This window comes from Myripristis murdjan, chromosome 9, assembly GCF_902150065.1.
Source record: "Myripristis murdjan chromosome 9, fMyrMur1.1, whole genome shotgun sequence".
NCBI classification, from domain to species: Eukaryota; Metazoa; Chordata; class Actinopteri; order Holocentriformes; family Holocentridae; genus Myripristis; species Myripristis murdjan.
The window spans coordinates 10,083,038-10,333,457 of NC_043988.1; the positions used below are offsets into that span (position 1 = coordinate 10,083,038).

The 250,420-nt window shown below is 41.6% G+C and overlaps 6 protein-coding genes and 1 non-coding gene across 15 annotated transcripts; 2 read left to right on the plus strand and 5 right to left on the minus strand.

Annotated features, from left to right (window-relative positions):
* Window positions 1–21,658: 21,658 nt before the first annotated feature.
* ep400 (E1A binding protein p400) lies at window positions 21,659–63,170 on the minus strand. Of its 4 annotated transcripts, none has more exons than XM_030059438.1 (53): window positions 62,997–63,170; window positions 60,423–61,780; window positions 60,219–60,326; window positions 59,994–60,078; window positions 57,528–57,922; window positions 57,120–57,419; window positions 56,380–56,565; window positions 54,421–54,561; window positions 54,260–54,332; window positions 53,198–53,235; window positions 51,790–51,847; window positions 51,599–51,688; window positions 50,157–50,270; window positions 48,122–48,312; window positions 47,714–47,891; window positions 47,473–47,609; window positions 47,150–47,319; window positions 46,231–46,405; window positions 45,972–46,108; window positions 43,939–44,125; window positions 43,468–43,637; window positions 43,189–43,364; window positions 41,878–42,180; window positions 40,180–40,344; window positions 39,332–39,487; window positions 38,639–38,709; window positions 38,195–38,484; window positions 35,132–35,334; window positions 34,729–34,898; window positions 33,693–33,889; window positions 33,477–33,588; window positions 33,039–33,335; window positions 32,839–32,913; window positions 32,312–32,446; window positions 32,168–32,212; window positions 31,638–31,791; window positions 31,072–31,307; window positions 30,733–30,906; window positions 30,591–30,638; window positions 30,347–30,483; window positions 29,887–29,943; window positions 29,713–29,791; window positions 28,515–28,694; window positions 28,362–28,407; window positions 28,167–28,273; window positions 27,774–27,978; window positions 27,525–27,679; window positions 26,851–27,084; window positions 25,122–25,296; window positions 24,007–24,170; window positions 23,332–23,496; window positions 23,156–23,233; window positions 21,659–22,666 (listed from the first exon to the last, which is right to left on the minus strand). In XM_030059438.1, exons 2-53 carry the CDS (start codon window positions 61,743–61,745, stop codon window positions 22,343–22,345), a joined length of 9,369 nt encoding a protein of 3,122 aa, XP_029915298.1. In that variant the 5' UTR covers window positions 61,746–61,780; window positions 62,997–63,170; the 3' UTR covers window positions 21,659–22,342. The 4 variants fall into 4 exon arrangements, with proteins under 4 accessions (XP_029915298.1, XP_029915299.1, XP_029915301.1 ...); XM_030059439.1 differs by having other exon boundaries at window positions 62,984–63,170; XM_030059440.1 differs by having other exon boundaries at window positions 22,343–22,666; window positions 31,072–31,304.
* LOC115365977 (small nucleolar RNA SNORA49) lies at window positions 34,345–34,473 on the minus strand. The gene has a single exon (XR_003928796.1). It is a non-coding gene; the product is annotated as a small nucleolar RNA SNORA49 (small nucleolar RNA).
* Window positions 63,171–64,078: 908 nt separating the features above from the next.
* ulk1a (unc-51 like autophagy activating kinase 1a) lies at window positions 64,079–81,016 on the minus strand. Its single transcript, XM_030060922.1, has 27 exons — window positions 80,520–81,016; window positions 80,324–80,416; window positions 80,171–80,212; window positions 78,289–78,321; window positions 78,113–78,149; window positions 76,582–76,755; window positions 75,677–75,750; window positions 75,481–75,582; window positions 74,402–74,460; window positions 72,847–72,929; window positions 72,503–72,553; window positions 72,284–72,372; window positions 71,993–72,149; window positions 71,831–71,891; window positions 71,391–71,480; window positions 70,778–70,903; window positions 70,571–70,695; window positions 69,978–70,120; window positions 69,733–69,857; window positions 69,336–69,457; window positions 68,783–68,908; window positions 67,012–67,166; window positions 66,700–66,875; window positions 66,468–66,586; window positions 66,068–66,225; window positions 65,407–65,542; window positions 64,079–65,298 (listed from the first exon to the last, which is right to left on the minus strand). Exons 1-27 carry the CDS (start codon window positions 80,607–80,609, stop codon window positions 65,252–65,254), a joined length of 2,793 nt encoding a protein of 930 aa, XP_029916782.1. The 5' UTR covers window positions 80,610–81,016; the 3' UTR covers window positions 64,079–65,251.
* A 1,545-nt stretch (window positions 81,017–82,561) lies between these two features.
* Window positions 82,562–112,373, minus strand: adgrd1 (adhesion G protein-coupled receptor D1). Of its 2 annotated transcripts, XM_030060988.1 has the most exons (26): window positions 111,950–112,373; window positions 111,786–111,822; window positions 111,241–111,357; window positions 110,335–110,433; window positions 109,721–109,843; window positions 109,392–109,568; window positions 107,663–107,920; window positions 106,346–106,413; window positions 105,577–105,729; window positions 105,405–105,455; window positions 104,562–104,685; window positions 104,074–104,181; window positions 102,616–102,691; window positions 101,528–101,669; window positions 91,346–91,419; window positions 90,614–90,737; window positions 88,652–88,755; window positions 88,312–88,423; window positions 87,893–88,046; window positions 85,813–85,879; window positions 85,482–85,548; window positions 85,260–85,351; window positions 85,019–85,145; window positions 84,887–84,928; window positions 84,301–84,393; window positions 82,562–84,208 (listed from the first exon to the last, which is right to left on the minus strand). In XM_030060988.1, the coding sequence occupies exons 1-26, from the start codon at window positions 112,001–112,003 to the stop codon at window positions 84,113–84,115; spliced, it is 2,739 nt and encodes a 912-aa protein (XP_029916848.1). In that variant the 5' UTR covers window positions 112,004–112,373; the 3' UTR covers window positions 82,562–84,112. The 2 variants fall into 2 exon arrangements, with proteins under 2 accessions (XP_029916848.1, XP_029916849.1); XM_030060989.1 differs by lacking the exon at window positions 110,335–110,433.
* Window positions 112,374–113,713: 1,340 nt separating this feature from the next.
* stx2b (syntaxin 2b) lies at window positions 113,714–121,699 on the plus strand. Of its 4 annotated transcripts, none has more exons than XM_030061140.1 (12): window positions 113,714–113,765; window positions 113,903–114,142; window positions 114,241–114,315; window positions 114,415–114,514; window positions 115,387–115,461; window positions 115,607–115,680; window positions 116,707–116,815; window positions 119,219–119,292; window positions 119,625–119,762; window positions 119,899–120,009; window positions 120,408–120,527; window positions 120,713–121,699. In XM_030061140.1, exons 2-11 carry the CDS (start codon window positions 114,113–114,115, stop codon window positions 120,501–120,503), a joined length of 882 nt encoding a protein of 293 aa, XP_029917000.1. In that variant the 5' UTR covers window positions 113,714–113,765; window positions 113,903–114,112; the 3' UTR covers window positions 120,504–120,527; window positions 120,713–121,699. The 4 variants fall into 4 exon arrangements, with proteins under 4 accessions (XP_029917000.1, XP_029917003.1, XP_029917002.1 ...); XM_030061142.1 differs by having other exon boundaries at window positions 113,740–113,765; window positions 113,988–114,142; XM_030061143.1 differs by lacking the exon at window positions 120,408–120,527.
* Window positions 121,700–126,294: 4,595 nt separating this feature from the next.
* On the plus strand, window positions 126,295–219,125 carry rimbp2b (RIMS binding protein 2b). The gene is made up of 30 exons (XM_030060237.1): window positions 126,295–126,373; window positions 127,506–127,595; window positions 127,734–127,865; window positions 144,762–144,899; window positions 173,244–173,327; window positions 181,465–181,554; window positions 184,951–185,073; window positions 186,528–186,632; window positions 189,148–189,198; window positions 189,726–189,746; window positions 191,650–191,854; window positions 192,953–193,101; window positions 194,835–194,914; window positions 195,859–195,968; window positions 196,060–196,947; window positions 200,392–200,543; window positions 201,163–201,816; window positions 202,102–202,251; window positions 203,301–203,462; window positions 205,205–205,993; window positions 207,201–207,309; window positions 207,806–207,931; window positions 209,358–209,539; window positions 209,938–210,106; window positions 210,290–210,352; window positions 210,659–210,762; window positions 211,546–211,572; window positions 212,078–212,149; window positions 213,797–213,931; window positions 216,478–219,125. The coding sequence occupies exons 2-30, from the start codon at window positions 127,593–127,595 to the stop codon at window positions 216,670–216,672; spliced, it is 5,268 nt and encodes a 1,755-aa protein (XP_029916097.1). The 5' UTR covers window positions 126,295–126,373; window positions 127,506–127,592; the 3' UTR covers window positions 216,673–219,125.
* A 48-nt stretch (window positions 219,126–219,173) lies between these two features.
* Window positions 219,174–235,533, minus strand: piwil1 (piwi-like RNA-mediated gene silencing 1). 2 transcript variants are annotated; one of them, XM_030061057.1, is made up of 21 exons: window positions 235,411–235,533; window positions 233,684–233,776; window positions 232,396–232,492; window positions 230,526–230,654; window positions 230,196–230,410; window positions 229,796–229,917; window positions 229,240–229,320; window positions 226,979–227,176; window positions 226,738–226,846; window positions 225,801–225,927; window positions 225,153–225,270; window positions 224,903–225,017; window positions 224,606–224,793; window positions 224,014–224,086; window positions 223,524–223,724; window positions 221,630–221,733; window positions 221,415–221,485; window positions 221,131–221,284; window positions 220,636–220,761; window positions 220,272–220,419; window positions 219,174–219,939 (listed from the first exon to the last, which is right to left on the minus strand). In XM_030061057.1, exons 2-21 carry the CDS (start codon window positions 233,750–233,752, stop codon window positions 219,823–219,825), a joined length of 2,562 nt encoding a protein of 853 aa, XP_029916917.1. In that variant the 5' UTR covers window positions 233,753–233,776; window positions 235,411–235,533; the 3' UTR covers window positions 219,174–219,822. The 2 variants fall into 2 exon arrangements, with proteins under 2 accessions (XP_029916917.1, XP_029916918.1); XM_030061058.1 differs by lacking the exon at window positions 235,411–235,533 and adding an exon at window positions 234,270–234,495.
* Between the last annotated feature and the right edge of the window lie 14,887 nt (window positions 235,534–250,420).

Below are 250,420 nucleotides of genomic sequence, written 5' to 3' on the forward strand. Positions count from 1 at the left end.
ATCGCATTGTTCCACTCATACTTTTCAAGTACAAAATCTCCTCTCTCTCTCTCTCTCTCTCTCTCTCTCTCACACACACACACACACACACACACACACACTTTCTCTATCTATCTATCTGTCTCTTTTTTCTCTCACTCTCCCTGCTACAGTTTGAACTATGAGGTTCCATAAAGGGTCATTTCAAGCACTGACACTCCAGGAAGCCTACATCTGCGCTGTTTGATGCCCACAGAGAGGTACAAGCTGTGAATACAGTGATTTAACATTGAAGAATAGTATCTGGGAGATCACAACATCCCATGCTGTGTGGATAGTTGATGACTCTGGTGAGGCCACTGCCCTCTTAATGGTCTGAAACCTCTCCGTCTGGTCCACACAGCCCTACCAGCTTCTAAAACCACCACCCATACTGCAGCTTTACTGGATTCCAGACAGAAAGAAATCCTATGCGACATAAAATCCCAGTTTTGACAGGCTAATGTAATCAGTTTTCATTTCAGGTCATGTTGTATGTTTTGGATTTTGCATTATCATTCCATTTAGACAGGGCACTACCAACTTTACTTCGCCATAAAGCCATTTGGCACATTTCAGGCAGGTTATGTCTTGACCTAAATTTCAGCGTCAGCCATTTCTATGATGTCAGATTGGATTGTTTTTCTTCCCTGTGTTTTTCTTTCTGCTCTGTGGTTTGGGAGACCCCCTCTAACCATTGGTATAACCACCATCTCTCCATCCAGCCGTCACAGAGCAGGAAAGAGAACTGTTTATTTCAGCTGGGCTTTCTGGACCCTGGCGTGTGTCAGAATAATCTATCCCCATCTTTGCAATGCCCAATTAGTCAGCTCACTGATAAAGCACAAATGTTCCTCACAAGCCAGTTCTGATGTCCACAGCTGCGCTTCATCTGCAGCCAGAACCCCCTGTCGAGTTAACTGGAGCTTTAGACAAAGCCCAAAATGAAGAGATGAACTGGCCTGAGATCCTAAAATCTCATAATTAGAAAATACTTTATATCCTAGAAGGAGATGGTTTTCGTAATCGCAATAAAAGAAGGAAAGAAAAGCAACTGACTTTGGGGAAGACAGGAATTATCTCCTCTTCAACTTATTGAAAAGAACTAGAGAGGATTGTTCCAGTAGATCTTAGAGACCACATGAAAGTCACCACTGAGAGTGACTGCACCAGCTGAGCAGACTTCCGAGATTTCAAAGGCTGTCAGTTGATAGATGCACTGCAGACAGTCATTAAGCCACCGGAATAAAAGACGAACAACAGAAAATCCTTCAGAAAAGAGACAGGGCTGGAGGAAAAAGCCTGATCAAAACAACACAAGGTCTTAAAAAGACAAGCTGCCATCCTGAGTGTACCAGGTTAATTCAGCCCCCCTTTGTGAGAGATCAGCTTTGATTACAAATTCAAATACTCCTCTGCCAGTGTCGCCTTCTACAACTGTGCCTGATTGGAAATGCATTATTATTCTATCATTCTCAATTTCAGTGGTATTATTTCAGATGTCTACAGCTAGAGTCAGTCATTGGGTAATTACAGCTCATAGTCCAATAACAAGGGGCAGTGAATGTTTGTTTTTGAGCTTTCCACAGTCTGTGACCACTGTCATACTTTTGGCCTCAAAAACAAAAAGTTTAAATTTAGATGTATTTCTTTGACAGAACTAAAAACATACAATTTGTGCAAATTCCATGAAAAGTGAAATATGTCAACCACAGATCATATTGAAACGAACACTGACTGGAGACATGTGTTCCAACTTAAATGGGATTTTTAGATGGAAGTGATGGATTCTTTGTGGCACATGCTTCTATTTATAACATTGATATAATTACATGCCAGGTTCTTCCTTTGGCTGTGATGTACATTTTTAGCCAAGACATAATTCATTCTGCCATCATGGCATTTATTATTGTCACGACTGGGCCTGAGTCAAGCAGCCTGGGAAAATTATCTTCCTTTTCAGATACTGGAGACAAAGAAAGAATAAGAGAAAGGAAGAGGAGGCTGTCTTTTTTTTTTTTTTTTTACTTCAAAATCACGACAGTAGTTTTCATAGTATTTAGAGATCAGCCTAGGTTTGCATGGTAAGTCAGTGCAGATATTCATTCACAGCAGCAGGACTGCCCCAACTGCCTCCTCACCACAACAAAGACAAGTCTGAAAGCAGAAATGGCAGCATCACACTGAAGAGTGTAATGACTGCCTGCATTGTTGGAATTCCGGCCTGACTTCCTGAGTCTGTCCACACCTGGCCAGCTGCCAATGCACGCTTTTCTCCCATTTTCTCTTTCCTTCCTTTTATCAAGATGATATGCAGTCTAAAGTTTACTGTTGAGACATAATCTGATTCTTTCCAGTCTCACCAGCACAACGTTGGAGTATTTCTGCTTCTTTGTTGCATTATGCCTCTTTCTCATTGCATTTTAACAGTATTTTTTTTTTTTTTTTTTTTGGTGTGATATTGTTTTGACTTTTGTTTTAATCTGCTCTAAAAGAAAGGAATTCAAAACAAGTTGAGGTGGCATGATTTAGTTTTTCAGACACTCAAATATGCTAAATGATTGCATGTAGCAGCTAATGATTTAGCTAAATCATGAAAACAACAAATAAAATAACTTGTGTTCCTGAATAATTTCCAAGTATTAAACATTCAATTATTTTATTTTTCATGGCACTAAATAATTAAATACTACATGGCTCTCTTCTATATGTGCTTGAGTCAAAAAAATAAAATAAAATAAATGTTTGGTATGAGACATGTCATGTACTGCATATTCTCTGTGTTGGCAAACTGTGCTTGAATTTCTTTTGTGTCGGTGTGGCTGGTGTGGGCGTGACAGACATATTCACACTTGTCCTATGTCCAAGTGAACCCCTGTAATGAAGCTGGCAATGGCACAGTGTTGCCGGAGCTGAGCTCAGTCAACCATCTGTTAGGTTGCATGGATTCATGCAGAGTAAACTAGAGTGGACCTTGTATGGACACGTTCCAGCACGGCAGTCATGACATTAATGTTCACCATGAAACCCACAAAAAACACCCCATTCCTCCCTCGTGCTTATGGAAAAAGCATGTGAGGAACCTATGATTCACTGCCTTTCATGTCCAACGTAGGTTTCACTACTTTAAATAAATAAACTACAGAGACATGATACAGCATACATAATGTATGTATATCAATATTTTCACATGGATCTAATTTTTGGCAGTGGTAAGACTTTGGAGATAGATATAAAATATTAAAGCCAGCCAGCCTACATATTTCCTCTCTGATCATATGCTACAGCATCAACAGACAGCACTAACAGTGACAACACTGATGCTTTTTTCAGATAAAATCGGGTCATGGTGTTATGGGCTTTCTCCAGCATGTGATTCTGAGTTGTGTGATAAACCTTGGCAGTTGTGTAACATATAGTAATAAAGGCACTGAAATGAATCACAGTGGTGTTCTGCTGCCATGGAGATGGAGTTGAGGGTAATAGCTTGTTCACCTTCTTTGAGCAGAATGAAGCGAGTTCGTCTGACATTAAAGCACAGCACTAATAATGGACACCATCCCTCTGTAGATGACTGGCAGAGAAATTGACATTTGACCCTGTAGCGAAGATAAGAGTTCGATTAGTCCTTTAGTATTTCCAGCAAATACACAAGGACGCAGGAGGACTTCCTTTCTCTTCTTCCAAGGACAAAACCGGTTTTGGCTGCAGTTCCCCACTAAGTGGCTGAGCCATAAGCCCAGAGGTGAATTACTGCTGTTGAGCCAACTCAAATAGGGCTCGGCTGGAAGTGCTGAGCTGTTTCTCTCTGCATAGCACATCAGCAGAAGCACACCATACTGGATGGACTCGCACTGCTGCTCCTAATGGTAAAAGCCTTTCACCTGAATGCCATTTCAAGACACACGCTATCTATCTAGCCAGCCCTTTGTCAGCTTCATGGTAGTGGCCTGTAGGTACGTAGGCTGCTCATATCTCCACTTCCCCATGAAGTACTGGAACTACGGCAAGCACCAGTTCCTGGGAAGATATGTGTGGGAGGGAGAATACTAGGATTTCCAGGAAAAGGGAGGGAGGAAAGAAGGGCCAGGGTGTATATGGGTTGCCATAGCACTATATATGGGAGGTAAGAAGAAGAATAGCGGCATTTTCAGTGGGAGGACGGGAGGGGAGGGGTCCAGAAGAGTGCAGAACCCCCATAAATAAAGCTAATGAAATGGCAGTTGAGTCTGGAGAGAGGTGGAATGGCTGGTTGGGTCTCACCCACTGTCTGATTTATCCTCAGTGTCCCTGTGAGCACAGCGGGGAGATCCATTACCTCACCTCATCAATAACATCCCAGGGACAGGGAAAAAGGCCTGCTTTCCACACCGACTCCCACCCCAGGGACCAGCTCAGTACGGCTCGCTCAGTGGGGGAGGGGAAGCCGGCCTAATGTAGTCACACATAGAGAGAGAGGAAAAAAAAAAACTCTAAGCTGGGGGATGGGTTACTTTAGGGGAGCTGTACAGCACGCAACACACTCAGCACATCATGTTGCCAGCCATGCAAATTGATGCATTAGCCGCATAGAGGCATTTCTCACGTAGACGCAGTGTCTCTATTCTTAGTCGCTAATTTGGATGGTGAAAAGATAAGTGCACATTCAGAGTCAGATGACGCAGGGAGCTGTCACCGAAGACAACAACAGCACGTAGGCTGGTAAATGGTTGATGAGGTGCTCTCTCACCTAATTCATAGAAAAGTGCTGTCTATAACTTAGACCAGTCCAGGTGCACACATGCCAGAGATTATGATGTATAAAGAATGTGTCAACAGAGCAGTCGTTTTAAAGGAGCAGATTGGAAAAATACAGGTGCAGGAAATGCTCCTTCATGATAACATAGAGGAGTGGAATTAAAACAAGACGTGATGAAGATAATACGGCCTTGGTAGTATTTTACTCCAGAAATGAAGTAAAATGTCAACAGAACTTATGGACTAGAGGGAGCTGATAACAGCAAAGTGATAAGAATAGAGCGCAATGGCAGAAACAGTGATTGAAGTAATCTCTTGCACTCTCTTTCAGTGTGTGTGTGTGTGTGTGTGTGTGTGTGTGTGTGTGAGTGAGTGTGTGTGCGTCTGTTTGTGTGTATTTGAGGCTGATCTCTCATGTGCTTTGTGCAGTGAGATCAAAAGGTAGTGGCAGCTTCTGTGTTAAAGCTGAGTAACACACCCTGAGGGAAGGGCCTTTCAGCAGCCTGGGCTAAAAGGAGAGAGCTAGACAGTCAAACATGCCCGGAAAGACACAGAGTAAGCTCTTTGTCAATCAATCTGTGTCTCTGAGTCCCCATTTCTTTCCCAACTGCTCCAGTGTCAGCTAAGCAAATATTGAACTTTGATCACACCACTGAGGATTTCACTGCTTGCCTCAACTCAGTTATACACACTTGTCCTTGGAGTATTTCTGCAATACAACCAGGGATGAGTGAGTTCACCATAATCTGCATCTATATCTCTTCAACAAACTAAATTATTTGTATCCATACCTGTACTTGGAATGGGTGAGGTTTACGATGGAAGTGTGAAATGATATGGCTTGATCAGTTGCTATATTTATTGTTTTGTTTTTGTTTTTTTTCAGAAAACTATTTACAGAACAGCTTCAGAATTGAGCTTCAGATCAATGTTTTTGATCACAACATTAAGAGAACTATTTACAGAGAACATTTTTTTTATAAACTTATAAGTGAAAACATTCAATACTAAGAAGTATGAAGTTAGTCTTGCATAGCCGACCTATATTCGCGCTGTGCCAGCACTAAAGAGAAGTCTGGCTTAACCCACTGACATTCTCCTATAGAGCAGGGGAAAAAACACTCTGGCCTGTTTGTATTTCTCTAATTGTATTTCTAATTTCACATGGGATGCAGCAATGATGTCCTTGCAAAATAGTATCTGGGGGAACTTGTTTTCGTGCTGACTGGTATAAGTTGAAATGGATCGGTACATTGGTACATACATACTAGCTCAGAGGTTGTCATTGTTATTGTTTAAAATAATGACAGAGATTTTGAAAACAGTAACACACATTGACCATGCATACATGATTCAGCATATATACTAGGTTTTGACCTTGTCTTTTTTTTTTTTTGAATGAATGAATGAATGAACTGATCATGTGAGCCTGGGGGATTTATACAAACAGCCCATGTTGGCAATCCAACATGGATCACACTGCGTCCAGTACAACTTCTCCTAGAAACTCAGAGTCACAAACTGAGTTAGGAGTGGCAGCAGTGACCTTTTTGTAGGTTCTTTGTTGGCGAGGAGCTGTGTGAGTGGCTGCCCTATAACGGAACAATATGGACACAGCTTGCCCATTAGGATTTTGACACATTTTACTCAGATGATACTCATAAAAAGTATATTCGATATCCTTATCAGATGCTCATTTCATTCAGTATTCAGTACAGGCCTAAATACAACCTATTGTTTTGTGTCTTGGTGTCTGGCCCAGGAAAGCATAATTTGTTCACATGGTACTGAATGGAATTAAGTTTATTGAACCCATCCCGTCAAAGCCAGGCCTCAACACTGCACCATGTCATATGAATCTACCTTCTCTAGCTTGTTAAGTAATCTGGTGAGCCTTAACAAATGGACATTCAGAGTTTAGTTCCATCAGCCAGTGTGAGAGATATATGGGTGTTCTTTGACTCAGATATCATTTGTAATGTTGAAAGTCTTTTCTTTATTTTGCTGATCTGGAGAAAGTTATCCACACTTTCATCATATCTCATCTTGAGTAATGTAATACTCTGTAAACCTGTTTAAGTCTCTTTCATGCCCACACTGTACATAGTTGTGTTCTTTCATGCCCACACTGTGTACAGTTGTGCAATGTTGCAGACAGGCTTCTGACTAATTCCAAGAACCATTTTACTCCTATTTTACACTCTCGAATGGCCTTTTGCCTTTAGGGTTGATTTCAAGATGATATTCATTACTTTTAAAGCAGTACGTGGTCTTGCACATATCTGTATCATTGATCCTCTGTGTCCATATGGTATAAAGGTGATTAAGCTTTCGCAGTCCAAGCACCACAACTGTGGCCTGCCCTGCGTTAGGCCATCAGGAAAATTGATTCCACGTAATCTTTTAAAAAATGTTTGAAAACTTACTTGTTTTGAAAAGCCTCCATTTAGTCCTTTGGATATTTCATTTATTTGTTTACAAGGTATGTTGTGTTATTTGAATCATTATTACTTTGTGTCTCTTTCATTCCACGTTATTCTTACCTCCGCCAAGGAGGTGAAACCACTGGCAGGGGGTTATGTGACCACCCTGTCCAGCTGTCCGCCAATCCATCCAATCTTCTGTCTGTCCATCAGCAGGATAGATTGGATACACTGGCATGAAACACAGTGGGAAGGTTGGTCTATGACCACCAAAGAGGTGAATAACTTCCAGCCTTAATAAGAGGCATGGCAATGGCTAGGGCATAGCATAAACGGGGCCATACTCTCCACAATGCATACATGGAACATCACAAAACCTGCTGAGAAAGTTGGTCATATGTAAAGGCAGTACTGAACATCTCTTCAAGCTGATTGGCTGATATGGGCGTGACCAATGTTACCATGCTGTTACCATACCATGCAGTTGTGGGTGTCAAAAGTGAGTCCTGTCTGATCACAGTGTTTTCTATAAGCACTTCCTATATGACAACATTTATAGAGTCGCAGAGTGAATTTCATCGACTCCCAGACTTTTGCCACAGTTTTAGTCAATTCCAAAAATGCAGGGGTCATGCATCACTACACTTATGTCCTATATTGTTTCTGTTTCCCAATTCAGTGCACTGTAGCTTCTTGTGTCGTCATCACCTAAACCATGCCTGTAGTTCCTCAAAGGAGTGCTTTTTGGTTTCCAGTCAAACACTTGGAGAGTGGCTGGAGACTGACCAGATGGTTTCTCAAGTCAAAACGACTGTAAATGAACTCACAAGATCAGATGGCTGTGCCAGGTTATTTGTCCCAGGCACTGTCTTCCAGACAGAGTAAAAAGCCTGGAAGAAGGTCCATGATGATTGCAGGAAAAATGAAAACTCATAAGACTCACTCACCATCCTTTCATTGGTCTCCGAGTTGCCCATCCTTATTTGAACAACTAAGCCCAGCTTGTTAATTGTCTCAATGATTTCAATATTCATGTTTACCCGGTAGCATGATTGAATATTGCCTCCAAGAGCTCCATTTTTCTGCATTTGTTTTCTGCCTTCATGCTTTCTTTGTATAATTATATTATGCAGGGTGGGCAGAGGCAGAAATGGAAACCCCAAAACTCTCTGTCTGATAAAAACACACCTCCAAACAAATAGGGGATGATCAAGGCTACAATCTGGAGGTTGGTGATGGGTCAAGGTGGCCCTGACCAGCTTTGCCCAGTGAAAAGGGCGTATTCTGTGACAACGACATTGCCAGAGGGGGGCCTGGCATAGCATAAACAGGACTGTAACTTCCAGCCATGACTTTAGCAGAGGTCAGTGCTCTACTGATTACCTTCATGTCGATCTATTTTATTTCTGTATAAAGCACAAGCCTTTTATGGATGGACAGATGTCTAATTAAATTTCCCTGTCAAAAACGTATAGAAAGAATCTGCTTGGTGGCTCTGATGTGTCTTCAACCCCGGTCCCACTCTGCTGTGACTCCAGACACCTCCAGAGTGGAGCTCCCCTGTGACTCACCGCAGCTCAAGACTAAGACCTCGGTAGGACAATGAAGGACCAAGCTATTTTTACGCAGCTCTGTTGCTAGACAGACCTAATAGGCGCCCCAGCTATAGGCGCCTCTACAGTTTCCTTAAAGATTTGTCGTTCACACACCCCTTTGTCAACTGGCGGTTTCTATGACCAAACAGTATACATGTCTCTGGGCTGCAAAGACATAAAGTATCCAAAATACAGTGTACAGACATACCTCAGGCCAGCATCAAATGTTAGCTAGCCTTCATACTGAACACAAGAAATCCTTAACTGTCTTTTACTGCTGTCAAATTTATGAGAATCCTGTTTTTGCATGTTATTAGGTTGCCTCTGATTCTATAAATCAGATTCACATTAATCATGAAGTACATTAAAGATATAGGAGTGTGTCTTAGGAAATTGATGCAGGTCTATGGTCATCTTAAAGGGTTTTACATTACATATTGACACATGTACAAAGACAACAGGACCTCACATACAGCACAAAGGGACAGTGCAAGGCATACTATAGACAGTATACACTGTACATATCACTGCATGTGTACATACACATGCAGTGATATGTACAGTGATATGTACTCTATTGTCTGTGCTGAAAGAGTATGACTCAACAAAGTCTAATAACTGGGTGTCTGGAGCTATGTGTAATATATCACAACGACAAAAAGACAGAACTGCTGCTGTCCCTTTCCAAAGTCGACATTTGGAAGACGAAAAAAAAAAGAGCATGTTTACAATAGGACGTCCTGGAGGAGGAGGGAGATATCCTATTCAGCAGCTTCTGTCTGTCTCTGCTGACACCAAGGTCATAACACACCCAGCGCTGCTTGGGGAAGGAGGAAAAATAGTCCATCAAACGAGCAGTGAACCAGGCGCCTGCATCCTGGAAAGCGTTGATGCAGGAATACAGGGTCCTCTGAGAATAGAGGCCGCTCTGTAAGCATCTAGCATGCTCCCTGAGCATTTACAGTTCCTGTTTCCACCTGACTTGGTCCTCTCTCCTCTACCTTTCCAATCTAGCACAGAGGCAACAGCACTTGTGGTTTATTTTGTCAAAACTCTTTCAGCATGCCATTTTATTTTGTCATGCTCCCACCAAATGCTCGAAAATGTATCTATAAATAGGTGTAAACTGTGTGTGAAAAAATGCAGTCAAATGAAACCACATGTGCACCCCAGACAGGGATGAAATACGCCACTGTTGTTGTCAGACGGCATTCATGTGTATTATAATCAAAACCTTATTTAATCAGCGTGTGTACTCCTGTAAAACAGTGTTTTCCTCAGTGTGACAGCCCACCTTCCCAGAATCAGGTCAGAGGATAGGGTCCACAGAGATTGATTACAAGAGAAAACAGGCAATGGAAAAAGCTGAGTGGTCATCGTAAGAGAGTAACAGAATAGGAATTTAGCCTTTTACTTCCAAAGGTAGTGAGTCACATCCGATCCGAGAGCTTCTTGTCAGATGTGGGAGAGTGGGAGGTGTGTGTGGGCAGCAGAAATATGATATAGAAGTAGCGTTCCAGCCTCCAAGCGCTTTCTCTTGAACACCAAGAAATTAATCCATCCTCCTTGGAAAGTCCTCAAGGCCTTTGAGGAAGCAAGGTGTGGGTAAAAGACTGGGGCCCTTTGTGTGTTTACGTGTGAGAAAGGAGACAGAGAAGGTGCTGCAGATTATATTTGGTGGTGAGCTTAAAGCTTGTAATAAGGTGCAGATTGAATGTTTTATTTGAAATGGCCCAGTGAGAATGATATCCTCAACTTCTGCTCCGGTACCTAAGCACCAGTGTGTAACTTGACAACACTGGCTATAGTTGCTGCCTGGGAGCAGCTTTGCACCCATTGACATTTGCAGTTGTTTTAAATTACTAAAGGCATTAACACCACCATTACAAGTGATCTTGATCATTACATTTACCGCTGTCTGTCTCCTAACTCTCAACATTATTTGGCTAAAAATGACATCATTCCCCATCTTCTTCTCTCTCTACATGCCTATTCAGCTGAACTTTTCCCATTTTGATCCTGGTAATGATTGGTGCCCAGCCAGGTGGCAATAATGTGCCCATTCTAGTGTGTTTCCTTCCAGGGGTCAGGGGTGCTGGGTGATTAACACACAGGATGTGACCTTTAGTCCACAAGCAGCTCCTTGCAGCATTAATCTCCCCCAGCTGGTATTCAGCTCTGATAATGGCATGTTAATTAATGACGCTCTTTAGAGGTGGAGTCAGCGACCACTGGAAGCACCATGGCTGGTTAACCCCTCGCGCGCACACGCTCTCAAATGTTTCAGTCACTTGCACATACTCAAACAAACTCAACAAACACCCATTTGGCGCCCACTTCATGCATGAGATTTCTTCTTCAGACCTGTTTGATTATGTGCAAATTTCCTCTTCGCTGCAGCACAGTCAGCAGCCACATGATTAAATGTTCCACAGTTGGCAAGTCAGTCGTCACTTTGCTCTGTTTGTGAGTCTCATCATCTGTAAAAATGTTCTTTGTGTCAGTGCCCAGGAGCAGCGCAAGATTTATATGCTCTGATACATACCGGCATACCTGCGAATGCGTGTTTTAGCAGGCAAAATGTCAACCCATTCTATCTGGCTGTTTCCTCATGTCTCTCTGATGTAGCCATTGACTCAGAAACACACACACATACACACTCAAGAGCAACATACACCCAGAGGACTCTCAAAGTCCCAGCTTATACATATTTAATAAAATATTTACATTTTCTTGTTCGCTACTCCCCATTGATGTTAGAATGAGGGACAACAGGCTTGGTCCTGGCAGAGCCGGAGTGTTGTGTGCATTGGATGAGTCACGGCGATGTGGAAGAGAGGCAAAGGCCAGGCCTGTCTCTCTCTCTGGGAACGCTGACAGGATTTATGGATCTGTGGACCCTAGGGGGAAGCTGCAGAAATGGGGGGTAAGGGGGCTGTGGGCGCCGCCCCTCCCCCCACCCTGTTCTCTCAGTGCATCTCAATGACTACACTGGCAAGGCTGTTTATCAGAAAACAATATCACCAGGGCAGTACACGAAACGTTCATTTTCGAAAACAAGCCAATAACATTTTGTACATTCAAACCGCAGTGAGGTGGGTGATTATCTGATTTGAAAATGTATGATACCTGATCATCGATCTGTGGCACAACAGGCCCTCTCCACAGCAGGCATTTTAATCTGAAATAGCAGGTAAACACAGGTGTGACTAGTGCCATTAACTGAGGTTTAGTTCTATTTGGGTCAAACAGAGCCAGGGTCCTGCTATTGTGCATTCTTGTTCATTGGAAAAGCTCGGCTAAACTTTTTAGAAAGCAACATTTTCGATAGCCAGCTTTAAGACATATTTGCCGGTGATGTGAATCACCCGCTTTCAAAATGGACATTTATAATGTTTTTTCAGGCTGGAAATAAGAGCCCGGGTGGACTGTGTTGACAGCTAGCAGGAAGCTGCAGCACAGTGGTGAGTTTCTCATCACTACAGATATCAGTGAGGCTATGTATAGTAATAAATGATGGGTATCAACATGTTAATACAGGGTTGCAATACATCTATCCTATTCTTTAACCATTTGCTGTACAACATTATGGAAACATCAATATGTATGATAATATAAAGCATCCCCAACATAAGGCACATTGCAAATCATTCAATAGCCAGAAAGGGCATATCAGACATTGCAATAATGAGTGTGTGTGTGCATGTGTGTGTGTTGTCTTTCTTCCCCTGTCTGTGGCGTCTGGCTGTGGGCCGTGTAACCATGATCACAGCCCAGCCTGTCTGGATGTGCCATTATTGAATAAATAAATCACCCCTCCCCCTTCTCTTCTTCTGCCCTGTCTCCCCGCCTCTCCCTCCTCCACTCTCAGCCCCTTCCAACATTAAGGCAAGAGGAGAGGCCCCTGGCCCAGATACTGGACCCCTTCGCCTCATGACATAGCACTACTTGTGTGTGTGTGTGTGTGTGTGTGTACGTGTGTGTGTTGGTGTATGTGTGAGTGATTTATGCGTCTTGTCCAGACTCAGTGGGAGCTGGGAGTGTGGAAACCGACCCCCCACCCCTCCCACCAACTCTCCTGACAAAGCTCTCTGAAAATGTGTGTGAGAGGTTTAGGGGAGGTTCCCCTGAGAGGCAAATAGAATTAAGGAGCCGACTTGAGTCACTGAAACTATGCTATAGCTCCTCAGCTGACAGCAGGAGCACACACCCAAGCCAGTCCACATTCCCTCCTGCACAAATCTACTGCATGTGAGTCCTGCTCATTATGGGTTCAACAGTTTCCCGGTCTCACACTTGCATATTTTATACCGCGTTTGTGTGTGGACACTGGAGGAGAAATTACACTGGGTTATCATTCAGATGGATTCTAGATCAAGCGTCCTGGGGATGGCTAATATGCACAAAGATGCACACTTAGAACATGTTTTGCCACTACTCTCACACGCTGACACCAGCAGTGGATAGAGCAAACACACTCGAGCTCATGTGCACACACACACACACACACACACACATGCACACACACAATAACAACCGTCAGTACTTCCTCTGGCATTAATCTCGCACATTTATTCTGGCCAGTCTGCTTGCGGGCTGGAATCCACCAGGACATCTCATGTTGCATATCAACACTTGCATTTGTGCAGCGTGAGGCTTAAGTAGGTTAGAGGCAGGCATGCACACTCCCCTTTCGTCTCCAAGCCCTCCAGGCAGTAAATGATTCTGTCAGAGAGGCTGCTGCTCGTTATCGACGTGCTCACAGGCTGGAAGTAGTGGGCACCGCAGCAGCTCCTGCACACATTAGCAGCCCTGCCTCTGCCTCACAACGCCAAGCAATACAGCCATGTGTGACCAAGCTCAATATGCATTGACGGTTACAATGCCATGCACAGAAATACTGTCAAATCTGACGAAGGGCCTCTGTAGCGAAATATACTGATATCAATATAGCATGGAGCAATTTGCAGTAGTCATATGTAGCAACAGGAATATGAGCTGTAGACATCAGCATATAACGCTCCATATTTTGAATTTGCCCCCACCCCTGCTGGCAATTAATGCTTGCAGCGCGGTGTCTCAAAGATCACAGGGAAAATTACTGATTCTTTATGAGTGCTACAGCTAGTTCCCCACTAGGCCTAGCCTGGAGCATCTTGATCATGTGAGCCCCTCCTTTCAAAGACTTCCAGGTATTTTAAAAGAGGAAGTATTAGATAGTGTTTGTGCCTAAGACAATATCCTCCGGTCTCATTCCACTATGCAGAGTACAGCAGTCTAGTTAGCTGTCAGAGAGGGGGATTTGTGGATGCGGTTAGACCAGAATAACAACACTCAGATTAATGGCTGCTGTTTGGCTGTGACTCTGGGTACTCAATGTTGTATTTCACAGGTATTTGTGGCGAGGATGCGTGCATGTTCAGAGCCCATGTGTATCACGTGTATCTATGTTCAGGTTGGTGTGTGTATGTACTGTATGTCAGAGGTCCTTCCTCCTCGCTGTTCCAGCCACATGACATTAACACAGTGTACCAGAGGAGAGTACAGCGAGGAGGGAGGGGTTTTGGAGGGTTATAGAGTGCAGGCAGTTGACCTGGACGGCCCATGTGTTGTACCAGGACTCCCCGATTTCTCCGCCTGGAGCCCCCAGGCGTGTGACGGTGAACTCCATTATCTACATCTAACACACATGTTTCCTATTGTGCTTGGGACATTCCGGGCATTGCCCAGTGTTACAAAAAAAAAAAAAAAAAAAATCCAACATCTACCAAACAAGATCCGACCGCTGCTGAAATAAAGCACAGTGAGGGAGTAAAGCAGGATCTCCCTTTTTACAGGATACAGTGTTGTCAAGATGAGATTACCAGTGCACTAGTCAGGGAATCTCTATTTAACAAATATTAAACACAGACTTTATTCCCAGAGAGAAATAAAAGGAGACAGGTTAATCTGACACCATCTTTGAAACAGCCCTGGGCGGCAGGATTGCGACCAACAAGACCTGAGTCTCTTTGAAGATGGAGAGTCGTCTATATCTAATGTTCTGGTGTAGGTACTGACATTTGCTTTTAATATTTAGAAACGCTGTCATATTGTAAACAACATGGAGTGATAAAATTTGTTCTGACAGACAGATATTAGTCCAACAGGAAAAAAAAACATTGTACTCTGTGCTATGCATACAGCAAGATTACCACACTCTGCTTTGCGGCAGCCCTTGTCGTTGTCATGGAAACTGTAAATAGTCATGTCAGGCACATAGCTGAGCCATAGAGATTATATTGAAAACGCATTAATTACATATTTACTTGTATCATTTTGGCGGTGTTGAGTTTATGTCTCGTCTAGGCTGCAGCATTGCTGTCATTGATATGTTGCAAATATCATATGTGTGCGGCTATGCAAAATCTGAATGTGTGACTGACTGATAGTGTGTCTTGCGTGCTGCTATTGTTAGTATTTCAAAATTTCCCATTGTTAACAGACTGAGTGCATAGTCTCTTTTTATAATCACAGTGTCTGTGTTATTCCCATAGCAGCCATTCTAAACTTAAAACACCTGGGAGGGGAAACTCTACCTGGAAAAACTCCCCAGCTGTACCCAGCTGCTGTAGCCTATATCTAGATTTACATCACACAACTGGATAAACATTTATGATGAATAAAAAATATTTCATATTTCACAGATTCCCCACTGGAAAATGCATTAGAAACAAGTAGATGAAGAATGTGGAAGGATACTGTATGTCTTAAAGGCCCGTAAGTGGAAAAACTGCTCTGTGAGAGTTACCATGCATATGTAATTCTGTCTTGTGAATACTTGGCCACCAAGTGCATTTGTTGAAATGACTGTAAAGCCATTATAATGCGCACATTTGAAAGGAACTATTTTTTTGCAGCACGTTCAAATTTTGCCCAACAGTTCTCTTCAGCTGTGTTGAGAGTGGCTGTGATTGACACCTGGGGGGGCGCAACCCATGTGTAGTGGAGGTCAGTGATTGGCTGAAAGTTGCACCGCAGAACAAGAAAGCACATTCCTTACACTTAAACTAGAAACAGAGGGAGCACTTGTTACTCAACCCGGCATACGCCTAAACTAAACAGCTAGCTCTCAGGAGGTAACACCATGTGGACCCCAAAACCTCCTGAAACTTCAAACATGGAACACATTGGGTATTAATGTGCAAATTCTAACCAGTCAAAATATAATTTTAGAAATGTACATGCTGGTCAAGTATGCACAAATTGAAATGACATGTAGCAACTTTCAGGTTTCACATAACAGTTTTTTTTTTTTTTTTTTTTTTTTAAAACATGAATTAGAGCCATTTAATATAAATTAGCCTTGACTTAAGCTCATTGAAGCAAATTAAGAAATCAAAATAAGACTGGTATGGTCCTTTAAAAAAATATGCAGTATTTGGTGCTTCAAAATTAACTACAAGAATAAAGCTCCCTGCTAAATTTAAGCACCCATTGTAGCTATTTCCATGATTGCTAATTCAGCAATTGTTAGGTCTATCTGAAGGAACACTATCTTCTAGGTAGCATTCCCAGCAATTAGTGAGTTGAAAATGGCTGCTGTGAGGATAATAAGTTACCACCATTACAGCGCACCATCCTTACACCCCTAAACAGCAAAGATACCTAAATGTAGACAGATTTTTCCCTACATACACTTTTCACTGTGTTATTTGCATATGTGTACGCTAAAGGAGGCAATAGCCGGCCAGTCCATCGCATGTGAACACAGAGCCTGCAGCCACACACAATATGTAAACAATGACTCATATCGAACAAACCTAAACACACACACTGCCTGCGGTCAGCTGGTCATAGTGATGCTGAAGCACTTTCCCAGTTCCCTCTGGAGGCCAGGCTAGGAGCGGAAGGCTTTTTTACCCGGTGTCCAACATGAAAGCTTAAGAGGAAGAGGAGGAGGAGGAGGAGGAGGAGGAGGAGGAAGCAGAGAGGAGCTGAGGGCCGGAGCGCCATGCGTGGGGGCGGATCAGGACAAGATCAATGGGAGTGACAGGGAGTGCAGAAGGCGGCAGGAGATTTGAAGTAGGCCAATAAATAACATCCTAGTGAGACAACAACTGCCCCCCTCCCCAACAGCACCGACCCCCCCACCCCCTAACACCACCCCATTCCACCCCCAGCCTGCTAACCCTGCCGACTGGGCCCCTTGATTACTGGCCACTGAGAGGTGTGTGTGTGTGTGTGTGTGTGTGTGATGGGGGGGTGGCTGCACAATACACCTCTCATACTGGGCCCTCACTCACCTCTCGCCTCCATTTGTTGGATATTCATCTTTCAGCATGTGTGTGAGTTTGTTTTGGGGGGTGGTGGTGGCAGGGACTGGTGGGAGGGCTGGGAGGGAGCGTGTTTATGTATGTTGGTGGGGGGGCGGTGGAGGTTGGAGGGGTGAGTATCTACTGTTTTTTTTTTTTTTTTTTGCTTCTCCTCCCTTCCAGAAGGCACCCATCCCCCTAAACACCATCCAATATTGCATAGCCCCCCCATCCTCCTCCTCCTCCTCCTCCTCAGACCACTGGGCTCTGCAGTGTGGTTTCACTGAGTGATTCGGGTGGTTTAAACATTAGCCATCTCTGCTCTCCCGTCTCAGCAGCCAAGGAGGAGAAGAAGAAGAAGAGGAGCTTGTCTTCTCTTCAGTCTGGCTGTCATGCTGCGGCGGTCTCAGCCATCCTGCGAGCATGACAGCCGGCGCCTCGAAGCCAATTGTACTGCTTGCCACACGGACACAACACACTCTCACACACACACATTTCAATAATTATTCTCACCGACAAACTCATGACAGAGATTTCTTGAGCAAGGGAGAGAACGTAGTTAATTATTGGGGACAACAGTTAGGGATTTAATGAGGGGTAGACAAACTTAGACACAGTTTACCCTCATTTTACTCACATTTTCAACTCACACAAATCATATGTACACAATATATATATCATAGTAAGCAGCAGTAACTGGTGTAAATTATGTGTAATTATAACTATGTGTAATTATTCTTTTTCGGGAAAATAGTACGATGATCACAGTCTGTTGGTCATGGGTCATCTGTCTTTTTTAAACCACATCACTGATCACAATAAACAATACTTCAGCTAAGCTACTGTGAAATGACACTCCAACCCAAGACAGTGGATACATTTAATTACGGTAGGGGGAATGAATTTGGCATGCTCCAACAAGGGAGGCACTGTAACTGGGGAGTGCAATTCAGGTCAGGAGACTTGGCTTTCTTCCCCCGCCTTAGTAAATAAACGATATGAGAAGCTAAATTTAGCCCAAACCACATACAGGACATGTAGGACAGCGCCAGCCAGGCAGATCACAGGCAGGCAGGTTTTGTGAGCGCCTCTTTATGTTGGCAGGCAGAGCCGGGCCACACCTCAGTCAAGGTTATCACCAAGACTCAGAGAGAAGGCACAGATCCCCTTTGTGGTTCACAGCCACTCACTTACATGACTGTCACACCACAAGACGCTTGCGTGGAAGATGAGAGCAGCAGAGCGTGGGGAGCTGACAGGGAGAGGGCAGAGAGAGAAGAAAGAAAGTGTGCGCAGGGGAAGTGGGAAGAAGGAGAAGCTGAGAGAGAAAGTGGGTGGGAGGTGGGAGCACAGAGTGGCAGAGTTACTGTAGATCTCGGTGGAACATTTTCAAAGTGCCGGATGACACTTCCTATCAGTGTGTCGGGGGAAGTGGAGCGTGTCGGCTCCGGTGCTCTCTCACCCCATCTCGCATGCAGAGCAATTACCACTGGCACATCCTTCCCCCTTGCAATTCAGTAGAATCAGCCAGCAGACCTGTGACTCATCATTCAGAGTAATAGGCCTGTCCTGTATTGGCCTCAGGAGTGTCAGCGCCTGCAGGAGGCTTAAGGAGCGTGGGGAGATGACTAAACAGAGCAAAGCTGTCTCATTACGGGAGAGAGGACATCAGAAGAAAAGACCTTGCCCTTCATCTTTGTCATAATCTATGCTTTACATAGGCAACACCTCTCCATCATTTAAAAGTGACTAAAGGTGTTTTTCTAAGCTTTACTTATCAGTGAAACTCAACTGAGCATGTATGCTTTTATTCAAAAACACCCTGCTTAACATTCACACAGTAACACACATTCACACCTGGGGCCTGGCCAGCGCAACCACAGTTTCCTACTGCCGGCCACAGACCAGCTGCAGTAGAGCAGCTAAAGGACGATTCCGCCTCATTTCACCATATTTTCCAACAGCAGCAATCGGTTGTGACCAAAGTGTAATCAAACACTTCATTCAAGAGTGCTGACAATCTGTAGTTAACCTCCTCTGTAGTCCACAGTTTATTCATGTGGGGAAAGCAACAGGATTTGTTCAGGAAAGGGTACTCTCAAGTGTTTCCTCAGAGGGTTTCGGGGATTTGAACCAGCAATCTCTGCGCTCTTGTCTACTGCCACCCGTAGTTGTACATCCCAGTGTAAGGCAGAGCCATGTGCTCGGAGATAAACTGAGCTGTGTTGCACTTCACTGAGGCATGTCTGAAATGCTGTATCGCCACTGTGTGTGTGCTACATAAGCCATTGTTCCACCAGCCCTGTGATTTGCACAAAAGGGGTCGCAGTGGGTTGCCATGACAACCTTTCAGTATGGATGGAGGTCTGTTTCTTTTCCAATAACGATGATCACCGGCATCATTGGAGGTGCATCATTAGCCGGAAGACCCCGGGGCTGTGTGATCAAAGGCCGACCAAGACATTAGCAGGCGTGGAGAGAATGATAGACAGAGGATTTGGCCTTTATCATCAGCGGGGCGCAGCGGGACTGAGCCAAGACAAGCCTCCAGGGGCCGCTTCATACCTGGATGCTTTTCTTCCCAGTGTGCAGAGTCTGCCTCTGATGTATTCAGCCCTGCTTGTCTCTTAGGCAACAACAAAGCCCTCACTGCGCTGATCTCCTCACAGTTGTCGTGTCAACACGTAATGATTGTATGATTCCTGTTTCCAAAGGCTGTCATTCACGCAGCCCCTCTCTGCTCGCTGATACGCTTAGGGCCTCTTGTTCACAGCTCTGTGCAAATGGAGGAAAAGCGCACAGCAGCGACAAAGCAGCCCACATCCCTGGCTCACACATTTGACACCATTCAGAGGCTTTAAAGACCCTCCTGAGGTAAACACTTACATGGTGGGAAGGCTGGTGTCTGAGCAGGAAGATGAAACTGGCTCTGACAGCCTCAGCAGCCCAACCCCGCACTGCTGTTTCTACCCTACACCCCCCCTCTCCTCCCCCATAATGCATGCAGGAGACTTTGTCAGTGGAAATAAAGATATCAAAACACACAAGTCTGCACTCCAAAGTACTGCCATGGGGGCTTTCTGCTTGCTGAACTTCGAGCTATAAACCTCTCATTCTCAACAGTTCCTGGATCACAGGGCTCGTGCTGTAACTCAGATTTATGAGCAAAGATGAAACACTTTGCACTTTTGCATTTTTACAGTTGTGTGTGAAAAGTGCATTTTAACCCCACACCACCCGTTTGGTTGTAATATAACATTCAAATAAAAGGCAGATGGTGTAATAGGTGGAAACAACCACACAAGTGCTTACATCTCCTTTCTTTCTGCAGCTCTATCAAACGCACATCCACAGAGGGAGAAGTGTGGAGCTAATGATAATAATGAATTAGGTAAAGTGCTGTGATTCATCTACCATCCTTTCCCCCACCATGACAGCGTCTGTGTTCTGAAATCTGCCAGCTGTTCCTCCTCCTGGCTTTAATAAATGCACAGGGCCATTATGGCTATTAGAGGCTTCTTGTGTGTGCTGTTTCTGACCTTTATGTCACATAATAAAAATCCTCCATTGAACCTATCCACACTGGCTCCATAACTCTGCTCTTTCTCTGACTCAGTGTCAGCACCTAAGCTTTCAACACTCTTTCCAATGGCTAGGCGTTGGTTAAACAATAAATAAGAGGTAGTGCAGGGATACAGTGATGGCCAGGCTAGCACAGCTCCAAAGGAACCAGCTCTGCCCATCTGTTCGTCTTTCTGTCCTCTCTTCCACCTCACCTCCCTTGTCTCACTCATTTAGTGGTGAATGTAGACTGGCCACTGACTGCCAAAGGAGAGGAGAGATGCATGGTGTGCATGGAGGAGCGGATGGGAAATTTCAGCGAGCTGGAAAATCCTGAGGACCAGTGTCTTCTTCAGCGAGAGGTCAAGATGCTGCTGATACCACAGTGCCCCCCTGTGGAACGAGTAAAAGCCTGCATCATGATCTTAGCTAACCATTCAAATCCCTTGAAAAAAGAAAAAAGAAAAAAAAATCAGTGAATTTTTACTTCACACTTACAGTTCTTGGTTTAGGTGGCGAGACAGCAAAGGTCAAGGTCAGGAGGACATTGCTTTTAACATGCTGAGTGGCTGAAGACCTGCTGGGGTAATCTTCAGCGGCTCCGTCCTTGTGTCTGACTCTGAATGCACTTAACTCTGCTCTGACATATCTGCCGGTGTCAGCAGGCGGCCGGGCCAAGCAGACCGTGCTGAGAGGGGCTTTCTAGTCTCTGATGGCGTCCTCAAACTACCTGGAGGCAAGACGTTTAGAGCACAAAAATCGATTGCACAGAGCCAAAACACTGTTATTGAAGATGAAGTCTCACTGCAGCCAGTGTAAAGGCCATTTCTGCTTTCAGTTTGTCGGCTGTTTACTTCCTGCAGTTCAGTTGAGACATAATGGTCCAGAATACTGCCTGCCTCCTTTGTTAGTTATTGTCTGACCAAGAAAGGGAAATGCTAAAAATACTGCACCACTCATCGAAACATTACAACGGTGCACTTCCTCGTGGTTCTACATAATAGATTTGAAGTATTCACCAGACTACAAATTACTCACGAGGGATTTAATGAAAGATGAAAGGGAAAGGTGAATTTGTGTATAAAAACAAAACACTTTATTACAATTAGGCTGAAAAAATCCAATGAAAACACAACTACTTTACAAGTACAAATGTTTTCCATTGTTATTTACAGGTGTTTTTCTTTGACATCAATAAAAAAAAGACATTTATGAGAAAACACAAAATACTAAAGTACATGTTTACAGTGTATTTGTTACAATAAAAAAAACATAAATGAATGACTAAAGGAACGTGCATTATTTTCCATTCAATATCTATAAACAACAAGGGAATTACAGACATCATAAAAGGGACTATGGATGAATACACTTATTCTAATGGACTGTTCATTCCCCAAGGCAGAATTACCCATAGGCCCTGGCAACAGGATATCTATGGAGTGATAACATTATAATCATCAATTTGAAGGCATGACAGATATCGCTCTCTGATCTGATGATGATGATGTTGTGTTGGGCAGTAGATCTGAAATAAGGGTGGAGATGAATTTGAGTAAGATTGTGATAATCTTCAAAGAACATTCCACATTTCCTCAAATGAGTTCTGAAGTGACGATGCTGATCCAGTACAGCTACATCTGTACTGGATCAAATGGTGTAGACTTTCTTTGAGTGTACTAATGCCAGTTAGCCAGTTTCGCTTGAGCCCCCTCTAGCTGGTCCCACCGCTGGGCTTGGCAGGGGCTTTGGCCCTCATGCCGCCCTGGCGAGCCTGACTCTTGGTGGACTGCTGAGGCTGAGCGGGCTGCTGCACCGGGGACTCGGCAGCGGGAGGCGCCGCTGGCTGCTGGGCAGGGCTGTGGGGAGGAGGGGTCTGGATCTGGGGTGAAGTGGCTGCTGCCGTCACCACCTGCTGCTGGATGATCTTCTGCTGGACCACTTGGGCTGTCGCCGTCCCAGCGGGGATCATCTGGACCTGAGCAGGGGCCGACGTGGCTGCTGGGGTCAACGCCACTGTCTGAGGCTGGGCCTGAATCTGGGAGGGAGGGGAAAATAATTACAGATATAAACACACACACACAAGTTTATCAGGATCTCACTCCATTGCATCTGCAAACTGCTCATGTTTGATACCAGAGAAATAATTACAAGAAGATTCATTTGTGCAGCATTTTTGAGTGCCATGAATTTACGATGTGCTTCAATAATCATAAGAAAACATCATACTCACAAAATAATTAAAAATTAATTAAGGAAGCACCATAGTCAAGACAGTAAGAATAACAGAATATAAAACATCATAAAAACATTTCTTTATTTTGCATGTTTAAGCATCCACTGAGGCATCCACCAGGCGCAGAGCCTGGTTGCATTTAATCTTGATCACAGACTAGAAAGAGCCCTGCTGGAGGATGGGGGCGTTGTACATCAGCTCATAAGCAGCTACAAGGTTTAAACATGTTTTCAAAGTGACCAGCAAACCAGATACTGCCCTCAGGATTTATGCTCAGGCTGGGACCCTTACCTGCTGGGGAGAAGACACAATTTGCTGAATATTGGCCACAGTGGGCTGCTGCTGCACTATCTGTGGGAGCTTAGCCACCTGATAAGAGAAGTAAACCAGAATCACAGATAAGCACGCAAATCCACTACTTCCAAATATTTATTCTGAGATAGTGACTGCCAGTGACTGGGATGTACCTGGATCTGCTGCGCTCCAGTGGCTTTCTGAGCCTGGGCGATGGGGGTAGTGAAGAACTGGGTCTTGATTCCTGGTTGAAGCTGGGTGGTGGCAGCATAGGTTACTTTCTGCTGCTGCTGCTGGGCTGGCTGGGCCGCCTGAACTGTCACCTGCTGGGTGCCAATCTAAGGGATACATCAGTGGGGATGTCACAAGAATCGATGCTTTGGTACCAACAGCAACATGACCAATATTAGTGTTTTTTTGAAAAATTTTTTTTGCATGTCACTTTATTTTGATAGTGACAGTAGAGAGGGACAGGAAAGGCAAGGGGGAGAGAGGGGGTGATATGCAGCAAATAGATTGGGCCACAACTAAACCTGGCCCGCCTAGGCAAGGACACAGCCGTGACATGTGGAATCACACGTCAACAGTAACCCAACATTTATTATCACTGTGACTTCCCAATGTCCACTATAGGACCATACCATATGCCACAATGGCAGAACACTTATATAATAATATGTAATATAATACACACACACACACACACACACACACACACACACACACACACACACACAAATACCTGCACATTTACATTTATTATATTAAGATATAAATAGGGATTCACTTGCAAGAATCTTGTTAACATGCAAACACAGTGGTGCTGGCTGTCAGTGTGCTGTGGTTACCTTCTGCTGGACCGTGGCCTGTCCTTGCTGTGGCTGCCCTGCTTTCTGCTGGGCTGCGGCTGCTGCCTGGACAGCTGCCTGCTGCTGTTGCTTTTTCATCTGGAGGAACTGCTGGACCTGCTGAACCTGCATCTGGGGGAAGGGCGGCGTCAGCACTGGCCCACCTGACACACAGGATGACAACACATATGAGAACTTTGGGACACATTGGAAGTGTGATGGTGATGAAGACAGTAGTCATTTTATCTACAAAATCCACATAAGTTGGAAAATAAATGAATAAATAGATAGATAAATAAAACATCGCAGTGGCTACAGTAAATAAGTCGATATCACACACTGATGCTTCAGCAAATTGAAAGCTTTTACTTTTGCTGTTCCAACACCATATTTCTGGTAGGTCTGTCTTGAAAAAATATTTGGCATGCAGGAAGTGATGTGTTTTACATTTTCTGCAGCAGCTTTTTGTTCAGATTAAACAGAAAGCTGGTTTGGTTTCTTATCAGACTAAAGCTATAATGACACTCCAATGTGTAAATGACCAGTACGGTATTTATGTTCTAGCAGTGTCATTCTTTGCTGTCAGATTTACACTGGTAGTCCTAGCAATGACTCAGTTGTTACATGTAATAGTGGAACATTTCAAAGTCACCATCTAAATGGTACAGTCAGCAGCAAGCAAGTTGGCAGCTTTTAGGTGTTTTTAGAGTCTAGACATCACCATCAACAGTTAAGATTGCATTTTCCCAACTGTTGGCAAGCCTGCTGTTTATTTGTGTTGCTTACCACTCAAACTGCAGCATATGACATCAAACAATTGTTGTAAAAACTAAAATAAAGCACTCTGAACCCAATTTAGGCAGTAAAAACTATTGATGACATGCCAATATTATGTATCACTACAAGACACTCCTGCAATAACCGATCAACAGAACAGTGAAAGAAATAGATAATGTAGATATAACCTGAAGTGTCTCACACAATTTTAATGACCTAAATTTGTTTCTTGAAGAGCTCATGAACATCAAATTCAGGTCAGTCAGTCAAGGGTGAGCCATTTCAGCCCAATTGCAACAGAAAAATGTGTATTTTCATTAAAAAGACTTTTTACCCACCAGTTTTCTGTGCCTGGCCGATCGCTACACTGAGGCCTGCCACAGTGACTGGCAGGGTGGTGACGCCAGCAGACGACACCACAGCTGGCACAGAGACCACTGGAGGCTTGGTGAGAGTTACTTGGGCTGTCTGTGCTGCCTGGGCCTGGATCTGACCCTGCGTGGGTACACGAGTCTGAGAAAGGAAACACAAGCAGTTTTAGTGAAGTGTAGTGGACCACCAACATGAACGAGAAAAAAAGAACAAGAATGCTTTCAGTGCAATACAGGAGGGAAAAATCACAAAAGCATTTATGGATTGCAATGGTGTTTTTTTTTTTTTTCTTCATTTTATGTCGACACTGGCAAGGTGGTTGGAAAAAGGTGCCTGCAAGCCACGTAAGCAGGATGACCCAACATGAGTGACATGTAAATGTTTGAGAATCCGTTTTGGTGGACCAGGAAAATAACAATTTGCCCAGCACCTCCTGTGCTAAAAGCAGATATGTGGGCAAAGTCTGGACTGTAGGAAGTGGAAGGCAAAATAGAGCTGACAGAACTCATGCAGTTGTATAAGGTGCTATGCCAAAATTAAATGCCTCAGCAACACCACTAGCCTCAGAAATCACATTTCTCATTGCCATCCAGGGAGTGGTAATAGCCTATACTTTATTTTTGGCAGCTGTATTCTACAAAGACCATATTTTTTTAATATAACCTTTATTTAACCAGAGAGACCTCACTGAGATTAAAAATCTCAGGAGTGTCTTGGCCAAGAAGGCAGTAAAACAAAACTGTTCTGCAGATCAGTCCTCATGTTCTTTCACAGTGTAATGACATCTGACAGCAGAGCCAAAGAGCAGTGTGTGTCACCATGCTTCACCAAAGATGTATTTACAGTATGTATATTAACTAGAACTGTTTTACTTTATCAGCATATGGGGCACTTTACTGGGGTGTTTTATTTTGATATACTTTTTATTTTATTGGTTTCACACTGTTACGCCACAAAATGTTTTCTTTTTGTCATACATAGAGCTCAATCTTCATGCTGCTCTCTTTGGATAAAAAAATATTAAATTGGAGTAAAAACAAGTTTTTGTAGTGATGAGAGATAGCTGAGAATAATAGTTAAGCAAGAAGCATTATAATCAAAATGTACTAATAATTGTTAATAATAGCAATCATGATGAAAATCATAATCACAACCCTCATAATCGAAAGAGACTTCACTATTCCCATCCTAATTATTTAAACAATGAGATGGTTTTAAAACTGCATCATTGAACATAATCTGATGATTCATAATTTTACATATAAAGTAGTATTTGTTGGTCTATGCCAGTGTAATGCATCCACTCATTCTTGAGTAGTACACTAGGTTTAAGCTCTCAAACTCATGACATGCAAGGAGATACCTGTATGAGCAAAATTCTGAACCTTTAAAATGAAAAATATATTTGTACATCGGTGTACAAATTTAATTTCAAAGAGAAGATTTATAAATATGCCAATCAGTATATGAATGAATGCAGCTGCTGTTAAATTCATTCAAACTGAGTAGCACATTTGCAAATCATTTGTGATTTCAAAATTAAAGCAGGATTGCATGAATATTTCTCAATATGTGAATTCCAATATTCAAGTACTCATTTACTTCACTGCAAATATAGCTTCATAATATGCAGGTTTTGGATAAAAACTGTTGCATTGATGAGAATCAAACTATCCTTCCCTGCAAGTGTCTTACCAGCCTGGCCACTTGAAGGTTGGTCACAGTGGCGCCAGTCAGCACGGCCCCAGGTCTGGGAGCCGCCACTGCTGCCAGCTGGGGGTTGGCCTGGGCTGCCTGAGCAGACTGCACCTGGGCAGCCTGCTGGGCCCCTGCAGCCTGCTGGCCCTGAGCTGCTGCTGCTGCCACTGCTGCTGCCACCTGCTGCTGTTGCTGCTGCTGCAGCTTCTGCTTCTGCATTTTTAACAGCTCCTGTAAACATAACAATACCAGTTAGTGACACGTTAGGGTGACCCCATAGTAGGCCAATTCCTGGTTGAAGACCTAGGCTGAGAATCTAATACACTATTCCTAAGACAGAGTCAAACAAATCCTGAGGCACGCCTATTAACCATATTTATTGGCTGTGCTGTCAGCTGGACTCCTGCAAAAGCTGCTGTCAATCTCTTGCATGTAAATATCTTACAAAAGCACATCCAACAATATCCATATCAAGGTATTTGGTCAAAGATAGTGCCATGTTTGATTTTGTCAATATTTCCCTGCCCTACTTTAAACAGAGAGTTTTTATTTTTTTTTAAATAAATGACACTCACAAAATTGCTAACAGAATACCAATTCACATTTTGTCAAAATAGAAACACCGCCTGGCATTCTGTACAGCTGCTGTGTGGAAAATGTAGATGGTGTACCTGGGGTTTGCCCACAGCTTTGATCTGTGGTGAGGCAGCTTGCTGCTGCTGCTGCTGCTGTTGCTGTTGCTGCTGCTGCTGGAGCTGCTGCTGGCGAAGCATCTGGAGGTGGGCCTGGTTGAAAGGCTTGCTCTGAGGCAGCTGCATGCCTGGGGCTGGAGAGACAGAGGATTGCTCAGATCTTTAAAGCATTAACAAATACTGAAAATGTGTCTGTTTTCAGATAAAATCCTGTTTTGGGTCCAGTACCTGGTGTGACCTGAGTGACCAGTGAGCGACCAGTGACCTGTGCCTGAGGGCTCAGAGTGGTAGAGACCACCGCAGATGCCGTCACTGGGGTAACAGCTCGGACACCCTGGCCTGTGGCTATAGCGACAACCTCAGTGGGGGCAGCTGCAGCAGGTACGGCCCTCTGCTGAGCGTGAACCACCTGGGCACCTGCTGCACCAGCAGGCTGGACCAACAAAAACAACACCAAAATGAACTCAAGTTCCAGCTCTTGGAACAATCATTCAGTTTTTAAGGATGCAGTGGTTGTATATTCTACTTCATTCCAATCCAGAGGCTATCTGCATCGTGAATTCCTCTGTCAGTAGGAGGCTGAGTTAAAACCAGAGTAGCAGTGATAAATCAATGACTCACAGACAGGGTGCCTGGTATGACTGGAGATGCCAGGCGTTTGTTGGCCTGGAAGGGGCTTGGAGGAACTCCAGCCACTGTGTTCACAATCACGTTGCCCCCAACAGTAGCTGGAGGGAACCAAAGAGAAAGAAATTAACCACTGGAACACCAACAGAGCTCTGTAATGTCCATCATATGTGTGCTGTGCAAACATACCAGCCTGGATGGTTGTGCCTACAGTGGCATTTTTTATGGCTCCTGCCTGGAAGAAAAAATAGAGAAAAAGTCACGTTAATCAAATGAATCCTTTCTGTATTTTGGATAATCATTACGGAAGCATACTGGCGGAGAAGGTGTTTTGATTCTCACCAGAACGGCTGCATTGGGCACAGCAGCAGCTCCAGCCACCGCGGCAGCCTGTGGAACCCCTGGTGCCTGAGCCTGGCCAGCCGCGGCGGCCTGGGCCTGGCCGGGTGCTGCCTGGGCCTGTGGGGCTCCAGCCTGCTGCTGCTGGGCCAGCTGCTGAGCTCTCTGCTGCTCTGCAAGGGCCTGAGAACAAGGACACAAACATGTTCCAACTGTTAGAGGGCAGCACAAACACTGGTACATACTACTGCCAACTGCACTTGAATGCTTCACTAATAGCCTAGCACAGAGACAGGTGACCATGTGCTATGCAGAATATGCAGGTTTCCCAACCAAAGAGTACACCAGGTGGTTTCACAAACTAGTTCTTCTTTGGCTGAAAGAGTGCTGGTAGCTATGTAGGGCTGTCCTTAACGATTATTTTTCTCCTGATTAATCTATCAACTATTTTTATGATTAGTCCAACGATTAATTTTTCAAGTAATCTAGCGATTTTTTTTTGTTATGTGCGACGTATTAATGTGCATCTTTAAGTTTCGTTTCTCGAAGCAGCGGGGCGCAGTCAAAGTTACCTAGTGTTGCTTTAACTCATTCATGCTACCGTATTACCGTAAATTTGTATTAGTTGGTAATTAGTTAGTTAGACGATTGTCCAGCTTTTTGCTTTCTGTCGTCCTCCAGCAGCACACCGGGATGTCGCCACTTCAGGTGCTCGTTCATCGCTGTGGTGCTGTTGTGATACGCCATCTCCGTTTTGCAATGGCTGCAGACGACCAAGTCATTTGGCTTCTCTTTAAAATATCTCCACAATTTTTGACGTCTTTGACCATCTTTTTGCCTGTTTCGTGGTGCCACTGCTGCCTTCTTCTCTGTCTGAAACGCTCGGACCTGGAGCCTCTGCCATTTTTTTCCCACTTCTGTTCATGAACGTCAACGTCTGCTGTACGCTCTTTGCGTAAACTGCGTAATCGACAACAACTTCACAGTATGTTGTACGTGTCAACGTATTTACGTCACCAATGTAATCGATTAAGTCGATTAATCGGGACAGCCCTAGAACTATGTGTTGTATGTAATTAAGTATATCTTAGTTTGTATAGTATGAGTAGTATCCCACACCGAACATGGCCTGGTCTTTGGCTGCATGTGGCAGCCCAAATCATGGTTTGCTGACAGTTATCATCACATTTTAGACACTCACCTTCTTCTCCTTGGCAATCCTCTCAGCTCGCTGAGATGCCACCTGAATGGGAGGCAGCGGCTTGTCATAGCTGATCCCACTGGTGAAAACAAACAACTTTTACAATTCTGTCCTATATGTTAAGGTTTGAGTTTTAAATGTCAGGGGGGATACAAATTTTAGCATCAGATGTACCTTTCTGCAAGGACGGAGGCGTGTTTGGGGTTCTTTTGGAATGGGTTCATGCCCAGCCTGTGAAAAGCCAAGTACAAATTAATTAGTCTAATTTAAAAAGGCCCATTCTACATTCAGTTTTTTAAGGCCTTCAATATAAATGATTTCTAAATTAAGATTTCATCACAGTCAAGTTCATTATATGTTTGATGGCTATGCTTTTCTTTTGTTTTAAGAGCCATCATTTTACCAATTACAATTAATAAGTAATTAAGTTACAAAGCAACCTTATTATTTGGAAGCTAGGAAGCTACTGTTTTGCAACAGTGTCTCTCTCAAGTTTTGAGCCATGCTTGGTATTAACACAAAGAATCACCTTTTTTGGCGAACAGTCCCTTTAATTGCTGACCCAAGTGCAGATTTCTTATAAAATAGCCAACACAAACACATTCTTTGTAACTTCACTGTACTCAGCACTTACAGTGGTTTGATGGGTGGGCTCCTCTTACTGGCAATGATCTTCATGAGTTCAAAGCGGCTATTGTATAGCTGAATGTGAGAGGCGTTGTCATCCTGTGTATAGATCTGACAGGTCCGTAGGGGACGGCTGTTCTTTGACTGTCTCACACACACACACACACACACACACACACACACACACACACACAGATCAGTAAAGGAATTCAATAGCAATGACACAGTTTATAAAACAGAGTATAGAGTACCTTGTATATACTCTTGGTTTTCTTCTTGGGGTTAGCCTCATACACCAACTGTAATTGGTAAATAACATGGTTAGGTGAGAGTTCAGGGAAAGTAGACCAGTTTAGCTGAGAGCTATGACCCTTGTGACTTCGCATTCACTACCTTGCCCTCTTCTCTGGGAATGATGACATTCTCGTAGCGGCTGCGACACTGTTTGGGTGATCGGTAGATGCGGCTGCAGGAGTTGACCACATCACTCACAAGATCCCAGTTCGGGGTGTGCGCAGGAGATACAATTGTCAGGTTCAGAGGCAGCTCCAGCAGCTGCTTCACAGCCTGCCAGAGACAAAGCAATGACATACTGGCACTGAATATGTTGGAACTGTAACTCAATTCATCAACTAGCATACAACCAGCAAACAAAGCAACTGAATTCCAACAACACAGCTGATTTCTTGTAATTACTGCTAGAATAGCAGAAGAGGATGCTAAAGCCGGTACCTGAAGCAGAGCCCAGTCCTCGCTGATGAGCCACTCTGGGTTGTCCTGGCCGGCCTCCATGGCTGGCTTAACCAGAGAGGGCAGAGGCTTGGCAAAGGGCGCCTGCTGCTTGAGGGAGAAGTTCTTTTTCTGGTCCTTGCCCTCGCGGCGAACTTTAAGCATGCTGGCCTTTTCAAAGAGGGAGCGCGGAGGAATGACCGTCTCCCCGTGGCCCTTCTTCTTCTTCCTGGCTACTGCTGGACACAAAAATGAGTAAGAACGGAGATTTCACGCAAATCTGTGACATTTCAAAATGTGACTTTTCAAATACCTATCACAAACAAATGTAAAACAATACAATACAAATGCAAACAATTATTTTACAGCTTTATAATATGCACTAAGGTGTTTCAACCATCTTACAAACATCTTGAATTGCATTTCAGAGTGAAAAATATTTTACATACAGTAAATCCCTATGTAATCAAAGCCAGTGGGCTGAAGGTGTATCAACACAGCAATGACAGAACGAAGCTTTAATACTACAGAGGAGATAATGACGGCCTTGTTGCTACTTCTCTCCACACCTGAGGGGTCCATCTTGAGTCTCTTGTGCTCCTTACGGACGTAGATAGGAGGCAGTTTGGACTCTGGCATGGGTGTGGTGTCATACATCAGGCACATCACAGAGTCAATGTATATGTCGTTGTCATCCTGTGGTGGCGTGGGTGGAGTCCAAAGCTGCATAAGAAAATGATGAGTCAGACCATAGAAGGCAGAGGTGAATGGTATCCCTCACCATAAATAACTGTATAAGAAATGAGATTAGGGGAAAAAATATTGAATTTATCACCCACGGTACATTTGTGGTCAAAAAGATGATTGGGGGAAATTCATAAAAATTCACAGCTAAACTTATGCTTTCACTTATTAATTGGATACTGTTAAAAAAAACAGATGGGGAACACATAAAATGGTGACAAGGTTTGACAGCACACAAATATAGATGCCAAATTCAGGCCATCATCAAAGATGTTCCAACAGAAATAAATGGGAGTTAAAAGTTCATAGGAAGTCATACCTCTGTTTCATTCCTGTGTTTTATTTTTTGTCTTACCGGCATTATTTCAGTGTGGCCATCTTCTGCATCAAATACGTATTCCTGTTGACAGACAGGGAAAGGGGAAATGTCAGAGATCAGTTAAAGGCAAAACATAATCTATGTCTTGTTTGATCAGCAGAGCTGTTAATGGCTGCCCACCATGTTGTAGGCATCCTCTCTGGTGTAGGTGAAAAGATCTTCATCTCCCTCAATGATTTGTCTCTCCTCCTTCTCAGTCTTTAACTTCTGCAGCTGCTGCAGCTCCCAGCCTCTCTTTGCACACTCCAATCGCTCCTAGGAATACAAAAACAAAACAAGTCAGTTTGATGAATCAAATAACATAAGCTACACTACACTACACAATGCCAATGTAACACACTGTCCAGTCTAAACAAATTATATATCTATTTTATGTATTTTTCCCCCATTATTCCATACTGTGGACATATTCATATAATATTCTTATAATTCTTCCACAACTGTTACAGCTGCTGCACACTCTTAATGCTGCATTCTATACTTTTTCATACCATCATTCAAACATTTCTACTATGCTGTACTGTGGAATGACCAGATGATGATGTTAACTCTTATTTACCATATTTTGTTTATATTCTAGTTCTCCTTGATGTATCCTTTTAATGTGAACTTAACACATTTTGTTGTGAAATTATAGTTTAAGTTACCTTGAGAATGCTCTCGTCGTCACTGACATGAAGGTACTCAAGATAATGCAGAGCATACCGCTCAATCGGTGTGAGCTGTTTGAGGGCAAAAGGAACATGAAAATGAAGGCAACGTGAGCAAAAACAGCATCTCATTTGCTTCTCCTGCATTGATTTTTGTTTTGCAGTTTATATCTGGTAAAAAAGAATGGATCAGTTACCTGTTCCATAACTGCATTGAGCTCTTCTATCTGAGCAGGCTCTTCCTTAACCTGCCTCTCCTTCTCCAAATGCTCATCTACTTCCTCCTTGCATTCAACCTTCTCGTCTAACTCTTGCTGCTGCTGCTGCTGCTCAGGCAGGGAGTCCAGGTTGATGCTGTGGAGTGCCTGAATGTAGGGTCTAGCTACTCGGGGAGAGATGGCCTCAGAGGGTGATGGCTCCTGGTGCAGCACCACAAATTCCTCCACTTTCTCCCCTGAGCCTGCCTCTACCTCAAACAGATCCTGGATTGTGCGCTAGAAGAACACACAGTATCACAGTCAGCATTACATAAAGCATTACTTTATTTAAACAGTGCAGGTGCAGTGTTGGTAACTACACACACTGAAAGTATATATTTTTTCAATGACAGGGCAATCATATCAAGTTCATCTTACCTGTGTGAGGAAAGCCAGGGTGTAATCAGTGCCCTGAGCAGCCACCTCTCTGATCAGGTCCTTGGTGCCATTCTTCAGCAGCTTCTCTTCAATGGAGTTCCCACTCTCCAGCCTGGGTGACAAACAGTAAATCCCTCAAAGTCTACCATGGGATATGACAAGAAAAACAAAATAGAAGAAAAACTAATGCAATCATCCCTGCACTGATTCTATCACCTGTATATGTGTATGTCTTTGGAGCGTCCAATTTTGTCACACCACTCCTGGGTGCGGGCATCCATGCTTGGGTTGAGGTCGGTGTCGTAGAATATGATAGTGTCAGCATCAAACACGGAGCCCACCGCAGAGCAGCAGCGGTTGGTCAGGATGCTGCAGAACACCTGCCTGTTCCTGTTAAACCTCTTCATGTTTTCCTGCAGAAGCAGACAGGTCATGAGTTATTTCCAACAAAGGACAAGGAGTAAGTTTACAAGTTGTTTTTCATATCTTGCTTATTTCATATTCCTCCTGTTATGCAGTAGATTGATTTTTTTTAATAACTCTGACTAATTTCATGCTGCACATTTCACATTCTTTTCCTATCACAATCTCATTTTATCTTACTTACATGATGTTTATGTACGGATCTGACCAATTTATTTATTATTCATTTATCTGTGTCCTTACAAAAACGTCTGGCCTGGTTAACTTAAATCACTGCACCAGAAAGAAGGGAAAAAATGTAAAAAGGTAAATGAAAATCCGACGGAAACACTCACAATTCAACCTGACAGTTGATTTTACAGCAGGAAAAAACAATAATAGGCAGCTGCAATACACAAGCCTGAAAAAAACAACTTGTGAGCTCAAAGAGGTAGTGGAATTAGAAATTGTTTGCATCTCTTTAGGCCCTGGAGGGAACAACACCCAGCAGGGAGGGAAGAGAGCAAAGTAGTCTGTCCCCTTGTTGAGCCAGGACTCTGCACAATGACAGAGTTCCTGGTGTTAGACAGGGAGGAAAAGAGCAGCGGGGCTGCATGTAGTCTGGACCCCAAAGCTGAAGTCACCATGTGAAAATACTTGTCCAAATTTGATATGACTTGTAATTTATTTCTTATATGTAATCTAATTCAGAATATCTGAGTATGTTTTACTGGTCAAATATAAAACTGGACATACGCTATGTACTTTACAAATGGATCCACACTGCATGCCATGCTGCCTGATAATAATGAATGTGAAAACCAAATAGTAGACAAAGTGCAAATTTTACCTGTCGTTCCTCAGGAGTGAGGCTTTCATCTACCCGCACATAGGTGAGCTGCCTGTGGTCTAGGAAGGCCTCCAGGATGTCCATCATCTTCATCATCTGAGTAAAGATGAGCACACGGCGGTTCTCTGACCTCAGCTTCTGGAGCAGAATGGCCAGGGCCTCCAATTTGCCTTTTGAAAAGAAAAATGAAAAAATTATATAATTGTTGTCCTCCACAAACCTGTTTTCATCTCTTGTCTTACTGAAGTTTTGATACAGCTTCATGAAGCATACTGCCAAATACACAATTGCCCACAACAGTATCAGATAATGAGTTGTATTCTACGAGTAATGGCAGCAGCACATGCTAGATTTGATTTCTTTACTGCATCTCAAGCCATACAGAAAACAGTGCAAGGCAAACCTGAATCCATCTGCATTAGCTGCAGGTCAGGAAAGTGTAAGAGGCGTCTAGATGCCAGCCGATGGATCTCAGTGGTGTGGGGGGCAGCGGCCTCCTGAACCCTACGGCCAAACGATTTCTTCCCGAGGCTGTAGGGAACTGGGGGATTAGCTGCATACAGGTGAGGAGGGAGGGCTACAGCAGCAGGCACCACACATGACAGTCTGAAGGATGGACATGAAAGGACAGATTCTCAGTGAATTGTGACAGTTTAACAAGTAACAGGTAAACACATCAACTGTTCATATACCCTGTAACCCCAACAGTCATTTTAGAACAGCTAAGACATGTTGTTACGTATGACAGAGAGTGGAGTAAAATCCTCTTGGCTGATTTAAAATCTCTTAAATATCAAGTGGCTTATTGCTCTCATAAAGAAACAGCAGAAATACCCTTCAATATACTTAATATTAATGAATATTAAATAACTAATACTGATTTTGAATAGCTTATTAATATTTAACTGTCATGCAATTACTTATTTGAGTTTACTGAATTAAGATTGATGTCATTAGATCTACTTTTTTATCACAAAACAGTGTTGCTTTTAATAGTCCTGAGCCATTGCTTTTACCAGAGGAAACACTGGAACATTTTGTCCTGGTTGATGCAGAGATGCTTGGTCGAGTTTTCTCCCGAGTTAACCCAACAACCTGCCTTTTAGATCCAATTCCCACATCACTCTTAAAGACGTTTTATGGATTCTTTGAGTTTGAACTTTTAAATATTGTAAATTGCTCCCTCCAGACAGGTGTCTTCCCCGCTGCCTTTAAAACGGCAGTGGTGAAGCCCCTTCTGAAGAAGAGCAATTTGGACCCTAACATTCTTAATAACTACCGACCTGTATCCAACTTACCCTTCTTAAGTAAAATTTTAGAAAAACTGGTTTTTATCCAATTAAATGATTTTTTAAACAGAAATAATATTTTAGATCAATATCAATCTGGTTTTAGGATGAACCACAGTACCGAGACAGCCCTCCTGAAGATTGTTAATGATCTCAGGTGTAACATGGACTCACAGAAGCTCTCAGTCCTGGTGCTACTGGATCTAAGCGCTGCTTTTGATACAGTAGATCACCACATTTTATTAAACAGACTCAGAAACCTGGTGGGCCTCTCTGGTACTGTTTTTAACTGGTTTTATTCCTATCTCACAGATCGCCGGTTTTTCGTAAGTTTGGATACATGTTCCTCTAGAACCCATGAAATGAAGTGTGGGGTGCCCCAAGGTTCAATTTTAGGTCCAATACTTTTTAATCTCTATATGCTTCCCCTTGGGGACATCATCAGGAGACACGGCATCAATTTTCACAGCTACGCTGACGATACACAGCTCTACATTGCCGTGTCCCCTGATGACACAGGGCCTATTGATACCCTTTTAAATTGTATTTTAGATATAAAGTCATGGATGGCAGAGAACTTCCTACAGCTCAACCAGGACAAAACAGAGGTTTTAGTTATTGGCCCTGAAGGCAAGAGAGAGAAACTTTTACCAAAATTAAAGGATTTTAAACCCGCAAAATGTGTCAAAAATCTGGGCGTCCTTTTCGACTCTGAGCTTGATTTTATTCCACATATTAGAAGTATAACAAAGATAGGATTTTATCATCTTAAGAACATAGCCAGAGTGCGCCCGTTTCTCTCTCTGGCCAGCACAGAGGTGCTAATGCATGCTTTTATCTCTAGTCGTATAGATTATTGTAATGCCCTGCTTTCTGGTCTCCCCAAAAAGAGTATTTCACACCTTCAGTTACTCCAGAACTCAGCTGCACGTGTTCTGACGAGGACCAGAAAGCGGGCTCATATTACACCAGTTTTAAAATCACTGCATTGGCTCCCTGTGCGTTTCAGGATTGATTTTAAGGTTCTTTTATTAGTTTTTAAGTGTCTTAACGGCCTTGGGCCTTCTTATCTGTCTGACCTGCTTTTACCCTACCAGCCCTCGCGCACCCTGAGGTCCTCCGGTACCGGTCTTTTAACTGTTCCCAACGTTAGAACAAAAACTCATGGTGAATCTTCATTTTATTATTATGGCCCACGTCTGTGGAACAGCCTGCCGGAGCACCTCAGGGCTGCTGAGACTGTTGATGTTTTTAAACGCAGGCTCAAGACCCACCTTTTTAATCTGGCTTTTATCTGATTCTATTTCCACTCTTTTCTGCTGCTTCTATTGTTTTTACTGCTTTTAGTTGCTGATTAATAATTTCTTTCTTTACTTTTTAATACATATTTATGTTGCCTGCATTGTTTTATTGTTTTAATTTTATTGTTTTTAATTTATTATCATTTATTACACTTCATTTTTTTTATATGTTTTTATATATATATATATATATTATTTATTTACTTATTTCTTCTCTATTCCGTTTAGTATTGATTGTATTTTACTCTGTTATCTTTTAGTTTTTAGCTCCAGTGTTTCCTCATGGGGGCCCTCCACACCGGGAGCTGTATCTGGCCTGCCTGCGGGGGGTGCCGTCCTGGGGGTTGTCCTGGCCTGGATGGTTGGGGGCCCTGCTCCAGGGCCTTATGGCCGTGGTGTGGGCTCCTATCTGTCTGGGTCGGGGTGGTCTCTGTGGTGGTGCCCCCTGTAGTCGTGGGCTGGGACGCCTCCCGGTGTGGATGGCTCCCAAAGAATGAATGGTGTTTCCTCATCTGGTCCCTCAGTGCTCAGCCATATTTTATTCTATCTTTGGGTTGGGTTGGGGTGGGCTGGGGCGTGGTGGGGTGTATGCCTGGAGTGTATGCATGTGTGAAATATGTTGTACTTGTGTGTGTGTGCGTGTGTGGGTGAGTATGAGGGGGTGGGGGATTACGGTTGTATGTATTTTAATGTAAAGCACTTTGTGTTGCATTTGTTTTATGTATGAAAGGTGCTATATAAATAAAATTTGATTTGATTTGATTTGAATATTATACAGCTTTAAACACATCTGATCCAATTAGAATTGAGGACCAGGACTATTGATTTTACAGATGCTCTTAATACCAGTGATGATTCAACAATAAGCCAAAGTACCTCTTGACAAGGCTGTTGGCAGCCTCCAGGCGCTGCTCCACAGACAGCAGTGTGGACTGCAGTGTAGAGGTGGTGGCGATGCAGGTCCTCTGGGCCCTGAGACAGCTCTCCCTTCCCACCCACTTCCAGCCTCCGGCAGTCAGAGCTGTGTGACTGGGCTCTGAGCTCACGGTGCATGCCTGCACCAGGTCCAATCCATACAGCACCCAGCGGCTGCAGCGGCGCTCATTGGCTTCGAACAGGCGGCTCAGGCGCTCCTTGACCTGCTGGGTCTTCTCCTCTGAAGACTCCTGAACATAACGGAGGGACATGAGGACAGCACCCACAAATAAGACCATGCCTTGCAAGTCAAAAAGCCTGAATTATGTTTTGACTTCAATCACAACCTCAGAATTTAAAATAGGTCATTATAAACCTGACCGACTCTGAAGGTAATGCACTAACCTGGGGGGCAGCAGGAGCTGCAGCAGTGGGCTTTGAGGCTACTGCTGTGGCATTTGTAGACATACCCATGGCTTTAAGGAGGAACACAGAAAAAACTATGTTAGTAACAAATCTACTACACAGAAAGGCTACTCTGTTAACTAGTTATAATGTTACATCTTTTTAAGGCAATGCAACAGTTGTCTGATCAGTAAGCTGTCAACTGAGCAGATATTCTCTCTAAACCTGTTACTGGTGATCATCCAACACACACAAAAAACAGTTCATTCCATTAACATGCAATTACATTTTTGGCATGTAACTGACAAAGCTAATAAGTTTCAATTCCCTGAAAGCCAAAATTACAAAATAACAACAACAAGTAAGGGATGCAAGGGTCTGAGCCCTGACAACATTCGCGTCACTCCTGAACAGTCAGTTAGGAGAGAAATGCTTAAACAAAGAAATAAGGAAAAAATAGATTAGGAGAGATGTAGAAGTGATCTGTATATTTCAACATGAGAGAATTTGAAAAACAATGTATGGCAGACAGAATAAAATTCTCTGGGGTGATGGTGACATTTCATGTAGTACAACATCTTGACACATACTGTAAATCAATACACTAACACTGGCTAATGACAGCAGAGCAAATGACTAGGTGGTAGTTGCTCAAAAATTCAAACTGCATTGTTTGTACGGTGGATAAGTCACCTGGCTGGGCAGTGGATGTGGCAGGCTGAGGTGTGCCTGGTGTAGCTGAGGAGGAGTTGGAGACGGGCACAGCTTGTGGTACTGTCTGCATTACCATGGAGCCCTGAGGCCTGAGGATCTGCTGCCCTGGCGCTGACACAATCTGCAGGATATTGCCTAAAATCCAAATGACACACAGTTGACAACCCTTACAGAGCTGTTTGTATCACTCACAGGATATCTCTATGTTTTATAAAATACTAGAATTATCAATTTAAGAATTTAAGAAAATTTAATGCTACCCAAGACAGGTGTGCAGGAGAGGGACAAGTGGATGAAATGTTGCAAAAGGACTCCCAGACACTAACTTTCAATGATACATTTGTTTGCCACATTATGGTGCATTACATTATGCACTATAAGGCAAAATCAGGCAAAATGCTAACTACAATGAATATGAAGATGAAAACACCGCAGCCCTATCAGAATTTAGGATTGTGTGACTGGATTGATATCTGAAATAACAGCACACTGAGGAAACTGTCAATTAACACGACTCAAACTTAATTTGAGACATACTATTAAAGATCCTTATAAGCTTTGAGTTTAGGTGGCCTATTGTAATTTAAGAAATTTTAAGCCTTTTTCAGGACCTGTAGACACTTAAAGGAAGCATCTGTACTTTGATAGAGAGCTCTATAAATGATGTCATGATTCTCACATCAAAATACAATAGTCAAAAGTCAGAACACTTGAATTACAAGGAGATATGAAGAGGAAACGTGACTGACAATGACTTGAGAGGTGCAGCAGAGAATATGACAGGTATAAGGATCAAATGACTACAAACTGTACATTGCTGAGTGTACCTTGAAGTTGCAAGGGTTGGCCGGTTGTGAGCTGGCGGAGCTGGCTGGGGGACAGCGTGAACTTGTTGCCCTGGAACTGCAGTGTGACGGGAGTCTCTGGCTGGGAGATACGATTCTGACTGCCAGCTATATTGGCCAGCTGGGCAATCTTCACCACATCTCCACCTTCAGTGGGATGGAAGGAAATACACACAAACCTCATCAAGGACAGCATTCACAAGTGAGCGAAGACTTGTGGCACACAAGCAGTTAAAATAAAGTTAGTTACAGGGTGAAAAACGGATAAGACATGCAGAACCAGGGTGGGTTAATCAGTGGAGGGAACAAAGCCACCCTCCACAACAGAACCATAGCGGCTGCTATTCTTTATAGACCCTGAAGGGAAAAACAAAATGGCTACAAGAGCAGTCCTCAGTGAGACAGAGAGCCTGAAACAAATACATTAAATTTAAAGCAATGGACTGCACCTCACTGCCTTTTCAAAGCCAACACACCAGTCATGGGGAAAAATACTTCATAAGGGCTGGGTTTTTGTTACTATACTAATTTTAGGTACTGAGATGAAATCAAATTTAAAGTATCAAATGTTTCCAATTGTATAAAGTTTCAAAAATCTCATTCTTGGATTCTATGTTGATAAATGTACTGAATTAAAAATACAGAGTGGGAGGTGATGAAAACACAAATGAACAAATATCACAAGGGAACCTAAAATTATGAAATGTGCCTGCATTTTACACAGACAATTTCAAAATCTGTTTTTTTTGTTTGTTTTTTTTTAACTGTATTGAGTTTCAATATCAAAATCATTATAAAAACAATCCCAAGCCACCGTGTCAGAAATCTGGTGAACATTTACATAAAAGGTTTGCCCCTGTGCTTTATTCACAGATTGTGTGCCATCATTGAAAAGGTTTCTCTGTTCACATTTGAGGCAGAAGTGGTCAACAGGCCGGCGATATGTGGGACCATATCTACATGCTGTGCAGCAATGCTCACCATCAGAGTGAAACCACAACATCAGCAAAAAGAAAAAAAATAGACAGATCAGAACAAAAGCTTTGGGATTTCTTCCTGCAGCTGGGCTGATGCAAGAGACAAAAGAATATTAGTAAACTGGGAGGAAAAAAAATTATATTTAAAGAGGGAAGAAAGAACAAATAATTAGGGTAAAATAGTGTAGTGCTGTGTGGTGTAAAAAAAGCGGGTTTTTCACTGTGGACATGCAGGTTTCAAGAAAGAAACTAGGGAATGCTGAGGCCATGGAGATGCTGCTGATATGGCTACAGTTATGATGTTTATGCACCAGTCCTTTTGATTAATAAACTTTATAACTATTGATGTACTGTTGAGTATCTTCCCTTTACATGAAAACATTAAAACTATTACACCAGAGCTGTTGCTGTATAGCTACTGACTCATAGACTCTAAATTCTCAAATCTGAAATATAAAACAGGTCATGTAAACTTTGGAGAGTCTAAAATTAACATTACTGGTGTCTTTTTCATCATCAAAATGGATTCCATATTTGAGTGAATGTAAAAAGACACTCCCCATTTCTTTTAGAAAACTTAATACTGAACACACACATCAGCAGTGCCCCAGGGAAAGGCCTCATTTCAGAGCAGCCCATTCTGCTGTGCCAGAAGTGGAGGGGAAATGTTGAGCGGGAGGGGAGGGGAGGGGAGGCCACTTACTAGGCAACCGTGCCTGGGCCTGGGATGTAAGAACCAGCCTCTGGGACAGTAAGCTGGGCTGGATGGCATGGCTGGGGGCTAGAGCTGGCCTGGGGACCTGCGCTATGCCAGGCTGGCTGATGGGAGTCATAGAGCCCACAACCGTGCCAGCCAGAGTCTGGCCCAGGGCCACAGGGGCAGCCCCCAACACATGCTGCCCAAGGCCGCTGCTCCCAGAGGAGGCTAGAGAGGAGGTGGCAATGTTGCTGCTGCTGCTGCTGACAGGAGAGGTAGTCTGGGCTCTCTGAGTAGCTGTTCCAATCGCTGTAAAGTACAAGGGAATTGGGCATGGCACTATTTGTTAGGGCTAACCCAATATTCAGTCAAATCATCAGCGTTTCCTCTACATATTCATTCAGGCAATGGTGGGCCACCACAGCAAGCGAAATACTACCACTGCTCGCAAAGATGTAAATAACAGAAAAACAACAATTTAGTCTAATTTCCACATAAAAGAAGGAATAAGTCCAAATTTTACTGAAATTAGTGCTTTTAGTATACAGAGACAAACAAATCTAATTCTATGGCAGAAATTATTGTGGAGGAAACACTGTGGCCAGCCCACCACTGTTGTGTGGAAAGTATAAATCTAAACACATGAAACCACAACTGCATTTGTGGGCTAGCTGGGTTAGCTAACTAGCTGAGCTGTGTGTCTGCTGTACAAGCTATGACCAGTGGAAAGACAGCCTGCCTGCCAGAAGGATATTAAAAAGTCTAAAAAACTTGTATGATGGCATATTTGACCTTAAGGAATTACAGTGTTGTACATAATTTGATAAAATATGCTACAACCGCTAATGTTATAATGTCTAATTATAAAATATGACAGTGTAGACACACAGTGGGAATGAATTATTCAAGCATGATGGGGTAAATCATGTGCATTAAAATCCACTCAAAACAGACTCACACTCATGCAACAAAACATTAAACATTCCAAATGTTAAACTAGTACAACCACAATGGGAAATTGCCACCAGCCAAAAAGTGGTTAATATTGAGCTGTGGTTGCTTCTCTTCTTTGCTTGCCAATTTGGCAATAATTAAATCATGCAATCATTTAGGGGATTGTCTATTCTAAAAAAAAAAAAAAAAAAAAAAATATATATATATATATTTGGCTGGGAGTCTAGTTAAAGCAGTTGGTAAAATTTGGAATGTAATAGGTAAGATTTCTTTTTATTTCCAGTCATTTCCCTGTCTTTGAATTTCTCCTTTGGACTACAAATAAAGGTAAAATCAATCTATTTTGTCCGAAATTACCCTTACCCTGAGAAGCGGTCGTTGTTGTTGTAGTGGTGACAGGGGACTTGCCCCTGCTCTGGGTTGGCTGGCTGGTGGTGGTAGTGGCTGACATTGTGGTTGGCGGACGCTGGCCTACACCACTGGTGAGGGTTACCAGGCGACCTTCTGGCTTTGTCCCATACTGCACTGGCTGGAACAGCCTAATCAGCCAAACAGGAAAAAAGAAAATACAGTTGTGTCAATGCCACAAAAACACTCAGTTTCCACTTTAGGTTTATAAAAGGTTAAGATAACAACACTGACTTCATCGGTTTAATCTTGCATGGTTTGGGCCGAGTAGGTGGATCAGGAGCAGAGTAGATCTCCTCTATGAGCTGTTGTGTCATCTTCAGTTTAGGGACCGCCTCCTTTGTCTTATAGGCTGTCAGTCTGTTCTCATTGCTAATGAGGTCAAATATTGACAGGTCCACCGTCTAGGAGCAGGAGGAGGAAGAAAAAGACAATGAAAGCCATGTATGTTACCCATGCATGTAAGGTTGATTTTGAATAAATTCTAATTTTCAGTTATATCCTGGTCTTAATTCCCTCACCTCACAGAAATACAAAAACACATGACATAAAAGCCAAGCTGGAAAAACAGCAAGGCAACACATAAAAACAACACATATAGGTGGAGGAACCACATTATATTGAGGCTGTCTGCCAGTTTCATCAATAAAATTTTTGGCTTTAAAACCTTTTCATTCCCAGTTAGAATAAAATTCTATCATGTACCTTCCATGGGTCTGTCTGCAATGCTCCAAGCACCAGTGATGGGGTGTTGTACTGCAGAGAGGAGCAGTAGTAGGAGCTGCTGGTCTCTCTGGGAGCCACCAGGTCAGGGTGGTTACACACCCGCTGCAGCTGCATCAGGACCTGAAGCACGCTGACAAAATGACCTGTCTTCAGGGCCTCCTGGGCTCTGCAGGATGACAGACAGAAAACAAGATTAAAGACTAGGTAAAGAACATATAAAGAAATGTTGCTCTGTTTAAAGAGAGTAAACAGAGTAAAAATGAGTATTGAGTGGTGATTCATTATTACTGTATCATGATATGTTAAAATGTAATCTTGCAAAATTGTGTTTTTTGAAAAACTAAAAGAAATACATTTATTGGAAAGAGAAATCTGTGATGTCTGATGTTTTCACAGCAATATAAAATAGATAATAGAGAGGGAATTATGACCTGTTTAACTTCCCAACACTAATTCTACCTAATAGTTCAAAGTACATAATTAACACTACAAATATCAAGATTTTATTTTAACTGAAACAAATATTTAAATAAAAGTGTGATCATTATTTTCTAATCATTTGAACAGAGCTTTTTTGGCAATAGCCACGACTGATGACAGTAACAAAGTTAAAAAGAATTAGAATTTTGGACGGTTTAAACTGATTTCTGGACAGCTAATAGTTTTTCAGGATGGTTCTGGGACAGGGATGAAAAAAGTTACTCTGGAGTCCTGCCATCAACCTGGTGACCACACTTGCTTTCAAGGCACAAACATTTTTTGTGCAGGCCGTTGCAGGGCAATTATATGAAACTAAGGAAAACTGGAATTGGTCGGGATCGGTATTGGCAGGTCAGAATGGTAGTTTTTTTTTTTTTTTTTTTTTTTTAAATGGTAGTCAATTGAACTGATAAATCAAATCGTGGTTTACACAGTCAAACTGAATCAAATTGTCCAATACAAAAAAAATTGTTCTGGAATTGAATCACCCAGTAGTGAATTGAATTTTTGAAAAGCCAAACATACACAACCCTATGAAAGACTACTCAAAACAAAGGAGATATGCTAATGAGATAACTACAACTTTTTTCAACAGAGACAGAGTTTCTATTTCATACTAGAGATCTGCTTTATTCTTCCTAGTTTCAAGATTCCAAAAAACAAACCGAAATCACCAAATAAGGTTTACAGAATGCATAAGAATAAGTGACTTGTTAACATGGATACTTTTTGCAGTGCAGGAGGTTTGAGGTTTGTATTTGCTAAATGTGCGCTTAACTCACGTAAGCGCACATTTAGCAAATACAGGCTCACACTGGTTTCAGTGCCGATCCAGTTCTTAGTCACTCTGCTGCTGATTAAGTGTTTACTGACCACTGGGGAGAAAATGCTTAATTTCAAAAGCCACAATAACAACATGCAAAACATTTCGACTTTGTCATTGCATTAAGCCTCTCAGTGACTTTCTACTGTGTTGCATAAAGGGTTCAGATGGAGTTTCTATATTTTTTTTGCCAGAACTTGCATCTGTATCCACTTGACTACAGAGACTTTGCATCTGCTCTGGTAAACATTGCATTTAAGTCATTATGGGATACAAAATGCCTAAGGTGAAAACAAACCGTAGCCTGATATTTCCTCCAAAACATGGGTATGTCCTCTGAGCAGGGCTCCTCCCTAAAACACATGTAAACCTCCAGGACCTTGAGTTATTTAAGTTCCTGGCACAATCATGCTGGCTTTCAGTTCAGAAGAAATGTAATGGATATATACAGGAATGTAAAACCAACTGGTGACCACCATGTGCTGCTATTATTCATGTAAAAAAGGCTGCAAACACATTTTGATTCCTGAGGTTTCATGACTTAATGGGAAAAACTGAGAGCTCTTGAAAGTGAATATTGTGGGAACTCTATGCCCTGTGGTAACCAGGTCATTTTCAAACTACAATCTCTGGGAGAAACTTAATCCACGGCTGACTTTAGTGTGAGACTACAATCAATTTATCAGTGTTTATGGAGCACCCAGCTCACCCTGGCTGTGTAAGGATGTCCTCATAAAGGCTCTTCTGTCTGCTGGACAGACGGCACTTGAGGATGTGCTCGTACTTCTTCGGCAGCTGCTTCTCCACATCCCTTTTGGAGCGCCTCAGAATGAAGGGCTGAATCATCTGCATTTAAGAGTAAGTGTGTGAGAATTTCATGTACAGCAAGGATGTGGACGGTTCAATGCTTACAACTATTATTATGGCACAGTCAAACATGCAGAGGGATTGTTAGGGGCTATACCCACCCTGTGCAGACGGATGACCAATTTATGGCAGTAGTCCTGGTTCTGGTCTGTGCCTTCCTTGACAGGAAAGTCCAAATAGGACCTGGTGATTCCTGGCAGAAGAAAGTGAATCATGGTCCACAGCTCCTTGAGGGTATTCTGTAGCGGGGTGTTGATGAGTAGAATCCTCTGCTCACTGGAGGACACAAATACAACTCAATCCAGCATCCAGCAACATGTGTAATGTGTTTTTAACAAAAAAAAGCAAACTCATAAAATATGCTAACAGACCACTTTTACCATAATGCATGGTATTTGTATCAAGTACTCATCGTGTGTGTTTTACTCATAAGCCTTCATGGTAAACTCATATTTCAAAAACACTAATCATCTCTGATCCAATGGAACAAACATTTTTACAACAGCAAAACGCTACCAAAAGTTTCATTTAAAAAGCTCACACTCATCACACTGTAAAGTATAAGAATCTGATATCCAGACATATATGCTCAATACTTCCCAAACACTTATCTTTGCTCGCATCAGGCTGAAAAAGACCACTTCAGCAAAATTCTCTCATGCATTGTCAAGTGCATCCATACAAGTTGATTGTCCAATGAAGCACATGTACTTGTGCACACGCTATCATGAAGGCTTATGAGTTAAACTCTTTTTGTAAGGGATATAAGGCAGAACATGTTGAGCACTTGATGCAAATATTATGATGCAAATATCCATTATGGGTGAAGCGTCCCTTTAAGATTTGAAACTACACACATGCACAAAATGCTCACACCCCATTTGTCACTTTCAACATGCTGAGATGAACATACAAAGTAAGTTAAGAGACATCTCCCATTAGTAATAAATCAAAGCTGTGTCCAGTCTTCGAAAATCACAGTCATTATTTTGAACAATGAGGATTTATGTCCCAACTCACCTTCTGAGAGCAAAGATGGTTTCCCAGTGTTTCTCTGTCATGTTTTTGATATGCTGCACCTCATCCAGGACCAGATGCCGCCACGTTCTCCTCAGAAAGTGGCTCTGGTCCTTAAGCAGCAGCTTGTAGGATGTCACACATACATGGAAGCTATTGGCTTCTGCCCACCACTGTAGAGGAAACAAACAATGATGAAATCAAAGTCAGGTTTTACTGGGGAAACACTTTTTACATTCATTTTAAGGATTTATTTTCACTTTGATTGGCAAGATCTTTTTGAAAAGAGAAAAGATGAATTTCGAAAAAAATGCAGCAAAAACTACCATTCTGTTAGATCTGCGCTCCCGTCTGTTGCCGAAATACAAGAGGATCTTGAGGCCAGGACACCAGCGCTTGAACTCCATCTCCCAGTTCAGCAACTTACACGTCCTCACCACAATGAGGTGCGGTCCCCAGATGCCTGTGGACAAAAACAGACCATGTCTCTACCACATTCATTCCTCAGGGTAAAAGCCATTCACCGAAAAACATTGATCTTATTACTGTCCTTAAACAAAGGCATACCCTCTTGGCCAGCTAAATGGGCCATGTAAGCCACAGTCTGGACAGTCTTGCCAAGGCCGGTCTCGTCAGCTAGTATGCCATTGAGGTGTTTCTTGTGAAGGTTTGCCAGCCAGTCGACACCAATTTGCTGATACTCTCGCAGCGAACCGTGCAGTAGAAAAGGAGCTGGGCTGCGAGTCTGATAATAAATAAATAAATAGATTATTGATTGATTGATTAACATAACAACAATTATAATTTCTTTTAGGACAAACAGCCAGAATTTACCGTCTAATTTGACTTTCTGTCATAATACTTATTAGTACTAGCTTCATCCCTTTCTTCCAAAACAGCTGGTGTGTGTGTGTGTGTGTGTGTGTGTGTGTGTGTGAGTGTGTGTGTGAGTGTGAGTGAGTGCCTATGACTTACAGAGGAGGTGGTCCTGGCGCTGCCCTTGGGCAGAATGAGCTCTGTGGAAGCAGCCACTTCAGCTATGTCTCTGATGGACTTGCCATCAGTGTCAGAAGAGCTGGCCTTGTCGGCCCCACGGTACTGGTCCACACTGAGCAGGGAGTCAATCGCCACTGCCTCATGGGAACTGCCCTCACGACACTCAGTCTCTGAAAAATGCAAAATATTAACAATTTTAGAGAACTATAATCTACTTTATGGGTTAACACAACATGCACTTTACATCTCCTCTTTGAGATGGATGTAACATGTCTGTTGCTTCTACCTTAACAGACAGCTGTGAGGCCAGTGTTGCGCATGGCCACATGATAATTTCTTCAGGGAACATGAGAGTTGAAATGCAGCACCAGCACCTTGTGTGGTCATGTAATCGTTTTTCATCAAGTATGATCACAAACATGCTTTCTGGGAAATGAAGTTGGCTATCTTGAGACGCTCCATTGTTTTTAAATGAAGTTGCTGAATTTTGGATTTTATTATTAGCAATTATTGACAGTGTACTTTCACAAGTTATGCTATAGCAGATGATGACTTCAGTGAAGGGAGCAATACTGGCAGTGCTTATGAAAGTGATTCTGAAGAGGATCCCAATGATGATTCTGAATCAGTGCAACCAGTTTTAGTGATTTTATATCTATATCTATATATCTATGTCTCGATCGATCAATCGATCGATAGATATAGATATCTATCTATAGATATCTATCTATCTATCTATATCTATCTAGGTAGATATAGATAGATAGAAATAGATATATAATAATAGACAACCAAATCTCTCAAATGATTTTACATTTCACATTCTCCATGTGCTACAGTGGTAAAGAAATTTAGGTTTCAATGAATGCTGACAGATGTACTGTCAAACAAGATTTTTTTTTTTTTTTTTTTTTTTTTTTTAAATCATAACACACTTAGGTTTTAAGGGTTGTGTTCTACAGGGAAATCAGAATTATATGTTCATGGGCATCAATTAGGGTTGCAAAGGGGCGGAAAATTTCTGGTAAATTTCCGGAAGCATTCCGGAAACTTTTCATGGGAAGTTCAGCTGGAGAATGTGGGAAATTTTGTTTTGTCATAAGCAAACTAATGCAAACTAATGACATTTTTGACTTTGACTTATTTTGAGAAGATTTTTTTTTCTCAGTACTTCAAGATTGATGGTGGATAAATGAATAGAAATAGGCTCAATGAATAAATCAAACTATAACCTACATTGTTGTATGATAACTGTATTTGCATGAAAACTGGCTAGCAGAAGGCAGAAGAACCAGCATCACAGTTGAGTGAGCAAGCACCATGATAGGCAGCCTCTTAAATAGCTACTGTATAAACACATTTTGTCTTATTTTTTCCAGTTAAACTTTAATACCATAGGTCAAACATATTTACCCCAATCATATCATCAAAAGCTTCTTTACTGGATGTAGTCAGTGGGCTAAAATGCAGGCCTAGTCGTGTGGCCTCAGTCGTCCTGCTACAGTGTGCAGGATTCTAGAAATGATCTGTGCATGGGTTTGAGGAACCCACAGTGCAGGGCAGAAATTCAACTAAATTTGCATTAAATCAGGTTATTTTAAACCAGGATTATGCTGCAGGATGTTTTTTCTTCAACTACATTAAGTTCCCGCTTATAGGCTAACATTCAATTTTGCAAATTCCCAGATTATTCCTGTAAATTCCTGTTAATTCCCATATATTCCCATGGAAAGTTTCCAACTTTGAAAATTCCCAGAATATTGAAACCCTAGCATCAACACATACACATAGTGTGTTTTAGTTATGCTTTGTACTAAAATAGTGGCATTGTTTTAGCTACAGTGGCTGAGGAAAAAAAGGTTTTAATGAACATCATCAGATTTTTTTAAAAATAAAAACTTCTTTCTACAGGGGTCTTTACTACAGAGAAAGCAGTCTTTCCATAGGACACCTGAGTCCATAATCGGAATGAAAATGGTAAGTCTCATTTTTAAATAATAATAATAAAAAACACCTTCTGTCTCCTCCATGTCATCTTCATCACTTTGAAGACTGGGCTGAGGCCACTGAAAGCTGTCAGCATAGGCGCCAGCATACTGCTTCACCAGAGCATCCAGAGGCATCTCAGCTACAAAGACAAACAATATTGCGACAGGGGAGTAAGTAAGAGACATGTACACGTTATCCTGTTAATGGTCCTTGTACTCACTAGTGATGGCGACAGTCTATTTATTTAATGATTTTGCAGTCTACTGACACTTGCTGAATATGCATGTTAGCAAGGCAGGAGGCACAAGTGTGCGATATTGACCAAAAATAAAATTTCAATATTTTGGGGGATTTTGCCAGTAATAATTGACAATATTTTGTATCAGTCAAAAATGTGTTTGTAAAAGTCTTGTATTGTACTAGGTTGCTCTTGTTAATAGTAAATTAGACGCTGTTAATGATATTTTCAAATCCATTGTTGTGGCAAAATATGAAACCGCTCCAGAGTTTTCCGACATGAATCATACAATTTAGGCAGAGTATGTCTATATGAATGAAATATTTCAGGCTAGGCAGGGTGTCCAAAGTAGTCAAAAGTTGTTTGAAACCATCTCTTTCGACCACCTGAATTGGCACAATATCCTCTGCAATTTAATTGGTGACAGCGTTTATTTCTTGTCATCTGTTGCCCTTCTTATCGTAAGGCACTCTTTTGCAGAATGACTCTGCAAAATTTCTGTTGAGTGTGTTTTGTTTTGCTGGTACCTCTGCTGGTCAGTCGTGGTTGACCGCTGACGTGAAATAAGACTAAAATAAGTTATAGAAATAAGTTAGTTCTGGAGCTTTCCGACATAGTCTGCAGATTGGCGTCTTTTCTAAGCCAAACCATCTCCATGTTGGTGAGGATAATCCACATCTAGCAATGAAATCTAACAATGCAAATTCCGAGGCTGGCGGTGTTTGTGTTTTGTCTCCTGATACTGTTTGTTCACTCATTTTCAACTTCTGCCATGCAGACAGCTATGATAGCTTAAGCTTGTTGTTATGCGTGAACGCTGCATGTTCTCAATCAGTAGTCTGTCCTACCTGGCTTGATCATATGTAGTGAATGTGTGCTGACTGTGAAGGTGTGTTTGATTGTTTTTTTGTTTTTTTTTTGCAGAATGAGTGCCATACTCAAATTTGCCATTTTGCACACCGTTAAAACAACAATTAAGATATTTTTGCAGATTATATGTATCACACACCCCACATGACAGGCTATAAAAACAAACAAATAAATAAAAATAATACCTTTATATTCAGTTTATGTAAACATAAATACGTGTGGTTTAGATGGAACTGTACAATTACAAGTGGAGGCCAAGCATGTGAACCCCTTTAGTGTTTTCCTCCTTGGTCCTGCCTCTGTATGTTTATATAAAGACTAAATAAATAAATAAATAAAGCAAGCAAGTAATAATGTACCATCTTTGGCCAGGTCAGCCAACTCTGCCTTGTGGTCTGCTTCATCCTCCATGGTTTCCTGTTCCTCTATAGTACTCTCTTCATCTGGGACTAATAGACAAGACAATCACTCACACAACTGCTCCAGGTTCAAAATCCAGGTTTTACAGGACACATATGAACCCCAGTAGCTCATAGCTAAGGACAAATACCTTCTTCATCAGCCAAAGATGAGGTGAATTTTCTTTTCTTAGCTGAAGTGGTTGGCTCCTGTGAAAAAGAGTATAATAATTTAAAAAATGGATCCAGGACAGAGTACATAATATATAATATGATACACTATATTGCCAAAAGTATTCGCTCGGCTGCCTTCACACACATATGAACATGAGTGACATCCCATTCTTAAACCATAGGATTTAATATGATGTGGGCCCATCCTTTGCAGCTATAACAGCTTCAACTCTTCTAGGAAGGCTTTCCACAAGGTTTAGGAGTGTGTTTATGGGAATTTTTGACCATTCTTCCAGAAGTGCATTTGTGAGGTCAAACACTGATGTTGGACAAGAAGGCCTGGCTCGCAGTCTCCGCTCTAATTCATCCCAAAGGTGTTCTCTCGGGTTGAGGTCAGGACTCTGTGCAGGCCAGTCAAGTTCATCCACACCAAACTCGCTTATTCATGTCTTTATGGACCTTGCTTTGTGCACTGGTGCGCAGTCATGTTGGAACAGGAAGGGCCATCTCCAAACTGTTCCCACAAAGTTGGGAGCATGAAATTGTCCAAAATGTCTTTGTATGCTGAAGCATTAAGAGTTCCTTTCACTGGAACTAAGGGGCCGAGCCCAACGTCCGAAAAACAAGCCCACACCATAATCCCCCCTCCACCAAACTTTACACTTGGCACAATGCAGTCAGATAAGTACCGTTCTCTTGGCAACCACCAAACCCAGACTCGTCCATCAGATTGCCAGACGGAGAAGCGTGACTCGTCACTGCAGAGAACACGTGTCCACTGCTCTAGAGTCCAGTGGCAGTGTGCTTTACACCGCTGCATCCGATGCTTTGCATTGTGCTTGGTGATGTAAGGCTTGGATGCAGCTGCTCGACCATTGAAACCCATTCCATGAAGCTCTCTACGCACTGCTCTTGAGCTAATCTGAAGATCACATGAAGTTTGGAGGTCTGTAGCTATTGACTCTGCAGAAAGTTGGCGTCCTCTGCGCACTATGCGTCTCAGCATCCGCTGACCCCGCTCTGTGATTTTATGTGGCCTACCACTCCGTGGCTGAGTTGCTGTCGTTCCCAATCGCTTCTACTTTGTTATAGTACCACTAACAGTTGATTGTGGAATATTTAGTAGCGAGGAAGTTTCACAACTGGACTTACTGCACAGGTGGCATCCTATTACATTACTATTACAGCACCATGCTGGAATTCACTGAGCTCCTGAGAGCGACCCATTCTGTCCCAAATGTTTGTAGAAGTAGTCTGCATGCCTAGGTGCTTGATTTTATACACCTGTGGTCATGGAAGTGATTGGAACACCTGAATTCAATGATTTGGATAGATGAGCAAATACTTTTGGCAATATAGTGTATATGCTGTCAGTGCAGCACTTACCTCTTTGTCAGGTTTCTCTCCTGGGAAGGGAGCAGATCCTGTAACACAAGAAATTTTAATTTAATGCATATGATATGCACAGTTAACTAATAAAATAAGTCACCCAAGTAAAATAGTGACAGAGAGTGTGCATGTTGAATGCAGGTGTATTTTTTTTTACTCCTTCAAATGTTTTGAGCACTCCTTGAAGAGAAACATAAATGCTCATATATACAGAGCTATTCTGACCTTACTAAACAAAAAGGCATTCAGGCTTATTCATAAAACTCATCAACAGGTTCAACGTGATGCTATGGGATAAAGATAAAATCAGAGTAAGGTGTTTTCTCACTCAACATGAAATACGAGGTTGTTAACCGATTCCTTGCACTCTCATCCCTTTCCTTTTGATCTTTTGCATATTGTTTAATCAATCCATAAACACAGACCATTGCACAAAAATTACCACTTGATGTAGATGGACAGTACATAGTAGAAAATAATTAAAATGAAAGTTAATTTAAATTCTATCAAAAGATATTGATAACCTAACCTTTCATTGTGCCCAGGATGTTACCATTTGAAACAAGTAAAAAAGGTTTAAATATTTCAATATGACTATAACACTGGCTGTGCAATTATTACTGCTCTGACAGCAGTTGTAAAAGCCAGCCTCCTGATAATATGATTCAGCTTACCAGGACCAACACTGCCACTGCACAATTTTGAGATTCTTACCATCTAACCTCTTGAACTATGGAAATTGGCTAAATCTGCCAGAGACAGTTTTCTCTGCCATTCAGACAGATTTATGCAATCCACTGCAGCGGAACATATTGAAAACAAAGTGCTGAATCTGCCTTGTAAAGCCTAATTGACATGTTTGTTGTAACTGGCTGTACTTGGGCAAGAGCAGTGGTAATGTGGCTCTGTGATGGAATTCACCACTCTGTAAAATTTATGAATTAGGTCGTACTCAAAGGTCAAGTTTCAGGAAAGAACTCCACTGTGGTTATTCTTGGTTGTTACCTTTTGCTGCTCAAAATAATTACGACAGAGTTGCAGAGTAGAATGCACCTTTACCTGAAGCTTTCTGTAGGCTGAGCACTTTCAGTCTCTTCTCATAGATTTCAAATTGGAGTTTAATTTCTACAACCTGGAAGAAAAGAACATTTTACTCCAACACACTGCTGTTCATAATAAATGATAGTCATTCTTGCCATTCTTAAAAAACAAACCCATACCTGTTCAATGTTAGACCAGAAGAATTCCACCTCCCGAGCAATTGTGCTAGCAATGTGACGAAGATGAATTTCCTCCTCTTTCTTTGATCTCTCTTCACTTTTCTTCTGTTCTTGATGATAACGGGCACAGGTACGAACAAGCTGGAATGGAGACAAAACAGTTGGGCTTTCAGATAGATCCTAGGGCTGGGCAATAATTCAGTATCCAATATTGTCTGAATTAGGGGTGGGAATGTGTACAAAAAATTCTAAACTATAATTGCATGTACACGTGTATACGTAAAATCCGTCGTCCTCAACAATCGACACAGGCTGCATGTCGAGGGCGACCATTTCTGCGATTACGATGTTAACCCTTTGGTGCATAGCGGTCACAACAGTGGACAGCTGTTTAAAAGTCATTTTCTCCTAAATGCAATGGTTTCTATGGTGGAATTGCATATCAGCTGTTAGAATGCTCTCTGCTGCTCCCCCCCATTGAGGTTTATGCAGAGACTGTCAATTCTTGTTTCTGAAAACATATTAATACTAGTATCATGACATGGTAATACCAGTCCTGCATTCCTTAAAGAAGTATGGAGACTCACAAAAGTGTTCATGCCCTAAGAAGAGTAAAAACACATAAGAAAAAAATCTTGACTCTGGGTTTCATAATTCATGCATCAAAGGGTTAATTGCTTCGCTTCGTGGCTTGTCACATTTTCTGGATATGAAATCCTTCATGCTAGCTTGCTGTTGTCGTCCTCCACTCGCACCTGCACTGACGCCAGGCTCTGTCCCCAGGCTATTGGGGTGTTTCCACCGCAGGTGGTTTACCAGCCTGTGCTGCTACCCTTAAAAGCTAATTCAGTGTGACACAGTGTACACTTGACAGCCAAAACAGTGCTTCTATTTTTGGTTGATGCCATTGCGTGTGAGTCAACTTAAAGTCATGTGATGAAAAAAACAACGTGTATGTGGTTAGTGTTTTTTTTTTTTATTAAACGTTTATGATTGGCTCACCGTGTACACATGTACAGGTCCCACCCCTAGTCTGAAAAGTGATGACACTGAATTGACATGGTGTTACACAAGTCTGTTGTCTAAATTTAAAACAGTTTCATTTGACATTACAACATCCCATTTTGCAAACATACCCCATATTGCCATATATAAAGGATCAATGCTGAAAAAATCTTTATCATTATACTGATACTGATTACAACCATATCACTGAGCTCAGAGAATGTTTTAAATTTTTATAGCGGACAACATCAATTTCTAAATAAAAAACTGTTTCTGTCAAGTTTAAATGGTTAATTTTGCTCTTGAATAGATGAGACAGTTAACTTCTTTATTTACGGACTCAAACTATAAAATACAAATAATAAAAGACGAGCAGGAGTGAAATTGTTTTTCAGTCTTATTTTTTGAAACTAATAATCTTCAAATGAGAATAATGGAATGAAACTACAAAAGAAAGCATCAGTATCAAATGTACTTTTATAACTGAAATATTGTTATAGTTGTTCAGTCACAGCTATTTAAAAGACATGTTTAACTGCAGTGCGAGTGTGCTGAAAGGATGTGTTTTAATCACTTTTTTGGTTCAGCTATTAGAAACTTGCTAGAAACACACACTTGTGGTGTGTGTTTATTAGACAGGAATGCTACCAAATAAGTGAATCTCCATGGACTTCTATATTGAAGTGAGTGAAGACATTTTTTTAATGTAATCTATTGTCATGATGGCAAAAACTACTGTTCTGCATTATTATTAAGGAATGATAAGTCTGTTATGTTAATTATCAAAAGTGAGTTGGTTTTATTGCAAAATGAGGAAAGTTTAAGAGATAATAATTGCTATTGTTTTATCACTCAGCAATGTCATGTAACCAGAAGGCCCTGGTTCAAATTCTGCCCTAACTTACTTTGTTGTTACAGACATATCCTCACACATCATTATCTACTGTCCCGCACCTTCTTGGCAGCAGCCTCTTTCCACCTTCTCTCTTGGGCAAAATCAGCCGCCATCCACTGCATCTCCTCCAACAGGTAGTCCCAGTGAGACTTTGGACGAGAGGCCTCCATGAGCTTAGGCAGCCTACTGGCTGACCATTGGCCTTCCTTCCTCAGCTCAGAGATGCGCTGATGCACCTGGGTCTCCTACAGATTACAGACAAAACAGTACATTTGCAAAACCACTGATTATAAAAAAATAATGCCCTAGTCTGACCATAATCCTGGTAATTGTCAGATAAAAAATGTTGGTTTTACAATTAATTTCTCAACTGTGGAAGTGTATCTGTTCTCCCCTCATCTGTTTGGTTAACTCATTCAGGCACACTGGTAGAGGACGGACGTGACAGGATATAATTACTTTCTTTTTTATGAGCAGAATCTTTATCAGGGTAATTCCAGGTTTCCATTGAATTTGTGACTTTTAATGCCTTTTAATACCAATTTTGAAGAAATAATTGATACAATATGGCAATAAAAATAGTAGCAGAAAAATGCACATCTATGCACTGAGGAAAAGCACCAAGAAACGGCAGGACTTCTACATCCTGTCAAATAGTATTTATGACTCAAACACAAGGTAACATGTAACTGTATTTGGGATGTTTGTAGGACTTCTATATAGATATATCAAACTAAAACATTTTAATTTTCAAGATTTGTTTGTGCATACATTGCTGTGGCTGGGGAAACAAACTCACCAATTTGGCCTGCTCAACCTGTTTATCCTGGGACCCGTCCTGTGAGGACTGCATAGCTGCACTCTGACCAAAGCCTCCAATTTTGACCGCAGATATACCATTGGTCCCAGCCAGTTTGGACTGGGTGCCTGGGTTGATGTTAGAGCCAGGGGGGCGGTGAGGGCTCGCAGTGTGTGGGGATGGAACAGAGTTGGGAGCAGAGAGGGTGGCAGAAGACATGGACGACATGGGTAAAGAGTTGGTCATGATCCTCTGGACAGGCTGGTTTGACTCTGTACCAGGGCGAGCAAGGGCAACCGTCTGTTGAAGAGGAAGAGTGAATAAATCTTAATTTGACAATCAGCAGCATCACATTTTAGACATACATACAGAGGCAAACTTTAACTGCTTGTTTTCCAGGAGACTGACCGCTTGTCCTGACTGCAGCATCGCCTGGGACTGCTGCTGCTGAGCCTGCATCTGCAGGTGAAGGCCAGGCTGCATCTGCTGCTGGAGCTGGGCCTGGAGCTGAGTGTGGGGGTTGACTGGAGCCAGGATGGATCCACTGGCCTGCACCTTCACCTGGGCCTGCAGCTGACCACCTGGATGGACTGTACTCTCCACTAGCTGAGGCTGCTGGGAGAGAGCCATGGGCAAGCCTGGCATGGGGAGGGTACCCTGGGGCAGCCTGCCCGGCAGCTGAGGGGGTGGAGTGTGCAGGCTGGCAGCATTCTGGACTGGTGGCCCTTTGGACGGGTCATATTGTTGCTGGTTCTGCTTCTGTCCTGCAATCTGGACTGCCTGGGGAGTTGGCGGCATCCCGCCTGGGGTACAGTAACCAAATCATAGGACAAACAAAAGGGTGGTATAGAGAGCAAGACAAAGACAGGGGGTAAAAATCAGGTTGTGAGTTAATTTTGTCGTTTTAAAATGCCATGAGATGTTTTGTAAATTACCCTTAAATAGACTAATGAGAGAACCCTTTGAAACAAGCTGAGTCTTTTGAAATTAATATCTGATTAGGAATGAAGTATACTCAATTTATAGAATGACTGTGTTTTAGCTTCAGCTATTACAGCTCCTCAGAACCTTGCCTTATGAACTAGATGTATTGTATGAATCAACAGCAGTGTACTACACCTCCTGCTGATCAAAGAGTGGAAACTAATGAAAATCATACAGCAAAATGATTACAGAGGAAATGAAATCAATGTGATAATCTACATGTCTCTCAAATAAAATACTACTTTGATTAATGCAAAACTAAAACATTGCATTTCAAAATGTTGAGAGAATGTGGTTAAAAACATCAAAAAGTAGTCATGCAATAACAGAGAGGTTTCAGGAGAAGGAAAATAGAAATGTTTCAAAAGAAAATGAATTAAAAATAAACTACTAAAAATAAAAGACAGGGGAAGAAGAAAGGAAAAAAACAGCAGACACTCACAAAAACACCATATGTTCAGCATGCATGAAGCAATGTCATTCTAGCAGTGTCATTCTAACAAAGGCATCTGAATGCCTCTGCTGCAGTGAAGTACAGTACATAGCGACAAAGCACAGAGGTGAGCAGAAAGACACACATGGGGTCTTGCAGACAGCAGGCCTGAGCGGAGCTGTGCACACTAAAGCAGCGCCTGCCTTACCTCCCTGCCCGTCACATCACCTTGCCTAGACGCCATCAACACCTGGCCCTGACACACCCACACCACCACACTCGCAAAAACCTGTGCCGTGAACACAACTCCTCCACATGATTCCCCTCCTACTTAGACTGAGGGAAAGAAGCCAAGTCAGAACAAAATGCCATGAAATAACATGGAGGGAAACCAACAAAATGTGAACATGGACTTGAAAAAGAAAAGGAAACACTCTCGAAGATGTAACACATGAACTTAAGATTGAAATGATTCTGAATCCATGTTGACAATGCAAGGACTGATAACTGGAGAGGGAAAGATGTGAGAAGGAATGACAATGAGAACCCAAAAAGGGGCACGACAAGTGGACTCATAGAATGGGCAAACACGCAAACCCGACTGGAAAGCGAATTTTTGTCCCCCCTCCCGTGTCCCCCCCTTTTCTGTGATCCAAGTCCAAATTGGCTGAAAATCCATCAGCATAGGAAGATCTGTCCAAATAAAGACAGTTGAGAAGAACGGACTTCAGAAAAGAAGAGATGGATAAAGACGGATGATCAATACTGAAAACAAAAAAGTAAAATCAAAAAGACATGGCATCTTCGCATTGAGTGGCTACTCTTCTTCAGACTTGGAATGTCTTCTTCCCCATTTTTCCTGACAGAGAAAGCTGGCGCTGGTAGAGCTAAGCCTGAACTTCCTGTGGCCTGCTGGGAAATCCAGCAGATGGATGAAGATCTGTTTGTTGATGCTGCTTGGAGGTTTTTGTAGACGATGAATGTTGAGATTCAGTTTTTTAAAATCTCCTTCATATGAGGACTGGGATACGTCCAGCAGCATCGAACAGAACACAGAACGGCCTGGTAGTAGCACTCCTACCTTGCGCAGTTGGCATAAGCTGCTGGAGTGGAACGCCAGGTGATCCTAAAGGAGCTACACCAGGATGCTGGAAAATCAGCCCATGGCGACCAACGTCAATCCGGGACCTCTTAGCCTGATCTGGGATTTAAAACACACAATACCCTCATAACGCAAAAAAAAGGACTCGGCACACAGCAATGACCTTCTGTACACCTTACAGGTCACCTCTCCTTCCTCGGGTTAAGACTTCTACACAGAGCGCTAGTAGAGGATGCCAAATATCTAAAAGCAGAAGCAATTAGAAGGGGGAAAAGAAAACAAACAAAAAAAGAAAGCAAACGGGGAGGAAACAAAGCAACATAAGAGACACGGGAGTCTACGATCCTTGCCCTACCTGCTTGCACCATAGCCTGTTGCCTCTTAAAGGCATCCATGTCTCCTGGGTTTGAGATAGTGCCAGCAGCAGCCCCTGCATGACCCTGTAAAACAGCCTCTCAGAAAGTTAGCAAGGGACTTCATATTTCAAAAATCTAAAGGACACCAAACGGAAAAAAATTTATAAAAAACAATGTCAAGGCAGTTCTGTCAAGGACATCCAGACAAGTCTTGCCACTATCACCTGAAACTGCTGCTGGGCAGAGAAAGCTGCAGAAACATTAGGTGGAAGCTGCGTTGCTATGGCAACTGGTGTCACTGCTTGCCCATCCTTTCCAGTGACAACCTTCACCTGAAAGAGGCACAATTTTCATGAAAATAAATGAATATGCAATTATCCAACTTTGAAACTTCTTGATTGCTTGATAAAAGACAGCAAACGCAATACCTCATCATTAATGACCTCAGACTGTTCTTCTTCTTCTTCCTCGTCTTCAAGGTCCAAGTCATTTTGTCTTAAGTAGGTATACAAGGGAACACAGGGCTTCTTCTTAAAAGCCAGGTAGTCCATCATGTTCCCCTGGAGGTGCTGGAGAAAGAAAAGCTCAATGAGATAGTCTTTAAACACCTCCTTCAGGCTCTCCATCTTCTTGGTGTGATGCTCTAAGCACTGTTTCCTCAGCTGGGCAACTTCTGGGTTGGAGGGGGCAATTTCCTCTAACTTCTTGGGTGTCTGCTTCTTCATGGTGCCCACTACCATACTGGTGGGTGTGAGAGGGTTGTTGGGAATCCCTTGTGGAGGATTAGTGAGGGATGGGCTGGAAGGTGGAATGGAGGTGGGTATACTAAATGATGCTGTGGCAGCTGTTCCTACTCCAGTAACAACACCCTGTGGAGTCTTCTCAAATATCATAGGGCGTGCCAGCTGTCCTTGAATGATACTGCTGATTTGTGGAGGTAGGTTGGAAGTGGTGATGTGGCCAGGGCTGCTCAGAGTGGGCAGAGCAGTGCCAGTAGCCACAGGGCTTTGAGGTCCTAGGTGGTGGATGGTGCCTCCAGTTTGTGAGTGGGGCTGAGAGAGCCTGCGTTCCCTCACAGAGCCTGGTGCTCCCGGGGAGGCCAGCTGTACCTGGCCAGGTGTGGCTGGAGCAAGCTGGGCAAGCCCTTCTTGATACACAAAGTGGCTACTTCCAGATGGGCTGCCCAAGCTGATTTGCCGCACCAACATGCCAGCCTCAACAAAACGTGTCGGACTCTGTCCACACACACCCAATGCTGCTGCAGGGGCTCCTGGTCGTGTCACTCCCTGCAGTGGGACTGGACTGTGCTGGGTAGGACTCTGAGGCTGCATGGGCTGGGGTACAGGTGAGGTGACCTGAATGTAGGAGGATGAAGCATGCTCAAACCTCCATTGAGGGGTAGTATGCTGGAACCCGGGGGACGCTGGGTTCTGGATAGGGAGTGGGGTTAGGGTGATCTGCTGGTTGCCAGTCACCATCTGACCCACATTCTGTAAGGTGATGTTCATGTTCTGGCCAGTGACAGGACTGCGACTCATTATTATCTGGTAATTAGGGGACTGGGGGGCTGAAGGGCTGGCTGCAGAGGTAAATGTGGTCACAGGAGATTGGGGGTGGTTAGCTGTAGCTTGCTGCTGAGTAGCTGCCATGGTTGGCTGCTGCTGCTGCTGCTCTTCTGCCTCAGACCCACTGACAGACTTGGATCTCTGGAGTTGCCGTTGCATATTCTGTGATCCACTTCCATGGTGCATTGCGTGACACTGTTACTATGCCTAAGTAAAATAATCTGGAGAGGGAATAACAAAGCAAAACAAAAGAATCACATTATGCACAAGAAACCTCATTCACTTAAATCAATGCGTTTTAAGTATGGGTCAGGACACAAAATGGATCATGGGCCTTTTTCTAATGAGTCCCCTTATAACAGGTGTGCTGTATATCTTAGTGAACTCTGGTCCTTCAAAATCATCAAAACTAATCCAGTTTGGGCCATAGATTCAATTTCTGTTCCTTTTTTTAAAAAATATAAATTCTAACTTGCACAAATACACCTAACCAACTGTAACATTTTCGAAATACACTGGACAGGTGCAAGCACACTGAACAATCAAAATATATTTTGGTACAAGCGTCAGAAAGCACAGTTCACATCTGACAGCTGCCACATCAGATATACTGAATCGCCATAACTGTGTAGAGAAGTCCTCTGTCCGGAACGCGCTCCTTGCATCAGCTGGTGATTGCAAAAAATTAAGGCAGAGGCTATCACCTGTGAATCCAGAACATAGACGTAGCCGCTATACCATCCGGATCCTATATCCGTATTTGCGACTTGCTACACATTTATCTACCATTTCCACATAATTATCCTACGCTACAACGTAAACTTGTACCACGAACGAATATAGATATTATGGCAATACTAATGATTTAGGAATTGATTAACTGTCAGTGACGGTTCGTTCTAATATCTGGAAAACAGCCAACGTCAATTTGCATTTCAAACAAAGGTTAGCCGTGGTACTGTTGTTCAGTGGCTTACAGAAATTTGTTTTGCACGGTTACGATAATCAAATGTCAGTGCTGCAGATATTTATGTACTAATAATACATTATAAACTAAATAAGTCTACAAAGGAGTGCATGTTTCACTGTTCCGACATGAACGTTCATTGTTTGTGAGACGTTACACTTCCAAAGTGTCGTTTCAGGGCGGAACGTTAGTTAGCTACTAGCGGCACAGTCCAACATAAACATTAGCTACTTAGCAGCACTACCGTTTGGCACAGAGAGCAGATGGGGTGACTTAATGATAAATATTAGAAATAGCCAACACGCACTAGACGGGCGCATCTGCAATTTTGCCGTCAGCGCCGTTTCAGCAATTACACAGAGCCTAAGTACGGGACGCGTGCTAGCTAATGCTGTTAGCTTGCTCATGCTAGCAGGCCAGCTGTCGGAAGAATAAATAAATATTATTATCACCTTACCGAGGTTACTTACAGGGAATGAAGCCTCTGTATTCGTTTCATAAATCCTAAGTCATATTTACAAAAACACACGAGCTATAACAAAAGCTATTAGGCGAAAAAATAAAATATCGATATTGCTGGTGACTATTCAATGTTTTGGGCTAATCTCATTCAGAAACATGGCGACGGCGGCAACCTTTCGTGTGACCCGGATGTGCCTGTGTCTGGAGGAAGTGGTAAGATTATTAATATGATGACATCAACAGAGCCCTTCTGATCGATCACGCGGCTACCTGTACCTCTGTTTACATGCCGAATGTCATTTGAACAATTGCATGTGCATCTATTAAAACAGAGACAATGTAATTGATAACATAATGCAGTTAAATTATTTGCGCAGAATAATATCTGTCTCAGGTGCTTGTGCAGCCAATGAAAAATCACATGGTTTAGTCCAAGAAAGACAGACCCTGCGTTCCAATACCCATACTACCATACTATTTAGTAGGGAAAAAAATAATTAGTATGTCCCAATACATACTAAACTACATACTTTTTAAGGGCAGCTGCAGTACATACTAAAAGTAAAAAGTATAAGTATGCGATTTGGAATGCAGGGAGAGTTTCTTCTCCAAATTAGGATTCTGGAAAAGAGTAATTTTTGCAAAAACAGATAAATGTGATTAAAAGCAAGCAAGAATGAAGGAAAGAAGTGGCTGCAGTGTGTAATGCTTCTCACAGCAATTCAAAAACACATGAGGGCAGAAATGAATACAATGAATACAATACAGAATGTACTAGTAGAAGGGGTTGAAGTATTGCTAGAAGAACTGTTAATAGGAGTTGAGGTACTTGAAATGGCACTAAATACAATCGTAGAAAAGGTTATAGTACCTATAGTGGTAGCTAATATAGTACCTATAGTGGTATTGCAGTTAGTCGTAGGAGTTGAAATACTTGCATGTACAAATACACCCATGTTGAAATTGACATTTGGAAACTGTTAATAATACCAATGGCCCAAATTGTCAGAATAAATGGTTTTGCATGAACATGATATAGTTTTACTGAGGTGCACTCATTCAGTGGCCAAACAGAACAGAAGTGAGAAACTTAACAATAAATAGTATTTATTTATTTCCATCACCCTGCACACATAATGTAACTGATTTTCAGGCATTCTTAAAATGAAGTAGAAAAGACTATTTGACAACAGCCAACAAACTCTACCCCCTTTACAATAATTTTCTTTCATCAAAAATATTGTACACAATTGTCATAAACTGTACAAAAATTAGTGTGACAACAGGCAGTCAAAACTACATACGGATTCATTCTAAATCATCACACATTCTGCATTTGACCCAAATTCACATTTGCTACATCACAGATCATTTTTGAAAAAGACATAACAAGGTGAGCACACACACTCACGCATGCACACACACAAATATACACACAGAGCATATAAACACAAGTAGTGTCACATGCAATTAACAATGTGTGTAGAAGTAACTCATTATTCAATGTAAGTCACCTGAACAGAGGCCATTATTGGATTCAGTTTAAAACTTGAATTTCATTCTGATGCCGTTTCAGAGGATGCTTAATGTTGACTGAAATGTGTGTCCGATTGTAAGACATAGACATAGACAGAAATTTTGGGTTCTGTAATGTAACCTAACCACTATAGTGCTGAAAACAGAGGGATAAACCATTACATGGCTATGACACAGTTTCATTACCTTGCAGTCCACTACTCTGCCTTCATAAGAATGAGCAGAAATTAAGCAGGCACAGTATTGTTTTGCTACACATTGGCAATATTTGGTCTTCTCACCCACCTGTACAATGTTTTCACTCCTGTTTGCCCTCAGACTTATACAGTACATATAACATCAAAGATTCAAACACACAGAAAAAGCTAGACAGGTTAAGCTTTGCTTCAAGTAAAACAACTCATTTAAAATCAGTTATAATTCTATGTAATTAGTCTCTGTGCAAACATCACACTAATGTACACAAACTGTAGTGTTAAACTACAACTTGGTAGTTAAAGAACTAAGCCTGAGACCAAGTTGCCTGCCCAAGCGATTCAAACAATGTTATCATCATACCCCTTTTATGCCTTTTATGTAAATATTCCAGGCTGGGTGGTATATTAAGAGCAGATGCTCCAGTGGTCGTTTCCCTTACGGAAGATCAAAGTGCTTTTTGTGTACCAACAGTCTGAGAGGCAGCAGATGAAGCATGAAGGCACAGCTGCTGCAGCCGCAGTTGTCAAGCTCATGGATACTGCAGAGCAGAAAGACGTCGCTCAATGCACTGCTTACCTGAGACCAACAGAGAGAATGAGACAGGAAGTCAGAATATTGTATAAGTTACATCAAAATACATAAAACGTCTGATTACTGGTTGTGCATACTAATGTTGACACCTACATTTATCTACCCTGTCGATGTCTGCTTGCTCTACGAGGATGCGGGACAGACCCTCCATAAGCACAAGGGCTTTATGGTAGCGCTGGATTGATGCTGCTCCATGGTGGAACATCTCGTCTAAAGCTGCAGACTGTACCTGGATGCAACAGGCACACACACACACACACACACACACACACACACACACACACACACACACACACACACACACACACACACACACACATACACACACATGTACACACAAAAACAATCAGTAGTGTGGCTACAGGATGTTATTTACTGTAAACATCCTGTCAGCTTATGGCCGAATGATGCATTGATCTATATCAATATTATGGGACTAGACAGCTCAGAATTTGGAATATCATATTGTGTTTTGGCAGATATTCTCTTTTCTTGGCTGTGTTACAGTAAACGGATGCAATTTTATGAACTCTTGTTTGTAAATGTCTTGTGAATGCACCAGTAGTCCCAACAGTATTGTCACAATATCGATACCAAGGATTTTGTCAAGGATATTGTGATATTTGATTTTGTCCATATTGCCCAGGCCTTTGCCAGCTATATGGCTTGCAACCATTACTCACACAAAAGTTGAAAACAGAATAACTGCATAAATGGATTTGGAGAATACCAGGTCATTGTGATGTGAGCTCACCATGTGCACAGTGTGGCTGTAGATGAGCTTATCTGCGGTGATGCCACTGAAACGGTCCATCAGCTTCTGTTTGTCAAGCAGGAAGCTCTGCAGCTGGCTGTTGAGGGAGCGGCAGTATGTCACGCAGCTCTTGTACAACTCATTCAGCTTCTTGACCACTGCACACAGCACAGGAGATCCAAGAAGACAGATGTAAACAAATTCATTTGAAATGTACCTTCTCTATAACCTTCAATCTGCCTTAGAAAGCCTAAAATACTTTCTGCTGCAGTCTGGTGTTGCAATTTAACCTGATACGACAGGTGTATATTTTTATAGAAATTAATTCAGTCAAATGCAGCTTTAAATGTTGAACATTTTACAAAGAAGATCACTTGGAAAAACAGGTCCTTAGTTTCACCTTGCTTGACTGTGGCAGATGGAAGGAGTCTGCCTTGTTTGATATTCTCCTTGGCAGTGTGCAGTGCTGACGACAGGACCTCTTCAGCCTTCATGTACAACACCAACTGCTCCGCATAGCTGGAATGTGCATAGGAGAAACAGAAAAGATATCATTCTCAAGGAAATCTGCCGGGAGACCGCTAGAAAAATGAGCTGTGTTGAAAGAGAATAAAAATCTCTGTGCACCTCACCTCCACTCTCTACTGAGGAGGCTGATCTGATCTGTCACCAGGCTCTGCTCGAGAAAAGACACATCAGGGTTGTTGCTGGCGTCCAGCCCTATGTCTTTAGAGGAAGCCATTTCCATGACACAGTGGACGAAAGCCAAGGTGAAACGGAGATCAGTCAGAGCATCTGTATGTGGCTGCTGTAATAAAAGAACCAAGATAATATGGTAATACCCTTAGAAACCTCCTCAAATACCTGTGCATCTAAAAATCTACTTTGATGTATTCAAGTCAACAAGCAAGATCCACATCACGAAGCCGAGTGTTTGTCTGTACCTCCATCAGTGTGTCTTCAGGGAGCTCTGGAGGATGAAAAACCACTGCGCCGTGGGGGCTTGCGTCCATGGCTTCACACTCACTGTCTCTCCGGCCTCCTCTCTGGAGCTGGCGACTGCCAAAGAGCCAGGCTGAGCTGACATGGCTGGGGGAGCCTTCAGGGAAGACAAAGACAAAAGCAGGTTAAATTTCCACAGAAAAAAAACCAATACTGAGCAGAGCTGGAGAAATGCAGATAACCTGAAATAATAATTATTATTACCTGCTAATTATTACCTATTATGCAGAATGACAAAATGAGATTTGGTAGGAGACTAGCACTTTTTGAACCAATTCATATCTTATTTTGAGGAGTGGTACTGGTTAGGCAGTAGACTGGAGGAAGAAATAACGACAATGGATCACTCCCATTGATTACTTAAACAAACATGGTCGATTTCCTATAACTGGGGGAGCACAACCAAAATTTTCATCCAGTTTTTCATCCAGCAGTGTCATTTGTTAATAGGGAGCCAGGACAAACAAATAAGAGCAAGGATGTTCCATTTGAAAATAGCTCTCTTTCAAATATCAGAGGATTAAACAGAGATTAATGACTTCATATACTGTAAAATCATATTTGCAACAATAATATTGACATTTTTTTAATCTCTGCTTGATGACATAAAAGACAAATTGGAACTTTGCTCCAAGAGGAGTCAGGCCAAACCCCAGCCTCTGGCGGCCCTTCACCTCCTGGCCCAGGCTTACAGACTGCTCTCTCATGTTGTCATACATGTGTCACCTTGTAGACACGCTCAGTCAGTAGTACATTGTGCTTCAGATATTCCAATAGGAAAATTATGACTGACAACAATGTAATTCACAATACAGTGTGTAAATTAGAATAAATTGTTGGCTTAAATTAAGTAACTTACGGTATGATTTGAAAGTTTGGGTTAAAATGCTTTGAAATTTGATACATCCATTCTTTGTATGATAGATAATGCATGTTGTGAACAGTTTTTGAAAATGTTACAAGATGAGGCTACAGTACAAACCTTACTGTACAATGTACCGTGCAGAGAACTTTTAATAATTTACTTAGACCTTTTTCACAACAGCAGCCATTTTGACATGAAACATTAGGTACTAATGACATTAATTAAAGTTCTGCTCTAATTCATTGTACCAGTGAGCCAGCAAACACAATAGCAGGACCCTGGTTCTGTTAGACCTAAACAGAAAACAAAACCTTAATTTCATTGGTAACAACTGTGTTTACCTGCTATTTCATGTAAGAAAGACTGCTGTGAAAAGGTCTATTGCTTAGAAAATAATCACAAAAACATTTCATAATATTTCTAAGAATTTTAGATTGACTTTATATATACTACACATTAAGGCACTTGAAATCATGGAATGGTTTGTTTATCTATGTTAATATATTTCTTTAAAGCCTTTTCTGTCTGTTATAATTAAATGTACAATAAGACGTTCTGTTTAACATTCATGTCTAAAATGCACCTGCTTTTGAGCCCATGCTCTCAAGAATGACAATAACACCTATTATTCAACATTTAGTTGATTAATAGCATGACAGTCATTTAATCCAATGTTACATGTGGAAAACTTAATGGATTAAGACTAGCATCAGGATATGTGCTTTTAATGTTTGTAAAGACAGGACATGATTTTACAAGAGCCAAAAATTGATGAAAATATGTCCAATAATCTTGGAGAATCAATGTGCATGTAAATGCATTCAGTAGGAAGAAAATATTCAGTCTACCTGCAAACATCTTGGGTGCTGTGGTGTCAGGAGGAGTGTTTCCTCTGGATGGAGAGCCCACAGCAAAGACAACAGCAGGGGGGCTTTCTGAGGAGCCAGGGCCTTTTAGACAACCACAAGGTGGAGCTGCAAGCACAAACAAGGAAAGCCGAGTACACTGCTTAAGCTGTTATTGGAAAATGACCAAGAACTGATAACATTATTGAGTGAGTGCCCAGGTGGAAAAATAAATACAGGGTCATGGCCACACGACTGGTTCGCTAAAAACAGTAAGACTCATACATTAACACCGCCTGTCAAGGACTGATCTGATCCGATATGTCCTCTGAGTGACAAGGACTAGCAATGGTGTTATTGTGTGTTAATTTCATGGTCAGTACTGATTTCTTCAGTACCACCTGAAGCCTTAACTTTGAGACATTTTACAGTGGTGTTTAAATACATGGGCCATGCCTGTGGATACTTTGTATAGTCACTGCAGATATACCTTACTAATCAGTGAGAGAAAAATGCCTTTCACATTATATATATAGACTTAATACACCTTACATACCTGTTGTGTCCATGCTTTTCTCAGAATTGAGGCTCTCGTCACTTCCTGCTCCGAGAAGCTGAGCTCCGAAGGCAGCCTTCAATAACATATCAGACAGCAGGCCTGTGCTCAATGACCTGGCCCTGTAATACAGCCAGAGATGCCATTAGGAGCATCTAATGATGAATGAAATTAAATATGATTCACATGACATCTCCAAGTGCCAAAGGATAGGTTTTCATATCAATAAAACAGACGCACGGTTAACTGTTGATCATTTCCACAATAAAAACTTTAAGTCATTAAGATCTTGAATGAAACATACTTTTGACTTGACCATATAACTCAATACAGAATGGTTTTACTAAAGTTTGACAAAAGAAGACATTGTAATTTTCAACTGGAGAAAAGTTCTGACCTTTTAAAAGGGCCTTTTTTGTTTTCTGGTTTCATGATGATGTTTGTCTGGGAAGCAGGGGGCAGGTCAAGGCACTGCAGGTCTGGGGCTGTCCTGTTTCGACAAGGCATTAATGGTGGAACCTTCTGCGGAAAGAATTGTAAGGTTCTGAGACTTAATTGTATTGTGTTAACATACATATTTTCAATTGTTGGCAGAAAACATTATTTAGTTGAACTGTTTTTCTATGTATTTTGGAGGCTGACCTTGCCGCTGTGGCTGTCAGGACTCTTTGCCTGGATCTTGTTCCTGTGACCGGAGCTCTGGTGCCTGCCAGGAGAGCCGGCCAGCAGTTCAGTGGTGGTGCTGAGGGGGAGAGTCTGCTCTGATGCCTTGGGAGTGGTTCCCACTGAAGAATACACAGCACAAAGGGTTAAAGTGTTTAACCATGTATTCTTAGGCAAAAACAGTATGTTTGCAAACAAGGCTAAGCAGATGCCTCTTTCTCAACTGGAAAAACCTGCTCTCAAAATCGCTATTGCTACTGCTATTGCTCTCTACTTACACATTTTGAATATAACAAGTTCAGACATATTCTTTGGTGATTGTCAAGAGGCATTTTGGAAAATGTTGGAAATCCAGACACAGAGAAAGTGCATTCTGTTGACATGTAACACTTTAAGAGCGTTCACTTTTCCCTGAAAGCCCACACGGCCTCAGTGGCCAAGAGTAAGTGACACTGCACTAGGAAACTGCGGTTTATGTGACCGAGCTTATGAAGCAGAGTGATCATGAAAAAGAGTGTTGTTCAGTAAATATCAACCGGACAGGTCAAACAAAGGCCAGCATAGACATCTACCTAGTGGAGAGGACTGTTGTGGTTGAGCTCCACCAGCTGCCCGCCTCGAGGAGCTGAAGGCAGGGCATGGACCACCACATCCAATGGAACTTTCACTGCCACTGCCAGCACAGCAGAGTGTGACCCTGAATGACATGAAGTTAGACAAGAGTGATAAAAACATACTAGACTGAGAGTTGGAGGGCAGGTGAGGTGAGGTGTACATGCCTGGTCGAGCCTTGCGAGCCTCCAGGTTGAAGGTTCTGCTCCATGCGTTGATAGTTTTGGATCTGAGTTGGGACAGGAATGGGCACCGATTGGCTGTAGTTACTGCCACCAAACTCAAGAGGCTTGCTGCATAGAGAACAGAGGAAACAGAGGAATAGGCAGTTAGAGGTGAGTGACCTTACAGATTTATAGGGATTGGGAAAGTAGTGGAATTAAAAAAAGGAAAATTTCCTGACTCTAAAAGCACCATGAATTCCCTCATGGACAGTAACTGCTAAAATAGGTTTTTACCTTCATACTCTCTCTTGTAGTGATCTGCCAAATACTTGAAGAACAAGGACATATACCGTTTCCACAAAGAAAAATAGTTTCATCTACACAGCTGTTACTGTATCAGCTGCTTAAGTTTAATAGGTCAACAATCACTTTGTATCAGCTTCACTACAGATATGGAAAGTAAACAGGGCAGAGTGATACATATACAGAAATGCAGTTGGAGTGCCATTAGCGGGAGATATTGGCACTGTTTCCAATGTTTATGGATGCCTCTTTATCACATCTTTATAAAAACTTTCATCTCAAACCCACATGCATCCACCTGCCCTCCTCTTACCTGACAGGTTTGGAGGGGCAGTGTAGTAATGGAGAAGATGGTGGTGTCCTGCCTGCGGCTCTCAGGCCCCTCTCTGCCAGGAGTGAGCTCCTAGGAAAAAATATAAACAAAGACAACATTAAAGTTCAGTCTGCTCAGCTCTCATCTGCAAATTCATTTTTCATGTCAGTTCGACTTGACTGTCATTCTAAAGGGAAAGTTTTTTTCTTGTGTTTAACAAGAGAAACATAGGCAACAGAGGAAAGCACTACAAACAAAACAAAGCTGCAGTAAAATGCTATAGTGCAAACCAAAGTGCTACAAAGAATTTAGTATTACAGTACAGTACAGTGCAGTGCAGTAACAATAGGTGTGTTTGGGAATATAGTTTCAAAATGTAACACTAGGGGGGGCACACTGCAAAAAATCACAATTAAGTCTGTTGTTATTCATCTACTTACCCACTATATATGAGGCTGCCCTCAATTGGTGACCCATTTCCCGTCTCACAAGTGTACTCACCTACAATGCAGTGAAAGAAAAATGTCAGGTCTTGATGAATGAACATGGACAAAGTGATATGAATGAACCTGAATTTACTGAGTATCATAGCCAGTTCTTACTGGTAAACTGGGCAGGCACCATGACATAGTCTTCTTGGTAAAATGAGGCGCTCCTGCTGTCCTGATTGGCTGCATCCTTCAGCAGGAAGCCAGGGGCATCCTGGGTAGGAGAGTGCAGGGCCTTGGGCTGAAGTCGATGCATCTCTCCATCGGAATGCTAAGAAAGCAGAAAAAAACTCTTTGTCTAAAGTTACCACAGACAATGGCAGTGAAATACATTCTTTATATGGTATTATATTTCACATTTGTAATTTTTGTTTTAGCAATCCAAAAAGAGAATGCTGTACACACTTGAGGGGAAGCCAGATGGGATGTGGAGGAGCTGCTACATGAGCTTCCTGATCCAGAACTGGGATAGGAGAGCATGGGAGCTGGAGGGCCTGTCAGGGAAACAGACATACTGGTGTTCATCTCTGGTGAACATCTCATCTCATCTGGTGAACTGGTGAACATCTCAGCTACAACACTGTTTCTGACTCTAAGGTGTATAAAAATAAGGGAGGTACATACATTTCCTTACGAGTGAACTCGATTCCAAGAAAGGGTGGTGGAAGAAGTCGTCTGCAAATGGAAAGATTTCACTTTTAATAGCCTTTCAGAATGTAGCTTGAAAAACGAGCTAAGGGGTCTTGCACTGCAAACCATTTTAACAAGTCAATTACTCTCAGTGTTAAAATCATGTAAAAAATCTGCCAAACTTCATTTGAAACAAGTGGGATTGTCTCATCCCACTGTGAGATTTTATTTATTATTTTTTTAGCTTGTTTTAAGAAAAACAAGATCTTGACACTTGACATGAGAACACATGAGTTGTAAAGATGGAGATTTTTGCAGTGTGAGGGAAAGAGGCTCACCAAAATTCATCCGTTCCTTGTGGTTCCTCTGCAGCAGGCCCAAGAGAAGATGTCTTAAGTGGCTTGAAGTCTCCCTTGGGATGCTGGGGAAAACACAAAGGTTTTATATCACTCAACTCTGCCTTTTTAAAAATGACAAAACTCATGTGAACAAACTGATACAAGGTATATGAGAGACACCATGGACAAAGTCAGATTATTGGTCCATCCCTTTGTATAGCTTTATGTGCCGACACATTAATAACACACAGTATGTGTAGCCTTTATGCAATTTTGTAACATTATCAGCCTGTTTCCGATGTTTGCGTGTTATGTTGTCGATATGAAATGCTATATGGTGTTTGAAGAAAAGAATATCTGGGTTGGAGGTATTTCATACATACAAAGTGAGCTGTAAAACGTGACATATTTGAGTCTAGTTTGAGACATAAGTGCAAATTCTTAAGGTATCATGACACCTAGAGTCAGTAGTGTGTGTGCATGTGTGTGTGTGTGTGTGTGTGTGTATGTCTGCTTATGTCTGTGCTGAGCTATGTGGGTCATGTGGAAAATGATAGCAGTGCAGGCCACTAGCTGGCAGCTCAGAGTGGCTATATATAGAGTGACAAGAAAACAGCAAACCATGCCTCCTCACACAAACAGGACCAGCGTTATCACTGGCTTTATCATTCCAAAAGATTAGCGTGGCCGCAAGCCAAACTCAAGCTTACAAAGTGAACAATGAAAACAGTGGGCAGATAATACATAATTCCCTTTGAACATCTTCCAGCCCCCAAGTTACAAACATCGGAGGTGCAGGATATAGAATTGCTTTTAATAGCCAAGTGAATGAAGTGTAAAGGAATACGTCTTATTGACACTGTTGAAGAGACATGTTGACAGATTACAGAGTTTCGAAGTACACACTGACATATAAGAAGACAGAAATATACTTTAAACCAGAGACTAACATAATCGCCATCCATAAATTTTAAATTCCTTATATTTCCAAATTATTCTCTACTACTTTAGGCAGCACGGGCCATAATTGTGAGACCCTGCCTCCTTCTTCTCAGTTTGTAATCAGGTATTGGTAGCACATAAAGTAGAGAGGCCTTGGCAGTAGATAGTGAGAGAGTTGAGGCATCTAGAAGGTTCTACAAAAATAAAAATAAACACCTGTCAGTAATGTGTCTGTATCATCGTCTGCCTGGTTATGACTATATCTGAAAGCCCATGTGCAACAACTGTGTTTGTTAGGAGCTATTTGTGTATGTGTGCATAGGCCTATGTATCTCTGTGCACTTGTACAGTATGTGTTTCATGTACTGGCCATGTGCACACTTTAAACACACTCACTCACACACACACACACACACACACACACACACACACACACACACACACACACACACGTATAGCCTTTAGTGCGAACACATGGAGGATCAACATAAGCCATTCATCAGCAAATCAGTGTTTACACCCTCTTCCTAACACCTGCCTCTGTGCGTGTGCATATGTGTGTGTGTGTGTGTGTGTGTGTGTTGAGGGTTACACGTTACAGAGGTGCGCTAACCTTGGCAGGAGGGTCCTGTTACTTTCGTAGAAAAGACGGAGCTCCTGAGGTGTGTTGGCCTGCACACACACACAGACGAACAACACAGGCATGAAAGCGACACCTTAAAACTTCCATGCACATTACATTACTTTACAGACATGTTCATTAACTTGCACAGATAAAAAAAAATAAAGAATCAATGTAAATGACAAGTTTGAATTTGTATTACTCAGTGCAAACATACAGAGAGAATTGTGCCAAAGTGCAAACAGCTCAAATATACACTGCATGTGCACATTTGAGGATGCCACTGAAGATAGAGCTTGGAGGTACCATCTACACCAACTAACATTGTACTGACCCTTGGACTGCTTTTAACTCACTGACCTGCCGGGTAGATACAGAAACAAACCTTCTTTCTCATTCTCAGGAAAAATGCATCCAAAACAGGTAAAGAGATACAGATGAAAAAATGGATTTCACAGTCAAAGCAGGGGCCTTGCAGCATATTAAAGATGTGTCTACATAATGAGTGAACAAACAGCAGCATAATGGTTTGAGCTCAGTAGTCTCCTGAGTGGTAGAAAGTAATATCCAGGGTTGTGAAACAGTATTTACCCTAGGTTCACTGAAATGGCTCATAGCCATTTCCGCATGTTCCCCATCTGTAAACAAGGCTCTTTCCTAACAAGCAGTCAAGCTGTTCCAGAAGTCTCTTAACAACAAGTCTGGGGTGGAGATCAGGAACTGTGTCACCCAGCAGACACGTGATGTTTATAGATTGTCTGTTGCCTAGTGGTTTCTTGGTTTGAGTTGTGACAGGGATGAATTCTGAGCTGTCTCTTGTCAAAGCTAATGGCAGCAAATGTCTCAGGTTAGCAGCACATTCTATAAGACCTAGCAAATCTGAAAAGATTTTCATAAGCATTTTATGTAAGGGACCTAAGCGGACATTTCAGATTAGTAGGTCATGGAAACCTGGCCAACCAAAATATGTAATAGCTTGAGAATTAGTCATTTAATCCAGAGTTTCCTAATCCATTTACTTTAACACTGAAGAGTTACTTTTCTGTCTTGTAGGTGTGTGTGCCACTCACATGGAAAGGTGCCTTTCCAGTCAGACACTGGAACACGATAGTTCCTATGCTCCACAGATCAGCCTTGGCATCATAGTTTTGGGACATGATGACCTCAGGGGCCTGTGGCCAGACAAGCAGAGGTTACCTCTTAGGGACAGCATGTCATTACACCACATTGGAAAAGGAACCCAACATCATCAACACTCATATTTACCATGTACATTGGAGAGCCACATAGTGTAGCTGCCATGGTGTTTGTCTGGAGATGACGTGCAAACCCAAAATCAGCTAAGGGAGAGAGGGATAGAGGGTGAGTTAGGTTTGTGTGTGTGTTTGTATAAGTAAGTATATTGAGGGGGGTATGGTGTCAATATCAGCCTTTCTTATCCAAACTCACCAATGAGAAAGCTATGAGAACTAAACAAAGCCCACTACTAAATATTCACTCAAACGTCTTGCTACAATAGAACTACATAGGGGAATCGAGCCATATGCAAAGAGGCACTGAAAAACATCCAACACCCAAGGGCATTTTTGGATTCAAAACATTCAATCTTGAGGCCATTAATCTTGCTAGTACAGGTTGTGCCTCCTCTGTTCTCTAATTGCTCTGTCCTGATCCATCTGTAGCAGTTTCAAATCACTGGCCTCTGGTACATGCAGTTTACATAAGGTCACCTAACAAAATCAAAGTAGACTTCTGTGATTTCAAAATTTGGAACATACTAGATAGCCATGGCCAGCTGACTCACTAAGATACAGAATATGAAAAACTGAAACTTCTCTGGCTTGTTTCCCTCACTTCCCTTTTGACTGCTGTTTCCTCAGGTTTGCTTTTAAAAGGACACAAGGGCAACAAGCTGGAGTGTTTTGAATCCAGAAAGGGCATTTATGGGTATTTTTCAGTGCTACTTCACAGATGGCTCAATAATCCCATACAGTTCAACTGGATTTAGTGGTAGGTTTCTCAATACTAGCACAATAATTGCAAATGTTGTGTTTACCAAGTCAGATATACAGCCTAACTTCAACAATAACTAAACTGTCCTTTAAACCTTGCCAACTTTAACAATGCCTAGTGTTGCCCTGTTGAGTTTCAAGCACCAACTGAATACAAACCTATCTTGATGCAGGTGTTGTTGGGGCTGGACCTGCGCCCCTCTGCGTGGCACAGCAAGATGTTTTGGGGTTTGAGGTCCCTGTGTAGGATGCCTTTGCTCTGCAGGACCTTCATGGCCTGGGCTATCTGCTGCAGGAAAACACGGATGGTGTCCTCACTCAGTGTGCCCTTAGCTGCGTGTCAGAGAGATTAAATATAGCAGAACATACATAGGAAAGACGTTAGAAGGTGTATATATATATATATAAAGGTCATCACACTGCATGTTGTATAGATGCACAGACAGGTGCTGCTAGGTGGGGAAAAACATGCTAAGAGCACATACATTTGTCCGCTGTGACCTGTCCTAACACAAGCCCCATGTTGTTAGATGTTAGATTGTTTAGTGAACCGAACCTAAAGCCTACTGCTCAATTTGACTGCCAGTGATGATGTTATCAATATGTGACAGTGAAATGGTGTGATTTAATAACCTTTTCATGCTGACAGGCCTAAACAAGACATTAGTTGTGCCCCATAAGTGTCCAGATAACCAGTGTGTATCAACTGCACATCAAAGATGTCATAATTTGCTTTAAATATGATGCCACCCTCCCCAGAAAACCTAATTTGCCAATCTGTGGACCTGCATTTTGTTTACAGTGAGGAGAAATGTGGGCATTAACATCAAGACCACATGCCATGCTAGTATTTCTAGCTGCAGTGTTTTTCCATCACAGGACAGGAGATAAGTGAGTGACAGATGGGTGAGGTCATGTGGGTGCTCCCTGAACCTTGCCAAGCGTGACTGAGTGTTGCGCTGCAAATGGCAGGATGTGCCTTCTGGCAGTGACGCAAAACGGGCACGTCTACAAAATAAGAGCCACTGGCACAACAGCAGCATTAGACCAGACCTTTTAAATAGACACATCATTGCCAACAAGGTAAATATAGCCTGAGATATATCAACTCCGTGGCTTCGGTCTATCTTGGGGAGAGGGTGTGAAACCTGAGGTGGAGGAATTTATTTTCAACGTGACACTCTAGTGAGCATTTGTTTTATTCTAAAATTTCATGAGCGATAGGAGCATTGAGGGCGTTAGTAGGTAACGGCCAGACAAATAAACTATGAGAGTCATTTTAAGCAATTTTAACACATCTTGTCATGGTTTCTACAGGCTTGGTTGGGAAGTGAATCTTGGGAGGTGTTATTAACCAAAATAATCCAGTCCTAACTGTTTTACCTTATCTGGGTTAAGCACTTGGCAGCATTAGTGATCATTTACCCACCGACGTGTGGGAATGCTGAACCTGCTTTCGGTGGTTAAACTGCCCTGCCTGCCCTAAATCCTATTATTGTCCCTCAAAACTCTGAGAGAGCTTGGAAAACCATGTTAAAGCCACAGACCACTCTGACCCAAGCTGTTCCCAAAACGTTCACAAGTAGCAACCAGTGAGTTGGATCCTGTCTTGCAGCAGTGAGGTGTTGCAGTGAATGTGCCTTTTATGCTTATGCAGTGAGACCAGTGACTGTGTGAGAAGACCACTTACAGTGAAGGTACTCTGCCAGGTCACCCCCATTGCAATACTGAGAAGACAAGAAAAGCAAACTCTTTATCAAAGTGTCCATATTACTGCAAAAGGAGTCTATCTATTTATTTATTTTTATTCCTGTTATATATGGACATGAAAATACAGCAGTTACTAACATTCTCAATGCATCTTACCTCCATGACAAGATACACACATCCTCCCATTTCCTGTTGGTAACACCAAATAAAATGCAAATTATTATGGGTGCAAATAAATGGCAACTGGAACACACTTATGTTGAGAATCACTACAGATTTAGCCACTACATGGTAATATTATCCTGGAAAAAGCCATCTGGTAAATGGCAGCGAAGGCATCATTGTTTTACCTAATGAGGGATCCTGGGCACGTGTAGCATACACCAATAATCCATCAATGTCATAGCAAGTTACTCAACAAGTAACACCAGCTCATTTCTTATACTGGTTTGGCTCCCATTTGGCTGCTTTCCATGAAATAAGTCATGATGAGATGAGGTGAGGTGAGGTGAGGTGACATGGGGAGGGATGGTTGGGTGAGAGCTGAGAGGTTTAGAGTGTCAGTCCAACCTGACAACTCAACGGCAAGTAAGAAATGCACATGCTGGCTGCCTCCTGTTTGTCCTTTATTTCTCTTGGGAAAAGCTTATTTGCTATTTTGTATTTCAAAGCCTCTAGCTCCATTTGAGAGGTGTTTGTCATCACTTATGAATAAAACTGGAAAGCTGTTTCAGTGTTACATGTGTTACAGGGACAGATGACAGAGAGCATCACGTTATGCAGACGATGGGTAAATTAACACATCACTCAACCTAACACTGTCCTCAAAGGCTATCCCAGCCTCGGTGTGTGAGTAGGTGTTATCTCAGGCCGTGTCCTACGCTGCGTCTGCTGCAAGGCACACCCCTCCCACTCCCGTGCTTTCTTTATAAGCCATTGTTTAGCCTGATAGTCAGGCTGCACCCTGCCATCTGTTAGAGATAGTGTGACTGGACAGATCAGCTCACTCATGCCTGGCTCGCTGCTGCCTTTTACAGTGACAGTATGGCAAGAGGCGGAAAGCATGCACGCTCACACAAAATGACATAGACCTACAAACAAATGACATGTCCTGTATTGACCTGTTTAAAGGTCTATGGATATATGCTGTATAGTTCTGTTTTTAACACTCTACTACTCAGCACCTTAATTGTTTGTTTTACTATCCATTACCCAGCACCTTAACAGTTTATTTATTGGAAGTGGTGATTCCATGGGGCCGAATCAAGTCTGACAGTTCCTGAATCCCAGTACCAGGCGTCGGGTTCTGCCACTTGGTTTCTTGGTTTCATGGTTTCAAGCTTACTCTGTGCCATACTATCTGTATATTTCTTATTTCATATTTATTATTACCATCGGTATATTTCACATTTCACTTCTCATGTTCTTAGGTTAGTTTATTGTATATACTTAGTCCTTATTGTCTTTGTTGTATATATTTAGTATATTTAGTCTTTATTGTATGTACTTCTTAATTTTAATTTATGTTTCTACTGATGCTGCTGTAACATGGGAATTTCCCAGTTTGGGATCAATATAAAGTAAATCTATCTATCTATCTATCTATCTATCTATCTATCTATCTATCTATGGCTATGCATAGCATGCACCACTTGGACAGGAAAAAAAAATCCTATTCAGACTCAGGGCGTCAGGTGTTAAACATCAATCATGTTTCCATTTGTACTCTTTTATGAGGAATCAGTGCCATGACTGATCTATATCGGGTGAAGCTTCCGTGCAACATGAACTTCACAGCTCTGCTCTATGAAAAACTACAACATCCAGAGAGCCCAGCATGCACCACATGAGGGGATGACGTTCATTGTTTTGCACAGTGTGTCAACATGTGGCTGCAAGGTCTGTGGCCTGACCTGTGTGGTTACTGATGCGTTTATGTGTGTATGTGTGTGTGTGTGTGTGTGTGTGTGTGTGTGTGTGTGTGTGTGTATGTGTGTGTGTGTGTGTGTAAGAACTTGTGGTTTCAGAGTATCCATACCTGATAGTCAAGAAGTCCAACAATATTCTCATGTTTGAGTTCCTTGAGGATGTGGGAAAACACAATGTCAACAAACGGTGCTATGGGAATGACACACTAGCAAAGAATTGCCACAAGAATGCATGACTGCATTGCAAAGTCAACTGTAGTTACCTTCAGTATTTTGATTTCTTTACCAAGCAGAGACTGTGACTTGGCTAAGTTTTTCTTGTTGATACACTTGATAGCAACTTCATAGTCACGTTTCTTGGAAAGGAGAAAAGCAGGATCTCAGTAGACTACAGTGGCAGCCAAAAATGCAAAACAATCCCCAGACAGCAGCACATTGCTCTCACATATCAGTAATTACCTCTTTATGTCTCCCTTTAAACACAACTGCGAAGGCACCGTGGCCAATCAGGTCTTTCCTGTTGAACTCAAACTTCCCAATGGTCTCCATGGGTAGTGAAGTAAACGTACAAAAACTATCCGAGCGGTTTCAGGAGGTTGAATTTCCAAGTGAAACAGACACACAATCCAGCGACAGCTCTCCGGTGCCAGAAAGTCCCATTTCATAGATGAAAATACCGTATTCACACATGACAAGCTTTATCATGGAAGAAAACAAGAATGACAGTCTTCTAAAGTTGTTGTCACCATCGACAAAAAGTCAAAACAATGTGCACAAGAAGCAAATACTTAGAAACAAATTAGCCTACTCCCAGACTCCTACGCTTATTTAAAAATTAAACTGTCCTCTGTCACTTTTGCTGAAGTTCTTTTAAATAAAAAAAAAAGTGATATTTCAGCTCTTGGTCGCTGTTTGAACCCAGCCTCTGAGCTCAGACCGGGATATTATCTTCCTCACCTTCCTAAACCCTCCGCTGTAGTTATTCATATCTCACGGCGAGCATGCGCACACGGAGAGGTAAATGGTGCCTTCAGGTGCACTTCCTCAGGTCCTACTTCGTGTTTACAGCGGAGACAAAGGAAAATTTACAGGTGAGCACGTTTATTTCTACTGTATGTACAGCAGGCGACTTTAAAGTTTTAACTCATTTTTGAACTAATTGTTGGTCAAAAATGATGCGCATGATAACAAAACATTAGACAAAGAGAAAATAGAAGGATACAAGACTAGTAATTATGTACACAAAGCACCAAACAATAACAATTAAACGCATCACTTTTACCATTAGCTGTTGACAAAGCGCTCAAGCTCTCCGCCCCCAAAACACACCATTTTGACAAGCTGGGTATCAGAAACCTGTCACTTTTCCTGCCGTAAGTTAACACGATGTTGCATCATCCCTAATGATATTTTTGACAGCACTTCAAAGCAGCATTAGGCCATCTCCTTGATGCAGCACAGTGAGCTGTTTACCACCCACTGCAGGATATTTCCACACTTCTGACATTTGTCTGATTTATATTCCAAGATTATCTCCATTACTCAGTGAGCAAGGCACTGGCACTGTCAGGCTTAAGGGTTAGGGTTAGATGCTCACATTCATGAGAGTGTTAGGGAACTTTACATATGTGTCCACCAAATGACATAGGTTAAGATGATAAATATCTAAAAGTACAAATTTTAATGTGATGGTAAATATGTTGTTTTAATCCTTAGATGCACAAGTAATTGGGACCTACACTCCAAAGCATCCACCTCTGTCTTGTTGCTTTGTTCTGTTTACAAAACACCCACCCAACCTGTGTTAGCAAGCTGTTTTGAATAATAACACACAAATAAAGCCACACTATTACTAACTAACTGAGTTAGCTATATGGTAGTAGCTGGCTATCTAGAAAGGATGGTTTGATAATTTAAGAAAAAAAAAAAAAAACGAAAAAAAACTACAACCTGTGGTAATAGATGTGTAATGTAATGCAGTGCAATTATTGTCAATTTAGTGGCATGAAAGAGTTGCAGCAGTAAAAAATAAATAAATAAATAAATAAAGATGTATATAATATTGTTAATATTGATATATGAAAATAAAGTGTTAAATAGTCTTGATAAGTGGTTACACTGCTGATGTTTGAAGTGTGCTCAACAATAGGCTTTATACTTGACAAGGATCAAATGTTCTCAGTGGATTCCACAGGAAATGCATATGACCCATTTTTGACCCACTTATGGAAAGTGAGGGTAGAAAAAAAAAATCAACATCCATTTTCTTAAAAAGTGCAAAAATTAAATTGAAAAAATTGAACAGGACAGTGTCAAAAACAAGGTTTTTGAGGAATACTATCTTTTTACATGAAAAGATTATTATTATTTTTTTTTTCAAAGATACTGAAAAAAATCACGGGTCATTTTTAACCCACTTATGCATCCAAAGGTTGATTATTTTAATGAAGATGACACAGTGATTTTTTGTAATATAAGTTTTTTTTTTTTTTTAATAAACATAATGTAGAAGCACAGAATGGGCAGAACATAGTACCTTAGAAAACAGTCAATAAACATTATGATTTGAGTTTAGAAATATTTGAAAATTAACTATTCATTCAAAAGTGACATGGAAAGTGAGCATAGTACGATTTACAGTAAATCCTGTTTTAAGAAACTTGGTTGTACAGTGTAAGATCAGTGAAGAATTTTCAAATATGTTTATCTCCCTCCAGTCTCACAGTAGATCAAGGTTGCAATTGCCTGGACTTAAATCAAACCCCTCTGTTACAGAATACATATTTTATGACCTTTTTTTTTTTAAGATTAAAAACACAGGTATGAAACTTCAAAACCAAAAAAATTGCAACAGAAACAGCGGAACAACACGCCACAAAAAATTCACAGAATTGTGTCTTGAACACAACCAAGAATTCAAAACTCTTCAAAAAAAAAAAAAAAAAAAAAAGCATAAAAAATGTAGCTTACTAATAAGTGAGGTACTACAAAATACCATGGTCGTTTCATTTCAAAAGGAGATACAACACACAAACAGAGACACAGCACTGAACAGCACAAGAATGCGAGCTGTGATGCCTTGTGAAAACATGATACAGAGCTCTGAATCACAAAATAAATAAATACAACAGAATGCTGGGTCTCATTTACTGCAACACAATATTGTCCTTATGTAGTTATTATATTAGGCTGCTAAAATGTAAATGAATGCTGTGTACATGTGTCTAATCTTGAAGAAGCTCACACTGCTGTGAATACAGATAATACAGTCAATGTGTCAGTGTGGATTATGAATCAAATACTTTTGGTGAAACACTTCTATTTCAGCTGTGAATCAAACACTATACTTTATGAAAGTATGGTGCCTCCCTTTTCATTTACATATCCAACATTTGTACCCCTCATAACCATATGAAAGTCATGATTGTGTGATTGCCATTACAAATTATCTTAACATTAGGCAGATTAGCCAGTCTTACAGTTTCTGCAGGTACATAAAAGCGGGTGGAGTCGCACTATGTGAAAAAGTAAATGTACATGTCAAAGCATATTACTGCTATTTAAATAAACTCTGGCCAAAAAAATAAATTGACTGTAATAGACACGTAGGCTAGGCAATGGACGAGTCTAGACACTTCTGCGTGTTGTCTTTTGTCAGACAGACAGACAAAAAAACAAAAACAAAAACAAAACAAAAAAAAAAAACAGCCGGTCACTCCCTGCAAGGAGCGTCATGGCATCTGAACCACACTAAAGCTCTCTGTCACTTCGCTGACCTTGTGTCTCCTCAGAAATCCCTGCCCTAGTTTTAGGGTAACATGAGATGTCTTTAAATGAGACAATAAGAAGGCACAGTCCTTGGAGTCTGCTTGTCTTTAAAAGTGAAGCTACTAGTCAGCTATAACACCTAACACCTCCTTTGGAATCACTTATTTCATCTGAGTGGACATTCATCACATAAAACAGTTGGGACAAAATACTCTGGCCAGTGTTTGTCATTCTTCAGATTGCCGTCTTTCTTCCACCGTGGACAGGCATGACAATCTGTGGTTTTAGACGGCTGAGAGGTCGATGCGATTGGCTGAGTTGGTGCTCTTGTCCCATGTGTTCATCTTCGTGGGGGTGACACCCTCCTTGTTGCCATTCATCTGCAGGATGGGAGGGAGGAGATTAGACTTAAGCAGTTAAGAAAATGAACAGTGAATAATTCAGTTGGGCACATCCTCACACTGGCACTCACAATGTCAGAGTTGAAGGGTTTCACATTGATGTTTCGGATAGAGCTGCTGGTGAGAGACCACACCTTGGTTTTGTGTTTAAAGGCAGCTCTAACCTACAGAAGGAAGAAACACCATGACAGATATTAGTGACAAGTGCCACGTTAAAGCTACACGAAGCATGACAGAGTTTTGCCCTTTTTCTGAAAAAAGAAAATAAATCCTGATGTTGGGTGTGTGTATTTCTTTGCCCACAGGAAGTGACAACATTAAAATTTGATAGTGAATTGCACAGTATGTCCTAAACAACAGTGTGTGAGCACTCTGTACAGAGGAAGCTGGACTCACCAACAATCATTTTTACCCCAATAACACTTTTACCTCTCTTGACCCTGTGGGATCTTTGTTATTAAGTGATAACAGACTGGCTGGGTTGGTGAGGATGAGTATGCCGTGTGTTGTTTACTTAAGTGACCTTGCATCAGGGTACTGAAGTTCCAATTTTTCTCAGTTATCTCAACATATGACGTTGCCTAGTATCAATGAAAATATCAGAGAATAAATAATCACAACACATGAAAATAATTAAATAATTAGATTACAGCATACCTCAGAGTTGAGCAGACAGTGAAACAGGAAGACAAAGAACCCCTGTTGGGAAGTAAAGGAGAATTGGAAACTTTCAATGACAAAAACAAATGACTGCACAAAAAAAAAAAGATCTTACAGTTAAGAACATACTTGTAATGAGTTGAACACTGCAAAGATATAGAGGAATGGCAGGGTGTGGGTGTTGATGGCAAGAACGCCAAAGATCCAAGAAATGCCTAGTATGGGCAGCAGCACCGCCACTGCTTTGGCAGTCAGTCTGAAAACAAACAAAAATCCAACAAACCGATTTTATAGCAACAGTTTGTGATATGAGAACAATGTAGGATTTCGAAGAGCATCAGTCCAGTCATGAAAACAAACAGCTACTCACTTGACCGCATTAGCATCTCCATGAACCTTGTAATTCTCTCCACCGATACGAGATATAATCCTCGTGACAGATATCAGAATGCCAATATTAACCTGAAAGTCAGCACGGAAACCACCCATATTAGAGTAAATCAACATAACACAGTGACACGAGAGATTCAGGTGTAGATTTAACCGTGATTTATGAACTGTGAAATGTAACTGTTTATTGTAATTTTCTCACCACAATGACAAACAGTGCCGGAGCCACAAATGCCCAGATGGCTCCATTCTTCAATGACAGCCAGCAGCTGAAAGAGTGGGTGGAGATGGGGGTTGGTGGGCAGAGGCAGAAGGTGAAAATGTTATGCTGTTATTCTGTAATGCTGTAATGTAAACATGGCATGACACTGACGCTAAACACTGCAGTGCTTTTTAAATGAGGCTGATGAAAAGTGCCTGTTCCAATTATTCTCCACCAATGACAACATTCTTATGCAATGCCTTTAAGTCGGTGGGATAAAAATAACTTCATATAATGTATCTGTTGAATATCCAGGTCTGAATGTACTTACTTATCGACCTCACCGTAGCTGTCCAGAGCTGAGGTCATGGACACTACGCAGATCACTAGTGGAGAACCTGGCAGTGAACAAAGAAATGTGAAATGAAAGATATCCACTGATTATCAGCATGTTCGTCTATAGTAAATTAACATGGGTTTCTAAAAGGAATCGCAAATGAAAGATCTATCCTTAAAAGCTTTTTGCAGAGGCTGCAGAAATGTGTGCTCTGACAGAGCTGGGTCAAACAGTGCCTGCAAAATAATAATAATCTGTAGTTTTTTTGACCTACATGGTGAATTGAACAAACTGGGCTTACTGTATCGGGACTGTTGAGATGACAAATTCAGTGTCAGATTTGCTATCAATCACCAACAAGTGTACTTGAATAAATTTCGAAATACAGCCCTGCAATTGTCTAAACATTCTGGTAGTCATTACATTTTCCAACATGTCAAACTCCACCCCTCTGGCACACAAGTAGGCTAAAACAAACATGACACATCTTTGCAAATACGATGGGCCCCAGGTCTATGTTGTGATAAAACTTATCTGCTGTGCTGTTCCTTGTTCATTTCTTTGAACATATCGCTTTTTATTGTGGCACTTCGATCTGCTTTAACATCTTTCGGCTTGCCAGAGCCAGAGATTCCTTACACATATCCCTACAGCAAATTTAAGCTGTTACTTTGAAGCAGGAAATTAAAGATAAATGGGTCAGCAGCCTTTATCACAGCTAATGGCAGTAGCTGTTAATTGCAAAATCAGTGTTTTCCTTTTACATGTCTAGCAGCTATGCTTCTAGCTGCCGGACAAGTCTCCAGCACATAATTTGCAGTTGGCCACACAAAATGAGGAATTACTTTGGAGAGGAAAGAAAGGAAGTAATAAAAAATGGATCTTATTTCCTCTAATGGTTTCAGCATGTGGAAGAAAGACCACGCATTGCCCAGCAGCCAAACACAGTATATGTCTCAGCTTCTCTTTCTATCTGTCTATCCACTCTGGTCCACTTAGAGTTAGGTAGACCTCTGATGCAATGGGGAGCTAGTCACGTTTTTATCATCATGATGTTTTTTTTACTTTTATGTAACCAATATTTAACCAGCAAGGTCAATCAACAAATATTAAACTCTTATTTGCAATGATGAGGCATGGTGTAACCTGTGGTTGAGGCTAATCAAACAAGATAAAATTATGTAACAAAATGGCACAGCAGAGGGAATGACATGGGCATGAGACAAACAAGGACAAGGGTCAAAGAATGTTTTGCATGTCAAAGCAATTAATACGGCATGATCTGATCAGTGTGTATTCTCAGGGGAAATATCTATGAAATGCATTCAGTGGCAAGAATAAAGCTTTTTAGTGTAATAATATGGTGGTTGAAAGAGTTCTAGAAATTGCAACTTAAGTAAAAGGACTGTAACTTTCCTGATATTTTACTTAAATAGAAATGGAGGTTCTGCTGTAAAAATCTATGTAAAAGTATAAAGTTGCTAATTTAAAATGTACTCAGAATTAAAGTTAATGAGTTCTTTTTTCAAAACAGTAACTGTGAAAGGGGCAATCTTTTCCATGCAGTTATGAAATGATGAGAGTACGCGGTTCAGACTAAATTCTTTTTAAGGTGTATTCTGCAAAATTGCTGGGGGTTAGTTGAAGTGAGGGCCCTGTAGACTCAACTAACAAATGCAGAATAACTGTAGTATGATGATTGAGTATGTGGTTCTTATCACCAGGACAGCTCACTGATATTATTCCCTTTTTTCCCACTCTTATTCCATGTTTTTGCCAGCTTAGTCTAATAAATGGTCCTTACTTCCATCGACCATCTGCAGGTTCCACAATCTGTCACTGATCATTTGTGATGTAATTTAAAATGCAATGTAGTATAAAACTCAAGCACAAGTGTATCTAATAAAAAGTAAAAGTAAAATTGCTGACTTTAAAAAATACTCAAAGAAGTACAAGTACACAAAAAAGCTACTCAATTACAGTAACATGAGTAATATAATTAGTTACTTCCACCTCCATAACCATATGATTTAGGAATTTAGGAGTGTACATAAGGTCCACTAAGAAGATGTACCCCAGCCGATGCCATAGTAGTAGAAGTGTTTGCTGCCCTCAGAGCCGAACACCTTGACCACCATGCTGTAGAGGTGGAGGCCCTCCACCAGCATCCAGGCAAAGGCGCTCAGGAAGAAGAAGTGAAGCAGGACTGCCATCACCTTACAGGGCAGCTGGGACAGGAGACAGGATCAGGCTCTTAGCATCAGAATGCAGATACAACCCTCAACCCTCATATTCCTCATCATTACCATCACCATCAACATTATTTGCCCTTGTTATCTTCATCATCAACATAATCGTCATTATCCTCCTGCTCTGACTCATCAACAACATTGCTGTTCTTCTTATTATGTGGCTTATCTTCCACCTCCTTCTCTTCATCCGCATGAGTGTGACACGTCTGAATCTCATCTTTGAAGCACCGTGAGTACGTACCGTTCCCGGGCTGAAGCGAGAGCTGATGAGCAGTAAGATCTCAGCCACCAGGATGGCGAAGGACAGGTTGGCGTGGATGTGGTAGCGCTGGTTACGTATGGTACTCACTGACCTGCAGAACAACCGAGGGACGTCACGTCATGTCATAGGAAGGCAGACAAATGCATTGCGTTGCATACTGCACACAAACAACTTCAAAACATAAACTTAAAAATGCATGGATTATGAAAGTTTAAATAAATGTACAAACATTTATATTTTATTAATAAAAGATCCCAAATCCCAAATCATGAAACTATTAAATGATTGTATATGACTGTGACTGAGTTATAATACTCACGACAGGACAGCAAAGGTGACCAGAGTGATGGCAAGACAGAGTATGGAGATGGAGCAGCCGACATAACCTATGGTGGATAGTGCCATCTGGTGGACATCGCCAATCTGTGTATGGGGGGGAGACACATCATAGGTGATGCTACTCACAATATCAAAACGAGATAACATGTAAAAACATAAACATAATTATTCTGCTTACATGTTGATTTAAAGATAATCAGTGGTACTGCCCACGCACATGCAAAGTTTAAAACAGCAAAGTTAAGTGGAAGTGGTACAACACTGCTCCCTATAGGCTGTTGTGAAATGCTATGTTCCTTAAAACATGGCAGCATCTAGGATATTGTTTTATAAGCCGTGTCTCCTCTCTTCCGTACACTAAACCAGTCCAACCTTCCAGAGCTGTTTGATTCAGTCTCCTGTGGTAGACTGGAAGCCAGGAAATTTAAATGGGGCTCTGTAGAGTTGATGATGACCACAACAGTGAGCTATCAGGCAGGCTACATGAATATCTGATCTGATTGTAATAAAATTGGGTAAAATGGCACATTTCCTCCAGTGTAAAAACATAATACACTGAATTAACTTAGAATCACAACAAATCCTATTGCGTTTCGCAAAGTCAAGGTCAAAATGCCCAAAATAGAAGGATGGGAAAGTCTCACTTTTCTGGATAAGAGATATTAATATACTGTGTAGGCATTAATTATTTTTAGATGAATGTTTTAATATTTTTGTCATAAATATCGGTTCCCACTTGTATCAAACCGGTGACTGTCAATGTACAAGGCAAACATTTCCCGTCAAAAAGTTCTGCCTTCTTACGGTTTTGAGATATATACACAACATACATTGTCAGACGAGTCAAGGACAGACAGTAGTAATTGTGTCTGTCCATATGCTTAAATCTGTGGCGCATGGCCCAGTGCATTGATGTTGTTTTTGACTTTAAGCTATTTTGAGGGTTTGGGTTTGATTCTCCATTAAATCTCTTCACATGTGCCTTGTCATTAGCAGGGCTGAGAAGTCTGAACCATCCAGAATAGGGAGACGTGGGATGTTCCCCAGCAGCTGAGGGATGAGGCAGCCCACTAATTAGAGACTGGCCGAGGGAAAGTATAGCATCAAATAGACTTCTGTTACTTAAATACAGCACTGGCCCACTTCGCTGCAAAAAGGACTCCACTTCTCTATTTAAAGAAGCGATCCGTGATGCTGACCATACTCCCATGGTGCATATTCTGGTATAACAGAGAATAGACAATGATGACAATGTACACAGAGTTGGCATTGTACGTCATTGAGTAAGAGCGTCAGCTAAATTCAGATAATGTGAATGTGTTCTATACATTGGAAATATTATGAAGAACAGCATTTACTGAGTAAGTGAGCAGCAGTGGCGTAAATGTTAACCCAAATCTTTCACAGGGATAGTTTCTGGTCTCTTGAGAGACTGTGGTCCTTGAGGAATGGACCACTGACCTTTGCAGTGACCCGAAAGAACCACACTTAATCATGGCTGTCCACAGTACTTCTCTATAAAACCACCAGCAAAACCAACATTGTTACTGTGTAGGTCTGCTCACAATTGACCTACAGGGAGGAATGGCAAACTGTCCAAAAGCAGCAGTGGGGCCTCTGGGTGGTGGGTTGCTGTGTGGTAAACCACTGCCTCCTGTCCAATTACACCCCTACAAATCTAGTTATGTACTGTGGAACAGACAAGAACATACAGGGAGAAGCTCACTATGGAATCAGGGTGGTGTAGCAGGACAATGCTCCCAGCAAAAAGCAACAAAGTGAGACACAGGGTCCACCTCCATTCAAAAAAATTCTGACAGCAGATTTTACATGGTTAAAGGAAAAATACTATTACAGTTAGAATTACTACTTAAAACCTCCTAGAAAGGCATACTTCCTGTCCTGCGCATCATCATCTTAACGCGAGGCCAAAGCCACATACCTTTATGGGCACCACTTGCATAAGAATGGCAAAGTTGGTGAGGTGGTTGCACAGACACACAGAGTATGTCATGTTGCCACCTGAGCGCACACAGCCCTCATTGGACCAAACTCCCTCCTTTGAACTGAAAAAGGAGATAATTAAATTAACTTGTGGAGGCTAAGAAATTATTCAGTGGTTTTGCAGATAACATACTACACATACTTTTCTTAACAAGCAAAAACACACAGAAAAACACTTAGGGTTATCCTAGGAACACTGCAGGCTGGGAATATTCAACATGATCCCTTGTGGGAGGCGTGCTGAGCATATTTTGCAGAATTAAACATCTGACAGGGCAATCCAATAATTCACATTTTCTTGAACCTCAGGGTGAAGGGGAGTAAGGAGAGGAAGTCTTTGAAGCCAAATAAAACACACTCCCTTTTAAAATGATTTATGGTTTCTAAAGAGTGTTTTGGCTCCATTTATCAGATCACCATATTTTCGCAGAAGGTTGGTGCATACCATTTCTCAAGATACAACAAGCTGAAACAGCAATGTGGATGTCTTTGATATAAATACCAAAAACTAAATAAAGCTTTCCAGACCTTTGAAAAGCCTTCACTTAAAAAAAAAAGAAAACGCAAATTTGCCCATAAAGACAAAAGCATACCTTTGGGACTAAGTATTAACATTGAATGGTGCTGATAAGTGTAACATGCTGTACATATGTCATTTACAGAGACCCACCTATAATCCAAGAAGGCACAGTAGAGGAAGACTTTATTGCTTGCATTTAAAGCTTGGTTTTGCTGGTCTTTGCTCTGAAAAGGAAAAGGAAAAGAAAACATAGCTTATTCTGTTGCTAAAACAATGCTTTAATTGCCAGGATAAATAATGTGATACAGTGAAAATGAACTTTTTGATTCTACTGGCTGATTGATGACAATTAAATTACAAGCTTTTAGCTTAGTCACATAACTCAGAGTAACCTGTTAGGAACATGTGTTTTAATCCAGGAGAGGAGCTGGACTAAATTAGCAGTGCTCCTTCTTCACTGCCCATTGGCTTTTCTAAGTACCCATATACTCAATAGGAGCATTAGAGCTGGATGTATTAAAACTAAAAATACTCTGCAGCTTGCTTTTGGACACGAAGAGGAATACACCACCTCATTACTTCTGTTTTTGATACAAAAAGAAAACGCTTCACTGGTGTTTTGATGCCAATAATCATCTAAAGAAAACTTCATCATAACCAGTCAGACATCATAACAATGGAAACACAAAACAAAGATCAGAGCTCACTAAAGGTGATTATTACATTGAGCAAGATTCCCCACTGTCCTCAGAAATCTTATTTGATTATAACTCACTTTTTCCACGTAATTCCTTAATATGAGATTTGGATTCCCTAGAGACAGTGAGCTAATGGCTAAAGTGCAAGAATGCAGTAATTAGGGCTTGGCCCTGGTTTCAGGTTAAACCTCTACCCTCCTCAATCTGTCATCTGAGGAAAACAACACTTTCGCTGGCTGGCTAAGCGTACACTGGGAGACTACACACCTCTCGTTATTCCCTGAGCCCAGAGCCTCTCAGACTGGATAAGTGTATGTTGAGATGGACTATGTCTGCACTATTTCCTTCTGGAAAAAGTGAGAGTGAGAGTGAAACTGACAGTCAGGCTGTCTGTTTCCTGGCCCATAGGCTAAATGATTCATATTACAAAGCATAGCACAATACATTGACTTCATTGTGTAACCAAATAGTTGTTCTCAATTTATCTGTTTTGCACATACAGCTCTTTAGTCACTGTGTATTGTGACCCTCAAGAAGAATACGTAGATGGATATTGACGTGACGCATCGAAGTAGGCAGGACAACAAGCTCCAGCACCATGAGGAGCCATAAATGCAGCCCTTCATCATGGGCAGGCGGCTGGCTTTAAGGAGCTGTGAGCGACCCTGTGGGTGAATTTACTGGTCCCCTGCGGGCTTTAATAACTCACATTTCTTGTTGGGTGTAAATGAAAGCAGATGGAAGAGAGGACTGTAACAGGCATCCGCTTGCAGCTGAGAGTGAGAGGGCACATTCGCACACTGTAACCGTCGCTTTACAGTGACATATTTGCTCTCCACAACCACTGAACCTTTGATGCAGCTTTGTTATTGAAGAGAGACTAATTATCTGCGTTGAGCTCAAAACGTAAACCCCGCCTCATGAGACACAGTCCATCGCTATCAAACCCTGACATGCACCAGATGCAAAAGAAAAAAAAAAAAAAATTCATCAACTAGTAGACCATCACACATGCGAGGAGTGCTGGTTGGCCGCTGTTCCCCTGTAGCAACTGTCTGTTTGTGGTATACCCAGTGTGTGTTTCTGAGTTGATATCTGAGGAGAGGGACATGGATCTGAAAGTCACTGGTGAGTGTTAGAATGCACTCAGAGATCTGGCCAGGCTTTGAGCGTACGCCGTTGTTCCCTGGTGCCCTGAGGCCTCAGCATCTACCAGCCAAGACTGCAGCTGGCGCTCCAACTCTTTATTAATAACAGAAGGCCAGCAAGGACCGCCTTGGAAATCACTTTGAGCCTCGTAAGAAGAAGAGACTCAGAGAGGAAGAGAGAGAGAAAAACAGCTGCAGGAGATGTAGAAAGAAAAGAGATACAGAGTGACAGGCAGATAAAGGTGGAGAATCCATGAGAGAGGGGGCGATAAATCGCGAATTGTGAAGGTGTTTCTGGGGCTTCTCTGTCTTATTTGGTGCAGCTGTCAACTACAGCTCCTTCAGCTGCAATTCAATGACCTATGGGTTTTAAAATAAGGAAACAGTCATACTCAAAAAGGAAGAAGTCATATCTCAGAAAGTAAAAAGATATTTTCCCCCGTACTCCTGGAGCAAGCTATCCATCCAAGTAATTTTTGTGTGTGTGATTTGGTGAGGCTTCTGTCGACACACCCCAACAAAATGGGACTAGAAGGGTACTCTTTTGTGGATATTTCCAGCAAACTCCATCTAGCCACCTTTCATTTATAGTCATTGTGGGCAGATAGATACAGTTTGCTGAGAAGGAATAGGGGAGATTGTGACTGAAAACCTTGAAAAATCATACAAACTATTTAGACGGATAGATCGCACTGGTGGTAAGTGTTAAAATGTCTATCTTGTTTGTTTGTTTTTTGGGTGAACTATTCCCGTAAATTCCTGGAGTACTGGCCTTACCAGGAGTTTATAGTTAATACTGACTGAGACTCAGATGTACCGGTAGACATAGAGAATGCACCAGTTGCAGGGGGACCAAAGTAAAGGGCGATGCAGCTCTTTTGGAGTGAACAAAGCACTTTTCAGTCGCCATGTTGTCATTATTACGTCTGTCACATGACTGTGCATTGCAATCTCTGCACAAGAATTTGGAGGAGATTCTGTGCCATATCCTGATGATTAATGGTAACACACACCATCCCCACAGCCCCTTTCCACCATCTCACCAATCTGTTGCTATGGTGAAACAATGACCTTCAATGTGTGCCCTGCCAACTGGAGAAATGCTGGCTACCGTCTGATATGTCTATCCCTCTAATCCAAAGCAAATGTTGTCCTTTTGCCGCTTAATGACTGTGTTGAGCCTGTTGGGCACAATGATGAGGAATGAAAATACACACTCTCATGCATCACATCTACATATAAGCCTTACATGACATACCCGGCAATTTGTGTAAACGCATGGAGCTCCGCTCTCCTCTGTGGTGACTTCCAGACCTCCCATGACTGGCAGAGCTAGAAGCCAAAACCTCTGAGGTTGTGCTCACTGCACCAAACTCCGACAGCATACGCCTCTTCAGATTCCAAGACATCAGGTTATTGCAGGCTAAATTAAATCTTAGTTTTTGACAGCTGGTTCTCAAGTAAGGTGTAAGTGAAGTGAAGATGGAGAAAGCTGCAAACCAGCCACCACCATTATTCTTTCAACCGAGTCAATTCAATACACATAGACTAATGCTGCAGACACACAACCCAAACCCACAGCTGCAGCAGTAGTCTGTCACATACAGACAGTGTGTATGCACACATACACATACAGTTTCAAACAACATCACATTACTTACAGAGCTATGAAAATGCTGTTGAAGTTTTACTTCAAAATTGTTTTGTTTTCATCCCACTTGATTATGAGTTTAGAAAATTCAGCTTCTGTCATAAGTTAACTTTCAGTTTGTTCTAGTTCTAGTTTGTTCCCAACTCCCAGCTCTCAACCTCAAAACTGCAAAAAGACATGCATGTTTTTTGTTGTTGTTGTTGTTGTTGTTTTTTAAATCTTGTAAACAGTGGTTAACATGCTTCCTCTTGCTTTCAAGGCATGCAGATTAAAAGGCAAATTTCCACTACACTGGAATTTTTTTCAATCAAATCTGACTGCAAAGTGCACAAAAGAGAAATATCGCCTAAAATTCACATTCTCTTTATAGTCTGAATAAATCCCACACACACCCGCTCATTCCATTCAGTGCTGGCACAGTGACATTCAGCCTCAAGTGCTGTAAGGCATATTTCAAGAGCAATGAAGTCTAAATAAAGGTTGTGGTTGTGCTAAATTTAAAAACCAGTGAAAAATTACACAACACTATGAGTGCGAATAAGTCGGCGATCTTCTCTTTTTCCCTCAAATGTTCCAACATATTTCGGAACACGGAGTGCCAGAGTGTAATTTCGGCTGCACTTTCTGAGCTGCATGTGGTATAGATATAATTTCTTAACAGTGTAACTGCCAGCAGGGACCACAAGAGCATCAGAACCATAAAAATTGAATGGCTCATTAAATTTCTATGATCAGAACTCATCAGTCACACTTTAAACCAAACAATATTTTATTTAAAGCTACAGTGAATGTCCCTCAAGGTGGAAGTGTTTAAATCATTGGGGAAAAGGCTTTGTTTGCACAGGAGGCAAGAGAATAAAAGACATGTAGGAGTTTCTAAACAGGTTTTAGCTGTGGTTTCTTTGTTCTGCGTAATGTTATAAAGGCCATACATGCAATTCCCAAAAGCAACATTGACCGTTGTTAATATTAGTAAGTAAAGGAAACACTTTATTGCAGTATGTCTGGGAACGGCACACAGAGGTATGGTGAAACACTATCCCATCCAGCAGGCTCAAAGGACCCAACCACAGCACAACATCTGACCTTGAGTCTGTTAAGAAACCCTATTAAATGAAGGTTGCTCAATCAAAATCACTCACTTGACATTTTTAAAAATCACTAGTCAACCGATATCAAACCAGCAAAACAGCATAACATTTTGGCCTTGTCAGAATGCTCAACCTGGAGAAAAAAATACCCACAAAACCATCTTATATTCAACATAGTGAAACACCCTATTGATCAGCAGACACAAAATGAAATTCAGACAGGGCACAGACCCCAGCACTAATAATGGGCCTTTACAAACTGGTTACTGACAGCACCATAGGGTCTGACTGGAGCCCATCACCACACACAGCATGTGGAGTAGTGATCTGAAGCACAACCCAACTGGCCTTGAGTGAGATCATTACATCAGGGGAAATGTAATAAGACGTGCAGCTGTGGTTTCGGCTTGGTCTCTGAGGTCGACACTCAAAACAACCGTGTAAGTGTTGATAGGTGTGCAGAGGTCGAAGAAAACTGGAGACAATTAAACTACATCAGAGGTACAAAGACCATGACGATAAACATGGCTTCAAAACAACACACATGGTATTTGCTTTTTTTTCCATGTAGACTACACTCACAGGTTATGACATCTTTTAAATGGGCGTGTAGGGGGTGGTGCATGTGTGTGTGTGTGTGTGTGTGTTGGTTGTTATGATATTTTTGCTAGTGGTTGGCTGGTAGTATTAGTAGCCCCGCCCTCTTCTCTAAAACAACTGGGTCCAATTCAGATTGGCTTTTTGGTTTGTTTGTTTATTTGTTATTTTCCACAAAGAACCTCACAGTATAGTAAGAGGTACCACCACCATCTTTTGACTTAAATAGCACCAGAAACTGCATCATACATGCCAAAACTAGGAAAGTGTTTTTCAACCCCTTAAATTAAAGCTGAAAGTCTGCACTTCAATCATGTCTTGATTACTCCATTTCACTGTGGTGGTGTACAGGGGCAAAATTATGAATATTGTCTCACTGTCCAAATACTTATGGACCTAACTGTAGGATCCAAGTGGCATGAGGGTAGAAGCTCTTCTTGAGCTTCTTGGCCTGGTGTGTCTGGTACCTTCTTCTTGACTGCAGTAGGGAAAAAGGGTAGGGCTGTTATCCGGGTGGCTGAGATCTTTAATGATTCTTCCAGCCTTATTCTTGCAACGCCTGGTGTAAATGTCCATCAAGCAGGGTAGAGCACCGCCTATTGTGTGTTGAGCCAAATGAAAAACTCTTTGCAGGGCCTTGTGGTCCTGTTCAGTGCTGTTTCTGTACCAGGTAGTGATGTTCCCCATCAGGAAGCTCTCTATTGTGCAGGAGCAGAAATTTTCTTAAGTATCTGAGGTGAAGCTTCTGCCTTTCTCACCACTGAGTCAGTATGCAGCGCCCAGTTCATGCCCTCGGTGATGTGGAGACAAGGACTCACTGCTATTAAGCAGGGAGTTGTTCCTTCCCCATTCCTTCCCAAAGTCCATTATCAGCTCCTTAGTCTTGCTGATGTTCAGGAGAAGGCTGTTTTATTGTCATCTGTGATCAGGCCCACAACAGATGTGTTCTCATTAAATTTGATGATGGTGTTTGAGTTGAAAGTGGCTACACAGTCGTGTGTACTGGGAGTACAGCAGGCAGCTCAAAACTCAGCCCTGGGGTGATACACTGTTAAGGATGAGGGTAGAAGAGGTGTGTCCACCTGCCCCCGACTCCCGGGGTTTGCCCCTCAGGAAGTCAAGAATCCACATGCTCAGTGAGGTGTTTAATCCCAGGTCTTTGAACTTTGTAACAATTGTGGAAGGAACTATGGTGTTAAACACTGAACTGTAGTCAATGAACAGTAATCTCACATAGCTCCCTTTCTTGGCTAGGTGAGATAAGGTGTTGGGGAGGATGTGTGCTATGGCATCTTCCGTCGAGCTGTTGGGGTGGTATAGGTAAACTACAGAGGGTCCAGTGTGCTGGGTGGTGAGGAGCAAATGCAATCCTCGTCAAGCAGTTCAAAGCACTTCATCACTACAGAGGTGAGTACTGGTCGACTGTCATTCAGGCAGGCTGGTCTAGTTTTTTTGGGCGCAGGAATGATGGTAGACTTGTTGAAGTATGTAGGTATGACAGACTGAGCCTGAGACAGGTTGAATATCATTGTGAACACTGGCAGTAGTTGGTCAGCACATAGTTTGAGGATCCACCCACCGATGCCATCTGGTCCTGCCACAAGCTAGGGTGTCATAACCACAGGAAAATATGTTTGCATTCTTACTTTGAAAGTTGTTCTCCTTTTACTCACATTAAGTACTGAGTATTGCCAGCAAAACCTTGATATAGACAGAATCAGAGCCAAGGCCTTTTTCTGCTGTCCCCGGGAGTCAATTTGGAGCTCTGTTTTGCTTAGCGTGTAGTGAGAGGTGGTGGTGGGGCGTTGGTGGTAGTGTGGATGGAGTGGTGATAGAGAGGGGGCGGTGAATGGGAGGAGTGGTAACGGGAGACTCTAAATGCAAAGCTTTTGGCAAGGCGAGTATAGCAATAGCCAGACTTCCATCTGTGATTGATCAGTATGCTGGCTCATACAGCCTGTAGTTGTGTGTGTGTGTGTGTGTGTGTGTGTGTGTGTGTGTGTGTGTGTGTGTGTGTGTGTGTGCGTGTGTAGTGTGTGTGTATGTCAGTGTATGGCTGAGTGTGGGTGGTTGAGAGAGAGAGAGAGAGGGAGAGAGGGGGAGTAACTTACCCACAAGATTTAAGCTGGGCGTGTGCTGAGAGTTATAAAAAGACTGGCAATAAAGGGTGGTTATTATTGTGGCAGAAAAGACTGATACCAGCATCAACTTACATGATTAATAGATTGGGTATCAGAAAGCTTTAAATAGCCTCTGTGTGTTTATTTCCACAGTTGCTGAACAATTAATCCATTATTGTCCGCACTTATTAGGAAGCTCCAACAAGTCTAGACGCCTTTGTAAACATAAGCCACCCACTCTCTCTTCCCCTGACCTCTTTCCTGCCTTTCCCACCAAACTCTCCCTTTTATGTTCTTTAAATTATGGGAGGGAACCAGGAAACTAAGTGGAATGTTCAAAATCTAGCCAATAACAGGTTTTTTCCTAATCAATTGGTGAATATTCGAATATTGGTTGCATATCAGTGATATCTATACATTCAAGAAGTGTATTTAAAATTTTAAATCTTCAGCTTTTTATATTCTTTCTAAATAGAAATGATTACATACAAAGGCAACATTTTGAATGAAATGAGGTGAAAGTGAACACTGGTATGGGGGACAAAAAGAGGCCTCCAGCACTCCTCCTGTGTTACCTCCCCATTCCACCGTTCCCCTTGGCCCTTGTTCTGGAGCCGCCAAACTAACACACTGCTTTATTAGCCTGTAAAGTCAGGTCCCGCTTGTCAAAATCTGGTTTTTGAATCCTTTCAGTTTTGACCCTAAAAATCAGCTTCGCTCATGAAATCAATCTTTCCATTCGTTCACTTCATACCATCAGTGTGATACTTTGAAGGAAGAAGAAGACAGGGAGGAGGAGGAGGACAAGGAGGAGGTGTTGGGGGTTTTATGTATGTATTAATGTTTAACTACAGACCCCAGTGCCCACCCCCTCTCCTCCTCTCTCCTCAGGCCCTCCCAAACCAAACCCTGGTCAGACAGTAACAATAAATCACTGGTGGAGCCAGGGTCCAATCAGCACGGCAGCTGAATGGCGTGAGAAAGCTAGCGGGCCTCAAACAGACCTGATAACACCTTGTCTGGGTATCAGGCCTGCTGCACAACACATAACCCATGAAGGCGGCACCTCGGCCCTGACCCAGTCAGCTGGGAATGGCATGACCTCACTTGGGTGTTTTGGTGATCTCAGAGGGCATCAATCAACAGAGCAAGGTTGTACAGACACCGACCACATGGCTCTGACCTTGTGAGCTGCTGCTACCTGCTACGACCCAAGGTTGTTATGGGTCTGTGAATCCATCAATCCATGGTACAGTACATTTTATCATGGCAGGTGTCAGATAAAGAAAATGGATGACTGTCTGGATTGGAATCATGCCAGTAGATGACAGTTTGTACAGCTGAGTTGGTACACAGGTCCTTTTGTAACCAAGACAGCATTAGGAGAACCAAGAAATATGGGGGAGCTGACAGGTCTTTGCCTCAAAGACAGTTCTCCTACTGGGTTTTAATGAAGTCACTGGGTGCTTGTCTCCTCTCTGGGGCTAAACAGAGAGGTCAACCACAAATCACTTGCTCCAGACCACTGGACCAGTGCCATAGGAGGCCGTTTTCGGGGCTTGACTTGTGCACACAGTAAAGAGCGGCATAAACAATGATGGGAAAGGTCTGCCACATACTGAGTGAGCAGCTCTCCCTACCTCCAACTTAGAAGGTGATAAGTATCTAACAGCTGCCAAAGACATAAAAATTCCAAAAATAGTCACTTTTTGACCAAATCCATCTGAAGGCCTACGCAGCAAACCAGCAATAGCAAAACAGCCCTTTTTCTGGATATGGTCACAGCCAAATGTGCTCTGTGCCAAATCATGATGCAACCCCTAAATATAAATGCAGGTCTAAGCTGTATAGCTTAATGTAAGTTGAAAAGAAGAGTGCTGGCACAGTTCGTTCTAATCAGTATGGGTTAGCAATAAGTTCAACAGCCTTAGCTTATTTGTAATGTGGTCGAGAGGAAAGAATGTAAGAAAGACTGATTTATCCTTACATCAGACATAAAGGCAATCCAACTAAAATAGAAACACCTTGAATCAACATGCAGCAGAGCTGGTGAGCATCTCCAGCACTCCTATAACAAAGGAGATTATAAGCTCTCTCCCATGGTGTCTGCTAAAACAAACACAGTAATCATTGTCACAGGAACCAGGCCAGATAATTGCAGCATAAACATTTATTTCACTAGGGAAAATGAAGGCAAACAAAGCAATATTGCCATGGTTTCACAAAGCCGCATGGTTTTCATTTGTACTCTTAAGAGAGAGGGGGGAAAAAACTATTGGTGATTCACTTTAATAGAAAGTGAACAGTTCTTAACTGAAAACCATCGGACTTACATATTCTGAAATGACCAGCCTACTTTACATCTAGTGGGACTCTGGGATTTACTCATTATTTTTCTATGATACATAATTATATTATTCACAAATTGAGGTGAGTAGAATAGCTTCACATTCACAGCCCTATTATTGTGCAGACTATGGCTGTGAAGTACTCTGACACACTTCTGATTTAAACATGTAGGCAAGCAAATTCAATACACATTTTAAAAGTTAATTTTCATTATGGGTTACAAATGCGTTTCCCATGGAAAACTGGCAACGTGTTTTCAAAGTCCTTGCCACAAAGCAGGGAAGAAAAATATGTTGTTCATAAAGGCAAGTTATTGTTCATTTCAAAGGGCCGTTGCCCACAGTTCAAATGTCCATAATCAAGCTTGCTTTCAGGAGGCCACATGCTCTGCGAGGGAAAATTGAGATGCGCTAATGAAAACCAAAGTAAGTTTCCCTCTTTGTGTTGGTGGGTACCCAGTTGCAAGAGCCTTGGTCAGTGATCGACGCTCATCTTCTTACATAAGAGCAGGCCGAAAATAGAGCTGATGGCTTTCATATGGGGGGATCCAACTATTGCAGCCACAAGCAAACCACCGACCCTCTGCCCTCTGATAAGATAAATATCCCACATGCGGCAACTGCGCTGGCCATGTGGAAAACGTAAACTGAGTTACATGTGGTAAAAGCAGACTCTTACCAGGATGTGGGTGAGGACGATCTTGATGAGTGGTGCTCCAGAGAGGTTGACTGACAGGGCCGGTGAAGGCTCCACCTTCAGAGAGATGAGACAGCTGGCCACCTGGATCTTGTGGTCCTTGAAGTCAGTTGCTTCATTAATCCTGACAGAGGAAGAAATAAGAGAAACAGCGAGACAGGAATAAAGACAGAATCAGACACAGTTGGATAAATCAGTAGAAACCCACTCTGATCTGGCATTAACATCTAAACACTGTCCCAGAACAGTAGCATGAAAGTGGGACTTTGATCTATCTGTCTTTGTTATAAATCACACTGACAACCCACAGTGTTGCATCACTAGTTTTCCATGGTCATCAGATATGTGGCATTAGGATTGTACAAGTGTCACCCTTCTATCATCATACAAGGGGACATTCTCACCCATGGGGCAGTTGAGCAGCAGGACAGCCATATTAAAAACAATCAATCACAAGCTTCGCTATCAAATACTAACTATGTGACACACTGTCACAAACGCAGGTTGCTTATGACTGTAAATTCAAAGGGTAAATAACATGTATGAGGAGGAAAAACAGGTCTTTTAAACGCTGTTATCAAAGTTTAGGTAAAAATAAACACTGCTGTTTTAGCAGAACTAATTGGCCCAGTGATGGGAAAATAACTGAGGAGGGCAAATGGATATGTGGTGCTAATAGCAGGGTGTATCAGTCGGTGTAGGGTGAGTGATGAGATGAGAGATAGGCGGGAGGACAGATAAGCGCCTGGCCCCAGGCACCAGCCGTTCTTTTGCTTCAGGAAGCACGCGCTTTGGTACCAGGGGACCCGACCCCCCCCCCCCCACAGAGGAAGTGCTTCTGGTTGATGCTGAGGGCATTTAGTGCTGTAACATCTTAGGCCATCTGAGAGATTTATAATTCCATTGACTTAACAGTAAACAATTTTGTTTACAGTATACCTTTGTGACTAAGATTTACCAAAAACCATGACTAAAAAGTTTCTATTTTAGGTGCTGTTCTGCAAATAGTTAGCATACTTTAAGGCTGGTTTAAGGGTATCTGATTTTTGACACTGGCCACTCTATCTTACCTGGTCTTGATAGGGCTGATCTCTTTGTAATAGCTGTGTATGTTGTGGTAGAAGAGGCCGACGATGGTGGTTTGAGCTAAGTGATGGAGGGAGAGAGAGCACAGTCAAAGGTGAAAGGTATAGGCAGAGGGCTGCAAATGTAATGCAGCGCTGCTAAAATGCTCACAAGGAAGGGAAGTTAATTAACGTGGCCTTGCTGCCTCAGGTTGGCACCAGCAGGCTAATAGGAGAACTGTAGGCTCACACAAGGGTGAAAGGGAGAGGGCTGCAAACCACGTGGATGTTGGGAAATCTTATGAAAGCTGAATGACTTAACCAGTAGAGTAGGAGGTCTGCACCCCTCCCCCTGCTCTGACCCATCATCCAGCTCGGTCCCACCTTAATACTGCAAGATAAACAATAAAATTGGAGGAAATCCTTGATGGTCTTGTTCCTCTTGTTAAAGGCCCTCTACCCCGGTCCACTTAGTGTGACAGCAAAAGCTGTTTGATTTCTAACAGATGTATGGAAAGCTATATGCTGTAAAACATAAATGTTTTTGACCCGCTAATGAATCATTTCAACAGAATGCCTCCCATCAGGTCCCACAAGAGATCACTTGGTGGCAAGTTAGCATGTACAACTTTCCTAAGGAAGAGAAAGAATAAGAGAAAACGCAATAAAGTGTCTTAACACACCAATGTGTAGTGCTTTAATTGGGATATAAAACCTCCCCTTGGAGCCTTTCATGCAGGCAGCCAGGTATTCAGACCCATGAGTTAACTCAGTCCTGGCTCTAATGTGTCAGCAATAACATCTATATTCCATTTCTGATAATAGTATTTTAATGTATTATTAAAACAGTTTATTCCAATGTTAGTATGGCAACACAGTGCATGTAGGGGCCAGATGGAGCCGAGGGAATCTGACCTGAACACAGAGTCAAACAAACAGAGTTTTAATGCCCACCATAATTACTGCTTTCCCTCACTCCCACCATGGCAAAAAAGTGAGCTAAGTAAATAAATGAGTTCACTGTGTGAGTTAAAGTCTATTCTTTTTAATGAGGGAGGTAAGTGGAGAAAAAGTGCTCTCTCTCATTCTCTCTATTTTGAATAAAAGAATAACTGCCAACATTAAAGTCATAGCTGGATTTCTACATTGTACCATAAAGCCACACAAAAGCCCTCATGGTGCTCCTGTCCTACATTTTATGCTATGTTAAAACTCTTAAATCTCTGCATCATAAATTACTGGCCAATAACAAGAGCCTCTCAGTTGGACAATTTTCTCTTGGCAGAATCAGTGCAGGACTAATGTGGAGTATTCACACTCAACTTATAGAAGCTACCACTCTGTGTGTTATTTTAGACATAAAACCCTCAAACTGGGAAGTGTTTGCTTTGTATGGAATCAGGGACACACAAAACATGTCATGGACAGTGAATGTGATGTGTAATGTTGACACAAAAAACTCACACTGCATGGTGAAAGCCTCCCCAGGAACTGAGATGTAGCTCTTGCCCTGCATGGGGAAGCGGTAATGCGGCAGGTTGTAGTTCTGCGGGAACTTCATCAGAGAGTAGTCTGTGGATTCAGAGGTTGTAAAGAGCGAGAACTGTTGACTCCAAGGAAGAGGGGAATGGACTCGAGATCAACAGGCAACAGAGCTATCTGCTTTTTCATGGGTGGATCAAAGATGTCATGCAACCCTTGGGAGAAAGACACAAGCAAGCCTGTCCACTGGCAAACAAAATATTATGCAAAAAAAGGACCCACACCCATGAGAGGTGGGGTGGAGGGGGGTTGACATGTGCTTATCTGACCCCATCTATCCTCTTGTCTTATTAGAATAAGAAAACGCATGAGGTCAGCTTAACGCTCTGTGTCTTTCTTTCCTAACCATGTCTCCCTCAAACAAACTACAACCAGTGAATCACCTTATCGAGAGCTGACATGATGCTGACCTGCAACGAGAGTTGTTCCGCCCAGGGAGATGAGAGAGTTCGGGCTGGGCTCCAGGATAGTCACCATGTGTTCCATCACTCTGTCCACTGTCTCAATCAGGCCGCTGACCACAGGGGTGGACTGCTGCTCAACAACAAAAATGTCATACATCTTAAAATGTATTAACTAACCAAATCATACCAAATTTAAAAACGTAAATTGTGATAAGCTCATGAGCCAAGAAAAGACATGCCTAGATTATTATTGTAAACATTTTGTGTTTTCTGTCTGAGATATTTTTTTCTGTCCCATGACAGAGCAGACTGAGAAATTTCTTGAATCTGAACAGAGAGGGTGATCGCAGGGGACTTTGCTGAACAAGTCCAGCATTCTCATACACTGTGAACATCTGTTTCAGCTTGCTCATATGCACAACAACCATGTTTGCTCTGAGTGCCTGATGCACTGCAAACCACAAATTTGCCCAAAATGTCCTCCAGGCAATACTGTGCCTGCATGTGTGACCACCAAGCTTAGGTCAGGATGGGTAGACAGTACAAAGATGACACAAATTTCTATGCAAAGCATTGTTCAGTACAACAGTACAATCACAAAGTTTAAACAACTATAGCTGCTCCCAGATGTTTTATCCCACTGCAGTCCTGTATAGTTCAGTAGCTATAGAATTGCACTAACCCTGCCAGGTAGCATTATCCCTGCTGCCAAATGCACCAAAATATGTGGTATTAGAAATTGAAACCCATGGCATTCTAAAGTGCTTTGGATTAAAATGTTCATCAAATTGCATATGCTATGTTATGTCATGTTTGAAGATTTCACAACAACAGTGTGATCTCATTTACCTCTGGCATCCCTGGAGAAGACAGCACTTCCTCTACGCTTTTGAGAAAATCCTGGGTGGAAGAAACCGCACATAATGGAAAAGTTGCATCATACGCACATGGGTGGGCACTGCATCTGAGTGTGAAGTGATTTTGCATGTGTATGCATGTTCTTTAGTGTCTTCCTTGCTACCTGAGTGAGGTTGTTGGCAGTATCGTAGGGAATGGTCCTGTTGGGCAGGCGCGGGTCCCAGAAGCCCAACATGGGCATGGACAGCGGTTCTTGGGAGCTTTGGAGTTCCTCACGCTTACTGCTGATGACAGGCGGACTCACTTCAGTGGCTCTCTGGGGAGGCAACACATCAGGCATCAAACAGCCTTTACTATCAAGAGATAGTTTGTGAGAGAGCAACGAGTTCCAACACACACAGGATGTTTAATGTGACTGCTGGCCTGAGTTGGTGGAATACTCTATGGTAGGGACTTGAAGTGTTTCAGAGTGCTGCTCTTTCTCAGCTTCGTGCCCTACGGGGAGCCATTTTATGCGTAGTGTTGAACAGCTGTCTCTACTTTCTCCTTTTCCGTCCTGCTTTTTTCTACCTCCACAACGGGCCCTTTAATAAACAGGACAAGTCCATTCACATGTGCTCTCAATATCCTTTTTTTAAACCCCAATTCCTCAACCTTCAAAGAAAACAATAGTTTAATAAGAAATGAACTGTTCGCGTTTATGACGGTTCAAGCAAAAGGTCTCCACCTCATTTCCTGGATGACTTTTGTGCGTGTTTTGACCCAGAGGAATTTATTCAAATGCAACATATCTTACCAAACCATTTCTAAGTGGATACTTGTAAAGAAAATCTCGGTAGTTCACAAAGATAGCCCTAATAATGTTGGTTACATATTACTTCTAGCCTTTTATGACAGACTGGAAGGTATTGAGTCAAAGTGAATAAACTCACAATTGTTGGCATAGTTGAAGTGGCTTGTTTGGGGGCGTTGGGTGTTGTGGGAGAAACGATGGCTTGACCTGTGGACAGAACATGAAGGACTCTTTGAAAATGGGAAACACAATGGTGGCTTGTAACATGGCTGAATTTCTGTTGCATTTCCCCTGCTATAAAAGCGTTGGTAGATTTCCATATATCTCTCCTATAATGTGGCTCCATTTGTTCGGCATCCAATTTGAACAGTTTACGATGCTTGGATCAGGCTGCGCTATGTAGGGAGATAGATTATAACCTCCACAGAACTTTGATAATCAACCATATTAACACTCAAAGCTACTGTATGATGCTGAGAGATGCTGGACACATTTTATGTCCTTGTTGTCATTTAATAAAAACAGTACCACAGCTACCAGAAAATGGCCATATATGGATGTTTATTACAGGTATCAGTATGAGTTATTCCTGCTCTTCTTTGGTTCGCTGCAACATTTTATATGTGTGCTCTGGAAATAAATATTTTTCTGTAACCATAACAGTCTTGCTCTTTGTGTCTGGTAATGGTCTATGAAATATATTGCTTTTGGTAATGGTTTTAAAGAAGAAATCAAGGCAGCCCGCTCTTTAAGCTTCACACATTATGACCAGTTGAAGCCCACAACTTTACCAGACACACAATGGAACAGACAGCCCACACCCTCACTAACCTGAATGATTCACATGCAGCGAAAAGTGATTCATCTTTTTCACTAAATGTCATTTTACCAGGATCTGGACAACATTTCCCAGGCTACCAAGGAGATTTGATTTGAGACATTATCATACAGCACAATCATATTTTCCCAAAATCTAGTAAATGCCAACGTGATTTTTTGTCTATTTACGGCACTCTAATACTGTCCAAAAAGATACTGTAGTCTGTACACAGAGAAAAAAACAAAAACACACAATTTGGTATTTGGTTTTGTCATAGTTTGTTATGATGTGTCATTTTAAATGAAAATGGTATGCCCCCTGCAACCTACATGCCTCCACACCCTGACAAATACTTATAAGGCAGAAAAATGTCAGACACAGGCACTGATATGGTGGAAGGTCAAGAAAATGTTTTGTGCAAGAGGCATGTGAGACAATTTGAAAGGGGGTATATTTGTAGAGTTTAATGTCTTGTTGTCATGCATGAATGCCGTGGATGGAATGTAGCGAGGAAAAGGACGGAAATTGCTTTTTAACCCCTATCTCTGCACAGTCAAGGGAGGAGAAATGTTATACCAGACATTTCATATCGGAAAAGTGAAAGGAAATGCTTTCCATTGGACAGTGATGTCCTACCTATGGCAGCGTTGTAGTACTGCAGGATCTCATTGGGTGAAAGGGCCCTTTCCCAAATGATAAACTCATCAAAGGCGCCTGTGACATAGTGGCCGTAACCTTGCTCATTGCCAGTTCCAATGACGAGGTTGGGGTATGGGTCGCCATAGTTCTCAGACATGCTGCCAGTGGGGTCACCAATACTGAAGGTCCCATTGATGTAGACCTTCAGACCATCTTTCCTAGTCCATGTAAAGAGAATGTGGGTCCAGAAAGGGCCTGAAGGAGGAATAATAATAATAATAAAAAAAATATATTACTTTTAAGTAGCACTTCATTCAGGTGTAAAAAATGCTTTACAAATGACAAACAAAGCTAAATAAAATCAGAGATAAAAGGGAAAAAAGAAAAAGGATATCATCAAAAACAGTCACTAGTGAAGGTCTTCATCTCAAAGCTTGTTTTGTTGGTAGACAGTAATGACATACAGACAGCTTCCCTGATGGTGACACAGTGGAACAAGATTGCTTTCTCCATATGTCTCTAAGATTTTATTTGTCCGTTTTTGCCCTTCCTACCCAGATCAACGCTGTGTGCCCACCAGGGCTGAGGGCCAGAGTCTGTTCTGGCCCCGCAGACTCCCCAAGTGATGTTTACAACACAAAATTCTTCAAAGAAGAAATTACTTCCCCTAAGCTTCTCTGTGGTAAATCGACAATAAGGGGAGCACCCAAGACAATACATTCACTGTCTGAAAACACTTCTGCCAGAGGAGCAAAACAGCCAAAACACATCTATGCCTTTGTGGTTAGCTCAAATATAAACCATATGTGCTGGAGACCACCCCTCACTTACACGTCTCCACTCTCTTTCTTGCTTTTTTTTTTTTTTTTTTTTTTAATTTCAGGACATGTTTCTATGTAGACTGTAACATTTATACTCTCCACTGACGTTACATTACATCGGTCACAGGACATCTACAGGTTTCATAATCTGCGACCTGCAAAAGCTTTTTCTCACTAGCATGAACCGAGAGACAGAACTAACACATTTTGAGATTATGTTGTGAAATTGCAGCATGTTACACTGTATGAGAACCAGATGATGTTTGATCCTCAGTAATTGAATGTGAAAATCAAACCTGCCCTCTGAGTTATGACGCCTCTTGAAAATAACCTTAGGTAATTGTAGCAAAAACAAAGATGACAGCAGTCATTTGAGAACATCATTTTTGCTAAAATTCTGACCTGTAATGTTATATTCTACATGGTTCACATGTTCTCTCCCTCTCTCTCTTTCTCTCTCTTGAACAGGTTTAATCTTGATAGAATCTAAACACTATGTTCCATTGCATGATGTAAAAAATCTTCGATTGTCACACTCTGACCCATGTTGCAATTCTCATTGCATCAGGCTTGTCTTTTACAAATCACCAAAGCTGGACAACATTATCTCTCTTTAAGCAAGAAGGCAAATAAGAGATGACCACATCTTATTATATATCAATCATAATTGTATGTTTTGTGATAAAAGAAAAAAATATTCATAAAATTCATCCTAGACTTGCCATATCAACTGTCTGTGGCTACATCTGGTTTCAATTGACCAAACCATGAGTATAATAGCATAACTTACAGTTTAAGGCTGAAAATATGAAATCCTCTCAGACCAAAACACATTCCTCATGGATGCATATGGGAAACTCACAAATAAAAGAACAGGGTGTAACACAAAAACACAGTCATACTACCTGGGGTGCTGATATTAGCCTTCCATCTCTTGTTATTGCCTCTGGTGTAAAACTCCACATATCCTCCAAAGGGATTGGCATAGACAGAGAAACCGTTGGAAATAACTTTCCCTCCAGACGCTACAGCGAAACGTGACTGTACTTCATGGTTTTTCCAAAAAAAGGAAAAGGTAATCCCTGCAATATTATTAAAAAACTCATTATATTTAAAATGCCACTATTTCGCTTTTGCCACTTTATCATATGTGTAAATTACTAGAATAAATTGCTCTGTAATAATTGACAAGTTACAATGAAATTTGCCAATAAGGAGTGAAGTGGCTACTCACCCTTTGGGCCACACAAAGTAGGGTCACTAATGCAAGAGTTCTGGTAGCTTCCAAAGTGGAGAAATGTAGCACCGTTGTCTCCATTTAGAAAAATGCCCTTGTTGACCATTCCCTCAACAATGTCTGCAGGAAAACAAAAGGTCAAGGAGCCTTAAAATAGGGAGCAGCATGTCCTAAAACCAGCAGGTCTGCTTTGAGTTAGACATACTCAGAAAAGTCATCTCTCTGCTTGTCTAGTTATCCAGACTTTCTAAATCCTCAACTAATCCCGAATTATTGCTGTCTTTCAAACTGATAACAGCTTATAATATACATTCAACAGTAGATTTCATTTTTTTTTTTTCCTGCGTTACACTAATAGCTGTACACTGAAGCTAGCAGGTTTTGAGCTGTAGTTACATTCCAAACTTTAATGACTGGACATCCAAAGAACAAATATAGCTGAAAAACAAAAACTACTCATCTCCTCCTGCAAATATGAAGTGCCAGTTACAAGAGAATAGCTTGAACATTCAGGTCAGCTCTAGTGAGCTCTATGACGATACAAAGAAGACAACAGAGGACAGCGGGTGACAATGCACAAATACATTTCAGTGAGCATGAGTGATCCTCACCTACTGTTGCAGAAATGTTAGTGTAGGCAGAGTCATTGGTATACACATAGGAAGAGTTATGGGAGGAAGGGAGCACAGTGTGGTTGTGGATTCTGAGAGCTGGACAAACAGACAAAGAAGAGAAATAGTGATTGACACACAGACGCAAAACAGAAGACACAAGAGAACAGTGAGAGACAGACAATTGGAGCCAATGGGAGGGATGTGGTGCACAGGTATAAGATAGAGTGATGCTGAGCTCAGTGCACGGTGGCAGTGCTCAAGGAGGTACAACTCATTTCCCCTTCACCTGAGGACTTCTCCTAAACTCAGAGTGAATCACAAGAGGAAATACTCCGCACATCATTCTGAAGTCTATACCTGATCCCTCTTTAAATTCACATCTTGAAAAACTTCAGTTACAATGACTGATGTGGCTTTATAACTATGGATGGTTGCAAACTCAATGTGTGGGGGGAAAAAAGGTAAATGTCTTTTGGGTAATTTGAAATAAATTTTCATTACAGTGATCAGTATGTTCTGTCTGTCCTTGACCAAACTGAAAACAAATCTGGAAGATTTGCATCACATATTCTAGTGCTGATCTGCCTCTGAGCTCTTTATCCCACTTTTACGACCTCTGAATTAAGAGATATGCGATGTAATGCAGCACTGCAAATTACAATAAATTACCTCACATGCTAGGCCTTTTATTTTGGTATAACAGGCCTAATTCCAACATATAGGAGCTTTGATCACAGCACTACCTTTAAAAGCAAGTATTTGGTGGCTTTAGAACAGCAAAGTGCCGTGGCTGGAAGGTGGGTGGTGAACAACAGCTGAAGACCATGCGAATAGCAATGGAAAAAGACTGATATCTGCATGGTGCAATCCCCTGATTATATACGTGCAAGTATATATACATACTTATATTACTTCCGTTAACATGACCTGGTCTGTTTCCAATCTGGTCCCACAGCTCATGGATCCCGTCCACAGCATCCAGAGGCCAATAATGTGAGGCCGTGGCCAACACCTGCAGGCCTGGATGGAGAGTTCATGGGTAAACAAGAATCCAGAAGGGGCTTTTCCCCTAATCAAGCTCAATAACATTACTCAAAACTTGTTATTTTCCTGGCGTTCTGCTGTAGATTTTTGGGAATTAAAAGATTGAACCAAACAGCTGTTAAAGTTGTTTATGCAGACCTTTCTTTTTTAATAAGAACGGTAAACAAAACAATTAAATTTACTGGGCTGGAAATAAGTACTTGGCCAAACTTACATATTATCTTCACTTTTTGGTTATGTAATTTGTTACAGTGGTTCATACGTTGTATCTTAAAATTTTGGTAACTTAGAAGAATCAATCAATAAATAAAATACAGGAAAAGAAAATATATTTTGGAAATAATATGAACAAGTAATAAAAGTTTCAATCACATCATCTACACAAAAATCAGTTTTCTTATTACCTGGATGCTTGAAAGGTTGTACCACTTGACCATAAACCTGTGAAGAAATCATACATACTCATACAGGCTAAACACATTTTTTTTTTTTTTTTTTTTGGTAATACAACAAGGTTATGAATAAATACAGTTGTCTTAAATTGCATTTTATTTCTTTACTAGCTTACCTTAATACAGGAGACAGTGGCTGTAAAAAGGTAAATTTGAAATAAAGATTCCATAGTTCTTTGAAATTTTGACTTCAATCATATATAGTGTACAACGTAAGAATTGTTAAATCCACAAATGAAGATGAATCCAAGAGGAGTCACTCATTATTCCAAGGTGCTGAAAACTGACGATCAGTCCATGTGTCCAGTAAAATAACAATAATAATAATAATAATAAATAAATAAAAAGACAAGAGAAACAAAAAGGACAAGTTTAATCTTCTGGCATGCGGCAGAAAAAGTGCAGGAGCTGAACTTTCATGATAAGGTCTTTAGTCCAAAACACACATCCATGCAGAAGTTTGTAATCCGTTCCTCTAGAAGTGAACTTTATTCCTTGATGTGACTGCTACTTGTTTCTTGGAGTTTGTTCTGTGTCTGTATCTGGAAATTGCAAGGAGTAGAGAAATTCTCCGTGGAGGCGTATTGGGTTGCTGGACTGGACGTGGGAATTCAAAACGTGATGTCATTTTTGGATCATCTGAGGAGGGGCGTTAGAGCTGTGCGTAAATGGCATTTTTTGTGCGTAATTGGAGATTGCGCGGCGCATGAATGAGATCAGGTTCTGCACTCTGTGGCCCAAATACAATTCAGAGTAAATAAAACAAAACAAATAAGCATAAACGCGAACTCTAGTTACTAACCTAATTTGGATTTTGGCATAAGCTATTAAACAACACCCTGGACCGGAAACAAGAAACGGAGATGCTACTGAGGACGGGCTGTAATGGTCTACTGGGACGCAGACGTGCTCTGGAGTCACACAGATATCTACAAAACTAATTACAACTTTTCCTGCGTCAGCTAATGGTTTGGAGAATTAAATTTCAACCACTCCTATTGCCACCCATACGAAAATAAACTAAATCCTGAGATGAATTTTAGACAGGTGCCATACAAATGTCACAGCACTATTAATAAATCCCTCAAGAATACTACAACAACATTACATGAGGAATTAAAAAAACACACACAAATTACTAGTTACCTTAACCTCAGCACTGATTACCACTGCCACACCGTACACCATATACATATAATGGGGCCACAGTGATTGCTTGTGAAGGTATGCTGCAGTGTACAGTGAGATATAGGCCACAGCGCGCCTTTTTATTGCGTTAATTATTGCATGTTAAATATTGTGATGCCTTACATGTTACTCCAAGGTGGGGGAATTACTGAGGGTGAATGGTAGCATCAGATAGTGTCAATACTAAGGCAACCAGCGCCACCCAGTGGCAAAGGGGCAATTGTTTAATAACCATCCAGACGCTCCAATATTTTATTAATGATACCATCTCATATAACTGCCTAGCTCTCTCTCTCTCTCTCTCTCTCTAACACACACGCGCGCGCGCGCGCGCGCTATGTCAAATTATGAGATAATCCGCTGAAAGAATCATTGTAGTACTGCCATAATGTTCCTGTAAGAACTTAAAGTGTCTGTGGTACAGTTTATCAGTTTATTGAGAGCTTACGGCAGTTTTATTTCTGATTGTATCGCTATCCCCGCAGTTTTGATATTTCGGATATCACAGTTGTGATATCTGTACAATGACCATCTAATATGTTATTGGATTTCTATCGCTATCCAATCAAAGAAGTTGAAAGGAGGACTCTGTTTTGTTCCCTGAGAGAGAGAGAGAGAGAGAGAGAGAGAGAGAGAGAGAGAGAGAGAGAGAGAGAGAGAGAGAGAGAGAGAGAGAGAGAGAGAGGCGTATCCCGAGTAAAGTGAAGCGCCTGTGGATCTACTATGGAGTCATACATACACTCGGTAAGAAATATCGAAATACAGCACTGCAGAGATATAATAGACTTTTAAATTGTATATATCTTCATTGGAAACCAACTTTGACCGACTAAAACTTAGAATCTACTTTTCTTTTTCTTTTTTTTTTTTCTTTTTAACAGCGCGCGTTGTCTCCCTATTCCAAGGACTCATCAAATTAACGCGGTCCTTGTATTTCCCAGTCAAGCCAATATTATGTTTCTGCAGGAACTTGCAACACAGCTAAACTGAGACTCAAGCATCCGTGCCCCAATGTATATAAATGGAGAATTTCAGGACGACCCAGCGGGTGTTTTGCTAGAATAATCTGGTCAGACGCGCTGATCGGTGGGATGAAGGATCGACTGAGAGAATTAGCTGCTGTAAGTAAATAAAAGCGTGTCCCTTTTTTGGTTTAACTGGACAGACTTGGACTGGACACAGTAATTACTTATTTTAAATAAACATCTCATCCGTACAGAGCAGGACCCAAGCAGAAGAGGATGTTGCAGTCCCGGTGGACAGAGATGGCTTCATGGAGAGCTTTTTCAGAAGGGTGGGTCACAGTGATGCCCTCCAGGATGAGCACAGGTTTGGGTAGGGGAATAATCCAAGTTATTTGCTCTGTGTTTGTGTGATTTATTCCTTGATTTAGGTGGAGGAAGTTAGGGGACTCATTGATAAGATCTCCTACCAAGTGGAAGAGGTGAGGAAGATACACAGCATGATCCTGTCTGCACCCAATCCAGATGACAGTAAGTTTGTGCCTTCAAGAAACATTTAAAACCGAGATAGAGATAGTACAATACATTTAATGTTTTTGATTTATTTACTTAGAGCTTAGTCATTTTCAGAGGAAATTACTTGATAACTGACCCAGGAGCTGCACAGTGAGAATGCAACACGTCTTCCTTCTTTTGTTGCATTTTCCCCCCTGTTGTAAATCATTGACTGCCTGACCGGAAACATAAAAAGGAAACAATCCTGCGGTCCAAGTCCTCAAACCATTTAGGGATGGGCTCTGACTAGTCCTGTTAGTAGCATATTCAGGAGTTTAAACATGCTGTGTCAGACAAAGCACATTTACTGTATTTACACAAAACCCACTAAAGCTATGTAACTGGGAGATGTGTGAAAAGGTCACATTATTTGTATTGGTTATACTTGGAGGCAGAGTTGTGATGCTTTACTGTTGTAGCTGCAGCTGTGAGAATCAATCGCCGGCCTTGTTCACAGTTGAGGCTGAGCTGATGCCTGAGGAGCCTGTCAGGCCCCTGCCAAGACAAAGACCCTTCAGTATAATGTGCCATAGGCATCACCAGTACTACCTCAACACCACAGGGATCAGATTATGTTTAAAGTAACATGTTACAGGAAGTGCAAACCTTAAGCCATATTTTCGATGATAAAAGCGATGATGTGGAATTGGTCACCAGGGAACGAAACAATTGACCCGTGCTTTTGCAGGGTGAACTTGGCAATATTGCCACAGGGCTGTTGCCGAGTTACAAGATGAGGCCTAAATCCAATATTTACAGGAGAGAAAGCCACCGTGATTAGTTGGATGACATGTTTTTTCCTCACCAGCAAGCTCAGTGTAACATGCTCTCGATTTCTTTTGTCTAAGGAACAAAGGATGAACTCAACAGGTTGACCAACGATATCAAAGGGAATGCCAATGTTGTGCGAGCTAAACTAAAATGTAAGTTGACCCATAATATGAATCCACATGAGACACTTCCTGCCAGATTGACTGATTCAATTATACCACATTAAAGCTGTGTGCTGACAGATTTTATTTATAACACTGCTGTGCTGAAATGTTGTATAACTCTCTTCCTCTGAAGCTATGGAGCAGAGTATGCCCAAGGATGACATCGCCAATAGAGCCTCAGTTGATTTCCGGATTCAGAAAACACAGGTCAGGAAACTATCAATCAATCAATCAATCAATCATACTTTATTTGTCCACAGGGGGAAATTTAACATCAAACATCAGAGACTACAGGAGGGAAATGGGGATAACCCAGGTTTTACCCAGGCTGATCAAAAAGGCAGGATCCATTATTGTTCTGACCCCAGATTCTCTAGAGGCCTTTACAGAGAAAGAAGAAAACTCAGGTGGTGTATTTTGCTACCTGACAACCATCTTCTGTATGGTATTTTCAATAGTTTAAACAGTAGCTTTAGAAAATGGGCCTGCTCTTAATGCTTCTAAAGTGTTCTGATAGTTTTAGGACGTTTTTTGTACCTGCAACAGTTAAGTTTGTCAGTGAACACTGATATCTATTTCCTTCACATGTTTGATGCAAGTAAAGCGACACTGATGCAGCATACCTTTTCTGCCATCCACATGTTGTTGATTATGATATCACTGATTACTGATTTATTGTTGTTGGAATGGAGCTGCATGCTATTCCTCTCCATGATCCTGCCTAGTGATGGTATGACTGTAATTTTATTGTGTATTTATCTGATTCTGGTTGTTGCCTATGTCCTATGTAGATGTTGACAAGCAGTTACCCCGATGGGGAATGGTAAAATGTATTGTATTGCATCACACTGTTCTAGACAAGGGCAATAACATTAACATACACCAGTGAAATTCCAAAATTCACTACCTAAGTATACTATATTATTTCCTAGATCTTGTTTTAGAACAGAATAGGACCTCAGAGTGATTCTTGCATATCCTCTAGACTGGCTGTTATCATTTAGCATCACTTTGTTGGTGGTAATTTTAAAAACCTGCTTGTAGGCCACAAGTGTCTCTATAAATGTTTTTTTTTTTTTTTTTTTTTCAGTTTATTGATTGCAGCATTCGGTTAGCATTCTCTTAGTAAGTGCTTTGTCAGGTATTAAAGCATCTGAATCTACACTGTGAAATGCCATTTTAAGGTACAGTCCCCACGTCTGTCGTAACATGGTATTTCTCCCACATCCCCAGCACACAGTTCTGTCCAGGAAGTTTGTGGAGGTCATGACCCAGTACAACGAGACTCAAGTGTCCTTTAGGGAACGGAGCAAAGGAAGGATCCAGAGACAGCTGGAGATAAGTGAGTGACAAATAATGAGCCTGGAATCCACATTAGGACAGGAACCGGTAGCCTCATTTATAACAATGTTCTTTGACGATATCCTATGTCATTTTAAACTCATTTAAACAAGTTAAATGCATGTTCACAGCACTGACACCATACCATGATTCATACCATTTGTGCGGTGATGGAGAATAGTTTCAGCTTTTGATATATCATGTAAAACTCGATTAAAATATTACTGTTAATTGAATCACAACTTTGGTTTCAATTAGTTTAAAAGTGTATAATTTGTGTGTGCAAAACTTCTAAAACTAGTGATAAGAGAGAGACAAATAAAGCCCTGAAACCCTGTTAGGACAGGAACCAGGAAACAGACCACACCCTGAGGCTTCCTCTCAGTTCCTGTCGACCCTAAACCTGCTGATAAATAGAGATCAGCTGCAAAGTAAATTTTCAGGGGTCTTCAGGATTTCAGTTTGTCTGTAGCACACAAAGTCATGGTTGTTTCCCTGTTTTTAATGCTTTTTATCTGATCACATCCCTAAGTTAGCCTGGTGTTTAGATTAAACTTTAATGATCCTTGTGAGGATCTTGCTGTTGTAGCAAGTGGTTGTAGAATCTATTATAGAGGTCGGTAAATAAATAAGAATAGAGCAAAGAACTATTGTAACATTTTGACATATCAAGTTGAAATGTAATGCTAAAAATAATAAAATACTAAAAACTATGGATTCCAGCATTAACAGCATATGCAAAACAGCAGCATTAGTATCTGAAGCAGCAGAGTCTACACAGACATAAAGACAATATAAGATTTCTCTATTATGGCACAAGTGGATAATTATAGAAATAAAGATAACAATGCAAGGAATAGATTTGTATCAGTGCTCATATACAGTAGATTTATTAAGTTTTGCTTTGGTTGTGGTAATTTGTTCAGTATATACCTTTATTTCCTTAGCTAGCAGCAATTTCATTTAGCTTTTATTTGCAACTTTTATTTGCAACATTTGAACCAAGACATTTAAATTCAAAATCACAGAGGCAAGCTTGAAGAAGCAAGGAAACTTTACAACACACACACACACACACACACACACACACACATTGTATTATGCATATGAGAACCATGAGACAATGGTGGATGGCAAAAAAATAGGACTTGCTCCCAGAGTCCCTGCAGCCAGCATTAATGAGAGGCTCGGGCACTCCACTCTGTAGATGGAAGAGCCTGACACTGGAGACGCTTTGCTGTGTTTGTGTTGCCAGGGTAACGGGCAGAGGGCTCAGAGGCCTGTGTAACACTAGTTCACCTGTCCTTTATGTGGCCACATGTACATTTGTCTGTGCCGATGTGAGTTAGGGCTTATAGCATTCATTTACGTCACACACTCATTTTTCTTTACTAGTTATTGACGATATGTAATTGTGGTGTGTTTTCCCATGCTTGCCAGGGTAGGCTCCATCTATCTTAGGAATAGCTGTTGCAAAACGCATGTGACACAAGCACCTGCACAGAGACCTGTCTCTCCAGGGAGGGTGCTGTGTGGCAGGAGGGATGGCCTCTGGAAAAGAGAGTTTTCTGTTTATAGAGTTTCAGCAGCTGTTCCTCTATGAGGAGTGCTGTGCTCCTTTGTTACTCAGGCAGCAGTCTAATCTTAGTCACAAATACAACCATTATTATCCATACTGAAACAAAACAACAGAGTGTGAATAAGCATCCATAATTAAACATTATAATTATCTCTTTGTTAGCCAAAAAAAAAAAAAAAAAAGAGAGAGAGCGATAGAGAGAAAGAGAGAATCCACTGATAATTAGTGTGCATTATTTATTGTTGCTCTGGGAAGCTTTGCAAGGATAACGTTTCACTGCAGAATGCTGCAATATCCACTTTGGATAAAAACTGCCGCGGAAAACTCATAAGTTGCTATTTCAAAACCACAGATGATTTAAGTACTGTCAGCACGAGCCCTTGGGTGCTTCCCAACTTCAACAGCAACGCTTGATGTGTTTTACTTTTATGCCAGCAAGCACTTTGTCAAAGCTCCTGTCAGTTTTTTTTAAACCAGGGATATCTCATTTTGGAACGAACTCTTAATTTACTGTTTCACTGAACAATAAAAAAAACATCTCTCATTACTTGAGGGAAAATCACTACTCCTTGTGTCTTGCTGTGTCCCCTGGGTGGATAACAGAGACAGTATTTTTTGTCAGCTTAATCAATTGAGACACGATGAGGCATACTCCTCTCCTTATCAGGATTTAATACACAAACTTTGACAGCAACACCACCACCAAGTCCTTGCGTTATCGCAGGAATATAAACAGACATCAGTATACTTTTACTTCTTCCCTTGCATTAGCATTAATGGTGTTCAGTTAATGGGTGAATAATCACTGTTTGTTTTTTCTTCCAGCTGGAAGAGTGACCACCAATGAAGAGCTGGAGGACATGTTGGAAAGTGGAAATCCATCAATCTTCACATCTGATGTAATTTTCCTCATGCCCTTTCTAGATTTAAAGATATTTCTGCCATCTAGTGGTGAGAAGTGAGTCAACATCCTAGTGAATGTTTGGGGGAAATAACCTAAACTGCTGCCAGGACTGTGTTTCAACAAGAGCTGAAGCTAATTATTTGGGGATTTGAAATTACAGTATCACCAAGGAGGAATGAGTGGTATGTTGGAAGCATAAAATGGTCTTGATACTGAGATGGTGTCTGATTCCCTTACAAAAACAGGAAGTTTGCTCTGCAAGCTCTGCTCAGTGTTACAAATTGTTCCACTATGTCACTCTTTCCCCTTTCGCCCCTTTCTTGTCAGATCATCTCCGATTCCCAGATCACACGACAGGCCTTGAATGAGATAGAGTCACGGCACCAGGACATCATTCGTCTGGAGTCCAGCATCAGAGAGCTCCACACAATGTTCATGGACATGGCAATGCTGGTAGAGACTCAGGTAACAGCTCACGCAAATTTGCATAGGACAAAGATACAGACTGCATCTTCCCTTTGTCTCCTCACTCGTATTACCGCAAGTGACAGCATTTGACAAATAAAGGCATGCTGACATTCGTTCTGACGCTGATTTACAGGGTGATATGGTCAACAACATTGAGAAGAATGTCTCCAATGCAGCTGAGTACATCTGCCGTGCAAAAGAAGAGACCAAAAAAGCAGTGAGATACCAGAAAAAATCCCGCAGGGTATGTGTTCCTTCCTAACGGTGATGTTTTCTGGTTCACAGAAACACTGTACCCTGCTTTGTATGAAGCACAGCAGAAGAAATACAGGTAGACTGCACATGGAGGCTATTGCACTGTTCACTGCTCTTCAGGAATCAAAAAATATGATAGAAAAATGTCAATATAAACAATGTCAAGATCTGAATGTATTTTTTATGTTAATTCAACCTTTATTTAACCAGGAAGCCCCAATGACACTAAAAATGTCATTAGCAGGAAGCAGGAAAACAATCTCATGATAAGCCTCAGTTAACGCCTTAGCTAATATAGATTACCACTTAGAGCTGTGTCTGTTTACTGTCCTATTTTTTTTTTAGTTCAGTTCAAATTCAAATAACTACATCTCCTTTACTTGGCAGAGATACATTATCGTTGCCTTTGCTCTGTTGATCCTGCTTGCTGTCATTGCACTAATTGTCGGGCTGTCTGTTGGACTAACCAAACCTCCTGTATGAGACCTGCTATGATCATTGCCTGAGGTAACAGCACTTCATTCACATGACCTCCATTCCATGAGCAAAACACCATCATTCAGTCATTCACTCATTCTTCTAACAAGGTGAACATTTTAATGGATTTTTAATAGTTTGATACTGTTAGTGAACAAGGCCTCCACAAGTTGTGTTTCTGACTACTCTCTTTTGCTTTTTTGTTTTTTGGACAGAAACTTCTCTATCTTGCCATGTGTGGGGTAGCAAGTTTCATCCTTCTGCTGATCATATTAGTTGGAGTCTTTGAGTGATGGATTTCACCATTCAAGACCTCGGGAACCTGACCTGGGAACCGGCTCACAATAAGATTGCCATCCAATATCCACCAGCATTACAGAGAGGATCTCTTGACCACTACAAATCAAGTATGACGTGTGATCTACCTGTCTTTATACCAGTCAATATCAGACCTCATGCTGCACAGTTTTGCTAGGCTACTTCCAGGGTAATTCTACATAGCCAGATCACCCTGTTAGCACATATCCTTCACTGTCACTTGTGATACAACGAGCACTGACAGCACATCAAAGACATACCCTGGTGTACACTCCTCACTGCTGCCATGTTTTCATGCTGCAACCGAATATCACTTCCATACTTTGTCTCTGACGCGGTAACTCTTCACATAAAACAGAAGTTGTAATAATTGTAATTGTCGTTATCAAAGATCAGCTGTTGAATTTGTGTTGACCTGTGTAAGTGTATGTTTGTATGTTCTACATTAAATTCATGTGACACGAATGTAAAACTGTAACACCACGGGACTCCTTTAAAAATTGAAAAGTTTAATGCAATAAATTTGTACCCACTGTAAGCATTAAAGGTTATGCGTTAAAACCTGCAGGGAAAAAATGATCAATCAAATTGAGTTCATCACTTGATTAATACTGTTAAATCAAAAGCTACTGCACAATTATTATTATTATAATTATTATTATTGTTATTACTGTTGTTATTGTTGTTGCTATTATTATTTCAAAATTTAAACACTGTCTGACCCCCAAAGTGCCTTTGTGACATTTGATATGAAGCCTTAATTTATTTCACTGTATCACAATCACAGTGTGTGATGACTGGAATATACGGATTGTGTAAAAGTCACACTACTTTAGGACCACTGGCTGATGTTATTTCAAGAGCACACATTTTATTGTTTTGATACAATGTATCTCGATTGTTTTTATGTTTGTTGCTAAGTTATATCTTGTATTTTATATTGAATCACAAGAATAATGTCTCTTTTAAGTGAAAGAATAAACAGTAAAAAGTCTTTTTTTTTCTGAAATTGTCCTTTCATGCTGAAAGTGGGATTGTGGGATTATTGCTCGATGAACTTATTATTGCTTAAATATCTGGATCAGTCCAGATATTTAAGTGAAGTCCTCCTAAGTTGATTCTTCCTGTTTAAGGCCAAACATTTGGAGATGTCATTTGTTTAGAGGAAAACACAAGAAAAATGCAGGGTGCTGTTTACTTCTGGGCTAATGAGCACTTTGCAGAAAGCACTTGACTTCCGTGTAATCAGCCAAACAAGATTAGTCCCCACAGGGCATGTTCTTTTCTCTCTTTGAATTAGATCAAAGAAAACTTCTAAGGTGCATTTAGACCGAAATGCCAGTGAACATCCTCAAAATCTGTACAAGAGGATGTTTCCAGGTCACGTCACAAGTTATCCTAGATGTCGAGTCGAGTGATATTATGAACTATGATTACACTTGGACACGCAGATTTGATTGATGGGGTGAACAATTTATTTGGATGAGCAATGTTTGTGCTAATTTTAAAAATCACTGTTTTCCTCTGATTGTATTTACCAGTACAAAAATAATAACGTATGAGTGAGGCAAGGTAAATAAAAAAAAAAAAAAAAAAAAAAAAAAAAAAACATTTTAAGAACCAGGAAGCTCAACAAGCAACTGTGAAATTGTAGGTCTGATGGAGTTAGAAATGATCAAAGCCAAAACCACGGAGTAACTATTTGGGTGTATAATGCACCAGCAGCTATTAAATGAGCCAAAAAATGATTCTTCCTCAATACAACAACAACAAACATGTAGTCGCCATAGTGGTTGAAATTCAAATTAGAGATGGCTCTGAAGTTGCACACCAATGCCATAGAAGAGGTACATGAGGTGTATGAAAATTGTACATATACTAGGGCTCCATGATATGGAAAAACATATTGTGATTACTTTGACAGGTATTGCGATAATATTCATGATTTTGAAAAAAAAAAAAAAAAATGAGGAAGATATGATTTTTTGCCGGGTCTGCACCAAGCCATCATGTTTCATCATCACGTTTTTAACATCCAGAGAATATGATTTTAAATCCAAGGCCTCTATGTAGCACCACAATACTTCATTTATATTGTTGGTTGTTCAAACCTTGCTTACATTCCTGAGACAGTCCTGCTTCAGGATTATCTGAGTCCCAAATCTTGGGGAGGGTGGGATGGGAGGAGTGGCGGTTCCCTTCCATGACACACACATTTACTTAGAAGCAAATTATATAAGGCTACTGACATAACACTTATTGTATAAACTTACTTAAACTACTCTTTTTATGTTACATATTTATAATAAAGCTTCCTGTGAGAATATAAACACTGAAAATCACAAAACTTACCACACCTATGCCCTGCTGCTGGACAGGGCCTGTCTGGTTTCTATTGTGTTGGAAGGTGTTGAGGTGCTGCCACTCTTTTACTCTACAAAATGCAAATTAAACATTTTTTAGAGTGTATTGACTATTAATAATCTACAATATTGTTTATTTTAAAAAGTGCCCCCATCCCCCCCTTTTTTTTTTTTTTTTTTTTTAAACTGACTCCTATATATTCCCTAAACATATAAAGAAGAAACTACCCACGTCTCTTGTATATTGACAAACATTACCTGAAATGGAGCTTGTATTGACAAGCTGCTTCCAAAGGTACGCACTTGTGTTTGTACATTACAGGGAATAAATGAGTGGGTGAATGAAGGAATGAAAAGTTACAATGAGGAAACTTCGGGCCATGGGAATCGAAAGAACCGGTTGGAACATGTAAAAAAAAAAAAGAGTTATTTTGGTGGAAAATACCCCTCCAGAAGGTATGTTTTTCTTAGCATCCTCTTGTCCCCTGGCTCTCTTTACGTGGACCTGACAGCTGTCCACTTCCTGTCCTGTGCTGCGCCATTACGGCGACAAAATGTCGAACTTGACTGAACCAAACAGGTGTAGCTGTAATCCTTCACCTGTCTATTGTGACGGCGCGGACTCGAGCAACATCTCCCACCTACAAACAAATTTGTTTGTAACAACAAAACAACAACAACAACAACGACAACATTAACTTCGCAACCAAATTAAAAATGGCAGCCGCGCTTACTTCACAGGTGCTCTACTTGGCTCGCTCACTGCCAATAAATATGGCCGACGTCTATCATGTGTCAGGCGACGTGTTTTCTTCGATGATTTACACCGCAGCAGGCAGGTAATTAATAAGCAAGCCCAAGTCACAAGTCACTAACGAGTCTCAAGTAGGTGGTGAAAATGTCGAAGATGTAATATTAAAACGGTACCTTACTGTCGGTCACTGTATCATTGAAAGGTGCGTGCAAATTACAAAGGCTAATATTTACTTTTGTGGATATACTTTCTGACTGGCAGTGTATTTACAGACGTCTAGATGTGAAGACATTTTTATTTGACTACTAGCTACATATTATACGCCTGTAAAATAGGGTGGCCATATTTTCAAACCAAGAAACTGGGACCCTCAGGTGCGTCAGGATGGGGGACAGTTACCTCAGCTTTCCCAAAAGCCACCTCAACAATTTATTTGAAAACTGTATAATAACACTAGTAAACACAAAACACAGAGATTGCATAGGTGTAATATAAACGTACATGTCATGGTTGTCAGATACCTTCTCAAAACCAAACACAAGGTATTTGACAGGCTGTTGGCTAAATGGCTGACTGTGACACATTCTCATTTTGAATCTGTTCAGACCCTGCCATTGTTAGATTCAGCAGACAGTGCATGTAGACATCTTAAGTCAGGGGTGTCAAACTGGTGCCATGAAGGGCCAAGCTGCAGGTTTTCATTCCAACCAAAAACTCCACCAGGTGATTTCACTGATTACCTCACCTTCAAGCAGAAAGGAGGAACCAATCAGTGAAATCACCTGGTGGAGTTTTCGGTTGGAATGAAAACGTGCAGCCTCTCAGCCCTTCATGGCACCAGTTTGACACCCCTGCCCTAAGTGCTTGTGAGCAAGACGTCTCGGTGGGGATCTGATGGCAAAATGTTTGTGGAACATGATGTCCTATAGCGCCAAAAAGTAGAGGTCAGATTGCTTTGACTCTTGCCCCATTAGATTCAGCCAAAAACACTGAATGTTTTTACTAGCCTACATATGTGTATATTCATTTTAAATTGCATGTGTGAATAGTGAAAAACTGGGACAATTTGGTAGTAAATGATGAAAACTGGGACATTTGAGTGTTTTACAGATATTTGTCGGGACTCAGGACACCTGGCTTGAAACCAGGACAGTCCCAGACAAAGTGAGAAGTTTAACCACCATAGTGTACACCCACCACAACATGCAGCTAGGTTTTCTTTCTAGATGCTATGATATTTGAAATCTGAAAACAAACAAACAAACAAAAAGCAAAAACAAAAAAGCAAAAACAAACAAACAAACAACAACAACAACAAAAAAAAAACAGTGGCACATAGAGAGTTCCAATTTTTGTCTTACTGTGGAAACAAATAGTGTCCATAGGCCGGGCCACCACCAGGGGACTCCACTATGTTCTGAAAAAAAGTTAGTCAACTGCAAATGCGATTATAATTTTTTTTTAATGCCGTTATCTCAAGATCAGAAAGTAATTGTACATTATTAGAGATAACAAAGTTCGTTTTCTTGTGATAGTGCATTTATCGGGCTGTCTTGTTATCTTGAGAAAACCAAAGGCTGAAATAGTTAACCCTCTCCTCTTTTAGTATTATCAAGATAAGATAATTCATTATCATGAGAAAATGAGCTTTGATATCTCAAGATCATGATAATTTCAACCACAGCTGCTTGATTTGATTTACGTCTCTTATGTATCATGGGGCAGGGTGGAGTGAAGTTAAATGGGGTGAGTGGGTGAGGGGGTTTGCAATGGACAAGCCTGATGAACCATTTTTCGGTATCCTATAACTAACTTTCCACCAGTGTTGAGTACTCATCAACTGCTGCTGTCTTTAATGAAACTCAGAGGAGTACAAGCCTGTGTGTGCACAGTTGAGTGGACAATAAGAGCAGTAGGAGGTTATTTATCTTGGTGGACTATGCTTCAGTGTGCATAACCCAGTTTCAAGGCCCTTATAAATTTGAAAGTCCAACAAGATGCGGAGTTATATAATACAATACAGAAGACTGGAATGGGGATAAAAAGGAAGAACCTGGATGTTTATTTGACCAATGAGAGGGAACGAAGGAGAAAGACATCCACAACACAGGGACTTTGATTGCAGCCTCTCAAGGTGAAGCAGCCGGGAGGCCTTACACTACTTGACTGATGTGGGAGTGATTCAAATGACATTAGAGGAATTTAGACTAGTTGAAAAGAATTTTCTGTGGCCATACATGGTGTGAGATAGGTCTGTTATGTTATTGCTCTTCATTTAAAAGCGTAAGAGTAAAATGCAGGGCATGCTACAGTGGAGTACTTGGTGTAACTGAATTGGTGCACACCGGGTGAAGGAAAAGCCCACAGCCATCAGTCTATTCTGCAAGACTTTGGCGCACACTGGACCTGCTGAGGTTTTGACAGCATTTCAAGAATCAGAGGTGGGTTTGATCCTTTTTTGATTAAATGTAAACCAACACCCTTTTCCCCTTATTACAAGTAAAACCACCGTAGAGCATATTTTAAAAGATGGTGTGCATGAATTGTCTAAAATATAGGGTGTTTATACATGAGCTGTAGACTACTTAGAAGACATTCATTCCAACATCAGCAAGTCATACCGGGAAAATGCACATGTCTGTAATAAGGAATGTCATCTGCATAACAATAAAAATTAGTCTTTTGGGCCAGCTGTGACACATAGCAGCAGCTTAATGTTGAGTCATCCACATCTCTTGTCAGAACTGCTTCTGTCAGGGTTGTTAGGTCTCCAAGTGTCACTACGATTTGGGTTTTTCCTGCACATTTCTTGATCACATGTCCTTTACAATATGAGCTGTCCTTCAGGACGATTACCTGTCCTGTTTTAATATTATAATCAGCTATACACAAGGGTACTCTAACATATTAATGTAATTATATATATTTGCTTTTGGGCTATTTCCCTCAATCACGCAGGCCGTGCATGTAATTAAACCAACAGCCTATTCTAGTTTACACACAACGTTTTGTATAATAATCTACAGTATTGTTAGTCACAATCCCAGGATCTGTGATATTTCTGTACTGTATTGTCCAAATTGTGTCAAGAATATATCTGTCTTCTTCCCTCTACACATACTTCATGAGATCACCTAATTTTTCAGTGTGACGCTGAATATCTTTTTTTGTATCTGCTATTAATGTGCACTGCACCTACATCAGCTTTCATTAGTTTATGAATACAAGACTTGTGTCTTGTATAGCACAGCCATACGGTGTAATTTCTACAATAACATTGTTAGAAGTTTTGTTTCTAACTGTTTCAAACATGCTACAAGATGCCAGCTGCATTATTTATTGAATGGCATATACAAAATCAAAGAAAGCAATGCCCTTTCAAAAGAAATAGACTACCTCTCTGCTTAATTCTTCAAACAAAAATGAGCTGCATGCGACCTTTCCCCTCTTTAAATCACCAAAATGTCATTTTATTATTTTTATGTATTTCATGTGGCAGCTGTGCCATCTTTGCTGTCTCTGTGCACTGACAATAATCCAACATCCTTTATTATGTAACTCTGCTGAATACAGATATTAATAATCTCAACATGCTGGGTGACATCATCCGGCGCTGCTGACCATGACAAGCATTTGGGAAAGCATGCAAACCGAACTGTCATGGTAGGTTTGTGTAGAACAAACTGAAGAACATTATTATTGAGATTTAATTCTACTAATGTGTGGCTTGATTTATTGATGCAAGGCTTGATTTGATCTGTTTTTTTTTTTTTTTTTTTTTTTTTTTTTTTTTTTTGTCAGGGGACAATGGGCTGCCAGAAGGCTTGCAAAGTGGAGAAACTCCTGAAACAGTCTCAAAGGGAACTACTCTGGAGCCAAAGACAAAGGTTAGCCATAGCTGAGAAGAACAGCCGGATGAGAGACAGAGACAAGGTGAGCACGGTCTCCATTTGCCTGCATGTCAGTGTTAAAGTAGAGCTTTCGATGAATAAGCTTTGATTCAGCCGTGTGTGGACACCAGCAGGATCAACACTTGTTGGTGCCCGCAGCAATAATCTGATCTCACACAGCACCCCTCAGCCAAACCTCTTTGCAGTCGTCAAGGCTCATTACTTACAAATGTGACTGTATGTGGCCCTCAGTGATTGTGTGCTCAATTTGATTCCTTATGCAATTGATGGAGCTATTAATCAAACAAGATATTTTGGTGCTTTTATTGCTATTTCTCTGCAAGGGGATTACCTAACATGCGATTATGTAACATGTAGCCTACTACATGAATGTGCATTACTACATATATATATATACCATGTGCCAGTACGCTTGCATTACTTACGTTTGGGCAAGTTTGCATATTTTTTTTGCATTAGCCTGTAGATACAGTGACAGGACCAAAACAGGAGAAATCCGAGTCAGCTGCGCACTTGTTATTCCCAGACAACGTGTGTATTTTTAGATTTTTGCTTAACTTAATCTACCCACTTGTTTTGTAATTTTGTAAGCCTGCTGTAGTCACAGTCATTATTACTCTTATTTGCTAAGTGCAGTGGGTGCATTAGGAGTTTGACGTGGTTGACTCATGGAGACACATTATAAACACATTATTTTCCTTTCCTTTTGATGTTGCCTTGTCTCTCAAATTTTTCCTTAGCTTTTCGTATTTTCCTTTTTTTTGACACTGCTTATGTACTGCGTTTTTATCTTAGTTTAAATGTTGTATTAGTTTAAATGTTTTTATGCACTGTAAGCACTTTGAGATCATTTGTTTGATGTAAAGCGCTATAAATAAAAATTTAAAACATTAAAACAATATAGGATCAAATCCAACAGGACCTGTGAAGGTCATGCAAGATGTAATATGTGACAGTAGACTGAAGATTAAGCACTTTGCGAGGATACATTCAAAGATGAAGAACTGCTTCAGTCTAACAGCTTTGACATTGTCAGTAATGATTGGGACAGTGAATGGCTGGTAGTGCCAGAGACTCATAATTGAGCCAGTTGAACAGAGTAGGACTTAATTCAGAACACGGTTAAACACTGTGCAGAAACAAAATGACAAGGATCTTTTGGTGCAGTGAGTTCACAGATGTGCAGTGTGCAGCTGAGTCGATAGCCTGAGTAGCTTATATCAGTGTCCATATGCAGATTAGCAGGGTTTAATCAGTCCACCATGGTATATCTGAGTGTGGTGTGAGAGAATGTGTGTGTAAGAGCATGAGTGGGATTTTAGGAGGGCTGGATAAGGAGATGAATTGCTGTAGGAAAAAAAAAAAAACATTGTGTGGTGTTCAGTATGTAGCCAACAATGCACTGGAACCATCTTCTAGAAGAGAGTATGTCAAGCAGGAGGCCAAGTAGACATGCTATCAGGCAGGCAGCAATCATTTTTATCTCTTACTGTGGAGTTAGGCAGGGATTTGACGGAGGGCAAGTGGCTCTTTGCTGAAGGAATCAGAGCTACATTGGGGTGTGATGGATGATATAAGGATGTTTTAAATGATGAATCTGAAGAATTTCTCATCGATATATTGTGACACATTTTGCTGACCAAGTTGACTATGAAGAACATTCTCTGTTGAATAATTCCATTGCATCGACAGTAGGGGTGTAACGATGCACCGCTTTTTAAATTCAGTACAATGTTTAATATTGAGGTAAAAATTTGATTCCACTGTCAATTATTTAAATGTTACAATATATCCACACAGAGCTCTAATTTTATATTATATACAGTACAGGCCAAAAGTTTGGACACACCTTCTCATTCAATGCGTTTTCTTTATTTTCATGACTATTTACATTGTAGATTCTCACTGAAGGAATCAAAACTATGAATGAACACATGTGGAGTTATGTACTTAACAAAAAAAGGTGAAATAACTGAAAACATGTTTTATATTCTAGTTTCTTCAAAATAGCCACCCTTTGCTCTGATTACTGCTTTGCACACTCTTGGCATTCTCTCGATGAGCTTCAAGAGGTAGTCACCTGAAATGGTTTTCACTTCACAGGTGTGCCTTATCAGGGTTAATTAGTGAAATTTCTTGCTTTATCAATGGGGTTGGGACCAATCAGTTGTGTTGTGCAGAAGTCAGGTTACTACACAGCCGACAGCCCTATTGGACAACTGTTAAAATTCATATTATGGCAAGAACCAATCAGCTAACTAAAGAAAAAACGAGTGGCCATCATTACTTTAAGAAATGAAGGTCAGTCAGTCCGGAAAATTGCAAAAACTTTAAATGTGTCCCCAAGTGGAGTCGCAAAAACCATCAAGCGCTACAACGAAACTGGCACACATGAGGGCCGACCCAGGAAAGGAAGACCAAGAGTCACCTCTGCTTCTGAGGACAAGTTCATCCGAGGCACCAGCCTCAGAAATCGCAAGTTAACAGCAGCTCAGATCAGAGACCAGATAAATGCCACACAGAGTTCTAGCAGCAGACCCATCTCTAGAACAACTGTTAAGAGGAGACTGCGCCAATCAGGCCTTCATGGTCAAATAGCTGCTAGGAAACCACTGCTAAGGAGAGGCAACAAGCAGAAGAGATTTGTTTGGGCCAAGAAACACAAGGAAAGGACATTAGACCAGTGGAAATCTGTGCTTTGGTCTGATGAGTCCAAATTTAAGATCTTTGTTTCCAACCGCCGTGTCTTTGTGAGACGCAGAAAAGGTGAACGGATGGATTCCACATGCCTGGTTCCCACTGTGAAGCATGGAGGAGGAGGTGTGATGGTGTGGGGGTGTTTTGCTGGTGACACTGTTGGGGATTTATTCAAAATTGAAGGCACACTGAACCAGCATGGCTACCACAGCATCCTGCAGCGACATGCCATCCCATCCCATCCGGTTTGCGTTTAGTTGGACCATCATTTATTTTTCAACAGGACAATGACCCCAAACACACCTCCAGGCTGTGTAAGGGCTATTTCACCAAGAAGGAGAGTGATGGAGTGCTGCGGCAGATGACCTGGCCTCCACAGTCACCGGACCTGAACCCAGTCGAGATGGTTTGGGGTGAGCTGGACCGCAGAGTGAAGGCAAAGGGGCCAACAAGTGCTAAACACCTCTGGGAACTCCTTCAAGACTGTTGGAAAACCATTTCAGGTGACTACCTCTTGAAGCTCATCGAGAGAATGCCAAGAGTGTGCAAAGCAGTAATCAAAGCAAAGGGTGGCTATTTTGAAGAAACTAGAATATAAAACATGTTTTCAGTTATTTCACCTTTTTTTGTTAAGTACATAACTCCACGTGTTCATTCATAGTTTTGATTCCTTCAGTTGGAATCTACAATGTAAATAGTCATGAAAATAAAGAAAACGCATTGAATGAGAAGGTGTGTCCAAACTTTTGGCCTGTACTGTACACACACTACTACACAGCTTGGTTGGGCTCAACAAATACATTTAAAAAAAAAAAAATTATGAACAATGAAAATCATATAAAACAATGCAGTTATACAGAAGTGTATCCTTTGGACAGTGTAACTCTAAATAACTGCAACTTACATTCTACACATCTTGCTGTGCTGCCATTCAGGTTTTTTTTTTTTTTTTGGGGCATTTCTGCTTTATTGACAGCCACAGTGGAGAAAGACAGGAAAGGCAGGGGAGAGAGGTGGGATGACATGCAGCAAAGGATGCGAAATTGGACTTGAACCCCGGTCGCTGCAATCGGGACCAAGCCCTGGTACATGTTACTCACTCTTAACCAGTGAGCCACTGGTGCGCCCCAGGTTTCAAAATTTTAAACTTAGTCAGAATTACCAATTTCATGGGATACAACAAGTTTTATACAATAGTTTTATACAATAGGAAAGGAAATAGGAAATAGTCGTAAACAGAAGATTAATGTGTGCAAGTCTGCTACTGTAGCATGCTTGTAGTTTTACCAGATGGGTAATGTAAATGAGTATTTTTATTTATTTATTTATATTTTTGTCACCACTACTCAACTATTGATTGTCATATGAAACAGGAAAAGAAAATGGTGCTATACTACTGATTTTTTTTTTTCCAAGGAAGGGGGTTCTCTAGTTCTATTTTGGACTCTTCTGCAGCTTCATTCTCGAGTTTGTCCGACTTTTAAGTATTTCCTTTTTGCTCTGCTCTCTCTGTCTCTGTTGCGACTGTGTGTTTTCATCTGAATGTGTGTACAGCATCCACCCTGCCTCCTCCTCTCCTCTTGAGTATAATTTACATCAGCAGCGATTCATGTTGAAATGACAGAAGAACAAAAGGAGGATACTGAAGATACAGTTGTGAATGGATACGCTGTACTGAACATTCTTCTTCTTCTTCTTCTTCTTTTTTTTTTTCAAATTTTGATTCTGTAATGGTCTTCTTTTTTTTTTTTTTTCAAATTTTGATTCTGTAATGGTCTTATTACACCCCTGTTTCACAGTAGCGCCATCATTTCCCAGAGTGATTTGGCCCTGTGGTTTTCTAATGGAAGTTGATCCTAGCCTGTCCTACAGTATCTGCAGTTTCCAGTTCAAGGCTGTTGGCATACCAAGACAGTCCTACCTCAATGGTAGATGGCCTCATTGTCGGGGGCCTGCTCTGGTGGTATTTGCTCACGAACTTGAACAGCTTGTTTAAAGGGTCATTGGAGGTGTGGTTTTTAATGTTTAAGAACAAAAAAAGCATGCACTGCTCTGAGGCACATGTGATCACCAAGAGAATAATGTGTAATCATGTGTCTGTCACGATTCCCGCCTGCCTCAAATTCTCTACAACTATCCATGCTTCAAAAACCTTTCGCCCTGCATTACTGAACGACAGCCACCCAGTAGCACTGACTCCTGCTGTTATAAAGCGCTTTGAGCGGCTGGTCAGGGACCACATCTGCTTATCACTCCCCAGCCCGCTTGACCCACTACAGATTGCCTACTGGTTGAACAGATCCACAGATGGCACCATCACACATTTTCTGCACAATGCCCTCTTCCACCTGGAGCAGAGGGGGGGGAAACGATGTATGCATGCTTTTTGTGGATTACAGTTTGGTCTTGAAGACCTTTTTTCCCTCCATGCTCACCACGAAGCTCAAGGACCTGGGCCTGCACTCTTCCATCTGTAGCTCTGTTCAAGACCTCCCGAGAGGGCAACCTCAGGTCGTGAGAATAGGGAACACATCATCCTCTTCAGTCTCCCTCAGCACTGGAGTCCCTCAGGGTTGTGTCCTCGGCCCCCGTGCTGTACTTTGTGTATACGGGTGACTGTGGCCACCAGCGTTTCCAAAAGGCTGATAAAGTTTGCTGACGACACAGTGGTTGTGGCCCTGCAGTAATGACAAGTCTTAGCCACATGAGGTGGAGAACCTGGTATCATGGTATCAGGCCAGCAACCTCTTCCTGAATGTTGGAAAATCAAAGGACCTGATTGTGGATTTTTCAAGGACACATCCCAGAGACTTCAGCCCCCTCACCATCAGTGAGGCTCCACTGGAGAGGGTGAAGAGCTACAAGTACCTTGGTGTCGAGCTCACCAAGGACCTTTCATGGACAAGTCATATGGACAATCTGACGTGAAGTTACGGCAGCATCTTTACATCCTTTGTTGCCTAGCCAGGTTCAGGCTCTCCCCGTAGATTTGTGCTATGTTAGACCCAATGTGGTCATCCACGGAAAAACTTCTTTTAGTTCAATCTGATGAAGGCTCACTCCATAGCAAAGAGACTCCAGTATAGTTCAATATGACCTGCACTCGGGCAGAATACAGTACAGATGTATTGATAGTTGCAGCTGTATGTCTATATTGCATGTACATATGACACCATATTTTTTACTATGTTTAAACTACACTTTTTATTTATACTACATATTCATATTTAATGTTTGTTTTATACTTATATTAAATCACATTTATATTACATTTCTTATTTATATTACTTTCATTCATACCTACATTTACTATATGTGTATGCTTACATTATACTGTTTACAATACATTTATTATTATATTACATTATTCATGCATCTACATTACACTTTTTAACAAATACATATTATATCTGTGTATTACATATAACAGTACAACATTTCACTGCTGTTGTCTTGGCATTGTGTATGTAATGAATAAAACAAACTAAACTTTGCTTAGCTTGCCTTGCCGCAGCTCAGGGATTGAATACTGAGCTGATGTCCACAAACAGGAGCACAGAGTGTCCATGTGTTCCAGGACATAGTGAATGTCCATGTGAACTGCATCATCCACGGAGTGGGTCGCCCTGTAGGCAAACTGCAGGAGTAGGACATCTAGGAATTAGTAACTGATCGTTTGAAGCAGGACAGGACCAACCACAGAAGGAGCTTTGTCATTACTGAAGAAAGTGTAACCAGTCTGTTGGCACTGAGGCAGGTATCCTTGGTGCTAGAACCAGAAGTATTATCCTTCGTAGTGTGCAGAGAAGCATCATCCCAGCTTGTCTTTGCATTGGCATTTGTGGAGTCTCTTTGTGGTGCCTTGTGGAGTTGAACTTTTCTTTGCTGTTTTTTATTCCTCTCTGTTTCCTGACATGGTAGCTTGCTGCTTGATGACATTGATGTCCTTCTTGCCTGAGCTCTTTGATTTGTAATGTTGTACTTCACAGTGTTCTTTGTTGATACGCCGGATGCTTCACAAAAGGAAATGTCAAAACACTTGTTCACACCTCCAAAAGTGTCCCACCCAATTGAGTTGAGGCAAGCCTGTAGCTCCCCCTTTGCCTCCTGACTTCATCTTTTGACAGCTGTCTGAACATGTTTGGTCCTCTTTAACATTTTAATGTTGGCTGGGATCTCCTGAGTCATGGTAAAAAAACATATCTTTCGCTTTCAAAAAAATCATACAAGATTGTATGAATCAACATCTTTGTAAAACTAACACAAGATTAATAGCATCATAGGCTAGGCTTTAGTCCCACTTTGCAGCCCTCAGACATGAGCTGCAGCTTGGTGTTAAGAGTATATGTTAATGATAAAGTGGGCTTTCAGTCTTCACACTTTCCCAGTCCCATGTAGTAGCATTGAATCAGAAGCAATTAAGCAAATGTCTAAAGGTCATTCATTACATCTGCATTCATATATTACAAAACAAAAACAAATTGATGAACAATCAAAGCAGCACTGGGATATGTTTTTTTTGTGAATTTACCCTTAGATCCAGAGGAGAGAAAGCCCACTGTAGCCTATAGTGGTTGATGTTAGTGAACATGTCAGGTGTGCTGCTGGCTCATTGTCAGAGCTAAGCTCCTCCTTTTGTGTTTACACTCGGGAGTAGAGGACATGGGCGGGAACATTTGACATCAATCGTGTGTGATGTCGCAGTGCCTTGAGTGTTAAACAGCCACTGTGCAATATAAGCTCTCAATTGGGATTGCAGAGAGGGTCCCGCTGGAGGGGGAGGGAAGGCTCTAAACAGAGGAAAGGAGCCGTTGTGGTTGCTAGGCAGCCAAGCTGAGGAAAGCATCTGTTTTGGGCCTCCTCTCCTTTTCTCACAACAGAGTGCAGCACCACTGTCGACCAGAGAGGGCAGCCACACTGCATGCTCTGTGTGTGCACCTCTCATCCATATCTCCCTATTGAGGAAAAACCCAGGATGGCCCAAATAATCCCCCTTAATACCTTACTGCACTTGATTTCCTGATCTGTGATTGGATGGTAATGTTGTTGCTGCTGTTTGTGATAGCTGATTGGTCTGGCCCACCGTGCAGTGAGCGAGGGTTGTTCAGGCTGAGCCTCAGGGGAGCCTCTTTAGCATAATGACCCATGAGCAGACGAGGCAGAGTCCCAGTATCAGTTTGCAAAAAAGCTGAGAAGCACTGCAACAGAGCTGAGAGGAAGGACCAAGGGGGACGCCAGAGGCCAGCAGAACCTCATATGACCTTGCCAGCTTCAATGATGGCTGTTCTTCAGTCGTGGGGAGGCGGGCTGGCCATATGGGGGAGCATAGTGCTAGAAGGGGCTATTGACAGGATCTTCTGTGACTGCTGAGAATAAGACAGAGTGACCAATTCTGATTAAGGAAGACCAAAGACATCCTGGAGAGAGAGAGAGAGAGCGCTGCTCAGTGCTGCTGCGCATTGCACTGCCTCTGCACCCCTGCTTGCCTGTCTGTGTGAGTAAGCGCGTGTTTGTGCGTGTGTGTGTGTGAGAAAAAGGGATAGAGTGAGAGCTGTGGAGGGCGCGCGAGAGAGAGAGAGGGGGAGAGAGAGAGAGAGAGAGTGCGAGAGAGAGAGAGAGAGAGAGAAAGGGGGCGTGTAGATGTGTGTGCTCTGCTGCACAGCCACGGTAGTGTGAGCTGAATGATGTTCGTTGGCTGTCTCTCTCTCTCCCTCTTTCTCCCTCTCTCTCTCTCTCTCTCTCTCTCTCTCTCTCTCTCTCTCTCTCTCTCTGCGCTGCCTGGCTGCGCCTCTCTCTGCTGAGCACTGATGAACCATTTTATGCTACGAAGCTGCCATAGCCATCGTCCTAGTCCCACTGCTGGCTACTCTGTCCGTCCAACCCAGTAGGAAACAGCTGCCTCTGCATTGGTCCTCTAGCTGCTGCTGAGGTACTGTACCATCTCCTGTCTGCTGTCAAGCCTTGTGTTTTTCTCAGCCAGGGTTTGTTGTACTGCTTCTGCTGCAGCATCCCTGTGCTGCTGCTGCTGGGGGAATAAGGATGATCATAACATGCCTCGGTGTCTCAGGGTCTTTGCGGCGCCCGGGACATGATAAAGGATTGTTGCACTGGCAATTTACACAAGACATTTAAAATATCTATCTGCTTATCATATGCATCCTAGATACACAGATGTAGACCCCTAACCATATGCATTTCTTCACAGAGCATTGGATCTGATTATTTAGGGCTGTTCTACACAGGAGTGCAGAATTTCCAGGGTTGACAGCACTGTAAGAGCCAGAGGACATTGCACATCATTTGCATGCATGGATTCACTGTCATATTTCTGTGTTAGATTTTACCTTCTTGTCCTAATTGAGGATGCTTTGCAGTGTCTGTAAGACTACTTCAGTTGGCATTGTATAAGCAGTGTGTTTATTGTCTGTCGTAGATATGACATGGTTTGTGGGGTTACTGTTAGTTCTGGTTATCAGTACCATGCCTGTGTAAAGGCTGTCTCTGTTGAGGCTACATGCAGGGAAAGTTAATGGCTTTTTGTTAGTGTGTCGAGTTGATAGAAATCATTAGGGACAATGAGGTTGTATTAATGAGTGGGAGATGTGAGTGTGAAATGCTAATTGTGAGACAGTGGGTGTCTGATATTGATTAATTTGTTTATATGGGTTTTGTTGAGCATTTGGATGCATTATCCATCAGTGTTGGGCCAATAAGATACCAGGAGTCTATCAACAATGCCAGGTAGGTCTGAAACTAGCTGACACGGTTACTGTGTTATGTCAAGTGTCAAAAAGATTTGTTTGCATGTGTGTGCAAGCTATGGGTTTATAGTTTGTAAGGGACATCAATGAAAAAGATAAAGATAGAGCTGTCTTTGTATGTTCTCTGTGTCCTCAGCTTCAGAGCTCAAATCAGTTTGCTATGAGACAAAATCCTATAGATGGCAGTCATGAGAGAAAAAGGTGCTAGTGGGAATAGATAGTGAAGGTTACTGTGATCTGTGGTTTCCACTGTGTGCATGAGAGAAGGTGTAGTCTCTGTATGCATGTGTATGTGTGTGTTTGTGCAAGTTTGGGTGTGTGTGCGTGTAGAAATATGTGAGTGTGCGTGTTTATGCTGCCTCCCAAGGTCACTCAATTGAAGAGGTTCCATAATTAGGGCTGTCAGTCTCAACCAACACCTAAGACGTGGGAGAGTACTCCAGCCCCAAAGTCCCATTCATACTGTAGCTTGACCTCCCCACCTTGACAAGCAAGCACGGCCATTCATCATTACATCAGCTATCCCAGAGCTGCCAGCAAGGGGCTTTTATCTTGTCTATACAGGCACAGGTATCTAGATTCCTAACTTGAAATGACAAACATGTTGGAGAGAGGCAGACAAGGAGGGGAGGGAGAATGGAGGGAGAGCACTGTTCAGATTTTTTAGTTCTGACTTGGGTCAAATAATATTTGCATAAATGTCTGAGCATTTGTTTTTTCTCCTGGTAGGAGGACCAGATGGGGTTTACTGCATTGGGACAATTCAGACAATTTTGGATACAGTAGCTTGTTATTTGCAGAAAAGTATAATAAATTGACATTAAAAAGCAAAAGCTTTCTCACACTGTTTTTTGCCATTCATTAGAGACAATCACTCTGTTGCTTGCCTGTTTGGCATCTGAAGCAGGTTAGAGTGAAGCAGGCTGAGAATAATTTGTAAATACCCTTTGAACCTGGTCTGTTTAGCTTTTTTGTCACAAAAATACCATTGGGGCTCTATCAATACTGTATCCTCCAAAATGATGTTGTCCGGCATTGTGCAGTTTAGGATGGTTATACAATCAGCAACTTTTAGAGAATGTAGATGATCAAGAACAGCCAACAACAAGAGCAATAACAAGGTGCGAATCAGGGACAAAAATATGCACAAATGTTTCCTAACAACAGCATGTTCCTGAAGCCACTTGGGTGCTATTGCCCAACTGAAGAGCCCAAAAAACCATATCACTGCCTTTCATATGTTGATTGTACGTCCTGTTTTCATGCTAATAACAAACTGTATTGTGGTGCTACTGTGAAGCACTAGATGATCTTGTGCTGGTGTGAGTGAGTGCACCGTGGAGTCAGCTGGACTGAGGATGAGGTGGTCAGGGCTGCTCAGTGGAGGATGGGGTTGTGTGACAGGAGCATGGCTCAGCATGGTCCCGGGTGACTGAAGCTAGGCTGTAGTAACAGCTGGATCACTGCTGCTGCTGCTGCTGGCGCCTGGATGTGGCCTGAATAAGGCACGTGACCGCCTTTCCACGGTGCAAGGCATTAGTGATATGAACAGCAGTGTCCACGGCCACTGTTACATAACACCATCTTCACTGGGAAATCTCAGTAAAGATGACTCCTGGAGGCTCGGACGGCAGAGTGGAAATGCATTATCATTGTTTACCAACCAAGTCACTGTCATTGTTGGACTGTCCTATGCATGACAAAGCAATCTTTTATTTATTTATTATTTTCTTTATCTCATGTTTCCTGAGGGTATTGTCATGTGACAGCAGATTTATGTAGATTTTCTGTGCGGTAGATTTATAAACCTTGGTTTTAAATGCCTCTCTACACTAGATCCGCTCATCACACATATGTTCAGTGTGTGTTTATGTGTGTGTAAGTGCTTGCCCATATGTGTGTATCTGTGTGCATATGGTTTTTTCCACTGTGTGTGTGTGCCTGTTTGTGTCTATACGCATGTGTGTGTTTGTGTGTGTATATTTACATACAGCACGCATGTTTGTGTTCCGCCATAGCTCCCTGAGCACAAATGTAATGTAAGTGGATATGTTGTGCCAGCTGTCGTCATGTCGGCAGTTTGACTGCTGACTGCTGTAGTCGGGCTCAGACGTCAGGGAAGGGCTGCCTGCTGACTGTGCTCGAGGTCAGGGGAGAGTAGCCAGTAATCACCTCAGGGATCTGACTGCATTCATAATTGATTGTTCCTGGAGTTGATCAGGGCTGTCCACTCAGTCAGATGGACCACACTGATCTGGCTTAAAGTGCATGAGATTAGATGAGCCCCAAAAGTTTGGTTCAGGGAATTAAATGTGGGTTGATTTAATTCTGTCATGTTTCATGTAGTGGTTAGTTTACAAATTTGCAGGGAAATGTGAAGGTTGTGCATTTTTACAGCCAGAAAATCTTTCAGGTCCATAGATGTCCAACATTTATCATCTTCATAGATGAAAAAAAAATCCAAAAACCTGACCACAGTGTTGGTTGATATTGAGAATTATTTTCAGTGTTGGACCATTGCCTACATAGACATACCCTATGCTAATGCATAAGCTTTTGTCAGTTTTTCTGTGCTATCGTCAGGTCATTGATACTATGCAGGGGAGGAGGTAGGAATCCGAGGTGAGGCACCGCTCTTGAGGACCATGGGGTTTTTAGTAAGCATTATCCAGTGTCTCAGTTACACAACTTGTAGTGCCAAAGTGATTTGAGTATTAGCAAGGAGAGAGCATTTAAGGTGAGACATACATTTAGACATTTCTTATGTCCCCTTGTAGCTATCACTAAGTCGGTTGTTGTCATCAGCTCAGAGAGGTAGAGGGCTATTTGGATCTGTCCTGAAAGGTGGCAGATCACGCCTGGGGGTGGGGATGATTATGTTGGTCTTGCCAAAATCCAGAGGCAGTGGCGATTATTTGCCAGGATTTGCTTAGTAATAAAAAAAAAAAAAAAAAGCTTATCTCCACCGGTTCAATCTCTGTCTCTATCTCTGTCTTTCTCCTCTCAGGTTTTGCTTACTCTTTCTGATTTTTCCAAATGCTTTAGTATGCTCTTTTAAAAGAAAATTTAAAATGTAGTGTGGCCACCTGTGTTACTGTCTATGCAAAAATGCCATGCTGCATGTTCTTCATTTTATCAGGTCTACCTTGTACATGTTAATTCAAATGCCCGGCATAATTTGCATTAAAATTAAAGATTCCCTTTGAGCCTTTCACCATGAGACAGATATGGTATTGCGAAAACCCCCGGACTGTGGTGGCTTTCATTTATTTAGCTTACTGTCGCCCACGGTACTTAACAAAAACATGATTTTTGATTTCTGAAGTGTATGCTGAGCACCATGTCCAGTGTTCAGGTTTCTCCTTCGTACAGGCAACTGATGCCTTGTTCTTCTCTGTGTATTGTCCGCCATGCCGAAGGTTACTTGCACAGACTTGTCTTTGATAAAAGCATATTATTGGCAGGCAGTGTTGCAGACAGACTCTGCCAGTCAGTTCAAGGCACACTTGCTGTTTCGCACCACTTTTAATGATGAGGATGATTAATGGAATGCTAATGTGCTCTGGTGTTAATGCTTTGTGTTTGTGTGGGGATGTAATTGATTCTAATGTCCTGATCAAGTGGAATTTCACACCAGATTACTAGAAAACGCTGTGCTCTGCAGTGGGGGCTGCAGCACAGTGATTCCTATTTTGCAGCGATTCATCTTTGTTAACCATATGGTAAGGCATGCTACACTGTAATATGTTATAGGTCTCTGTGGGGTTGGTAAGCCTCCTGTCCAATCCTCAGTCTCCATGCAGGGCCATCAGTGAACAGAGGCACAGAGTAATTGCATGAAGAAGCTGTAATAAGCTTGATTGAATTAGCCTTGCCCCGACTAAAATGAATTAAACAAGCAGTTGTGACATGCAGACTCCTAAACTGACTCATTATACCTGCTCAGCCAAATATACCATAATCTTTTGTCTTAGACTTGTTGACAAACTTGGGCTACAACCTAGCATGCAATCCTTGTATGCTGGAAATCATAAACGTCCTCTTGGTTAAACATGCCTGTATGATCATTGATCCAAATATGGATGAAAACTAAAACCCACCCCCAGTCCTAACAGTTATGATAACAGGATAATGTACCCCTGTTGTTGTGACATTTAATTCCCTCTCTGATCCAGTGTACATGCAGTAACAGGCTTGCCACTAAGATACTGGGCAAGTGAAACTATCAGCTGCCACCTATTATAGGGCCATGCAACTAATGTCTCTTACACCAATATATACATTTTAATCATTGACGTACTTAACATATAACACCTAAAGTGACTTAATGTAGATTAAAAGCCTTTTCTATGTGAATCCCCAGTGTGTGGTCATGCAGGGTTTCCTCCAGGATTTTTTGAAACTGTGGGGGAACTGGAGGGGTTGTGCCACCCAGATTTGCTTCCCTCCATGTAGTTTTCCCCAGACATACATTCATATTCCACACAAAAACAGCATTTCATTCAAATTTCAGTCAAATTCCTCGATATTCTGCGTTAAAAATAGATTCTGTTTTATTTGGATAATTCCACAATTCTGTCTGCGATTCCGTGGTCACGGAAATTATAGGGCCCTACAATGTTAACATTAACAATAACATTAGGGTCGTTTTCACAGGCTTGAATAAAAAATGGATTAAATTTAATCTTGCCTAGGTACCTTTCTCTTGCCCTTTTCTCTCCCTCTGCGAGCGCGCAGCAGTAGTATCAAACAGGCGATATTTGATATTTAAATTATCATTTCAAACTCTGATTATAGTAAGTATATGTGCGCAAATATAGGCTATATATATGTGTGTGTATATATATCCATTCATACAATATACTTTAAATTGCTTTAACATCTGAAAAAAAAAAAAAAAAAAATCATCATTCCGAGGCCGTGGCGGCTTTTATTTTGCCGTGGCGGTGTGCCACGATCAGTTACATGTAGCGGAAACCCTCTTTCACAGTTGTAAACAACAGAGTACACCCTGTTCATTGTGCCTGAGCACAGGTCAAGCAGAGGTCTTAATCTCCTAGATAACACTGACTAGCTAACCTTGAAGATTTAGCTGTTTTCTCGACTCATAATTCATAGGTTTATTTTTTCTTAAAGTGTCCACAAACATGAACATATGATTATCCTGAAAGGCTCCACTGACAAACAAGTAGGCCCTTTGATCATGAAAAATCAAACCTAGAATTATCAAGGAGTCACAATAGGCCATGAAGTGTACTGTACGGCGAGGGGAATGAGTCACATAGTTCCTAGAGCAGGGGTGTCAGACTTGTTAGTGGGCTGCATTCATTCATGAGACCTCACGGGGGCCGTTTTATTTTTTGCCAGCATCAATATGACCCAAGTTGACACATAGATATTTTAGGCTACCTTCTAATTTATTATTTTAAATCAGCAAATTGATTGACAGTAAGTTTGTAGCCTACCAGTCAATGAGAAATAACACATAATGTTGAATTACTTAAAGCAGAAGAGAGAAATGCAACAATTATATAGCATACAGGTTTGCAATTTACCTCCCAGCTGCTTTTTCTCTCTTTCCTGAAAAATTCTGCATTCCATGTCAACCTTAAGCTTTTTTTGTTTGCTAAACTACCATAACACAGGTAGTTGCTGCTTCCGGCCAATGAATAATTTGTAGTGCGAGGTCTAATTAATTTATCATAATTTATCATTAATCATTTTATTGTACAAACCTTATTTGCTTATTGCACAGAGTTAATAATAATTGGATGCAAGTATCTCGATAAAAAAAATATATTTTGATTTAAAAATATGCTTGTTTGGTTATTTTCTCCTTTCCCTCCAAAACATGTTGGGAGCTGAATGGGACATGCTTGCGGGCCATCTCTCCGACATCTCTGTCCCAGAGTAAAGAGTAGATGATGCTAGAAAGAAGCGCTTCAGAACACCTATGAAGGTTGAGGTGGACGAAAGAGCTACATGGTGGTAGGAATAGTGCCTTGCAGCAGGGGCACAGGGCGGGACAAAGACAGCCTGGGTTCAGATGTCCGTTTGCGTTAGGGAGGTTACGGCGCTGCCTCCTGCCAGGAGAAACAAACACTAATTGCCCATTGGCCTCGGGTTTTAGATGTGCAGCTGGGGACAAGCAGCTAAAAATAGCACTGCCTGTTCCCATGAGTGGCGGGCACACAGCACCATAGCATTATTATTCAGCACTAGAGCATGGCATGGACAAAAAAGGTCATCTTCCGGCCATGGCCACAAATGTCAGGGTGGGGTACAGAGCGACACCAACACAGGGTGGGTGAACTGCAAGCAGCACCTTAGGCTCAGCCCCATATGGACCAACCTACTGAACCATCGTCCTCTGAGCACTTGCAGGGAAATGTCACATGGAAACAGCCAAGCTAGTGTCATGACATGCAATGTTTTGCATCTGGCCCGGCGACATTCAAGCTAATTCCCATGAAGTCCACCACTTCCATGCAGAGATGGCCTACCGTGCTTGAGTCGAGTTACAGCTCTTCCTCTGTGACACAAAAGTAGCATCTGGTTCCACCTGACTGGAGCCATGAATTATTTAAAAGGGGGCATTATTATTTCCAGCTAGCTCCACTGGCTTGGCAATAACAAGCAGTTTAGGCAGTGCTATCAGCATTGCCTGCTAAGTGGTTGAACATGGAGAGAGGATGTTATTTTACCACGTTGGCATCGTATACTTGTGTGGGTTTGTAAGTATTTGGTTGAATGAATGCTAAAGTGTTGCTTTTCCCTGATATGTCAACATGTTCTTCAGATGCTTACAAAATTAGGAGTGTGTGTAAACAAAGCTAGGCGAAGCATACGCATTTTAGTTGACTTGCATAATACAGTTTAAATTTTGGTTTGGAAAATTTCAACTCATTAGAGCAATCTGGATTTCACAGTTGATGTATTGTGACCATTTAGTTGCACAGCCGTACAAGCACAAAACTGTGCGTGCACATCTCTTTCAGTTCCACCTTATGACTCATCCATAATGGAAACATTCATTTTACTTTTTGTTTTGCATGATTGGGTTTACTGAATTACATAATAGCGCATTTCAGTGCGTGTTTATTTTCCATGTTGTCTCTTTGGACCACAGTTTGCTCAACGCAGCAGGTGGGCAGGTGGTCCAGTATAGCTACTTAATCTTTTGTATTATGAAATCTAAGCCATGACGTTATGCACTGCATGGCTATAGCTGTTTTTCTACCATGACCACCTGTTGTCTCTAAGCTACCACACACCTATACGAATAGAGTACTAGGATACCAGATTTATCACCAGCTAAATTTAGCAGCACCAGTGACATGTAACAGCATAGCCAACCAATAAATCACCATATTTACAGACAACACTGCATTCATGAGGCTAAAAATTCAGATGACTATGACAGCAACTTTTTTTTTCTTTACTGTCTTTTTCTCCCACAGCTGAGAAATGAAGTTTTTCCCCTCCAGTTCCCAGGCGTACAGCATTTGGACAGCTTTCGTCTTCTAGAGGACAACAACAGAGCTCTGAGACTCAACCCAGGGACCCTCAGCCACCAAAGGCTACAGCAGAAGTTACTGGTGAGTTTTCTGTGTGAAAGGGAGATAAAGGCTTGTTGACGCTATAGCAAGCACGGACCATTACAGTGCAGCTGAAGACTGCTGTGGAGGCATTTGCTTTCAGCACTTGTCTGGCTTTTATGTCATTTTCCCCTACTTTGGATAGTGAACTTGTGAACCATGAATTATTTGGCCTCCAGTTGTTGGTTTAATTTTTAAATGAGTTGAACTTGCTTCTCCTCTGTTCATTAGGAGTCGTGTGGGGAATTAATTGGGGTCATACTGACGATTTTCTTCGTATTTAATGATCACTGATCATGTTCAGAAAACGTTGGAAGACAGAATGCTTCTCAACTTACTGTACGCCTGTGCATGCCCTCATCCCCATCTGTGGCTAGAGAAACTTACAGAAGACTAAGAAGCTGGGAGATGGAGCGTGGGAGGCTAAAAGCTCCATGCTGACTCTTTACCATACACTGTGTTAAGTGGTAGGACACCAGCATTGTCACAAAAGTGAGATAATGAGAACCTAATCATACTTGGTAATCTTAACAGATATTCTGTCAAATCTGACAGTTTTATGGAGGAAATTGGTCAAATTCACACTGTATCGAATGCCATTAATCCACCCTATGTTGAACCAAACTAAATAGATGACTTAATTTTGGCCTGCTGTTTCAAGATAAAAATATTATACTGAGCAATATTAATAGCTGATTATTAATGAGAAAAAGCAAATCTTTTTTCTTTTTTAAACAACTTGGTGGCGCTTGCGTTGAAATTGTTGTACTTCTGTACTGATGTGCGGGTCTATGAATTCCACCACCATTGATTTTTTACGACCTCATGTAGACATGTAAGACAAAGTTAATATTCTTGGGCAGGTAAGTGATGCCTGATCAGAGATACTTTTCAACCCCAAGTACATGTCAAATGTGTCATTTTTACTCAAGTATATAATGCACTTAACGGCAGAATGAGTAGGATTTTCCTAAAAAGCAATGTATAGACTCAAAAATAATCCCTCTCCATCATCACTCATGAGCCACTGGAAGTGTTTGTTGTCGTGTGTATCTGCAGAGACCCTGCGCTCTGCCTGTATTTTCTTGTTTTGCTGAGCTCAGCACTCTTCTGAGTGTCAGCTTTTGGGCAGCGGGTGTGTAGCTCCCAGCTAATAATGATATTTAATGCACAACATGCAATAAGAAGCTATGAAAATTACAGACATGGACCATGGAAGGAGATATAGCAAAGCGAAACACTAAGCAGAAAAAGCTTGTTCCACAACCGGAGTGAATCTGGGGTTGGCTTTCACCTGCTAGCGAGCACTGAGGGAGAGGATGAGGATGAGGATGAGGACTGATGTGATGTTGGCCTGTTTTCTAATGGACAATTAGGCGCCGCAGGATGGCGATGGAGTGTTTTAAATTTTGGTTGGTCATTTCCTTCCATCACCATCCTAGGAGACAAAAACTGTCTGCCGGCAGAGAGCTTAGCCAGGAAAGAGGGGTCACCTTTGAATGTTGTGTTTACAAACCACAACTGACAAATCCTACTCATTCTTCCTTTAAGGCATAAAAACATTATTGTAGACCTTAAACTACAGAGCTAGGCATTTAACAGATTCAGAAATAAATTCACTTCATAATTATTGATTAATAAAAATATTTGATATGATTTTGTATATTTGCTACTGGTACACAAGTTTAATTATGTATATGCGGAAATGATGAATTTCACAATCAAATGCCAATTCAGTGAATGCAGCTTCAAATTCTTCATTGCATCCCTAAAAATATGTTAGAAAAATGACATTGTTTTGAACTTCCAGGAACTACTTTTCCTGTTGCAATAGGCAATAGACAGTTAAAAATCTAGCAGCTGAGTATGTGATTGCTCACCTGAAATAGTAACAAAATTAAACCTGGCTTCATCAACGAAATTATGTAAATAATAAAAATCTATGGATCTGCAGGCCATATGATTAAAAAACACTAACAATTTTCAACACTAAGAGGTCAGTCTTCTTACTTTTGATAATGCTGCAGGGCCATGAATGATGCACTGGCGGAAAACAGATGATTTTGTCATCTATATTCTCATCACTTTAACATACTTTTCCATAAATGTGAGATACAGCTTAAAGATCTGGATTTGTCATACTTGTATAACAAAGAGTGATTTTCCCTGTGATGAGAGGACACAGTGGCAGTGTTGTTGACTTTCCATGGACAGTAAACAGCGAGTTTGGACAGTCAAGCTGTCTTCATCTTCCTTACTTCAGGCTGCAACTTCACAGCAGAGGCTGCTTGTAATTCCCCCGGCTTCCCCTGACGTCTCTGGTTCAATATGAGTGAGCTGCATCGATTAGCCCTCGGTGCAGTGCTTGTGCGAAGCGGATGAGTCGTGTGTGTGTGTGTGTGTCTGTTTAGGGGGCTCCTCTTGCCCTGTCTGTCGGCTTTCTCTCCAGTGTCTCCTCAGTGTGTTCCAGACTGTTGTTTTCACAGGAGGGCGACATGATGGAGGACACCTTTTGGCTGAATCATATGCTGAAGCTTTGTTCGCACCAGCTGCTGCTGCCTGGTTGTTAATATATGGTTGATGCTAAGAGCTGATGTTACTGTTGTTAATAATGGGTTTCTTGTCATGTTGGAACAGGAATTATTGACACTAATGTTTACGTTATGGTATTACATCTTGTCAAATTTTGATTTGGTCACATTGCATGAATGTACAGAAGCACATGGACGACCCTTACAAGTTCATGTCTCACACACTGAAAGTGTCACCTTCTTGTGTAAAAGTCCTTGAGCTGTAATCTACAAGGGTGTGAGGTTAGCACCATTGAATGTGATTGTTAGCCTGATCAGGGTGGTGTGAACTTTATTTTTATATTCTCAGCTGGCTTGTGACAGGGTTACTTGATAATATAGCTTGCCTGTCTTTTCAGTCTGAAAAACATCATGTCAGTGAAGCAGCATTTTCAAAGCATCCAGATGTGAATAATAATATCGTTTGAGGACTTGAATGTGAGATGAATCGCTGGGATTCCCATCTGTCAAACTCCTTGAAGAATTTGTAATAAATCTGATGAAAGAGCACTTGGCAGTGTGATCCCCTTCATGAGCTTTTTGCAGGGAAAAGACAGGTTGGTTGATGTTAAGAAGGAGGTTCTTTTTTTTTGTTTCAGTTGGCAGGTGTTGCCTTCATCCAGTCTTAATGCAGTTTATATCCTGATAATTGTAACATCTTTTAACGAGGTCTGGTCACACAAAAGCTATGCCCTTGTACCTGCGGTGGTTGCCAGGAAACGAGTGCTTTCGAAGTCTATGTGCGTCCCGTCGTGTCATTAAGCTGGTGTTTTGCATCGCTCAGTCGACAGAGAAATGGGCTGGGAGGAACAGGGGTATTTGAGAGGGGGGTGGGTGGAGGGTTGGGTGGGGGTGTTGTTAGTCCCCTGAAGTAGAAAAACAGCCGATTATGGATTCTGAAAGATTGGCGTGGCATCAGTAATTACTAATACAGCATGCTCCCATGTAAGACTGAGTGAAGTGGTAATGAAAAACTGACAGAGCATGAGGCATTTCTGCAGCAAGCTCCATTAGCCTCTAGCTCTGTTATCTTCTGATGGAGATGCAATCAACAAACCGCAGTCGCGCCCTGGCAAAGGTATCATCCTCATGTACACAGCTGTCTGTGGCCATTACATTTTTCCATGCTACACAGAGTTTCTGTGTGTTTTTATGAGGAAAGCTTGATAAGGGTGTAGTTTATCATTATTATTGTTGTTGTTTGTTGTTTTTGTCATTATTATGACACACAGATCACCAGGTTATTATGTTTTTCTGTTTAGTTTACGACTATGATAGGCACCTGTACTTATTTTAAACATCTCCACTGTTGGCCGATAAAATTGTAGTATTTTTTTCAGTCATCTGAGGCAATGGATTTTATAGTTATTACAGTTTTTTTCTTGAGCTTGAGTCATCACAACCTGTAGCTCATAAAAAAATATATACTTCTTTCACTTTTGAAGAAATTGTGGGAAAATACCCTAAAAATCAATAATGCTTATGACCTCAAAATCAATTTCAGTGGATATCCTCTTGCGTGTGAAAGAAGCTACATGTCTTCTGTTACCTCTGTCTGCTCGGCAGATTACTCTGTCTCCATGTCTCTTGGTTTCCTTCCTGCGCTCTGATTGGCCCTGTATTCACCAGCATATTGAGCAGGTGAGGATGTGACCCATTACCCATCTGTCACTGTGAGTGTCTTATTTTAGCAGCTGAGATGGGATGGGGCAGGACTTCAGGACACTTGTTTGGGTAGAGCTACAGTAGTCTGGAATGTCTGCTAGGTCTGCACAATATTATAATGAGTCTCTTAGTTTACTGCTGTTCTCATTAACTATTCATGACTGGGAGCAGGCCTACAGGTTAATTTGGGCTGTGCTCAGTTTGATGGTCAAGTGAATTATCAGACTAAGGCATGCCGATCATAAATATGCATCAAGCAGATTGGGAAAATCACAAACAGTCATTGCTGAGTATAGACATGAGGGACAGTGGCAGGCCCGTCAGGCACCGCCAAAACAGACAAGTAAACGGATTCAAGGCTTATAATTTCTGTCAACTTTTGGTCTTATCTGCCCTCTCTTCTCGCGGTTATATCACCATCACTGCTCAGACTTCATCAAGACTTCAATGTAACAAACTGTGGAATTGGAGATGGTGAAATAGCTGACGCTGCCCTGACGCTGTTCCTGTTTTTTCTGTGCCACACGACACTGCATTTTTCCCCCCTCTGATCTATCTTTATTACCGCATTAGTGCAAACTCAGAAATCTCACAAATCCACACAGGCAGAAACATCACGCTGGAACAGGATGTTGCTATACCAAGATAAAAACCTATGGATGTTAAGTTTGTGTGTGTGTGTGTGTGTGTGTGTGTGTGTGTGTGTGTGTGTGTGTGTGTGTGCGCGCATGTATTGATGTGGGAGGCTACTGCGCTAGGGGCCAGCCTCCAAATGCCCCATGTTTACATCACTTGTAATGAAATTAGAGCCGCGTGGCGCCCACACTACAGGCCTCCACTGATCCTCTAATTCAATTACCCCCCTTATTAACGCTCTGATGCTGCTGGCTGACCCAGGTCCGCACCGCTTTCTGCTACACACCATTCACTTAACAGCCCTGTCTGCTTTGCCTTTCCAATGGACTGACTAACATGGGTCCATCCAGGTTGGGGGGCACCCGGATTTTGCTATGAATCTTTCCTTATGCCTATGAGGGTTACTTACTTTTCAGTCTAATGACAGCAGAGATGGCCAGATACGCGACAGTCAACATGCTTGAGAATATGACAGGTTTAGATGTTTGGAGTTTGTTGATGGACAATCAAAAAACAGGCGGAATGGATAGTTTTCCTTCTCTCTCTCTCTCTCTCTCTCTCTCTCTCATATCTGCCTGTACACAGGACAAAATCCATAAAATTCACATGGACGTGTTTCTGAATCCTGTGTCATTTTCCAGCCGGGAACTGCGTATAGTAATTAGCACTGTACTGGGGAAATTCTGCAAATCTCAATGCCAGATTTTCAAACAATAGCAAATAAAGAAATTCCATTCAGCACACACTCCTTTACTAAAAAAAATAAATAAATAAAATAAAATTCTATGAAAATTAACAAGTAAATAGAAACTTTGTGTTTCAAGTATATCAACTAATTTCAAATTAAAGGACCAATATAATATCCTGCTGTAACAACAAATGCATGATTATGTACTTTTATTCTGATTTACACTCCTTACTGTGTTTACTTACACAGTAAAGTGTTTAAAGTATGCAAACAAAGACTAACACTGCATTAGAATAACACTGAGTTACAGAGTGAGGGATCGAGTTGTGTTGATACTACACATGCTAAAAACACTAATACTGGCATTATTTTCACAGTTTTGAAACTGACTTGATACCTAACCATTGATTCTTGTGACATCCCTAATAGTAATTAGTAATAGTGTAAACTGTGTTGCTGTTACTATGGCTGGAACAAGGCCCATTCCCTCTGTGCTTTAACAGCTCTGCGAGGATGTGTAGCGTAACTTAAAATACTGGATGATATGGGGAGGGTGGTGTGGTTGATGTCATGCCAGCATGCATGCTTACAAGGGCACACGCACAAGCACACACACAGCACTGTGTATAGCCTGGTAAGCGCTCTCCCGCAAGCTAACGCTTATGTGCGCTTATGATGCTGAGATAACATTTGTCACAGCCTTATCAGAGATATGAGCAAGAGAGAGAGAGATAGCAGAAAGAGAGAGTCCTTCCCAGTCTCCTCCAGGGTCAGGTATTTCCAGGCCTGCTGACACTAGCCCACTTCATCTGCGGTCTGGCCTGTCATGATGGCCATAGGGCTTCAGCAACGCAGTGCTTGCCCTTTATTCATTCAGCAGTGTGGTATCACACATACAAAAGTGACCCCTGCCAGAGAAAATGCACACTACAGAAAATTCTGCATATTGTATTTTAATATTCACTAATATATCTTTAAAAATCTAAATAAATGTAGTAGTACCGCTGCTACATGAAACACCAGGCGAATGATTGCTTTATATTGTAAATTAAATGCCAAAGGAAGTGTGTTAAGTTAAGTTGGTTAATGGGTTTTTCACAGGTTCATAGCATCTTCTGTCTTTTGACCCACTGGAGTGCATGTGTGATACCAACAGGCCTAAATCACCACAGTGCCCATATTCAGGATTGCAAGGCTAAATCTCTGCCAAGTTTTTCAATCTCCAGCCACTGCATTGAGCTTATTAAAATTTCAATCTGCTGCAGGCTCTCTTTCTAGCCTCACAGGATGAATGTGCCCTTTTAATAATGTAACTGGTTTTAACAAGATCGTAAAATGTTCATCTAACTTTCATAAGCCCTGTTAGCCAAGTGACGAATTCATGCGATGGCAGGAATCACTTTGGCAGTCCCTCAGTTTTAGAGATGAAAGCACAGCATTTTTTTGTGGAGCAATGTGGAGGCTAGAGAGTTGTGCCTAAGTTTAGCCTGCAGGGAAGGCTGAGCTTGCTGCTGTGTCACCCCCATGGCTCTGAAATAGAGGTTAGTCATGATGAGATTTAGATTGGCCTACTGGTAACTGATAGGGATCCACTGAACACTCTCCTTCTCCGCTGCCTCATCCATAATGTACATGTGTTACACTGGGCTAAAACCTGAAAAGTCAGCCTTTTCAGGCACAGCGAGGGTGTCTGCTGTGTAATGGCTTTCATAATCCATTTATGGCTGATGAGCTGCCCCTGTTTTTTTACACTCTTAAATACAGTGCGCGGTCCAGTAACATTAGTTGAACTAGGACAGGGTCAGGACGGCGCAAATGCAAAAGCTGCTGGTTGATTTAGTTGAGTGTGTGTGCCTCATCCTCCCAGGCACTGGAGTAATGTGACCTTCATAGGGAGATTAAAATATGTAGCAGGCGTGCATTGATTTTTGGACCAGCCTCTGAGATTTATGGACTCAGCCAGTGCATAAATATTGATACTTGCTCTCCTGAAGAGAGATCTGACTTTGTATCGGGGTGTGTGTGTGTGTGTGTGTGTGTGTGTGTGTGTGTGTTTATGCATTCTCCCCATCCCACCACTTGAATTGAAGTACAAAAAAAGGATATGATGGCACCTGATAAGACGAGATCACTGGTAGGACTTTTTATTTTTGTAACCTAAATCTGCTCCTGACCCAGCAGCAGCTTAATAAGGTCATTCCCATTAAGTGATGGCTAATTACTATGCCTGGCACTGACGTCCCCAAGCTGCATCGCCAAGTGAAAGAGCAGTCTAAGATGGGAGTATTCATATTAAACCATTATCTTCTGTATCAGATAGCTTGTTTTGTGTCATATGAAGTGACGTGAGACTGAATCCCACCTGTGCTTTCATTGCTCTTTCTAGCTCTAATCGTGTCCTCTTCTACTTTCCCACTGCATGAATGAAACTCCAAAGCAGTAAAGGTGTCTGCTATAATGTTTTACCATGAAGTAGGGCTGGATGATACCTTGAAATTATATTGGCATTGTGATATGAGACAGCACATGGATATTGTAATATCATCATCATGTTGCATTAGTGTCATCTTTTCCAGTTTTTAAAGGTGCATGATAGTAAAGGGGTTCAATTTTCAGTACCTATTAGACTGTTGTAGTTATTCTATTATTTGTCTCTACCTTCTTGGTCAGCATATCGACATAATGTTTTGGTTTCTTATGAATGCAACATTAATCATTGCTGCAATATCATCACAATATTGATAATGAGGTATTTGGTTACAGGTGATGCTTGATTATGTTCATATTGTGCGCTCTTGTCCAGTGCAAAATGGGAAAATCATGTCATTATGCTTCCTTTTTTGTTTAGTTGGCTAATGCATACCAGTCAAGGGACCAAGCATAAACATAGCAATATATGGTTGTTTTTATGTTTTTTGTGATCAAATTACTGTACATGCTCTGACATTAAAATCAAATTAGGCAAACTGCAGCCAGTTTTTAGAGCCACTTGTTTTTATTTATTTATTATTATTTTTTATTGCCACTTTCATTTATCCTTATTTTTTTTTAAATCTTTTTTCTTTTTCTTTTCTTTTTCTTAAGCATTTGTTCTGAAAAAGGATATAGATACAGAGACAGTAGATAGAGATACAGTCATAGATATGTGCACAAAAACCAAAAAACAGACCTCTAGCTTTTAGTTTGTCTCTGTTTCAGCAGTTTGCCATCATCTTTCTCTCTGCTCTGTCAGTCATGCATACAGCCATGCATATGCAATATGATATGAAAACAAAAACTATATCATGCTGTATTTTTTTTCTTTTTTTCCAAGTTTTAATATATAATTGAGGGCTATCGTAAGGAAGGCTTTGCTGCTTAATTAGACGGGAGTCTGTGTAGAAGGAAAGGGCAAAGATGGCTGCCAGCGTTTGTCAGATAGAAAGGGGAGCTGACTGTTAATCTGGCTATTTAAGGTGTCAGAAGAGTTGATATGAGTGGTGATTGTTCTGTGGAGTTGAGGATTGTTATGCTATACTGCCTCTAACCCTCTCTTGCCTCCTCAAATTATTTCCAAGTTTCACTGAGGAATACTTGTTCATCAGAGCGTTGTTTTTAAAGTCGCTGGTTGTTGACTGTTAAGTTCAGACTCTCCACTCGCCACTAACTGAGTTTGGGATGATGTCCTATGTGATGTTTTGTTCTTAGGAGGTAGTTAAGGATGAGTGTTAGGAGCGAGTGGTCTTGACAGGCTGAATTGGGCTGACTCACGCTACTGATGTGACTTTTTGTCCAAGGAATTCACCAGAAAAAGGTTGTTTTCTGGGTCATTTGCTTAGATACATTCCTCTCTCTTCTCTCTCTCTCTCTCTCTCTCTCTCTCTCTTGCCCTCTCTGTCTCACTCCCCCCTTCCTCTCCTTCAAGCTATTTTCCCTCTCTGTCTAGCATTGGTGCTTAGTTGATGTCTTAGGTGTCACAGGGCTTTCCAGTGAAATGGAGGCCAGCTTTAGGATCCCCTTAGCATGAAAGGGAGAGTCCTGGGAATGTGCTGATGAAAGAGAGAGAGAGAGAGAGAGAGAGAGAAAGAGGGAGGGAGGGAGGGAGGGAGGGGGAGAGAGAGAGAGGGAGGGAGGGAGGGAGGGAGGGAGAGGGAGAGACTGTGTGAATAACCATATTTTGTGTATTATATCAACATCCGAGCAAAGATACCAAGGAAATAATCTCTCACCTTCCCACGCTATGTCTAAATTTACTCTACAAAGTCAGAGCTTAGTCTAACAGAGGTCTTACCAAGCAAAATATAGGATTGAGCCACTTACAGGGCACTGAATTTTTAACTTACACCACCACAGAGTTACTGTGGGCAATAACAGAGAGAGCAGAGCATTGCCTGGAGTCAAAACATACCTTCGTAATTGAAAAAGGAACATTTTTATTGGAGATTTTGGGTTTGTAAATCAGCAGCCATTGGTGAGTGCAGATAAACGGGAAAAGATGGATTTGCCCTTTGATTTTTAGTGCACTCTGTCCCTCACAGTCGGACAGCTAAATGAAACGCTATCCTTTACCACTTGGACTTGTCATGCCAGCAGTGAGTCCATATTCATTTACTGTGTCAAACACACTGTTTATCAGTTAGTCTGCCCGTTGCTGGGTGGTGGTGCATTATTGGGTGACTGGAGAGCTGGCAGCGTGTGGTAATTTAATCAGCAGGCTTGAATAGCACCATGGACTTGAGCTGAAGTTCAGGATCGGGTTGCAGACTTCTGTGCTGGTTTCAGGCTTCTGTTAAGAGAGGTCTGTCTATCTCTCCATCTCCGCTCTGATCCAGACAGCCTCCCGGAGCCTGATCCTGCTGTGAACGACCTGCTGCTTCTCTGAATATGAGGGAACTAGTCTTTCAGTCTTGCACTGTTTGTGTGTGGGAGAAGGTAAGGACATTAAGAGTGCTTGTAGCTTTTTGCTACAGTGTCGATCAGTAAGTTCAGGGCTCAATTGCAGAACAGTTTTAATGATAAACTCAGTTGTGTCTGCTTGGTATATTTACTCTGCTGAGAGAGGCTAGCCTACCCTATTTTAGTGTCACACAGACTTGGTTGCTGTCCTTAAGTATTCAGTCAGTCTCTCAAAAGGTACTACTGGCATTCTACGGCTGGGTAGATGAAAAAACTTGCTTTTATTCTCAAATAAGCATTCTTGTAAATTTACTACGCAAGGACAGTGAAGATTTTCTTTCAAATTCTCTTGGGTCATTTTGATATGTATTCTTTACACTGCAAAAATGTCTATCTTTAGAAGTAATTTAGACTTCCATTTAGCCATTTATTCTTTCCATTTAGTCTGTAATTTTCTTAAATGCAGTGGAAAAATTCTGCCACTGGTGCATGTCCTTTTTTTTCTAATGCAATTCCACTTGTATTAAGAATTTTCTAGTATCTTGAAACAGGGCACAATGATCCAGATCATTCCACTAGTCAAGAAATCAAGAATGTTTGATTTAAGAAAAATATCTTACACTTTGTATGCACCAGAAGAATATTTATACTTGCCTTTCCCCCCTTCATTTACCAAATATAAAATTTTAAGACTTGGTAAGAGATCTTTGCACTCAGTACTCTGCACTAAAGGCTTAGTGAAATTTGATTTACCCTTGCATGTGTGGTATAGAAAACACCTGGGCCAGAGGGGGTGATGGTCTTCCTCCACACTTGTCTTGTCCAATAGCCTCTAGCAATAACTCAAACTAGACTCAGAATCTGATGGAGTGGTGCAGGTGTATTCACCTCAGTAAGAGTACAATAAACCAAGCTCGTCCATGGATCGTATCAAGCACTAAAATCCAGTTTGTGTTGTGTCTGCTTTTTTGCACTTTTCACAGCTCCTCCTATTGTGGAGATAAGATTTTGACCCCTCTTGCCCTTTTCATTTTTTCCAGTTAATATCATGTTTTTACACCATTAAAACTTCCTGCTGGACTCATGCTCATTCAAATTCTGACTCACAGTAAACCCTCTGAATAACTTAATGGTGTCTAGGATTGACACTCCTAACTAAAAAATAATAATGATATTTAAAAAATGATTGCCTGCATGCTGTGAATATTATCTGAATAACTATATAGATCAGTAAAAATATTTTCCACACATCCAAATGTGTCTGACCCCACACCTTACACCATTTCATACTTTGCGGAGGCCCGTCTTCATTACAGTAACATGACCACAAGCGTCAATGGAAAGTCACATCTCTCATTAATTCAAAGAGTCAGCCTAAGCCTCTCCCCATCCCAGCAGTGTCTGATGCCCTGATCACTCAGTAGGCTTACACGGAGCTGCTGTGCTGCCCCGCTGTTACATAACACTGAGCTTGCATATATTTTCACCAGGCAGGAGTCCATTACCTGCCGTTGTTTGATGTTTGTGCCGGATTTTACCTTTTTAATGGGCTTAAGTAGGGTTTATGGTGTTTCCTTGCTGCATTGCTGCCGTAAGCACTGTCTTCGACTTAAAGAATGCCTCTCTCCTCCCTCTCTCTCTGCACTGATGATGACTCACACTCCAACACACCCCTGCAGAAAGCTCTCCTCAGCACCCGTGTGAGAGAGAGAGAGAGAGAGAGAGAGAGAGAGAGAGAGAGAGAGAGAGAGAGAGAGAGAGAGAGAGAGAGAGAGAGCGAGAGAGAATGGATGTGTTCTTTGATGTGGCTTAACACACACAGTCTCCGTTCATGCAACCTGCTCTACCTGCTCTGTCTGTGCTTTTCTATCCATCTACAGGAAAACCTATACTCACCACTATTCCTTGTGGTTCCCTCCAAGAATGCAGCTGGTGTTTTTGTACTGTTAAACCCCTGAGAGCATTTTGCCTTAATTCGGCCAAGAGATTCTCTCATCTGCATCTGAGGGACTTCAGAAGTGCAGTTATGCACATCAGATGCATTTACTGTCATCAAAAAAATGGAGTCAAACGCTGAATTACAATTGTCATCCAGGTGAGGGAGTGCAGCGTTGGATCAAAGAGTCAGCAGACGTTGCATGCTAAAACAGAACGGGCCGAAGCTGCCATCATAGGTTGTCCTCATGATCCCCCATACCACAGTTGTCACCGTGGGCTGCCCTCCAGTGAGCGAGCTAACATCGTATGACATTTGCAGTGATGCTGAAGTCCAAGTCTGCACGTGCTGCAGCGCCGTAGGTCCTCTGCCCTCAGGCTTCCACTTCTCTGGAAATAGGAAAAGAGCAAAGAGACCGAGCGTGATTAATGGCTATGTATGTGCGGCCGAAAACACAACAGGCCTGCCTGACGCCATTTCCTAACACAGCCCCACAGGCTGAGAATTACATAACAGATCTGCAAAGTTACTCATGCTGATTCTTAATTGCTTCAGTTCATTTGTTTTATCTGATTGTGGGTGCGTGGCCTTGTCTGCAGCATGGGTGTCAGGTGAGATCATAGTCACGGTCAGATCTGAGTGCTTTCTGCCCTGCCGGGCTCGCTGTCCTCTTATTTACGATGCCCTCCGGTCAGGCTCTCAGGATTGTCTTTGGAAGAAATGTTTTATCTCCCTTGCTCGTGCCAGTCTGGATTTGACTGGCACTCGTGAGGCTTTTTTTCTATTAAGAATCTGATATTTTTAGCGCATTGTGTCAAAACAAGGCTGTCTCATCCTGTGTATGTGTGTGCTCGCTGAAATAACTTCCCTTCCCCAGAAGGCTGGAGTGGTCTCTTCAGCTACATGTGCTGAAGCCCTGGCTGCTGTGCTTCACACTGCATGCAGGCCCATTACGCAACTGTGTGCATCAGCCGCCGGCCTGCAGGGCCAGAATGGTAGCCAGCTACCAATCACTCTCCATCTCATGTTCGCCTTCTCTTTTTTATTTCTCTTTGTCTCTGTCTTTGCCTCTCCGTCTTTTCTCTCTGTTTTGCCCAGTCTCTGGTGCCCCACTCCCCTCCTGATTCCTCCTGATTTCATGTTTTTCAAAGAAGATAAAGGAAAACGTGTGGTGCTTTGTTTTATTTGCTGCATGCCAAATTATATGGGCCTAAGTTGCAGAGATTCAGTAAATGCTGTGGATTGCCGTTGGCATGCAGCATGGCTCTCTGTTGGTGTACTGGAGTGTGAAGGCAGGTCAGTGGGGGCCAGCGGAAGAGGAGAGGATGATCTGTCCTTTGTTGTCAGTGAGCTTCCTGTGTACTCCTCCTCATCTTAATGCAAGCTGGACAGTTGAGTTCTTTTGCACCTCTGCATGGACATACTGGGCGCTAATTGTGTCATCTGCCAAGTTCCACAGCGCTTTTAGGTTTAACAGAAGTACATGTGCCATGACGTCCTAATGTGATATCTACTTGTAACGACAGAATCACATAAACAAGAGAGATGGAATTAAGTGCTTGCAGATGGCATGGGAGTTCAGATTATTCACTTTATTCTCCATGCATTTATACATTTACTAGGGAGAAAAATATGCAGACATTGAGCACATAGTAAGAGGCAAGAGGTTTTTTGGAACACACACAACAACATGCAGTCTAATAGCCATGGGTAGCTTGTTGAACACAGTTAAATTAGGAGTAATGTTTCCTTCAAGTAGACTCTCTGTGAAGATGCATCCTCAGGCGACACACACTAGTCCTGTCTTGTTTGGCATCATTTAAAGTCAAGTATATATTAAAGGGGTCAATTAGCCTAATAGCTTATCTTATACAGTTACCTGAAATGGCTAGGGATTTTAATTGAATGATCTGGTATATCTAAGAGGCTATGCTGACCCTCTCTGACTGTCTCTTTTTTGTTCTCTCTCTGTTCTCTGTTTTACTCTGTTTCTCTCTTTCTTTCTTTCTCTCTCTCTCTCTCCCTCTCTCTCTCTCTCTCACTTACACACACACACACACAATATACTTACTCTAGCTTTTTCTTTCCCTTTTTTCAAAACACAACAGATAATTTGTAAATTGCCACATTGTGTATATATAAGTGCTCATATTTTCCGGTGAAACCTTCACAATCGATTCCATTTAAGACGGTACAGCAGCTCCTTTGACATGGCATGAAATTCTACATAGAGCGACGAAGGTCTAAGTACAGTAAAGCCTCTTCTGCAACAAATTTAGATCTAGTGCCAAAGCTTGTTACAAAGCAGCATCTATTCAATTTCAAATAAAAGCTTTTGCCTTGCCAGAATAAATTCCATGGTAACTACTGAGCACAGTGCAATATTTGTAAAAGTGTTCCAGATGCAAGCACAACCAGAGGTTGTCTTTTCAGTGGAAAAATAATAGAACATGGCAGTAACAGTACCAGAGTTAGTGCGGTAGGACTTATTTTGCAGTGAGTTTGCTCTGCTTGAGGCACTTCAATACAATTCGCATCCACCATCTAGTATGTGCCATAAGCTATTATTTATCTTATAAAAGACATACAATATTTACAAAAACGAATCCCTGTAGAGGCTTTTAAAGCACAGTTACCAGAAGTGCTATAAAGTCTTGTGAAAGATATTTGTTGTGAGTTCCAATGGCTCTTCACAATTAGGATCTATACCAAGTCTGGCTCTGTTGCCTCCTAACCAGTCTGGCCTTACCCTGCTGAGTGGAGGCAGATGAGATGGATGGCCTTACAGTTATGCCCTTTCCCAGAACACAACATACACACACACACACACAAATAATCCACTAATATTCTCCACATGGGATAATGAGGCATGCTGCCCTGCCTTCAATCAGGTCCGCTGAGTCTCGTGGTCTGCAGGCATATGTTGTCACCAGTGTTGGGCAAGCTACTTGGAAAATGTAGTGAGCTAAGCTACCAGTTACTCTACATTAAATGAAGCTTCACTATACTGAAGCTACCCTCCAGATAATGTGGCAAGCTAAGCTACAATACAGTGACAAAATGTAGCTTAACTACATCAAAACTATTTTTTTTTTTTTTTTTAATTCAACCAACTTCATTCCAAGCCGTTGCTATCTTAATGATCAATAAAACTGTCAGTCAAACAGAGAGTTTGTTCAGTTCAGTAGTTGATGAAACTGCTCTCTCTGCTTTTACTGTTACAAACCATGGCAACAAAAACAAACAACATGCTTCACATAATAACAAAAAGCAGGTGGTGTGTATATATGTTAGTGTGTGTGTGTGTGTGTGTGTGCACACCTGTGTTTGCATGTAGTTTCTGCCTCTGTGTTCCTTAGTTTTTTCCTTATTAGTGGATACGGAGGCCAGGCATCCTGATCTTTCTTACAGCAGCTGCTTGTTCACGCGACACACGTGCTCGTGTCGCACTGCAGCAGACAGGTAGGACAGGTGCGTGACGTCAAACCGAAGAGCGGCTGTTGGCTGCACGTACAGGTCTGTGAGCGGCGGTGACGTCACCCACTGTTCCTAGTTATATGTCATACCACAGCAAGAGCTCTGCTGCGTTTAAGGTTTAGAAATGCCTGGGAAAATGTAGCTTCTGTGGACGCTACCGCGCTATTTGATCAGTAAAATAGTTTCACTACTTAAAAGCTGTTTGATTTAGAAAACAGCGATGTTACCACCACGCTACTGACAAATGCAGTTAAACTAGTAACGTCGCTACTTGTAATGCCGCTACTGCCCAACAGTGGTTGTCACCTTCTACGAGAGGGACCATCAAATCAGGGTGGTCATTCGCACAGTCACAGTCAGTCATGGTGTTTGCATCTCAGTTACAAATTGATTTTAGGTTTTTTTCCTTTTCTGTTTGCTGAACAAAGAAAGGAATAATGATTTTCAGGACTAACCTCACTTCTTGTATGGATTCAGCACAGTGGAGTGAGTAAGGGGCTGTAAAAGAATAAAAAAGGAAGCCCATTTTCACTATTATTATGGTATTATGAAATTGCTCTAGCCTATCTCTGTGCTCTTTTCACCTCCATCCACCCCTTCGCTGTTTCAGTCTCTTCCAAGCCTCTTTTACCAAGGCGAAAGTGAAATTGGAGTTTTTTTTTCCTGTCTTGAATACTGAAATTGGAATTTGTTAGTGGAAAAAAGAGAAGCCCAGTGATTGACAGGTGAGGGTCTTGTTTTTCTGCTGTTTATGCTCTCCCCAGCGTGCAGGAATCAAAGTCCTGTCAGCCCCTGTCTGATCCCTGGATGAGGACCAGCGAGCATATTGACAATCGAGTCTTGCGTAGCAGCAGCCATCTACTCCAGACTGTTGTTTATATGCTAATGCTGGACACTGACACGCCTGCACAACCAACTCGCTTTCTGTTACGCTGTTAGTTGTGCACACCAGGCGTTAACTTTTCATATTAATCTCAACATCCATCCTGCCTGACAAAAAATGCCTCCTACGACGATAATCATCTCTTTTATGTAGAATGCCAGTCAGATGACAAAGGCTTATACAATACCTGCTAAATTTAGTTTAACAGCAAATGTCTGTTGATTGTGAAATTTACTTCCCCTGTGGCTTATGGGAAAACGCAGGCCAAAAAGAAAATTTGATTCAGATTTGCAGTCCTCATCCACCCTGGTGTTACAGGGCTCTCTGCTGTAAAAAATAAAGCAATTTGTTTTAAATAGAGCCTCAGCAGGGACTCCTCCTCATTTGTTCCACTCTACTATGTGTGTGTGACCAGAGTGTCTGTGGGAGCGTGGGACAAATTTGCATGTCACCATTTCATTTTTGCGATACTGTGTATGTTTTGCTACATTAACTTAATTGCCCGGGCACTTTTGTTGTTCTCTTTTTGGCCTAAAGACAAACAGACTGATATAAAATAACCTCAAATACTGCAGAGGCTACAACCTGGCCATAGGAGAATTCTTTTTAATATGATGTAAATGAATAAATATACAGTTCATTGGATCAATTAATTATGTGAAATGTGCTCAAAGGCACAAGTACACCATATACTAGATGATGTGTGTGTGGGCTCAAACATCTAGACACAAACACACTCTTGCTCTGTGTCTTGGAATTATCATTATTATGATTATGATTATTACCATTATTATTATTGTTATTATTATTATTATGATTATTGTTGTTGTTGTCGTTGTTATTTTATCTTGTCTCTTATTGGTTTTGTGTATTGTATTTACTTTAAAATCTTTTGGTTACATACACAGTGATGCTAATAGAGCTGAGCTGCATTTGTCCTGTATATTATGCTGGCATTACACTGCTTCCGCACTGGACCGCTTGTGTGATTTGGCACTTAGAGGTTGTAGGCACCGGGGTCCTCAGTGTTCACTACTCAGGTAATGACCAGTAATTGAGTGTCCTGGAAATTGGCAGTGAGGGTTAGAGAGTGTGCCCAGATGGGAGGCAATGGCGTCTGTTTAGGCTGTGATTGTGCCAGGCTCCTGTGGGGTGAAAGCCTCACTCTTTATCTCCTCCTGGGCGCCACCTGTCTCCCATTACAGGACACGGGGTCTCCTCACCCGCACCCTAATGTGAAAATTCCTCACATCAGAGCCTGTCTGGTTTGCGGAGGCCAACAGCCAGGTCTTGTGACACCTCATAATAATCCATTAACAGCTAGACAGCCTTTTCACTCGCAGGTTTACAACCAGATGACCCTCCACAGCAGGCCACTAAGTGCAGAGGGAAGTTCCCTCTGTACTTTCCTCTCTCTCTGGCATATCAAAGCCATTAAAGTCTACCTGTGCATGGGGTCAGGCTGACAGCAGCTCTTGGCAAGCAGAGGAAGAGATGTTAAAGCCTGATGCTGAGATTCAAGGTAGAAAAAGCAGGGATCTCCTCACTTGACATTTCGGCCAGTGCTGAATTCAACTGGAACAGCAGTGAAGCACTAAAACAGACGTGCTGTCGAGTAGCAGTTTGCAAAATAACATTTTGCCACAGTAGGTTTTGTTGTGTTTTAGCAGAAAAAAAAAAAAAAATCAAGGCGTGTTCATGATATCCAGAGAGCAACTTAAGTGGTCACCAGCTGTTGAAATGTATTTAATGAATGGAGTAGAATGGAGTGCTGCTTTCTGCATCCAGAAGAGCTCCTCCCTGCAGGGTGGAACAGCATATGTCTGTTGCGCTGGCACAGGATCAAAGGGAGTCACAGCCACCTCAGATGGTGACAGCCCCTTCGCCTATAAAAGCCCAGGCTCTCTCTGTCTGGGGCAGGAAGACAGTTAAATTAGAGACAGCCAGTGCTGAATTAGCCTTTGTTCAGAGTTAAGCATTTCATCCTGTGGAAAAAGACCTTCAGCCGAGGCATAGGAAGGGGATGCACCACAAGAGCATATGCTAGTTAGTGCAGATTTCACTTCAAAGGACGCCGACCTCGTGATGTGAATATCAATCTATGAACCACCACCACAGAATCAACACACAAGCGCTGCTGCTGTCTGGTATGGACAGTGGCATAATCCAGTGGGTGGGAAGAGGGAGTCCTGATGCTCTTGTGACTCCTCAATCAATCTATAAACTGTAGGTGGAGATAAAACAATTGGGCTTAATTGTCATTGCTAATGATCATCATTCCTTGTGCCAAGGCGTGCACTAGTTGGGATCTGAAGGATCAATGTATTTGCTCTGTAATTATCCATCTTTGTCTACCTTGACATTTCATAGGTCACTGATTTTGCATTACCAGGGACATTGTGATAACGCTGGATCAGAACAAATAGGACAGCATGTAATATTTTGTGTTATAATCAGCTTATCTGGTTGGGGCGCAAGTGTGCAGACAAACAGGCAGCCTGGTTCAATGTGAATTAATGTGCTCATGGCAGGTTTTGTGTGGTTCTTTTTCCGTGGGCTCCTGACTGTGAGGGGCTCAGATGTTAGAGCGCAACTCCCTGCAGAAAAGAATGAATGATTTTAACAAAGTCAAGCATAAAAGTAAAGATGGCTGTTCCCTCCACCTGCACATCCTTGGCCAAGTCGTGGCTGTTTTCTCAGAAACACAAACCTGACAAATTGCAGATGCAAATTATGTGAGAGATGGATAAAAAAAAAAAAAAGTTTCTTTTGAGTCTTGTTTGAGTTTGCGCTCTCTGTTTTTGTGACAAAGCTGTCCTGTAATTTGTGATCAAATACTGTGTGCCTTTTGGAATTAAATGATGATAAATACTTGGAGGACTACACTGGGAAATCCTTGTGATCTAGATCAATTTTAAACTGAAAAATATCTATAGCTACTTACTAAATGTGCAATGTCCTCTTAGCTGTTTCATAATATGTTACATTTTCATGTGTCACAGACCATTAACCTTTTGGGTACTTACTGAATGCAAAATATGGTGTCTTCCAGATGTCCTATATATGATGCCACAATTTTTGTTTAAAAACAGGAAGTCATAGGAAGTCAGAATTTAGACAAATGATTAGAAATCAAGTCTTTTTAACTGTTTGTCGAAGAAGAGATGACTTTGAAGTTTTTGTTACAGGTTATACTGTTGAACATGTTACAGGCACAATTCAGCTTTGGCTCACCAAGACATACAGCAGCTCTTGTAAACTAAACTGATCTCCATCTGTGACAAGAAGAGTTCATACACAAACATTCACATTCAAATGTGAGGACAGACAAAGGCTGCTTATTTAATGGCTCATCATATCATCATAGTCTTCTACCATAAGCCTATTTATTCATAAGCATTTTAACTGACAGCCAATCAGTCAGCATAGGTTTGAGGTTTGCTTTGGTTTGTGAACAGCGGAGAGGGGAGGTGTGGTAGTTTGCATTGTTGGTCATTTGACCTGTGAAAATATTATAGCCCAAGATAAGTTGCTGAACAAAATCTACAGCCATTATAAAATGAATAGTTAATCCCACATGGTGCTGTGTCTGTGTCTGGTAAAAAGGGGTGAAGAAAGACAAGTAGTGTTGCTAATGAGTTGTACCCCACCATTGCCTGGATTTCCTGTGTGCATTTACAGTTGCATCATATTGATGAGTGTATTTATGGTGTGTTGATGTGTAGTGCCTCAGTGGCAACAGAGGCTCATTCACGGCTTTGTGCGCTCTGTGTTGAGAGACACCCTTGGGCCCCTGCTAAGTATCCTATGTAGAGGTTGTCTCCCGGGGTCGGAGCGATGAACATTCTGTCCTTACCGCTTGGAGAACAGGTGATCGTCTCAGCGGCTCATCTCACTGGCTGCTGGCCCCTCTAATGAGACTGAGTCAGCCGTGAAACTCTAGTGCTGTGGTATCAGTGTTGTTTATAGATATATACACAGGCCATCTGGGTTCTTGAAGGGTACAGCTCCTCCTATCAAGTAGGGTCGCACCATACTGGAAAAAATCTGACAATATGATATTTTTTTCCTGTGATATATTGCAATATGAAAACTGCAAGATTTTTGTGTGTGTGTGTGTGTGTGTGTTAAGCATTTTTTACATTGGGACAGCTTGAGAGAACCTTGTGAGTTTTCCTTTTGTATCAAGCAGCAAAAAGTAGTATGATCTGTTCCAGTTAATTGGACATTGTGCCTCCTGCAATGTGACCAATATACATGCTCACATATCATAATGTCGATGCTGAAACAACATTTCTTGCAGCCCTGCCAGCAAGTGATGCTACACATCTCTGTTTATGGCTGTTAGCATTTGATTAATTTAAGTCATTTTTTTAAAAAGGCCATTTTGATCTTGAAAAGAGGTTGATACAGCAGCCTTCACCAAAGTTTAAACCCACGTAAATATTGTAGCAAAATTAAAGTTGAGTCATGAGTCATCTGAAGCTTCTGTCTGCCTTGTTTTGTGACCTGAGGGTTTTTCTGATGTCAGTTCAAATAAGGTAGAGCGATATATCAGTATTATATTGATATCGGGATATGGGACTAGATTTCATCTTGGATTTTGGACATTATCATGGCGTAAGTGTTGTTTTTTGCTTTGTTTTATGGCTGCCTGACAGTAAAAGGATACAAATTTCTTAACTTATTAGACTAGGGTGTGCCCAATTTCAGTTAATCGAGTAACTGCAATAGGTTGCCCCTGTGGCAGATAAAAATAATTAACCAGCTGTTAAATGATAAAGCCATTTTTTTTGTCAAGGAGAGATATGCTGTTTTGTGCTTGGAGAGTGCAGAGGTTGAAGGCGTGAGTAAATCTCTTGTCAAAGCATCAGTAGTCATCCCTACAGTAGTCAAACTCAAAACTGTTTCTGCAGTATCATTTTTTACCAAGCCAAAGTATGCTTGTGATATCAAAATTTTGTGCTTGTTTGGGTTGATGTTGGCCACCCACTGCACTCCACCATCTGTCAAATGTTTACTGGAATGTTCAGATTTGGTCAGGCAATAATCGAAATATACATGGTTTGGCTGGGCAACGAGTGTCTATGCCACTTGCTTGTTTTGTGTTGTTTTAGTCTTGTTTAGCCTCATGTCTGTTTATCCATGTGACTGAGCTAGCCTTGACTCACTGAGGCTCTGTGGTTTTCTGCTGTATTATTGGCTCTGGAGCAGTAGGGTGTGTACTGCAATCTCTAATAAAGAGGAATAACACGTACACCACCACACTCTTCTTTGTGGTGCAGGGAGTCAAACCAAGGAGTTTATAGTTCATATAAAGAAAATAGTTTCCCTGCCCACACATATCACCCCCGTATCTCTCACTGCTCCCTTGATGTGCCGCTCAGAAAGTGTTCTCTCAAGACAAAGGTCACAATGCAAGATTCAGAGGTGATATGTGTGTGTGAGAAGTGTCTTTTGTTATATGGCGCTGTTTACTGCTCTGGCAAGAGCGATGAAGGTTACCATGTGAACTGAATGACGGTCTGCAGAGGTTTGGCCAGCAGCTCCAGTCTGAGGATGAGTAAGCCTCTGTGTCTGAGTGGGCAGCAGCAGTGGGTTTCCAGCGTTTGCTTGGTTGCAACAGTAATGATCGGATGCTCTCTGTGAACCCTCAGTCAGCTAAATGGTTTCAGCCACCAAAACACAAAAATAACCCCCAGTTTACTGTCTTATTATAGATGCTGTACGTAATGGTGCATCATCGATTGTAGCATAGTCATTTACCACATGGTCTGATTAACAGACATCTCCGCAATGCACAGCACCCTCCCTTATCTCTGCAGTAGTCTTCTGTGTCTCTATGAGTCATTGTTTAGTTTCCATTAAGGTAAAAGTCTCATCTGAAAGCTTGGTGTTTGTGCAGTGGGATTATCAGAATTACAGCCCTTTCCCTGGAGTGACACCTGTACTGCTGAGCCTGCTTTCTTCCAAATTAGCCCCCTATTCCAGCCCTACGTTTTGTCTTAAATCCCAGTTCATCCTTTTTGTTTTTGCTCCTGTCACTCCCCTTTCATCACTCCTTTTATTATAGAGCCCTTTGATAGCAGTAGTAGCAGAGTACTTTCTACTTCTTTTGTCCTTTCTTTTTTGCTCCTTCTTGTTATCTTCTTGTTTTTTTGTGCTTTCGCATATTCCCTCCTTCCCTGCCTTGCCTTCCTCCCCCCTCCTCCTCCTCTTTCTTCTTCTCTTTCTCTCTCTGTGGTCTTCAGTAGTAGTGTGGCAGACTGATAGGCCATCAGCAGGCAGGTAGTGTAACACTCGGTAGCTTGGAGAGGTCAGATCCTTGCTACAGTGTCAGCTTCATTTTTGATTCTGCAGCATGCTAAGGCTTCTGGCTCCTGGTGGAAAGAGAGAGACAAAGGGAGAGAGTGAGTGAGAGAAATGTAGAAAGAAAGAGAAGAGCTGGCTTCTGGACAAGGCTACTCCTGCTGCCACTAAGGGCTGCCTACACTGCTGCTGCTGCATGACGTTTAATATGCCTGATAGAGGACGCCTCACTGAGGTCTAAGACACTCTTATACCCGGGACAAAATGCTGCAGAGCTGAGGAGGCTTAGACGGTAAATCCAGACTCCCTCCCATTTTTCATTTCTCCCATTCCCCCTTCCTTTCCATTTGTTTTCATATCTCTGCTTCTCTGCCCCTCCTCCCTTTCACACACACATTCATTCACTATCACCCTCTCTCACTGTCCCCCTCTCCCTCTTTACCCTCTCCTCTGCTCTGCCTGTCATTTTTGTTGTCCTCCATCTTTCTTTATCTCTCTTTCCTGTTCTGTGCCCTATGCTGCGTGAGTACCAAGGTGGGTCTGGTGACTGGTCATGTGAGAGTAGTGTCTAGTGCACTGTCTAAAGCTTAGGGGAGGGGACTTAAAAAGGACTCGGAGTGTGTGTGTGTGTGTGTGTGTGTGTGTGTGTGTGTGTGTGTGTGTGTGTGTGTGTGTGTGTGTGTGGGCTAGGTGACCTCTGGGAGTAATATTGTTGTTTTTTTTTTTTTTTTCTGTAAATCTGTGCTTCAGCAGTTAGTTTCATGTTGATATGCACATGCATGCACAAACAGATACACACTTGCAGGCGGAACACGAGTACAGTGTTAGCAGAGTGCAAGCATCTGTGCCCGCGCACACACACTTAAGCTGTAGGGGTTATGTAACTTACTCTGCCATTTCAAATGATTTGAGATCACGACTGCTTGCTGTGCTGGACTAGATTACTGTGTGTCTGGGCCAGCAGCATGGGCAGTACAGTCAGCAGCTGGATGGGGCTGGATTCTGCTGAGTGGAACTGGTGCTTGGGTGTTGGGTAACAGAGGGGAATCCTCTCTTAAAGCCCCTGACAGCTCAGTGGCATGCTAACACTCAGCAGTGGTAGCCGTTCCTTCAACCCGATGGGCTACAGTCTCGCTAATAGCTTCTCCCTCGACTGTAGCACCACTGGATAAAAGAAGCAGGAGCACACAGTAACAAGGAGACACTGTTTTAGCACAATGTGTATATCTTGGAGTGCAACATTGGCATTTTGAGAGGCAACAAATTAGCTGTAAAGCTGTGTGGGGCAGTCAGAGCTGATGTACTGTTTGTTTCGAGGCATTTCTCCCCTCAGTAAAAGGTCAAGTGTGTGGTGTGACCATCAGTTTGATTATCATGTAGCTTCAGCTGAGTTGCAGCACGCTGTGTGCCTGCATATTTGTTCAGAGGATTAGCATTCAGCATCATAATTAGATATGAGGTTAACCTAAGAGATTTTGCTATCATCAAAGCAAAATGCAGTTCTTTAATTATAACAGAGGCTGTTTTAAAACCAATCCCGGAGCAGCTTTCACTCATGTGCATGCATGTCTATATTTGATATCTCAATCAGATATCTACTATTTGCATACAGTAGATCACCCCCCGGTAGAAACATTTTCAGTATTTCGCTCAGCCATGGGCAGGATTATGATCCATCATTATGCATGATGCATATTCAACACAACAGGGGCTGAGAGAGAGGGGGAAAGAAAGAGAGAGTATAATGAGGTTACCCCTGCTCACCAAAGACTGTGAGCAGAGCTTTCCAACTACAAAAGATGAGGAGACCAAAGGCTGCACATAGGACTGGGGAAAGCCTCCTGCGTTAATTAGACTTTGCTGAAAGAATAGTATCTAAACCTCATTTTACCAAGATATTGCTGTGGGCTTAACTTGCAGTGGAGAGTCAGCAGCAACAAAAATAGCTGAAAAATAGTTGGAGTAGACAGTACACCACATGCTACTGTTCTGTGGTCCCAGAGGAGCTCTCCATGGTGCTGAACACCAAGACGGGTATGTTCACTGCTCACAGCTGAGGCACAGTTATTTGGAGTTCCTGGCTTCCTTTGCAAAACCTTTACCAAGCTTTATATATTCTACCGCAGTGCTACTACAATGTGTGGGGAAAATTTATCTGTAACCTAAAGCCACTGGTAGATGTGCTTATTGATCCTGGTGTCGCTTAATTTTTGCCATTTGTCAAGGTTAAACCAGTTAGAGATCACTTGTACAAGGGAAATCTGGCTAACAGAGCAGCGATATTTAGTAGCAGAAGGAAAAACAATAAACAAACATATGGTGAGAGAATGAGATGGTGAGAGGAATGAGATGGTGAGAGGACAGAGATACAGAGAGTGACAAGTTAATAACAACATCCATAATTTCCAATGGATTCGTTTTTCATACTGTTTTTTTTTTTTTTGTTTGTTTGTTTGGTTTTTTTTTGCCCAATTTCCACCCCAACCAGTGCCTCACTGGAGACTTACACCTAACCCTAACCTGACAAATATTGCTGTCTGCCAGAAAGTGAAACTCCTTGTGGCCAAGCAGGCAAATGAGTGTTAGGATGAAAACTGGTGGTCCATGTCTCCCCCCTGGCTCCTGGCTGGCAGAATTTCACTCCCAGTTACCCACTGCATACGGACGGTCATGGAGGGAATATAGATTGCTATGGATGTACCTCTGTTGTGCACGCATTTGCATTAGTGCCATTGAGGCACAAATGCTAGATCCAGCTTAAGGGGTTGGCCTCCCTCATCTGTCTTCATCTAATGTGCAGTAAACGCCTCTTCACTTTATCCAGGAGCTCATTACTCACAATGGCAGCCATTTGAATCTTTTATCAGAGGGATTTTTAATTGAACATTGGCAAATGTGTTCCAAACAAATGGGCCTGAGCAAGCCTGAGAGCAGTGTGTGTGTGTATGTGTGTGTGAGTGAAATATTCATAGCACATCTTAGCGTGATTTTGAAGCAGTCTGGTCCTGAAACCTGTACACATTAGATACCAGCCCACAAGGGATATGGCAGGCCGTCTGCTGTATGTGATTCACTCAAAGATAATAATCTAGGAAGGAGTGTTGAAATACATAATAAGTTCACATTTTTCAGGGTAAGCTACAGAAGACCTACTTGTGTTTCTTCATTTTTACCTCTTTTTGCATTTAACTTCTTATGAACAAAGACTACATAATGATTAGCAGTAGCAAAAGACAGAAATGTCTTGCTTGTCAGCCTGTTACAAATGTCATAGAAGCTACAGTAAAAAAAAAAATAGATTTTTGCTTTAACTCCCTGCTAAATAAGTTAATGTGTTAATAATCAATCAACTCAAAATCATAAATGTTGTAGCATTTGTTTTGTTTATTTAAAGCATCACTATTGTTTTCAAAAGGAAATGTTTAATTCTAATTCTAATGGTAACCCCAAGCCCTAATCCTAAAATGGTCACCAGAAGAAATGAGGACCAGCAAAATGGATTTTCCTAATCTTTATATCCTTGTCTTCATGAGGAGAGCAGTACAACAAAGCGCGCACACACATACACTCACACACACACAATTGAGCAGGATCACAGCCTGGTGGACCTGCTATGACAGATAAGGGGTCAAAGATGTAATCACGCCAACTGTCACTTGCCTGTGGTGAAGCGCCACAAGGTTAAAGGTCATAAAAGGGCCAAAGCTGGTTCCTCCTCTGTCCGCTCTTCCTGTTATCTGACCTTATTGCTCGATGTCTTATTAAATGTAGCCAACACTCTAAGGTCAATGGGGGAATCAGTAGATGTAGCAAAAGCAAAATGTCTTCTATTTGAATGGATTCCAATATCTATTCAAAGTCAAACAAAGCTGTAAGCGTTGCCGTGATGGAATGCACATTCATGCGCTCTCACACACTGTGTGTGTATTGTATGCTGCGGACTTATGGTGGCTCTGCCGGTGCTTATTTTAGTCCTGTTTAGGGACACGTGCTTCCATGCTACCAGAGAGTGTGCACTGGTAGAAGACACTGACACACATAAAATCCCCCTTTTTAATTCTATACACTAATCTTTGAACATCCAGCTGCACTTTAGCACCCTTTCACTCCCACCCTTAGTAAGGATTTTCCTTGTGTGCTGATGTGTAGCTCAGTCTGCTGAAAATAGAAGACTGTGGTGTTGATGTGTGTTAATGCTTGTTTATTGATGTTTTTTTATGCACTGAGTAATGTAAAAGAAATGATTGGTAGAATCTAGGTTGAGTATAGATGTCTATACTCGAATCACCCTTAAAAGAGATGGGTGTTCTCTGTTTGAGTGTGTATACCCTGCACTAGCGGATGCCTTCAAGCCTGCTAAAATTGAAGTGTTAACTTCTGATTGGATTAGAGTCACAGTGAGACGTGGCATCTCCAGAGCGGGCAGATCACCCAGGCAGCTTTGATGGGGATATCTCATTTTGAGCTGCTCCCCGTGAAAAGCCAATGGTGATTAACTCTCCGGATAATACACTGATAGATGGTACAAGTCATCCTCCTTAGTAATTGCAGCAGACTTCAACTGTGTTGTGGTTCTAATCACACAACGTGAAGAAAGCCGAATTTCTCTCTATTGTATTTCAGAAGCTAATGCAGCATTCAGTTGTCAGCTTGATTTGACGGATACTCAATGGAAAGATAACGTGAAAACAAGCATTTAAAAAAGAAAATAAAAACTCAGGAAGCACGTTTTAGCAGCTGTCAGGTGGACACTAGTGGAGGTGGATACTTTGTCAGTCATGACAGATTTTCAAACTGTTTTGAAATCTTTCTTTACAGTTATTTTATCAAACATATTTACGTCTCATTTACGAAGGAGAGCGCAGAATGGACTGAATAAGAGAAACACCTCCGTTTTTAATATACATTTAGGCTTTTTAGCTGATATTTGGAGTATCTATACAGTCTTTATTTTTACACAAAATAATCAGAGAAACTTTTATTCAGAAAGCGTAACACCACAATCTTTAACATTTGAAGCTAAGAATCATTCCACCCTCCTACCTGTTTTCCAACAATAAAAGCATTTTGTAATATGTAATAGATAATCTCAGAAAATCTCTCTCACTCTGACATTCGCGTGCACACACAGACACAGAAGCACACACACACACACACACACAGAGAGGGACACACACACACCTAAATAGTGCTGAATAATGAAATGCTCCAGATCTCTCTCTGACTGCCTAGTCTCACTGCGTTCTCAGGCAGCTACTGTTCCTGACAAACCATAGCAGCCGTCCTCTGCTTTTTCTCCCCTCAGGAGACTCAGATCAGCACCAGAAGGAAGGAGTGTGAAGCACTCGAGGCGGAGGTGAAGAAAAAGAATCAAACATGTCAGACTTTGGTAAGTGCTCCAAAAATATACCCTGGCCTCTGAGTGAAAGCATAGAGGCTAAAATTGATTTGTACCTAAGAGCTTTGCCCGCTATCATCACACACAAAGGTCCCTGGAGAAAATGAGCTGCAGTCTGCTGTAGTGATAGCTTGGCTCTCTGCTTATGATTACTAAAACTGAAAAATGGGAGCAGTTATCTTTAATTTGCATTATCCATGTGTTGCTTTTTGTTAGCACAGGCAATGCATTTATGAATTAGAGCCACACTTTCTAGCAGTGATTACTTGTTGTATTTATAGTAATACAGTATATTGTGCTGTGTCTAGTGTACACCATCTACTATAAGCAGTTTCAGCCTGCAGCTATAGTGATGTGTTTTGTATACAGTATGGTTCATGGATGACAGCAGAGTATAACACACAGCTGATGCTGTATAAGTAATGATAACCTACTAAAAAGGTCAGAGGTTACGTTATACAAGTCCTCTGCTTTCACGTGTCATTCGGTGCCTCCGGAAAGACATTTTCTCAGAACATCCTAGAAATATCACTCTGCCTTCTGGGCTGGTCTTGACTCAAGACAAAAGGCCAAGACAGTGAGAAAAGATAAGGTGGAGAGAAGCTGTGGAGAGGAAAAAAACCCTTCTTGACTTCTCTTAAGGCCCTTTATAAAGTTGTTCGTCTACATGCCTCACCTTGACATTTTCACATTATTATTAAAACAAATGGGTACACTGGCTGCACATAAAAAACTAATTCCCTGTTGCTTCTCATTGCTCATATTCTAATAATGGTAATACAAAGGCACACAGCTGTGGTTAGGTACAGTAGCATTTCATGCAATTGTTTTTGTTGATCAGCCAGAACTGCAAATGCTAGCTGCTTATAAATAGAACATAGCTTTATTTAGTATACCCAAAATGTTATACTACATTCTTTTATGTGTTACTGGTGATGCCTGGTAGATACTGTGTGAACAGCCCCCTGCTGTAGGTGGAAACTCATTCCTTAATTAAAACATAACTGCTTCATTATTGGAGGGTTTGCAGTTCAAGGCATCAGTATCTGTGGCACCTGTTGGTCTGAGTGGTTGAACTCAGCTCTCCCTCTTAGGTCGCTGCGGTCTGGTGATGGTTTGAGTGCACGACTCAAAGACTGAGTTCTAGTAGTCATCTTGACTCCTAAAGGCCATTTGAATTTAGATGCTTTCAAGTGGCAGATCACACAAGACATAAAAGTGGGTATTGTCAGGTGGTGTTTTTGAATGGAGGGTTTGCAGATGGAGCCAGGCTGAAGGCAAGCTCTGAATGCCAAGCACCCTCCAGTGATCAATTACCAGTCTTTACTACTGCACTGCATTTACTTTTGCATTATTGTCTTGGAGAAGTCAACAGGCTCTAACATTATCGGTGTCTCTGTCACAGCAGGAGAGCATCAGCACAGTGAATCACAACACAACTAATACTTAAGTTAATGATTCTGGTCTGAGGGCTCTTGCCATCACAGCCGCAGGAGGCCCTGCATGCACAGTAACTAATCACTCCACATTATAGGCTTCTGGCATGGACAGACTTTCAGAGCTCTGCTCAGCTCGCAGCTCCTGCTATGTGTTACACAGAAACTTCAATAGTGTTGCTTTGGTGTGTTGTAGTGGTTCTCAAAGTGGCTTCCAGGATCCCCCAGTGGCCTTGAGGCATTTCCATGGGTATCCCCAGTAAAAGAGTGATATATTTTTGCTGTATTTTATTTGACTGCAAATTATTCCTCTCTCATAGGGATAATTTGCAGTTTTTCATATGGTGGAAAAATGTATTCCTGGACAAACTGTGTGTGTGTTTTGGGGTCTGTCACATGAAATTGTTTGATCACCTTGACAAGCTAATTCATACTTTGTGTAGTCAATGCAGTCTGCGCAGCATCAACGGCAATATTACGTATTGTGGCATGTGCGGCTGTGCATGGAGGGTCCATGAAGGGTCTCAGCATGGAGTCATGCACCTCTAGATTTTTTGAACATCACAGGTGGTGTCACAGATGCTACATTGCAGTTATTGGCTGGATGGTTGCTCTAAAACAAATACTAGAAGTGAACTACATGGTACTGCATCACTATGGCATCAGCTCAAACTCTGTTCTCTCAAGCCGGATTGACCACTAGAGCCATTAATTGACAGATGAATCAAATAATTAATTAACTGACTGTTGTCTGATCAAGTGCATGCCATAAACACAGCAAATCCTGAAGAGCAGCATGAAGCAGCAGTAAGAAGAACATTATGAACTTGCTTATGGTTGGCATAAACACCTCTTTGTACTACAGAACAAAAATGAAGCTTTACCCAGTGTATTTGGAACACTGGTGCAATAAATAAAAACAACACATACGTGTAATCTGTAGAGGTAATAGGCAGAGAGTAATGCAGATGGCCTGGACAGAGATTTTATTTTTTTTCTATGAAAGGGAGAAGTGCTGGAGGGATTCAGAAGTAAGTTAAATGGCAGTGTTTGGTCCAGGACCATTTGAATTCATTCCCTCATGCCCTGAAGCCTACTTCTTTAGATGAGCTGTCTTTGTGGGATCTCTGCCCCAAATAAACACTCCATTAGGACTGTTTTTCTCCGCTCTCGTCCTCTCACGTCCCCTGCCCACAGCAGCACTTCCCTCCTTGCCCATTGTCAGCCTGCTCAGTCCGGGGGAAACTACCCAAAGGATAAACTGTCCCCAAATGGCATGCAGAAATGGCAGGCTGGTCTCCACAGACTGCAGCGCAACTCTTATCTCCTTCCACACTGAGCTCTGAGAACAGAGACACAAACAGAGACAAGACCAATGAGCACCAATGTGAGGGGATGGTGGGTTGACAGTAATGTCACTCCCTGTTTGGTCTCTGCCGGTTCACCTCTGTCTCTGTCCCTTTCTCTCTTCTATTTTCTCCTTCTCTTATTCCTCTCTCTTCTGTCCCTCTCTTTTTATCCTTATTTGCCCGCCTGTCTGTCTCTCTATCACCCTGTTTGTCTTTCTCGCTCTCTCTGCTTCTCTGGTAAAAATAAATGCAAGGTCAAATATACATACAGCTAGAACAAGTGCAACCCCAGTGCAGTGTCTTCAGTAGTGTACGTCCATGCTTTCATTGATTTATATTGATAGCCTATGGAAAAATCTGTATTAAAGTTTGATTTCCAATGTTGAAATTCCAGTTGGCATGTCTTCTTGCAGTGAGTTTAGCTATCGTGTATATAAACACACAGTCTGAGTGAGAGTGCAAGTGACAGTAAACACTGGCATAGCCATCTGGCACCTCCACCTTCCTGGATATCGAGTGTATAACTAACTACAAGCCATCTCCAGAGCATGCCTCCGCTAGCATTTAAGGCCTGTTACCATGGCAACAAGCATCAGCTGCGCCAGCATCACCCGAATACGTATTAGCAGTTATCGAAGATCAATAGCGAGGCAGACAGAAGGCATAGTCAACAAGTCAGAGGACCAAACTGCATAGCCATGCTTGCAACTGTAGCTCGATAGCTGGGTGTGAAACGCGTGCCTCGGTGGTCATGGAGGGCAGACTGCCTCTGAGCTTTCATTAAGGGTTGTTTGCAAACACAAACACCTTCTGTCAAAACCATGTTTTGTCAGATCTCATTGGCTTTTGCTCGGGCACATGGCTTGGCATGCATTGTATGTGCAAAAAAAAAAACAAAAAAAAAAAAAAATCAAAATCACACTTCAAGATAGACAGGCCGGTTTTGTGTTCTGTTTCATTACTGACTCAATGGGAATTTGCATTTTACACAGAGCTGCAAATTCTGGTAAACATTAGCAGGTACATGGGAATGCCTGTATAAGAGATGGCCTCTGTGCATTTGTTGGTTGGTGTTTTTTGTGTGTATGTGTGTGAAATGCTTTTTGCAGTGCAGGGAAATTATGTTATACAGTATTTCAAAGACCTACATAATGGTAATATCGTTTGTACTTATACACCAGACAGTATCACAGGCATCTTGGAACTTTATTTTGACTTTTAGGGGTACAGTTGTAGCGGCGGCATAACAAGGCGGAAATTTACATTACTTTGATTTGAATGATATAATTCTTCTGCCTTAAATATGTGTCACTTTCTTGTTGACTCTAGTGCTAGGCAGAAGAGGTTGAACTGATCATTAGTGCAGTGTGCTAGTGCTTGGCTGCCTGTGGTCTATATTGAACAAGAGTAAAAGGTGGTATCTACAGTAATTGAGTCAAGAGATCAAAGACTAAGTGGGTGAAATGCTTCTTGTGCCCGTGTGTTAAAGAGCAGGGCCGCTTCCTCCATCAGGGTTGCAGAAAGTAAACACACTGCACTGACACAGCAGGCTGAGTCGGGTCATGTTACATCTTTTGCTTTGCTATGTTAAATTCCACAGTCCCTAGGAAATGAACAAATAAATAAATATCTGTGCAAAACACCACTGACTCTTCAATGATAAGCTTTCAAACAGCAGAGGATCACAGGTATTCTGCACCATCGCTCTAATTATACTGTGCCATAGTGCAACATGTATTATTCACAAAGGTTCCCTGACTCGTCAACATTGAACATTTTAATGACCTCCCCATTGGTCAAACATCAAGTTCTTTATTTTCTCCTCACAAAATAGAGAGTTTAAGCGCATCAGTTACAGTTGTGATGTTTCTATTATTACGGCTAATCAATTTTTTCTGATTCAGTCTCAAAGGCATTACAAATCAATGGTCAAACTGGATAGATTTTCTGTAAAGTACGTTTAATTTTGCTGTCAGTGAAATGGTCAGTGAACCAGAAGCAGAACTCAGAAACAGCCCAGCCCTGCTGTGTTAGGTTGGCTGCAGTCATGGACAAAGTACACAACCCCATCACTTTAGTCAAAGTATAGTTACTCCTGGTCAAACATCACTCCACTACAAGTGAAAGTTGCTCACTCAATTTTTTACTTGTTAAAGTACAAGAGCACTTGCTTTTAAAACACTTTAGTATTCAAAAGTACATTTTCTTTTTAAGATCAGTGCATAGATGTATTGTTTTCACAAGGCATTTACAGAAACTCGTAGCTCTCTGAAACCACCTAATGAATACGCTGACTTGCTTGTAGGACCACTCTGCTACACAAATGTATGTGCCACTGCCGGGTTAGTTGATTGCACTTTGCTAACACAATGGATTGGGTGCATTTTACTTAGAAAGCAGATGTCTCACTTGTGCTTGTTTCACAGAGCTGGATGATATGTTGCTGCTTTTATATTAAACCCAGTTGAGAGCTGGTACTATGACTGGTTTTTCTCCTGTGAGGAACACAGCCTGTGGCTAATCGCATTTTAGAAAATAATGAAAATTCAACAGTTGACTTCAAACCTGTGTTTAAAAGTAGCGAGTAAAGACAATCTTCATACAAATGTAGTAGGGCCCAAAGTACAATAGTTGTCTTTGAAATGTAGTGGAATAAAAGCCACACTAATTAACCTTAAAATTGGTGGTCGGATACCCTGGGGACTCTTTTAACCTGAACACCCTGGAGAGGGGACACTAGAGGTGAGTGACCTCAAAGCAAACATTACACTTCGTATTATTGCACAATCAAGCAACAGTTAACACTACATTCAATCCATTGTCATTTTGGCAAAGGTTATACCACAATGAGCACATTACAGTATGTTTAGGTAGCCAAAGTAGCCAAACTGAATATATATGTTTGTTTTTACAGGGCTGGCCTTCAGTCGGTTCCAGCTGAGAGACACAAGCAAGATACACATCATTAATACATGCAACAATTTCAGTAAAAATATTCAACCCTTCAAGCTTGTGCCTTATTTCTTTTGTCAGTGCTATATACAAATTATGCTACGAAATACTGGCAATGAAAAGGACCTTCATTACATGCTGAATAATGCTGTAGACGGTGCATAGACCACAAGGTGTTCTCTTATTCGTTAAGCTCACAGGTTCTCCATAAAATTGTGTCTTGCTCAGGCATTATAGTGCGTTCTGATATGTTTAAAGCGTTAACATGTGTTGGCAATGCAGGATAGAGAGACAGCTGATTTTTCTGTTTTCAAGAGAATTTGGTGTGCATCCCCATGTGTGTGCTGTAGATTTCACATTCCGCAACGGGGTTTCAAACAAGGATAACAGGCATGTTGAAATGCTTAAATCAATGAGGAGCTGAAATTTCATAAAGCATTTCAGGCCTTTTCTTTCGTTGGTGTACAATGCAGAAGCTCTGTTTCCTCAGTAGGCACTTGTCCTTCTGAATGAATACCTGGAGGCTTAGCCAGCTCACATTAGTGCTGAATTGAAGGATCAATGAGTATGAATAAGAATGCCAATGCAATCCAGTGCTTGTACAGGAAAGATTAAAATTGACGGGACACAATTGATTCAGGTTAAAATGCCAATATTTTTTTGGATGCGAGTGCATTGATTGATGAATGAAATAGCAGCAGATCTAAGATGTTGTCTGTGTCTTAGGGCTGTTGTTTATTTTTTGCCAATTCACCTTCTATTGCAGTGGTTTCTCCTTCATGGTGTGCATAATTGTTTAAGTTCATATAGGTACAAACATCATTATTGTTATGATGTAGCAGTAATAGCAGTAATAAGGTAGTAGTAGCCACAGCCATAGTAATAGTAGTAACAGAAGCAATAACATTAGTAACAGTAGTAGCAGTAGCGGCCATTGTAGCTATAATAGCTATCTATCTATCTATCTATCTATCTATCTATCTATCTATCTATCTATCTATCTATATGTGTGTGTGTGTGCGCGCACGCTTTAGTATCAGATCATCATTTCACATAATGCCATGATAGTTAATATCATTTTAATTGCAATATGACCTATATTGCAATATGAAATATGTTAAAAGAGCTTGCACAAACACATGCTTCAGGCAGTATTCACACCCTTTCAACACTTATAGATTTTGTTGTCCAATGACAATTTTGAAATTTTTTTAAGTTATACCATAAAACAACATTATTATACTTTTGCAGGATGGACAGTAATTCAGTGGCACATAATGACTTATAAATTACTTTTGTGTTTAGTGCCAAAGGAAATAACTGTTTCCACAAACTAAATTACATTACTATCCGCAGTCCTAGAAATCTAGTCCCTTGTGGTAAAGGTGTAACTAACAACAATCTCATAACATACTTATACCTAATTAATTTTGTTTTATCATGCATTATCTAATGGATTTAGCTGGATTTATAATGCCCTTGCAAAAGGTTTTAATGCCTTATGCCCTTTAACCAACATTTCAGCTAATATATTGTTTCACATACTTTTATGTGAAAGCTGTATATGTACACTTCCATGCGTGTTAGTATTTGTGTTTGCCTGTGTCTACATTTGTCCTCTGTTGAAAAATGGCCGTCCTTCATAAGTAAAACATCGAGGAGCAGCAGCAGTGTGCAGTGCACTGTCACTAGCCATTAGGAAGGACTGTACTTACTGTAAATCTATCATGCATGAGAAAGGAGGTTTCTTAGCCTCCTATAAGAACAACACTTGTCCTGCATGCTGCTGTAGCTGAAGTGAAATGCGCATAAAAAATAAGAGAACTCTCCAGTTGACACTGCAAATTGCACCCACGGCACGCCTCATGGCTGTTGATTGAATGTAATTAAGTTTTCCTCCTCTGCAATGAAGGGATGTTTTTTAATCTCCCCCTGACACACTTGGTGGGAAAAGGGTGGGGGAAGGAGGCTATTTGTGTGGGTGTGGGTGTGGGTGTGGGTGTGTGTGTGTGTACAGTTTTAGGGAGGGGAATATAGGAATGCATATCTGATTTATATCCTATCATGGGGAACAGAGAAGGGAATTTTCTCAGCTCCTGAAATCCAACTATTCTATGTCTAACACATTGCAGTAAGCGTTTACTTTTGTATTTTTATTTTTCTGCTATAGTAGAAGTCATCATGTTTGCTAAAATGGCTGCTTTTCCACAACACATACATCTTCTCCCTTTAGCTCTGCTTTCTAGACATAGGCAAGAACCTGTAGCAGCCTCCTCAGATGAATAATGTATGGCCTATCGCTAACATGTTGAGTAGAGTGCAGTGCTCTGTTCTAATAATGCTGTGTTGTGAGGGTCTAAACACTGTTTTCTATCTGCCTCTTTTGCCTAGGAGAATGAGCTTCATGATGTTCTCCAGGAGAAGAAGCACTTGAGTCTCCAGTTGTTCAGCAATAGCCAAAAGGCGTCCGAGTATGAGAAGGTAAGAGACGACTCGGCGCAGGTTTCGACTATACAATGAACTTCTTGCCTTATCTGCTCTCACTTCTCAGGGGTGCTCCATTTTTACTCGGGATATTTCTGCGGGTTGTAGGTAATGGTATATTTTCCTCATAGACCATGGCCCTGGGCTGCACCTCCTCTGTCTTTACATTAACACACTATCAGATGAATTTCTGGCTCCCACTGGTATCTGGCCAATGCTGCCCTGAGGATGCCGAATAGATGAACGTGTTGAGGATGTTGAGCCATTTCTCCAGGTTCCCACATATCAATGCAAACCTTGAGCCTCCGATTCTATTAGAGCACTATCACCTTCCTTTTAGCCCGAAGACCTCAAAGGCCTTCTGAGCTGATAACACAGAGGCGGTGGAGATCAACAAACAGAGCACTGGGCCTCTCTCCATGAGGACAGGGAGGCAATTTCCTGGAGGAGCTGATTGGCAGGTAGTTGCCGTAGGGTTGAAGAAGGGCGGGATACTGGTTATTGATGTCTTATCAGGGCTGGGGCGGCTCTCGGAGCAGCTATCCTTCACTGTTATCACACAGACGGATATGAGAGCAGCGCTCTGCGGGGCAGTGCGGATATTAGCCCTCGCTTACACCCCTGTGTGCTGATGCCTATCATCTCGCCGAGCAAACTAGGAGGGGCTGCACACGGCACCTCCCTCTGTCCATATTGGCATGTCTTTTGACCTGCTTCTTCTGATTCCAATATTGTGTAGTTCAGTCTGTCTACATTGGGCCCAGCAGTCACTCTAATCCATGCATATACTTCTAACTGTGCGGAGGCGGGCAAGTCAAAGGCAGAATCACTACTTACTGTTTGTGTTTTCTCTTTGCGGTTGTTGTTTGTTGAAGCAGCCTCCTCAAGCAGTCATTAGTCATTCATGACTGCACTGAGGAAGGGGCATTACCACAGTACTGCTGCAAGAACCAGTCACCTTGTTGCTGATTAGGGGCATTTTAAAAGCTGATTGCAATATACTACCTCATGAGTAGCAAAACACCCGGTTTGTGCATGAACAGAATGTGAAGAAAATGCAGAAACTGATAGAGTGCCATATTTATCAGATGTAATATGTTGTGGCAGTATAAGGCTCATTACTGTAAGTGTTGAATTGCTGTACAGTATGAGTATAATGCACAATCTCTTCATTCAATTGAATGCTTAGCTCTTGGTTAACAATGAAGCATGAATAATTTATTAATGTTTTGGTCTGCAGCTGTGGGAGGGAGTGAATTGTGTTACTCCCACATTATTACAATATTTAAAGGCTTTTATCACTGAAACCAGCCAGCTCGCCTGTCTGTTCCATGACAATTTTTGCCTATTAGATAACTTACCATACATCTACTGTCTGGCCATGGCAAACTGGCTGCCTGTGAACATAATAAAATTAGCTAAGAGTCAAATATGTAGGATTTGATTATGATTGGAGCATAAAACCACAAAACAGATGTCTACATTTGATTGATCACTGATGGAGAAATCACTGGTTTGGACAACAGTCTATGAGTGGAGTTTATACTCCACCAGTGTCCTTTTTCCGTCTTGGCTCTCTTGGTCTTCCTGTTCTCCTCTGTCTGTATGAGTTGTTGGTGTCTATGTTTTGCTGCATGGATGTAGCTCCCATCTTTAGGTCAGCAGTCTGGCTGTTTCTCTGCCCTGCTGTCCATGGTCCTGCTCCTTCTGCATGGCTCTGCATGTACCTTCCACAGCCATTAGCTTTGCTGCATTGATGCATTTATGCACAGTATTTTCGCCTCACTTTATTAAGTCCTGGTACCTCACTAATGCCCCCTCCTCAATTTCCTGTGTATGTGTGTGTTTCATTTGTTTGAGTATGGGTGCCTTTTGTGAGTGTGACTGTCTTCCTCCCAGGTGTGTCCCATTACCCTTCCACTCCCCCATCCTTCTGACCCCTTCATCCCTCCCCGTCATCTTCCTTGTCCTGTTTGTTTCCCTCGTAGTTGCTGTTGTGGCATCTTTGTGGCTGGTCATCGTCTTGGGCAAGGCCCCTTGTTGTTTTTGCTGTCCTTATTTGTCTGCCCGTGTGTTTTCTTTTGTAATATGACTGTGTCTGCTCTGGTAATTTGCTCACTGGGTCGGCACCTATTGTGCATCTCTCTGGCCAGTGGACCTCTCTGTAATCCTTATCAAGATTTCTTCCATGTTTCCCTTTTCCACTCTGGCTTTTTTGAGGGACTTTTTTTGCCCACTATAAGTATTAAGTCAGGGGGTGTTGTCCTGTTTTATTTATGCCTATAAATCCCTTTGAGACTGTAAACAGTGATATGGGGCTCTAAATAAACTTGAACTTGAACTTGAACTTGAACCTGGTCCCCCAAGCATGTTTGCAGTGGTTTACTTGAACTCTGGAAAAGGGCAAAAAATTATTTATCTGTTTACTGATATTTTGGGCCAATATATATATATATTTTTTATTGTTTTTAATTTTAGATATCAGCCTGTCTGTGTCTTACTTCTCCAATATGAAAGCGGTTATTCTCTAGCTCATTTTGATTTATATTGTATAAATTTATCTCTATCAAGTTTTATTTTGCATTTATGACATTCTCTTTGTTTATTTTATTTATTCAAACATTTAATTAAAAAGAGAGTTATTCTGGTAATAGTTTTTCTTGTTTTGTTATTCTGCAGTAATTTTCCAGTGAGAGATGCAGCACAAAATATCAGCTTTGGAATCGGTATCGGCCTTTAAACTACCCATATTGGTAGAACCTTACTCTGGAGTATTTACTCCTTTAGTCTTGTGTTGTTTGGGCAGGTGAGGGCAGTGTCGTTTGAATGGGGGTAGAGTAAGAATGTGATCTCCGTCAACTTCTAGACCCCAAAATGCAAGGATTTATGGTATAAGGAAAGCAGTGTTCTCATCTGTTAGCTAGCAGTCGCTCATGCTTGGAAAGCATACTAGAACAAAAAATGCTGTCTGGAATGATGCTCATGTTTGACTATTTTCTCATTTTTTCTTAGTTGGTATGAACACCAGAGAGATTAAATTACGGCAAAGGAGTACTGACAAATACGTCCTCCTTAGCTTAGAACTGGAATTGACAGAGATTTATTTTGGCACCCTACCAATCCACCCAAACACCGCCAAAATCTCCAACCTTCCAGACTGACAGATTACCAAAACTCTGTCCAATAAACAAGCTACATGTGAGTCCATCTGGCTTTTGTTTATAAGACCTGGTTTGCTTGTAATTGAGCAGTGTGGGCCTAAGTGAACCAAATACAAAAAATGCAACAAAGACACACACACACACACGCACACACACGCATGTGTGCAAATTAAGTGTAGATGTTGACCTTCAAACTGTGGCTCCTTGCTCCTTGCTGGTTCTGTATGTACAGGTGAAGTCTGAGTATGCCCAGCTCAAAGAGACCCTTGGTGCTGTGACGCAGGAGAGAGATTCAGCCCTGTGGGAGAGGAACCAGCTCCAAGGCAAACTGGAGAACCTAGAGCAGGTGCTCAAGGTGAGGAAACCGGCTCTCAGGGCAGGCCTGTCCCAACTGTTTGTCAGTTTGTATTTCCAGTAGTATGTCTACCCTGGGGGTCCTCTTTGAGGTGTTTTTATGGAGCCTGCTCCTCTGCCAGTATCCTCTTCCCACCTGTACTGCACTGCCTCCGCCTGGTTATCTTCCTCTATACTGTCTAATGTCCCTGACGTGTCTGTTGCCTTCCAGTGCCGTGTTGGGAGGTCTCACCAGGAGCTGTGAAAGAGTAGAAGCTTGGAGCAGTCTACCCCCTGTAACCCCGTACCCTCTTCCTCCTACGTATTACCCCACCCCTTAATGTTTTCCACCCCTTTTCCTTCTTGTACTCCCCCATCCCCACTCCCCTGCTAGAATTATAAGGTATCACTGCCATGTCCATCTGTGAGGAAGCAGCCCTGTTCAATCCCATTCTGAATGCTTTCTCTCCACCCCAGTGGCTGTGCTCATCTTTCCCTTTATCCGTGGGCTGCTTACCAGACATACGAATGGCCACCTGGCTTTAAGACCGGAGCACTGTGGAATGTGATTTTGCATGAGGCAGGACCAAGAGTTTGGCTTTAGCAGGATGGGTGGAGCAGGAGGAACGGATAGAGAGTATGGGTGGGCAGGGCCGGGGTGGGGGGTTGGTGGGGGTCACCCCTCATGATGATAATGTCACCTATAAATTTGATGACATTACCTATCGTAGACCTTGAGTTGTTACCGGCATGAAAATGTCATTTGCTTCTTCTCCTCTAACAGTGTTGCAAATCTGTTTGTCTGGTTATTCACATGTAATGAGAGCAGTAAGATGACTGGATGACACTGGCATATTAGGGCTGCGAAGAGCCTTGCATTCAGTCCCTTGTACTGTATGGCTTCTGTTGTTGTTATGGATGACCACAGACAAGTGAGCACGCTATGGAGTTTGCTCACCCTTTTCATGTAACTAAAAACCCTGTATTGATCATGCAAAGCTGAGGACAGCTTTTCAGAAAGTCCCAGTAATGAGACTTCTAACAGGTATTGTGTTACCTAAAGGGGGCAGCAAACCTGACTGTGGATTGATGATTGTTTTTTTTTTTTTGTTGTTGTTTGTTTTGTTTTTTTGCACAGCAAAGCATCTCTAGTCCTCATCTATAAGCACCCTTGTGCAAAATTTGATCTGATCTCTGTAGAGGATCATTTGACATAAACTGTTCTTACATGACACGCACTGTGGCATAGTTTATGTCTTTCTTGTTTTTAATGGTTTTAAGGTCAATATGCTGTTAACCAGCCTCTGTATGTGATCTGTGTGCACATGTACACCTCTGTCATTTCTGAGTGTAGAATGGAAGACTGGAGATGCTTTTTTGGCACAGTGCAGTTGGTTTTAGTTCTACTAACAGCAGCCCTCTCTATGCCCCCCCACAATCCTCCCCCCGCTCTCCATCCCTGCCCCATGCGGACAGCATATGCGTGAGGCTGCAGAGCGGAGGCAGCAGCTAGAGTTGGAGCATGAGCAGGCCTTGGCTGTACTCAATGCAAAGCAGCAGGAGATTGACCTTCTTCAGAAGGTAAGGGATGCTGGGTCACACCATGCTAACAGCGCTGGAGGGTTGGCCTCTCTTGTTTGCCCAGCCTGTGCCCATGTCAGGTTAAAGACCTTTGTGTTGCACAGTGGTGCTATACATACAGCACAACAAAGGTGAAAGACAACTCAAAGACTGTGTTATGGGGCATTCACATTATTGTGGAAAACACCTTTTGCACATCTCTCTCATATTCATTTCAACTTAACCAATCATCTAACTTATGTGTGGACAAATTTGAACTTTGAGCACAGCTCTTTGTGTGCTGCGCAGAGCACTGTGCTCAAAGTTCAAATTTGTTGAACCTTGACCCTGTCATGCACCGACCTTTGAGGGCACAGCCACTGACAGTAAGGTAAGCCTGTACGTCACAGCTGCCAGTTCAAAATGGAAGAGAAACTGATTGTATGTGTTTCTGAATTTCCCGAGCTGTACAACAGCACTTTGAGGGAATACAGAGACCACACACAAAAAAACATTGCATGGTGGAATGTCAGCCTAGAGATGAATCTACTAGGTTTGTTTCAAAAATGAGATTTTACTGGCATAGATAGACCTAGCATTTTAAGCACAGCCACAGTGGCATTAGTCATTCGTAACAACCAAGTAACCACGCTCACTGGATCTACATCTGATAAGCTGTTTGTCATGATAGAAATAATTTCTTAAACAAAGCGTGTGCCTTTTCTCACCTTGTCTTGAGGCAGTCTGATGGCAGACCAGAGATGCTCGGCACTATAAATATATAAATAAAAACATCCCCCCAATGCATATCCTGTATGCATAGCTGTATGAAGCAGTGCATAGAATGCATCGCCTGTGGTTTCCCTTTGATTTTCTGCATTAATGTGAACACCCCATTAATGAACTAATCTGGTGTGAGAATTATCACTTGGAGATTGAATTTAGTTTTCAGTTATGTCACTGTGTCATCTGAGAATAAAGCAGTCTGCTGTCCATAGGCTATGACACCTGCTCACGTCTATCCATAGTTTCAAAGAGCTTTGTGTTGAGCAGTGATGCTACTGTGGCTTCGCTAGTGGATCCTCTTAAATTCGTTCCTTCATGTGTCCATCATGTGCCATGCCTGAGTAGACAGAGTGATCAAAACCTCAGGAGCCCTCCTCTTGTTTGTCACAGCGTGCAAATCAAAAGGCCAGACCCAGAGTAGATATGACACTTTTGGAGGCTTGCTTAAAAAATGCTGGTCCGCAGTATTTGATTGTTAGGCTGCCTCCTCTGCGCAATGGAGCTGACTGTAATATCAAAGCAAGCCCAGCAATGGCTGAGATGGCTGGTAGTGTGAATGTGATAGGAATTGTCACCAACACCTCTGGAACTGGAGCTGAGAGCCTGTGCCTCTGTGTTGCTGCTGCGGTGCTGCTCTAACTTTAGAGTCAGCCATTAGCAGGCAGAGTTCCCAGTTTTTCTGTCATTAGGAGAAGCTCATTGCTGTCTTATCTTCCTTCAGAGACACTGGCTGGTTTCTGCATTCTCCTAAATTAATAGCCTACGAAGTGGATTTATGAAATGGGAAAGTCCACAGATGTTCTGTCATTCGTGTAGAACATTTGTTTTTTTCAACAGATGTTCCTAGTCTCCAAAAGTAAACCAGTGTGCATTATAGCATTTTTTTACACAGCACAAACCTTATTCTTAGTGACTGCCCAGCCCTTAGTGTATTTTGGTGTTTAAGCTTTGTTGAAAATCGTTTTTATTTGCATACAACTTCAATATAAACCAGTATTCTCACAGATGGTTTTCCCAACCATTCAGACATATGTGGCAACATGTTTAATGTTTCACTGACCATCTAGGTTACTGCTGTGAAAAAGGAAAGATTAGCCAGGATGAGCCTTGCATTGAATTATTGCTGGAAGTAATTTGTAGCACTGGGTTTAGCCTGATTGGAGTAGCAGGTATGGGAAGTACACAACATCTGGACAAATCAAATGATTTCAGGCAAGTGGTCAATCACAGGTAACCATAAACAGGATGAGAGCTAAAGGATCTGAACTAAAGCCATAGTACCATAGTGGAAGAGTGTGTGGCATAGTGACTAAGGGCTTTTGCAAACATCAAGCCTCAGTTGTGTATGGCAAGGTTGAGCATAGTTTGTGTACATGTTTGTGTATGCATGTTAGAGTCTTGTATTAAAGTAACCTCATGCCAGTTGTGGGGTAATCAGTAAAAGCCACTGATTCAGTTCAGCCATGTTGGCCTTCATTTGAGTGTTGTGACTGACCACACTGCACAATCTCTGTTTCACATTTTATGCACATTGTCTGCATACGTGCTAACACACATTTTAGTACACACAAAGAATACCAAACCTTTTTTTTTTTTTTTTTTTTTTTTTTTTTTAAATTCTGGCAAATAACGGTGTCAGTGGCAAATGTAAAATAAAGACTGGAAAGGGATTTCTGGAGGTTCACAGACGCCTCATACCTTACTGGTGTTTTTTATTCTGAATCTCACTCTGCGCCCCTGTCTCTCCCAGGCTCAGGTTGAGGCTAAAAAGGAACATGAGGGCGCCGTCTATCTATTAGAGGTGAGTGTCTGGGCACTATGGGAGTGGGGGGCTGGTGTGAGCGGGTGGTTGTGAGTGTTTAAGACAGCTGCTGGAATGAATTGCACAGGCCATCCTGCCAGTCAGATGTGTGTAAGCCTTTTCTACTTCTCGACCTCATCGGCTGAAACCTTTTGCACTTTTTTCAGTTCTTCATGTATCTAATATGGATCTTTATGGCTGTTTTTTTCAACCATATGTTTTAAATAATTTGGGTAACACCCATTTCAACCTGCTGAGCAGGGTTTTGTAAACACCAGCCTCTTTTGTACAAATGGGTAAATCATAAACAGTATTGTATATGTATCATACGTGGCCATTATTTACCTATCTATGATTTCATCCTCCTACTGTTACTCAAGTGGTGCACATGCACGAGTGCCACAGCAGACCTTAATGTGAAAGGTGCTTTTCTTTCAAGAAGTGTATGAGTGATTACATGTGTAATTGTGCTTAATTTCTTTCCTACATCTCTTTTCACTCTATTGGTGTGTGTTATGCACATACAGAACCACTTGGACAGCATGCAGGTATTTCAGAATTGTTTTTATTTATTTATTTGCTTGATATCTCTTCCACTTCTCCCAGTTAAGTCCAGGAATTACTTAACCCCCCTGTTTTCATTGGCCTAGGTGGTATGGTTACGGAACATCAAAATGTAATCAGAATTATTTCTGATATCAGTAACGGTAAAACCCATCAGTGGTGGTTTGTATGCAAGTGGTACAAAAAAGGTACAACTCGAAGACTAGTGAACTGATTTGGTGTGAGATTTATTGCTTTGGGAATGAATTTGGTTTTCAGCCCTGTTAACTATGCTGCCCCGTAAAGAGCAATCTTCTTTTCATAGGCTGTAACACCCACTCATTTCTATGAACATTTTCATCAAAGCAGACTGCATCTGATATAGTTACAAGTGGTGGGCTTTTGAAGGGCTGGAATATTCTTGATTGCATAAATTGGAGGTTTTTCAGACTTGAACATAAAGAGAAATTCAGCTACACTTGCTTAAGAATTAATGAAGGAACTGTAACGATAAACCAAGTTTCCAAATTAACATGCATGGACTTCTAAGATGGCTGCCTGAGGCCCCACTGACCCATCTCTTCTCCTTATATTCAAAGCCCATAGACACAGTGGGAGGTGCAAATTTATAATCAAACAATGATAGATTAAAACTCTCAGTGAATACATGCACTATTTAATTGGTTAAATACATTGTAATAAACCTGGTGAGACCAAGTCTTTGGGAAGTCTTGATTCACTGCAGGTCTTTCAGACTTGCCATCTGTGTTTAACCCTCTTACTTTTTGTGTATTGTGAAAATAAAGTCAAAGCCAACTCTGTGTATTGTGACAAAACTCTGTCAAAGGATCACAGAGCCTAATCGTGATGAATGTGATCCTTTTTCATTGTAGCTGTAGCATTGCATGTATGTTATCGAGCATGTTGTTCACACAGAGTTTCCCTGTCATACAGTTGAAAACTGTTATGATGCTAACAACAGTCACCCTTTGTGTTAATGCACTTCTTCAGAAATGCAGGTATTGAAAGGGTCATCCCTCCTCTAATAGCATGTTCATGTCTAGCCAAGCAATAACCTGTCTGCATGAAATGGACTAACCGTGCTTTAAAAAAACTTACAAACTGGTGAAGCAGGCATTGCTGTGCATTGGGCAGTGCTGAAAATTCCCCGCTTGCTGCAGTGTCAGTGTCTTTGGTTTAGATTGCCTGAGAGAGATGATTACATGGTGTTCAAGACCTGGTTGTAAATGAACTCACATTTAACCTAAGAAAAAATCATGCAGCAGCAGCTGAAATTTTCATAATGACTGCCCATGCAAATACAATACGTTCAGTTTGTCAATTTCATTACTTCTGATGAGTCTTGCTTTCATTTTACTGTTTCTGTGCAATGAAGTTTAGGAGCATTTTCCACACTTTGAACACAGTGCAGTTTTGGTATACATACCCTCTAGGAGGAGGCTACAGCTCAGAATCATGTGCGTTAACTGTAGTCTTGCATGTGATTTGTATACTGTACTGTGAATAGTAGTGTAGGTGTTTAGGAAGTGTTTCTCTGTAATGATTGTTTGACATGTTTTGACTTGTTTTAAGTCTCAAATCCCATTCCACGTTTTATTTGTGTATAGATGTTAGACGTGTGTACACGCGTATGTGTGCACTTAGCATTTAGAGTGTGTTGTGCATTCTACATTTTGCTTTTCCTTAATTTCTTCTGTCACTTTCTTTGCCATCCTCTCTCTCTCTCTCTCTCTCTCTCTCTCTCTCTCTCTCCTCTCTCTCTCTCTCTCCTCTCTCTCTCTCTCTCTCTCTCTCTCTCTCTCTCTCTCTCTCTCTCTCTCTCTCTCTCTCTCTCTCTCTCTCTCTCTCTCTCTCTCTCTCTCTCTCTCCCCCTGACTATGTCATCAGGCCAAAGTCCGTGAGCTGGAGGAGAAATGTCGGACTCAGAGTGAGCAGTTCAACCTCCTGTCAAAAGAACTGGAGAAGTTCCGGCTGCAGGCTGGGAAGTTTGATATCCTCAGCACTGAACCCCTAACTGTATGCGAATCCCCTGGATCGCCCAACAAATCCCTGTCCCAGCTCCTAAATGGACTGGCCGCACCTATAGGGAAAGGTGTGTGGGATCTTATTGGTCCTCAGTACTATTGAGTAAAGGACTTATACAGTTTATGTCACAAAAAAGAAATCTAACATTCATTGAAATGAAACAGTTTTATAAATAAAAGTCACAAAGTAGCTAATAATTGTAAGAATAATATGTAACATGTTTTCATTGCAGCAGTCATTTTACAAGACAAAGGGTCACTTTTTAACATTTTAGAATGAGGCTAAATAAATAAATCTGATGTTGTTGTTCATTCTCAGAACGGCACATTAGTAGTGAGAATAAATACATATATACTCAAGAAGAAGAGCCAGCACTGTTAATGGTGCAGGTCTGGGTAAATAAGAAGTTGTGTATAATGAGGAGAAAGACATCGCAGCTGAAATGAGAAGTCTGGAAGGCAGTGCTTCAGACCTACTGGAATAAACACTAAACTGTTAATGAAATCATCAATCATAGTGAGAAATAGCCTTTAGCCGCCAATGCTTGTTCTCTGTTTGTTTTTGACTTGTTTTAGTGAATACACAAGTGCCGTAGTAATTAATAGTTATCTTGGGACTGTGCCAGGGAATGAACTGTTATTCGCCTACATATTTGCATGTTGTAGATGCTATAGGTATGTGCTGTGATATTTTGTACACTAAGACAAAAGGAATCTAAATAATGAGCAATGAGAAATTATTGCTTGTATTAAATTAAAAATTCTCGCTAAAGGATAGTGAATAGATTGTCCTACCTCGTGTAAAATGCTATGTACTTCATATATACTGTACAGCAGGCAATAAACTGAGAACTAGGTAGGTTGTAAACAAAGGGCATAATTACTGTTTTCTGGTTTGCATTACATTTTGATACTGTGTAAATAGCATTGAATGGGTGTACTATTACAATAACACACTTGCACCCAAACCGAATGTTTAACCTGAATTTAACCAATGATTTTTTTATTATTTTTTTTTTTTTTCCTTTTTTAAAACATGGATATATATCCTATGTTGTTACTTGATGACCTTTTATTATTTTTTGCCAATATTTTTCCAAGTAGCACAGTTTTTACATGAATGACGTTATATTTTTAAGGTAATAACTGCTTTGCTCTTTCCCCAGGCAATGAGACTCCAGTGAGTAGATCTTTGATATCTGAGTTCATTCGACCACTCCAGATCAGTGGGGAAAAGCCGGAGCTCCTGTCTGTCAAGCCAACATTCCTCACTCGCAGTCGAGCCAGCAGCCCAGGACGGGCTTTCCTCTCTGAGGTTTGTCTTCGAATGCACTACATGTCACCTGTCTTAGACGCTTAGCCGAAACTCTTATGTAGAGCAACTTACAGTAAGGGCAACAGACTAATAAGCTTAAAGCTGCACAAGGCAAGGTTTTTAGATAAAAATAGACCTGTTTCATCAGACTAAACCGCAAAGTGGGGCTGCAATAGAGAAGAGCATCCTGTCCCCAACAACTGAGAGGCCATAGATCTGCACTGTGTGCCTAAATAATACTCTGATGTTGGATATGTACACCTCTCTGAAATGAAAACTCAAATCTTATATGAAAAATACAAACTTGATACTTGGTATCTTTTGGTTTAAAGTGGTCACAGAAAAAGAAGAAGCATACTCTTTCCAGTATTGGGGAACTGCCGGCTGATTAAATACATGAATAAAAAAATAACACAAAATTCAGAATGAATCAAATTGAAAAACATTGCTGCACAGTCATAGTTCTGATGCATGCATTTGTCCAAAAACAACGCTTCCTCAAGGTGCACAAACACGCCAAAACCAGCATTTCGACAGGCATGCTGGATTACCTTAAAATGACTGTTTGCCTGTTGAAATGCTGGTTTTGGACAGTAGGTGTTTCGATTTGGTTGATATAGTGATGACACACTTGCAGGGCGTGTAAACATGAGCTTATTGTCTGCAGTACACTAATGTCACATTTCACTGTTTGTGGTTACTGATGTTAAAAATGTTCAAAATTTCAATATTACAATTGAGAAAATGTGTGTTTTATGAGTGTTTTGACTGAAAAATGAATGCCTTAGATCACCAACATTACAACCAACCAGCAGTTAAGAATGCAACGCTCAAACCCACAAAGTCCTGTGAATAAATGTTACAAATATTGCTGTTCCTCTAAAATGATCCTGTATGATAATGATTTAAGAGTTAAAGAGAAAGGAATGCAACAATTCTCAGGTAATACTTAAATCTACTAATCCACGTGTCTCTTTAAACGTCAGTCACATTGATCAGTTGATCAAGCTCAGCTCTACCTATTTATTTTACCTAGCACTCATGCTACACATAATTAACTCAGTGTGTGAACTTGTTCAAGTGTCCAAGTATGAATGGCTGACAGAGAGAATAAACAAATCAATCAACCTAATTTCCTAAAGAAGACTGTTGCAGTCCCATTGTTTCATTATCTGTGCTTGTTGTGATGGCAAAATGAAATATTTCTTTGCATTCTAAGATGGAGTTTTTTTCATCCATGAAAGGTTTTGTGGAGCACATTTAGTTTGTCAGTCCTGCACTACCTCACAGTAATACACACCTGGGAGCTGCCCAGGATAACCAGTCCTCTACTAAACGGTGTCATGCACTGTCCTTGTTCAGTGTTTTGCCAGCTTGGCCACAGATTTGAACCAGCAGCTTCCCAGTCACAAGCCTTGTTTTGCTTGTCTCACTGCAATGGGGAGAGCTTGGTTAAAATAGAATAATGAAAACCTATCACTCTCCCAGTGCGGAGCACAGAAATATGGAGTGTGAAAGACCCAATATGCTTGTTTTTACACATTGCCTCTGAGGGTTTTGGCGCTTACCAAAGTTTTATGGGAGTTTATTAGCCTCTGCTTTCATGAGAGATAAAAGCATTTCAACTTAGAAAATACAGTGCTATACTTTGATTTTCTAAGGTGAAGCTCCCAAAGAAACCACTGAGAAGGAAATTTTGATCTTGGAAACAATGCTTGTTTTTCTTTCACTAGATGAACAAAGAACTGAGCTCAACCACCAGGTCCAAGCCAAGGTTCACAGGAAAGGTACGCCTGTGTATTGCTCGATACAGGTATGTGTACACAAACATTACACACAGTCACTCCACTTACTGTTTGTCTTGCTTGAACTGAAATACACAGTGGTGTTTTGTTGCATTAGCAGGTCTCACCTTGAATATGAGATGCAGTAAAAGGTTCAAGATTTTTATCCCCATTTGTTATTGATCAAGTCCCACTTTGGGCAATACTTCTTTCCATGTTTTTTATTTCTGACAAATTGGCATCAACCTGTTGTTTGCATTTGTAATGAAGTCAGTGTGAAACCATTACTCTCAAAATAGCCCACAAATCCTTTCAAGTCCTTGCAGTGCTTTACGAATGGAAGAATATTGAATGGTTTATGTGTTTTTTTTTTGTTTTTTTTTTTTAATAAATGCTAACAGGAGCTTGTACCAATATTTCAGAACCCCAAACACCAAAGTGACTACTTTTTAATGTCCTAAGAGAGAGCCTGAGTCATAATGAGTAGGATAGGCTGCTAAAAACCTTGATCCATCCCTTCAAAATGAACTGGTAGCTCAGTAGCCAGGCATTGGCAGGCTTTGGGTAGTGTATTTGCTTTGTCTCAGAGCTTTAAGCTCTGGTCTTAAAAATGATGCAGTGTTTCTCTCACCAAAGAAAATTACCTGTCAGCACAAAAATAATTGGAATCTTCAGAACACAAATATGTGAAAGAGGTGCAGTGTTTTCCACCCACACTGGCTTTAGCTTAGCTCTGTCTTTTGCCTGGAAATCTATCTATCTATCTATCTATCTATCTATCTATCTATCTATCTATCTATCTATCTGTCTATCTGTCTATCTATCTATCTATCTATCTATCTATCTATCTATCTATCTGTGTGCGTGTATGCCTCTTTTTTGACTTGAAAAATAATGTCTTTAAAATTATTGTAAAATATAGTCATACATAGACTAGCTATTTTATTTTTTATTTCTTACTTTGTCACCACAGTTATAATCCATATGATGGGCCTAATGAGCATCCTGAGGCAGAGCTCCCCCTGGTGGCAGGGAAATACCTATACGTTTACGGAACTATGGATGAGGATGGCTTTTATGAGGGTACGACCGGGCCTAGTATTATCTAATTTCTTCTGCTTTTCATATCAACAATATGAGCTGTCAAACTCAGTTTCTTCTCTTTGTTACTCAGGAGAGCTGCTCGATGGACAACAGGGTCTTGTCCCCTCCAATTTTGTGGATTTTGTTCAAGATGAGGAGACGCCCTCTACTCAGCACCGGGACGGGGCTAAAGAACCTGGCTACCTCAACCACAGTAGCCTGGGCTCTCAGAGACTGGGTGTTGGTATTGGCACGGCCATAAGCGCAGGCACGGGCACGAGCATAAGCAGCCTGCTCTCTGACAGCAAGCTGGACTGTCTAAGCACCAGCAGCCTGGGCATGGACCTCCTTGGCACCTGCAGCAACGGGACAGGAACCCTGGACGTCAGCATTGACGAGGTTGGTGAAGACATCGTGCCTTACCCCCGCCGCATCAACCTGATCAAACAACTGGCCAAGAGCGTGATCGTCGGCTGGGATCCTCCGGTGGTCCCGCCAGGCTGGGGCTCCATAAGTGGCTACAACGTCTTGGTGGATAAGGAGGTGCGCATGAGCGTCCCCTTTGGGGGCAGGACAAAGTCTCTAATTGAGAAACTCAACCTGGCCACCAACACCTACCGTATCTCAGTGCAGAGCATCACCGACAGGGGCCTGTCAGATGAGCTGCGGTGCACTCTGCTGGTGGGGAAGGATGTGGTGGTGGCACCTTACTACCTGCGGGTGGACAATATCACGCAGGTATCTGCTGAGCTCTCCTGGATGCCCAGCAACAGCAACTACAGTCACACCATCTTCCTGAATGGCGCGGAATACGACATGGTCAAGGCGGGGGGCTACAAGTACCAGTTCTTCAACCTGAAGCCCATGACGGTGTACAAGGTAAAGGCTGTGGCACGGCCGCATCAGGTGCCTTGGCAGCTTCCCCTGGAGCAGAGGGAGAAGAGGGAGATCTCTGTGGAGTTCTGCACTCAGCCTGCAGGTCAGCCTCGGCAACCAATCACATTTCACTTTTATCTGTTATACCACCCTCACATGCACAAGGTTTTTTTTGTTTTTTTTTTTTGCATGTTTTGTACAGTATGATAATGCATGGTTGATTATGCTATTGCCAGACTGTCAATAGTGTAACTATTCTCATCAGTTTGTTCAGAGGTTGTATTTATGATGAAGAGGGATTGAAGCTTTGCAGTTCTCACCCTAGGGATAGGTGATATATCACTATTATATCAGTGTTGTGATATGAGGTGAGATGTTGTCGAGGTTTTTGGCATCATACTATTTCCTCGTGTTAAAGGCTGCATTACAATAAATTGATGCAATTTTCTGATCTTATTAGACTGTTCTGGCTCTAGCTGTTCTATTATTTGCTTCTGCCCACTTGGTCTTCATTTCCACATTACTAATTATAGTTAATCAAAAATTGTGTATCAAAATTGAGGTATTTGGGCAGAGATATTGTGATATTTTATTTGGTCCATTTCACCCAGCCCTATCTTACCCAGTCTTATTGCGGTTGTTGTATGCCTTGTTGTTGTGTTTTTTTGTTTTGTTTTTTTTTTGTGCTGGCTCAAAGTCATCAGATAATTCACAATGAAAATTATCTGATTATTTACAGCAAACGCAGCATTCCACTTATTTACTCACTGACAAGCTGTGAGCCCATTACGTTCTCAAATGCAAACCTGACAAACATCGGAGCCTTGTTTTCATTTTCCCCAGCCATTTTTAGATTGCCCTCAAGGATTTTAGTGCACCACAGCGATAAGAGACATGCATGGTAGAAACAGAAAAAAACAGACAAGTGTGATGAGTAGACATCCAAGAAGCATTTGCTTAACATCGGAGACAAGACGCAAGAGGGAAAACAGAGCTGGTTGGGGAGAGGGAATCTTTCAAAGCGTAATGTGTGTAAATAGTATGAGTAGATCTCTGGGATTCTTCTCCCATGAGGCTCCTTAATGCATTGCCGGTGCCAGCGCAGCCTCACTTTCTTCGTACAGAAAATCTTTTTTTCAGTGGCAATGTAATGGGAGTGATTCCTGGCATTATTTTGAGTAAGGGTATAGGCATAGATAGCCAACTGCAAGCACAAATAAAAGACAGGACACTGATGCGTCAGATTGTTGCTTTTAAAGGGTCTGATTACTGCAGACGATGGGAGCAGGAAGAGGAGGCGGAGACACACAGGGGAGGCAGAAGGAGATTTGGGTGGAGACTCATCACAGGGAACTCCGGGGGGCCATAACCTCACGTTGTGATTGTGGCACATGATAAGATAAAAACACTGTTTCAGAGGCTTTCAATTAAACAGGAATTGATCTCATTCCCTTGGACGAAGACACCAATTACATGACCCAGTTTGTAGTCTCGACATTGTTACGAGTTATTCCAGTCCTCTCTAAATTTAATGTCTTTGATGCCTCCACTCCCTTGCTATTTATACAACATGCATTTTTGTGCTTGCATCTCAAAGCTTAATGGGCTATTTATTTTATTTATTTAACCTTTGTTGAACCAGGTAAATCCCACTGAAGCCAAGAATCTCTTTCAGGGAAGGTCTGGCCAAGATGGCAGCAGCACAGAAATAGAAAGACCAGACAGCACATGATAATTTTTCAGTATAACAATATAATGAAATATAAGATAACACATTTTAAAATAATGGGGAGAAATGATAGACAGAGGACGGAGAGAGCCATAGAGAGAAAGAAGGAGAGAGAGATAAAGTGAAAGAGAATTGTCGGTTTGAACTGGCAATTTCTGTTGGCGGCTGATATGCTCAGAGCGAGTTCATTAAATAATCTGCTATTGAACATGTTAATTAGTGGCATCTGAAATGGTCTTAGTATTTGTGGTTGAGAGCCTCTATCAATCAAGAACACAGTGTATGTAAGCATTGTTGTAGGTTTTTAATTGCGGCCTGTGTTCTTTAAACAAGTGACTTCATTAGCTTCTTAGTAATACAAGATTTGTAGTAATATTAGTCACACCAAGCAGCCTCAATTCCCTGCCTGGAAATCTGTGTCTACTGTATGTGTCTAGTATTAATGAAAGTAGCACCACTGAAATATTCATTTAAACACTCATCTTAGCTCTCATAGGAGCTTGTTGTTTGTGACAGGCGTAATTTAAGAATGACAAGAGGAAATGAATTCTCCAAACAGCTAGCGCTCCTGTTCCGAGGCTGCGTGTCTGCCGACAGTCAGTGTAGCAATGTGATTTAGATTGCATTGATGTAGGTTTCTCAGACACAGCTGTGGGTTGCAGCTCTGAGATACTGCTGACTGTCTCTGCTCGCTCTCTGACTGTGTGACTGCAGGGTAGCAGCAGCACTGCACAGATGGGTCTTGTTGGTTAGTATGCAGGCAGCTTTGACAGACTGTGAAAACAGCAAACTGTTTTTTTGGATGCTCCATGGAACGTTATGAGTAAGACTCTGGCAGCAGGATATTGCTGTACCTCCATTCATGGCAGAATGTTGGCAAACTGTATTTTCTCGACCGACGTAACACCTGCACAGCATTGCATATGAATGAACACCAGCACACACACACACACACACACACACACACACACACACAGACGCACACAACGAACCTCGACTGAGATGGGCATGAATATGTCAAAATGGATCATTCTGCTATTCCAAAATGTAAATACAGTAAAATGTAAATGTATTCAACAAAATACATTAATTGACTGGTGTTTTGTCATGAATTGTGATATGTTATCTAATTTAACTACAAAATGCTGTTCATGAGATATTTGTTTAAATACATATTTTCAAAATTCATCTCCAAAACAGTGAGATCTGAATATTTATAAACGCAAAGGGTAAACAAACTGAATTATCGTATTACATCAGTAGTAACAGCACTGGGCATCTGCACCATGGCAGTGTTTCCTGACTAGCCCAGCATTGCTATGTGTATCCATAGTGTCTCTAATTTAATGGGACATTACAGACCACAGTTTATAGATTTTAACTTTAAACCTTAAATCAAATCATTTTTTTGGGATGTAGATATCCACTGAACAGGTTACATGACCTTTAGGTGTTTCAGTATCTTCCTGTTCTGGTCCTGGGTGAGGCCTTATGGTTTGTTGGTGTGATCACGCTTTGTCTCATTGCATCGTCTCATTACACCAGTAAAATTGGAAATACATTTGGAAATGTAACCTTTGATATTAAAACCAATTTTCTGCCAGTTAATGTTTGAGTTATTAATTCCTCTTAATTTACATGATGAAAATCCTAATTTCATAAAATCATGCAATGATTATCCAATGCGAGAATTGTGCATAATGCAAAGTCAGTGCAACACAATGTGATTTGATCACAATAAGCATAAATGGTGTGCCTTGTGTTAGCTATGTTATTTTTCTTTCTCTTCTCATCTACAGTGTATGTTTTACTCCTCAGGGCCGCCTTTCCCGCCCCAGGATGTGCAGGTCCAGTGTGGGCAGACGCCTGGGATGTTGCAGGTCAGATGGAAGCCACCACCCCTGACACCTGCAGGAACTTCCAATGGAGCCAACGTGATTGGCTATGCCGTGTGCACAAAGGGACAAAAGGTATCAAGAGTCTAATAATGCATTTTGTAAGAGTCAACCTTTGCCATCCTTGGTAGTGACACTTGGGAGTAGGCCTCTACTGCCACCTGCTGGAGAAATGATATAATGCTGACATCCAGCCCCTAGTGATGGCAGTCATTATGTAAGGCATAAATTTGCAAATAGAGTTGTAGCGGGCTCCATGTTGCTGTGTCATTATAACATCTCATGTCCACTGAAAGGTGTTGTTTTTACTGTGTGTGTGCATGTGTGTTTCTTAGTGTGTCCAGCCACCTTGACTTGAAGCTAGTCACAATACAAAAACCAGAAAGCTGAATTGCGTCATTGGACAAAATTTAATCTTTTATCATCCCCTAACTGGCACACAGTGTTTTTTATTAAAGCTTGAATATCATCAATATAGAGTGCTGGAAGACGGGTATATGAATTATCAGTTTGACAATCAAAATCTGCCATTATGGTTTTTGACTATTTGAGAAACAGGTCTATGTACGTGAGCTGCAAATGCACATAGATAAACCCGTACGACAGTGGGGTTACAGGTTACCTGCTTGTGCATGTTGACATTTTGAATTGCTCTCTGGTAAGGACTCTTGTTCTGGTTCCTGTGTGAATGCAGATAGCAGAGGTCTTGTACCCTACGGCGGACTATGTGACCGTGGAGTTAAACAGGATTCATTGTCTGGAGGCCAGGGAAGTCATTGTAAGGACGTTATCAGCACAAGGAGAGTCCCAGGACTCGCCCGTGGCCATCATTCCACACAATCTCCTGGGCTCTCCACGTCTCTCGCACCGCACCACTGCACCTCCCCACCCTATGCCCCACCCAGTGCACTCACAAACCCATCCTCCTTACCCGTCCACCTATCCCCCAAATCACCCTCAGCCCCAAGTCCAGCCCCTGCCTCGAGCCCAGGCCCACACACTGCCCCACTCGCAGCCCCACTCACAGCCCATCCACCACCCACTGCCTCATCACCAGACTCACTTCCAGCCCCACCCCATGTCCAAGTCCAAACCCTTAGTAAGTGCCAGAGAGCCAGAAACCAAAGAGCATGAGGTGGGCCTGCGGCCAGGCCAGCCCTGGGAGCGCTCCCCCTCTCCGCTGCCTCCCATGCGTGGACCCAACCTGGAGCCACCCCACTTCCAGCCGAGACGTTCACCCTCTCCTCAGAGGATCCTGCCACAGCCTCAGGGAGTCCCTATCCCCAACACCATCGCCAAGGCCATGGCCAGGGAAGCTGCTCAGAGAGTGTTTGCTGAGGGCAACCGGGTGAGTGAAAATCCATGTTAATGTTTCACCTGGTGTTGTGATATTTTTTGTAACACAAGTGAAAAAATCTACCCAGAGGACAACATAATTTCACTCATTTTCAGTTGAAATCAACTTGTTTCAAAAACTGTGCTCTTAATACTAGTAGAGTGCTCTACCTATTCTTACTCTTTGACATTATTATATTAGACTAAATGACTTATGAATGGGCATTTCTTTGTAGTGTAAAATTACAACAATATTTCAACTCTAAACATCAGTGTCTGTGTCTGTATCGTATGTCAGGTTGAGAAGAGGAACATCTTTAGTGAGCGGGGTAATGCTCTGCATCCACTGAACTCTGATGAGGAGGAAGATGGCTACGACTCTCCCCATGCAAGGAGGAGAGGGGCTTCAGTGGATGAATTCCTCAGAGGCTCAGAGCTGGGCAGACAGGTACTTTACAGAAAACACTACAACCGATGTGCAGGCATACAGTGTGTGCATCATTTGTTCCTGTGAAAGTTATAAATCCAGATTGAATAAATACTTCCCTGTAATGCCTGTCTCCTACATCCACCCTGCATCAAAAGTAGAGACTATTCCTGGTTAGGCTGTACACATTAGAAAGAAATATTTATATTATTAATGAAGTCTCAACCTACTAGCTACCAAGCCATTCCTTATAACTTCCAACACCCCTGGGCTTGTATTCAGGAAACATCTTAAGGCTAAAAGTAGCTCCTCCTCCTAAAAATACTGGCATGTCACTCTTCCTAATTCCTAACTTCAGGACTAGTTTTAGCACAAAAACTAACTCCTAAATCTGTGAGTTAGAGGTATTGAAGGGGACTTCAAAATCTGTAAGACCAAATCACACATAATCCTAACAGGATTTCTGTAGGTAATCTGCCTGGGCAAATATGATCAATCTTTAAATGATCTTTAAAAAGGTATGGCATTAATTGCGCGAGTATTATGATGATAGTAGAGGTGGTTAGAGATGCAGTTGTGTCACTGTGTTTTCAAGTTGTTGAGATTAAAAAAAATGATATTATTATTTATATTGCTTCCCAGTGTTTATAGTCATAAAACTCTTTTTATGACCATACAGACTGGTGTAGCCCTGCTGCCACACACACACGCACTCACTCACACACACTCACTCACACACACACACACACACACACACACACACACACACACACACACACACACACACACCTGTCCCAGTGCATGGTCAATGTGTAGATTATAAAATCTCTCAGTGTGAGTTCCTTTGTAAAAGTTGTTCCTGGCAGCTTTGTGAATTGGTTTTAAGCGAGAAGTCTTTGTCAGGAACTTTTAGTATTAACGAGGAGGACTCATACTGATAAGATGAAATGTTTTGTGCATATGGCCCCTCGTTTTTACTAAAATATCCCTCTTAGGGATAGTGATGTATACGTGTATGTGCATCATGTTTTTGTGCTATGAACCTCTCTCACTGTCTGCTCTTCCTTTAGCATCATCACCACCACTACAGCCACAGTGAGGAATACCACACAGAGAGCAGCCGCGGCTCTGACTTGTCAGACATCATGGAGGAGGACGAGGAGGATCTTTATTCGGAGATGCAGCTGGAGGAGGGCCGCAGGCGCAGCATCAACTCCCACAATACTCTCAAGGTACCTGCTGCACCCCTCCAGTCTGTAGTGGTCCAGGAGGAGGAGAGAGGGAGGTGGGAGTGGGGGTGAGAGGGTGGAGGGTGGGTGGAGGGTGGGCAGAGGGAGAGTTACACCACCAGCAGAGGTCCCTGCTGTCTCTCACAGGCTCTACAGCCAGGCCCGCCGTGGCTTTGCCTGGCTGAGCTCCCCAACCTTGCATTAGTTGAGTGAGCCCCCACTCCACCTCCCTACTCCGCCCCACCCTGCCCCACCCAGCACCGCTTTATTCATTCAATGCTGAGCTCATGTGAATGGCTATGTATATATAACTGTACAGCATGCAAGAAGAGAGGCTGTCAAATAGAGCAACATGACTGATTTTCTGGTTTGCATTGCACTGAGCGAGTGTTACAACTTGTAAAGTTTAAAGTTATTCAAATATTATATGTAGAATGTCATATTGAGTTATAAAACGTATTGTATCATCAGCGAAAAGGGTCATGGCATATCAAGTGCATATGGGAATCTCATTTAAGTGAGTACTTAAATGGAAATATTCACTTTCGGTTATGTCTGTCTCATGTCCTAATGTTTAATTTCTCTGTTGTCAATGTAGATGTTAACCTTGTCGGTACATGATTATGTCTTCATTGAGTCTGTGCAGTGGATATGTGTGGGTGTATGGCCAACTGGCCAATAATTATATGTTATGAGAGTAAGAGGTAGTCATTGATTGACCTGTCTTGAATGTGAACACACTCAATACTTGAGATGATTGGCTGTTAGAAAAACGTAATCACTGCAGATTAGAAGGGGTTGTTCTTATTTTTGTCAAGTAAGTAGCGTCTGTGCAGTAACATGGTGTTGAAGAACTGTACTCATTGGTGTATTGACTGTTTTAATACACCAATGTTACTTCTCCTTTTTTTCATTGCCATTAATTCATAAATCACTGTTGTACATCATTATCCACCCCATAAAATATATAAAAAAAAAAACATTCATACCTTTAAAAACTGTGCTAATAAGAGCAATATGGCTAATAAAATACTTTTTGTAAAAAAAAAAAAAAATCAGTTAATATTGCTAAAGTTTAATTACTTATGAATGAATTGTAACATTTGCATAGTTCTAGTCTCTAATTGTTCTCTATTAGCACATTCAATGGAAATACTTGTACATTATATTGTTACTGAAGACTTGCCCCTATTTGTTGGTTCTTCACATAGCTTATTTATGATATCCATAAAACTTGCAAAGCTTTTTATTTCCTGTCACTTCCTCCAGGTCAGTGTTTTGTTTATTCTTCACCAGGGCACTAACTGTAAATTTGTCAGTTATTTTCAGTCACTTGTTTTTCCTGTCTGTCATTTCTCACAAGAAAGATTTTTTTTGTCATGAACTGTAACACATCAGTTCCCTTTTCCACCATTACCTTCCATACCCACGCTCTGTTTAATTATCTGCTATCACTCCATATTTTAGTCTTCACAGATTCCTGTTCAGAGCATGCCATTCCCTCCTCACGGAATGAGACTGCATGTCTTACTGCATTGCCACAAATAACTAATTCTGTCTTTATTTTGTCTTTTCCCCCATTTATTTCTATTCACACACACACTGTGTTGTTTCCTGCCTGTTCTAAAACCTTCAAAAACTATACAACTCCCCCTCCCCCAAAATCTAAACTGAACCCTTTGAATTGAACTGAATCTGATTGAACTGTGAAAATGTGGAACGGTGCCTGCTGGTCATGACTGAAGGCATATTACAAACGTCAGGACCTAGCAGAGGAGAGAGACTGCTGGGACCTCCAGAGGGAGGTGGTGAAGCAGAAGTCGCTCCGCAGCAAGCGTCTCCATAGCATCCCCGAGGTGGCTGAGGAGGAGCCAGATGGCGTGGACAGTTTGGGCCAGCGTCTATGCTTTGATGAAGGAGGGCGGCCGGGAACGCCACACACTCAGCGAAAGAGCACCCGCATTTACCAGCAGGACGCCCACATGCACAACAATCTCACCCCCGGCAAGAGCTCCCGCCACCTGCAGCGCCAGCGCTCCTACCCTCGCTTCCTGGACAGCCGCTACGGCTACATCACAGAGGAACGCAGCCTGGGACGACCCAATCGCCAGAACACCAAGAGTCCCGACAGCGGATTGGACTGCGGCAGCGAGGAGGAAGGCTCTCTAGGCCGGGGTCATCGAGGGTACTACACCCATGGAAGCCCCATGCGTGGGCCAGTCCGCATCATCCACTGTGAAGGCCCAGTAGAACGGCGGGCCTTGGCCATGGGCCGTAAAAGGACTCTGACCCGCCAGTGCAGCGTGGAGGAGGACTTCTGCGATGTCCCAGTATCTACATCCAAGTCGGTACACACGGGTGACTTTAGGAACAGGGAGAACTTTGGGCCAGGCCGGGAGACGGGGCCCAGAAACTACTCCAGGGAGGGGGCGCTGAGCGAGGGCAGGCTGAACGAGCTGGACAGGGTCTGTTACAGTCCCCACAGGGAGGCTAGGGCCCAGTCTATGTCCAGGCTCAACCGGGACCAGCCGCTGGTGTGTGATTCAGACTTTCTGCTGTACATTCCATCAGCAAGCAGAAGCCATTCTATTTTCTTAATGTTGTCTTTTTTGTTTTCTTTATGGGTATCCCTCTTCCTTTCATTTAGCACTTTGTTTTCCATTTTTAATATTCTGGCAAGTTATCACATGTTCATGGTTGTTCTTATTTGATGTTTTGTTTTTGTGTGAATAAGTTTGCTCGTACCGAGAATGTCAGGTGGATTTTTAAAGTAAAGCTTTTGATTACCTAAAGGCCATTTAACTACGTTTTGGTTTCTCATGTCTCTGAGGGGAAAGGTTCCATTAAGAGGAAAGTGGCAGCTCAACCTCGGCTGTTTCTCTGTGCAATGCATGGGGATGTGCTGTTCCTGTCTTCTCCCCCTGCCCTCGCCTTCTCTCTGCCAGCTGCGGGCTTGACATTGTCTCCCTTAACGTCTAGCCCTCTAGCACTTCAACCTTATCGCTCCACCCTGCGCTGGGAGCTTTATTCCAGCATGTTCTGCCTCTCATTGCCTCACATACAAAACAAGGGCAGAGCAAGTCCTCTCAAGCCTGTGCTGATTCATGTACTCTGTCTCAGCCCTCAGCCCATTTGCATCATGTTGTTGCTTTTCTCTCTCAGTCTTTCCGGCAAAGACTTCTCTTCATTATCTTTCATATGTTAAGCCTTTAGTTCTGTGGTAGTAGTGGGCCTCAGCCTGAAGCTGTAATTGTTCTGCTCATGTCCATTTTCTGTCCACTTCTCACTCACCCATCTATTTTTTGTCTTTTTTTATCTACACTCAGCCACTCTTTCTCCCACTCCATCTCCCTCATCCACTTTCTTGCGCAGTCATTTGCTTACTTTTCTCATCAAGGAGCTGACATGCACAGAACAAAACAAACAAAACAAATGGTCTTTAGCTAAACATCTGACCCTGCCTAACCCCCAAGTCCATGTTGTTGTGTTGGGGGTTGATTTGATTTGGTTGTGTTGATGGTTTGTTGGTTTATTGGGTTTTGTTCCTTGTTTTATGGGTTTATTACTCTTATTTTGCCTCCCTAAGGACAAATGGAAGCCACATCATTTGCTCTTATGGTTTTTCTGTTGTTTTCAACAAGGTTTTGGGGGTTGTTTTAAATGTTTCAGATGAATGCTTTTTTTTTATCACAGGACAGGCAGCAGGTTCTAACCTATTGTGTGTTGTCTCTCACTCCAAAGATCATTGGGAACTCGCCATCACAGGGACGCTCCGATCGTCTGGACCACTCAGGGAGGAGGCCGGTTCACATCGGCACCCCCCCTCAGCGACGCCCAATCCCGTCCATTGGTTAGTGAGGTCACCACATGAAGAGACGCCTCATCCCCACCTGCAGGGCCACTGATGTTTGTGTTATTTATACCATGTGTTTTCTTTAGCCATGTGAGCCGAGCTGTACATCTCTCCCATAGACACAAGCTTAAACGACCACACAGACCCTTGTTGTGGGCATTTGTAAACGCTGTAGTTGTCCATCCTCATAAGTTGGATTCGCCAAATGTTCATATGCAGTTTGGCAGGAAATTATCCCAAATGCTCTTTTTATTCCTGTGTTTATTGTGGGTTAACCATCCAATCTGACCCCCCCTCCCTTCTGCCACAACAGTGCAAGCATTGCTGTTTTACACCAAGTAACTCCAGAGTGACCCTGTTGCCCTCTACACCCCCACTCCAGGGCAACTTCATCACCCTACCCCCTCAGCATGATTGAATGGGCCATGGGGTAGAGCAGAGTGTGTGTGCGGGGCGTCTCTGACCGTAACGTTGTGATTGGTGTCTTCTGTAGAGATCACCATGGACAGTAACAGTGAGGGGAGTGAGGGGAACCTCTCACCTGTCAAGGAGGATGTTAACTATGGCAGTGTAGCTCGGCGCAGGATATGGCGATCTATGTCCTCAGAGCATCAATATGGTATGTGGTGCAGCTTCTCTCCAAGATGACAATTCACCTTGACAATGACAAGAAAAAAAAAAGGCAACAAAACTTTTGTTTTTGAATACATGCAGTAATATCATCGGTGAATGGTGGTCTTTTTGTTGTGTGCTGGACAGCTAGCTGATTTGTTTAGCTTAGCTTAGCTGATAAAGCTGACGGGGGAAGACAAGATTGGCCACTCTTCCCGTTGCTGCAGAATGAAAATCCCCTCCCTGTATGTATTCCTACAGCTTCAATCCCAAAACTCCCAACCAACCCACTCTTCCAATCCACACTCCATATCCAGCCCACCTCCTCTCCCTCCCTGTTTGTTTCCCATTCCTTCTTTTCCTCCTCCTCCTTTCCCTCCTCCTCTTCCTCAACTCCTCCTCCTACCTTGGTCCTTCTCCTCCTGCCTCTTCGGGCCAGTGGCCTTTTTTCCACTGTTAATTTTGCATGACTCGTTCACTATACAGTGAGAAGGAAAGAAACATCACTGGATGAGTTAGTGCATTCATGCCTTGTTAGTATCACTTCATTGCACATCCATAAATTTGCTGCTATTAAATTCAAACACAAATGTTATACCATTAAAGCCCTATATTAAACATCTGCTAAGATGCATATTCAATTGGCTCAGCATCAGTTGCAGTATGAATGAGACGTTATTCAGACCGACATATTTCTGCCATTGGAACATTTGATTTAACATGGTGATCCATGAGAAGCATGGGTAACTGATATCAGGTTCATCCCTTTCCCCTCACTGTCCCTGATATCTGAATAGCCAAGAACTGCTGTGGCATTTGATGTCCCAATCTCTCTTGGGAATGTGCCTCCCTCTGCCCTTTTTGCCGCAGATTGTCTCCAGATGTGGACTAAGCATGACATTACCCCTTCTGCGATGATATTTGAATGCTTACCCCTTCATACTCAGTTCCAGGAAATCATGCATGTTAGCCTCTGTGAGATAAGGCAGTGAAACAGCAATGAACAATAGTGTTACATGTCTCCTCCATTTTCATAATGTGCACGGTCATTTAGTTTCCCTTGCACCCAAAGTCTGCTTGAAATGTTTCCCCGTCTGTTATGTGTTGGTGTTGCACTGTTTGATGACATTTAGCAACTGTCATGTCAACAATCAGATGTGTGAACAAAGAACCCCGCTGTGCTGCTACCAGCCTGCTACACAGAATCACACAGTTTAGTCAGTGCTTCCTGGAATACAACAGGATTGCAGCAGATTTAAAAGTAAAAGTGGAAACCTTGCCATCAGATATCTGGCTCTTTTTTCACACAAGCATCTCATCGCTCTCTCCCCTGTCAGCGCTAACAAAGAGACACTTTCTGCTCCCATTGCCTCTGCAGCCAGCGTGGCTGTACAAGGCTGGTAGTAGCAGCAGAGGCCTCCTCTGTGTTTCAGACAGCTATGGCGGACGCAGGCACGGGCGGGGACGGCGTTCCCCGGATTACTATGAGGAATCAGAACCGGAGGACCTGACCCGTATATTTGTGGCTCTATTTGACTATGACCCCCTGTCCATGTCCCCCAACCCTGACGCTGCCGACGAGGAGCTGCCTTTCAAGGAGGGCCAGATCATCAAGGTGTTGGCTTGACTCTGAGACACTCAGCTCTGCTGCTGGATCAGATTGATACCGACTAGAAAATAAAATAAGACAAAAAACTATAATACAAATTAGCTTTGGCATTCATTTCTTTACCTAAAAAAAATCTCTATCGTCCTAGGGAGACAAGTGTATTTGTTACATCAAGTGCTGTGGCTTTGAACCTTTTACTCCTTGCTTTTAGCTGCTTGATAAGTAAACCATGTAGGAATTAAAGCTTATTTTAGTGTCACTGTCACTGGATAAAAGCTTCAGCTAAATGTAGGTGTCAAAAACATTTTAATCATCATTGTAAGCCCTAGTTGCCGCTAAACTGAGTGTCAGAAACACTTTCTTTCTGCGTGTCTTCCCCTGAGACTTTGTTTTTTGTTCCTCAGGTGTTTGGGAATAAAGACACGGATGGCTTCTACCGGGCAGAGATCCGAGACCGCGTGGGTCTGATCCCCTGTAACATGGTGTCTGAGATCCAGACAGAGGATGACGAGATGATGGACCAGCTCCTGAAACAGGGCTTCCTGCCGCTAAACACTCCTGTGGAGAAGTTAGGTAAGAAATTGCTTTCCACATCACCCTCTCCTTTCCACCCTCCTTTCTCTTTACTTTGCCGATACCCCCTGCGTCTGTCTGGACAGCTTTATGCTCTGCTAACCTGTCGTTTACTGATATTGCTCTCATTTCTCTTTACCTATACTTCTTCCCTCTTCATTTCTTTTCTGCTTTCCTGTGAAGTGAACTGCGATCGTTTCAAAGATGGCCGCTCAATAAATCGCAGGTCCAGAAAGTCCAAGAGAGGTCTGTGTCCAGTGTGATGCTCTTCTGCCGTCTGCCTCATGTTTATGATTTTTTTTTTTTTTGCCAGTCTTCACCATCCTTAATCATCTATTAGCTATTTTTTGTTTTAATTATGCCTTGCACCTTAATGTGTCATTACTGTCAGGCATTCACTCATTAAGAACATGGGAATCGAATGCATTGCAAGCTAGATGATCTTGAGATTCTATGTCATTATTCATCACACACTTCATGGGGTCTTTATACTGCTCTCAACTGATTACTCTCGTGTTTTTTCTCTTTTTCTTCTCCTTCTGTTCCCCATAGAGAGGAACAGGCGGAGCGGGCGTCAACACCCCATGTCAACGCGCAGAATGGTGGCCCTCTACGACTACGATCCCCGAGAGAGCTCTCCAAACATTGATGTAGAGGTACTGTCTGCCTGGAGCTCCAGCTCTCCACTTTACTCTCTTTGAAAATGATCAGTCACCACATTTATATAACTAATACATAAAACCAATAAAAGCACATTGTGAAAGCACTACTAACAAAAACTAAAACATAGGCATTGAAGGGATAGTTCACCTATTTTGAAATATTTTATATTATTTCACTTAACCCCCTGTCACCCTCTTCCTAATGTTCTTACGGTGCACAGACATGATATTTTGGTTCAAGTTACTGTTCATCACACTGCAAGGATTATGTTCTGAGGTGTTACAATGCCTCAAACAGAAAATAAGTGTGAGATTTTGAACATCCACAAGCGCAATCATAATCCAATTAATTTGTGCTTATGTGTCGAATCACGGCTGCCCTACATAGCGTTCAGAGAGTAAATGAAATACCACCAAATATTTCAAAATGGGTGAACTGTGCCTTTAAGATGATTCTCTGTACTTTTAGTGTTTAAGACGAGTCCAGCTGAGTGCGGTGTCCACATATGAAGTTGAACAAGTTGCATTATTTTTGAATGAGGAGTTTCTTAAGCCATGCTCTCTTGAGTTGCACAAATAATTGAAAAATAATTGAAATATTTGAACCTGTAAACAGATATAAGTGAATACCCTGGACAGGCACTGGACAGAGTTAGCTCCTTGTGTCAGTATTGTATAAACTAATAAATCTAAGTTACTTTCCCGTGCTGTATTTGTGGCCCTTCCCCCCTGGTTTCACTCACTCTCACCTTTCTATTGGCACTGCCACCGACACAGTATGAGGGCAACAGGCTGAATGAGGAGGTGAGTGAGGGCGAGGAGGGTACAGTACTGTCTGCTCTGTGTGTGTTTCCTCCCCGTTTGTTGGAGTGCAAAGAGGAGGTGGGCTTGAGACGATGGGCCGTGGCCCCCTATCCCCAGTGGTCATGAACACAGCCCCTCATGCATTGCCTGAGCCAGCATCTCCCCTCGTCGGTTTGGTCTTTGTGTCCAGCTGTCTCCTACATACACTACGTTTGGTTTGTGTGTTTTAGAGAGCCCTGTAGGAGGGACGTGCTCAGTGTGTTGCAATCCTATCTTCAAAGTCCCAACGTTTGATGCATTTTCAGTTGCAACAGTCTGTCTGCCGAGACTGAATTGACACTCAGATTTACGATGCATCACATTGATTTGGAGAAGGAAGCAGAGCATTTCACACTCATCAAACCCCAGTAGATTTGATGTTTTGGAAGGTCTTCAGCAGACAGAAGCTGCTGTGAACAATGTTAAGTAGGTCAAATGTAGCTCAAGTCTGTTTCCTCTTTGACAGGCTGAATTGACATTCTGTGCCGGCGACGTCATCACAGTTTTTGGTGAAATAGATGAAGACGGCTTTTACTATGTAAGTACTGAGAATTTCTGTTTCTATTTCCATTTCTGTTGAGCATTCATGCATGATTACTAAGAGCACAGTCAATCTTTAAAGCTGCACCAGGCAAGATTTGTACTGAAATATACACCATGCTATTTGTATTTAGGCTATACTCCATCCTATCAGTCTGAACTGTCAAATGAAATGTCTCAGTCCTAACTGAGGCACAGCACATTTGCCTTATTGTGCAGATTAATTTCAGTTAGCAGATATTATCACTGGTAAATGGATGAATCGTAAATGGATTTGAAAGACTAAGATAACTTGCTTTTCTGAAATAGTAAGCTTGGTGGATACTCATAGTATTAGTATCTTGTTCTACCAAAAAAGAGTTCGCAAACCAATCACTACATCAACAGAACTCCTCCGTTTGGAACAGAACTACTTTATTTCCCAAACTAAGCACTACCTGTCAAACAGCGAACTTCCATGTTGTAGCTAGTCTCTGCTCAGCTGCCAGTGTCCTCTGGGGAAGAAGCCAAAACAAGTAGCAAAAGAATACTACTGTCTAAGCCCACAACTATTGACAGAATTTGCGATGCCTATTTCAGAACATTCTAAGATTGCTAAAAGTATACACGGACCCTCCCGTTTCAGAAAACATTGTCTTAGCTTTTCAAAGCCATTTCCGATTGCTGCATTGACCACTGTGGTACATGACGGGAGCCTGCAGCACATCGATATCAAACTCAGAACTGAAGCAGCCGGTGAAATGATGGTCTGAGGCTGATTCCAGATAATCTGTAAATAGGGCCAAGGCTCCAAAATAGCCAACTTGTCCCAGTATTCTGTCCAGAGAAAGCTCAACTCACTAGTGATGTTTGACCCAGCTACCAAAAGATTTTGTTCACCTTCACTTCCTCCACCAGCCAACTAACAAAACAAAAGCTAAATTTCTTGTGTGTTCAGGCAGTCCTCATCAACTCATTAAAGTTTCCAGTTTACCATCAGAAATTTGCAGCCAAGACACCACCAGGTTCCATGATGCTTGTCACCTTGACACGTGCGGACAACTTGAAAACAATGTGACAGGTCAATGCACAGAGATTGCCTTCTTTCCATCGTAATGTGTAAATCATTGTAACAGTAACCAGCCCTGTCAGCCAGCAAGCAACAGTGCTCTAAATAATTTACTCCTGGTGTTCAGTGTTGCATCTTTCCATGGACGTCATTGGTCTCGGTTCTTGATATCCGAGCGGACGTACGATTACCACCTGATCACAAACACCTGGTAAATATGAGTTGGGCATTTTCCAACTTTATGGGTTCATGATGGCTGCCTGAATGCAGCATTAGGTCTGAGAGTGTCAGAATGTCCACTTTACTGACATCACATGACGTCTGGGTAATGAAGTCCTTCAAACTTCCAAAAATTCAACCTGTTATCTCCTGCTGCCACCTGGGGCCAACTCAGTGCAGAGTTGCCTGTTGCAGCTTTAAAGTCATTCACTAGAGCGAATGTGCCACAGGACTCGATTTCACTTGCCAAATCACCCACATGTATGAGGATTGTAGAAATGAAGCACCTCCCCCTAAATATGTGGAGAGATGCTTAAGCTAGAGGATAACAGTGTGCACCCATGAAGAAGAGTCTCACCGTCTCTCTGTACTCCTCAGGGCGAGCTCAATGGACACAAGGGACTTGTTCCTTCCAACTTTCTAGAAGAAGTGCCTGATGATGTAGAGGTTTTTCTCACTGACTCACCATCTCGATACCCCCAGGACACTCCAGCACGGATAAAGACCAAAAGGGTACATGCTCCTTCGCAGTACTAGCCCTCTGTCATCCATTTACTCTTTTCAGTTCCCTCTATCTCCTTACTCCTTTAGTTTTGTGTCTGTGCTTGTGTGTGTTTCATTGATGCAATGGGAATTCTGACTTTGGAGCATTACACTGTAAATACTGTAGATGTCTAAGATCTTATGAAAAAAAATAAAACTTTAAGACTAATACTTGACAGAGTTACTTTTATTTTTCATGTTCACTGCTGTGAAGGGGGGGTGGGGGCGATATGCATTGTAAAATATCTGGATATACTGTATTCATAAAGCATTCTCAAAGAGAGTAAGATGAAGGGGGGCAGAAGCTCCTGTGACTTTTTATTACCTGTTCTGTCATGTCTCGAAAAACAGCAATTAACATTTTTTTGGCACATGCATATTTAGCATTGTAACAGATGCTTTATGAATATATTCTGTGTTTGATCTCAAATACTTTCTAATAGAGTAAATAGTTTTTGATGTACTGAAAGATGAACTATGTAGTCTGTAGCTCAGCATGTTCTATATTCCAGATGCATGAATTCTTGAACATTTTATATAAAAAAAAGAAGTCTAGTATAGTACAACTTTTGTATCTGCTCCTGAAAGCCTTGTTTTGTATATTGCTTTCTTGTAAATTAGCACGCAAAAGGTCAACTAGCCTATGTTGCCATCAGAGAATAATTTCAGAAGTAATTATTTACTAAATGTAAATATGTGATGCTAATTCTGTGTTTAACAAATAATGCAATTGTTTGAATATTAACAGGTGTCATCAGATGTTTCTTTCCTTGTGTTATGATTTGCCATTTTCATAGTGCAGACTATTGAAATGCCATCACCATATTTTTTTATTTCTTTTTCTCACCCGCTTGGCAAAACAGAAGAAGAGTGTTCATTTCACACCTTAAAGGCTCTGTTTCCGTCACGTAAGTGAGCAACTGAGGATACCAAGATTACGCTCCCCTCGTCTAATGCAGATGACATGGGTACCCTTAGTTTCTGGTATGCAACATGTACACTTTATATGACATTCCTTTCGACTTACCATGTATTTAGGGTTGTTTGAGTAGTTTCAGGCTGTTTGTTTTTCCTCCCAAAATGCCCAATTCTGTTTGCGGTTGAGGGATCGTAACCCTAGCCAATGCATTAGACAAGAAGTATGGTATCTTCAGTTGTTTCTCTGAGTGTTGTACATGATAATGTCCGTCTCCTGCAATAAGTCTCCTGCTGTAACTCATGGTAAGCTAAAAGGCCATTGTTGCACACCAAATTACCCTCTGTAGTCAAACAATTCTGCTAAAATTAACAGGAAAGATGACATTTAAACAATACCTTCGCTCTTCCGTGAAGCACCCTGACATGCCTGAGCCAATCGGGAGGGAGAAAAGCCTACCAATTTAAAATTTACCCCTGGGAAGAAGGGTCTAAAAATATAAAATAAGTGTACACATGGCTTCATTGGTCCAATTAATTCTGATCTTTGCTACAGCCCAATACACTAGACCCTAGACACTTATTAGCATGTCTGTCCGGTGCACTTTTTTGTCTGATAAGAGGAAAAATGTGAAATGGTAAAAGCTACTATCATTTTTTTTCTCCTTGTAGAAACTGGCCTCAAATAGATCTTCAGCCATGTTTGCATCCAAGTACTACAGTCGTAGTCTTGGTACTAGTTTTGTAAACTTTCTTATAAAAGATTTAATTGGTTCCACCAAGTTCCTCTGACGAGAAGTTATAAATTGCCTCAAAAAGTTCTTTCAAATACAGTCATAACAAACATATGAACGATGCCGAATGATTTTGAATTGATTTAACATGTTTGGCTATATCATATATTATCGATCCTATTCAAGTGCAGCATCAAGCAAATGGCATCTTGAACCATCCATCTCCCCAAAGTGCAATTTTAAGGAGCCTTTTAGCTCATGATTACAAACAAAGGAATAGTATAATGTTAGTAGTTTCTCTGTAACCCAATTGTATGAGTGAATATACATATACAGTATATACATATACACACACATATATATATATATACAGTATATTTTAAAAGGAAGGAAAGTGAATGTGATATAAATATGTCCCACTTGTCCCAAAATGCAAATGTATCACTTGTTTGTGTGAGAGGACCTGTCCTTGCCTTTGACAGTCGTCTATGAGAAAATGTTGTCTCCTTACATTGCTGTGGAAGTTAGTGATACTTGAGCTGAATGCTTAAATCCTGTGGTGTTGTAGCTTATTCTATATCAGCTTCATGAAAAGACTGTTTCTACCTGGCAGAGAGGAGGGGGAGGAGGAGGTGGGGTGGAGGAGGGAGGGTTTATACCTTTACCTGAGTGCGCAGGACAAACATCCAAGCGACAGTTTGATGTCAGCTGCCAAGATCAGGGAGCTAGACTTGGGAAGAAGTCAGAACTATGGTGGCCCTGCTGAGACAGAAAGGACTGTAAAGAGAAGGAGGGGGAGTAGTGACTGAGGTGTGAGACGGCTGGCTTTTTAACACCCTGAACTGTCCCTTACGGGTCTCCCATTAGGTTCCATTGGAAAAATCGGGCCCGCCCAGAAGAGCAGCCTCTCCCACAGTGCGCCCACACATCCCTGGCTCTGGCCCTGCCACCGTGGGGCCCGGCAGTCCCATCAGGGCCCCACTGGACATGTACTCCAAAAAGAAAAAGGGACTGCTCTCCAAAGGGAAGAAACTATTGAAAAGACTTGGCGCTGTAAAATAATCTCTTGACATGCTTCACAGTGTGTCATCAGCTTCCTCGTAGTACACAACCCTTCATTACATCAATTTCAATTCAGTTCAACAAGAAAAAAATATATATTATAGAGTGGACAGGTGGCATTTGTGAGCTTGGCAAATGCTTTATTCTTGTACATCTGTTGTTGTATATTAGAATTTGTATTTTGTTAATTACAGTACATATTTTGAATAATACATTTCATATTATGGTCTAGAGACCTCATGCTGTCGGCTGATGTAGTATCGAGTGTCTTACCTCTTGAGTCTTTGGCTGATAAACGTTTGCTCATTGGAGCAATGAGAAACTGTTGAAAGGGATTTGGCCCGAGACATTCTCCATTTTGCACTCAGTCAATCTGATGGCACTTAGAGAACACAGTATGTTTCGGAGTATGACCAGTGTTTCTGTGTACGACTGAGGTCGCCGAACAGAATGTCACACCAACACTGAGGGCTTGTTTTAACCACAGAGTCCGCTTTGAAATCCACAACGATGCAAGGAAAAAGATGGACTTAGAGGGCTTTGACTTGAGCTTGTTCAAGACAGCCAAAGTCGTATAATCTTGTGCGAGAGGTTTGCATGCTTTACTTCAACACATTCCCTCCTGACCCTTGAAAGCACATGCAAAGTGACGGGCTTGTCCATTTGGAAACGTTTAGCATGGAACTTCAAGCATGCAGTGCTTCCAATATGGAGCGACTGATTTGCAGTGCAGTGTCTAAACTGCAGTAAAAAAAAAAAAAAAAAAAAAAAAAAAAAAATCAGCAGAATGAATCCCTGCTGTAGCGTCCTCTTATCTCAACACTTTGGATGATACAGATGCAGAGGCGAGACTTTAGCCCCAAGCAGGACATTTGTCAGACACCAACTAAATAAGCACATACTAGATGCTACAGGGTCTCTGCAGTAAATTCAGCATCATGTTATGTTCAGTTGAATGGTGATGAAATGCCTAGTAGATCCAACCTCCATGTATTTGCCTTATAAATGCACAATGGTTTGTACTTTGTCAAGTGGAGCGTGCAATCTTATGCCCAGTATTCATTCATGTTGTTTTGTCGCAAAATGAAATGTCTTGGCAAATATGTTGATCCAGATTTGTGATGTGCAGGGTAGTGTGACTGTCATGTTTTCCAGAGGACCAGTGCTGACATATCTGAAATCAGTAAGACTCCTGTTTGTCCACCATTCATAGTTAAGTCCCCTAAAAATGACTGTTATTGTAACAGTGGAGCCAAACTAGGTGACTTCCCTATTTAGAAACCACTTCCATCAATGGCTACTGAGAAAATGAAGGCACTTTATTTTGTGATAGACATCCCTAAGAGTCCACTGTTTGCAATGACATATTAGTGCATATGTGTATGATGCTGACTCTACTCTATAAAGGAAATGCCACTTACAAGTACCACTCCGACAGGACAAGAACAGAGGAAAGAGAATACAAACCTGCATGCGCAATGCAGCATCCGCAAGCTAAGTCCTGTTCTTTTGTTTTATTCCATTTGATCCCAAACTTGAGACTTTTTTCGGGCTTCACTGAGATATCGAGTTTCCAGGGTTGATTGCATAACCTCAAGTGGACAAGCCCTCTTTTTTTCATAGTGGTGTTGTTAATACAGACACAAGGCTACCTCTACAGTGCCCCTCTACCTGCTCCCGAAATCAAATAAATCTGGAATATATTGTTTATAGGAGCCAACCATCTGTGTCAGTCATTGATTCCTGTTCTGTATGTCCTGTGTTAAGATGGTGCAGGATTAAAGTACTGTATGTCAATATATACCAACACCCTTGCACATATAGAGTAGTGAATGTATGATGAATTGAAAGCCAATGTATTTCAAATACCCAAAAGGATTGTGCAGATGTCCAAGTCTTTGTATGTGAAATGAAACATTTTCCTTTTATCTCCTCACATCATTCTGTTCTCCATTCCATCCTCCCATACATTTAAAAAAAGTATATATCTAGCCTATTTTTTCCTCTATACACAGGATTTGAACTGAAAACTGCCAAAAAAGAATGTATGAAACACATTCTGTAATACTTTCTGTACAATTCTCAGCCAAACAGCCATGTTAATCTACAGTGAATTGATGTACATCTTTTCCTATTTATGGACCATGTTATCAGTCATTGCTTCTATTCAGTTTGAGTGACTGTTGCTCTTTTTGTACTTTGTCCATTTGTAAATTGTTTTTAAATGTTTATACTTGATTTTCAAACTGCCTTTTTTGTACATTTAACTTTATAATCAAACAGTGCAAGCTTTCCCCATGGTGTCTTCAATACCATATTGTTTAAAAGTCTGCAATTGTGTGCTAGCTTTATGATAAGAAATATCAGCCTAAAATATTGATGGTTACAAATTATTGTGTGGGTGTGCATGTGCAAATTTTTTTAAAAATCAAAATAAATTTGATATTTTTTAATGTTTGTATGTCTGCTGGTTCTTGCCAAAAATGCCAACGATAGACATGTACCACTTGTGGAAACGTTTATTAGTCATCTGCAGTAAAATAACAGGGCCAACAGGAGATAGTTACCCCACTTGAGCCTTCGTAACTTACAATAACTGAACATCATTGTTGTATTACTCCCCACTATGAACCATCATATAAAAAATAATAATAATAATAAATAATAAGGTAGCAGGTTGCTGATGCTGAACCATCATTTTTATGTAACTTTCATTCCTGGCTACTGACAAAAATTAGAACTGGAATTTAACATATGTCATAAAAAAAACTTATGACAGCAAGCAATTTGCAGCTTTTTCCCTTCTCAAATCTATTGGTCTTTTCTGTACAATCCTGTTGTAAGCAAGACTTAAGCACTCCCATTTGCGTGTCTTTATAGGTTTTATTCTTCCCATCAGATCTTCAAAATATTTTCTTTTAGACAAGTGCTTCAAAGTATCATGTCTTTTTCAACAGCATAACTAAAAGTGCTTTTTCACTCCAAAGCAGACAATACAAATTAGGATTTGTATTAAGATTAACTGTAAATATAACTTTTTGTTGTCTACCTTGAAGACAACTGAGCAACTGCCAACAAAACTTTATATTTATTCTTTAACTTTCATACAAAGTAACTTAAACTAACTGACACGCATTCTGAGTGTGAGTCTTACAGGTAGAACAGGTAATCATCCAGGTGCATGCTGGGCTCTCTGTGGATGCTCTGCCCCACAAGGAAGGCCAACTTGTGGGCATACTGGCAGGGTGCTGGCACCCTGATAATGCCCTAAAATTGAGACAAGAACAAAATTCTTGCATTTTTAGTTATTCAAATTCCATAAATCTTTAGACCTTCACATCTTTATTGGAGCAGATGATTCTGATAGTTTAAAATATTAAGTATGCACAATAAATTGAACAGTTCCACACAACTTCATAAAATATGTATTACCTAATAGGAATTTAACATTTTCTAAGTGCACTGTCACACTTGCAATTTTCATAGTCCTAAGACCTAGAAATGGTCAAAAGAAACTTTTCCAGACCTGTGGAGGAGCTTGGTAACTGAACGTATCAGAAATGCCTGACTAGAGGAGTGTGACACCTGAGCCAACTCACCTGCCAGTTGTAGTACATGTGGCACAGTTTGTAGGTGAGCCTCTGCATATGATCAGGCTTCAGTCCGCTGGTGTCGTACACCACATTGTAGTGGGTTGGGGAGACACTTCCCTGGCGAACAGTCTGGCTCACAATGAAGAAGTCATACCTGGGAATTCAATGTTACAAATTACTACTTTGGTCCTTATGAAAGCAAAATCTCCCCCTGAAGAGCAACCACAGGGTGACAGTGGTGAGGAAAACCCCTTTAACAGGGACTGTCTATCAACAGTGAAACTGACTGCCAAAAAGTCTGAATCTGATCAGACAGAGAAAATTTAGGGAGTCCTGCTGCTGATCATGACACATTTGGGCGTGAGCGTACCATTCTGGTCGGGTGACCTCTGTGTCGATGACGGTTCCAGGGGGAGGATTGGACAGCCTGCCATTCATGTGGGCAAAGAACCTGGTGCTGATGCGCTTCTTCACCACCACCACAGACAACTTGGGCCTGAAATGGGGGCAAGTTTTTAGACACAGTTCTCAATCTTTGGTATATTCACATGCAGAATATTCTGAAGGAGTTGGACTTACATTTTACTAAAAAAGAATGTATATAATTTTATTATAACACAAAAGCCTATTTCAATATATAGAAACACTCCAAAAGTAAGCAATCCTTTAACAGCTTGAAAGTAAGTTACACATACCACATACTGTGTGTAGAGGGGAGTGTGTGAGAGATCTTCATTGCATTAACTACTAAAAGGCTGGTACAGGAGAACTGTCGCAACATGGGGTGTCATGGGTCTTTTCAACACAACAGCATCATGACATTTGATGTGGTTATGAAGGACATCTTTAGACGTGCAAAACTCACATGTAGTCATGCCCCATGGACTTGATAGAGTCCATGATCTGGGGAACCTCATAGCTGACAACACTCTGCAGCATGCCGTCTCCCACTCCGTCTCTGTACACAATGATGCGTGAAGGCAGGCAGTTGTTGAACTTCAGATAGTCTTTTAGTGCACCTGGGAAACAAATATCAAATCATGACTTATGTAGACCTGAATGATGCAAGATAAAACAGGATACCTTCATTAGGTTTATTAAAAAACAAAACAAAACAAAAAAAACAAACAAACAAAAAAACAACCTCACCAGTCAAGCCCATCTTCAGTCCGTCCATGATTTCTTGTCCTCTGTTCTGCAGCACGCATTTTGAGAACCACCTTTTCAACAAAATTCACGTTACAAAATTCCATGGTTTTCCTTTGACTGATAAACCTAATTCTAAAACAAGATTAGCTCAATAGCTAACGCATGAGACCAGTTGAGACATTAAATGTCACATTATTCACATTACAGACTCTGACCTGGTCATGCCCTGGTTAAGACTGGCCACGAGAGCTCCGATGGACCTCTTTCCAGCAGCAGTGTCATGGTAGCAGTCAATACCCACAATCATGAGCTGCTTGAGCTGCATGGAGAGAGGAATGAGTTAGCAGCACAGTCATTTGTCAGGTCTCCTTATCTAGGGTTCCTAAATATTCTCCAACAGTGTGTTCTCATTATGGAATAAAGGGGGCATGAGTGGATCATCAAAACCATGGTAAACAATCACATGCAAATTTATGTAGCAGGTTCTTCAAAATATAAATATATAATTTATGACTCATTTATCTGTATGATTTTTTTAATGATTGGTCTTGACCTGTTCTGCATACACTCTGACATCACTGTGATGCCATCATTTCCTGCATATCATACCGTTTCATAACACTGTTACTTGCTTATCAACTCAGTCTCATACTTTCACACAGAGGTAATCTGCTGATTTAATTTTACTAAAAAATGTTTTGCCTTCTTTTTTGCCAAGTGCAACCATGAGGGAGGGGAGAGCACCATTCATTCACTCCCCTGCTGGTCCAAGGGGTTGAAATCAGCCCACTACTCTAAACTTTCTCCCAGTTGCAGGTTTTTTTTTTCTTTTTCTTTAAATATGTAGCATGTGTGTAGGGATGGGATTTGAGAACTGGTTCTTGTTAACAGAAACATTTGTCCACACAGCATGCAGTTACTTTGCAGGAATGCCAAGTTTTCGATAAGCTCCGGAGTGACGCTAACGTTAATGAATCTCAACCAAGCAGCAGCAAGAGTATGGCTAAAGCTAGCATGGCTAAAGCTAGTATTGTCTAGTAACCTTTTAAACTGTTATTTTTCTACATTAGAGTTCCTGACTTGATTGTATTTGTCACTGCTGGACTGGTGTTATTTTTGGCAGCTCAGCTCATATATGCTTTTAAAAAAGGAAGGAGCATTGTCTAGTAACATGTTAAAGTCTTACTGGATTTTAATTTCTACATCAGAATTTCTAATTTTTTTTTTTTTTAAAAACGTCAGTTTTGTTTTTCGGTCAAGGGGAGAAGAGATTTTCTTGTACTTATGCTTTAGGTTTGTTTAAAGTTATTTAAAATGTATTTATTTATACATACTGTATACGCTGTAGGGCTGGGTATCGGTACACAATACCTTTTAAGCTATCGAGCGAAATAACCCAGTACCAGGTAGTATCAGAATGTCTCTAGTCAAATGCTACTTGCATCTGATCCTTCTGTACCCAGACTGAGAAAAAAAAAAAAAATGTTTTGTACAGTTATTTAATTAAAATTTCAATAATTTGAACATTCAAATGTAGTTGTGTAAAAGTCATTTGGATGGACAGGAGTGGTGGCATTTTAAAAACACAGTGATCTAAAAGAAAGTTAATACAAATAACCCCATTTGTACTTTTTTCCCTCTTCCCCTTGCCCAGTGAGATTCGATAAGAGAATCGTTAAAGAATCCAATCGATAAACAGATACGATCATGGGATCGGAATCGCTAAAATCTTATCAAATCCCATCCCTATGTGTGTGTGTACTTGACTGTTGAAGATTCTGCTGCTTGACTTTTTTTATTATACTGCTCAGGAAATGCACCAAATTTTGTTGTACATTTGTGTAAAGGCATTAAAGGCATTCTTTTCTACAGCTAATCGCAAAAAATTACAGCTCCCTAAATCTTGGAGCTGTCTGTGATTTCAGTGCTTAAATCTTCTCTTTTCCATCACAGCTCTACTACAATCACCTACCCAAGGACCTCCAGAAAGCTAATTCACCATTGTCACATCTTAAAATACTGACATGCACATTTTGCAAAGATCGGCCTTGAACCAACAATAACAGTTTCCTATTCACAAAATGGAAATGTGGGGTCAAAGTGACTTACAGGGATCTCCACGCTCCACAGCTCTCCTCCCATCTTGCAGGACATCTGCAGTGCGATTTTGGTCGCCACGGTCATGAGCGTCTGGGGCTTGCTGATGGTTCGGGACACTACACACTGACTGGGAGTCGGGCAGTCCACACACAGGTACTTCTTGATGTTGTCATACTTATCCTTCCTGTTGGTGGGGAGGATCACTACCCCCTGAAGATGAGCAAGGAGGCAACTAAAAGGTCTTACCACCCAGGAACCTGCAAGACCACTAATGCACTAGTCATGCTACCAATGTGTATTCACACTCAAAATATTTTCACTGGACAATTCAACAGTGCAGTCAACATTTGTAGTCAACATCGCTACAAATCAAGAACAAATGGTTAGATATGGTTCAGTGACAATGTCAGACTGAATAGGAAGTGAAGTTGGGGTACTGCTGGGGTCTATTCATTTTTATCTTGGCCCTTGCTCTCAATGTGTATGTACAGTGACAAACCATCTGTGTGTTTGGTCCAATGTTCTGCTGCACGGCTCTGAGGAGAGACTCCTGATGATCCTCATACTGCACCCTAAATGAAAGGAGAATTCATAAAAATGACACATGGAATACCCTTAAAAGTTATTATTTAAAAAATTATTATTTGATTTAAAATGTAATATTTAAAATTAAAAATTGTGCATTGTCTGTTTGCTTGAGTAGATGTGCTCTTTGTACTCTTAATAAAAAAAACATCCTTTTGAACACAAGCATTGACTGATGCCAGTTATCTCAAAATGCCAGATATCAACCCAAATAATCAGCCAACTACTTACTAATGGCCCTCAATTAAAAACATCTAAAGCATTTTAAGACTTTCATGACTTGCATAGACCCTAATATATAGATGGATTACATTAATGACAATGTTCATGCTTACCAATTCATTTCTACCCCCTGAAATACCTGTTCAAAATGTAAAAACTTTGGTGTAAACAAGAATTAGCTATTTTCAGTCTCTACAGTTGCAAGTCTTTCCTGCTACCACAGGGTGATGCACATACCCTGTACATTTTATTTTATGGTACAACATGCTGTTGCTACAACTCACATGACAGGCCGCTGCACATGAATGCCGAGAGGACCTGAAACTTTGCAGAGGGTCTGCAGGAGGTTCTGGGCTTCATTGGCGTTGCGACGGGGGTAGAACATAACCCAATTGTCCAGCGGAGGGGAGCTGATCACAGGTATTCCACGCATCTCCCTGGACCACTCAGCTTTGGAGGGGTCATATTCGTACTACGTGACAAAAAAATAAAACAAAACAAAAAAATAGGTCCACTGACAGACACTCTCTCAAACACAACTTTACATAAACCAGATTCCTCTAATCCAGAGAATTCTTTACCGATTTTGGTCCCTGAACAATCACCTCCCCCTGGAGGACTCGGCCATTCAGTTTCAGCAGCTGCTTGTCAATGTTGAGTCCCCAGGTGTTCAACTCTGCCTGTGCAGCAGTGTTCCTACAAAATAATTTTATGGTTTAAAAGTAAGAGCCTGGGTTTGTGCTGCCTTTAAATGCTGCCAGCAAAAGACACAGGTTTAAACAAGTCTTAAGATTAAATGGTACTTCCATGGAAATGTCTGAATATAACAACCTTTGTATGTTATTGACAAAACCGGTGAGTCGTCGCTCTCGCTCCTGTGGGGCCAGTCTGGTGTGGTGGGCCAACTCCTTCATCATGTTGAAGTCAGTACGCATCTTATCAGTCAGGCCTGTGGAGAACACGTGTCAATATACACACACACGTGCAATCAAAGCATTCAGACCCCCTTCACTATTTTCCACATTTGTTAAGCTGCAGCCTTATGTTAAAATCATTAAATTCTTTTCCCCCCACATCATTCTGCACTTAATGCTCCATAATGATGAAGCGAAAACAGAATTTGAAATTTTTGTAATTATAGAGGAAACTCTGAAATCTCACAGATAAATATAGGGTGAGGTTTACTCACACCACCAGCGAGTAAACCTTAACATGTCTACAACAGTACTTTTAAAAAGTGTACCTTTTCTTTGAGACTCTGAGCATATCTGTTGATTTACTGCATGTTGCAGTATATGTTCAGTCAGGGAATTATAACATTAACTCCTGTACTCACTACTCGCTGCTTGCAATAACATACTGTCACACACATTGTCAATTAAGGATAAGAATACTACAGAGTGCTAAATGACTAAAAGTAAAATGTAAATATATTAAATATGAATATGGAGTCAAGTGCTGACTAAATGAGTGGATAACCTGTCATGAAGCAGAACTCTGGGATAAGCAGGGCCGGGCCTGGAGGGGGACCCCCCGCAGGACCACGCCTCTTCACATGGCTGATCAAAAGCACCTGGTTCCCGTCTGTGATATCCAGATTATATTGCTGAAAAAAGATGATATGTTTATTCCAATGCAGACTAATAGGGGGGAGGTGGGGGGGGGTGGGGGTGGCTTACATTGATTCTTTATTGCCAGCCGACAAAGAACGCTACCTGTCAAAGTTGACCAAACTCGGAATCAACTGTTGTCCATATCTTATGAAGGACTGGACAGATGATCCAACGCAATGGCCTCCGGTCGCGTACGGAGACATCTACAACTATCTGATTGAGTCGCCTGGTAAGAGACACTATTACATTTTCTACAGCTATGTTCAATTAAACTTACCTTAAAATCAAACAGCAAGAGCCAGTAATGAATTAATCATGTTTATGGAGCTCATTTGAGTGAATTACAGGTAGCTGTTTTGACACATGAGCTGAGAAATACAGATGTTTGCCAATGACCACCTCTTAGTCAGTTTTTTCTTCTAAGACTCATGTCTCAATTAGTTTTACTGGTTAAATAAAGGTTGTAATAATGAATATATAAATGTGAGCTATTTGTTATCATGCAGGGATTCCACAGACGGCAAGATTTATCCTCTCAACTTTGTCCTTCTAATGGGCTCTGTGTTTACATTTGGCAAACGTATAAACTATAATTCCGGATTTTTAGCAAAATTCAATGTGCAAAACGTAACGGCAGCTCTTAACCATTGTCCGCTCGTTGTTTTCAATGGTCGCTAAGGCTTTGTTTTCCACCCAGGCTAAAACCGGATGTGACGTTTGTGGGCATTCCTGTCTAGCTCCGTGTGTATGTATATCCAACACTCCTCCACATTACAGCAACATGTTAAGAGCAGAACACCTACACTCTTGTAGTAGCTCATGAAGGTAACATCAGCATCTCCCCTCTTGAAAGTGTTTTTGGGAGTGTAATCCCACGCAATGTCATCAATCTTGTATGTCTTGTTGTTGTACCTGAGCAAAGGAAAGGGTTAATTCTAATCTTTGGGGTCAAGGCAACTGTACTCACAAGACTGAAGATTTTGCAAAGTCATCCAAGGCACTTCAATTCAAAAATAGTAAAGCAGTACAGATTACAGAACTTACTTGGTGAGGACGATGAGTCCAACAAGCTCTTTGGTGCAGGCCTCAAGGAAGTGCTGCTCACCACACCTCTGCCTGAGGTTGTACATGAAGTCCAGGACCGTTTCACTACGCAGCACCTTGTGGCTGACATCAGTGCACAGCATAATGCTTGACTCGTACTGCAGGATCGTGGTGGTATACCCTGGCCAGATGGTCAAGCTGGGGAAATAATACACCCAAAGGCCACTATATTAACAACTATTGCGATGCAGAATGTATTTTTTAAAGCAATGGCACCAGCATTCACAGTATAACATTTACCTCAAAATGTTTTATCTGATATTTATAATCTATGAGTAATGTTATGTTTTTGCTATTAAGAAAAGGCAAAATGGAGGGCATCAGCAACAAGAAGCCATCCTGACCCAAGCTGTCACCATGGTTACCAAAATTTGCACCAGTTTGGAGAAAACTAAAAATCATTAAGAGTCACTAAAAGTCTCACACAGAACATAGCGTCACCAGAGAGCAATTTTATAATCTCTGTACGGACCATGCACTGAGACGTGTGTGTGCGTGGGGCAGCAGGGCAGGGAGGCGTGGCAGCCTACACACTAGGGTTGTCACGATACTAAAATTTCAAACTCGATATCGAAACCTAGGAAAATATTCGATACTCGATACCATTTTCGATACCGCGGGGATAAAAAAATGACAAAAATTTAAAAGGCATAAAAAATATTTATATTAAAATTAAAACTCAAAAATAGCCTATTCAATCAAAAAATAAAAAATAAAATCACATTTTATTTTCACTCTGTGCAAATTGCAAAAATAACCCAAATAACAATAATTTTACATTTTAACTTATAGTGCAAAAATAACAATGACATATGTTTTATAACTACAAATTTACAACAAACTATTAAGCATTATTTTTATTAACATATTATTGTTTTATATGATTGACATTTTCTGGAATTGTGTCAACAGCGGCTTTGCGCATGCGCGATTCATTTGCTGCCTGGACGCAGAGTGGTGAGGGTCTCCTCTCTTGACCGCAGCTGCCTGCGGCTGCCGCGCGCAGCTCGAGACTGTGAGGACTTTGGGGCGGAGGAGGGGCTCGCGGCAGCACCCGCTGCTCGCTGAGAACAGGAACTGCAGAGGAACGATACGTGCTTTCATGTCAGTCTCCAAAATACTAGAAAAGTCTCCAGTAACACCAGGAAAAGTCATTAGATTTGTCGCTAGTTGCTTTTGACAAAAAAAGTCGCCATGGGGAGTTGGAAAGTCGCCAGATTTAGCGAGAAAGTCGCCAAGTTGGCAACACTGGCCGAGTTGCTGGAGCTCTGCCGATCGGACGCTGTTTGGCCTGTGGCGCTGCCTGTCGAGTGCGCGTGACGCACTCGTGCACTGTAGTATCGATACTTTGGCAAATTAATATCGTATCCGGTTACGGCCTTTTAGTATCGATACTTAGTATTGATATTTTTGACAACCCTACTAGACACACCAGAGGAATTTTATGACCATAGCAGGGCCCTATGAAATCAGTTTTTTTTTCAAAATTTTGTTTTGCATTTTTTCCTGTTTTGTGCTTCAGTCTCTAATCACTGTGGATGAATGAAATTTCCACAGTTCAGGAACGAAGGGAAGTGCTTCAATAGTTATGGTATATGTGTGTGTAAGAGGGGCTGAGCCCTGCCCTCTGTAAAACATAGAGCAATCAGTCAGAGCACAGAGGTTATAGCATCGCATACGCAAATGACACCAAAACACAGTACAGACTCAGCAGGTTTTTTTTTCCTGGTCATTCAACTTGGGCGTTGTGAAGAAAAAATGCTTACCCTGGCAGGGAAAACACTAATTTTTAAAAACATTTTAAAAACTCTGAACTTGAATCATTTAACAAGCCTGAAACTGACCGATGCAAGACTGTGTAGTAACAAGAATAATTCCACATTTTACGATTGATTTCCTTTTTACTATCAACACAAAAATTCTGTCTGTTTTCTAATGGGTGGAAATCACAGGGCCCCAACAAATACTGGTAAGCTATATCAGTAACAGCATTTTTGTTAATCTCAGCAACCTGACATTGTAATGACAAAAATTAAATCAAGTGGTACAGCCCAAACTGTATCTGTGATATCAATACCGTCGCCGCTGGATTGTGGGTGTTACTAGCCACTGAAGGTTCTGGACAAAACTTGTTTTAATGGTGACATTCAGGACAGCTTAAGCTATGTTTGAGAATCAACAGTGAGACAGCTGAAACATACTTGTACTGTGACATGTTGAGTGAATCCTTGGCGTTGTAGTAGTTGCGTCCGATCTGCTGCATGTCGAGCATTCTCAAGATCCTGAATAAATAAGATTTATTCAAGACTTTGATTCATCAGCAAAACGTTAGTGTATCTCATTTTGTATACCTCATCAGCAACAGCACATCAATCATACCTCCTGATCAACAGTTCTGTCACACCAAAGCTGGAGACATGTACAGCAGCAAGTATTACTATACAGGCATGTAGCCACTGTAGTGTCTTTAACTAGTGCGAATAGTTAAAATATGCAAGGAGGTAACTTAATATCCTTATGCTTACTCATAGTTCACTTCCACATGTTGGCGGTGACACTGAATTAAACACTTAAAATTTTCAATTATGTACCAAACTTCAGTTTTTGAGGCACGAGATTTAGAGATAATCAATTTTAAGCTCGGACTATAGAATAAAAACATAACAAAGTCTTACTGGTAAACATTTATCATTCTCAACTCCAAAATCTGAAAATTACTCAATGGGGATTTCATACTATCCCCACTAGAAAACTAACCTCCGAAAGATGATGTTGTAAAACTGAAGGCACACTGGTGAAGTGGGTGGCAGTTCATTTGTCAGGGTGACAGTTATCTTAACGTGCTCTCCGTTCCTTGTGTCACTGTGTAGCACAGTCTCCTACACAAAAATGAAAATATTTCAGGACAGGAAATTAACTTGTTTCCCAGCCACTCTTGGCTGTTAAATTCAAAACAATTTGGGTTTTGAGTGAGTTGGCTGAGCTCTTAGAGCCAACTAGTTGCTCCAAGGTTTACATGAGAAAGAGCTGAGACCAGCCTTCTTGGTGATGTCGGCCAGCATGTGGGGGGGAAACGCTCCTGATTTCCAAACAACTGCTCTCAACGAGCCAGGTGTGAAACCACCCCTCTATTTACATCAGAGCCATCTTCACTGACCTTGTTGGGCAGCCTGCGTGGCAGAAAGAGAATGGCTCCATCAAAGGTGCGTGAGGAGCCCAGCGTTTCCTCATGCTGAAAGAGCAGAGCTGAACGCAGCCGTCGAGACTCCATTGGGGGATTAAAGTCGACATGGTACTGGTACAGAACCCACCGGGGGCGGGACAGGATGCGAAAGAAGTTGGAACTCAACTGAATGGCAGAGCCACTGCTACCTGCAGAAGTACACATAAAAGATTGTCAAGAAGTATTTACATTTCACTCTGCCAATCCACTGGTGCACTGGTTCAATCAGGCTTTTGTTTATAAATGTGCTCAATTTTGACAGACCAGTCTTTGATTCTTTGACATGCTCCATGGCCTGCCTGGTGTTAATTCCACTATCATGAAAGTCATGGCGCCGTCCACCTCGCTCTCCCAGCTTCACCTGCTGAAAGCCAGCTGAGATCTCAAGAACGGCTATTTAAAAAAAAAAAGGGGGAAAAAAGTGAGCTGCAGTTTATTCTTGCATGTTGACCAAAGATACAGATTTTAAGTAGACAATGGTGTGATACAAGGAGATAACCGTTTGCCCTCATATAAGTCCATTATCTTGAGAGGTATAATACAGATGTGTAGGAACTTGTTGCACTAACAAATCTGGTTATTTTTTGTACCAGTAAGCCTCAGATTTCACTTATTTTGCCAGTGTGTGAGCTGCTTTCACTTTGCCTCTCTTAGAATTGAGGTGGCAAATCTGTGCACTGTCGAATTCAGGAATCAAAAGTGTTTTAAAACACCAAGTTGGAACAAGTCCATGTTAACTGTTGACTTCGACAAATATGACTTCAGACACGGGTGCAGTACTTGTGCCAAGACAACGACAGCACAGAGTCGCCTAGGGGAGTCCAGGGGTCTGGATGATTTAGCCCTGGAGCCCGTTCCACAAGGATCCAATTATTTTTTGTGTAATTTTAAGCAAACACAGAGACTGAAGGAAAAAAAAAATCATGGAACAAAAAAAATGATAACTTAACAGAAATCATTACACATACAGAGCTCTGGCAGCCATAGATTGTACTAATAGCATCTGGGGGTAAACCCAGTGGTTTTACCCTGTTCCTCTGCACTTAAACTCTGTAGATTTCCATTCTAGACATTCATTAAAGAGACTGATTTGCATCTGGGATACAAAGTGAAATCCACTGGCTGGAATTAATTGCCTTGCAGGATAGACAGGCAGCAGTGCTCTCCTCGGGTCCCAAGGAGCAGCATTCACAACCATAGCCATTCTTTAGCTGAGGCACTGAATTGAATCCATTTAGTTAGATCAGGGGTCTTCAACGTTTTTCAAGCCAAGGACCCCCAAACTGATCGAGTGATGGAGCAGGGAACCCCTTTAATATATATGGTATAAAATTGTGTTTTATATTAAACTGGGCCTAGTGACATGTATAAATGTACCTTATTACTGTGCATTCAATACCAAGCTATTCAAATAATACACAGGTTTATTTATTCAAGTTTTTATTCTAAACATGCAAGGTAAAGTGACAGCAAAAGGTAAAGTGGAAACAAAAATAAGTGATGGCCTATTAGTGCCACTGCCATGAATAAACATATCTGCAACACTGCAAACAATACTGAACTATTAAAATAATTAAGAGATTCATGTTTTTATTTTAAACATACATGTAGTTGGGACATCCTCAAGCCATCTGTGGATGGCACACATATTCCAACATTAGTGAGATGTCTGACCCTGATGATATCGTGATCTCAAGCTGGGCACCGCTGTTGTATCAATCACGAGGACACCGCGTGTCAGGTTCCCCTTGATTGATACAGCAGCGGTGCCCAGCTTGAGATCACAAGGCCGCCGCATGTCGCAGAATGTGTGCATTGCTGACTGAAAGATTACATATTTTGTCTCCATTTATAAATTTGCTATAATATATTGGATTCATGTTAATGTGTATTTAAAGACTTTTAAATTTGTGTGGGGAAAAAAATCGGATGAAAAAAAAATAAATAAATAAAATAAATAAAAATTAATTAATTAATTAATTAAAAAATTGTCTAATCAGCCAAAAATTTCACGACCCCCCTGCAGTACCTCCGCAGGTAGAAGACCTCTGAGTTAGATGAAAAAATATTCCCCTCCAAAATTAGAAAAAAGAAACTTTGTGTGTTAAAATGTAACTTGAGGACAAAACTGTACCTTCAGTGGCCATAGCTCCAGGAGTGGTTTTCTGTCTTCCTCTACCAACCAGCCCCGCTTCAGCGGGTGGGGCAGGTGCTGGTGCCGCCTCTTGAGCCTGGGTACTCACAAAAATACTGACACTGTATTAATCATGACTCAGCTCATACATTTTTAAAAGTAATTTGGTTACGTTGAGGTTTTCCAAGTGGGGGTTTAAATTAAAAATATAAGTCACTGTGATCCATTTCCTTTATGCCTTAATCTGGAAAAAATAATTATTTATAGTCGACATTGTTTCTAGTTAAATTTGTAGTCAAAACACTTATCAAATCTAAACTTCTCATCCCAAATGTCAACTTGCTCTTTTGCAACTCATAATCAAGAAAACAAGGTCATTGGAGAGAATATAGATGTTACACTACATTGTATTTAGCAGGTATTTAAAAAAAAAAAAAAAAAAAAAAAGGGTAAAATGTTGGCATTCTGACAGCACTAACACTCAAGCATTAATTTTATTATGAAAAATCTACAGACAATTCTCAGGGAAGAGAAGTGATATTTGATTTAACTTAACCTTCTTGCAAAAAGCTACTGCCAAATGGTCAAACACAACTCACCGTCCCGCCCTTATGATCTAGACCTGGTTCTCAAACTGGAGGTCAGGACCCCCAAAAGACCATTTTTTTATGTTATTCTTTTTTCTTATGAAATACTGAGGACTTTTAAAACACATTGCCTTCTCTGATAATTAAATGAAAGGTGAACTGTGCATATTCCTACTATGACCTTCCAATGTAACATAACAAAAAGGGGAATACATTACTTTGCATTTTTAAAGCTCCTCAAAATGGCTATAGGTCTGAGGATTCTGTTATTTCTTATCATCAGTGTGTCTCAAAGTCAGGCTGTGTCTGTCTTATATCATTTACTTTCAGCATGCATATTCCTGTCAGTTTCCAATTATAGCCAACATTTAACAGAGAAACCTATTATAAATGTCATCTATTTTGTTTTCAAAAAGGTAATATTGCTTCATCAATTTCAATAGTCAGTTATTTATAGTTCATAATTCTTACTTTTTGCAGGGCAAGATGAAATGTCAAATAAAAAAAAACAGAATTATAAAATGCTCATTTGATTTACTACATCTAGTTTTGTAAAAAAAAAAAAAAAAAAAAAAAAAATCTAGTTTGTTTGTATTGTAACAACACCTCAGCTGTTATTTTGCTCACACAACTGTTAAGAAAATCTCACAGAGCCCCTCGCTCTGACACACTGTGGCTGTAATGAAGACGTGCTTCCTTACCGCTCCAGGCTTCGCAGTCTCCTGACCGCGTGCACGGCCTCTTGATCTTGCTCTTGCCCGTCCAGTCATTTTTAAACAGTTTTAAAGGAGCAGCTGATGGAAAAGAAGGTTGGCATTAGTGCAAAAGAGTAAGCTTTGAAAAACGTCAATATTTTAGACCAGGATATTGCTGTTAATCTACCTCTAAAGGTTTTATTGTTCACACCACATTCTGCCACCTTATGAACCAAATGGTGTGCAAACAGCCAAATCCTGATGTCACAAAACATCACGAAACATTCGGGTGTTGGCAGCTAGTAAAGCTGGGCATCTTGGGAGATTCCAAAACACACACCAAAAATAAAGTATCTTAAATCTTCAAATGCAATCCTATTAGTAAAACAAAAACCCCTAACAAACCTGAACTGAGCTGAGCCTGAGCGCTTACATCAGGGATCAATTAACATCACTTATCCGTGTGACATGCCTGGGCAACTTGGAAGCCAAAGTTATGTTTGGTTTAAGACTAAAATTTTGCAGACTACAAACACTTGCAGGCTGACTATATGCCAATCATTTATAATTTCATGATGAAAATTCAACTTACGCAATCAACTGATACGGGCTAAAAGGAGTTTTCAAACATCCATTTCAAGGGTGTAGCTTTTCTGATTAGAAGACAGGGAGTCACTTTTGTATAGAAAACTCTGGTATAGTCTATCAAGAGTCCATGAATCACTTCACTTTGCAGTTCAAAAAAATCCGGCTTGCTGGCTCAATCAGTTGGTAACGGGTGAATGAATCGTATACAGCAGTAGATGCTACTTTCCTACAAGGGCAATAAGTCAATATTTCTCGGCTGCTAAATAATTACACAAACACACACACCTGGCCAAAGGACTGACTAACACACACCTCCTCAAAGCAAAGTTAATAAAAAACCTCCATTCAAGAGACACAGCTCAAAACACCATGAGCAGCGCCATCTGCTGCTCATACAGAAAAATGCTGACACACGGCAACTATGTCCAGTACGTCCAAGCATTTTTTCCCCCAAAGATAGTATGGTCATTTGAGTGGTCATTTTGGCTTATTAGTTAAGGTTAATCATAAGCTAGTTAGGGCTAAGACAGTGAAAAGACTGCAAAAAATAAATATGTCAATTCAAGCATTGACTTCAAACAGTTTTCACACCTGGCGCTAAATGACGGCTAATGTTAGCATGGCATCCGGAAAAATTGCGCAGTTTGACTTAAATTTAGCTAACAAAGACTTCCTGTTGGATGCACATATTTTCCTTCATTTCCTTGACTTTAAAATGAGCAGCTTTTGGTTTCATTAATCCGTTTAATCCTGCCATATAAGTGTGCGGCGCTAAAGAGACTGGCGCTGCTAAGAGACTGGTTGATTACACGTGGCGCTAAATTATGGCTAACGTGGGCATGGCATCCAACACTGACAAATGAAGCTAATTAGCAGGACGCACTGTCGGACAAATTATATTGTAAGCGTTAGTATGTAAGACCAGGTAACCGCAACAGCTGACATTACAGAGCTGGAGTACTTGTGATCAATAAGTTAGGACATAGCCAATAAAATGCCCAATGCTAGCGCGACTCCACTGTCAGCTAATTAACTCAACACCCGCCTCAGGATTTCTAACGGCTCATCTGGAAATAGAGTAAGCATGGAAAAAGGTTGTAGTGTCAAAATGCTGCGTAAAGTTTGATAACCTTTCCTGTACTCACATTCAAGGCAATACTGCTTTTTTTTCCCAAAAAAACTGAAAATTGCTCAGCACAGGTGGCACGGCCCCGCCTAGGAAAAGTTACAGTCGGATGAGTAAAATGCCGCTCGTTGATTACTTACAGGCCCTTCACTTGAGAATATCATTACGCCAGTTTTCTTTTTTCAGCTTTTTCCTCCAGCTTCCACCAGACATTACTGCCTATATATAGTGCAGTTTATTAAATATAGTACAATTAATGCAATGAAAATGACTGAACACATTGGCTGAGTCGTTAAAAAAAAAAAAAAAAAGACAGAGAACTGTTTTTTTCTGCGCAGTGATCGCAGTGGCGTGTATCGTTGTCTGGACTTTTTTTTAATTATAATTTGGCCTTAGTGCAATCTGATATTTGGCCACTAGATGGCGGCAAAGCCTGTGCACTAAATATGTCAGGTGTGACTATAACTGTGGTTTATAAACTTTCCCACTAAGGATTGGGAGAAAATCAGTCCTCTGGCTGACAAATGATACTGCTAATCCCAGAATAATCAACATAATGCAACATCTCCTGTTTAATTTTCCAAGCTTCAGTGCAAACCACAACACAGTAAGAAGAGGTTTCCCCAGTGTGCCACTTTTACCTCTCACCACTATAGTGGAAAATAAAAATGTGGGTAAACTACAACCCTCCATCATCAAGACCACCTCCTGCCAAAAATATATTTTCAAGAAAGTGTTCATTCATGACTTCATTTCATTAAGGATTTTATTTTCATATAGATTACACCAGTTTGATGCAACTTTTTCTAATCTATGCAATTAATTTAAATCAGAAAGATTTATATTAAATTGAAAACATGGATAAACGGTGAATACAGCTTCCACATTCAGGCTGAGGAAATGTGGTTTAAGGAGGCTTTCAAGCCTGCAAACAAACACCAAGATTGACTCAGACATATATGGCACAATTACAGTGAGGCGAGCAACATTTTTCTGACAAGTATTGATTGATATTGACTGTTTTTGCTGTTGACCCTTTTTGTAATGCCCTTTAATGCTGACGTTTTAAATTAATAAGGCATTGCTCTTGGCATATCTCAGAGGGCTTAAAGTCTGAAATGGATCATCCCCTCGTTGTTTAGGGTTCCTCATGCCTTTGATGAAAATTTGTGATTCAGATGTATGACGATTAAGGATGCAAAGACAAAGTAAAAACTTTCTTGTTTGCATTCTTTTTTTTTCTTTCTTTTTTTGCATAATTATTAGCCATTATATCTTCCCCTACTTCTGGTCTCCTCTCCCAGTCCAACCATTTGAAACAGAACCTGGCACCTTAGAGGGCATTTTGTGGAAGATGTACGCAAGTCTTTCATGTCTGAGATCTAAGAGTGATTACAGATTCAGACCTGAGGGACCCGTCTGGGAGGAATTGCTTCAGTCACTGTTTACCTGTTGGAGGAAGAGAGGGGGCTGGAGGGAACAAGGGGATGATAGTGTCATCAAGGTTGATTGTCTATATATTAAAAAAAAAAAAAAAAAAAAAAAAAAAAATCAGATATACTATTTTATTTTGAATATATAATACAAGATTTATACCAAAGTAGGATTTATTTGTGTTTTGAAAATGTGTAAATGTTTATTGTTTGATAAGTCATTCTACATTTCATTGATTTATTTATGATTTTTTAATGATTTTTTTATGGTTGGACAATTCTGTTTTGGCTTGCCCACTGACATCAGGGATTTGGATTTGGCTTGCAGATTCAGTGTCTGGTTCTGGGACACAGCAGCAGGACAGATGCTTCCCCATGCAGGATTTGAACCCTGGCCCTCTGTGCATGGCCTCCCTACCCACTGGACCACCATATTTTGGGACAGAGAGCCATTACAGTTGCAGTTCAACACTATGCGTGCCTCATATTCAAGGGTTTCTTATGGAGCTGATTTGCCTGTGGCTGCTTACGCAAGTGATACCTTTCTGTTTATGAGCATTACATAAGCACGATATAATAAGCATGATCAAATCTATTTAACAATATGCATCTCACACAAACCGTACAGTACTGTAAAGGCCTTCCGGCAAAAAGAGAAAAAAAAGTTTTCTTCAAAAACCACGTTATCTCTTAAAAAACAACAAAGGCCGAAGCCTTGAAAAAGAGTGAAAATGAAAGGAAAAGAAGAAAAGCTGGCCTTAGCTGCAAGCTGAGCGGTGTGAGGCTGAGAAAGGTGCCCCCTGCCAGGGACGTTGATGAATGCGCTTCAGGCTTCAAGCTTGCCCTGCAGCCCCCAGCAGTGTGGATTCCACATTTACACTAATCAAGCTCTGTGAGAGACCAAGGCCCAAAGCTGATGAGAAGGAACATGCAACACAGTTAAATATGGCATAGTAAATTGGCTGCACTGTGTATGCCCTTCACTGTCACAGTCAACATTCTCATCATTCTCATCCTCATCTTCATCATCCTCATAATCCCGAGGAACACATTTCTTCTTTAGCACATGGTGTGTATCCATAGTGTTCAGTAATACACACATAGCCATTCAACCTCACTTCTTGATTTGAAAGTATAGGAACAAAACAGGATCAAAGCCTCCGTACCAGATGAATCACAGTGGCTCCATTAAGCTCAAACTCCTGATTGCAAAACCAGAACAAGAGAGGATTCTGAATAATAAGGATCTACCATGCCATGATATCAGTAAGCGGGTTAGGAAAATTAGATTACTCTTTTGCCTGCCGTGGAACCTAATCTGCTCCGCATCAGTGTGTTCACCCACAAAAAGGCACAGGAATTGCAGCACACATTCACATTCACACAGGCACACACACGTACACGCACATACAGGCATGCAGACATGATCACTCTTACACACACACACACACATACACACGCACACGCACACGCACACGCACACACACACACACACACACACGCACACACACACACACACACACACACACACACACACACACACACACACACACACACACACACACACACACACACCATGGGTTTCTAAACCCATGCAGAATGAGCAAACAAACCTAGCATATGTTGGGATCCAAGTCAAACTGGCCTCCCATTTATTATGAATCCAGAAAACACTGTGACTCTGCAAGCAACAGTGCACTCACATGTAGAAATGACTGGGGTTCCAACGACACAGTTCCTTGTCAAAACAGCAGTCAAGCTGACTCAAAATGTAAAATACTTTTGCTGTTGTTTTCTTCTTCACAACAGTCAAAGTCAGTTCAGTCAGTTCTTCCACTGATAGATCGAGAAGCATTTGTCTTTTAATATTTAATATGCACTAAATTGTGTTATGTTTCCATTAAATATGACCCCAGTCAAAAAGTAGGAATGTCCAACTGCAGTCCTCTAAGTACACATGAATGGACAGTGAGATAAAAGTTGCCTTTGACTTTGATTTTTTTTTTTTTTTTCACATTTTACCCTCACCACATGGTGCCTGAAACTATTTACTTATGATGCCCATCATTACAACCAAGTGTATCAAAGTGAAACCAAATAAAGAGGACCAAAAGCAACAATACTTTCTCCTTGAATGTTATCATAGGCATTATTAGTATCTGCCACTCAAGAAATAGACTGGCCAGCTGGCTGACTTACCTGTTAAGTTATGATAACATACACCCCAAAATAAATCATCCATGTAAATAATTTGCACCTGTGCTCTGTGCAACACATTAGCACACATTATGTTGAGGGACAGTACAATCAGCTACCAGCATGATCCAAAGTAAGACAAATAAATTTGAGAAATGAAGGGTTGTTAGTGGTTTTCATTGTAATGTGGATCAAGCAGGTTATGTGTTTGGTACCCATGTACAGTCTCCCACCACAGTGAGGACCAGCAGAAATAATAAAAGTATTTTGGGGTTGTTTGTTTGTTTGTTTGTTTTGTTTCATCAGTGTAACTTTTGCCAATCTCTTAAAGAAAAGAAACAGACTTTATTTAATTTTCATGTAGCTTTTAGGGGAGCCACAAGTTGTCATTTCTCCCTTCTTCTTACGGGCACATAATATGTCCTAAAGTGTCAGCATGGAGCAGTGCCAGTGGGGTGAACAGCTTAGTGGGGACACATGAATGATCCTGGTATCTATCTCCCAAAAACATGATGTTTTTTTTTTTTTTTTAAATACGTAATCACTAGTAATTCTGCCGTTTCCTTGTGAGCTGTACAGAATGCTGAATGGCTAATGGCTACACTTATTGCGCATATTAGTGTTGAAAGATGTTTCTTTACAAATGTGTTTTATTAAATCAACTACAGTTTGGAACATCAAAGAAATTAAATTTGCATAAATTATGTAAGTGAACATACATACATACATAAATAGAAATAGAAGTGTTGGGTTGGTGCATTCAGTTCATACTTCGATTTTTGAGCCATGGTTTCATTGGATGTATTGTGGTTCGGTCTCGGTTTCAGAACCTTTACACCCCTTATAAAGAGAGTTACCTCTTTTTATCTCTTTTATTTTTTAAATGTTCATTTGATTTTTTTTATTTTTTTTATTCATTCTTGAGTCCAGTGATAACAGGGCTCTTGTTTAACCACTCCACTCCTTCATAGGCTAGACGAAACTCAAAGCAACAAAGTAAAAAAGAGAAAGACAAAGACCACTGTCACTTGATCCCTTTCTCCTGTATGTGTTTCAACACTGTATGCCAAAAATAATCTCTCAAGAAGAAAACAACACTGGGGTTATAAGTGAATTCTGTTATTACGACACTATGGGTGCCAAACTGTTTTGTCATACATAAAACCAATTACAGCGAATGGACTACAAGTCATGGCCTCTAAAACATCAAACCTTTTATTCATAGAAGACTGAACCTCTTATCCACACTTCCGAGTGCCAAGGACATATTCCCCTTCAAGTTCCAGTTTGTTCATATTTGGCAAAGACTGTTTCCTCTGCATTTGATAGCAAAGACCTTTCTCTGCTAAAGACTTTCACTTTGCTCGGGGCTAACAAGTTGTTGAAGATTATTTGTGGATAGAAGTACATCAAGCAAGAGCAGAAAAGGTCTTAATTTAACAGACTGGTCACTAAAAAGGAGTGAATATAACTGATGTCAGTTCGTCACAGGTCGCTAGTGAGAAGAAGTAGCAGCAAAATTTTGTTGTATTCAAAAAAGACTAAGTAAAATTTTCTTCTTAATGGCGCGTCTGAAGATTTTCTTGATGTGCTCAAAAATTAGCCAGGCAGGGTGTTATTTTTTTGGGCCGAGGCGGTAAGAGAAGCAGTAGGACTGTGCTGACCACAGCAGGGTCCTGCGGAGGCAGAGCCCCCTCGGAGCCAGGCTCACAGAGAGGATGCCATGTGATCTTTGAAAAGTCAACAAAGGGCTGGTCCACAGCTGGGCTGCAAGGGAACAGAGACCAGACGCGTAGCAACACCCTCCTGCTGGGAGCAGCCATAGAGAGGCAGAACTCACACCGCCTGCCTGCCTGCCCGCCTGCCTCTGAATCTACAGTAGATTTCTCTCCTGAAATGTGAGAAGACAGCAGGAAGGAATCTTCTCAATTCACTTTTCATGACCTCAGACGCAATTTCTATTTTTAGGTGTCGTTTTGGTTCATATTCAGTGCTGAATGCTAACCCGCTGAATCAGTAATTTCCTGCATTTTCATTCTCCCACAATAAAGATTACACCTTCTCCTCCAAGCGAACCCGCAATCCATCTCTCCTCTCCGGTGGATTCAGCAAAGAGCCACCACACAATGGGAGAGCCACAGATTTCACTTCCACAAAAGATTAAGTTGCCCTCTGCATCACTGAAACTGTCTGGGGGTTTGAAGTTTCAGTGGTTATGCCTCTTTTTTGTGCAAAGCCTTGGCTTGAACAAAGGTGCAGTGAAGCATCGTGCAGCAAAGAATCTAATAAGCACGATGGCGGAATAAAGCAGAGGGAAGTGAGCATCAAAGGCAGCCAGGCACAGCATGACTGGCATGGGTCTGAACTCCCAACCTAAGACACTCAGCACGCTCTTCAGCAATCACCCCCTTTAGACTGGTCCTGGGCAGTAATTAAAACCATCATTCCCACTGCCTCGGTATCTCATTAGCCACAGGACCTTGGGCTTTCATCTTTGCTTGTCCCAAAATATCACAACTCCACACCAACAAAGAAGAGTCCCACACAATCAAAACACATTTGCGACAATTCTGAGCCAAATACAATATTATCTCACTGTTATCTAAATCCAAAGAACAGTGGGCAGTCACACAAGCTGGTTTCTTAGTGTCCCCTTAAGATGAGATAATTATAATTGCACAGGTCAGAGCTGATTTGGAGGAAAACTCTGATTCTACTGTTGCCTGATTAAATTTTCATGTAAAACAATCACAGGGGTAGATTCACACATAAAACAATTAAAAAAAAAAAAAAAAAAAAAAAACATAACTATGACATGTTAGTTCCAGAGGGAACAAAGTGAAAAAGATTAACCAGAACATTTTTGTATAATACTATTTCAATATTATGTGGATCGGTTGATGTTTGCTACTGAAACCCATTAAAAAATGAGGACAAACTGATACATGTGAAGCTCCTACGCTTTCAGTATCAAAGGGAGGATTTGAAATGGGCGAGTATCAGTTGCAGTGGTCAGATTTAGCACTTTGGCTGTAGATAAAAAGAAACTCTTCTTCCCATGTTTAATTCAGTAAGAGCCATGACTAACTCATGTAATATACTGGGCCTCTGAAGTCAGTCGGAAGCTTCTTCCCTCGCTTTGTATACTATAGAGAGAAATGAATGTGATATTGTATTTTGATGGTGTTGTACCTCAGCATAAGGATGCAGGTCAGCGTGTGAGAGAAAAATGTGTTGGGAAAGGTTTAAGATGTTATTTTATTCCTCAGTAAATCAGTTCTCCAATATAGCAACTGTGCTCAGCCACACTAAAACCTTAATCCACTGCATGTTATTAACCTACTTGGCATCACAACCAAGCTGTTTTAACACTTTGAAAAGACAGCAAGAGAGGTAATGGAAAAGACAGATGATGAGCAACAGCATCACTACATGTTCATTTCACTACAGATGCAGGTAAACAGTAATAATGTCTGTCTCTCATTGACCAGTGTGTACACTGAACGGTTTGTGCCACGCATCACTATAGCTGGCTTTGTAGAATTTGCAACATCTTCATCAAATCATCATCTGGTGCTCTAATAACACTTTTAAGTGGCTTCTGAATATTAAAAAAAAAGTGTATGATCCTCTATGGAAGACTTTTTCAACAGAGTTGTGGTGGTAAAATGGAATTTGCCCCACCCAAACATTTAAGGCAAAATCCATCTGTTCCTAAAGTGTGCTGTTACATACCTCTTGCAAACATGCCAGCCACACCCCCCCACCCACCCACCCTGCTGCTCTGTGTGCGTGCATGCGTGTGTGTGTGTTTGTGCATGAGTGCGTGCGTGTGTGCGTCTGCAGGATTTTTGAAATGGAGTCCACCCATTCTCTGGTCATGAGACTCCTCTGATCTTTCAATGACACAAAGAGTTGTGCAAGATGAGGATGAGCTCTCAACCTTTGTCAACATCCAGTCTGAATCCAAGGCCCTTTAATGACAGCAGTGCATTGTTTATGTGAGTGTTTGCTTAAAAGGCCTTGATGCCACAAAAACCATTATGGACCAGGCCCCCATTTCCTCCTCAATGCCATTATGAGTCAGTCGAAATTAAAACCCAACCACAAGCTGGTTCTCAGCCAAATTCAGCTAACTGACTCTCTCCCTCTCTGTTTCTTTGAGAAGCCTTTGATGTTAGCAGGGGGCTTTTGCACTCGCAGTGATGGTAACGAATGATACTTTAAGCGATTCTTTTTTATCCGGCGAGCTTAATGAAAGATTAATGGGTTTGATATTTTCCCTTGTTTATGTTTTATTTAAAAAGTAAGCCGTGGTCCTTGGAACCTGTTAAAAGCTTCTTGGTAATGATTTTATGGATCAGTGGAAGTCATGTTATGGTCTTTGGCTCTCAACACAATGAGGAGTGTTGATTGTCTTCTTAGTGCCATTATCTCTACATGAAGAACATTGACCTTGAGTGCTGTGCCTGCATCTTTGTCTGATATGGATGGAGCATTTGCTGCCGCAGAGAAATGTTCATATTCATATGTCCTAATTCAGCTGGCAAGAGCCTCCCTCCTTTCACTCTGTTTCTCGGGTCAGAGGATGAATTGATTCAAGCTGAGTGGGTTTTGTGCTGACACTCTATACATTTTCCATCTATCGTAACATACGACTTGTTGAATAGAACGATAATGTATCATTTAATGACATAGGGGAAACGTGTACACATCCCTGTCTGTGACAAAAGATTGTTTTTTTCATTTCAGGTTTCCCAGTGGAGTACGCTGTATGTACTTCAGAATAAATTAATTAAACAGAGTTGAATATTCAGAAAGGTCTAATGCCGGGGAAATGTTTCCCACATAAGACTACCTTTATACAGGGTTTATGAATGATTCATAATTAGGTTATTAGTTAGGTTGTAAACAATGTTAATCATTAATAAACAGTTGTAAACAAGTTGGAACACAATTTTCATACACTGATGCAGGCTCACTATTTGGCAAGATGAAGTTACTGCTGCATTGCATCTATTCTTTTTAACTCTCACATCTTGCCACTTGCTTAGTTTACTTTACTTGATCTTGCCAAATAGTGAGTGAATGTCGATGTATTGAAACGGTGTTATAAATTGTTTATAAGTGATGTTAATGATTTTAAAGGTGTTTACAACCTAATTAATACCCTATTATAAGACTACTACTAAGGGTTGTAGTGCAGTAGTAGTAATAGTAATAATAGTAGTAGTGGTACCACTAAACGAATAAAGTATTATCATCCAGCAAGGCATATGTAAATAGAGCACTTTTGGAGACATGTTGTGGTTTCAGTACAATTACTAATCCTCTGAGATAAAACACAACATCAAAGCTATATCACGCTTATATTGAGTGAAATATCAAAAGAAATAATCTAGACATCTTGAGCATCACTTTATACACATTTCCATGCAGTTCAGCATGACATATGTGATATCTTCAGAAACCTTGGGATCTTGACTGGAATTTAAAGTAAAGTTTGATGGGTTTGGACAAAGCTTGGCCGTGCAACGTACGTTTTAATTCAACTCTGTTTCAGTGCTACTCTGTAATGTTGGACCCTCACTGGTGGGTCATAGCTGAAGGGGCTGAATATTGTTTGCAACATGGTTAATTGGTTTTTGCTGCAGTTATTGAATACATTCTAAATGTAGGGGGAAAGTGTCTTCATTCGTTGCATTTGTTCAGTTCACTTTTTAGTTCAAGCACTTTGGGAGAACTGCATGATTGTGACCACTAATGTCATAAATAAAAAAAAAAAAAGAAAGTTGGATCATTTATAAACTTCAATTAGTGATAATGAGACAAACAACCACTGATACGGGTATAAATAAAAAAAAGAATCTCCTGAAAAGCATCTATTTATGCACTTCACTCTAAAAGACCCTGTCAGTACATAATGCATATAATTTTGATACTAAACATGATTTTAGGTAGGTTTGCCCTTCACATCATCCCTGATTGTCACACATTCTCTATTTCCCTCACCCCTAAGAAGTGTAGGCATGTAGCTTTTAGAAGTTCACATCAGCAGTCACCATCCTTACTTCCTGTTGGCTGCACGGTGCTCCCTCTTTTAATATGTGCAGAATGAAGGAGTGTGGTATGCTCTGGAACCCGTTGGACCGGTGAGGGCCCCGGCGCAGTCTAACTGCCACAACAAGAGGTGGCAAAAGAGAGGGTGAAAGAAGTAAAAGGAGAAGGAGAGAGCAGGAGGAGAGAACATGTAAGAGGGAACAATATGTTTCTGATGATTTAGTCCTGTCAGGGCCTCCCATAGCCCTGAGGTATACTCTGCTCTCTCTCTCTCTCTCTCTCTCTTTCTCTCTCTCTCTCTCTCTCTCTCTCCTTGCTTGTGATTTATGGTTAACTTCTGTAATTACAGTGCCAGCCACCGCAGCCGTCAGGTTCAGATGGGGTGAGGCACAGACATGCCCCATCACCTGAGAGCAGCAACTCGCCAGCTCTACTGCTTAAATACAGCTGCAATTTTCCCTTCAGCCTAATCTCCTTGACATTAGCTCAAGGAACATATTTGTGTGACAACAAGACACCGCAGAGGCCTACTGCCAAACATCAGTCAATTGTTTTCCATTAGATGACACAGTAAGGTTATGAGGAATGTATGTTTTGCGAATGAATCAAATGAATTACTGTTGATTGATTTTTGCTCTTATCAGTGAGCTGCAATTTTACTGTGGTCCATTAGTATTAAATGAAGCAGTGTAAGGATACAATAGTAGCTGTGAGTAATAATGCGTATGACACCAGCTCACTTGGCACGCAGCACCACTGGTGCATCAGGCCTTTGCTCGAGCTGTGAGAGGAGATGTGATTGGCTGGTATTTGGACTTGGTGACCTGCAGAGTCTATTCACCACCTGACCCGACTTGTTCTTGTATTAAAAAAAAAAAAAAAAAAAAAAAAAGAACCCCATACACTCCCATCCCACAACAGACAGGAAATACATCTGTTGCCATGTGTACAGCTTTTGGAAAAGGAAGCCCTTGGATTTGCAGAGCCCGATGTTTCTCTGTGCACTGTATATGTATGGGGATGTCCATGACTCACCAGGCATTGTCAATGGACAGAAAGCTCTCTTTGGCAGCCCCCTCGGTGAAGCAGCAGGAAAGAAAGTCAGAGAAAGAAAAGAAAGAGAGGAAGAAAAAGAGAATGTGCCCACATGAGTGTGACAAAGTGCTGCCGGCTTGATTCGCTCACCATGACAACCATGCGTAGGGGGCGGGGGCCCGTAGACCCCCTGGCTTTTCGGGCCGGAACAATAAGGGGAGACGCGGCTGTCTTAACCTTAGTGACATCCCTGTTGTCGGCGGGTCAAATCCTTGAATATCAATGAACTGACTCAGTGCCCCTGGTGATGGTCCTCAAAAGTGCCCGACTCACATAAGAAGCTGTCCCTGTCCTCCCTGACCTCTGCTGACCTGCTCCCGGCCTCTTGCTGCATTTAGACCCGACCGCCTGAATCCAAAGGGTTAAACAACACGTAATCAGTGTGCATGCATTCCTGCATCCAATTCAAAACCAATTCAATTAAGTTTTCGTCCCCAAGGGCAAATCCTGTTGGCATCAGAGTGCATAAAACAATGTAATACATAAAACAACCAAAGCATATTTCTGATAACACAAGCACATAAATTCAGAGTAAACCCCTGCTGCCGGTTGCTACAAGAGCAGCGCCGCCCATCATTTCAATCCCCGTCTACAGCGAGTCATGTGTTTCATGCTTAATAGAATATGCTGTTGTCTATACCACTGTTTCTTTCTGTCCTTTGAAGAACAGAATCAGAGGCTTGTCTTTATGTTGTTTTGTGAATCTAGCTATGTTGGTTCAAAGTGTTGGCCGTGACCCGAGGCAATGATCAAACACTGCAAGCTAAATTTAGTTCTGCATTTCCATGTCAGCTATTGTTGCTTACAGTACACTGTGTCTGCAGCATTCACGGGCATACTGAGTAGGTGTTGTGCAGTAAATATGTGGATACATAGTTTGCATGCTTTTCTGGGGCATAATGGTACACCCTTTACCACAGTGTGGTGGCATGCCTTCGGCTTGGGCCTCTCTCACTTCTGACAGCTGTTGTGTGAACAAACTTTAAAGACACAATCAGCTTCTTCTTTGGCCATTTAAAGAATGGCAATATTCACACATAGTCTTGCAGATTTTGACATGTGCATGGAAGAAAACCTTGTTCAAACTTTCGTAAGCCATCGGAACTCAAAAACTATGTGTTTCACTCCAACGCTGACAAAGTTACAAGTGTAAACAAACCTTTCGCAGCCTCAAGTCTCACATCAAAAGCTCAGGAAATAAATTTCAGTGTGAAAAAATGTCCTAAAGCTAATAAACTGCCATGTAAACAAAGGCAGTAGTGGAGCAAATGCGTTTCAACTGGGATGCCATACTGCAATCACCCAGTGGCCCTTTAAGTGGGCCTTTATTTTCCACTCAGGCCAGATAAGTGGGTCCTGACCCCTTCTCTGTGGAGATAGCCACTGCTGCCATCGCACCCATTACTATTATCAGGACCAGACAATCTGGCCCACCACCAGTGTCCGGGAAACTGAGACTCTTTTGCCATGCTTCAGCTTGATTACTCAAAGGAACACATGCGCTGGTATCAGATACAGTCACAAACTCAACAAAAAAGCCATTTATCATCTCCTCAACTGTTCCTCTGTACTTATCCCAAATTGCTTCCAGTCCTGTCACTGCCTAAAGTAAACTGGAGAGCAAAATGGGACATTGTCTTAGACCACTGGACACTAACACATGTTATACGTTATGCATGCCCATTCATATTAACTTGATGTCCTTAGAAAAAAAAAAAGATAGTACCCGGGGATTTTTTTCTGGAGATAATTGCACTGATGAATATAATCCATATGAACAGGGATGTGAACATGAAATAGGATGTGACTGAGATCTGAACAGTGTCAACCATAAAAACAAGCATGCTAACAAACAGCGTAAGTGTGATGCCTTGTATTTCAGATCTGTTCAGAGGTCCAATAGAGGGATAACGCTAATCGTTTTTTGTTTGTTTTTTACCCACTCTCTTCTTCTTTTTGTACTTGCTTGGTCAGGATCTGGGTTCAAGCCCCCATGTCAACCAACAGCCATGTTGCTGAGGTGCCCTGAAGCAAGACACTGAATCCCTACCAGCTCCATAACTGCTGTTATGAAGCTGATACTGACATGAGACCTGCCTGGAGGGGGAGGCAAGCAAAAATAAAATACCATTAAAATATATTATTATTATTATTATTATTACAATCAAGCACAATGGATCTTGCTTTTCCACTGTCCATTGCACAGAATCTATGTAAAAAAAAAATAGTAAAATGTCTGCATATATTTGCCGGCAGGGCCAAGATGTTTTCTCCAAGTTTATGTGACAGTTGATTGTGTAGTTTCCTTTCATGTGCTCCCCCTCTGTGCCATCTTTCTTTGTTAAGTTTGCAGAGAGTTTCTTTGAACCACAGGCATTTTCTCTCAGCGGTGCTCATGAGCCCTGCCAGATCCATCATCATCCCTCTCCCTCTGTCTCTCCCTCTATAGCTCCTATATTGTCTGTACACACACACACACACACACACACACACACACACACGCATGCACTCAAACACACACACACGCGCGTGCGCACACAGACACGCACACACACACACAAATATATATAAACATGTAGACAGTCTCCTGTTGTGCTTGCTCTCCACTCCACCATCAATCCTGTCACTGTCTTGGCAACATTTCTGAAAATGCCACTTACATGTGACACACACACACACACACACACACGCGTGCGCACGCGTGCACATGCAGGCCTGCCTGCATGCACTCTCAAACACAAGTGCACATAGGCTTGCATGCCCCTACACACTCATGCACACATTTGCATACATTCACAAACACATGCAAACACATACACATCTATGCATGATACATCAAAATGTGCCTTAGAAGACTGCTGTTCTACAGGAATATTAGATTCGGCTGCAAATCAGTGGTTCTAAAATTCTATGCAGTAAGACAAAGGGCTAATCCAACATAAACATCAACACAAATGAGGATGATTTTTATGTGTGTGTGTGTGTGCATGCATGTGTGTATGCATGTGCGTGTAGGCGAATGTGCTCAGACATAGGAAAGCCATACCCAGTTTTTGGGCAACAATGAGATTCGAGGCGTAGGAATTCTGATGGGTTTTTATTATCAGAGCACTTTGCAGTGCGGATTAGGAAGGTGGCAGATTAGAGCGTCACAATCTGCCGCTGCTAAGTCACCATGGCGAAAACCCTGCTTCCAGCTGACACCAGACTATTCATATCCCCCTTCACCACACAATCTCTTGCCTTTTCAGTCACGTTGCAGCCCATGAGTACCACCACTACTAGTAATACTTCTGCCTTACATCTGATGGTGCTGTGTTGAATGCTGCATATCCATCTGTCATTGTGACGATGGAGAGCATGTACATGTCCTACTTGCCGACTTAGGTAAATATGATTGACTGTTTAGGCCTAAAGTTGGTGCTCATGCTTGTGTTCAATTCTGATATTTCAATGGCCAATATGGAGAGTTAAATTTTTGCTATGGCGTCTAGGGATAACAGTTATACATTTGGAGGGGCTGAGGACATAGAAACTGAATGCTGAGTGTGGAACGATGTGTGTAATCTACCTTCTACCATAACTGCTGCACTGCCCCCTTTTCCTGGTGTTGGATCCTTTTTTCATTTCATGTGTTTCACATTTGTGAAAAATGCATCTGCACTACTGTAATACCATAAAGAAAAAAAAATCCTATAAATTTATGGCACTTGAGCAGTAAAGTGATCCGGCCTCTGTATTGGCTTCTGAGGGTAAACATTCAGAAGTTGCAAACATTAAAATATACTGCCTGTTATATGTCTGCCATTGCTGTGCATGTTTTGAACATGAAGGCCTTACAAACTAAACAAGCCCAAATCTATGAAAAGAAAGAAGGAAGATATATTTAAAGGAAGAGGCTGTCGTGCAGAAAACAATGGCTGCAGAGTAGCAGGAGTTGCTGTGGCCTGGCTGATGTCGTATTCAGCCTAACTAGTCCTCTGAGGAAGTGCGCCGCTGCCCAGCTTGTATGCAGGGGGAGTGTCTGTTTGCACAGGTCTCTCTCAGTTAACACTAATCTGCCTGATCTCCACCTCAAAGTCACTCACTTCTCCACATGCAAATAAACATATTCAGTCCTCTTTCAAACCAAAGCCACTATCAAACACTTGTTTGATCAGCAGAGGGCCTGCGAGGCAGTTCATTATGCATTTGAAAAAAGTGCCCTGCCCCCGCCTTGGAGCGAGAGAGCTCATTGTTACCAGG

Excerpts from the sequence above, each read along its gene's own strand:
- ep400 (XM_030059438.1), bottom strand. The coding sequence starts at position 61,745 with ATGCACCATGGAAGTGGATCACAGAATATGCAACGGCAACTCCAGAGA. Across the intron at positions 30,484-30,590 it reads AAACCAAGAGTATATACAAG|TCAAAGAACAGCCGTCCCCT; the intron begins GTACTCTATACT and ends TGTGTGAGACAG. Across the intron at positions 27,979-28,166 it reads TCATACCAGGCACCCTGTCT|CCTGCTGGTGCAGCAGGTGC; the intron begins GTGAGTCATTGA and ends TTGTTGGTCCAG.
- ulk1a (XM_030060922.1), bottom strand. The coding sequence starts at position 80,609 with ATGGAGACCATTGGGAAGTTTGAGTTCAACAGGAAAGACCTGATTGGC. Across the intron at positions 70,904-71,390 it reads TGCCCCTCCAAACCTGTCAG|CAAGCCTCTTGAGTTTGGTG; the intron begins GTAAGAGGAGGG and ends TTCTCTATGCAG. Across the intron at positions 66,587-66,699 it reads CTCCTCAGTAGAGAGTGGAG|CTATGCGGAGCAGTTGGTGT; the intron begins GTGAGGTGCACA and ends TGCACATTCCAG.
- adgrd1 (XM_030060988.1), bottom strand. The coding sequence starts at position 112,003 with ATGGAATCTTTATTTCAAATTTACCTTTTTACAGCCACTGTCTCCTGT. Across the intron at positions 109,569-109,720 it reads TACTTTGTGTGGCCCAAAGG|GGATTACCTTTTCCTTTTTT; the intron begins GTGAGTAGCCAC and ends ATAATATTGCAG. Across the intron at positions 85,880-87,892 it reads CTACTATGGCATCGGCTGGG|GTTCTCCACTAGTGATCTGC; the intron begins GTACATCTTCTT and ends GTTCACTGCCAG.
- stx2b (XM_030061140.1), top strand. The coding sequence starts at position 114,113 with ATGAAGGATCGACTGAGAGAATTAGCTGCT. Across the intron at positions 115,681-116,706 it reads TCCGGATTCAGAAAACACAG|CACACAGTTCTGTCCAGGAA; the intron begins GTCAGGAAACTA and ends CCACATCCCCAG. Across the intron at positions 116,816-119,218 it reads CCAGAGACAGCTGGAGATAA|CTGGAAGAGTGACCACCAAT; the intron begins GTGAGTGACAAA and ends TTTTTCTTCCAG.
- rimbp2b (XM_030060237.1), top strand. Across the intron at positions 210,107-210,289 it reads CACTCCTGTGGAGAAGTTAG|TGAACTGCGATCGTTTCAAA; the intron begins GTAAGAAATTGC and ends TTTCCTGTGAAG. Across the intron at positions 213,932-216,477 it reads CACGGATAAAGACCAAAAGG|GTTCCATTGGAAAAATCGGG; the intron begins GTACATGCTCCT and ends GTCTCCCATTAG.
- piwil1 (XM_030061057.1), bottom strand. The coding sequence starts at position 233,752 with ATGACTGGACGGGCAAGAGCAAGATCAAGAGGCCGTGCACGCGGTCAG. Across the intron at positions 224,794-224,902 it reads TTGTTCAGGGACCAAAATCG|TACGAATATGACCCCTCCAA; the intron begins GTAAAGAATTCT and ends TTTGTCACGTAG. Across the intron at positions 220,420-220,635 it reads GAGGTCACCCGACCAGAATG|GTATGACTTCTTCATTGTGA; the intron begins GTACGCTCACGC and ends TTGAATTCCCAG.